Source organism: Sphaerodactylus townsendi, linkage group LG09 (genome assembly GCF_021028975.2).
Source record: "Sphaerodactylus townsendi isolate TG3544 linkage group LG09, MPM_Stown_v2.3, whole genome shotgun sequence".
NCBI classification, from domain to species: Eukaryota; Metazoa; Chordata; class Lepidosauria; order Squamata; family Sphaerodactylidae; genus Sphaerodactylus; species Sphaerodactylus townsendi.
Window position 1 is genome coordinate 71,161,779 of NC_059433.1, and position 207,589 is coordinate 71,369,367.

General features: G+C 46.6%; 1 protein-coding gene across 2 annotated transcripts; it reads left to right on the forward strand.

Moving 5' to 3' along the window:
- The first annotated feature begins 263 nt into the window (after positions 1-263).
- On the forward strand, positions 264-180,385 carry KCNQ3 (potassium voltage-gated channel subfamily Q member 3). Of its 2 annotated transcripts, XM_048508231.1 has the most exons (16): positions 264-1,016; positions 143,173-143,263; positions 146,080-146,206; positions 147,976-148,148; positions 149,721-149,873; positions 151,747-151,857; positions 153,560-153,655; positions 156,049-156,143; positions 157,214-157,237; positions 160,382-160,438; positions 169,548-169,735; positions 170,976-171,075; positions 171,501-171,632; positions 172,696-172,797; positions 175,853-175,937; positions 179,358-180,385. In XM_048508231.1, the coding sequence occupies exons 1-16, from the start codon at positions 673-675 to the stop codon at positions 180,084-180,086; spliced, it is 2,607 nt and encodes an 868-aa protein (XP_048364188.1). In that variant the 5' UTR covers positions 264-672; the 3' UTR covers positions 180,087-180,385. The 2 variants fall into 2 exon arrangements, with proteins under 2 accessions (XP_048364188.1, XP_048364189.1); XM_048508232.1 differs by lacking the exon at positions 160,382-160,438.
- The last annotated feature ends 27,204 nt before the right edge of the window (positions 180,386-207,589 follow it).

A 207,589-nucleotide genomic window follows, 5' to 3' on the forward strand; every position in this document is an offset into this window, starting at 1 on the left:
TGCATTGCTTTTGCAACGCCGCTGCTCGCGAACCTGCAACCGCGAGGGCTAACCCGCCCCGGCCCGCTCCCCTCTTCCCTCTCCCGCAGCCCCGCAGCGCGCGACTGCGCCCGGGCCGCGCGCCGCCTCGCCTGCCCAAACCGGAGGAGGACCCGCCGGGCCGGGCGCCGCCGCGATTGGCTGGCCCGGGCGTCCGTACGGGCGGGCCACGCCCTCCGGGGAGGCCGGGGCGGGGCCGGGGGCGCCCAGCGAAGGATGCGCCGTGCAGCGTCCGGCCGGGCTGCGCGATGGTGGCGCCTCGCTCCCGGGCGGCTCAGGTGTGTTGCGGCGCCTGCCCCTCGGATGCCTCCGCCCGCCCTGAGCCGCGGCTCCGTCTCCTCGCGAGGAGGATGACCTGACCGAGGATGTGATTCGCTCGCCTTCCTCTCGCTCGCTCGCTCGCGCTCTCCCTCCTTCACCTCCCCCGGCCCCCCGCCCCACCCCCACCTACCTGTCCCCCACCTGTGCCTGGCCAGGGGGCCATCCCGTCTTGCAGAATTGGCGACTGGGCGCGGACCATGGCATTGGGCTCCCCCCGGCTGCCGGCCCTCTTCCTGCGCACCCCTCGCTCGCCTCCCAGGGTAGCAGCAGCAGCAGCAGCAGCAGCAGCGTCGGTGCCCGCCGTGGAAGAAGATGGGACTCAAATCGAGGAAGACGGTGGCATCTCCCGGGGCTGGTGGTGACGGCGGAGGGGGCAGCCGGGCTGGGCACCTGTTGGAGAAGGCGGGCGCCGGGGATTTGGAGCAGGGGTCCCTGGCGCTGGGGGCCGGGCTGGACAAAGATGGGGCGCTGCTTTTGGAAGGGGCGGGCAAGGAGGAGGGCGCCCGGAGGAACATGCAGGGCATCGGGCTGCTGGCCAAGACCCCCCTGAGCCGGCCCATCAAGAGGAACAACGTCAAGTACCGCAGGGTCCAAACTTTGATCTACGATGCCCTGGAGAGGCCGCGGGGCTGGGCGCTGCTCTATCACGCTTTCGTGTGAGTGCCAGCTTGGCATCCCATTTGTTGCATCTTGTTGGTGGCTTTCTGCTGGCCCACTGGGGCATCTTGTTAGTGGCTTTCCCCTGCCCACTGGGGCATCTTTGTTGGTGGCCCTTGGCATCTTGTCGGTGGCCTTCCCCTGGTCCACAGGGGACGACTATCCATGGGCGAAGGTGGGCAAAGGGGGTTGTGCCAGTCGAGGGGGTTGTTGTTTCTGGGTGGTTTGTTGTGTGTTGAGCATTGGTGCCCACAGGCAGGCACAACCTGTCCAAGTGGCATCAGTGTCTTGGCTTAGATGGTGGGACAGAGGGCAAAACTGGGGGCAGGAGGCTTCACACGTTACTGGGCAGGAACCACGCCATGCCGCCGAACGTGGGTCCAGTCCCGGCTCCCCGAGTTTGACTGTGTGACACCCCGGTTGGCACATGTTCACGTTGTCCCTGGAACAGGTGTGCCACCTGAAAATGCCACAGGCGATTATTATCAGCCCCATGGGAAAAAATGTGTTGATTTCACCTAAGACCTTCAACCAAAAATGGTCCAGAATGCTTGTTGTGACTGTCAGCCACAGACACACACAGAGAGCTGAATTCTTGCTAGGCTGAATCCGAGCTTGTGGAAAGATGCCTGAACAATTAGAGGGAAGCCGGGATGGGTTTGCTTTCTGTGGGTGGCTGCTAACAACAACCCTGGGGGATATCAGGTGGTGACGGTCACCCCTGGCTCTCCGCCTGTTTCCTTTTCTCCCCAAGGTGATGGATGGGTGCCTTTTGTTGTGGTAAAGAACCGCTCCGTTTCCTTCCAGAAAGCTGGGCCCTGGAGCAAATTTGTAGGCAGAAGATGGGGAGAAGATGATAACGTCATGTTATCTCGGTCACATGGAAGCGAACATGTTTTCCTGAAAGTCGGAACCGCTCAAGGTGTTGTGGGGATTTTGCCATAGAAACAGTGCTGGTGGTTGTCCGTCTGGCGGCTCTGCTTTATCGTTCCGGTCTAGGCAGAAGCCTCTCGCAAAGTTGTTGACAGCAAGAGAGAAACGCGCCGGGAATTTCTCTGGGGAGTGATGTTCCTGGTTATAAACAGTCTTTTCTTGTTTCTTTTTACAAGCAAATTTAATGTTTGTCTCCTTTGCTGTTTTTTTTTTGGGGGGGGGGGGGGGGCGTGGATTTGTATTTGAGGCACAAGCAGCAAACACAATCTAATCCTGGCTGCAAAGACGCAGCCACGGTGAATTGTAGAAGGTTTTATGTTTACTAGGAAATGTAGCTCTGCGTTTAAATGTGCAGGTGAATAAACTTTTAGGAATGGGACATTTGTGATAAAATAGAAGAATCCACTAAGACAAATTAGACCAAGGTCTGAAATTCTGTTTCCAAGAGAGTCAGACAGAAGCCTTGCAGACCCTCGCAATGAAAGCACGGTATTCAGAGGCACAGAGGTATACTGCATCTGCTTATGGAGGTTCTGCTTCGTTGCTGGTGGATAATCCTGTATGGTTTAGTCTCGATGTGGCTCTGTTCAGAAGCAAAGACTGATTTTAATAGAGCCGAGGATGCTCGAGCATTTTGTTTACTTTAGCTATTGTAGCATTCACATCTTGAGAATTTAAATAAATATTGGTTGAAATAGACTAGGTCAGTGGTGGCGAACCTTTGGCACTCCAGATGTTATGGACTACAATCCCCATCAGCCCCTGGCTGATGGGAATTGTAGTCCATAACATCTGGAGTGCCAAAGGTTCGCCACCATGGGACTAGGTTGTGCAGAAAGGAAATAGTCATGATTGCTCTTAGCCTCTAAGGCATTAGGGCATGTTTGGGACTGAGTATGAATGGGAGAGCTTTTGCACAAGAAGGTAACAGAGGTTTTAGTCCTAAAAACACTTTCCTGAGAGTAAGCATCATGGAATACAACAGATTTAAGATTGCTTTTTGGCAGAATAGCCAAAAGAGCGAGCAGAAGATTGTTGTCTGTTTTACAGCCTCAATGGACACAGTTCTTGATAAAAATTGTCCTGCGCTCAACCCATGGGAATGAATAGGAGTGGCATTCACGCACACATCAGTGCCAGTATTGGAAGCTCTGGGAGTTTTATTTGAAGAAGGGGTTGCAATAAAGGTTTCTTCTAAGAAGAAGAAGAAGAGTTTGGATTTATATCCCCCCTTTCTCTCCTGCAGGAGACTCAAAGGGGCTTACAATCTCCTTGCCCTTCCCCACTCACAACAAACACCCTGTGAGGTAGGTGGGAGAGAGAGCTCCAAGAAGCTGTGACTAGCCCAAGGTCACCCAGCTGGCGTGTGTGGGAGTGTACAGGCTAATCTGAATTCCCCAGATAAGCCTCCATAGCTCAGGTGGCAGAGCGGGGAATCAAACCCGGTTCCTCCAGATTAGATACACAAGCTCTTAACCTCCTACGCCACTGCTGCTCCTGGTCCAACACTCTTATCCGCTATACCATGCTTGCTCTCCTATTTCACCTTCTCTTATGCTGTTGGGGTGCGTATACAAGAAGGAAAAAATGCAGATTTCCGCACCCTTGAATCAGGGTTTTAAAATCAATTGTCACTCAACCCGGAAAGCAAATTCACACTTTTCCCCCCATTTGCCTTTTCTCATCTTCTTAGCTCTTCTGGTAAATAATTTTTTTCACACTTTCTCCCCTTTTCCAAAGGAGTCTTTCTAAATCACTACTAATAAATGCAGCTCCCATTCCTGATTCATTCCCCATCCCAGGGACCACAGATATAGAATCACAGAATCAAAGAGTTGGAAGATACCCCAAGGGCCATCAAGTCTCCACCTCCTCCTCCTCCTCCTCCTCCTCCTCCTCCTCCTCCTCCTCCTCCTCCTTCTTGGGAGACTTGGGTTCGAATCCCCACATCTACCATGGGAGACCTCTGGGTGACCTCGGGCCCATCACACTCTCTCAGCTGGGCCTACCTCCCAGGGTTGTGAGAGAACAAAACAGCTTTGAGTCCCAGCTTGGGAGAAAAGAGGGATATAAATAGATACATGCAAATGAAGATGTTCTCTGAAACTGATATGTGTAAAACCAATATCTAAGTACAACTGAGGAATAAAGAAATACTTTGGTACTGCATGCAACACCTGACATGCGTATCCATTTCCTTTGTGGGAATCACGAATGGATTCCGAAGGTTCTTAGTTTTTTTAATGCTTCTTCTTGTCCGGATGTTATGTTGGGCCGGATTGGTGGGCAAAGACTCTGCAGGCAGCTGAAATCCTGATAAATGTTGTCGTTGTGCAAATGAACATCTTTTCGTGGTTCATACCGTTCTATCATATCTTACGGTGCTCTTTGCTGGAGCTAAGATCAGTGAGGAACTCTTTCACAATAAGATGGCTTGGAGAACCATGTTCCTGATTTTAAGGAAGGGCTGCCAAGTCGTATCCAACTTATGGTGGCCCCTGTGGGTCAAGTATTTATCATTTATTTATTTACTTAGATTTATAAACTGCCTTCCCCCACAGGGCTCAGTGCGGTGAACAACCTTAGTAAAACAATATAAGAACAGTGGGGTGCTGTGTGGTTTCCGGGCTGTATGGCCGTGTTCTAGCAGCATTCTCTCCTGACATTTCGCCTGCATCTGTGGCTGGCATCTTCAGAGGATGCAGGTGAAACGTCAGGAGAGAATGCTGCTAGAACAACGACCATACTAATCCACAACACCAACGTGAAAGCCAATCGACAATACAATATAAGAACAGTCATTAAAAAGTAACAGCATAAAACTGCATAAAGCTTTAAAGTACAAACAACAATAGATGGCAACATCTAAATTCTTCAGTAAGTGACCGTCAGAGGTGGTTTGCTGTTACTTGCCTCTGTGTTGCTGCCCTAGACTTCCTTGGTGGTCTTCCGTCCAAGTATTAACCAGGGCCACGCCTCTTTAACGCCCAAGATCTGAGGAGATGGTCCAGTCAGACCAGTTTTGTCGTCGTTATGTTATTTTGGAGGCTTCTCGGGAAAGCCAGAAACTCCTAAGACGCATCCCCCAATCCAGATCTATCATAATCTCAAAGCCAGCCAAAAAAGACATCACCCCGTGGTTCAATAATGACCAATTTCTTGTACAGAAGTTCACAGAACCAACATTGTGGTCAGATGACCATCTCACCTCTGCTTAAAAGCCTCCAAAGAAGGCGAGTCCACCACCTCCCCAGGAAGCCTGTCCCACTGTGGAACCACTCTAGCTGGCAGGAAGTTCTACCTAAAGTTTAGTCCAAAACGCTTTTGATTTTAATTTCAGCCCTTTGGTTCTGGTCTGAATTTTTGGGGTAACAGAAAACAAAAGATATTTAAAATTGTATCCCGCCCCCTCGTGCTCTGACACAATACACACTCTGGAGAGTCAGCATGGGTGTGGTGGGTAAGAGCGGTGGACTCTAATCTGAGAACTGGGTTTGATTCCCCGCTCCTCCACCTGAGCAATGGATTTTAATCTAGTGAACCTGTTCTGTTTCCCCATTTCTGCACATGAAGCCTGCTGAGTGACCTTGATCTAGTCACAGTTCTTTCCCAACTCTGTTGACCTCATCTGCCTCCCGAGGGGTTTGTTGTGGGGAGAGGAAGGGAAAGGAGTTTGTAAGATGCCTTGAGACTTTTTACAGGAAAGAAAGGTGATGGCCCATTTTTTAACTTCCCCATTGTGAAGAGCTTTCACGGCCGATAAAGACATCACAGAAGATTTGGGTGCTGCTGTGGTTTCGTGGCTGTATGGCGTGTTCTAGCAACATTCTCTCCTGGCGTTTACATTGCCATCTGATGGCTGGCATCTTCAGAGGATCCTCTGAGAATGCCAGCCTAGAGGCCTCTGGGCTCGCCCCATACAGGAAGAGAATACTACATATTCTGACCATGGCCCTTCAAGGACTCCTAACAACCTATAAAGTAGATTGATTGAAAGTGCATTTATTCTGCTTAATAATGTGGAAAGGGCCTCGATTGCACATATATATCCTCTACGCAGCTGGAAAAATAAAAAGACAGAACAAGAGTATACAGTGATTCCACCTCAGTTTGGGACAATGGTTCTGTAGATCCACTCCTCAGTTTTGTTTTGCTGTTTTTTCCTACCCCAAAGGCTTCCAGGAATTTCGAATTAATGTCTTCATGTTAAATTGCCGCATTTCTCTAATCCCACATATAAAAGTCCGGCACAAGGCTCCGAGGTACCCTGCCTTGCTACTATGATGAAAGCCTCCTTTGAGGCACAATAAGGATTTGCTTCCACACCCACATTTCTCCCTTTACAGGGCCCTTTGTTTTAGGATCTGGACAAGTTCAATTAGAGGTTGAAACCGGATTAAGCATGATGGAGCCCGGGCCTTTTACTCCTTGAAAATCTTACGCAAGACATCTTTCCAGCAGCTACATGGCTACGCTTTCGTTCCTATTTGGGAGAGGGTCTCACGACTCAAGATAAGCAAGTTTGGCTTTAGCGGGATGGCTTTGAAGACCGTTGTTTTTATTGTTCAAAAATCTGCAATGTTATATGCAATATCTTTCGCATTTCAATCATGCTGGGAGTTTTGAAGAGCTCCACTTTGATCCCTTACGGCCCAGGGTGTGTGAAAACATGGAGGAGGAGAAGAATAAACCAAACAGTTAAATGAATGTATTAAAGAATTATAGAGATGCTTCACTAGAGCAGGCCTAAGATGGGACTACAGTCTACCCAGCTCCGTAAAACGCGGCCTGTCAGCTGCTTGGGAAGATGTTTTCAGAGGGGATTATTTCAGGTAAGTCTTCCATATACTCTTCCTAATGCAGATTTTCCCTTGCAGCGTCCATCAGCTCACAATTTGCACAGAAATTTTGAGGTATGCACACAACCAAGGGAGGAGGTTCCATTTACTTCATAGCCTAATATTATTATCCATCTTTCAATTCCCTTTTTAAAGCGAAGAATCCTGCTTCCTATCTTGATAGGAAACCCATGAAACCACCTCATGCTGGGCTGGGCAGCTACTCTGTTAGGATCAACATCAGCTGCTGTGAAGTGGGGCACAGCTTAGCTGTCCAAAATCCTGAGTAAAATCTTTCACCTCGCTGCCTGCCTGCTCTTTTTAACTGGAGATGCCGGGGAGGGAAACCCGCGACCGTCTGCAGAGTGGCTGCTCTACTACCAAGCCACGCTTCTTCCTCCGTATTTTACGGCAGTGAATGCCGTGCGTTGCAGCAAAGAATTCACAGTATGATCCGAAAAAGGTCAGGAGAATCTCTGTGTGTTGTTATTAGGGCCCCTATTTCCCAGGGCAGCCTTTTCTGGGTTTGGTTGTCTTTGGATGAGAGATTGCCGAACACTTATGGGATCATGTCCATTACTTAAATATGCCCGTGTTTAGTGCAGTTGGAGGCTGATGCTGTAATAGGGTCACATGCCTACTACCCTTACTAATAACCCAGAGGGTTCTCTTGCTACAACTGATCCTAGTTCCCTAAACTGTCCCATGCGACCAAGATCTTCCTTTTCTCTCACTTGCTCCTAAAACTTTTTCCTTAAGTAGATACACAAAAAGACAAGCGTTATCACTTCAATGGGAATGGGTCTCTCATGGGGTGGAAATTCAAGCAACCTAATACTTGCCTTCCATATATATTTGTTTTTTTTGCCAATGGCACTCAGATTCATGCTTGGAAAAAAAAAGAAGGGTTGATAAATTTAATTTTTAATTTGACTTCCTTCCTCGAGTGGTATTAGGAGGGAGTTAAACTTCGTGTATCTAATCTGGAGGGCAACGGGTTTCGATTCTCGGCTCTGCAGCCTGAGGCTGTGGAGGCTTTCATGGCCAGAATTCAGATTAGCCTGTGCGCTCTCCCACATCATGCCAGCTGGGTGACCTTGGGCTGGTCCACAGCTTCTCGGAGCTCTCTCCAGCCCTATCTACCTCAGCAGGAGTGTTTGTTGTGAGCAGGGAAGGGCAGGAAGGATTGTAAGCTCCTTTGGAGTCTCCTGCAGAGAGAAAGGGGGGATATAAATCCAAGCTCTTTCTCCTCTTTCCTCTCTTTCCTTTCTTCCCCCCTCTTTCCCCTTCCTTCCTCTCTCTTCTTTCCTTCCTTCCTTCCTTCCTTCCTTCCTTCCTTCCTTCCTTCCTTCCTTCCTTCCTTCCTTCCTTCCTTCCTTCCTTCCTTCCTTCCTTCCTTCCTTCCTTCCTTCCTTCCTTCCTTCCTTCCTTCCTTCCTGTTTGTATGATTGGGACTGTTGTCAAGTTAAAGACTTTCTGTGCACTTTGCTGAATCACTGGGGAAGATGGTAGCAGGCTCGATGGTGAGAAATGCTCCCTCCAGAGCACATGTGTACGCGCATTTTGGTGCATGGCCACAAGGATGCACGGACTCATCTGTAATCTCCAACTCCCAAGTCAATGGGGATATTACCGTATCGTGTTCCCAGCGTCAGGCAATTTAATTGTGGTTTCTGCAGAGGGCATATTTGGAAGTAATCAGTGTTGGCTTGGGCCCAGTTCTTGCATTATTTCAGTAGCATAGGGGTGCTACTGGTAACATACAGGGAGAGGAAATTACATCATTTAAGGATTTTTGAGCAGAACAACAGGGCACTCATTAAAAAATTAATAAGGTAATGGGGTCTTGACGAAGCGAATGCATTTGTGCCAGGGGTTTTTATCGCCTATAAAATGGCTAATAGTATCAGTAATGAACACTGATTGGTCTTCCTGGCTTGGAGAGTATTGGGTTCTTTCTTAAATAAACTAGCAGTGGCGTGAGCAGGTGCACTCTAATCTGGAGGAACCAGGTTTGATTCCCCACTCTGCCGCCTGAGCTGTGTAAGGCTTATTCCTAGGGGAATTCAAGATTAGCCTGTACGCACTCCCAACACACGCCATGGCTAAGGTGATCTTGGGCTAGATCACAGTTCTCTGAGACTCTCTCAGCCCCACCTACCTCACAGGGAGTTTGTTTGGGGGGCGGAAGGGAACAGAGTTTGTAAGCCCCTTTGAGTCTCCTTACAGGAGAGAAAGGGGGGATATAAATCCAACTCTTCTTCTTCTTCTCCCTCCGTGGGCTTTTTCCATTCTGTGCTGAGTCAGGAAACTCATTCAAGAGCTGACTGAGCCCGCTGTTAAGATGATTCCGTGTCCTGGGGATGTTTTCATATCCTTCACCAGCAGTTCGAAACCTCGAATGGGTTAGCCTATGCCTGACGCAGAATGGATCCCCGCCATCTTTTTACCATGCCCTCTTGCTTTCCCTCTCCCTGCTGGCCTGTAAGACCGAATTGTTCCACCGGGCTTTTGGGGAGGCCAGCCGCAGATTGGATGTCCCTGTGTTGTGTGCTGTACCATCGTTGGCACTACCGATGTGACATCTTTCTGTACTGTCTGTCCCCTCCCGGCCTTGGGACTGGGAGCCATCATTAGCATTATTAATATTGTTTTAGTGGGTTTTAGAATGCTGCTTATTCTGAGTTATGTATTTTAACTAATTATCACTTATTTATTGTGCACATTGTTTTAGTTGTGATTTTGTTGTACACCGCCCAGAGCCCTTCGGGGGTGGGCGGTTTATCAAATTTAATAAACAACAACAACAACAACAACTGTCTGCCGCTGTGCCAGATGTGCAGCAGCATCTCAGATCTTTTGAACACCTGCATCTCACTGTTGGTGGCAAGCAGTGGATAAAATGCTGTTAAATTGTAGCTGACTTACGGCGCCCCCGTTGGTTTGTCAAGCCAAGAGATGTACAGAGGTGGTTTGCCATTGCCTGCCTCCGTGTCAATACCCTGGTATTCCTTGGTGGTCTCCCACCCACATACTTGCCAGGGCTGACCCTATTTTATTTCTGTGTAATTTTTTTATTTTCTCACACATTATATAGACCACAGGTGTCAAACTCGCGGCCCTCCAGATGTTATGGACTACAGTTCCCATGATGCTGGCAGGGGATGATGGGAACTGTAGTCCATAACATCTGGAGGGCCGCGAGTTTGACATCTATGATATAGACAAACAAAACATACAAACATAAAAAGCCCGCAGCCCACCCCCCCGTCTTATATTGACTTCCAGCTACCTCACCTGTGATTAAAAGTTATCTCTAAATTCATGCATCAATAATTAAGCTTCTAATCTAATAGTTCCTTCTTAAGCGTTTCTTATTTCTTAGTGGTTGCAATCTGCTGTTTTCAAACCCTGCCCGCTAACTTCTCGATTTGAATAGGTTTTCGAAAGATATTGTCCCGGTTTGAGATGCCAGGCAGAGATATCAGGTTACAGCAGGGAGCCGAGACTCAGTCCGAGAGTCAGGTTTCAGCGTCAGAAGTCCTGTCTGAGGGTCAGGATGCGCCGAATCTACAAGTCAGTCGAAGCATTGCGGCCGCCACGTTCTTTGTTGCGTCCAGTCCAGGATATTCTGTGAACCCGCTTGATGTAGACTCTTCCAGCATGTTATGCTTCATCCTGTGAAGACTCTTCTTCCTGCCGCTGTAGAAGGTACCTTCTCTGAGCTAGCAGGTGCGCTTCTTCGATTAACACGCAACAGCTCCCTCTCTCTGCCTTTGCTGAAGACATGTGAGCTCCAGGGTGACCTAGTGTCAGTGGCGTAATCCCATGGCACGAAAAGCAGAGGTGGTGGCACTCAGAGCTCTCTGGGGCACATGTACACAGGAGTTCCAAAGCAACAAAACTCTCCAAAACCCCACAGTCTGAAATAACCTCACTGGTAAAAGTCTCTGCCATGCAGCAGTGGCTTGCTTCTAAACCCTCCTAGTGTGGATTCACCCGGCTCAAGCATTGCACAAGCCAGCTTCAGCAGCACTGACTTGCCACCTCAAGCGTAGTAACGCATCACTTTGGAGCCAACAGTTTTTTTTTCTAAACTTAAAAAGCTCAGTATTCTGGTTAAATTCGTTGTGTTGGCACTTGTATGAAGGTGGGGTTTTGGGTTGCAGTTTGGGCACCTGCCTCTTCCATATATCACAGGATTACACTATTTACTGCCAGCAACAATTGGCCATGCTGGCAGGGGCTGATGGGAATTGTAGTCCATAACATCTGGAGTGCCAAAGGTTCGCCACCACGGACCTAGGTGCTTGAGTCTCTGCAGCTGGAGCTTCTACAGGCACTTCCAGCTCTGAGATTTGACTTGGCTGTTGTTCAAACTGTTAACCCCCGGCAGCGCCAAGCCCAGCCCTTGTTGGTTTCCAACCTGGTCTGGGCTTACTAGGTTCTGCTCCTCCCCTGAAGACTCATCGTTCTCCGGGGGATGGCCCACGACAGATATTCTAGAAAAGGTTTCCAGTTTTCTAAAAAAAAGAAATTCAAACTGTTGTCTCTTAATGGTTTCGTCAACTTCGCCAATTCTGAATATTCAGCAACTTTCCGAATCTCGCCCTTTTTCGTTGGTATCTTTTCGTCTTTCCAGTTTTGTGTGTATAAAGTCCTTCCTGCAGTCTGTCGTATCCATAAACAGAGTTCTATATATAGGAGCAGCAGTGGCGTAGTGGTTAAGAGCAGATGCGTTCTAATCTGGAGGAACCGGGTTTGATTCCCAGCTCTGCTTCTTGGACTGTGGAGGCTTATCTGGGAAATTCAGATTAGCCTGTACACTCCCACACATGCCAGCTGGGTGACCTTGGGCTAGTCCCAGTTCTTCTGAGCTCTCTCAGCCCCACCTACCTCACACCTACCTTGTTGTGAGGGAGGAAAGGGAAAGGAGGGAGGGAAGAGAAAGGAGATTGTAAGCCCCTTTGAGTCTCCTACAGGAGAGAAAGGGGGATATAAATCAAAACTACTCCTCCTCCTCCTCTTCTTCTTCTTCCTCTTCCTCTTCCTCTTCCTCTCCTTCCTCCTCCTCCTTCTTCTCCTCCTCAGACTCCAACATGGCTCCTAATTGTGGGACCCCAGATCACAGTGACATGCCAAACCAGTGGTAAAATAAATCTGGGGCATATTAATAGGAACCGTGTCACCCAGTATTGATTGATTGGTATTCACAACGTGTTTCCCACCACGCCCGTCTTTCTCAGCAGGCTCTGAAAATCTGGTAGGAGCCTCCGCTCTTGGCAACAACCTCCACAAAGATCTCTGTTTTTTGCAACTGATGGGGGAAGAAAAAGAAAACAGGGACGGGAAGTCGAGAGCAGAATGAATAAAAATGAGAAACGGTTTTGAACAGCGAAGGTGACTCATCCGCGGAACAGACAATAGAGGGAAGGGGCTGCTTCTCCGTCTCTCTGCCTTCTGAAAAGCGAAGAGTTGGGCAGGACCTCTGGGTCGTGTTCCATTCTGCAGACTCACCACGCAAGTGCGGAATCGGATGCAAAATTCAGGATTCTAAAATTGTCTGGATACTGTTTTTTTTTTTTTTGAAAAATGAGCGTACTAGTCCTTAAGACAGAAACCGGTGTCAAATTGGGGTGGGAAATCTATGGAGATTTAAGGGTGGAACCTGAGATGGGCGGGGTTTGGGTGTATCATGCCACGGAGTCCAGCATTTGAAGCAGCCATTTGCTCCACAGAAATAGATATTTGTAATCCGGACATCAGTTGTAAGACTAGGAGATCTGTTGGTCCCTGTTCGGAGGCTGGCAGCCCCAATTTCAATGTATCCATCCATCCATCCATCCACCCATCCATCCACCCATCCATCCATCCATCCATCCATCCACCCACCCACCCACCCACCCACCCATCCATCCACCCACCCACCCACCCACCCACCCATCCATCCATCCATCCATCCATCCATCCACCCACCCACCCACCCACCCATCCATCCATCCATGTACATATGTATGTACGTACGTTTGTTTGTTTGACTTGTTATACTACCCACCCCCGAAGGGCTCTGGGTTGTGTACAAAAGGTAGAACCAATAAAAATAATTCCCAATCCGATTAAATCTTTCCTGCGCCATTAAGGCTGTATCATGCATTTATTTATTTAATTTCCTTTATAGCCGGCTTTTCCCCCCAGTGAAACTTGAGGCGGATTACGCAATTATCAACATAGCAGCGGCCCATATTTTACGCTCAACTAACAGTGGAGTTAAACTGGATTATGTAGATTAGGGAGCAGACCCCCCCAAAACTGAATAATGCATGAAGTAGAACGGTATCGTGCCTATGGCAAACAACGCAGTGAAGTCACGTTGCAAAATTAGAGAATGGTGCAACCAAACTGAATTGTTTGTGAACAAAGCGAAGAAAAGTGCCAGTACACTGGGACCCATTGAGCAATCTGCTGTCAACTTCCTGTTGGTTGCCAAACTCCAGGTTGGGGCTGGAGGTTCCCCGGAATCACAACTGATATCCAAATGAAAGAGATTTGTTCCCCTGGAGAGAATAACTGTTTGGAAGGTAGAATCTATGGCATAATACATGAGGGAGAATTCTGTGGTTCCCAACACCCCCAGGCTCCACTCCCAAGTCTTATTTCAGGAGTTTCTAGAGTTGCCAACCTGCAGGTAGGGGCTGGATACCTGACACAACTAGGGATGACTGCCACGTGTCGTGGTTCTTAGCACCAATCAAGGCCTTTGGAAATGAGTCATGAGATGCTTTCGCACATCTGTAGTCTATCCCTTTTGTAAATCTTGTCTTTTTTTCTGGTTTAGGTAGCAGTTAGTTTTGTAGGCTTAGAGTAGGTGGTTCGAGTTTTGTAGCCTTTAGTAGTTAGTTGCCCTTGGTATGATCTGTTGTGGGTCTCAAAGGGCACAGTGTTGTTTTTTTGCTTGAGCTAGTAAATGAGTTAGTGGGGATAGGTTGGTAGGCAGAGGTGGGATCCAGCAGGTTCTCACCAGTTCCCGAGAGTGGGTTACTAATTATTTGTGTGTGCCGAGAGGGGGTTACTAATTGGGTCCGCTTTTCCGTCTCCACACCCTCGCCTCCCCGAGAGGCGTACTACCTTTGAACGTGAAGGTTCCATATAGCAATTGCGACTAATAATGTAACTCCCTGAACTGGGTTCATCCCTTTCAGGTACTGCAATTCATGGATTCTCAGCCTTCCGTACCTTTTATCTCACCAGTCTCTATCAAAGAACCTGTGTGTTTCACCATTGCTGTGTTCAGATTTGTGAGTTGGGGCATTTTCTATAATGTGATGATGATTTAGAAATGACCTGGTGCAAAAAATTTTTTGGGGGTCATGGTGGGGTGGCTGCCCAGGAATGGGGGGATCCAACTCAGGTTTTGCCCAGGGCTCTGGTTTGCCTAGGTATGCCTCTGCCCCCTTTTGCTGGGGGGGGGGCTGGCGAGGGAACCTGTTACTAAAATTTTTGGATCCCACCACTGTTGGTACGGGTGGATTGGACACGGGGAATGGCATGGCTAGGGCTATTCTGGTTGTCTATGATGGTATGTTATATTATTATGTTTAAAATGCAGTAATCTGTTATTGTGCTGTTATGTTATGATGTTATTCTGCCATTTTGTTATGAAATGTTATTATGCTGGGATGTCATGATTACTGATGTTCTTGCTATTTGATATTTGGGGGTATGTTAATTGATGCTGCTGTGTTGCTGTTTTGATATTTGCTGTTTTGATATTTGATTAGTGTTTTGATGTTATTTGCTTGTTGATCTCTGTCCTGAGCCCTCTGGGAAAGGGTGGGATATAAATGGAATGAATGAATGAATGAATGAATGAATGAATGAATGAATGAATGAATGAATGAATGAATGAATGAATGAATGAATGGAAGACTGAATAATGCAATTTCAATCCAGTTTCAATACACTTCAAATGATGGTTTGCAAGTGGATTTTTGTTTCACCCAGTAAAATCCAGCTGCTGAGTGCATTGAAAGCACTAACGTGCTAACCTTATTCGGCATGTGCGAAAGCACTGTGGGTAAAATTAGAGTAACCAGAGGTCCCAAATGTCCTCTTGGGCCAAATTGTGAGTCATGGGAACTACTTTGCTTGTGCGGTTCGGCATATGGGATTAGATCCAGGGGTGGGATCCAGCAGGTTCTCACAGATTCCTGAGAGTAGGTTACTAATTATTTGTGTGTGCCGAGAGGGGGTTACTAATTGGTGATTTTGCCACGTGATTTTTGCCTTCGTTACACCCCCTCCTCTCAGCAGTAGATCTCAGAACTGAAAGCAGTCTAGCAGGAAGTGCACCGGCGTGGGTGGCAGCCTGCGCCTGCGTGTATTCGTTTCCCGCCCAAGGACCGGCGCAGTGGCTGCGTCCTTGCCACAGCCCTGCCCAGGAATGCCCCACCCCTGGAATCCCTGGCCACACCCCCATTGTGCCCCACCCATCCCCATTGGCGCTACGCCACAGTTTGAATCCCACCACCATGGGAACCTGTTACTAACATTTTTGGTTCCCACCACTGATTAGATCCCGTGATAGGCAGATACAGACATTGCAGATCTTCCCCACATCCCCCTGCCCCCCATAGGTTCTTTCCAACCCCACAGATGGAAAAAGGGGCCATGGCTCAGTGGTAGAACATCTACTTAGCATTCAGAAGGTCCCAACTTCCATCCCCAGCATCTCCAGTGAGAAGGACCAGGTAGTACCTGGCTTGAAAGACCTCAGCCAGAGACCCTTGAAAGCAAGTGCTAGTCTGTGTAGACAATACTGGCTTTGATAAATCAGTAGCCTGATGCAGTATCAGGCAGTTTTGTGTGCTGAAGAGGCAGGAAACGTGATTCTCTCACCTTTCTTCTTCCCACCACATCCGTCCACCACGGGTAGGATTCTCACTTGTGCACTTATGGCAGGAGACCTCCAGGTAAGGTTTACCTGATCTATGGGCAGAAGCTGAGGCGAAATCAGAAGGGAGGTCATCCCGGGGAAAACATTTAAAAAGAAAAATCAGGTCTTTGTCTACTTAAAGGAAGTTCCGCCCATAGAGTTCCTAGCGATTCCTAGAGCGATCCTTGCCACTTCAAGGTAACTGTAGGAACTGCCAGGAACTCGGTGGTCAGAACTTCCTGTAAGTGGGGAAGACGTTGTTTTGCTCTTAAATTTTTTTTCCTGGACACAGTCCTCACCACACCACTCCCTTATTGAACTCCCAACCCAGTGGTGGGATCCAAAAATTTTAGTAACAGGTTCTCATGGTGGTGGGATTCAAACAGTGGCGTAATGCCAATGGGGTGGGGCGGGGCATGACGGGGGCGTGGCCGGGCATTCCGGGGCGGGGCATTGCTGGGTGGGGCTGTGGCAAGGACCCAGCCGCTGCGCCAGTCCTTGGGCGGGAAACAAATGCATGCAGGTGCACCTCCTGCTAGACTTCTTCACGTTCTGCACACTACTGCTGAGGAGCGGAGGAGGGGTGTAACTAAGGCAAAAATCATGGGGCAAAATCACCAATTCATAACCCCCTCTCAGCACACACAAATAATTAGTAACCTACTCTCGGGAACCTGTGAGAACCTGCTGGATCCCACCTCTGCCCCAACCCTACCTGTGGGCATTCAGTGAACTGTTTGTGTGGGGGAAATAAGATAAAAGGATGATACAGTCTTTCATTGGAATTTCCACCTCCTATTTTTCCAGTTAGAAACAGGCCTAATTTGTATGTGTGTGTGTCTGGCTGGAGCGCAAGTGTCCACGAGGGCACATAGACAATCTGCATCTGGCGCATGGAGAGTGGGAGGGGCCAGACCGCTACATCGCTGCCCTAATGCAACTTGGCCCCTACGTCTCGCTGCAGCTGCCCCCGTGCAAACACGCTGCATTAGCCGAGGCCCTCCTGGCTCTTTGCGTAGCTGGTTTGGTTTTAATTATTGATGCTAATCCTTCACGATGCACTAATAAATATTCGGCAGTCGACTTTGTAAAAAATAATGAAGTCTCGGAAATTTGAGACCTCACCGCACGCTGGCTGCTATTAAATCTCTGCTGCAAGCAAGGGATCTCGCCAGAGAAACGCTCTCGCCGCCGGGCTTGCGGAGCAGAGCAGACATTCTGGAAAACCTGCTGGGGATGTTCTCTAGCAAACCCCGTGGAGTGCATAGCGTTGTCTGGAGCTAAGGTTTCCAAGCTCTGGGTAGTGGAGGTTATAAGGTTGTGACATTATAACTGATCTCTGGAGATTGATTCACTTGGAGAAAATGGCCGCTTTGGAAGGTGGAGTCTATGGCATTATACACCACTGAAGTCCCTCCCCTTCCCAAACCCCTCCCTCCTCAGGCTCCACCCCCAAAATGTCCAGATATTTCCCAACCCGGAGCTGGCAACCCTACCTGGAGCCCATGCTGAGCTCCTGTCTCAACAGGGTGGATTTCTAATGGTTCATTTCCTTTCACAGATAAAGTCAGAGGTGGGATCCAGCAGGTTCTCACAGGTTCCCGAGAGTAGGTTACTAATTATTTGTGTGTGCCGAGAGGGGGTTACTAATTGGTGATTTTGCCACGTGATTTTTGCCTTAGTTACGCCTCTCCTCTCAGCAGTAGTGCGCAGAACTTGAAGCAGTCTAGCAGGAGGTGCACCAGCGTGCGTGGCAGCCTGCGCCTGCGTGCATTCGTTTCCTGCCCAAGGACCGGTGCAGCGGCTGCCTCCTTGCCACAGCCCCACCCAGGAATGCCCCGCCTCCGGAATGCCCGCCCCCGTCGTGCCCCGCCCAGACCCATTGGCACTATGCCACAGTTTGAATCCCACCACCATGGGAACCTGTTACTAAAAACAGTGTGTGTGCTCCACTGCTGCTGTTCCGTAATCCAGGGGTGTCCAACTCTGGTGCTTCAGATGTTCACGGACTACAATTCCCATCAGCCCCTGCTGGCAGAAGGAAAGACAGTGAAGACGGACAAGCAGAACAGTGACCAATGAGAAGAAAATGTCAAAAGTTCCTGGCTCCTCATTAGTTAAAGGCAAACTTTGGCAGGAGGAAACCAAGAACAAGGGAGTTTGAATTGTGTCAGATCGCAGGACGTGGTGCCAATTGCCCAGATATTCTTTGCAGGAACATCAGGAGCAGATGCCATTCCAGATGTGCCCTTGATAGGGTGCACGGCGAGAGCACGTGCAGTTAGTGGGACTAATGAGCGAAAAAGCACGCAGCGGGCCCTTTCTGTCAAGTCTGATGTTCCAAATGACGCCACCACTGACCTTCACCATCCCATTCACACACATGCATAGGCCCGGGAGTATATTGAATGGCATTCGATTAAAAGAGATACTTATTAGCAGTGATGTGGAAGCAGCATCCAGCGGGAAAGAAGCGAGCCAAAGATACCTTGAGTTGCTTTATATAAAAGTTTACTAATTTAGAAGAGGGTAGGGTTACATGGAATAAAACAAATAAAAGCTGTACTTCTCTGTTCCATCATTACAGTACTAACTATACACTTAAGACTACATCTTGCCCTTCCTTCCAACTTCTCTCTGTCCATGTGGTCAAGAAAACAAGTTAACTTTATACCTTCTGGTGTACGTTCTCACGAACGTGGAAGCAATGGCTATCTGACTGACCAATAGCTAATCAATAGACCAGGTCATAAACCCGTGGTGGTGAACCTTTGGCACTCCAGATGTTACGGACTACAGTTCCCATCAGCCCCTGCCAGCATTGTCAATTGGCCATGCTGGCAGGGGCTGATGGGAATTGTAGTCCATAACATCTGGAGTGCCAAAGGTTCACCACCACTGTCATAAACAGTGAGTTCTGCAACTCGTTTACATACAAACAGTTAACTTTTTTTATAACTGAGTTGTGACAGACACTTGCAAATACTAACATATATTTATAAGAAGACATTGAAGGACGAGTTGGCCTGGCCACTTCATTTCTTTCCGTTTTTATGCCGTCACCATTGGTGGTTTGGGTTCATCTCGTTTTCATTTTCAGTTCTCTTATTTCCATCACACCTTTCCCACTACGCAATGGATGCCAAAGTAATACTGAAAAATGTTACTGGGGCACAGCCTTGTAGCAGAACAGAAATTGAGTTCCGGAGCACCTTAAAGGCCAACAAAATTTTCCAGACCTTCGACTGTCAAACCTCATCTGCTCACAGAGTGAGCTCTGACTCACCAAAGCTTATACCCTGGGACATTTTGCTGGTCTTTAAGGGGCCTGGATTTTGATAAACGTGTTAATGGAAGGCATTTGGCGTAACGGAAAATACGCTAGTATAAAACAGAAGGGTAAATCTCTCACAAGACGGAAGTGGAATTGAGGAGGGAGTTTGAATTTATACCCTGCCTTTCCTTCCTGTAGGAGCCACGTGGCGTAGTGGTTAAGTGCTTGCACTGCCACTCACACGGTCAGGAGTTCGAGCCCCCTGTGGGTCAGATATCCTGGCAGCTGGCTCATGGTCAACTCAGCCATCCAGCCATTCCTTGGTCAGTAAATGAGTACTTAGCACATAGCTAGGGGGTAAAGAATAGCCAGGGAAAGCAATGGCAAACTACCCCACAAGAACGGCTTGCCTATGAAATCACTGCTTGCAGTGGTACCCCAGGGTCGGACACGACTGAAAGGGAAACTTCACCTTTACTTTTCTCTCCTGCAAGGAGTCTCAAGGTAGCTTGACATCCTTTAACCTGACATGCCACGGTTTGTACCGGGGAACTCGTGCGTGCTAAACACTGGGATTTCTACTGAATCACAGGTCAGACCAAAGCTTTTGCACTCCCTCCCTAAGAAGATGTACCTTTCTCTCTCTATCAGTGTAAAGTCATTTCTGACCAATGGGGACCCTATGAATCAGTGCCCTTCAAAACGTCTTAACCTTAACAGTCTTGCTCAAGTCTTGCAAACTGAGTGCCTTGGCTTCCTTTGTAAAGTCAGTCCGTCTCAGATCAGGGCTTCCTCTTTTCCTGCCCCCTTCAGCTTTTCCTACCACCCATGTCTTTCCCAGCAATGCCTTTTCAGAGGCCCTTTCCGTACAAGTTACCTAAAACATTTGCACAACATTTGCAAGACGTTTTTGATCCCCTTTACCTGTTTGTTTGCACACACCCCCTTGAAACGTTTCATGGCCGCCTCGTTTCACGGCCACCTCTTTGAAAATGTTTCACGCAAAAGAATAGTCGTAAAAGGGTTTTCACGTAAAGCGTTTCCAGACTGGAAATTTAAAAAAAATTGGAACTAAAGGGGGAAAAACAATGTGGAACTCCACGGAGGAAACTTTTTATTTCCTGCCTGCAAACGTTTTAAAAGGTTTGTATGGAAAGGGCCACAATGTGACGTAGGAGGTTAAGAGTTCGTGTATCTAATCTGGAGGAACTGGGTTTGATTCCCAGCTCTGCCACCTGAGCTGTGGAGGCTTATCTGGGGAATTCAGATTAGCCTGTGCACTCCCACGCGCACCAGCTGGGTGACCTTGGGCTAGTCACTGCTTCTCGAAGCTCTCTCAGCCCCACCTACCTCACAGGGTGTTTGTTGTGAGGGGGGAAGGGCAAGGAGATTGTGAGCCCCTTTGAGTCTCCTGCAGGAGAGAAATGGACCTTCTACAGAAAGTTCAGACTTCATTTGACCTGGAACCCGCTAATTTGGGGATTTTTTTTACAGGCCATGGTATCCATAAATGCTCTTCCAACCCCACATTTCAAAGGAATCTACTTTCTTCCTGTCAGCTATCTTCATTATCTAGCTTTCGCACCCACGCATAGTAATAGGGAATGCTGTGGTATGAATTAACTTGATCTTGTTTGCCAGTGACACATTCTTGCACTTAAAAATCCTTTATAGCCATGTTATGGTGCCTTTGTCTATCTCATTATACAATGTAAGCATACCAAACATCACCAAACAGCGCAAAAATACCAAACAGCACAAAAATAACTAAGTGGGAGGCCATTCTCTGTAGTCATTCAGATCTTTTTTTTTCTTTTTCATGATGAATAAGCAGAACTTTGCTACCTGTTTAATAATATTCTCCTTCTTGTAATCATTTGACGCAACAAACTTTATGAGAACGTGTCATATTACATAGCAGAGACAGGCATTTTTCCCTTGCCTCCTCATAGAGGGGGCATTTTAATAACATATGTTCTATAGTTTCTACAGAATTCAGGGAGCAAGAACATGATCTTGCAGCATAGGGTATCTTTTGATATTTCCCTTCTAAAACAGCAGAAGTCAAATGGGCACTTCTTGCAAGAGTAAAATCTCTCCTTAGATCTTTGTTATCCAGGTAAGATAAGATCCAGGTAAGAAGCAGAGGCAGTGATATATTTCTGCGTAGGAGAGAGAGGAAAATCTGAATATCTCACCAGATCACCCTGTCATGGAAATAAACAAAAAGATGGGTTTGACCTCCAACTTAACTATAGTGTTCAGGTAGCTCAGTACACCTAGCTATTGAGATAACCTTCACAATCTTTTCAGGAACGTGTAGCAGCATCCAAGTTTTGTAGCTATTGGCCCAAGCCAGATGGATCTCCTATCATGCCATTTGAATGATGGGTTAGATCCTGTGGATGTATTCCACCAGCAGAGGCGCTTTCTTCAGACAGAAGAACCTTTGAGAGGGGAAAGCACCTCCCCCTAGCCTAGCCGAAAAGATCCACGAGATCTGACCCAGAATAACAGATTTTCCAAACACTATCTTCGATCTCTTTTCTCTGCTCAATGTCAGTTTCTGAAGGTGCAGCAGCATCCAATTCCACATGCTCAGTTTTGCCTCCATAAATGTCAGAGAAATGAATGGCAGGGGCTGATGGGAATTGTAGTCCCTTTGTAGCTTGTGTGAATTGGGACCACCCACTGTTGTTTCTTGGGCATGTATGTTTCCAACATTTTGGCTTCTTTCCTATGATGTTGAGAACTTAGGAATCTGTACTACGGGACTCAGATCCCTCATGGCTTTACTATGCAGGAATTAGAATGACTTAGTAAGGTAGACAGTTTACGGTTTTTGGAGGAGTGCGTGCCAACAATGTTTTAAATTTTTTTTAAATTTTTATTATTATTATTATTTATTATTATTATTTATTATATTTATAAACCGCCCTCCCCCGAAGGGCTCAGGGCGGCGAACAAACAAATAGATAGAGCGCAAATAAAAATCAAAATTTTTAAATAGTTATTAAATATGGCTCTATAAGTTAAAATCGACCCCCATTAAAATGCAGCATCTATCAAAATTACTGATGGCGTCCTACTTGTAGTCCCCTAAGAAAAGAGGGGGGGAGGAAAGAAGAGGGAGAGGGAACGGCAGGGTCCACAGATTTTAGAAAGTGGGGGGGGGGGGGCAGCAGTCGCTTCGGCTCTCCAAAGGCCCGGGTGGAACAGTTTCCATCTTGCAGGCCCCGCGAAATTCATTAAGATCCCGGGTGAGGGGCCCGCTAGAAGCTGGAGGGAAGAGCCGCCCATTCAGGCAGGGCCAGAGCTGTGCTGCTCTGTCCCGGGTGGAGGCCACAGCCGCATCATTGAGGGGCCAGGGATCACCAGTAAATTTGCCTTCGCTGAGCCGCAGAGGCCGGACGGTGACATATGGGGCAAGACGGGTCCCAGAGGGTACGAGGGTCCCAGGCCGCCGCAAGGCCTCCTTAAAGGTCAAAACCAACACCTTGAAAAAAAACGTATCTCGGAATTCAATCGGTAACCAGTGCAAAGGCGGCACAGCACAGGTGAGTTATGATCTCTGGCGGCACCTTCCCTGGTAGGCTAAGCGTGCCGCGATTCTGGGACCAATTTTAATTTCCTCCAATCAGACGCAAGGGAAGGCCCGCATGAATGAGCCGGAGTTGCAATAATCCAGTCTGAGGTGACCGCAGCGTGGATCAATGGGTGGCCAGGTCCGATGAGAGAGGATAGGCCAGCCGCCGGGCTTACGCAGATGGAAAAACGCGAACCTGGGTTACATGCGGGCCACCTGTCTCCATTGAAAGAGACGAATCCAGGTGGACCCCCAGGCGTAATAACGGAGGAGGCCGGTGCCAATGTAGCTCCCCTCCCATGTCGGGCGGCTGGAGATCCCCTACCCCCTCCTTCCCGCCCCCCAGCTCAGAGGGGATCTCCGCCTTTGACGGGTTCAGTTTTTAACCTGCTCTCAGCTTCAACCAACCAGCAACCGCTTCCAAACAATGCTGGAGAGAGACGCGAGGGGCGGCGCGACTGTTCGCGTCTCCATCAACAGAATGAGCTGAGTGTCACAGCGTACTGCATGACAGGGTCAGCGTACCAAAGCTCCGTGCACTCAACTGAGCAAGGTCGATATAGATAGTTAAAACAATAGCGGGGACGGCCAGTGCCCCCTGAGGCATCAATTCACAATGAAGTGGGCACCTCCGGGAAGCTTGGTCCCCATTGACCACACCTTGCTGGACCCCGGGTCCCGAGAAACGAGGCAATCCACTGAAGGACAGTGCCCCGCACCCCAGAAGCGGCCAGGCGGTGGGTCAAAAGGTCGCGGGTCAACCACATCAAACGCCAAGTGTAAGATCTGGCAATGCAACACCAGCAGCTGCCGATCCGCCTCGGTCAAGTTGCATAATGGAGCGTGATTCTGCCAGATGCCAGCGACAAGAACAGTTCTCTCGGCCCCATGCCCAGCACGGAAAGCCACTGGAAGGGATCAAAGGCCGATGTGTCCCTCCAGGAAGCCCTGAAGCTGCTCCAACATCTTCACTTTCTCAATTACTCTTCCCAGAAACGGTAAAGATTCGAGACGGGCGTAATTGGCCAGATCTCCGAGGATCTAACGATGGTCTTTTTTTTTTTAAGAGTGGGCGGGACCACTGCCTCCTTCAACCTCCTACCCGGAAAAACTCCTTGCTCAAGGGAGCTATTGATGATATTCAACAGGTGGGGTCGTAGCTCCACCCGGCATGCTTTAATAAGCCAGGAGGGGCACGGATCCAGAGGACAGGTAGTAGGTCTAACAGCAGCCAGGACCCTGTCAACAGCGGCTTCAGAGAGCAGGGAAAACTGGGTCAAACAAGCGCCAGAAGACGGCAAGGGAGCCTCCAGTTCATTTATTGTCTCTAAGGTGGAAGGAAGGTCCTGGCGGAGCGACGCGACTTTATCCGCAAAAAAGCTCATAAATGCCTCACAGCTAATAGCCAATTGTTGATTTGTAGAGCCCTCAGACAATGAGGTGAGTGACCGAATGATACGAAATAATTGTGCTGGGTGGTTTTAAAAACCATTTTGCTTAGTCTTCAAGATTAAATAGTTCCGAAGAAGATTTTCTTCTCCCAAATGTTGATTGTTCTGTGGGATAAAATGGGGGAAGTATCTTTTAGGAAGTCCGCCCATCATTTTTTCTGTGTTTTCCCCCGGTCTTTTAGATCTCTGGCTGTTTAAGAGTGTCCATTAAGTGGTTGAAAGGAACCAGGCTCCAAGAAAGGAAAGATCCAGAATTCAGCCTGTGGAGATCTTCTGTTGTTTGCGATCTTCTTAACTGCATTTTGTCATTCTCTGTGTTCATTCTTATCATTTAAATAAATTGTCTGGCTCTGTCTTTCCCCCCTGATTTCCCCAAACTTAATTTTGACCCGCAAACCAATATAAACAATAGAGAGCCAAGAACTTGTCTGGTGTCTGTCTAACTGTCTTTGCCCACCCCAAAAGAACCATTTAGCAGGCTGGCTATGTATTAGCGCACACAACCCTTTAGTTCTTGGAATTCCAGGTTTCGAGATAAGTTTATCATGTTATGTTCCAAGCCCTTGTAAGTTTATAATGTTATGTTCCAAACTCTTGTCCATTCAAGTGCACTTAAAGTAATGCAATTAACGGTCTCTCCTTTTCTGTCTGCGACTCATATCGTTCCTCTAATGTAATATAACTGTGACTCACCAAATATCTGTTGTGCTGATTGGATTTATATTCTCGTCTTCCCCGAACTCACTTAGGGGGACATGCATGGGTCTGACCTGTATCCTACTGCTCAGTTGAGCAAAGTTTGGTAGGAAGGTCCACCCAACATGGGATGCGCCACCCACACCTTTAAGTCATTGATGTTACTGGTAGCTAGGGCTAGACAGAGCATAAATATTCTGTAGATACACTATTAGATGTCTATTTGTTCATAGAATCATACAGTTGGAAGAGACCCTAAGGGCCATCAAGTCCAACCCCCTGCAATGCAGGAACACATAATCAAAGCACTCCTGACAGATGGCCATCCAGCAGCAGTGGCGTAGGAGGTTAAGAGCTCGTATATCTAATCTGGAGGAACCGGGTTTGATTCCCCGCTCTGCCGCCTGAGCTGTGGAGGCTTATCTGGGGAATTCAGATTAGCCTGAACACTCCCACACACGCCACTAGCTGGAGTGGACCTTAGGCAGCCAGTCACAGCTTCTCAGAGCTACTCTCAGCTCTTAATTCCACCTACCTCACAGGGTGTTTGTTGTGAGGGGGGAAGGGCAAGGAGATTGTAAGCCCCTTTGAGTCTCCTGTGAAAGGAGAGGAAAAGGGGGGAGGCATAAAATCCAAACCTTCCCTCTCTTTCTTCTTCTTCTTCTTCTTCTTCTTCTCTCTTCTTCTTCTCCTTTCCTCCTGGTGTCGTGAGTAAAATTAGTCATTAAATAGTAGTAAATCTTCTTCTTCTTCTTCTTCTTCTTCTCTCTTCTTCTTCTTCTTCTTCTTCTTCTTCTTCTTCTTCTTCTTCCTTCTCTCTTCTTCTCTCTTCTCTCTCCTCTCTTCTCTTCTTCTTCTTCTTCAACAGGGGTAGGGAACCTGCTGCTCGAGAGCCGCATGCGGCTTTTCTCTGCCTCTTGCCTCTGTGGTTTTCCCACGAGCCTGTTTGCTGCCCTTATCTCTGCCCTCGCCTCTGCAGGCAGGAAAGCAGGGCTGGCAGACACCAACTGCCCACGGCCGGGTTGGCCGCTTCAGTTTTCATAGGGACTTGCTCCGCCACTGCAGGCAGCAGGGCTGGTGCACATCCATGCCTTCTCAGAATGAGAGCTGTGAGTAAAGGTAAAACCCCCCCCCCTATATATATAGTGTTATCTTTATTTTAAATGTCAAAAATTATTTGCGGCTCCAAGTGTTTTCTTTTCCCGTGGAAAACGGGTCCAAATGGCTCTTTGAGTGTTAAAGGTTCCCTACCCCTGATCTAAAACCTCCAAAGAAGGAGACTCCATCACAGCCCGAGGTTGTGCATTCCACTGTGGAACAGCCCTAACAGTTCTTCCTAATGTTTAGGTGGAATCTCTTTTCCTGCTTCTTGAATCCGTTACTCTGTGACCGAGTCTCTGGAGCAGCAGAAAACAAGCTTGCTCCCCCACCAACACGACATCCCTTCAAATATCTAAACTTGGCTATCGTGTCACTGGGCTCGATTTAAGGTATTAGTTATCCTGTGCAAAGCCCGTTATGGCCTTGGTCTCACTTATTTGCAGGATCGCCTCCCTCGCTGTGCTCTGTTGCGACAACTTCACCAAAGTCAGCAAAAAGTTCTGCAGGTGCCAACTTGAAAATGGACAAAACAAACAACTGCCCATACAGAGGCTGCCTCTTTTGTGGCTCCTGCATTGGGGAGCCGCCTTCCCATGGAAGTCAAGGATGCTGTCGCTTTCCCAGGCTCCCACAAACGATGCAACACTAAACTATTAAGGAGGGCTTTTCTGCCCAGATTGTAGGTTTGCCCTGTGGCCAGCGTGGTGTCATGGTTAAGAGCAGGTGCACTCTAATCTGGGGAGTTGGGTTTGATTCCCCACTCTGCCGCTTGAGTTGTGAAGGCTTATCTGATGAATCAGATTAGCTTGTGCACTCCAACACACGCCAGCTGGGTGACCTTGGGCTAGTCACAGCTCTTTGGAGCTCTCTCAGCCCCACCCACCTCACAGGGTGTTTGTTGTGAGGGGGGGGGAAGAGAAAGGAGATTGTAATCCCTTTTCGAGTCTCCCACAGGAAAGAAAGGGGGCGGGGATATAAATCCAAACTCTTCTTCTTTTACAGACTTGCTTGGCTAAATTATTAGGGAGTGTAGTCTACACTGCTGTGCATAGCTGTAAGTAGGATCCTGTAATGTGTGATTTCTGTACTGCTTAACGTGTCCTCTGAATACTTATGCTATACTTCAGTTCAGTCCTTGATCTGAGGTTGCAAATGCCTTAGCAGACCAGGTGCTCGGGAGCAGCAGCAGCAGAAGGCCATTGCTTTCACCTCCTGCACGTGAGCTCCCAAAGGCACCTGGTGGGCCACTGCGAGTAGCAGAATGCTGGACTAGATGGACTCTGGTCTGTTCCAGCAGGCTAGTTCTTATGTTCTCGTGAAAGAATGAGTGAGTGAATGGTTCCCTTCCAATGAGAAGGGGAGAGAAGAATTGTTGCAGTGAAATTTCTGGTCTTCACCGTCAGTTAGCTGCACCATGACATTGGCATCTGTGAAGTTCTGCCATTGCTAGAACTATCACAAGAGAAACATAGCCAGACAGTTTGCTTTAAGAAGAAGAAGAGTTGGATTTATAGCCCCCCTTTCTCTCCTGCAAGGGGACTCAAAGGGGCTTTCAAACTCATTTCCCTTCCCCCCTCACAACAAACACCCTGTGAGGTAGGTGGGGCTGAGAGAGCTCAGAAGAACTGTGACTGGCCCAAGGTCACCCAGCTAGCATGTGTTGCAGTGCACAGGCTAAACTGAATTCCCCAGATAAGCCTCCACAGCTCAAGCGGCAGAGCGGGGAATCAAACCTGGTTCCTCCAGATTAGAGTACACCTGCTCTTAACTGCTACTCCACTGCTGCTCCTTTAATGCATGGGAGATCAATGGGGAAAAGAGGTGGATTCGATTTTGTTAAGGGTCCGAGGAGCCCATGTGCCCAAGAACAGAGTTAAGGAATCAAAGAACGGAACGAAAATGGGACGAAGGGCAAGACTACCGTGTTTCCCCGAAAATAAGACAGTGTCTTATATTAATTTTTGCTCCCAAAGATGCGCTATGGCTTATTTTACTGTGTTCTGTTCGTCGGGCATGCTTCCAAACAAAAACTTTCCTATGTCTTACTTTTGGGGGGTGCCTTATATTTCGCACTTCAGCAAAACCTGTACTACGTCTTATTTTCAGGGGATGTCTTATATTCAGGGAAACAGGGTAGCAGAAAATACTAATTTGGCTAAGAGGCAGAGCTCCCTTCCCCGCTGCATTCTGGCTGAGGAGATATAAAGAGAGGAAGGGAAGCCGAAAAGATAGCCACAGCGTTTGGAGAAACTGCTTTTGAGGCACAGAAATCCTGGTCTGAAAATGAAAGGGTAAAATTTGGTTGCCAGACTTCCCACTGCACAGAAGCAGCTGTATTACTTGCAAATGGATCGGTGCTAGGGACTAAATAGACCACCACTGGAACCCAGCAAGACGGTTCTTACGTTTCTGGGCTTCGGATCGTACGTGGCAAAGAGACACGCAGACACATTACACCTCCAAATTCCTTCTGGCAAGGAAAAAAAAATGTTAAAAAGGAGATCCTAGAGCCTGAGTCACTTTAAATAGAAATGTGATTAAATAGAAAATGTGCGAAGAGCCGTTTAAACGAGCCTGGTTTCTTCTCTCCTTTCGAAGCCATCTGTGCAAGAGAGATCAGCTTGTGCTTCGGAGCCGGGGGGAGTACCAGTTGTGGGGAGAAATTGTCTTCTTGCAGTATTCTGGGTTCCTTCAGGCCTCAGCTTCTGGAAATAAATCCAGCTTTCACGTATTCCTCACTCAGTGGTTGGTAGGAATAAGACTCATGTCGGCTGTTCCATCTGCTCAGCTAGTATACCGATGATTCTCAACCAAAATTTTAACTTGGGGAGAACTTCCTGAGCTACCGGACTCAAATCCCTGCTCTTCATTGGTCCTTCTGATAATGTCTGAAGCATCTTGGAGACCTTGTTGAACCATGTGAAATTTCAAGGGCAGGTAGGGGTCAGCACAACAAAATGGTTGCCATGGGGTGGGCGGGGCCTCTGACAAAATGGCTGCTCCGAATGTTGTGTCCGATCTCAAAATGTCGAGAGATTCGAGATATTGTCAAAGGCTGTCATGGCTGGAATCAGCTGACTGCAGAGGTGGGGTCCAGCAGGTTCTCACAGGTTCCCAAGAGTAGGTTACTAATTATTTGTGTGTGCCGAGAGGGGGTTACTAATTGGTGATTTTGCCCCGTGATTTTTGCCTTAGTTACGCCCCTCCTCTCAGCGGTAGCGCGCAGAACTTGAAGCAGTCTAGCAGGAGGTGCACCGGCGTGCGTGGCAGCCTGCGCCTGCGTGCATTCGTCCTTGCCACAGCCCCGCCCAAGAATGCCCCGCCCCTGGAATGCCTGGCCACGCCCACGTCATGCCCCGCCCAGCCCCATTGGCGCTACGCCACAGTTTGAATCCCACCACCAGCGGAACCTGTTACTGAAATTTTTGGATCCCACCACTGGCTGACTGTTTTGGGTTTTCTGGATTGTGCGGCCGTTGTCTGTTCGTTCTCACACACAACTTTCGTCTGCATCGATGGCTGGCCTCTTCAGAGGCGTGTCAGGTAAGATGAGTTTCTCTTCATAGTACCGTGTGGAGCGTGCCATGGATTTTTTCACAGTGGGAAACATATCTTACCGTGACATGCCTCTGAAGATGCTAGCCGTGGATGCGGGCAAAACATTAGGAGCAAAAACTGCCCAGACCATACCTACACAGCCAGGAAAACCCACAGAAACCAGTTGAGAGGTTTCACTAAATGTCAGGAGGTTCCAACCCAAATGTTGTCCTATTCTGTCTGTTTCTCAATGGGTCTTTTGGAGATACAGTGGTGTTCTTCTGGAGCACCATCTGAAGTTCCAGTGAGGTGGAGGGAAGACAGGGTGGGCTCTTTATTCTGACGGGAAGCTTTGGAGAAAGAATAATAGAACCATAGAGTTGGAAGAGACCACACAGGCAGTCAAGTCCAACCCCCATCCATGCCAGGAACACACAACTGAAGCACTCCTGATAGATCCAGCTTCTGTTTAAAAACCTCCAAAGGAGACTCCACCACACTCCAGGGTGATTATTCCATTGTCAAACAGCCCTTACTGTCAGGAAGTTCTTCCTAATGTTTAGGTGGAATCTCTTTTCCCTTAGTTTGAATTGAGTGCTCCCTGCCAGAGTTTCTGGAGCAGCAGAAAACAAGCTTGTTCCATCCTCAATGTGTCATCCCTTCGGATATTTAAACACGGCTGTCATGTCACCCCTTAATTTTCTCTTCTCCAGATTAAACATTCATAGCTTTCTAAGTTGCCGCTCATAGGGCACGGAATCTGGACCTTTACCATTTTGGTCACCCTGCTCTGGACCCAATCCAGCTTGTCATTATCCTTCTTGAATTGTGGTGCCCAGAACTGGACCCAGTATTCCAGGGGGCTTTCCCCACTGACAGAGTTGAACTGGTTTCTACCTAGGTTCGCCTCAGTGAATCCCCATTGCCCCCGAGCTCAACATTGTTTTGTCTCAGTTCCCCCGCCCTCAGAACTGCAACATCCTTGTCGCAGTTATGAACTACACTTTTCTGCCAAAACAAGGTTGATACCGCTTCGAAGCTTCGAAGTGGGGAAGCATCGAAACGACACCTCATCCGTTCAACCAATCACGAGCCGCTTCTGTGGCATGTGCAGAACGGGAGAGTCGTGGCGGGCAGAAGCGCATGTAACTGTAAACTGTAAACTGTAACACAAGCGCCAATCATGATCGAGAAGTGAAACAGGCACCAAGATGATCCCGCCCACTTAGCTCAGTTCCAGGGGGCCAACTCAGTTGCTGTGGGGACAGCCTGGAATCGCCCTCCGCTGAAGGGAACCGAGTCAACCTTAGCTCCCTTCTGTAGTGGGGAAAGTCCCCAGGTGAGGTCTGACCAATGCAGAATAGAGTGGCACTTGAGCAAGAGACTTTTATTGACGCAGCCCAGAATCTCATTGGTTTTCTTGGCTGCCTCATCACAAAGAGCAGGTGGGCACCAAGAAGCACATTGGTGGGAGTCATAGTGCGCATGAGCAACAAGAGGTGCAGCAACTTTTTCTTCATTTAACTACATGAACTGGATCGAAGGCCTTTTGTTCAGCTTCCCGGTTAATTGCATTCAGTTAATCGGAGACATCCGAAACAATGTAGGGTTGTATTCTTCCAGGATGGCGGCTGCGTAATATAACACCTTTGCTTATTAACTCCCTGGTTCCTCACGTTAAATTCTGCCCTTCAAGATTTGCTGAATTCTGACATTTTTGGCTTTTTGAGCATATGGGTGTTTTCTCCCTGGTGTTGCAGTTTTCAAGGTCGCGCTCTCCTTCTGTGCAGAACTCCCCCCCCCCTCGTTCTCTCTGTGGCTGGATCTAGCATGCTTTGCTTGCGACTGGAACTGGCTGGATGTATCTGGCCATACCTGAGGGCTACCAGCTCCTAGTTGGGAAATTCCTGGAGATTTTGGGGGTGGAGTCTAGGAAGGGCTTACCGTATATACTCGTGTATAAGTCAACCCATGTATAAGTCGAGGCACCTAATTTTACCACCAAAAACTGGGAAAACTTATTGACTCGTGTATAAGTCTAGGGAGTTAACTCCAAAGCAGGCGGGGGCAGGGAAGAGCCGAGGCACCTGCTCCTCACTGGATCGCTCTTCCCCCCGCCGCCTCCTGGATCCCCACAGCAGCCCCAGCCCTTGGCTGCTCTGGCGTTTCCTTGCTTGCAAGCAAGGAAACGCCAGACAGAGCACCTGCTTTTGGGGTTTCCTTGCTTGCTTAAGCAATCTTTGGAGCATTGCCCCTTTAAGAAAATCATAGAGACACCCTGCCTGAGTGGCAGCTTCCCTGAAGCCAAGCCTCGGAGCCTGCAGGGGAAAGGAAAAGATGAGGGAGGGAGGGAGACAACAGGCAGTGACAGCGCGGCGGCGGTGGGTGGCTTGCATATAAGTCGAGGAGGGCTTTTTCGGCACAAAAAATGTCCTGAAAAAGTCGACATATATGTGAGTATATACGGTAGTTTGGAGAGGTGAAGGACTTTAGTGAGGTCAACCTCCCAAAGCAGAAATTTTATCCAGGGAATTGAGCTCTGTGACTTGCAAATGAGTCGTAATTCCAACAATGTGTAGTGGTTAAGAGTGGTGGACTCTAATCTGAAGAACCGGGTTTGATTCCCCACTCCTCCACATGAATGGCAGACTCCTATCTGATGAACTGGCTTTGTTTCCCTGCTCCTGCACATGAAGCCTGCTGGGTGACCTTGGGATAGTCCTCTCAGAACTCTCTCAGAACTCTCTTCCTCACAAGGGGAGAGGAAGGGAAGAAGTTGGTAAGCCACTTTGAGACTCCTTACAGCTGAGAAAAGCAGGGTATAAATCTAAACCTCTCCTCCTCTTCTCCTTCTCTTTCTCCTCCTTCTTCCAGGAAATCTCCAGGGACTGCCTGGAAGCTGGCAACTGTACTCTGAACTCAAAACAAGGATAATGAATATACACCAATAAAATTGCAGAACATCTGTATGCAACCTGAATCCATTGTTTTTACTGCTGCATGATGCTGGCAGGGGATGATGGGAATTGTAGTCCATAACATCTGGAGGGCTGCGAGTTTGACACCTATGGCCTACAGGATGAATACCTTCTCCTTTATATTCCCACTTTATCATGTTTCAGTGCACTTTATACACACATTTAATCTATGACTTGTGACATATTTTCCATATACTTTCTATTTTCCTTCTCATAGTGTGCTGTTTCAGGAATATCGAGCCTTGATGGTCTTGTTTTGCATTACTTTTTGTGCCTTTTAAGAAAAATTCAGAAATCTGGAAGGATGAACTATCAGTAACAGGATGACAGAGGCTGGATAACAGAGACAGGCAATTGTTTTGCCTTCAGCGTAACTAGGATTAGGGAGGGAAGACAGCATAGTGTAGCCAGGTCTGATCAGATCTTGGAAGCTAAGCAGGGTGGCGAAGGCGTAATGAGGATGGGGCAAGGAAGGCTGTAGCGCTGCCCCATTCCTCTGCCACAAAAAAGTGCCTGTGATTGCTTTGTCTCCGGCCTTGACCCCACCCCCGGTCTTTTCCCGGCCGCAGTGCCTCTCGCCTGGAAGTAGAAGAAGCAAGCCATTATTGGCATAGACAACAGTACAACAATAATAAAAAATGGATTGAAAAGCATATACAATACAGGAAATAAATATTAGGTCGAAGGAAATCTACTGGCATTTGGTAATTTCCAGGAGAAAGTCTGCCACTATCATACAGAGAGAAGGATCAGGATTGTCCAACAAGTAGTGTAATCTAATTAAATCTGGGAGATGGGGTAAATGTAAAGGAGTAAGATTCACATACTTGGATCTGATTTCCTTGAATCTGAGACAGTGTAGAAATTGGTGGGCCAGAGATTCAACTGAGCCGTCGTTACATGGGCACAATCTTTTAGCCTTTTCTTGCTTATTAAATCTGCCATGCAACAAGGCAGAAGGCATAACATTAAACCTGGCGAGCATTATGTCTCTCCTTTGAACGGGGTTTATTAAGCAATACAGGTAGTGTGCCAAGTGGCCCCATTCAAATGGGAGAGAAAAATACAGGGCGGGGGGGCACGTTTTCTTGACTGCAGTGATTTGGGTAGAGAACTCTCTATCCAATAGTTGACCTTTTAATTTCCTATAAGCTTCGGAATAGGACAGGGGGCAAAGTGAATCCAGTGACAGTCCAATAGAGGCATTTTTTTCTTCAATTATGGAATACCAGGGGTTGGAATGGGTGTCAGAGAGCAGTCTCTGACGCCTGGAAGTAAATTAAGCAGCAGTGGCATAGTGGTTAAGAGCAGGTGTGCTCTAATCTGGAGGGTGGACCGAATTGCATCACATCGCCGCTGAGATCTCCCCAACCCCCCCCTTCCCATGCTGCGCCCCAAATCTTCAGGAATTTCTCAATCCAGAATTGACAGCTCTTAAGTAGAAATTATTCTGATCAACAAGGAGCTGTTCAATGCGTTAAGGCTGCCTTTCCTTCCTTGTACTTCGTTACACTGCATTCTTTCTATTCTGTAGTTCATAGAATGGAATTTATCTGAAAAGCGATGTTGATTGACCGCGCGCATTTAACAACAGGCTGTAAAAGATGTACCTTCTCGATTCAAAATTAGCTGTCAACAAAATAAAGACACCCCCCCGCCCCGCAAGCGCTGACACTAGACTAGAAATCTTGGCATCTTCTCTGAGAGACATTTGAGCCCTGGAATTAAACATTCATAAACTCGATCAGTATTAGGCTTTATACCCAATTCCCATGGAAACTGACAATGCTTATTATATTACATCACCAGTTTCTGAAACAGCTCAAGCAGATAGAAACTGAAAATAATAATTCGTGCTCATTTGTCTGTCATATTCTACCCTTCCCTGAAAGATGGTGTTTGTGGCTCCTCTGGATTATAGCATAGTCTTTATAGACCGGCACTAAAAACAAGGTAAATACAAAAATACTCTTTGTAAATACTGGCACGTTCGGTGGCAGTAGCTCATATAGTCTGATTTTGAAGGTAGCAGTGTTTCCAGATAGTTTCAGAGGGCAGGTGTATCAATTGACCATAGAACAGTTCGATTTTCTGATTTGACAGTGGGGGCGAGTGCCGAAGAGAGGGAAACCTGCATTTTTTAAAGGTAGCAGTGTTTCCTTATAGCTTTAGAGGGTAGGTGTATCAGTCTGCCATAGAACAGTTGGATTCTCTGTTCTGAAGGGAATGTTCGCTCTGAGCGAAGGAGACCACATGTTCATCAACGGCCTTGGATTTAACAAGTACTAAAGAAGGTTTTTTCCCCCAAGCAGCTTCCCTTCTTCCCCCTCCATTATTTGAAGAAACCCCATCAGGCTGTTGACAGAAGGAAAACCAGACAAGCCAGTAGAAAACTGGTCAGCTGACAGGGCCATAGATCCTGTGGTTTGGTTTATACAGCTTCCTTTTGCCTGATGAATCCTGTTATGAAGTATATTTCCCCTTCTGGACTCCACCTCATATAAGTACAGCCAAAACAAAGATGGATCAGGCAATAGCCACAGGTCAATGCCATCATATTTATTGTCGTAATTGAATGTATTCTGTATGAAGAGGTAGGTCTTATGAGGACCACTGGAGAAGCTATATTAGGGATTGAGGCTTGCAAATTTCTTTTGAGATCTACCTTAGCGTTCTTCCCATAATTTGATCGTTGGGAATTTATGCAAATAAATGCAACATAATTTGCACATATGCAACATAATTTGCCCTCTCTGTTGCCCTATCATCGGCTTATCTGAACATCTGCCGGTCCCCTCCTGGGCTTTAGTACTGGATGTCACCCATTTAATTAATTATGGAAAAGTTATTGCTGCTACTGTTTTTATGGTTTTTATTGTTTTAATTGGGATTATTCGTTTGTTTTCTAGCTGTAATATATTGTGTTTGGTTGGCTTGTAAACCGCCCTGAGCTCTTCGGGGGTAGGGCGGTCTACTAAATCAAATTTACAACAACAAGTTGAACGATTGTGGTGAAAAAGAACAACAGTAATCCCAATAGTAGTCGGTGCTCTAGGAGGAATCCCAAGAAACCTTGAAAAGCATCTGGAAAGCCCGAACTTGGACAGAACATCAGTCCACATGCTGCAGAAAGCAGCACTTCTAGGAACTGCACACATTCTGCGCAAATACCTCTAATATCCTAGGTCCTTGGGAAGGACTCGATATTCAGAGATGAATTCCAGACACTTGTGCTGTGTTGTTATGTGTAGAATAATAATAATAATAATAATAACAACAACGACGACGACGACAGCAGGGTCATTGAAAAAGAACACGAGAAGGTCACTAGATACCGCGATTTGAAAATCGAGCTTCAGCGTCTATGGCACAAACCAGCTGAGGTCGTCCCAGTGGTAATCGGCACGCTGGGCGCCATCCCGAAAACACTAGGGCAGCACTTGAAACACCTTCGAATTGACAAAATTAACATCTGTCAAATTCAGAAGGCAGCCCTGCTGGGATCCGCACAAATACTACTCCGATACATTACAACTTCCTAGGCCTCTGGGTGAGGCTCGAATTGTAAGGAAGGCCAACAACCAGCTAAAGATCTGGCAGCTGTGAAATCTACAATAATAATAACAACAATGACAACGACAACAATAACAATAGGGATGACAACTCTGGGTTGGGGAATTTCTGGAGATTTAGGGATGGAGGCTGGGGTTGGAGGGAGGGAAGAGACCTTGGTCAGGTATAATGCCATGGAGGAGCTAATCTCTGTAGCCATGGAGATTTAGTGGTGGGGCTTGGAGACAGCAAGGTTTGGAAAGGAGAGTGACTTCAGCGGGATACCAGAGTCCCCCCTATGATGTGTTACCAGCTTGCCCCGGGGGCTGCTCGGTGGCAGTACACCACTGATTTCTAATACGGCAACCTTCTATTACAGCAGGGGTCTTCAAACTATGGCCCTCCAGATGTTCATGGACTACAATTCCCATCAGCCCCTGCCAGCATGGCCAAGTGGTAGGGCTCATGGGAATTGTAGTCTATGAACATCTGGAGGGCCATAGTTTGGAGACCCCTGTAATACAGTGGTGGTGAAAGGAGAGTGACTTCAGCAGGCATACCATAGAGTCCCCCCTATGATGCTGCCATTTTCTCCAGAGAAACTCATAATTTTGGGAGATTTCCAGGCCCCGCCTGGAGGTTGGTAACCCTATGTGGAGATAAGTAGTACTTTCAGGAGAGCTCCAGACCTAAGCCTAAGCTATATCCAGAAGACAACCCTCCTTCCCCCATTACAGGTCCTTTCCGAATGAAAACTTTCCAGTTTGAAGACTTCTTAGCCTGGAGAACCATCCATCCTTTCTGTAGCAACGTTTGCCTGGCTGAGACCCATTTCCCTCCACCTGCCAAAACTCAAGCCCGTAATTCTAAATTGCTTCAATAGTAATTACCAGCTCGTCCCCGGAATAAAACTGTCTGTCCTCGCCGGGGAGATGGATTGTTAAAATTATTGATACTTTGGCATTTCCCCACCAGGCTTTTGGTGATTAGTCTCTGGCTCTCCCAGAAAACAACAAGAAGAAGTTCTTCACTGCTGGAGTTCCTTTGGAGCAGTGACAAAGTGCTCCTCTCATTAGTTCCCGGAGAAAGATCAATATCCTATTCAAGCTCAATATTCTATTGGTAGTAGGATGCATACAGACTTCCTGTCGCGTTGATGCGTTGCTGATGACGGAGACCATCTGGGGATTGGCTACCCCACATGGAGCACTTGGGACGATCCAAGACTGGCTGTATGGGCAGCAGAGCCTTGGTTTGGCTGCTCTGTCTCTTCCAGGTTAGTTTAGGTCAGAGTGCCTTGTCTGTGGGTTCTTCAAGTCCTACAGTGGCATCAACTGCAATCCCAGACTCATTTCAAGGGGAGCAGATCCCCTCCTTTGAGGCCCCTCCCCTCAGGATCTGCAGTGGCATAGTGGTGAAGAGCAGGTGCACTCTAATCTGGAGAACCGGGTTTGATTCCCCGCTCTGCCGCTTGAGCTGTGGAGGCTTATCTGGGGAGTTCAGATTAGCTTGCGCACTCCCACACACGCCAGCTGGGTGACCTTGGGCTAGTCACAGTTCTTCGGAGCTCTCTCAGCCCCACCTACCTCATAAGGTGTTTGTTGTGAGGGGGGAAGGGTAAGGAGTTTGTAAACCCCTTGAGTCTCCTACAGGAAAGAAAGGGGGGATATAAATCCAACAACTCCTCCTCCTCCTCCCCCTGTCTGTTGTAGGCAGGGGAAGGGAAAAGGAGTTTGTAAGTTGCCTTGTGTCTCCTTGGACTTTTCAGCAAAACAAAACTTTTTTCTTCTTGTCCCTTTTCCCAAGGAACTCGGGTCAGCGTACCTTATCCTCGTTGCATCCATTTTATCCTGACAACAACCCTGAGAGGTAGGTTTGGCTGAGAGAGTATAAGCAGCCCAAGGGCATCCAGTAAACTTTAGGGCAGAGTGGCAGTTTCAAGCCAAGCTTCCCAATTCCTAGTTCCTAGTCTGATGTGCTGATGCTTGCACTGTGTCTCTTCTGCACATGCAGAATAATGCACTTTCAATCCGCTTTCAATGCACCTTGCAGCTGGATTTCACTGTGCAAAATAGCAAAATCCACTTGCGAACAATTGTGAAAGTGCATTATTCTGCATGTGTGGGCCTAACACAACCTCCCTCCTCACATTAAAGATGGCTACCCAAGCACCAAGCACACGTTCGCTCTGACATCTTGCTAAAGGTCTCTTCCCGGCTCGCTGAGCTCAGAGACGGGCGTCTGAAGCAGTGAAGCTTCGAGCCAAATTTGAACAGAATCTTAGTGTTCGGAGAAGGGGGAGAGAAATTCTTTAAATAAACAAAGCGACGCACGTCGCGAAGTCATTTTGCTTTCCAAAGAATGCTTAATAGACTGTTTAAATCTCACAGCGGTTCTGGCTGTAATTACTATAAAATGCCTCCAGTTCAAACACATTCGGTAATAACGACGACCCGGAGAGGCGGTTATGACAGCAGGACAAGGACTGGGAGAGAACAACTAGCACATGCGCGCGCACACACACCACAATACAGGTGGAAGGAAGGGGTTGCTGCTTGATCCAGCATTAACCGTGGATGCTCAAATAGGCTACTTGGCACACCTGCCGATTTTAGTTGGCACAGCATCGGCACTCTTTCCTTGAGAGGAATGCACCTGTTTCATTTATACCCCACTTTTCCCACTAAAAAGGGCCCAGCATGCTTCACAGCATTCTCCCTGCCTGCATTTTATCCTCACAACATCCCTGTGAGGCAGGTCACACTGAGAGTGACTGGCCCGAAGTCACGTAGCAAATTTCCAGGGCAGAGTAGGGATTCAAATCTGGGCCTCCCAGAGTCTAGTGCCACACTAACCATTATACTGCACTGGCTTTCAAAGGATCATACCGCAGTCTTTCACTCTCTGGTCACCTCTAGACTGCATTACTGTTCCCACTCTGTACATGGGGCTTCCCTTGAAGACTCTGCAGACACTAATTGGTGCAAAGTATTACATCTCTAATACTGACAGGTATTCTTTGCCATGCAGCTATTACATCCATCTAAAGAAACTTACATTGACTTCATTTATTTGAACAATTCAAGATGAAGGTTTTAACCATGCAAACTTTAAACTTGTTTGGAATTGGGCTACGTGAAAGACTGCCTCCTCTCATAGAGCCCTGTCCACACTTTGATCCAGTCAACTGAGGGCCTGTTCAGGTGTTCCTACCTGCAGAACAGGAGCAGACAGCAACTCAGGGAAGGGCCTTTTTAGTGGTAGTGGCACAGCGGTTCAAGACTCTCCCCTAAGACATTCACCTGACACAGTTCTTGCTGGTGTTTTTAGCTCCAGGCAAAATATATTTTTGTTTTTGCCTCCCCCCCCCGCCCATTTGAGGCATTTGCAAACAGTTGGATTCTGTTTTGTTTTTTCCTCTTGCTGAATTGTCAACTACTCTTCTGCATATTTTTTTAAAAATCTGAGTCACTGTTGTTTTTGATGCTGGTTATTTGGACCACTAGACTTCTTGCTGCTGCCAATTCTCTGAACTCTACTGCTGGGATTTTGATGTGCTTTGACTGGTTGACAACTAGGTTTTTATTGTTATTGCAGTGTACTTGATTTGAAGAATGGGAGGTGCCTTAAACATCTCTTGGAACTGCATAATAAGAGACTCACAAATTAAAATAAAAACTTGCGCTGCATTACGAGTCATCCCCAAAATCTCACTAAAATGAGAAATAGGGGAGGATTGGTGCTAGCTCTAGGTTTCTGGTTAGTACAGCCCCTCCTGCCTGCTGGTCAGCAGCAGCAGCAGCAGCAGAAGAAGAAGAAGAAGAAGAAGAAGAGGGGGAGGGGGAGGGGGAAGGGGAAGAGGAGATTGGATTTATATCCCATCTTTCTCTCCTGTAAGGAGACTCAAGGTGGCTTACAAGCTCCTTTCCCTTCCTCTCCCCACAACAGACACCTTGTGAGGCAGGTGGGGCTGAGAAGGTTCCAGAGAGCTGTGACTAGCCCAAGGTCACCCAGCAGGAATGTAGGAGTGCAGAAACACAGCTGGTTCACCAGATAAGCCTCTGCCACTCAGGTGGAGGAGTGGGGAATCAAACCCAGTTTTCCAGATTAGAATCCACCTGCTCTCAATCACTACACCGTGCTGGCTCTCAAAAGGGTAGAGTTTCCAGCAATTCCCAGAGCCGTGAGACATCACTTTTGGGTTCCACCAGAATTGACATGCTGTCCATGCCCATGTCTCCTTTCCCCTCAGACTCCCTCTGGATAGCAACCCTAAATGCAGTCTCATGTGGTATAGCCCCAACACAAGTTTTCTGCTAATGTTAGAATAAGGCCTGAATTATAAAACAGTAAACCGTTGATCCAAACCACCCTTCTGCCAAGAACCGTCACTTTCTTGACAGAAATAATGTTGATCTACCTTACAAGGTTGTTGTAAGCATGACTGAGCTTTGTATTATCTATATGGTCGACCACGATCTTTTGGCCCACCGCCTGGCCATTTCCGGAGTGCGGGGCACTGTCCTTCAGTGGATTGTCTCGTTTCTCCGGGACCGGACTCAGCAAGTGTGGTGCGGAGATCAGCCCTCCCGACGGTGCCCTCTTCAGTGCGGTGTGCCCCAGGGTGCGCTTCTATCTCCGCTATTATTTAATATCTATATGCGACCCCTTGCTCAGTTGGTACGGAGCTTTGGGCTGATCTGTCACCAGTACGCTGATGACACTCAGCTCATTCTGTTGATGGAGGGGGAGCGGCCATCGCCCCTGCAGCTCTACAGCATTGTTTGGAGGCGGTCGCTGGTTGGTTGCAACAGAGCAGGTTAAAACTAAACCCATCGAAGACGGAGATCCTCTGGCTGAGACGCGAAGGGGAGGTTGGGGATTTCCAGCCGCCGGTGTGGGAGGGGGCCTCATTGGCACCGGCCCCCTCTGTCCGCAGCCTGGGGGTCCACCTGGATTGGTGTCTTTTAATGGAGACCCGGGTGGCCCATACACCCCGGGCTGCGTTTTTCCATCTCCGTCAGGCCCGACGGCTGGCCCCCTTCCTCTCCCAAGCTGACCTGGCCACTGTGATCCATGCAACGGTCACCTCCAGGTTAGACTATTGTAATTCGCTCTACGCTGGCCTACCCTTGCGCCTGATCTGGAAGATGAAGCTGGTCCAGCATGCAGCAGCGCGCCTACTTACAGGTGGTGCCTATCGTGACCATATCCAGCCTGTATTGCGCCAGCTGCACTGGCTTCCAGTGGAATTCCGGATCATCCACAAGGTATGGGTATTAACCTTTAAGGCTTTGCGCGGCCTGGGGCCCTCGTACCTTTGGGACCGCCTTACCCCATATGTCCCTGCACGGCCTCTGTGTTCAGCAGAGGCCAATTTACTGGTGGTCCCCGGCCCCTCAATGATACGGCTGGCTTCCACCCGAGCCAGGGCCTTTACGGCCCTGGCTCCAGCCTGGTGGAACACTCTCCCACCATCTGTCCGGGCCCTGCGGGATCTTGGAGAGTTCCGCAGGGCCTGTAAGACCGAATTGTTCCACCGGGCCTTTGGGGAAGCCGGCCGTTGATGGTGTGCGCCCTTCCTGTGTCCTCCCTTTATCATCTTGGGAGCCTATAACATCTATACCGCCCCCTCTCCGGGAGGGGTCTTTTTATCTACTGATAGTCTCATACTGGACGTCATGTGACTTGCATGGAACGCTGTAATTTTTATGTAATTTATGTATTTATTGATTTTAAATGTAACTGTTACTGTTGAATTGTTTATGACGTTTGCTGTCCACCGCCCAGAGCCCTTAGGGGATGGGGCGGTCTACAAATATAATAATAAATAAATATATATATATATATATATAAAAATCTATCAGTGCGTTTTTCTGCTGACAGGTAATCTCCCAAACCACTGGACCGATTGCTTTGAAATTTTCACACAACGTCGCATTCGCATGTGACCCAATTTCCATACTGTTTCCACATCTCCTGTTGTGTACATGTCACAACTGTGCCAGTTATTGTGTACATGCCACACCCATGACAGTTGAAACCACAGTTCTGTTCCGCAATAGCGCCATCTGCTGGCTGTCAAAGCAACACCCTCCGATATAAGGGAACCAACCATGCCTTCCTTGAAAACCACTGCCTTATGGAGTGAAAGGGATGAGGCAAGCCATCTGCACATGGCCCACCCACCCTAGCGGAGGAAGGGGAAGGTGAGGGGGGGTCCAGGGGTTTGCTGGACCAAACGCTCTGAAATTTGAACACAACATAGCTCATGCCTCCCAGCGTGTTTTACGCTACATAATTCGCTTGCAAGGGAAGGGAGTGAAAGGGACAGGATCAGCCACCTGCACATGGCCCACCCACACTAGCAGAGGAAGGGGAACATTAGAGAGGGACTGGCCAGGTTGCCATGCAGGGGAACGGGAGAGAGGGAGGGGAGCGAGGGGCCCCTTGCCCCTCCCCTCCCTTGCAATCATTGTGCAATGACACATATTAGAACTGTTCGCTTCCCCTTTTCTTTCTTTTCCACTTCACCAGACTCAGCCACAGCAACGCGTGGCCGGGCCCGCTAGTATTAATACAAAAGAATTACTGTCTCCAAGAACCCCCACAACAGCCACTTTCAAATTGGTTCTCTGCCTTTTCCTTCAGTACTCATCTGATGTGCAGAAGTTCCCTGGTAACGTCATTTAACCTCCATGCCCTGGAAAAAAACCTTCCGTTGCCCCATTTCTTTGTATTAAACCACCATTCGAGGGACAGGACGTTTTGTTTTTCCTTCCACCTGGCAGTTCGCTCGTACCTGAACCTGCCTTTCTACTTTCTGCGCAAGTCCCACAATTTACAGTCCTTACACTTAGATTTTAGCTCAGGTGTTTCTCCCTTCTCCCCCCAAAGGTCCTTCCGGGAAAGAGCCAACGATGTAAACAGACCCATAAACTGCAACATACTGGAAAACGTTCGGAGGCTCGGGCCAGGTCAGACTTTGAATAGTTCCCGTTTGCAAAAGGCGAGCCATTTCTACAGACATTACAGGCCTGGTTTTGTTGCTCTCTCTGTCCTTAGCTGGCAGCTTTGCCCCCAGGTCGGCATTTGCGGGTGTATTCATCACCCTGACAGGTTGCTATCACGCGGGGGCAGGGGGAAGATGAGTGCCAGTTTGCAGCTAACAGGCAACAGCTATGAAGAGTCTCCCCGAAACCCACAGAAAAAGGAACAGTCTTGTCTATCTGTATATCATTTTTGGACTGATCTGGATAGCACAGGCTAGCCTGATAGCATTAAATCTTATAAGCTAAGCAGGGTCGGCCCCAGCTAGTATTTGGTACTGTTGCAAGCCTCCAGATCAGGGGTCTGCAATCTGTGGCTCTCCAGATGTTCATGGACTACAATTCCCATCAGCCTCTGCCAGCACGGCCAATTTGAACATCCCATTCAGAGGTGGGTTCCAGCAGGTTCTCACAGGTTCCCAAGAGTAGGTTACTAATTATTTGTGAGTGCCGAGAGGGGGTTACTAATTGGTGATTTTGCCATGTGATTTTTGCCTTAGTTACGCCTCTCCTCTCAGCAGTAGCACACAGAACTTGAAGCAGTCTAGCAGGAGGTGCACCGGCGTGCGTGGCAGCCTGCGCCTGCGTGCATGCGTTTCTCGCCCAAGGACTGGTGCAATGGCTACATCCTTGCCACAGCCCCGCCCAGGAATGCCCCACCCCCAGAATGTCCGGCCATGCCCCCGTCGTGCCCCGCCCAGCCCCATTGGCGCTACGCCACAGTTTGAATCCTACCACCATTGGAACCTGTTACTAAAATTTTTGGATCCCACCACTGATCCAATTGGCCATGCTGGCAGGGGCTGATGGGATTTGTAGTCCATGAACATCTGGAGAGCCACAGGTTGCAGACCCCTGCTCCAGATAGAAGCTGGAGATCCCACAGAATTACAACTGATCTCCAGACTACAACAATAGCTTATTTATGTATTATTGAAAGTATTTCTTCCACTCCCGGAGAAAATGGCTGCTTGGGAAGGTGGACTGTCTGGCATCATCCCCTCCCTTCCCTAAACCCCACTCTCAAATCTCTAGGTATTTCCAAATTCACAGTTGGCAACCGTAGTATTTGGAAGGGAAACCGCCAAGGAATATTGGGGTTGCTATACAGAGGCAGACCAACTCTGGGTGTCTCTTACCTTGAAAAAGTCTGGATTTTGCCATCAGTCAGGCTCAAAGAGCCGAGTTTGATTCCCCACTCCCTCACATGGGCGGTGGACTCTTATATGAGCCAGACTTGTTTCCCCGCTCTTACATTCCAGCTGGGTGACCTTGGGCTAGTCACAGTTCTCTCAGAACTCTCTCAGCCTCACCTACCCCACAAGGTGTCTGTTGTTGTTGTTGTTGTTGTTGTTGTTGTTGTTGTTGTTCTTCTTCTTCTTCTTCTTCTTCTTCTTCTTCTTCTTCTTCTTGTTCTTGTTCTTCTTGTTCTTGTTCTTCTTCTTCTTCTTCTTCTTCTTCTTCTTCTTCTTCTTCTTCTTCTTCTTCTTCTTCTTCTTCTTCTTCTTCTTCTTCTTCTTCTTCTTCTTCTTCTTCTTCTTCTTCTTCTTCTTCTTCTTCTTCTTCTTCTTCTTCTTCTTCTTCTTCTTCTTCTTCCATAGAGTTTGTGATTGCTTCCAAGTTACTTGACACCATCAGGCAGAAAGTGATTTATTTGTTTTTCTCCTGCCAGCCACTGGAGCAGTGGCAGGTAACAGCAGGTAGGGAAAGAAGGAAAGGAGGAGTCAGGGCTCAGCTTTTGTGGCCCTTCCTTGCATGCCCAGGGTAATGCCGATCACCACTTTGGGCTCTGGAAGGAATCTTTCTCCATGCCAGATTGTTCCAAGGATACTGAAGTTTTTTTTGCCATCCTCTGGGCATAGAGCAGAGTCCCTGGGGGAATGTGAGTGGTGGCTGTGGATTTCTTCCATAGTGCAGAGGGTCAGACTAGATGACCCTTAAAGCCCCTATGTTTTTATGTTTCCCACAAACTTGACATGTGCTTATGGAATTCCCATGAGCCTCCATTTCACAGCCATGATGTCCAAAGGGTATATCTTTTCCTGACTGCTCCTCCAGTGATTCATAATCATGGGAAAGAACTGCCCATAATTGGCCTGCAGAGGATTTTAATAGAATGTTTGCTGCAACTGAAGAGCTTTTAACTGAAAACAGATTGGCTCCTCCCCTCCCCCTTCCTTGCTTTTTAAAAATATATAAAGAGACACTTCACTAGTTTTCACCCTTTGTGGATGTTTTATGTGGTAATTTTGTCTTGCCAAGGGACAAAATGGAATAACCGATTTTGCTAACAGAGGCAAATTGTATCACAGATATCTATATATATTTATATTTCCACTGTTCATTTGAGGATACAGTTTAAAAAACCACTTTTCGTGTTAGGTCAAAAGAAGATCAGTTTCCATTCAGGTGGAAAACACTTATCGGTTCATAGGGCCACAGTTGTCCAGAGCATTAAAGTAAAGGACCTGGGTTGATTCCAAACGCTTGCAAATGGAATGGATTTTTGCCACTGTTCTATCTCCTGGTAGTATCCTGTATTCCCATAAAGCGGAGGGTCGGGTTGGGGCCCCTCAAGAATAATATGCCGTACTGCATGGGAGTCAGCATACAGGGAAAAAACCACCACTGTCAGTAATGGGAGCAGCAGTGGCGTAGTGGCTAAGAGCAGGTGCATTCTGATCTGGAGGAACCAGGTTTGATTCCCATCTTCTGCTTGAATTGTGGAGGCTTATCTGGGGAATTCAGATTAGCCTGTGCACTCCCACACACGCCAGCTGGGTGACCTTGGGCTAGTCACAGCTTCTCGGAGCTCTCTCAGCCCCACCTACCTCACAGGGTGTTTGTTGTGAGGGGGGAAGGGCAAGGAGATTGTAAGCCCCTTTGAGTCTCCTGCAGGAGAGAAAGGGGGGATATAAATCCAAACTCCTCCTCCTCCTCCTCCTCTTCTGCTTCCTCTTCCTCTTCTGCTTCCTCTTCCTCTTCCTCTTCCTCTTCTTCTTCATAGCTTGACATCATTTTTTAAGAAACCTGGAAGTGATGTTGTGCCTCTGCACAAAGAGCCAGCACGGTGTAGTGGTTAAGAGCGGTGAGATCTAACCTGGAGAACCAAGAATGATTCCCCGCTCCTCCACATGAAGTCTGCTGGTTGACCTTGGGATAGTGATAGTTCTAATCAGTATCAATCGCTAGTCTAATGCAACGTAAATATTCCTCACGGTTGGCACAATATATAGTGATAGTTCTCTCAGAACTCTCTCAGCCCCACCAACTTCACAAGGTATCTGCTGCGGGGAGGGGAAAGGAAGGAGTTTGTAAGCTGCTTACGGTTGAGAAAAGCGGGGTATAAATCCAAACCCCTCCTCCTGTTTTTCAAAGGCAGTCCAAATTCTGCTCTGACAGAAGCTGATTGATGGAGCCTTCACACGGCTCCGTTGTATCTGCACCCGATAAATCAAATCGGATCGTGCTTCTTCTTGCCCGTGATTTATTTTCCTTTCCAGAAGGACCAATTCCAGCCGGGTTGCTGCGACGGCAACAACATCTGAAAGTCCCATAGCACCTTAAAGACTAACGGGCTGATTGTGACGTCCAAACTGGTGGAGCTCAGATGGTGGCGGGCGAACGTTTTCATCTCCCAGCTGACGCTGCTGCTGACCTCCAAGTCACTGTCCTCGGAGGGAGAAGACTTCAAAAGGAAGCTCCGGCGTGAAACTGCTGAAATGGAATTTATCAGCAATTTGATTCTATTTGAACTTAATTGTAACCATGAGCTTCTCGCCTGCTTGAGGGGTTCAATTAGAATAGCTGAGCTGATGAGACAGTATTGTCCTGTCACTGCTTCTGTGAACGTCGACATCTTTTTATTCTATTGGAAATGTGACAAAACCGCTCTGTTTTATGCTTTTTTGGTCCCGTCTTTCTATATATAGATATATTCAGTATCTGGACATGGGAACAAATATAATCTGTCAGTTGGGAGTGGCTCTTCTAGCATTCGACAATGTAGGAGGCAGCCTTCAAAAATACTCATAAGCAAGTCTTCTGGACTTTCTAATTAAACTACAGTATTTATTATTATTATTATTATTATTATTATTATTATTATTATTATTATTATTATTATTATTATTATTATTATTATTATTATTATTATTATTATTATTGTTGTTGTTATTATTGTTATTATTATTATTATTATTATACACATAACAACACAGCACAAGTGTCTGGAATTCATCTCTGAATATCGAGTCCTTCCCAAGGACCTAGGATATTAGAGGTATTTGCGCAGAATGTGTGCAGTTCCTAGAAGTGCTGCTTTCTGCAGCATGTGGACTGATGTTCTGTCCAAGTTTAGGCTTTCCAGATGTTGTTGTTGTTGTTGTTGTTATTATTATTATTATTATTATTATTATTATTATTATTATTATTATTATTAACATAACAGCACAGCACAAGTGTCTGGAATTCATCTCTGAATATCGAGTCCTTCCCAAGGACCTAGGATATTAGAGGTATTTGCGTAGAATATGTGCAGTTCCTAGAAGTGCTGCTTTCTGCAGCAGGTGGACTGATGTTCTGTCCAAGTTTATTATGATTATGATTATGATTATGATCATCATCATCATCATCATCATCATCATCATCATCATCATCATCATTATTATTATTATTATTATTATGATGAATGATTGATTGATTGATTGATTGATTGATTACATTTAGTATACTGCCCCATCCCCAAAGGGCTCTGGGTGGTTTACAACAAAACAATGAGAATACAATAAAACCAATATACAACTTGAATGAATACATTAAAATCTAATCCCGATAAAAAACCAATTTTAGGTGGCGCCCGGAGCCCTATGCTTCCTGTCGGAAGAGGCCGACATGGGTTCCCTAGGAGCAGAGGTGGGATCCAGCAGGTTCTCACAGGTTCCCGAGAGTAGGTTACTAATTATTTGTGTGTGCCGAGAGGGGGCTACTAATTGGTGATTTTGCCATGTGATTTTTGCCTCAGTTATGCCCCTCCTCCGTTCCTCAGCAGTAGCGCGCAGAACTTGAAGCAGTCTAGCAGGAGGTGCACTTGTGTGCGTGGCAGCCTGCACCTGCATGCATTCGTTTCCCGCCCAAGGACCGGTGCAGCGGCTGCGTCCTTGCTACAGCCCCGCCCAGCAATGCCCTGCCCCCGGAATGCCTGGCCACGCCCCCGGAATGCCCCGCCCAGCCCCATTGGCACTACGCCACAGTTTGCATCCCACCACCATGGGAACCTGTTACTAAAATTTTTGGATCCCACCACTGCCTAGGAGGCTCAGTAGCATGACAGGAAGCCATAGTTGTGATTGATAGAACCCTTTTTGGACAATGTTAAGGTTGCTGATCAATTCCGGTCCAGCGTGTTCATGAATGTCGGGCTGGGATCTGGGAAACCCGGGTCCAAATCTCTACTTGACTGTGGAGAGTTGCTGGGTGACCTTGGGCCAGTCCGGTGCTCTAAACCTGACCTACCTCTCAAGGTAGTTGTGAAGATGAAATGGTGGAAAAGAGAATGTTGCAGCCCACTTTGGTTCTCTCTGGGGCGAAAAATTGAGTATCCATGAAATAAAGAATATAAACTTTCCTTTTCTTTGATGAAGAATAGCGACTTTCAGGTCAGCAACAGAGCGGCCAGGTAAACGAAAATGTTCTCTCCCTTGTTTCAGAGTGTTGCCGTTTTTAATATCGGATTTGAGATCTTTTGCCCAAAGATTGGCTATTTTTCTGCTATATACCTGGGTAGGTGAACAGCACAGTTGGCAGGGAGTTGTTTAAATTCCACTGGAGAATGATGGCAAGTTTATGACCTCAGTGAGAAGACGCAGTGATGTAAAAGGCAGTAGAAACCTGTCCAGCATTCATTTATTTATTTGCAAGCTCTATACTTCATCTCTGTGCCCTCATCGGGGCCACCAAGTGTACGCCGCACACAATCTGCACATGTTTTCTCTGTAACTTGTGAGGAAGGTGTTTGTGCTTAGACTCTTGTTACAATCTGATTGAGTTTCTTGCTTCCCGTTCCCGTCCACGGTGCTTTGAGCGACACGCTGCGCAAGCGAGTTGGCAAGAGATGAAATCGAGTCTCGGACTGTCACGCCGAGCAGATGCGGCAACGTACGTTGAGCGATTGCCTGACTCTCCGATGTGGCAGTCAGGACTGCTGGCCTTTGCCAAGAGGTAAATGTGCAATTAGATTGGGCCATCAACAATCCCCCAAAGGTTATGCATATGCACGGCGATAAGGCTAATTGAGAGCCGCTATATTGTAGCATGCCTGTCTGATTTCCCTCTCTGTCGAAGTGGATTCTTGGCGATGCCGTTTCTAGAAAGCTTGGATGAACTAATGTGAAGGTTGTGGGGTTTTTAATCAATTCCCATAATGTTATTTCCTGTTCCATGTTTCCTAAAGAAGTTGGAAGCTTTTGGGTTATCCCTATAACAGTGATGGTGAACCTTTTTGAGACCGAGTGCCCAAATTGCAACCCAAACCCCACTTATTTATCTCAAAGTGCCAACCCAGCAATTTAACCTGAATGCTGAAGTTTAAGTTCCGAAAAAACCGGTTGGCTCCCTCTTCCTCCGCCCCACCCGCTCGACCAGGGGCCAGCCTGCTCTAGCCTCCAGTAAGTCCTGCATGCACCACTCTGTGCCTCTCTAGCATCTCTGCCTCCTCTGTGCCCCCCCCCCCTTGGGTAGCAACCACCTGGAGCACAGGCACCAGGTCTGCCAGCCGTGTCCTCCCTGCTCACTGCGGTGCGCGCACTTCGTGCTCAGTGGCCCAGGCCAGCCTAGATGTGTGTGTGGGGGTGTGTGTGTGATTTTCCGCCCCCCCACATGTCGAACTCTGTGTGTGCGTGCCCGCAGAGAGGGCTCCAAGTGCCACTCTGGCACCCGTGCCATAGGTTCGCCATCACTGCCCTATAATGTTATTTCCTGTTCCATATTTCCTAAAGAAGTTGGAAGCTTTTGGGTTATCCTTTTAAGTACTTTCTGGGTAAGGGTCTTTCAGATAGTGCATTTGCACATTCTGGAAAACCATCTAATGCATAACCCTATGTGTGATTGCCGTGTTGTATGAGCAGTGATAACATTCATGTTTTGTGTGTTCACATGCCTTTGGTATGATGACATTGACCACTGGATTTCTCAAGGTTTTCATTTACTCATTCTAAAGCTGTACAACAGGGAACCCCAACTGGGAGCTCACAAGGGCTATATCACCTGGCGCCCATCAAGAATTTTTAGGAAGTGAGTGGCTCTGTGGGGAGCTGTGCTGTCAGCAGGCAAGGGCGTAGCCGGGTCTGATGCCAGAGGGCCAAACGGGCAGCAAGCACAAGTGTGGTCAGGTCACAGTCCAATGGGTCAAGGCATGGGAGAACTGAGGGGCAGGCAGGGAATCAACAAAGAACCAGGCACACAGTGGCGACAGATAACACACTTGTTGCACCTAGGCAGAAGCAAGCTCACAGCAAGGCTTATATAGAGAGCCTTGTTCAAGGGGCTGGGATTCTGCAAGGACTTAACCCTCATCAGATGCAGAGATTTCTAATCTTCCGTATCTTGCTGCCATATCTTTGCTTCTGCAGTAGCAGCCTCTGCTTCTGCCTCCTATACACAGGTGGTTCATCACTGGGTTCCCTAGGAGGTTGTTGTTGTTGTTGTTGTTCTCCTCCTCCTCCTCTTGCTCAGTGGAGTGATAAGGGTAAGATTTACTTTATAGACCAGGGGTCCCCATTAGGTTGTCCTTGATGCACGCCAAATGTTTTTCGTAAGTGGGAGGGGTCAGGGGAAGCTGTTGGCCTTTGGAGATTTGATAGGCTGTGCTGGGTTTTTTTTAATGTTGCTTGCAGCTGCCACCACAGTAGAAGCATCTTCAGACTCAAAAAGGTTGGAGATCCGTTTCACAGACTTATGGTGCCCCCCATACCTTTGACCATCCATTCATCCTCAGTTTCTTCCTCCTCCCCAGGTGACGAGTCTTACTGTCCATAATCAAGTATTCGTTTGAAAGCCAGCACCTCGTGTCACTCTTACCTCAAGTGTGGTTGGCCACCACATGGGACAGGAAGCTGGGCTAGATGGACGGTTGGTCTGATCCAGATCAGCTGTTCTTGTGTTCTTATCTTTTCGCAAGCAAATCTCATCTGTTATGCCAGTGGCAGATGCTATCAGAAGGAAAAAATAACAGAGAAATGGAAACTAGTTTTTTGTCCACTCTTGGTAGAGAAAAAGACCAACGAAGAGAACAGTCTGTATTTCTCATCTCGCAGTCCAAGATCAGCTTCTCCCTTCAATATGCAATTCACTGGAGCAGAAACTGAGGCTTGATTTTAATGGGAGAGATAAACATCAGCTAGAACCCACTGCCACCGTGGATACGAAAATAGCCTGGCATCTGTTAGGCACCAAAGACTGCCTCCTCCTCTCCTGTCAAGCAAATTTGCCCCCAAGTTCCATGCCAAAAGACTAATTAATCGCAAGTCACCTTATCTCATCTCCCGGCTGTCATCTCACCAGACAGTTATCTGGGGAACTCGGCAAACAAACGTTTCAGCCGCTTTCTTTTCTGTGTCACTCAAGCCTTTTATCTCTCAAGCAGGCCAGAAGTTACAGAACTGAAAGCGATATCCTGAAATTGAATCCTGGGCAGGCATGTGCGTCCCCTGCCATGTCTAACAACATGGTCACCGCACTGCCAACTTCTGTGCCCCTGCCCACAAGATTTCTGTTGATGGGGAGATTGGCAGTGTGGTGTCATGAGATGGAGAACCTTCGATTCTTAGGGGAAAATGAGGCTCCGGGCCTTGAGCTTTGCTTGCAGGGTGGTGTCGTTACAGTAGCATCCGGGGCCTTTTCTGCACATGCCATTTACACCGTTTCAAAGATATTTTTGATTCCCAGCTTTTACAGCAGAGGTGGGATCCAGCAGGTTCTCACAGGTTCCCGAGAGTAGGTTACTAATTATTTGTGTGTGCTGAGAGGGGGTCACTAATTGGTGATTTTGCCACGTGATTTTTGCCTTAGTTATGCCCCTCCTCTCAGCAGTAGCGCACAGAACTTGAAGCAGTCTAGCAGGAGGTGCACCGGCGTGCGTGGCAGCCTGCGCCTGCGTGCATTCGTTTCCCGCCCAAGGACCGGCGCAGCGGCTGTGTCCTTTCCACAGCCCTCCCCAGGAATGCCCCACCCCCGGAATGCCCGGCCACGCCCCCATTGTTCCTCACCCAGCCCCATTGGCGCTACACCGCAGTTTGAATCCCACCACCATGGGAACCTGTTACTAAAATTTTTGGATCCCACCACTGGTTTACAGTGACGTTTTTCTGCACTTCCACTTCTGCGAGGGTCTTGTGAGATGCCACCGCGTGCTGGCATGTTTGTGCCGGTGAGGCTAGCGAAGTAACGTGGTGAGCTTTTACCTTCCACGGATTTCCTTCGCCAGATTTCCCACAGGAAGTCACATTCTCCAAGGTGATAACAAATCCTGGAGGAGATTTGCGTAGCAGATGCTGCAGAATGTGAGTCTGCGGAACGGCAGTGCCACTTTTTTAATTGAGCTGGGAGATTAATTAGGTCTGCAGCTCTGAAAAAAACAACACACTGGCTATGCAGAATAGATTCTCCAGAAGGTAAATAGAAATCGTGCTTAGATCTGAATTCAGCCAAGGAGATCGTGTGCTTTCAAACACTCTTGATGATGCCCTGCATTTATCTGACCGTAAGATACATGTTTTCATAAATGGTTAGTGTTCCTTAGCTCTGCATTAAAAACTTGCCGTGATTACCCACCTTAACAATCTGGCAATCTCCTGGCCTCCGTTCCCACCCCTGCTACCAACTCCAGTGGGAACAAATGCAGGGGTGGGTTTCCCAGGGCCTAGACCAGGGGTAGGGAACCTGCGGCTCTCCAGATGTTCAGGAACTACAATTCCCATCAGCCCCTACCAGCATGGCCAATTGGCCATGCTGACAGAGGCTGATGGGAATTGTAGTTCCTGAACATCTGGAGAGCCGCAGGTTCCCTACCCCTGGCCTAGACTGATATAAAGGGGGTAGCAAAAGCCAGGTTTCCCAGAACTGGCTTTGACTATCTAGGTTCTTCAATGCCTATCAATAAACGCTGCTGATTAACAATACAGAGTCCATTTATTGCTTCAAGGTTCATCAAGGGGAGGACAGTTTTTGCGAACCCTGCGATAAAATCTTTTATTTTCACCAACACCTTTTGGCTTGACCTTGGTATCTTCTCTGGTTCTTGGAGTGTCTAGGGCAGAGGCGTACCGAGGGAAAATGGCACCCGGAGATATCCGTTCTCCGGGCAACCCCCGCTATGCCTTGGGTGGGGCCCACCCCCTTGCCCCAACCCCTCCTAGCTGCCAACTCCGAGCTGGCAGCTGGCAGTCCCTTCTGCCCTCCCCCTTTGCTTTTATAAACTTGGGGGTGGGGCCACACCAAGTGTACCAGAAGACAAGGCGGCAGGACTTCCTGCTGCCTTGCTGTCTTCCTGGTCACATGGGGGGGGCTATTTTGCGCCCCCTACGTGACCAGATCAGTGACACTTGGGGACAGAGGGTACCCCTTGTCCCTAGGCAAATATGCCACTGGTCTAGGGTTCCAACTCCGGGTTTGAAAATATCTAGAGATTTGGGGTGTGGGGTCTAGGGAGGACATAGTTTGGGGAGAGGAGGTACCTTAGCAGAGTATAATGCCATAGAGACCACCTTCCAAAATAGCTATTCATCTAGGGGAACTGATCTCCGTCATCTGGAGGTCAGTATTAATTCTGGGAGAACTCTGCCCACCTTCCAGGCTGGAGATTGGCAACCACAGGTAGGCCCCTCCTGCTGCCCATTTGGTTAGTAGCAAAACCTGAGGATCCACTGAGTTGCAAGAGGTTACATAGATATAGACCCTTTCTGCTCAGATCCCCTAAAATGTTTTTAGTCCCCGTTACTATGATGTATATCTGCAGTCACCCTCTCGAAACGATTCCTCACCCCCCTTTTGTGATTTTTCTGTTTTTTTCTCAGTTCTGTAGAAGAAGAAGACTTTATTTACAGTCAATGACCAGATATATTACAAATCTCTAAAATATCTACAACAAAACAAGAACGCAGATCTCTCTCCCGTATTCCAGCACTATCCATCTATACATCATTATACTTTGTAATCACACCAAACAGCATAAAAATACTAAACAAAACAAAAATATCTAAGGGGGATACCATATTCAGATCATTTTTTTTCTTTTTCATAATGAATAGACAGAATTTTGCGACCCATTTAGTAATATTCTCCTTCTTATCTTGTAATAGTTTTTCACAACAAACTTTATCAGAACAATATGTCATTTTGTGTAGTAGATGTGACAGGCATTTTTTCCTTGCCTCCTCATAAAGGAGGAGGCAAGGAAAGGGCAGGCCTTATGCCTTTAAGGCCTTACGCGGCCTGGGACCTTCGTATCTCCGGGACCGCATCACCCCACAAGTCCCAATACGGCCTCTTCGCTCAGCAGAGGCCAACTTACTGGTGGTCCCTGGCCCCTCGATGATACGGCTGGCCTCCATGCGGGCCAGGGCCTTTACAGCCCTGGCCCCAGCCTGGTGGAACGCTCTTCCACCAGCTGTCCGGGCCCTGCGGGACCTCATGGAATTCCGCAGGGCCTGTAAGACGGAGCTGTTCCGCCGGGCCTTTGGAGGTACCAGCCGTTGACAGTGCCCCCTCCCACGGCCTTTACATCTGTGCCTTTGTTACTCTGGGATTTGCTGTCCTTCCCTCCTTGAAAGAGGATTTGGAAACGAAACTGTCGGATGCCATTTTACAAATTAATTTTAACTATTATATTTAGTCTCTCATTTTATCGCTGCTTTTAAAGGTTTTATCTGTTTTTATTTGTATATGATGGCTATTATGTTGTACACCGCCCAGAGCCCTCAGGGGATGGGGCGGTCTATAAAACTGAAAAATAAATAAATAAATAAATAAAGGGAACACCAGTTCTGTATTCAATTGATGCTTCAATACGTCGCAGCCTTGTGCTGCATTCTATACTCCTTATATACCCGATGCTTTGAAGACTGGCCCCCCCCCCCCCCCGCAAAATAAAACAACAGAGAACTGCTGCAAATAAACAGGCCAAGGGGGACTAAGTGAGCTCAGAAAATGGTGCCGCGGTGGAAGTTCAGGGAAGCAGAGAAGCATAGGAAATACAGTCCAAAGATTGCACCGCAACTGAAGACGTTTTCAAAACGTCTCGACCAGAGGATCCTTTTGAAAGCGGATGCATTTTAAACATTTTGAGGCTGGAAATAAAAGGTTTTGGGGGTAAAAACAATGCAAAACTCTGCACAGGAAACATTTTTTTTCCTGCCTCCAAAAGTTTTAAAAGGTTTGTGTGGAAAGGGCAGGAGTTGAGCCGTAAAGTCTTTTCAAACAACAGTCTTGATTATCCAGGCTTGACCGAATGAAGCTCTCTTGTCTTAGCAGAATTCCATAAAATAAACACAAACAGGTGTGCGGCGTGAAACTGAATTCCATTACACTTTATCAGCTGGTCTTTTGACCCAAGAGGCAAAGGAAAGATTGCTCTAACAGGCACACTGGAACCCGAGGCAGCCTGGAGAACTGCGAGCCGTGACGTGCAAAAGCAAAACAGCCATCCCAGTAACTCAATTATGGCAGTAATAGCATCTTTGCTGCATATGCCGTGCACTCGATAGTGTTGTGAAATGTTCTCCTGCTCAGCAAAATTGAGTGACTAGCGAGATTTCCCCGGACCCATAAATCACACCCATCGGAGCAAAATGCTGTTTGTGGAAAGACTTGGGTGATTTTGGTACTTTTTTGACTAACCTTGAGTAGGAAAGAGGAATGGTATTTCGATGCTTCTTTTGGACTTTCAGGCAGTTGACTCCAAAGGTAGGCAAGTGTCTGGAACAGATAGGCACATTCGTTTGTTTACTGATCCACTCATTGATTGATTGATTCACTCATTCATTCCTTGCTGGCTGGCTGGTTGGGAATGGAGTGCCCATTCTCAATTATTTGTATGTTGCAGATCGTAGCAAATCTGTGTGCTTTGTAATACACTGTGGTCAGGGGCGTACCACCCATGTTAGTTGAGATGCAGTGTTCAAGAAAATGGTATGCTTCCCCATTACAATATAATCCTGAATGAATATTTATTTAATTTATTAATCTTATGTATCGCCCTCCCCCAGAGGTCTCAGGGCAGTGCACAACATGAATGTAACAGATAGAGCACAATATAAGCTTAACCAAACAACCATAAATAAATGTAGTCTCTATTCATATTAAAATACTAAACCCCATTAAAGTGCAGCGTTCCAAGTTACAGCATACAGCAGATGGCGTCCAACAGCTAAAACCCTCCTGAGAGGGGAACGGCAGGGTCCACCGATGTTATAAAAGGGGGGGGGGGGCGCACAATCAGCGGCCAGCCTGTCCAAAAACCCGGTGGAACAGCTCAGTCTTACAGGCCCTGTGGAACTCACCAAGGTCCCGCAGGGCCCGGACAGCTGGAATATGAGAATTATCACACGTTTTAATGATCACACATTATACGGCTGTGTTGTATAAGGTTGTGTCATTAAACTGAATGCCAAAACATATTTTTACTTTCAAACTTTCAAACAGATGGGGGGAGCAAGGTTAGATAGGCACTAAGACCCAGGCGGAGCTTTTACAACACAGAGCCGGCATGTTGAGTTCTGTGGCAGAGGAATATAGAACCGTGCTAACATCTTTTTCTGAGACAGGCCATACTTCTTTGAATTTAATGCTGCAGATTTCTTTCAGAGTTCATGAACTTTGAACAGTAGAACTCCGGAAGGAGGCACAGATGTGTCACCTCTACCGTCAAAATGCCACAATTAATTCATTTGCCACAAGGATCTTTGTGAAAGTCCTTGTGTCTGTTCTGTCAGCAGTGAATTTTGTTGAGCGACCCTTGCATTGAAGCGTGATGAACGGGGCAAAGCGATCTCGTCCTCTTGCCTCACCGGTCATCTCTTTGTCAAACAGTGGCACCGCACACGGCTTTCCATTTAAAGTGTTCTTTCTCATGAAGATATTAAACACAGCCAGAGAACACAAATGGTCGTTCGAATTTCTCTGGCTTGCAATCGTTTGGGTTACTGATGCTCTCGATGCATAGCCGTCCCGATTCCTGCTATCAGAGGTTTGCAAATTCCGGTTGGGAAATTCTTGGTGATTTCTAAGTGGAGCCTTGGAAACATTTGGGACGAGAGGATCTCAGCAAGGAGAGGGTCAGGACTATGTCATCAAAGCACACAAGCCCCTTCCCCACGAGAAAGGAGTTTCTGTGAGGGGTTGCCATGAGAAGATCACAAAATACTATGATTTGAAAATCGGCAACTATTGCACAAACCCCAGAGTTCACCGCAGTGGTAATCAGCACCCTGGCTGCAATTCCAAAAACACTCGGGCGGCACTTGAAACATCTTCAAATCGACAAAATCGATATCTGTCAGATTGAGAAGGCTGGGATCTGTACGAATACTACGCCGATACATTGCAATGTCTTGTTCTTCTGGGTGAGGCTTGGATTGTAATGAAAGGCCAATAACCGGCTAAAGAACTGGCAACTGTGATATTAAACAAAATTAAATAATGATGATGATTATGATGGCACTACCCTCCAAAGCAGCCATTTTCTCGAGGAGAACTGTAGCCTGGAGATCTGTAAGGGGAGTGAGGGAGTAAGGGGTGGCATGTAAGGGAAGGGAAGTGAGGGAGGGGAGGTAGTAAGGGGTGGCATGCAAGGGAAGGGAAGTGAGGGAGGGGAGGTAGTAAGGGGTGGCATGCAAGGGAGGGGAGGGGAGTGAGGGTGGGGAGTGGGGGTGGCATGCAAGGGAGGGGCAGGAGGGAGGGGTGGCATGCAAGGGAGGAGAGGAAAGGGGAGGGGAGATCTCTATGCCCTACCTGGCAATTTTATTTTAACAAGCTCAATATCTGATGCTTTCTGCTGCTCTGTGGCCCCCTCTTGGGATCCGCTGACACATGACTATCTGCCAAGCAGAATATTGATTCCAAGGAACTGAATGTGCTGGGATTTCCCTTCTCCCCCCCCCCCCCCCTACCCTCTGCCTGTCTGAATAACAAAGCCACAGTGAAATAGTGAAAATGCAAGCAGCGTAGCCCCACCAAGACCCCTGGCTTAGCACAGCTTACACCATGTATGTGGTTCCCGGGATTTCAAAATACTTTCTTAAAATTGTTACACATTAACATGAAGAAATCCTCAAAAAATGCACAGATTCTCACCTTTATTATCAGATGTCTATATCAGCTGGAAATATAGTGAGTATTAGGCTTGGTCAATACGCTAGAAATTTGGTAAAATTAGGATTTATTTGGGCATAAAATTATCTGTATGCCTGAATAAGACAAATAACATATTCGGATATACACGAATATTTGGGGTTACCTGAAAAATTTGGGTCCGTCTGATTTTTGGGTCACTGGGAGTGGTGGGAGGGGGTGCGTTGAGAGAGTTCAGAAAGAACACAGCCAGCAGGCTTCATGTGCAGGAGCAGGGAAACAAAACAAGCCTTTTGGGGACCCATAAATTAAACCCACAGATGCAAAGTTCATCAAGCCTGGATGCTATTACCAGGAGGGCCTCCTGGATCCACCTTGAAAGTCTGGTACCTCTAGCTTCAAAAATGAGCAGCCTGCTTACACATTCAGAAATTCCCCATTGGCTACAGTGGAGCCAAGAAACTGCAAAGCAGAGAATCTGGGCAAATTTCCTGGGGTGCCTGTCAGTGGTGTATTCGGGCAGGGCATATTTGGCTAATTTTTGGCCAAATTTGCCCGAATTCGCCCAGATTCAGACTGAATCCGGTATTTGTTGCGCCCGAATGTCCAAACCTAGTGAGTATACAGTGAACAGTTCGCTGGGCACTAGCTGTTCCATAATTTTTGCATCTGGTACAGGTTGCCAATTCTGGGTTGGGATAATTCCTGGAGATTTGGGGAGGGTGCGGTTTTGTAACTCAGTAGGATATCCTAGAGACTAGGAAATCCAGCCCTCCTCCGGAACTCTTGTTGGGATGAGGGAGTAAGGGTTGCTATCTTCAACTTGAGAAACTTTTGAGGATTTGGGGATGAAGACTCAGGACGACATGGGCTACAAAATTAGAAATTCTGGCCTCCATGTGGGACCTTGGGATGTCCCAGAATTACAGCTCATCCCAGTCTACAGAGACCAGTTTCCCTGGAAGAATGTATGCTTTGGAGGGTGGACTTTAAGGCACCCCACTGAGGTCCCCGTCCTCCCCAGGCTCCAACTCCAAACCCCCAGGACTTTCCCAACCTGGGTCTACCTGCCCTATCCTTCCATCCCCGACCAGTGGCCTAGGAGGACCTGACAATGCCATAGAATCCAACCTTCAAAGCATCCATTTTTTCCAAGCGAAAATACATCTGTAGTCTGGAGATGAGCAGTATATCCAGGGCATCCCTACATAGAGTCCACCCCCCAAAGCAGCCATTTTCACAAGAGGAGGTGAAATCTATAGTTTGTAGATCAGGGGTAAGTCTGAGGGATCTCCAGACATCACCTGGCGGTCAGCGCCCCTCAGCACCCTCTCAAGGCCTCTTTCTTGAGCATTTCCTTTCAGTTCTCCAAGGCAGCCAGATGTGCTGTTGGGGAAGCAGCAGAGAAACAGCTGCCTCTTGTAACCTTGGAATGGCCTTACACCTCCAGCCGGGCCTCCCACGGCTAGAGGTGTGATGCTTTTTCCAGGTTCTCTGGAACACCAAGATGAGTGCGTCCCAATGAATTATTCAGAGGTTGCCTTCCCGAGCTCTATAAGCAAAGTTGAAGATGAATTAACTTTTCATGGACGATTGTAAATCCAGCCATAATAGCAGGGGTATCCCTGCCGTACGGAGCTATATATAGCTCACGTCCGCAGCGGTGAGCATGGTAAACAGAAGAAAACCTCAGAATGAAGGGTCTGGCTGGGTGTATAAATGAGCTCCAGGGCGACCCACTTTCTCAGCCATCTCTGGAGTCATTATCAGATGCTATATGACCGCAATGGCTAACGGGATATCAGCGCCCATTCAAACTTCCCCTGCTCTTATTTTCTGTTTTGACATCCATCTGTCTATCACATCGAGCATTACAGGGCTGAGGGATTTTCCCATAAACTGCTTAAAGGCTTCTATTGAAAAAAGGCCCCAACGGAGGCGAAGGGCATAAGTTTGGTGCTGCCAAGATGCTAAAAATAGTAATAAAATAGTAACAAAACAAAGTCTGGAATGGGGCTTCCACCCTTCAGGTGATTTGTGGATCTTCCAATAAGGCCTAAACATCTCCTGAAGTTCCATCTCCAGATGATGGCGCTTCACTCCCTTGGAAAAAATGGCTTCTTTGGTGGGTGGGCTCCAGCCTCGGATTAACCGTTAAGCTTAGGGCCTCAAGAACAGAGGGCCCTGTGGGGGTTTCCTTCTTCCTTATCTCTGCTGAGTATTGAAGCAGATTTGTTATGCCAGATTAATTTTGAGGATATGATCAAAGATTTTTGCAATTAAAAAATGCAGGAGAAAATGTTTGTGGTATAAATAAAGTTGTAAGTAAGGAACAGTAGACATCATTTTGCATCTTTGATTTGTGTAAATTAAAATGCTATGTATCTTCAAGGCAAGAAAGCAATGGGATAATGGTTGCAGTCCATGGTTGTTTATTTTGAATTATATATACAATATACGGGGGTACCATAATCTTTTCTTAGGCCCTCTAAAGGTCTTAATCTGGCCCTGGTGGACTGTAGGGAATCATAGCCACTGGTGTTATTCCCCTCCAGTGTATCTCGAATAGTCATCAATGAAAGATAACAGATGGGTATTATTATCAGTTGATGCTGACTTGATAGGTCCACGCAGATCAGAGTAAATTAAGTCAAGAGGTTGCTTAGAGCACCTTTGGCTTTGCTTTGGAAATGAAGGCCGAGTTGCCTTTCCTCTTGAACAACGATCACACAATTGGCTACCACTGAGTCTTTTCTAGCAATACCAAATATTTGCTTTTCAGCTTCAGGATGGCCTCTTTATCATGGTGGGCAAACCGTCCTCTTCTACCATGTTAGAGTTAGTTATTTGTGGATCAGCCCAGCCCTGGGTGCCGAGTTAAGTAGAAGAAACTCTCCCAGGGAGATAAGCGCGAAAGGAAAAACACTCATATTTATTCAAGTATCTTCAGTTTCACAGCTTTGTTTCAGGTGAAGGTACATAGAAAGAAACCTACCCTGTTTCCCCGAATATAAGACATCCTCTGAAAATAAGACGTAGTAGAAGTTTTGCTGAAGTGCGAAATATGAGGCATCCCCCGAAAATAAGACGTAGCACAGTTTTTGTTTGGAAGCATGCCTGACGAACAGAACACAGAAAAATAAGACATCCCCTGAAAATAAGACATAGCGCATCTTTGGGAGCAAAAATTAATATAAGACACTGTCTTATTTTTGGGGAAACACGGTAGTCTAAATAATATACTTCCCTATACAAGTGGGCACCTAATGCACCGTCATGGGCATGGAAGCACGTGTTGCCCTGTAGGAAAGACCCACAGAGGCAGGAGACCATCTTGGCACAACCATGTGCCAGGACAGAGGAGAAGATTGGCCGCAGAGTGGAGATAAAAGGAAGTCAGTGGGCGGTCTCCTGGCCCAGACAAGGAGGGCAGGCAAGAGAGGCAACAAATACTTAGACACAGCGCCCCCTATTGTCCAGGCATGGAGAAGTCACTCATTCCAACACCCATAAAGACAGCTGTGAATCACCCACCTGCTGCGGTTGCCTCTGGGGGTGGGATGGGTGGAGCCAAGGTGACCGCTTCCGCTTAGCTGAGGGCGGAAGCGAAGCCCGGGCCATGTTGGGCAAGGGCTGACGTCACCAGGAGGGGAGGGCGGATTGACCCTTTAAAGGGGAAAGCCCTCCTTTGTTCTGGCCATGTGCTTCGGCCAGCCGGCGATTTGCCCACCCACCTCTCCCTGGGTTTATTCGGTTGTTGCATGTTTCTGTCATAGCTGTTTGGCGGTGGCGCATGGGTAATGATCTGGAAGTGCCGATGGCAGCAAAAGGCAACCGCCCTGCCGAACCCGCAAATGGGGATCACCTCTTGCCAGGCGCGTCCGCCCGGCAGAGCCCTTCATCGGAGCGAAGTCCAATACAGGGCATCTGCCCATTGGAGCTTCGCTATGAAGCAGACAGGCCAGATCAAGACCCATGCTACGCCTCACGCTTCTGTTTTTGGTTGGCTAATAAAATGGCTATGGCCAAAATGTTTATCCCAGCAAAGAGTCCAGTGTGGTTATTGGAGAGGATTCACCCAGGTGGTTCCCACCCTCAGAAGGCAACTGGCAGTCCTTCTTTGGGGTTCCGAGTGCAATTTTTTGAAGAATATAAATACCAGTAGACTTTCCTTCCTTTCCCCCCTGTGCGTTATGCTTCCTTTATTTAGTACTGCACCCAAGTTACAACAGTTCTGAAGAGGGATTTTCTTTTGAGTGCGCTGCCAAATCTATCACATTTGTAAAGGTATTTTTTATCCCTTTAATTGGCCCTGCTTTCGGGAATTGCAAATGACTTGCTTGACGGATGACATATACAGGAGGGAATCTCTGAAGTGTGTTTTCCTCTGTCAGCCTTTGAAGTCCTTTCTAGGTTTCTCCATTTCTGCAAATGCAATTAATCTTTGACATCTGGCTGCAAAGAAGGCTATTTTTAGCCCGTCGCGAAAAGAGCAGAAGCACAATTAAGGTGCCGCTGAGTATCTGCTGACTTGCAGGAGAGACCCGGTCCTTAGGAGGTTCCTCCAAGGATAGAGTAAGGGCTGTTGGCATAATAGGGCTGTTCTGTGCAAAAATTGTTCCGAGAGGCACTTTTATTAAAAGGAAAGGAACTCCAGACTATATTGCTGTGTGTGTGTTTGTGCATGTGGTGTTATCAGTTTGATGCATTGCTCTTTTGCTACATAAAATCATTTTTCTTCATTATATCAACACTCTGTAAATTGCCTAATATGCTGGGGGGTTTTCCCATTTTTTAAAAAATCCTAGTTCCAAAACGTTGCTTGGTGAATGTCACTTAAAATTGTTTATATATCTCCAGATGCAGCTTAGAGATGTCATGGAATTTCACCTGATGTGTAGGCTGAGTAGATTGTACGTCATTATAACCTGATAAGAACAGAAGAGCTAGCCTGCTGGATCAGACCAGAGTCCATCTAGTCCAGCACTCTGCTACTCGCAGTGGCCCAACAGGTGCCTTTGGAAGCTCACGTGCAGGAGGTGAAAGCAATGGCCTTCTGCTTCTCTGCTGCTCCTGAGCACCTGGTCTGCTAAGGCATTTGCAATCTTAGATCAAGATTGGTAGCCATAGATTGACTTCTCCTCCATAAATCTGTCCAAGCCCCTTTTAAAGCTATCCAGGTTAGTGGCCATCACCACCTCCTGTGGCAGCATATTCCAAACACCAATCACACGTTGCATGAAGAAGTGTTTCCTTTTATTAGTCCTAATTCTTCCCCCCAGCATTTTCAATGGATGCCCCCTGGTTCTAGTATTGTGAGAAAGAGAAAAATTTCTCTCTGTCAACATTTTCTCCCCCATGCATAATTTTATAGGCTTCAATCATATCTCTCCTGAATTTGCCACCTCTTGGAGGCTTTGGGACCAGGAACTGGGGAAGGTGGGTTTTAGGTAGGGGAAGGTTGTAATAACTCTAGACTCTACAAATCAACTCTCCAAAGCAGCTATTTTCTCTAGGGGCTAGCTCCATCCAGTAGTCGGGCTATGGCAGTATCTGAATAGTCTTCAAGGTTTTGTTTTGTTTGTGAATTGTCAAAGGTTTTCACGGCTGGAATCAACTGGCTGTTGTGGTATTTCCAGGCTGTGTGGCTGTGGTCTGGTAGTTTTTGCTCCTAACGTTTCACTTGCAGATGCGCTTGGAACAAAAATGACCAGAGCTCGGTCACACAGCCCCCAAAACCCACAACATCCCTGCTCACCAAGGAGTGATGCTCCAGACATTTTCTTGTTTACCGAGGCCGTCTGCTGGCGAGAGACAGTTAACTACAAAAACCACACTGGGAGGGAGCATTAAATTTGGGCGGGTTGGGAAGAAGCCACAAGTTCATTTGGCGAAGGAGAAAAGGCTTCCTGGGTTGTTATATAAAATGTATTCTTCTTAGACTCAGCTTCTCACAAACAACAGATGAGGTGTCAACTCTGCCTCTGGACCTTGTTCCTTCAGTTTGCAGCATCTGTAAATGTGTGCTCTGGGATTTAAGTTTCCAGCTGCTACTTTACCAAGCGAGTTAGGTAACGTTTCTAAGATAAATGAGCATCCCAGCAGGAGCCGGTAAAGTAGGCCGTGCAAAACTGGGGTCCGTGTTTCTCATCACTGCATTATGTCTCTTTGGGGCCTGTCCCTGAGTCAGTAGCTACTTAAGAAGCCACCCAGAATTATCCCCATATGGTTCTGTCACAGTTCAAACTTTATGCATGCACTACTTACCTCGTGGCTGTTTGCGTTGCAGTGGAGTTTTCCTGCAGCTTTTTGCTTACACCAGCATTTTGCTCCTGTGAAGCATCCCTAGATGTCATTTTCCCTGCCCCTCCCCCCCACTTTCTTGTTGTTTCTGTGCAACTTCCATTTGGGGAGGTTGCCTGCTGCCTTTACCCCTTTTTGTTGTCTTTGGTCTAATGTTAGTTTTCTAGACATGGTCAATGTCATGTCAATGTCATGTCAACCTTCAGCTTTAAAAAAGGAACAAAGCCCTTTTGATCCTTCTGAAATGGGGGCCCGAAGAGTAGGATAACCCACTGTGGTGTAGGTGGGGGAAGGTGGGAGGAGCGAGAAACCCTAAAAAAAGCTTAACATACACCGGGGTGCTGTGTGGTTTCCGGGCTGTATGGCCGTGTTCTAGCAGCATTCTCTCCTGACGTTCCGCCTGCATCTGTGGCTGGCATCTTCAGAGGATCTGATGGTAGGAATGGAAAGCAAGTGGAGTATATATACTGTGAGGTCAAAAGGTGAGGCCATCTGAATAGAGTAGCCTGGCATGTGAGTCACAGAGAAGTCTGTAGCATGGGAGTAACAATGAAGATAGCAAGGTCAATAGGTTTCTCTTCAGATCGTATAGAGTCTGCCACTCATTTGGTGGAGCGAGGAATCAAACCCGGTTCTCCAGATTAGAGTCCACCTGTTCTTGACCACTATAGCACACTGGCTCGAGAATATTCCCTAGAATCCTCTTTATTGCACTATGCCACACCATCTAGACCATAGGTGTCAAACTCGCGGCCCTCCAGATGTTATGGACTACAGTTCCCATCATGCTGGCAGGGGATGATGGGAACTGTAGTCCATAACATCTGGAGGGCCGCGAGTTTGACACCTATGATCTAGACCATTTCCTAGAATCCTCCATATCACAAAGGGCCGTGATGGCTGATATGCTGCCGGAGGAGGTGAGGTGGAAAGTGTTCTTTAACGGTAGAAACGTTGAAAACTGCTGATCAGAATCAGTTCTGAAAATATATTCACGGTGATCAAATAGGAATGCAATACTCCCTGGGTAACACTATTATGCAGTTTAATAGTTCTCGGTGCCCACATGAATTATGCCCTTTTGACTATTTCCCTAGGAAATTATTATAGGAGCCAGAGTCAGTATTAGGTTGTATAAACAAACAGCATGTGGTTTAAATCTCGAAGCATTAAGAATGCCGGGCCGGATCCCCAAAGGCCATTAACCATGCCGTAACCGTATTAGCTCCGAGTACAATGTCAAAGCCAATTTCTCTGCTGTGAATGACTAGAGCCGACATTTGAAAATACTAATCTTTTAATCAGCCAGCTTGTGAAATGAAGATGGAGTGGGACTTTTTGAAATCAGATAGAATAGATTCTTTCCTCCTCGGCATTCAGTTATACGATCGTCGGTCCTAGACAGCTGTGTCTGTGTTCTCCGTAACTATGAAGACCTTTGGGGACGTTTATTTGATTTTGGTATTTGAGCTCTGCTTTCCTACTCAGTGAAGAACCAGAGTGCCTTACAACGTCATTCTTGTCTTCATTTTCTTGGGGAAATTATTGGGGAAATTTATTGGGGAAATTTCTAGAGGAGCATGGAGGAAGTGACATCACTCCCAAACCCTGCCCCCCCAATCTTGCCAAGGTGGGCTTGACAATCCTAGGGCCCCTACCCTCGTTACCACTTTCTAGTGAGGTGTCAGAATCTGTTGACCTCCCCACAGCAACCAAACCCACAGGTTCAGAATTTGGTTTATTGACAGGAATACTGTAAACAGGATGCCAGCAAATCTTTGGCTGGAACTGAGTTCCACTGCACATTTTCTGGTTAATATCCCTGTTCCAAACACCACTCCAGTTCCTCCCTCACCATCCCAGTGGGCAAAATCGCTAGAAACCTTCTCAGACTGTATGGAGAAGGCCAAGGCAAAAGAAGAAAAGCAGGACCTTGAAGTGTGAGAAGAGTTGCTACACGCCTAAAAGCAAATGTATATGAACACAGGGATAACAGTATAACAAGCTAGGCTCCCCCGGCACCAGTTTCTCCCGGGCCACCCCATGGTCTCATGGCACGAGCTAGGAAAGAGCTGTAATCTTGACAGGGAGTTGTTATGAGGCTGTAAGACCGAACTAATTCAGAGAACATCTGGGACCACCTTAGCCTGGCCAAAGGGCACCTACCTTCAGACGTTCTTAGATTGGGTTTTAATGCTTTCATAACTGTTGACTAATGTTTATTTATCAAGTTGTTTTAGATGCTCTTGTATTGTTGTTACCCACCCTGGCCAATTCTGCACAGGAAACGTATAACGGATTTGCAGTCGCGATAAAGGAACCCGTTTCCCTGTTTTCCCGTTCACGTGCGTCCCGTGCAGGCAGCTGTCGGAGGCCACAGAAACAATCTGGGTTGCTGTTGCGCCTTCGCACAGAGACGCTTCTCTCTCTTGCAAGATAGCAAGCCTTTATTGGCATAGACAACAGTACAACAATAATAAAAACAGATTAAAAAGCATATACAATACAGGAAATAAATGTTGGGTCGAAGGAAATCTACTGGCGTTTAGTAATTTCCAGGAGAAAGTCTGCCACTATCATACAGAGAGAAGGATCAGGGTTGTCCAACAAGTAGTGTAATCTAATTAAATCTCTATCCAATAATTGACCTTTAAATTTTTTATAAGCTTCTGAATAGGATATAGGGCAAAGTGAATCCACTGACAGTCCAATAGAGGCCATTTTTTCTTCAATTATGGAAAACCAGGGGTTGGAATGGGTGTCAGAGAGCAGATGGTGGACCAGGGAATTACAGTCCGAGCTTCTTTCTCTTTTTAAATTACTTGCAACACATGTGTAGCTTCGCAAGTGTGCAGAAACGAACCACTACAGCTATGCCTATTGGCCCACAATATGACTGACTATACCTGCATAACTACAAGGAAAAGCCCCCACCCCCCTGCAATGGCAGGCCGCTTCTGTCTGACTGTGGAGGATGGAGTGGAAGGGAAGGAAATAAAGCGCCTCCTGTTTGGCCTTTCGCTCAGGAGTGGCTCCAACCTGGGATTTTTCAAAAGGATCGCTTGTTGAGCAATTTTAAAAAAAAACCGGGTTGGGGGAAATAAAATGGACCAGACTTGTTTTGGGCGTGGGGGCTGTGGAAAGACCACCACAAAGATTACATAGTGTCCTAAGCTTGTGTTTCTTGGGCCTTGCAGAATGGGCCGTTGAGTCCTGAGACTCTTGAGAGAAATATGAGTGTCAAAGAATTGCAAATGAATAAGCAAACTAACTGTGGGAAACTCTTCGCCACCAGGCCTCCTATACCAGCGTTTTCCTTCACCTCACTCCCCCTTTGTGCCACATGCTTGCTTGAAAGAGAAGCGGCATCTGCCCATTTTTTTCTTCTTTTTGTGTTTCTCCCAAGCTATAAATATTGCTGCTTTGATTCTTGCAACAGAATATGGATTAATGTGTGGGAAAGTGTACAAATCCATATCCACACTGTGTCTCCCCCCCAAAAAATCCATTTTTGGTACTAAATCTGACAAGATGGATTCAGGCAGGGTAACTATCGAGTATCGAGGAAGATGGACTGGACGGCCCTTGAGGTCTGTTAGGATTTGCATGTCTCTTTCACAATCCTGACAAGAAGGGGTCAACTATGTGCATGCTAATTAGTTACTGAGGTCATAGTTTTAGGACCAGTTCATTGATTAAGCCATTGGCTAGTTAACCCGAAATTACTTATGTGGGACTAGGCACGTAGGTCAGAGATTATAAAGTTACCTATGTTTCTTTGCCTCACATTTTCACATTGCAGGTAGCCCTTGGAGCTACAAGAAGATTCACCTTAAGAGGTGAATCTCTGCCTTGCCCACAGGTACCATGTGGAATCACATGGTCCTATGCAATGTAACCAAGTTAGAACTAGATTAGAAAGTTGGGGTGCTGTGTAGTTTCCGGGCTGTATGGCCGTGTTCTAGCAGCATTCTCGCCTGACGTTTTGCCTGCATCTGTGGCTGGCATTTTCAGAGGATCTGATAGTTATAGTCTGTTATAGTCACTATCAGATCCTCTGAAGATGCCAGCCACAGATGCAGGCGAAACGTCAGGAGAGAATGCTGCTAGAACACGGCCATACAGCCCGGAAACCACACAGCACCCCAGTGATTCCGGCTGTGAAAGCCTTCGACAATAGACTAGAAAGTTATTCTTTGTTTTATTCCATGTAACCCTGTTTTTTCCTTTGTTAGTAAGTAAACTCTTTTTTATATAATCACAGCAACTGTCTCAAGGTCTTTTATTCCGCACTCTGCTAATTTACAAGCTAAGGGATCTAAATTTCCCAACAAGGTCTCTTCCAACTCTCTGATTCTATGATATCTGGGGCACAGATGAAGGGGGAAAATGTACCTTTGATGTAGCAACTCCGTTGAATAACATTTCACTGCTCCGTAACTGTCTCTTTATATATAGTCAAGCTGTGGTGTGGAGCAAAGGAAAAGATTCACTCTCCCCTTGGTTTGGTCAGTCATGACGCAGGGAAGTAGAAATGGTCGAAATGGAGTCCAGCGTCCTGCTGAGTTTGGGCCGGGCGGTATCCCAGATTTGTAACTGATCTGCAGATGACCGAGATCAGTCCCCTTGGAGAAAAGGACTGCTGTGAATTCTGGATTTGGCAACCCTACGGCAGAATCGGCAGTTTTTAATTTGTACCTTTCAGGATTCACCGTCTACCAATCAGTCCTACAATTTGTTTTGCCTGCTTAAAGATAAGAGAATTGCCTTGGGGGGAGGCATACTTATCCCATCCAGTCCTGACAATTTTTCCCATCCGTTGGGCTGTATCACCATTCAAGCCTTCATCTTTCTGAAGCATGGGTGTCCACATTGTGAATCTGGGAAATCTCCGTTGCTTATACTTGAGCAGCTGTGTTTTTGGAAACTTGATTGTGACTTTGTTTGTTGTTATGGTTTTGTTTCTTACCTTGTGTCCAAGAAGTCCTCCCCGTTGTGCTCTTCCAATCTGTCCCTCTGCAGCAGCAGTGGCGTAGTGGTTAAGAGCAGGTGCACTCTAATCTGGAGGAACCAGGTTTGATTCCCCGCTCTGCCACTTGAAGCTGTGGAGGCTTATCTGGGGAATTCAGATTAGCCTGTGCACTCCAACACTTGCCAGCTGGGTGACCATGGGCTAGTCACAGTTCTTCTGAGCTCTCTCAGCCCCACCTACCTCACAGGGTGTTTGTTGTGAGGGGGGGGGAGGGAAAAAAGTTTGTAAGCCCCTTTGAGTCTCCTACAGGAGAGAAAGGGGGGATATAAATCCAAGGCCCCTTCCGCACATGCAAAATAATGCGTTTTCAAACCACTTTCACAACTGTTTGCAAGTGGATTTTGCTATTCCGCACAGCTTCAAAGAGCACTGAAAGCAGTTTGAAAGTGCATTATTCTGCATGTGCAGAATGAGCCCAACTCTCCTCCTCCTCCTCCTCCTCCTCCTCCTCCTCCCAAGGAGGCCCATGCGATTCTGCTTCTCATTTCTGATCCTCCTGTCCCACTGATGTATGCCAGCATGCAGTGCTATAGCAGATATTTTAACTCATCACCAAGGAAACGGTGAGTGTGTTATGGTAGAGTAATGACAGGTTACATCCCTTGTATAAGGGAGACATCATTGTGTTACCAACCTCCAGGTGGAGCCTGAAGTTCTCCTGGGATTACAAGAGCACTCCAGAGGACAGATACTCATTTCTCCTGAGGGAGTGGCAGTTTTGGAGAACGGACTGTATGACATCACTTCCCTGCTGAGCTCTCTCTTCTCTTCAGATTTTGCCCTTCTGGGCACTATCCCCAAATCTGCAAGAATTCCCCAAACCAAAGTTGGTAAACTTAGGGCATTCTCAAGCCAGGAGTAGTTGATTTTGATTTACTCTTCAGCATGAGAAATACTATTGCAACTTTTATGGGTGTCCTCCTTCAGTGTGAAATCAACGAGAAGCTGATTGATTTGCATCAGGTCCAGCGTGGTGTAGTAGTTAAAACAGAACACTAGGATCTTGTAAACCTGGGTTCAAATTTCCCTACTGCCATAAAACATAGGATGAGCTTGGGCTAGTCCACTGGCATAATGCCCATTGAGCAAGGTGGGCAGCTGCCCAGGGCATCACCTTGTGGGGTGGGGGGGGGGGGCATCAAAATGCTGCGTTCGTTTTTGGGTATTTTAGTGGTTTTCCATTTTTGGCCTGCAGGGGGTGCAGTTTTTAGGCTACTGGCACCAAAATTTCAGCGTATCATCAGGAGACTGTCCTTATGCTACCCCCCAAGTGTGGTGAGGTTTGGTTCAGGGAGTCCAAAGTTATGGACCCTCAAAACTGTAGCCCCCATCTATTAGCTCCCATTGGAAACAATGGGGGATAGGGCACCCCCTTTGGGAGTCCATAACTTTGGACTCCTTGAACCAAACCTCACCAAACTTTTGGTGCTGATATGTCTAAAAATGCACCCCCTGCAGGCACCAATGTCCTGGTGCAAAAAAAAAATTTGGTCGTGGTGGAGTGGCCGCCCATGGGGGTGGGCATCCAACTCAGGTTTTGCCCAGGGCTACAGTTTGCCCAGGGCTGCCTCGTTACGCCCCTGGGCTAGTCGCTGCCTCTCAGCCTGACCTACCTGACAGGGCACTTTACTAAGAACTTCCTGGAGGGAAGGTGGGATAAAAGGTGGGATAAAACCAACATTGAACATTTAAGGTGTGGCTGGATCTGTGAGCTCTTGTGGACATTTTATTTTGTTATACATAAGCCGCTCTATTTGTGTTGGAAGCTGTACAATTTGCTTACATTTGTTGAAATTATAGCCAGTGTTTTGTTGCCAACTTATAGGAAAGGAGTTGATAATAAAACTGCAAGGATTGTCATGCCCTTATATAAAGCAGTGGCGCGACCGCACCTGGAGTACTGTGTTCAGTTCTGGTTGCCACATCTCAAAAAGAATATCGAAGAGATAGAAAAAGTGCAGAGAAGGGCAACGTGGATGATTGAAGGATTGGAGCACCTTCCTTATGAGGAGAGACTCTTTAGTTTGGGACTCTTTAGTTTGGAGAGGAGACGGCTGAGGGGGGATATGATTGAAGTCTATAAAATTCTGCATGGGGTAGAAAATGTTGACAGAGAGAAATTTTTCTCTCTTTCTCACAATACTAGAACCAGGGGGCATTCATTGAAAATGCTGGGGGGAAGAATTAGGACTAATAAAAGGAAACACTTCTTCACACAATGTGTGATTGGTGTTTGGAATATGCTGCCACAGGAGGTGGTGATGGCCACTAACCTGGATAGCTTTTAAAAGGGCTTGGACAGATTTATGGAGGAGAAGTCAATCTATGGCTGCCAATCTTGATCCTCCTTGATCTCAGATTGCAAATGCCTTAACAGTCCAGGTGCTCGGGAGCAACAGCCGCAGAAGGCCATTGCTTTCACCTCCTGCATGTGAGCTCCCAAAGGCACCTGTTGGGCCACTGCGAGTAGTAGAATGCTGGACTAGATGGACTCTGTTCTGATCCAGCTGGCTTGTTCTTATGTTCTTATGTAAATAATAATCTTTCAAAACGATTTCATAATAAGATGCTTTATTTTACATGTGTTTTTGATTACCTTGAGCAATGTAGCTGCAGATTTCTTGTGGTATTTCGCCATCCAGATGTTGGCAACCTTAGGATAAGTGGGTCTTCTCATTAAAGATTTTCTAGGTTTGAAGAGAGCACCGCCCCCCACCCCACAAAGCTATGCTGAGGATCTTGGGAGATATGAGACCAAAGCTAGGGTTGCTCACTGCAGGCCCAGGTAAGGAGGACAACTGGGTCAGACTGAGTGCAGAACCTGACTGGATCATGTTGTCCTGAATGTCTTTGATGAATTGGGAAGGAACAGGCAGTTATGAATTTAAATCATTAATCCTCATTTCACAGGCACCACAGACAGTTTCATTCCCGCTTAGGTTATAAGTGGCTATTAAAAAGGGGAGGGAATCATTTTCCCTAAAGCAAGGTTTGGGAAGATTTGTTTTACACTCGGTCTCATTTACTGGCTGGTTTTTATACATTTTTAATTACCCATGCAGTTACTCCAGGAAGTAAACCATGAGAAAAAAAAATCAGCATCAGTCTTGATATCCTACGAGGCCCATCAGAGACTTGGCTACCTACTCAGTCTTATTTACTGGCTGCTTTTTCATCCATTAATAATTACTTATACAGTTACTCCAGGAAATAAACCATGAGAAAAAAAATCAATGTTGATCTTGTCGCTTATATCCTATAATAAGGTGACCAGATTGTCACCTTTTAAAACCGGGACGGGGGGACGCGTGCGCGTGTGCACGCGCAGCCGCAGGAGTGCACTGCCTTCTGGGGCGCTCCCCGGTTTCCCGCCCTGTGACTGGGCGGGAAAAGGGGAGTGCCCCAGAAGGCAAAATCGGGACTGTTAAAAAAAACCCCGCGGGACACGGGACAGATTGGTTTAAGGCGGGACTGTCCCGCCAAAAGCGGGACGTCTGGTCACCTTATCCTATAAGGCCCATCACAAACTCAGCTATTCAGTCTTATTTACTGGCTGCTAACAATGGTTAGTATATCAACTTCAGATCTTGGTTTGTCTGGCCATGGTTTGATAGATTCTAAATAATCATGGTTAGTGAAATAGTTCATATTCCAAGGGTCTCCCGGCAGTGGGCGTGGGCACAGCGTCGAGAGTGCACTTTTTAAAAAGGGCCTCTTATACTTCTAGGGAGTGACAAAGTTTAGCTCTAGAAATTTGCAGAAGCTGTGTGTTAAATCTATAGAATTCCCAGCAATTCTTAGGCCCCTTCCGCACATTCAGAATAATGCACTTTCAATCCATTTTCACAATGGTTTGCAAGTGGATTTCGCTATTCCATACAGTAAAATACAGTTGCAACATGCATTGAAAGTTGATCGAAAGTGCATTATTCTGCATGCGAGGAAGAGGCCTTTGAGCTACACTTTGCCCTTTCCTTGTATGCACTTCTAGTAAGTACTTGAGGGTGCTTTCCAGTGGTGGGATTCAAATAATTTAACAACTTCTTGTTTACAAGCACCATTTTAACAACCGGTTCTGCCAAAGTGGTGTGAACCTGCTGAATCCCACCACTGGTGCTTTCCCCTTAATTTTTCTCTTGGCACGATTCAGAGTATCAGCACATTATGGGTCTGGGTGGGGGAAAACCCTAAATCCGCACCAGGGTCTCAGCAGCCCTAATTCAAACAATCGCATTACTATTAAGCTTCATTTTTTGCTGATGTCTGAACTGAGCCAAGAGGTTGGACTCCAAGGGCCACTAGTAAAATAGAAAATAATCTTTCCTTTCCCCCCGCCCCATTGTAGCCAGGGTTGATACAGCCTGGCTCCCCATGTGTAGGGCTGCAGTGGGTGGTAGAAACTGGAGGAAAATGTCCCCCTCTCCTTCCGTCAGTGGAAGCCAATCTTTGGATCCAACCCTTGACAAACACACAGAGGCACGAGCCGAAGCCGACCACATGAGATGCATTGGCGTCTTGTGATTAAAAAGGCGAGATCTATTCAGCGCGAGAGATGTGCTTTCCAGAAGAGGCGCGTCACCGAGCTGCGACTGCACACATTTGTGTTGTGCAAAATGAAGTCGCTTGGACATTGGGGTTCTGAAATGTGCGAGAAATCGGAAAACAAGCAGCAGGGATGGAATGCAGCTGTGTAAATTGGATTTTTTAAAAACCCCAGGGGTTTTCCTCCAGTTCCGCCAGATAACATTTGGGTTGAAGTCTCTTCCACCTCTAATACAGAACTCTACATTGGAGACAAACGAGGCCTTCAGATTTAGCCATTCATCAGTTTCAAGGGTAGCCACTCTTACTGACCTTCCAGACTGCCCAGTATAATCTTCTTAAAGCCAGAGATCCTCAAGAGACTTGCACCCATTTTATATGATGGGCTTGCCTTCTTTGGAGTTTTGGAAGCAGAGCGTAGATGGCTATCTTACAGCTATGCTGACTCTGGGAATTTAGGCTGAAGAGTTGAGTCAGTGTTTGGGTCTCATGCCCAGGGAAATGCCGGCTGCCACTTTGGGGTTTGGAAGGAGTTTTCCTCCAAGCCAGGCTAGCTAGGGATCCTATTGGTATTTGGCAAGTACCAGTCACACAATCCAGCAATGAAGGAGTTAATGTTGTGCATTCTCATTTGTTGATGAGGTCAGAAGTCAGAGACCAGATAATTGACCCCTATTGGTCAAGCAAACCTGGCATGAGATACATGCAGGTCTGCACGTAGACAATAGATATATAAACTTTGTTACTCTCTGCACATGCTCTCCAGTAGCTTATTAGCCATGCGATAGCCAAAGTAGTAGCTAGCAGATGGAGCTAGCTGAATACAAAGATACTTTCTTGTTTTTTTCACCCAAGTTCACCCTTCCTTCTTTTATAGATAGTAAATTCTATTTTCAGTAAGCAACTGTCTCTGCCTCTTTATTGCGCAAACTCTGCATATGTAAGAAGTGTGATATAATTATCACAACTAAGATTACCAACAGATCCTGAAGAACCTTTTTTTTGGCCTTCTGGGCATGGAACTGAGCTAAATCTTTGCAGGATCATCTTAAATTGGTCGCAACCTGATGACTCCACTAGCAAGGACCGATTCACATTCAACAAAGATTCTTTCGCCTCCCATGTTGACAGCTGTGATCTGTGATAACTTTTCATATTAGTACAGCCTTTTGGGTTTCTGAATGGGAGGCGTACGTTCCACACTGTTCATGATGTGCATACAAAGCACAATAATAATTTGACTCTTCTGGGGAAACGTCTACTTTTGTGGGTAGCAGCCCATCCATGCCAGCGTGGAAAAAGATGAAATTCTCCACCTTTTGCTCATCTCTTGTCATTGTGACCTCAGTGCCAGCTCAGCCAATCGTCTCTCTTCTTCACCCAGCTCATTTTGTATGCCTGGAACATGATTGTTTGCCTAGTTTCTATTAAGCAGATTAGACAAATGCTTTCAAGTAGCTCTCTAATGATTCAGCAACGTGATTTGCTCTCTGATTGAGCGATTAAGAGCTTTGCTGTTTAAATATCGATTCTTTGATTCTGCCCGTCTTGTGACCCGTGTCTAGTAATCACTATCGGAGCTGCTGAAGATAAATTAAAAATTCCAAACACCCCATTAAAAACAAAACAAACCCCAGACACATCATAATGCAAGATAGTTTCACGCAATAAATAAAGCATTTTTTGACAGCGTACTGTCAAGAGAAGCTGTGCCTTGGTACATTCCTGACACACATTCATTATTCATTTTAATGTGCTCTGTCTTTTGTTGTAAGAACCGATGTAGGTTGCATTTTATTTATGTCCAGAAAGACCTTACTTGTTCTTGACTAGGATCCAGAGGTTCGTGATAGACGATAGAATTCTGTTTTTCTGCAGAGTCGAAGGTACCGTGTTTCCCCGAAAATAAGACAGGGTCTTATATTAATTTTTCCTCGAAAAGATGTGTTAGGGCTTATTTTCAGGGGATGACTCGTTTTTTCCATGATTTTACGCCCCCCATGTGACCAGATGAGCTGTGCGGGGGAATCTATAACTAGGGCTTATTTTTGGAGTAGGGCTTATATTTCAAGCATCCTCCAAAAATCCTGAAAAATCATGCTAGGGCTTATTTTCGGGGTAGGTCTTATTTGGGGGGAAACAGGATATTTAGAGGTACTGCAGCCTGTAAGGTGCATTCTTACCCCACAGTCATTTTTGCTTGATGGTTTCTTGAGATTTGTGTGTGTGTGTGTGTGTGTGTGTGTGAATGCTTCCAAAGCAGTAACCTTTTGATCACTGAGAGGAGCGATACAAAAATATATGATTTCATATGAATGGTGAGGCTGTAGCTCAGGAATGGAGCATTTTCCTTCTATGTGGAAGATTTCCAGTTGAGTCTCTGGCCTGATCAAAAGTACCAATTTCTCCTGAGCAAAGCGCAAAGCTCTTGCTCTCCAATATTCTTTGGGATTATCCCTCAGAAATCTAGCCCTGCTATATACCTGCAACAACTTATTAATTACAATTGCAGATGGGTCATGACTGGAGCAAGGTGTAACTCTTTTCCGTCAGTACATCTTCAAGGTCGCTTCTCTGGTATTCCACAAAATGAGCGTTGCTGTCGATTTTGTCCTGATACAACTGATACACTTTCTCATATTCTGCTTCATTGTTCAAAATACAAGAACATCAGAACTGATTTGAGAACTGTATTACCAACAGGATTTATGCTCCTTTCTGATAAGATAAAAATGGCTAAGCTTCTAAATAACTCTAATGTTGAAATCTCTGAAGTTGTTGCTATATTTTTACTCTGTGTACTGCAAGTTGAGCAATAATGATCTTTTTATTGTATTTGAAATTCTTGGCATCGGTTTTATGCCTAATAAAGTTTTTGGATTTGGATTTGGAGTCTCTGCCATCTCTGTGCAAAAAGTATTGGGTGGGAAGTGATGTTGAAAGATCACAGATGTGTTTCCGCTCTCTTACATTCCTGCTGGGTGACCTTGAGCCAGTCCCAGTTCTCTCAGAACTCTCTCAGCCCCAGCTGCCTCACAAAGTTTCTGTTGTGGGGAGAGGAAGGGAAAGAAGTCTGTAGGTCGCCTACAAGGTGAGAAAGGCAGGGTATCAATCCAAACTCTTCTTCTCATCCCCATTTCTTGTCATCTTTATCCAATGTAACTGGGTATTAGGTAATTTTGTGTTTCTAATGCTTCCTAGAGGGTTCACTCTGTCAGGGCCTGTAAGACTGAGTTGTTCCACCGGGCCTTTGGAGAGACCAGCCGCTGAGGGTGCCCCTGTCCCCTCCTCTTTACCCCCATGGGCCCTAATACCATCAGGACCCATTATTTCGCATTAGGAGGGTTTCGTAAGGGAGCGGGCGATGTTTTAAGATATGACTGTTGTTTTAATTATATGTATGTTTTTAGCTGATGTTTTATCTGTACACCGCCCTGAGCCCTTTGGGGATAGGGCGGTATACTAAATTTAATAAATAATAATAATAATAATATTTACAGGTTTTCCCTCAGAGCGGTGTAACAGCGCATGCAGTATGGGTAATTTTTTTAAAAGGTTCTTGTGGGCAACACAACTAAGGGACCAGGGGACTGGCAAGCCTATCTTCAGAAGAAAAGTTATGCCAATGGATCACTATGGTTGTTTTTTGGACTTTAAATTATTTTGTGATATTTCGTTACATTCCATTCTGATACCTACGACCTTTGGGAAGTCCTCAGTGGGAACCACTTTTCTCAACTGGTTTTGTTTGACTTCCCCAGAAACATAATAATCCCATCGCAGTGAGCCGGGGAGAGAGAGGGGAAAAAAGTTACGTCTGATATAAAGCCATACGTTCATTGCGGTTTCTTTTGTACATTAATGGATTATTGACTGAAATAGGTCAGATTTGGCCGTCATGATGCATTTTGCTGAGCTTGTGGAAACAGAACCTCCCGTGTGTGGCTGTTCACCTCTGTCCCAACCTAGGAAACTCTTTTCCAAAAGGCATTCAAAGTCAGCATTTGTCCTAGCAGCCTTTCTGTGTAGAATGTTATCAGACAAATTGATTATTACAAAAGCAGGTTAACAGACCATGTTGAGATCATTTTCTTAATTTGTTTCTTATGACCTACTTCATTTCTTCTCCTCCTTTGATACCGGGATATTGTTCCGTATTTTTTTGCAGAGCACTCTTGTTCTGATAAGGGGTAGCTGTGTTAATCTGGTTGAACAGAAATAAACAGGAGTTTTGTAGCCTCTCAGAGGCAAACATGTTTTTATTCTGGTTCTGGTGGGTTTTCCGGGCTGTGTGGCCGTGGTCAGGTGGATCTTGTTCCTAACGTTTCACCTGCATCTGTGGCTGGCCGTGGTCGGGTGGATCTTGTTCCTAACGTTTCGCCTGCATCTGTGGCTGGCATCTTCAGAGGTGTATCACAGAGGGAGGTCTGTTACACACTGTGTTAGGAACAAGATCCACCAGACCACGGCCACACAGTTCGGAAAACCCATCAGAACCAGTTGAATCCGGTGGAAGCCTTTGGCAATGTTTTTATTCAAATGTAGGCTTTCTTGCGGGAGGGATGGTACCATGATATAGCCTGACCTCATCAGATCTTGGGGGCTAAACAGGATCAGTATTTGGATGGATGTCCATCAAGGAGCCATCTGTAGAGAAAAGCTATGGCAAGGTGCTTCTGCTTCCCACTCCCCCCTTGGGCTCTTGGAAAACCTCTTTTGCCAGGGCTCATCTTAAAATCAAGCCAAGTTGCGACTTGTAGCATTTGTACGTATGGATTTGGGACTTAGCAGACACTGGCCGCGTTCAGATGAACTACAGCTTACCCAATGACCACGCTACATGAATGGAAGGGGGGTGGTCTTTGAGAGGATCTCCTGATGTAAGCTTTCATTTACGACCTCTAGATGGGACCTGGAGATCTCCAGAAACAATTGATCTCCAGACTTCAGAGTTTGCCTGGAGAAAATGGCTACTTTGGAGGGTGTACTCCAGAGGTGGGATCCAGCAGGTTCTCACAGGTTCCCGAGAGTAGGTTACTAATTATTTGTGTGTGCCGAGAGGGGGTTACTAATTGGTGATTTTGCCACGTGATTTTTGCCTTAGTTACGCCCCTCCTCTCAGCAGTAGCGCACATAACTTGAAGCAGTCTAGCAGGAGGTGCACCAGCGTGCGTGGCAGCCTGCGCCTGCGTGCATTCGTTTCTCGCCCAAGGACTTGCCACAGCCCCGCCCAGGAATGCCCCGCCCCCGTCGTGCCCCGCCCCACCCCATTGGCGCTACGCCACAGTTTGAATCCCACCACCATGGGAACCTGTTACTAAAATTTTTGGATCCCACCACTGGTGTACTCTATGGCATCATACCTCATTGAGGTACCTTCTTTCCCCAAACTCTGCTGTCTCCAGGCTCCTCTCCTCAAATCTGCAAGAATTTCTCAACCTTGAGTTGGCAGCTCTACATGCAGGACTGTGAAACAGCAGTTGCTGATTTCCCCATTTCTAAGCAAGCAAGCATTGAAGAGCTCAGCAAACATCTGGTTATAGTCTCTCTCTCCAACATTTTTCTTTCCCCCAGACCATGATGAGGATGTAACCCTTGCTCGGCATGTGAGTCTTGACCCGCACATTGAAGATGGTGCATCAGGTATGAGAAAGTGATGCACAACTACAAGTTGGGAACAAACAGTTGTGGTCCCATAGATCTTCTGAGTTTGGCAGTAGGATAGTCACCCTTCAGGTAGGGATTGAAAATCTTCCAGAATTACTATGGATCTCCAGATGACAGAGATAAGTTCCCCTGGATAAAATGGTTGCTTTGGAAGGTTGAGCCTAGGACATTATAATTTGCCAATCTCTATCCCCACCCAAAACTTGCCTTCCCTAAGCTCTATTTCTTAAATCTCCCATGAATTTTCCATCCCAGAGTTGAGGGGTGTTTTTTTAACAGAGAGCCAGAGTGAACGGGCGTGTGCCAGTTGGGCTCCGTTCTAGTTGGTTTGAGGGACTGGAGGGACTGGAGGGTTTGGTTAAAAGGAGAATCTGTCCTATGTCCCTGGTATAAACAAAAACAGTGCCCAAAATAAACACACGGGTTGCTTGGTTGGTTTTGTCTCGGAGGAAAACCTCACTCCGATATTAAGCATGAAAGCTTATGAATGTGGCGGCAGAGATAAAGAGAGGAATTGGCTTCCTGAGGGTTAGCTGGAATTCCTGCTCTGTTAAGCAACATGTGAGCTAGACATACCAGGTCACGAGGACTATCTAGAAGTTAGTGTTTTAAGGAACTGTTGTGAAATACTTACCCGAGGGTAAAAAAAAAGTCTTTTCAAACCAGCAGAAAGAACAACTGAATATAGTGTCATCAAAACTGATGTATGTATGTCTATTAGAAATTCAGTTGAATGTAACATCTTGAAGACAGTGAGCTAGTGACCTGAGCCAAACTTATAGCACTTATGAAGAGAGATACTATTAACTACTTGAATATAAGAACCACTCTATTCCTGCCTCTTGTTTATAAATAGTTGTTCCTTTGACAAAATTATTTTTTTTCCTGTAAATAAAATCTTCTTGTTCCATCTTTTTATTTTAAAGACACTCTGGTGTCTGCTTTTTATTTTCTGACAGAATGAAAGGGTTATTTTTGTGTTCCCTCAGAGCAGATTTCTCTACCTGCCTCAGAGGTGCCCAGCCCTGAAAGTGACAGTTGGAACTTTTGGCGGGAAAACTCCTGACAGCACCTTGCCTGGACCGGGGGAATTCGTCTTACAGGAGCCCTGTTGGCAGATGGCCAAAGAGTACTAAAATTACTCAACTTGAATGGATTTCAACATGTCTTCATTTGCAAAGGCAAAATCAAGGAATCTGCTAACCTATAGATTGGCACAGAAGTAGAGAATCCTGCTGGAAAAAAGATATTATGAGAACACGGTTAATATTTTAGATCTGTCTATCACATAAATCTGAGAGGCAGAAAGCACCCAGTCATTACAAAGCTGGGAATATTCTCTCTCAGAATGGAAACTCTTCTTCTCTGATGCTTCTGTTTGCTCACAAGAAGATCTGAAGAAGTGTTAGAAACTTTTGCTTATTCTGCAAAAAAAGTATACTCAGTGGACTGCAGGAGGAATGTTTGTTTTCTGCTAAATTACTGCTGCAAGAACCGTTTTGTTTAATGTATTGTCGAAGGCTTTCACGGCTGGAATCACTGGGGTGCTGTGTGGTTTCCGGGCAGTATGGCCGTGTTCTAGCAGCATTAAGAACATAAGAACATAAGAACTAGCCTGCTGGGTCAGACCAGAGTTCATCTAGTCCAGCTCTCTGCTACTCGCAGTGGCCCACCAGGTGCCTTTGGGAGCTCACATGCAGGAGGTGAAAGCAATGGCCTTCTGCTTCTGCTGCTTCTCCCAAGCACCTGGTCTGCTAAGGCATTTGCAATCTCAGATCAAGGAGGATCAAGATTGGTAGCCATAGATCGCTCCATAAATCTGTCCAAGCCCTTTTTAAAGCTATCCAGGTTAGTGGCCATCATCACCTCGTGTGGCAGCATATTCCAAACACCAATCACATGTTGCGTGAAGAAGTGTTTCCTTTTATTAGTCCTAATTCTTCCCCCCAGCATTTTCAATGAATGCCCCCTGGTTCTAGTATTGTGAGAAAGAGAGAAAAATTTCTCTCTGTCAACATTTTCTACCCCATGCATAATTTTATAGACTCTGTGGCTGGCATCTTCAGAGGATCTGAATCCTCTGAAGATCCTCTGAAGATCCTCTGAAGATACCAGCCACAGATGCAGGCAAAACGTCAGGAGAGAATGCTGCTAGAACACGGCCATGCAGCCTGGAAACCACACAGCACCCCACCGTTTTGTTTGTTTGTTTTTGCCTTCCTAGTTTGATTTGGGCAGGCAGATTCAAAGATGGAAGTAAATAATTATTTTTCAGTATGACGAAATCAAGTTAACGGCCTGATTTAATCCTGTTTGCCGTTGGAGGCCGTCCAGCAAAAGTTAGCCATGACTGAGTCTGCTTCTATGCACATTGAATAATGCCCTTTCAATGTGCTTTCAGTGCACTTAAGGGGTCAGCTGCAAACAATTGCTAAATTTTATGGAAAGTGCACAATTCAGTGTGTGTGAAAACAGTCAGCTTGTACATGGCCATGTGGCCTGACTTGGCAGTGAATGTCACAGCATAATGTTGCCCTGCCGTTCCTACCCTGCTTTATTGAGATATGGATTTTAATATGATTCTATGGAATATGTACTGGCAAATGCTAGCAACCCTGTGTATGTAGCAGTGTCCCAAAGCAAAAACAGGCCAAGTGCAAATCACTGAATGAGTTATTCCAGTCAGCTGAGACTGGAAGCCTCAGGGACATGTTTCTTGATTACCGTACCCAGCAAAGGTTGTTGCAATACAAAGGGACTATGGCACACCTTGCCACAAGCTTTCCTATCTGATCGCCTTTTAGCAACCATTAACATTTACTAAGTGCTTCCTCCTTGTCAAACTCACACTTCAGCCAAATTTACATGACACACCTAAGACAGGGACTCCTAAAATGAATTCGGTGTAAGCCACTCAAGGCTATCTCTGATCCAATCACAAAGCCATTGGCTCTATTGTCTCGACACTTAGAGATCAATAGATGAGCTATTAATCAGCTCAACCCAGCAATCCCAGCATGGAAACCCAGAAAATCCAGGAATAGAAACTTACTTGTGCCTGCCCCAAACTATACTATGGGGTATAAAAATACAGTGCACCCCAAGTTACAGGCTGGCTCTCCAAGCTCGCCCAAGAGCAGCTCCTGCTGCTGCTGGCTCCAGCTGCTGCTGGCCATTTGAATTCTTGCCTTCTTCAAGAACTTCTCAGCTGAACCTAGGTAATGTATGAGTCCCCTGCTCCCTCTCCTAATCTTTCATCCAAACCTATTTTTCCTCCCTGATTATATCTCTTAGGAACTGGGTGTATGCTTTTCTATGTCTCACTGTATGAATATTTGCACCAATTTGGTCTCCTTTGTATTCTCTGTGGAACGTTTCAAAAGCCATTTTCCAGTATAGCTGTTACAAAGATTCCACACTAACCTACCTTTCGCTGCTAAGCCGAGTTATTTCCCCCAGTGCTAAATGTTAAAAAGTTCTCATACTGTTCAGCTAGCATAACAATAACCTTCAGTATTTTATAGATAAAAATAACGACATGCTTGTAAAACCCTCGTTCCCCTGTGAACCACCACTTTACCAACCTCATGCTATTCTTCCCATTGTTGATGCATTTCCCTTCAACATCTATTGTCTTCTACTGAATTCCTTTACCCTGCATTAGTGTAGAATTGCCCTTGCCTGGATGACTTAGGCTATCTGATCTTGTCAAATCTCGGAAACTAAGCAGGGGCGGCCCAGGTTAGTATTTGGATGGGAGACCACCCACCAGGATCCAGAGAAAGGCAATGCCAAACTATCTTTGGATGTCTCTAGCCTTGAAAACCCTACATAATTCCATTGTGACTTGACAGCACTTTCCATCACAAATGGAAGGTGTCACATGGGTGTCACAAATCTTGGACTTTGGTAGCAAGGTCCAGCACCTTAATTTCTGGGCTACTATAGTTACGTAAACCTGAGCTGGGATCCACAGCACAGTGGACAGACTGGGAACTACTGTGTTGGGTGGTCAAGTAGAGGCAGGTGACTGAGAGGCCTGTTTCCGCACTAGTCATAACATGATTTTTGTTCACACTCACCCCCTTGGAATGATTCTTTTTCTGTTTTTCTCTGTTTTTTCTGTTTTCCTCTCCCCCCCCCCCCCAGAGGTAGGATCCAGCAGGTTCTCACCAGTTCCCGAGAGTGGGTTAATAATTATTTGTGTGTGCCGAGAGGGGGTTACTAATGGGGTCCGCTTTTCCATCACCACGCCCTCGCCTCCCCGAGAGGCATCCTGCCTTTGAATGTGAAGGTTCCATGTAGCAATTGCGACTAATAATGTAACTCCCTGAACTGGGTTAATCCCTTTCAGCTACTGCAATTCATTGATTCTCAGCCTTTCGTACCTTTTATCTCACCAGTCTCTATCAAAGAACCTGTGTGTTTCACCATTGCTGTGTTCAGATTTGTGAGTTGGGGCATTTTCTATAATGTGATGATGATTTAGAAATGACCTGGGGCAAAAAAAATTTGGGGGGCGTCGTGGTGGGGTGGCTGCCCGGGGGGGGCATCCAACTCAGGTTTTGCCCAGGGCTCTGGTTTGCCTAGGTATGCCTCTGCCCCCTTTTGCTGAGGGGGGGCTGGTGAGGGAACCTGTTACTATAATTTTTGGATCCCACCACTGTCCCCCCTAATGTGTAGACAAATCAGTGCTTCTTCATAGTTTCATGCTGCAGTTTTTTAATGTCTGTAAAACTTACTGTTAATTGCAAATATCATAATAGAATCCCTGTAAACATACCGATAACTTTCTTGAGAAAATGGCATAGTTTTTACCATGGTAGGACTCAGGTGCCTTTATAGACTGTTAGGTAGGGGACATAAGACACTAAAGGCGGAGAACAACTGAGCTAGTGAAGTGATATTGTGTGGCTGAACTCCTGCTTCACTAGGCTCTCTCCTCTCAAAAGCTCAAATCTGTTCTGCACTCAGCCCTCCCTGCCCTCCCTGTGGGTTCTTGCATGTCAGAATTGGACAGTAGTTGTCTTTATAGTTCCAACAGTATGTATGGGACTTGCTTAGTATTCCAAGCACGCTCTCTATACATAAGTAGACACAGGAAACACTGGCTATGCCCCCAGCAAATTGATTAAAAGTGTCTGGTGTTTAATAGCTCCGCTGAACTACGTTAATTTACTCCCCGACTCTCAAATCACTGCGGGCTCCTTTGCCGTTCAAAACTAGATAAATATGTAGGGACGGGCTGAATAATCACTAGTCCTACTGTTGGGAGTCAAAACTAGCGACGTTGTTGAAATAGGAATAGCCCCTCTGTTCCCCAGAAAGAGAAACACATTGCTGGGATAAATAATGACCTCTTCTGACATTGTTTGCCACAACCATTTCTGTTATACAGCTCAAGCCTGAGCAGAATCATAGAGTTGGGAAGGGGAGGATGGGCCACCTAGTTCAACCCCCCCCCGCTCAATGCAGCATCGTCCTAACAGTGGCTGGATGCTTGAGGGCCTAGAGAGATGCAACAGATACAGGGCACAGTCATTGACCAGTCTTTTGACAGGTAATGAAATTTTCAAGCCCACTACCTCCATGACAGCTCAGAACTTCACCTTGGATCTTGGGTTGCAAATCCAAGTTGGGAAATCCTTGCCTATTTAAGAACATAAGAACATAAGAACAAGCCAGCTGGATCAGACCAGAGTCCATCTAGTCCAGCTCTCTGCTACTTGCAGTGGCCCACCAGGTGCCTTTGGGAGCTCATGTGCAGGAGGTGAAAGCAATGGCCTTCTGCAGCTGTTGCTCCCGAGCACCTGGTCTGCTGAGGCATTTGCAATCTCAGCTCAAGGAGGATCAAGATTGGTAGCCATAAATCGACTTCTCCTCCATAAATCTGTCCAAGCCCCTTTTAAAGCTCTCCAGGTTAGTGGCCATCACCACCTGCTGTGGCAGCATATTCCAAACACCAATCACACGTTGCGTGAAGAAGTGTTTCTTTTTATTAGTTCTAATTCTTCCCCCCAGCATTTTCAATGTATGCCCCCTGGTTCTAGTATTGTGAGAAAGAGAGAAAAATTTCTGTCTGTCAACATTTTCCACCCCATGCATAATTTTATAGATTTGGGTGCAGAGCCTGTAGAGCATAGCTGTCCAACTCGTGGCCCTCCCGATGTTACGGACTACATGATTCTGCTAGCATGATACTGGCAGGGGATTATGGGAGTTGTAGTCCATAACATCCGGAGGGCCACGAGTTTGACACCTGTGCTGTAGAGAGCGGAGTTTGGGGAGATGAGGGACCTCAGCAGAGGTGCTATCCTCCAAAGCAGCCATTTTCTTTGTGGGAATGATTACCACAGACTGGAGATGGTTATATTAGCAGGAAAACTCTGTGTCCCACCTGGAGCTTGGCGACCCAAGCTGCTGGGTGGGGTTGTGGGGCATTAACTGGTGAAAATGCTTCCCCTTGTAAATGTAGAAAATGATTGGCAGGATCTAATTTGCTTTGCTTTTCTGGAAGAGAGAAAGCTGAATTACCAAGATATAGAGCAGTGATGGCGAACCTATGGCATGGGCGCCAGAGGTGGCACTCAGAGCCCCCTCTGTGGGCACACATGAACAGAGTTCATCATGTGGGGGGGATTACCCCCCCCCACACACACACACACACATCTAGGCTGGCCTGGGTCGCTGGGCTCGATTATTAGCATTAAACCTAAGATCTAGTTTTGGAGAAGCAGTGTAGGTAACCCTGTTAAGCGCTGTTAAACCCCACTGATTTTCATGCAAAGAACTAAAGCGCGATCCTTTACCTGGGATTAAGCTCAGTTGCTGGCAATGGGGCTTGCTTCTGAGTAAATCCTCCTACGGTCGTGATTCACCAGTTGGAAGAGTTGCACAGTTGCTTCAAAGCAAAGCCAACAACTACCACCAAGCTTACTCCCAAGTAACGCACACCTCAGAGCCAACCATTTTTTTCTAAACTAAAACCTCAGTATTCAGGTTAAATTGCCCTGTTGGCACTTTGTGATAAATAAGTGGGTTTTGGGTGGCAGTTTGGGCACTCGGTCTCAAAAAGATTTGCCATCACTGATATAGACACTTGCTCTTTGCAGAGTGTTATCACCAGCTGCTCAGACCTTGGGAGAATTGGGCAATTCTAAGATACAATCACTGCTTCTCAGGTGACCGATGGCATATGCCAGCTTAAATGGGAGACTCTATTTCTCACCTGTGCATTGGCTGAAGGATGTCTTGGCAGCCTGGTTTATGCTCACGAGGCTCTTTCGCAATCAGACTGCTAATGCATTCAGCAACACAAACAGGCTGTCCTAGGCACTAGACGCTGTGTCAGAGGCAGAGTGTCTTGGCTCGGGAATGAGAAGTGAGCGTCTTGGGGAGAGATTTCGAGTGACTCCGGCAGTGGAAATTTGTTTCCTGGGGAGTGTGGAGTTTGGGGAGGACGTGATGTCACTTCCAGGTAGCAGTCTCAGAATCTCCCCTAATCTCTATAGTGAAGAACACAGAGACATGAGGAAATTGCTAGAATGTCTCTTTGGTGATAATTTTCTGATCTTTTTAAAAAAATCTCTGGCTCCTCGCTTTCTCAGATTTGGGGAATTAGGGCCAAGGGCTGGCCGGGGTGGGGGACGAGAGAGTTCACCAGCAGAAAATCTGGTGGGATCCACCTTTTAAAAAAGATTTGTTGCCCTGGTTCCTTATTTCTGTATGCCAGGAGAAGACAAATAGATCTCTCCATTTCCTTCTCCCGCTGCCAGGTTATTACTACTTGTGTCACTTTATGCGAAGATCTGCCCAATTGTCATGGGCCTTGGAGAACTTCTCTCAGAGCGTGGACCCATTCGGAAGAACTTCCTGTCAGCTAGAGTGATTCCACAGCGGAAGAGGCTTCCTGGGAATGTGGTGGGCTCGCCTTCTTTGGAGGTTTTGAAGCAGAGGTTAAGTGGCCATCTGACAGCAATGCCGATTTTGTGAACTTAGATCGGGAGAAGGCTGCAGCAATGCTTGGCTCTTGTGGCTCTGGCCCCTGCCTGGTGGAACGCTCTCCCTCCAGCTGTCCGGGCCCTGCAGGACCTTGGTGAGTTCCGCAGGGCCTGTAAGACTGAGCTGTTCCACCGGGCCTTTGGTGAGGCTGGCCGCAGATCTACCGCTCCCCACTGAGGCTGCCAGTTTTCCATCTTGGCAGGGCCTTGATTCCATCTTGGGCCCTGCCTCTCCCCTCCCAGCCTTTTTGATCGGGCGCCTGTCTTTAATTTTGCTTGCTCTTAACTTTGCTATTTAAATTTTAAGAAATTGCAGCTGTGGAAATTTGTTTTAATGTGGTTAGTTTTAGTTATGTATTTTATGTGCTGTTATTGGAACAGCTGTATTGTGAGGCGCCTCGAGCCCTTTGGGGGTGAGGCGGCCTATAAATATAATAATAATAATAATAATAATAATAATAATAATAATAATAATAATAATAATAATAATAATAATGACGATGACGATGACGATTGCCAGTGTCGGGAAGATCACCTTTGGTCTGCAGAACTCTCTGTGGTTTGGTGGTTCTCCTTTATGAATTGCCATGTTAAGATGTTTGTAATGTGCAAATGTGGAACAGGAGATGGTTCCCAGCAGCAACCAGTCCTGGCATTTGTGTGTAACAAAGAGCATCTAACAGATCTAGCCAAAGGCTTTGCGTACCTGAGAGCTTGGTGTGCAGGTTTAACTTCTGCCCAGCTTGAGTTCTTGCCTTAGCTGGTGCCAGCAATTAATGGGATGGCCACTCACGGAGCGGGAGAAGTGACCATTTGGGCTAACTTTTTGAAGTTGGCATGTAACCCCCATGCTCAGAATGGGTTGACCCAGTAAGGGGTGGAGACTCAAAGCAGCAAGAGGCTGCAGCAGACCTCATGTAGTTTGGAGGAGACAAGGCTACCAGACTCGGACCTTGATTTCTATAAGCCCTTAACACCTTGTTAAGGGGTTCTTTTTGTGTATGTAAATGGTGAGAGTTTTCTGGGAACCTTCATCATCTCGAATCCCGTTCCCCAAGCCTCTGAAGTCTTCAAAAACCAACCACCAGCAAAGAATAATTGGACTTGGCAATATCAGTAGACTGTAAATATAAGGACTTGAAAGTGCAAACTTAACAGGACTGTAAAGTGTAAATGTGTTTAATGTTTTAAAAGTGTTATTTGTTAAGAGAAGTAAACTGTTTTGTTTAAATTTAGTTCTTTGCAACTCCTTCCGAGTACTGCCCCACAGAACCCACAGAAAGAGGTTACAGGTACATCTGTGAGAACATAAGAACATAAGAACATAAGAACATAAGAACAAGCCAGCTGGATCAGACCAGAGTCCATCTAGTCCAGCTCTCTGCTACTCACAGTGGCCCAGTGGGTGGCATTGATTAAGATTCTCAGTCAGTTCACCTGGAAGGGGCTAGGATCGGAATTCCAAGTGGGAAGTTTTCTGATAAAGGCTCAACTCGGGAACTAACGGGCACGCTTGACAGACCTGGGAAGCGTATCCACTTCATGCGAGCCCCATATTAGCTCCTCTGCCTCTCCCCCCATATTGTTATTACGGGGTGCAGAGAAATGGATATGGATAACATTAATAGGATCAAGCCTATTCAAAAACCTGTTTTCGTCTCTTTGCCCCTCAAAGGGACACCTTGAAAAAATGGCTCCACGTTTGGCGATTTAGAGTCCCGAAGAGTCTTTCTTCTGCTGACATTTCCTCCCCTCCTGCCTGCCCATTTTATGGGATTTGTAATAAAACACTCTAAATGGCTTATTTAACAGGGCAACATATTTTTTTTAATACCCAAAACTGCAATTCCCAGCACATTTCAATACACCAAAGGGGAATGCAAGAAATTTACAGCTAATGAAATATTGAGCAGGCCGATTACCTAATCTTCTCCTGGGAGCTTGCCAGCCAAGCATACGATAGCCTAGTGTTGTGCCGTTGCTGGATATTTCAAGGTATAAAGTGGGTGGATTTTTTTTTTAACATTTCCCCCTGAAGGAGTAGGTTCTCTCCTGGTTCTTTTGTAAAATTATGTTTGAAGTTAGCAAGGCGATGCCTTGACATCTGTGTTGTTCATGAGCATATAGTCATAGTGGAACCAAAAGGAATATTAACCGGTGATCTTCCAAGTTTGCTGAATTTCCCATCTGGTTGTTCGGGTTTCGATTGCAGATCTAAACGTGCGTGTGAGTATGAAAATTCAGAACTGGCGTCTTCGGATTGTTTTGATAGTTTGAGAGCATGCACTGGGATCTTACTTCGAGGGGGGTTTAGCGGCCTATCGATACCACACAGAAGGAAAGATGGTTCGTCTTTGTGGGTATTCTGAGGGAGAAGGAGGGGTCTCCCACCAGGAACAGGAAGCTGATATTTTATTTCCTGCCTCTCCTGGGGGCTTTCCCCACTGACAGAGTTGAACTGGTTTCTACCTAGGTTCGCCTCAGTGAATCCCCACTGCCACCGACCTCAACATTGTTTTGTCTCAGTCCCCCCCCCCTCAGAACTGCGACATCCTTGTCGCAGTTATGAACTACACTTTTCTGCTGGAACAAGGTCGATACCACTTCGAAGCTTTGAAGTGGGGAAGCATCGAAACGACACCTCATCCGTTCAACCAATCACGAGCCGCTTTTGTGGCATGTGCAGAACGGGAGAGTCGTGGCAGGCAGAAAGCGCATGTAACTGTAAACTGTAAAAACTGTAAAAAAAAAGAACACTCCCGTTTCCCGGCGTAACACAAGCACCAATCACAATCGAGGAGCAAAACAGGCACCAAGATGATCCCGCCCACTTAGCTCGGTTCCAGGGAGCCAACTCAGTTGCTGTGGGGACAGCCTGGAATCGCCCTCCACTGAAGGGAACCGAGTCGACCTTAGCTCCCTTCTGTAGTGGGGAAAGTCCCCTGGTGGAAAACATCCACTTTGAAGAGATGTCTTCCTTGGCTCATGGCAAGCGTCCAATGGTCATTTTGATTCCAGCTTAATCTTCTTTGGAAACCCCTGTGCCTCTCTCCTAACTGAGGACCAGTTTCAGATGAAGAGGACTCATCAAGGAGATGAGAGGACTCATGCGTCAGCCTCCGACCCTGTAGGAAAATCTCTAGCTCCTTCGGGCACTTCAGAGCAAGGGCAGAAGAGGGCTCGTTTCCCAGTTCTGCTTCTGTCCCTCCTTGTGCGACCTTCCAAGATTTCTGCGATTCCAGCGGCTCAGAACCCCCTCAAAGGAAACGATCTTAGTTGGGGTGGCCATGGGCGGAGGGAAAAAGTGCGGGCAAAGCTGTGCCCACTGGCAAATCTTCCACACTTTGGAAGCAAAGCAAATTAAATTTCTGCTACAAGTAGTTTCGCTTGCCATGGAGAACATGGAAAATGAAAGCAGGGCTAGAGGAAATACACCCATACAGGAAATCTTGACACAGTGGACTTTCGCCTGCACAACACGGCAAACCCCTTGTGCATAATCAGCCTGACTGTAGTTATTTGATAAGCATCTTCACCATGTTTAAGCAGCCCACTTGAGGTCTACTCCCTGTCCTTTGTGCCGCTGCTGAAATCTTTAAGAATTTTTTTAAAAGTTCAATCACAACTCCAATTCATCAGTCATAAATAATCACTGTATTTTTAAAAGAAAAATTCTGACCATTCAATGTTTGCCTAAATCGGGCTCCCTAACATTTTTGAGGCTTTGAAATTCTGGCATGGCATGGTGGGCACAGCCACAAAATGGCTTCCAAAGGAGGTGGAGCCACAGGAGGTGAAACAGCTGTTCAAAGGCTGCTACAGCTTATCTTCAGCCACACAGTGAAGATACTAATGCTGTGGTAGTACAGCTGTTGCCAAACCAGCATTTTTAAAACTCTGCACAGGCGGTCAAGTTTCCAGTGGCCAGTCAGACGCTTTCTTGGGCAAAAGCCCATCATGGTCCCACTGACTTCCGCAGGTGCCGGAAAAGGTGTCAGCGGATACACAGCACCCTCAGTCTCTATGGTTGAGACCAGCGGTGGGATTCAGCAGGTTTGCACCACTTTGGCAGAACCGGTTGTTAAAATGGTCCTTGTAAACAACCAGTTAAATTATTTGAATCCCACCCCCGGAACCTGTTGTTCAATTATTCGAATTCCACCAGTGGCTGAGGCCCATGGTCTAAATAGTCCTTAGCAAAATTAATGGCTACCAATTCGTTTGGATGGAGAATGTTTTTCATCTTTTTGGGAAAAGAACCACGTCAACCTGTTTGGCAGGTATCTTAGCCATTGGTGCAAACTGAACATTTTCGGGAATTGGCTCACATCTGACCATCATAGTCGAATGTGATGAATTCAACCCTTGCACAGATTTGTGGTGTAATCTGCGGCACCCTTAATCCTTGCGTTAGCTTGAGCAGCGCATAAAGGTGGAAAATAAATGGACAGGGAAACAAAAGAGGGTAATCAATTGAGACAGCAAGAACAGGAGAACGCACAAAGATTTTGAGAGAGGGACAATGTTGCCATAGCGATTGGGGAGAGAGAAACAGCTGCTCTTTACAAAGTATCCACTCCTAATTACCACGTCTCATTTCTAGTTGATGTTTTCTTCCTGCCCCTCCTGCTAGAGGACTTGCCCTAACTTAATTTTCAAACCTTCCTGATGTTAGAGACCTTCCACTACCTGCCCCATTGCTCTGTTAAGACATTGTACTGATAGCACGGCCTGCAATTTCCTTAATTTCTTTTGATTATGGCCGTGTGGGCCGGCTGCAGCAGCCAATGACGTAGTTCTCGTTGACTGCTCTTTTCCGCAGAAGGGATCCGATAGTCTCCTTTTTCTGTGACCTCAACGTTTGTGTTTGTCAAACCTGGTTATTTCAAAATAAAGGATTGTGTCCTCTGAGCTGTGATTTGGTGGCAAGGTTTTGAACTCTGAAAGGTGAGATATCCGGAATGGGCTACACTTTTTGAGCTGAATTGAAAGAACAGGATCACGGCATAGGAAGCCCAACAATTCACAAATGGTAGCTTGAATCCTACAGACGCTGAGGTTGCATTCAGACGTCATGACAGACGTATGTGCTGTGGGGCAAATACACAGCATCTTCATTCTGCCCAGATATGCTATGGTCCGTGAACACAGCATCTTCATTCTGCCCAGATAGGCCATGTTCATCTCGCTGACCCCCTCCCAACAAGGGGAAAGCAACCTGTAGTCATGCTATTGGCAGGTGCTTGAGCATGATATAGTGGTTAAGAGCAGGTGGATTTTAATCTGGAGAACCGGGTTTGATTCCCCACTCCTCCACCTGAGTGGCAGAGGCTTATCTGGTGAACCAGATGTGTTTCCGCACTCCTACATTCCTGCTGGGTGATCTTGGGCCAGTCACAGTTCTTCGGAACTCTCTCAACCCCACCTACCTCACAAGGTGTGTGATGTGGGGAGAGGAAGGGAAAGGAATTTGTAAGCCACCTTGAGACTCCTTACAGGAGAGAAAGGTGTGTATAAATCCAAACTCTTCTTCTTCTCCTCTGGGAGAGTACAGAACTTGATTGAGCCATAGCGTACTATTTTTTAAAAAAACTGAAAATTTTGAGACTGCACCGTAGTATGAGGTTACAATTTGAGTGCATACCACCCATGCCGCCTCAACATACGGTTTTCTTGCAGGCCCATATGTCCTGTTTTGCTTAAGGTCACATTCTGTGACACAATCTAATGCTAAGTGACTTCCAGATAATCCCACGGAGACCCAGTGGAGTAATTTAGCATAGGATCTGGACTAATTTAGACTGGAGTAACTCAGCATAGGATCACACCGCAAGAAACCTACATTGCTTGGAATAGAGTCCTCAGAGGTGGGAGTCTGACATGGCTGATGTAATCTAGAGGCAAGCGATGGAAACTGCAGGAAGGTGATGAGGAGAAGACATGACCATGCTTGGTATCAAGAGGAGCCTGAACTTCTCACTTTGCTATGCATTATTTTTACATCAGCTTCCACAACCCAGCTTTGGCACCACTTGAATTTTTGAACTGCCCAAAGATTGCACATTCAACCTTGAATGTGCTGTATGAAAGCTAGTGCTTCAACAAACGAGAGAGATGTTGAATTGAGAGCCTGACTGTATGACATGCTGTTCAGTGGTGGGATCCAAAAATTTTAGTAACAGGTTCCCATGGTGGTGGGATTCAAACAGTGGCGTAACGCCAATGGGGCTGGGCGGGGCATTCTGGGGGGCGGGGCATTAACAATTTCTCTGTTACTGTAAAAAACTCTTACTGTAAAAAAAAAGTTCCTAATTTCCAGGTGGTATCTTTCTGTCCATAATTCAAACTCATTATAGCAAGTCCTATCATCTACTGCCAACAGAAACGACTTCTCCTCTAATTGACTGCCTGTCAAATACTTAATACTTTCAAATACTGAATTTTGTTTCTAGAAATCAAAAGAAGGATACTTTCCTTAAACAAGGAACTTTACCATATTTCTAAAACATGTTTTTAAAACAGCCCAACAGGAAGAATTATCCCATTTTCTACCTTTGCTAACCAGCCACATAGGAAACAACAGGACTTTATGATTTTTGGACCTAATGGAATTTCTAACGGAAAAGCGGACCCAATTAGTAACCCCCTCTCGGCACACACAAATAATTAGTAACCCACTCTCGGGAACTGGTGAGAACCTGCTGGATCCCACCTCTGATGCTGTTCCTTTGTCTGAGATGAGACTGCTTCCACATAGGTAGCATAGCCTGTTCTCCATTCACTGGCAGCGGGAACTCTCCCAGTATTTCACAAAGCCAGCACATTTGATTGTACCGAGGGCTGGTGACCTGCCTTCCTCTTTCTCCTTCCTAAATGTGGCCCTGAATTGCAGCGGGTTAGATCCAGCAGATCCATGACACTTAAGGAAGTCTCCTTGTGGCAGGAATGGAATGGATCCAGAGACAGTGGAATAAATCTACAGGATCAGTCCAGGTAACGTGCCTCTCTCCCAACTTTCTCCATGTTCTCCGCCCACAGAAATGAATGGACGCGTGCGATCTCTTCTAGCAAGGCTCCGATGGTCTCAAAAGATAGCCCCCTGGCTGGGTTATTTTTGGGAAAGCCAGATGGCATCGCTAAATTATTATTGGCATTTCCCCCTCATTAAACCTTCTACAGTCTGGTAGGCGGAGGGCCTTCCTGTCAGGTGGCTAGTCCCCACTCTCTGTTGTGTTGATTTGCAGCTGTTTTCAGGGCCAAGTAATGCTGCTGGATACGTTCCCCGATGCACAACATCTGGCTCCTCGTCATCAAAAGCAGCTTTGGCTTTGCATTACTGATCTTCCAAAAGAAGGCTCAGCAGGACTTTTTCCCGAGGGGCGGCTGACAGAACTTCTCCCCGCTTGCTCAAACTTCACTAAAGACACTCTTTTAAAAAAATTCCCCATGCTTGCATTTTGTAGCAAATGAATTAAAACAAACCAGGACCCATCTTCTTGAAGAACGAGGCAGGGTTTATTAGAAAAGGAACTAAATATGAAATGGTAGGCATTAGAATCATAGAGTTGGAACTGGCATAATGCCCATTGGGCAAGGTGGGCAGCTGCCCAGGGCATCACCTTGTGGGGGGCATCAAAATGCTGGGTTCGTTTTTGGGTATTTTAGTGGTTTTCCATTGTTGGCCTGCAGGGGGCGCATATTTTAGGCTAGCGGCACCAAAATTACAGGGTATCATCAGGAGACTGTCCTTATGCTACCCCCCAAGTTTGGTGAGGTTTGGTTCAGGGAGTCCAAACCAGGACTCTCAAAAGTTCTTATCCCATTGCTTCCAATGGAGCTACTAGGAGACTGGGGCTAAAGTTTGAGGGTCCGGCCCCCCCCCGAACCAAACTGCACCAAACTTGGGGTATCATTAGGGCAGTCTCCCGATGAGCATCCCTGAAAGTTTTGAGACTGTGCTTCAGAATGTCTCGCCAGGCCCTCATTGATGATTTACGAAGGTTCAATGTAGTATCAGCGGCTTTAGATGTACCCGTAGGTGTATGATGTATTGGCATCAATGTCAGGGTATCATCTGGAAAGATGATGGCACTCGTTTAGAAGCGAATAGTCCAAAGTTCCTCAAAGGGTAGCCCCATAGCAAAGCAATGGGGATGGGGCACTTTGAGGGTCCATAACTTTGGGACCCCCCTAAACCAAACTGCACCAAACTTTGCTACCATATACAGTTTCCAGATGATACCCCTGAAATGTTGGTGCCAATGAACATTCAAAAAATGCCCCTGCAGGAACATCCCAGAAATTTGCCTCAAGAATCTTTGTTCTGCATTGAGTTTTCTGTATTGCTGTCCATGGGGGGTGCAGGTTAGGGGCACATTTCTGAAGGCACAGCCCTCAAAAGAGCCCATCAGGAGACCGTCTCTGATGATGTTCTCAGTTTGGTGCAGTTTAATTCAGGGGCCGTTATGGACCCTCGAAACCGTAGCCCCCATTCCTGTTAGTCTCCATTGGAAACAATAGATGGGCACCTTTGGGGAGTCCATAACTTTGGACTCCTTGAACCAAACCTCACCAGACTTGGGGAGTAGCATAAGGACCGTCTCCTGATGATATGCTGAAATTTTGGTGCTGATATGTCTAAAAATGCACCCCCTGCAGGGACCAATGTTTTGCACCAATGGTGCAAAAAAAAATTTGGTCGTGGTGGAGTGGCCGCCCATGGGGGGAGGCATCCAACTCAGGTTTTGCCCAGGGCTACAGTTTGCCCAGGGCTGCCTCGTTACGCCCCTGGTTGGAAGGGCAATCAACTCCAACCCCCTGCAATGCAGGAACACACAATCAAAGCACTCCTCAGAGATGACCATCCAGCCTCTCTTTCAAAACCTCCAGACTCCACCACACTCCGAGGCAGTGAATTCTACTGTCAAACAGCCCTTATTGTCAGGAAGTTTTTCCTGATGTTTAGGTGGAATCTCTTTTCCTTCCTCTTGAACCCATTACTCCTGATCCTAGTCTCTGGAGCAGCAGAAAACAAGCTTGCCCCCTCATTATAATGCCTCTGTATATATCTATGGTGTCTGTATATATATATCTGTGGGCAATCAAGGTGATTAGGGGGTTGGAGCATGTTCCCTGTAAAGAAACTCTTTAAAATGTGCAATTTGCTGCCGCAGGTTGTAGTGATGGCCACATGCTTAAAGATGGCTTTAATAGGGCATTCGACAGATTCATGGAGGGCAGGTCTATGCACAAAGAAATGCTGAACAAACTTTAATCTTATTGATATAGAGTGACACACACTGCAAGAAACAATTATCCAGTATCTATGCCCAAGAGAATCCAGTCAGAAAGACTACAGCTACATATCACAAAGCAATTGTCCTGTATGATCACCACGTCTATACTTTACTTCTCTTATTATTATTTATTTGCCTACGTGTAAGAGAGCATTCAAACATGGAATATTTTCAAGTCCAGAAAAAAAAGAAGAGTTTGGATTCATATCCTGCCTTTCTCTCCTGTAAGGAATCTCAAAGCAGCTTATAAACTCCTTTCCCTTCCTCACCCTACAACAGGTACCACGTGAGGTAGGTGGGGCTGAGAGAGTTCTGACTTCATGTTTGTTTCTGGTTGGAGAATCCGTATTGACACAGACAGATTTATCATGGTATATAATGTGGGTAGGTGCACTTGAAGAGAATCTAATAGTATCTGCACCAATGGCTCAAAACTCAATTATAATGTAGTATTCTTAATAATATTTTGCCAGAGAACAATCTCTGCACATCATTAAACCATGCATCTACAAAATCGACAGCAACAAGCAAACTTTTTTTCAACAGAAGTAAGCCTCTGAACTTTTAAAATATAGGTAACGACTTTTAAACCCCACCTTTTAAAAAGATAAACATCCAAGTGTTGTAAGGCTAGAAGACCCCCAGGTTGGGCCACACCTCGTCACGACGACTTCTTTTGGCCCCTCCTATCTAAAAAAGAGAGTTTCAATGTAACACCTGGAATGAACTCAACTAACCTAAATGCATAATGCATATAAATGCACTTACAGTCTCACTGTTAACAATTTCCCAATAGAATTTGTATTGGTGCTGGAGATGGAAAGTGAAGTCTGTTCTCTGCTTTTCATGCTTCGCTCTCTTGAGATCTGGGGTTGGAGGGGAACCTGCTAAAATGACCTGGCATTGTGTTGCACGGGCCATTAACCGATCATTAAGAGACTGCTGACAGTACACTAAACTGTGCCATTCGACTTTCACTCGGCTGCTCCGAGAAATGTGGATGTCACTGGCGTTTCAAAGGAGGGAAGCTGCAGCATCAGCACAAAGGATTTCTATCCTTGGGGCAGGCAGACCTCCGAGCTGCGCAGAGTTCTTCAGCAGGCCGCGGACTCCCGTGTCATTCCAAAGATTGCATACTCCTAAGCAGAGGAAAGATACCGTGTTGGTAAAACAGTAGCTTCCAGCTTCCGTTTTTGTGTTTCGGATCTTTGTTGCATGTCTCTTCTGGGGCTGTCGGCAGGGGGTTAATGGAATTCTTGTACAGAGACAGGCTTTGTTAATTTGAAAGAAGCCTCCCCTCAAAGATTAACTGGCATCTTCACCTTGCCTTATGACTGTACTCATTATTTTCCAGCTCCTGCTGTTACTCCCAGCAGCCAGAGCTGAGAAAATTATCCGAAGCAATATTTGCATCGGGACAGTGAAGCAAAGGGAGAGCGTGGTCTTGCTTCCTTCCAGGGTGCTCAAGAACGGGCATCTTTTAATCCTCTTTTTGGGGAAGGGGAGAAGAGGAGGTGGCTGGGAGTTTGAAGGCAGTTATTATTTATTACGCTTAATAAACCACCCAACCCCTGAAGGGCTCTGAGCGGTGTACAATGAGACATAAAACAGATACTAGGGAGTATCCCGTCTTCCGACTAATCTCCATCAGCCCCACTGGCCATGCTGAAGGCTTGATGGGGAATTGTAGTCCATAACATCTGGAGTCCCAAAGTGCCAATTGGCCATGCTGGAAGGGGCTGATGGGAATTGTAGTCCATAACATCTGGAGTGCCAAAGGTTCGCCACCACTGGTATAAGGTCTCATAAATACAATATAGGATAAAACATTAAAACTCATTAAAATACATTATAGCAGCAATTCCAAAAAATTACAATACATGCCCAGATGCATGCCCGTATTTATTTCAACCCAAAGGCACCGAGGGCCAGCATTGCCCAAAATTGATGGAATCAGCAATCAGGCAATGCTGAAGATGGCAAAGCCAAGTCGGGAGTCGCCAGAGGGGCAAACCAGTTCGCGTCGGCATTCAACCGGTGGAATAACTGAATCTATTATAACCCCAACGAACTCACCAAGGTCCCTCAGGGCCTGGACAGCAGATGGTAAATCATTCATCATAGATAAAGCCAGCCGCCCTGGCCTGGGTCAGAGCGCGTAACGCAGACAGCCCTTTGGCAAAACGTAGCCCTGGCAAAACCTGAGTTGATGCCCCCCCCCCCATGGGCGCCCTCCACCACCTAATCAATTTTGCACCAGAATATTGTCGCGAGGAGGTGCATTTTTTAGATTGTTATCAGCACCAACATTTTCAACATAACAGGTGCCGTCCTTAGTGTTGTTTTCCTCAGCGCAGGAGGTTTAGCCAGCATTGCTGTTAATATCTCATTAGCTTCCACGTTAGCGAGGGCTGTTATTGTCCATAACTTTGGCCCCCTGAGACAAACTGCACCAAACCTGAGGAGAGTATCATCAGGGCAGTCTCCTGATGAGACTGCTTTGAAAAGGCTTTGAGGCTGTGCATTCAGAAATGTGCCCCCCTCAGCCTCACAACCCCCCCATTGACAGCCAGAAAACTCAATTACTAGAATCAAAGATTCTTGGGCAAATTTCACCAGGATGTTCCTTGCAGGGGGCGCATTTTTGGATACATATTGGCACCAACATTTCAGGGTATCGATCTGGGAAACTGTCCTGATGGGACCCCATATTTGTAGTGCAGTTTGGTTTAAAGAATTCCAAAGTTATGGACCCTCAAAGGGTGTACCCCATCCCACATTTCTTTGCTAAGGAGAGGGGATACCCTTTTGAGGGTCCATGAAACTTGGACCCCTGAACCAAACTGCACCAAACCTTGGGGGTGCCATCATGAAACAGTCTTCCAGATGATACCCTGACATTTTGGATGAGATAACAAGGTAACGGGCCCATCAGAATGCGCTCCCTGTAAGAACATCCCGAAATTTGCCCAAGAAACTTTGTTCTGCATTGAGTTTTCTGCATTGCTGTCAGTGGGGGTTGCAGGCGGGGGGGGGGGCACATTTCTGAAGGCACAGTCTCAAAACTTTCAGGGTCTCATCAGGAGACTGCCCTAATGATACCCCCCAAGTTTGGTGCAGTTTGGTTCAGGGGGGCCAAAGTTATGGACCCTCAAAACTGTAGCCCTCATCTCCTATTAGCTCCCATTGGAAACAGTGGGGGATAGGGGCACCCCCTTTGGGAGTCCATAAGTTTGGACTCCCTGAACCAAACCTCACCAAACATGGGGGGTAGCATGAGGACAGTCTCCAGATGATACGCTGAAATTTTGGTGCCGCTAGCCTAAAAAAATGCGCCCCCTGCAGGCCAACAATGGAAAACCACTAAAAATACCTAAAAAATGAACCCAGCATTTTGATGCCCCCCACAAGGTGATGCCCTGGGCAGCTGCCCACCTTGCCCAATGGGCATTACGCCAGTGGCCTGGGTAGAGGCCAGCCGCATCGACAAGGGGCAGGTGACTACCAGTAAATTGGCTTCCGCCAAACGCAGAGGCCTATTCGGGACATATGGGGTTAGACAGTCTCGCAGGTTCACATATGCGTGCTTGTCAAGGGATGATTGTTGTCTGAACAGACCCCCATGTGGGGGATTTTCATATTACTGTATACACGGTACCCTCTTGTAGAGCTGATTCACACATCCACCAAGTCTATAGTAAACAAGCCAAAAGAAAGGAAGTCGTGTGAATCAGCCCCAAGTAAAAACCGACAACAAGGCAAATGCTACACACTGGGAAAGCTTTTAAACAGTATCTGCTTATCATATTTTTTCATCTCACCCTTTCTCCAGTCCAAAATCTATAATAAGGGCAAGAGACACTGCTCCCCACAAAATGGTTGACACTTAAGTGAGTTTCGGGATCCATCTTGTGTGCCGAGCCTGGCCACTGAACTTTTCCCCTGGCCCTAAGGCAGTGATAACGAACCTTTTCGAGACCGAGTGCCCAAATTGCAACCCAAACCCCACTTATTTATCGCAAAGTGCCAACGCGGCAATTTATACTGAATACTGAGGTTTTTGTTTAGAAAAAACAGTTGGCTCTGAGGCGTGCGTTACTCGGGAGTAAGCTTGGTGGTAGTCGGTGGCTTTGCTTTGAAGCAACCGTGCAACTCTTCCAATGGGTGAATCACCACCCTACTCAGAAGCAAGCCCCATTGCCAGCTACCGAGCTTACTCCCAGGTAAAGGATCACACTTTAGTTCTTTGCATGAAAATCATTGGGGTTTAACAGCGCTTAACAGGATTACCTACCCTACTTCCCCAAAACTAGGGCTTAGGTTTAATGCTAATAATCGAGCCCAGCGGCCCTGGCCAGCCTAGATGTTTGTGTGTGTGTGTGGGGGGGGACTCTGTTTGCTCGTGCCCATGTAGAGGGCTCTGAGTGCCGCCTCTGGCACCCATGCCATAGGTTCGCCACCACTGCCCTAAGGCGTGCCTGGCTGGACAATAAGGCTAGTGCATCCCCATTACATCACACTGAAGTGATTTAATCAGTGCTCTGAGCAGACTATTACTTACCCAGTGTGCACCAATCCCAGCAGCCAATCAGTATTCAGGAGAATAGCCCAGGCAGTCTCTCAGGTTCCCTATCTGTTTGTTGGAACCCCAGAAAAGCAGTAAATTCTTTGGCTTTCCTGCCAGCTTACCTCATACCGCCTCAGGACCCATTTTGGGGTATAAATATTGGTCCATTCATAAATATTGGTCCATTCATAGTCTGTGTATTTGTGTTCTGAATCCATGCGCACAGACACACCAGAAGTGACCTCAACATACCGGAGGGGTGCCAGAGTACTGGGCTGTGCTCTCTTTTTGCTCCTGGAGGTTGCTGACTTTGCTCTGGAAACCCTAAGTGTGTTAGGATTTCCAGGCCCATACCTGGAACTCCTGGGACATTTTGAGGAGATTTCGAGAGACAAAGCTCATATCTGACACAGGGAACTCTGACTCTCGAAAGCTTATGCCCTGAAAATTGCGTTAGTTTACAAGGTATCACTGGAGTCAAGTCTACCAAACCTTGTTGGTATAGTTTAGTGGATATCCTATCCTGTTGATTGTACTGTGTACTTGAAAGGCAGTATATACTTAAACAGATGAACAAATGGCAACAGCTGCTGAGGCTCACCTGGTCTTTTAAGTGCCAGGCCTGCCAAATATTTTTAATGCAGAATTTTAACAGAATTCTGGTCGCCACATCTCAAAAAGGATATCGAAGAGATAGAAAAAGTGCACAGAAGGAGGCAACAGAGAGGATGATTGAGGGACTGGAGCACCTTCCTTATGAGGAGAGGCTGCAGCGTTTGGGGCTCTTTAGTTTGGAGAGGAGACGTCTGAGGGGGGATATGATTGAAGTCTATAAAATTATGCATGGGGTAGAAAACGTTGACAGAGAGAAATGTTTCTCTCTTTCTCACAATACTAGAACCAGGGGGCATTCATTGAAAATGCTGGGGGGAAGAATTAGGACTAATAAAAGGAAACACTTCTTCACGCAACATGTGATTGGTGTTCGGAATATGCTGCCACAGGAGGTGGTGATGGCCACTCACCTGGATAGCTTTAAAAAGGGCTTGGACAGATTTATGGAGGAGAAGTCGATCTCTGGCTACCAATCTTGATCCTCCTTGATCTGAGGTTGCAAATGCCTTAGCAGACCAGGTGCTCGGGAGCAGCAGCAGCAGCAGCAGCAGGCCATTGCTTTCACATCCTGCACGTGAGCTCCCAAAGGCACCTGGTGGGCCCCTGCGAGTCGCAGGGTGCTGGACTAGATGGATTCTGATCTGATCCAGCAGGCTAGTTCTTATGTTCTTATGTTCTTAACTGAGGTTTATGCTCCGTCATGCACTTGAACTCCTTGTGGAGTCTGGGTGGAGGCCACGTGAAGTTGGGCCAGCCCCAATAGCTGGTATTTAACAGTGCCTGGTCCAGTTGGGTTCAGGGCACAGTTGCATGGGAGTGTTCCATCTTCTTTTGTGACATTTTTGATCACTTTCCAACCTGAGGAATCTCCTTTTGTTAATATGACTTCAGGCTGCTGGATCTTGGTTTTAGGCCTTGTTATTCTTATGCAGCTGTTATATTTTCCCTGTGCCTTTTATGCAGTAGTGGTCTGCCTTGCATTACGCTTGCATTCCCGTTGGGTTGGAGTCTCAATTATGCACCCAATTTTGGCCTCTTTGGAAATCACCGTGTCTCAGATCAGAGAAGCTCCATAGTTTCTGAAACAGGGCAACTTGTTAATTTTCCTTCCCTTTGCAGAGAAGGAAAGGAAATTGGGATGCATTGCACTTCCTTTGGGTTTTCCAGCTCCTCTATGGCTTCCCACACCTACACAACAGCACTTCTAGCCAGGAGCAAAAGGGTTGGGTTTTTTTTTTCCAAGCTTCAGGTCTATTGATAATGCAATAGACTAAGTTCATTCCATTATCAATAGACCAAGACATTACACACAAAAAGGTGGCAAGCAATCTCTCCAAAGGGAGGTTGCATGGAAATGAAAAAGCGGCCAGCAGGCAAAATGGCAGATTGGATTGGTGTGGCTGGGGACGTTTCACAGCAGGAGGCTGCAAACAGAAAACTGTGGGGAAACCACACTATGGATCAAACAGCCACATCTCAAGAAGTTTTGTGAAGCAAAACTCCCCCCTTCCCCCAACTCCCAAATCTGAGCATCCTGTAATGCCCCCCCCTTGCCTGTACTCCTTTCCCCACCCAATTGTTCTCAAGGATCCTTTCCAAATTGGAAAGGAGTCAAGGCAACACTTAATGTGCCGTGGCAAGTCATAAAATCCCACGCTGGTAAGCGAAGGTTTCATTTTTCCAAAGCAAATCCCTTTCTCAGCTCTTGCCGCTGCTGGCTGGCTGATCTTCGTGTTCCACACGGAGCATTTTTTTGTTTTACACAGCATCCATCACACTCTCTCCTGTGGGATCAAGTGCTTCCTTAGATCACTATGGACATTGCTCCAGTAGATTTCCACTCTCCTTCTGCCCCCAGCCCAGCAATGCTCTTGATTCTAACTGGGGGTGGGGAGAAGGAAAAGCTCTCAGTGTTTATTGGCTTTTAATGCCTTGATTGGTTCGATCTAAGCTATTCTTACGATGGGGAAGGCGCAGACCTTCAGAGTGGAGTGGATATTGCGGCACAAGTTCCGAGAGATATATGTGAAATCTGGAGAATAAATCTGAGTTGTCAATTGTATCACCTGGAGCTTTCTGTACATAGTGGAGTCCCCATTCACTTCAGTCGGGACAGCAGCCCGATACGTTATTCTTCAGTGGGGACAGCAGCCCGATACGGTGAAAAACCCCTGCAAAGGTGTTATCCTGAACCTTAACCACGTGGTACCTACTGAAGCCACTGAGGCTATTTGTGAGTTTCTTCTTGGTTATCATAGCTGGTGGCGAGCTACCTTTCAATCTCAGCTGCTTTATTATTTATTTTTGCAAGAGGAACAGCAGCTGTCTTGCTGCCAGATGAAAAATAATTGCTTTCTGCGCGTCTGACGCTGCATCTCTCTAAGGTTTGCAGCCAGCTGATCTGTTTATATCTGCCGGAAACACTGTGCCTCAGAGCCCCAGGAACGAAAGAATGCCAATTTATAAATGTGGCTGAAATGGGATAATGATAGTTGCAAACTGTACACGGGCCGAGCATTACTTAGCCAAATTCCTTTGCAGATTTTTTGAGCCAGACAGAATCTGGCATGTTGCAATTTGTAAAATGCCTTTCCTTTCTTATAATCAGTGCGCGCGCACGCACACACGCACGCACGCACACACAAATATCAAGAAAGGGGAATCACCAAGTTATGAGAAGCCTTATAGATTATCTAGTCCAACCCTCCAGTCAGCGCAGAAAGTCCAAAACTAGAGCATCTCTAACTAATCTAACTTTACTTTGAAGAACTTCAATGAATGATGCAACCTCCCCCCCCCCCCAAAAAAAAAACCTAGTTTCATTATCAAACTACTCAATATACTGGGGTAGGGTTGCTGAATCTCACCTTACAACCACTGGGTGGAAATGGGATATAGGGGAGTGTCAGCAATGGAATGACTTTGCCCGCTTTTCTCCGGAAGTGACATCAGTCCTCTCTAGGAATCACTGAAAACTTCATGGATTCAGCATAGAGTTTCTCACAGTTCCTGGAGAGGCATGATCTAAGTTCCAGATTTTCCCAGAAGTGACATCATACTGTCATTGACTGTACTTTAATTTAAAAAAACTTTCTCCTGCTGGCTCTACAAGTGCAGGCAGGAAATGCTCACTAAGGATGGGACATTTCCTGCCCACAGTGGGCACAGGACAACCTTATATCAGAAACACAGAGCTAGAAGGGACCTTAAGGGTCATCCAGTCCAACTGCCTGTGCAGCATAGGAAATTCTCCCCCTTCTACTATGGATCGTGAGGAAGGCTCCAGAATCCCTGACCAATCCGGCTTGGAGGAAAATTCCTTCCTGACTCTAAAGTTGCAATAGACGGGCGTTTTCCCGGGCGTGGAAAAAAGGACCACAAGAGAGGGCCAAGCACAAATGCATTCCTTCATCTTGTGATCAAATTCACAGCATCACCCTTGCTGTCAGAGGGGCTGTTTAGACTCTGCTTAAAAACTTCCAAAGAAAGACAGCCCGCCACCTCCCGAGAAAGCTCATTCCGCTGAGGAACTGCTCTTGCTGTCAAGTGGGGTATAAATCCAGCTCTTCATCAAGATCAACTCTGATGCTCTTCCCGGAATGGTGCTTTTTGTACATTCTCCTAGACTCTGTCAACAGTCTTGTCAAACCGTTCCTGTCAACAGACCATTTCATCGATCATTTTTAGGGCTTCTCTTCTAAGTTTCCGCTTTTCGGCGCTGCTTTCCATTTTCTCTTGTCCATGCGGCATAAACACTATACAAGAATCCTATAAGACGTCTCCTTTAACCCGCCTCTTGTTCCCAGAGGTGGTGGTTAGGTGGCTTTGTGAAAAAAAATATGAATTTCCTGTGAGTTTTTAAACTTAATGAAAAATACAGAAAACAGCACAGATAAGTCTGAAGATTTCTGGTGTTGTTAACAGCAGTCGGAAAGAAGGTCTTCTCCACTGTGGCCTCTGCTCTTTGAACCAAGAGGATCTTCTTTTCATCTTTTTATGCCAGATTACTGTCATGAGGAGCAGAGTCACATGGGCCAAACAGCAATGAGGAGACAAACTGGGTCAAATTGTCCCTCCTCTGACCTCTTAAGTCAGGGGAAAAACAGTTTGGTGCCAATCCTATACTTATATCCTTCCTTCCTTCCTTCTCAGAATATTAAGTGTCCCCAACACTGTGGCAAATATTAGGAGATTTTGGGGGGCAGTGCTGAGGGAGGATGGAACTTGGAAGGATGTGATGTCACTTTTGAGTGATGTTGTAGGAACCTTCCCTAATCTCCATGGTGAAGACCATGGATACTATGGGAAATTCCTAGAGTGTCACTATGGAGGCTACTTTTTTCACTTACTCCTCAATTTCTCAACATCTGGAGGTTGGGGACAGGGCCTGGATCCTGGACAGTTGGGAAGCCTAAGAATAGTATGTTTGGGGATTAATGTCACAACAACCCATTAGGGTAGGCTAGCTCAAGAGCAATTGGCCAAAAGTTAAGCAGTAGGCTTTATGACTGGGGACATATGAACCCAGTTCTTCCCCATCTAAATCCAGTGATCCATCTGCTGCATCACAGTTACTATTATGCGGCAAACAGAATTTCTTATAATCAACAGATGTCTGAAGCCATCACTGCCTTGTCTAAACATGATTAATGTGAAAGGAAATATAGTCTGGAAAAAGGGAATGGGAAGGCAAAAAGGATACAAAACTCTTCATCCATGAAGTTTATTTTTTTTCTTTCACAAACCCAACACTCTTAATAAATCCTCATTTATTATTTTTTCCTGACTTGTGGTGACCCACAAATTAGACTGAACTACCTGCTTATGTTACCCCCATGCTCAGAATGGGCTGACCCAGAAAGGGGTGGAGACTCAAAGCAGCAAGAGGCTGCAGAGCTCATGTGGTTTGGAGGAGACAAGGCTACCAGACTCGGACCTTGATTGGTATAAGGCCTTAACACCTTGTTAAGGTAACTGCAATGTTGTTGGGAACTAGTGGGAAGGTAGTTGTTTATTTTTGCTATGTTGTAAATGTTGGAGTTTATTGTTTCAGGGCTTCTTTTTGTGGTTGTAATGGGTGAGAGTTCTCCTGGCAACCTTCATCATGTTGAATCCTGTTCATCAAGCCCTTGGAGTCCTCAGGAGCCAACCCACTTGCAAAGAAGAATTGGACTTGGCAGTATCAGTAGACTGTAAATATAAGGACTTGTAAATGAAACCTGAACAGGACCTTGAAGTGTGATGTTATATGTTATGTGTTAAGAAAGTAAACCATTTTGGGTTTTTTTAATTGTTGTTGCAAACTCATTCCAAGTTCTGCCCCACAGAACCCACAAGCTGAGGTTACACTTAAATGATTTTTCTCCTCAGCTAGATAGTCAGAGAGAGAGAGAGAGAGAGAGAGAGAGAGAGAGAGAGAGAGGATCAACTAAAATTCCTTCAGGAGAAGTGCAAACCGATGTTTAAAGATGGGTCTGTGTTTTCCTAGGGCTGTGTGTTTTCTTTAACTGAGATTTTAATGAAGATACGTTGAAGGCTACAGGCTTACTGGATTCCATGAAATGTCCTTCTGGGGAAAAATGCAGAAGATGGCTACGAACACGGTTATCTATCCTGAAGCTTTGTGGGTAGGCTGCGTTACTTATTTTCCACTGACAAAAACTAGCAAAAGAACACCATTAAGCCGGCTATATTTTCTGCATGATAATATTTCGAGCTCTTGATTCAAACCTTGTCACAACCACACTTATATCTTGCTAGGTGGACATTTTCTGTCACTTGCTGCAGTGGTCAAATTTCACTTGACTTTTTCCATAGAAGGTCTGCCAAAGCTTGGACTGTTGACTTTGGCTGCATTGTGCTAATCGTACTATTACATAAGTTTTATGGCTGGAGATCCTAGTGGTTAGAGTGTCAGACTAGGATCAGGGAGACCCCAAGTTTGAATCTCCACTTGTTGGATGACTGGGATCTAGTCACTGTTTCTTTCATTTTCAGTCTGAGTTACATTGATGGGTTGTTCTGAAGAATAAAATGGCGGAGAAGAGAACATTGTCATAATCCTTTCCCCGGTGGGCAGGAAAGCCCAGCAGAAGTATCTAAATGAATAAAATAGTCATGTCCTCCACATATCCGTGGGGATGAAGCATTTGGTCTTGTTTGTGTTTCAGGGTCATCCATCCATCCATCCATCCATCCATCCATCCATCCATCCATCCATCCATCCATCCATCCATCCATCCATCCATCCATCCATCCATCCATCCATCCATCCATCCATCCATCCATCCATCCATCCATCCATCCATCCATCCATCCATCCATCCATCCATCCATCCATCCATTCATTGCATTTATAGAGTGCCCTCCCCTGGAGGGCTCAGGGTGAAGGACAACAGATAAAAAAATGCAATTTAACAATATTTCAATTCATCACATTAAAATCAGTTCACATCCGTCGAACACTAAAATACCATATAATATCTTATTAAAATTTCTAAAAACTCAGGGCCCATATATAACAATGGGGGCATACCCTCCCTCCTCCCAACCTGACCCTGCACCTACAGGAGGCCTAGATGGAATGGGGTGTTGCTCTCCTCAACTTGGCTGGCCAAATGCCCGGCGGAACAGGTCCGTCTTGCAGGCCCTGCGGAAACTTGAGAGTGGTTGGATTGCAGAGAAGCGTGTCCTTGGCGAAGAAAAGGGAAAAGAAATGAGGCCATCTGAAATCACCAAGCAAAAACATGCAGGGGTTTGATAGAAGAAGAAGAAGAAGAAGAAGAAGAAGAAGAAGAAGAAGAGGAGGAGGAGGAGGAGGAGGAGGAGGAGGAGGAGGAGGAGGAGGAGTTTGGATTTATATCTCCCCTTTCTCTCCTGCAGGAGACTCAAAGGGGCTGACAATCTCCTTGCCCTTCCCCCCTCACAACAAACACCCTGTGAGGTAGGTGGGGCTGAGAGAGCTCCGAGAAGCTGTGACTAGCCCAAGGATTCACCCAGCTGGCGGGTGTGGAGTGCACAGAGCTACATCGAATTCCCCAGATAAGCCTCCACAGCTCAGGCAGCAGAGCTGGGAATCAAACCTGGTTCCTCCAGATTCGATACACGAGCTCTTAACCTCCTACGCCACTGCTGCTCCAATGTAAAGAGACATTACACTGACAAAAAGAGAGTTGCCAATTATTTTGCACGGCCCTCTTCTAATCCAATAGCGGAGACAATTTTTAAAAGTATTTTTTTGGGTTGGTGGGGATGAGAACTACCTTGGATTATTGATCGTTATTGCATGGAATATTATAAGCCATTCTAATTGGCAGCTCACCAGCACCCTCCTGAATGGACTGGGAATTGAATTTGCTATTCAGTAGTTTTATTAGCGGTTACATTCATGAACAGGGGTCGGAGTCTTCATTGTTATCTTCTGGTAAACAGCTCTGCAAAAAAGAATCTAACATTCAATACAGCATCCGTTTGTGTGTGTGTTTGTGTCTGTTTTGTCAAGTAGCCCTTATTTATTTCCAAATCGATGGTACACAAGCCACTGGGGCAATAAATGAATGTTATTTGTCTGTCTAAACTGTTAGGGGAGTTATGTTTCATGCTTGATTGATGTGGAGGGATGTTTTGTCTCTCTTGCCATCCACTACACCTAGCATTGCCAACTCCAGTTGGAGAAATTCCTGAAGACTTGTATGTGGAGCCCAGGGGAGGGTGGAATTTGAGGAGGAGATGGACTTCAGTGAGGTATAATGCCATAGAGTGCACTTTCCAGAGCAACTGCTTTCTCCATTATGACAGATTTCACAGCTGCCAGATCTTTAGCTGGTTGTTGGCCGACATTACAATTCGAGCCTCACCCAGAGGCCTAGGAAGTTGTAATGTATCGGCGTAGTATTCGTTTGGATCCCAGCAGGGCTGCCTTCTGAATTTGACAGAAGTTCATTTTGTCAATTTGAAGATATTTCAAGTGCTGCCCTAGTGTTTTTGGGATTATTATTATTATTATTGTAGATTTCACAGCTGCCAGATCTTTAGCTGGTTGTTGGCCGACATTACAATTCGAGCCTCACCCAGAGGCCTAGGAAGTTGTAATGTATCGGCGTAGTATTCGTTCGGATCCCAGCAGGGCTGCCTTCTGAATTTGACAGGTGTTAATTTTGTCAATTCAAAGATGTTTCAAGTGCTGCCCTAGTGTTTTTGGGATGGCGCCCAGCGTGCCAATTATCACTGGGACGACCTCAGCTGGTTTGTGCCATAGATGCAAAAGCTCGATTTTCAAATCATGGTATCTAGTGACCTTCTTGGGTTCTTTTTCAATGACCCTGCTGTCACCGGGGACTGCTATGTCAATGATGCTCACTTTCTTGTCCTCGATCACGGTGATGTCTGGTGTATTGTGTTTCAACACTTTGTCCGTTTGGATTCGAAAGTCCCACAGGATCTTGACCTTCTCATTTTCCATTACTTTCTCTGGACAATGTTCCCACCAGTTCTTAGCTGTTCTTATGTTGTAATTCTTGCATAAATTCCAGTGGATGATTATGATGATTGATTGATTGATTGATTGATTGATTACATTTAATGGACTGCCCTACCCCCAAAGGGCTCAGGGCGGTGTACAATAAAACCCAACCACCAACAAAATAAACATAATATAACAGTATAAATCAGAAGGTATGTTAAAATCCATTAAAATCAGTAGCAGCATCATAACTCACATAAGCCCTACAGCATTGATGGCGAAACTTTTTGAGGCCGTGTGCCCAAATTGCAACCCAAAACCCACTTATTTATCACAAAGTGCCAACACGACAATTTAACCTGAATACTGAGGTTTTAGTTTAGAAAAAACAGTTGGCTCCGAGGCACATGTAACTCGGGAGTAAGCTTGGTGAAGCAACCGTGCAACTCTTCGAATGGATGAATCATGACCTTAGGAGGGTTTACTCAGAAGCAAGCCCCATTGCCAGCAACCGAGTTTACTCCCAGGTAAAGGATCATGCCCAGGCCAGCCTAGGGGTGTGTGTGTGTGTGTGGGGGGGTGATTTTCTGCCCCCTTACATGATGAACTCTGTGCACGTGTGCCCACAGGAAGGGCTCTGAGTGCCACCTCTGGTACCCGTGCCATAGGTTCGCCACCACTACCCTACAGGATCTGATCTCTGTCACCTGGAGATCTGTCATAATTCTATAAGATCTCCAGGCTCCACCGGAAGGCTGGCAACCATAAATAGACCAAATCCCATCCTGTTTCAGCAAAGTCTATGGTTTTCTCTTTTTGTAATTATGGAAAGCTTTAAAAACATGTGACCCAATTCTTCTGGACCTGTCCAGTGGCAAACCTTAGAACAAGACAGAATTGCCTGGGAAAGTTCTAAGGCTGTTATGAATTCCAGGATAACGGTGTGCTGTTCTGAAGGGCCACTGACAACTGTAAATTGGTTAGTGCGATAGATGACATTCCCATCAGAATCGAATGGCTATGAGTTGATTGGCCTGAGGGTGCATTAGCTGTCAATACTGCAAGGCCAAGCCCGGAAGAGCAAACCGGCATCATTAATATTTTGTCCATAATTAACAGAGGCAATTAACTCTGGCGTGGGGCTGTCTGTGTCCCACTCGGGACATAGCAGCAGCTGTTTCTTCAGCATATTAATAATTCACTTTTAACACCTAGTTCCTTCAGCTTCTCCGAGCAATTCCCACCTGCTAATTAACAACGTTTCTTCTGCTCAGACAAGCTGGTGACCGTTTCAGCCTTTCTAACAAGAGACATCACGGCTGACAGAGCATCCTCCCAAGGAAGGCAGATATCGTGGCCTTCCACTTGAGAAACATCTCAGGAGCACTTTGACAAGGACTTGAGAACTCATCAGCAGTTCAGCTGTTGGCACTGAAGCACCAGGTTGGAAGCAGTCACGAAAGGCAAAATCAAGACTGCACAGAGCAAAAATAGGGATGGAGGGAAATTGTAGCCAAGTGTCTTTCCTAAGGTGTTGTGGGTTTTCTGGGCTGTGTGGCTGTGTTCCAGTAGCGTTCTCTCCTGACGTTTCGCCTGCATGAGCTCCCCCCCCCCCGATTTTTTACTTCCTTCTCTACAACTAGTGCAGCAGATGATGACTCCAGTGGCCCATTAAGTTAATGTCCACACCAGATGCTTAGATATTGCTCAAATATGTCCGAGTCTGTGAAGTTGCTCCATTATTTGCCTCGATGAAACACATTAAAGGGACCCAATGCTGAGATAGAACAAAGCAGGCGTATAGCTCTGGAACAGCTCTTTTGTGTCCCAGGTTCTAACAGGGCCTTTCCCCACTTACCTTAAGCCCCGCGCTACTCTCCTCAAGTAGCGTGGGGTCCCCCGGCACTCCCCATTACAGGGACGACGACAGCGGCGAGCCTTGCCGCCTGACGTGGGTCGCTGTTGCGCCCTCAGCTACGACATCCCTGGCTCTCTTGTAAACGGCATGCTTTGGTATTTGACCCCCCGGCCATGGGGATGCCCGGTAACACCTTCAGAAATGACGCATGCCGAGAGCAGCGCGCAGCATAGGGGGGATCGTGGTGAGTGGGGAAACGCCCACAGTGAGCATATTTGCACTGTAGTTCATAGACCCACTGGACAGATGCTGAGCAAAATGGCATATCCTTCCAAATCCATTGAAGTCAATGACCTTAAAAGGCTGTGCCTCTGCTGAAGGCTACTAATAGCAAATGATTGTGAAGTTTGGTTCACGGGGGCCAAAGTTAGGGACCCTCAACGGGGTAGCACCCATTGGAAACAATGGGGGATGGGGCACCCCCTTTTGGGGTCCATAACTTTGGCCCCCCTGAACCAAACCTCACCAAACTGCGGTGGGATCATTAGGACAGTCTCTGGATGATATCCTGACATTTTGGTGCTGCTAGCTTTAAAAATGCGCTCCCTTCAGGATGAAATGTGAAAAAACACCAAAAAAAATACCCACCCACCCCAAAAAGCTTGAATACCTTGCATTTGGATGCGTTCATATTCGGGCAGGACGTATTCTGCCGATTTTTGCCCAAATATGCCCGAATTCACCCAGATTTGGGCCGAATCTGGTATTTGTTGCACCCGAATCTCCAAGCCTAACGTCCACTGACATCAACCAGAGGTTGCAATGGCAAAAGCTGAATGGTGGGATTTCCCGGTGCTTTCATCCCTGATTCTGAAAGTGTTCTGAGAAATGTATTATCCTTTCACTAGGTGAAGGGAAATGGCCAGAACGTATATCAGGTCTTGACGAAGACCTGCTTCCGAGTACAGAAATCTGATGCTGCAATCATAAAGGTTATTCTTGGGGTGATGGATTTTGTGCCTAATTCCATATGGTAGCCTTTTGCTGTGTTTGTGTTACTGTTGTCAGCTCTGGGTTGGGAAACAACTAGGGGTTTTGGCAGTGGAGACAAGAGGAGGGTGGAAAGACTTCATTGGGGCATAATGCCATAGAATCCACCTTCCAGACTGGCCATTTTCTCCAGGCCATTTTCTCCATTTTCTGTGTCACCTGGAGATCAGTTGTAATAACAGAAGATCCTCAGCTATGTCCTAGAACAGTGGTGGTGAACCTTTGGCACTCCAGATGTTATGGACTACAATTCCCATCAGCCCCTGCCAGGATGGCCAATTGGCCATGCTGGAAGGGGCTGATGGGAATTGTAGTCCATAACATCTGGAGTGCCAAAGGTTCACCACCACGGTCCTAGAAGTTGGGAATCCTAGTTTGTGTGGAACTAGGGATGCCCAGTCTTGCAGCATGGTGGGGCATCTCCAAAGTATGGAGATACCTCTGTTGCCTGCCAGTTCCTCAGTGGGGAAATGGGTGAAAACCAGTCCTAACCTTGGAACTGATGCTCTAGGACTTGTCAAAAACTCTATGGCAGAGGTGTCCAACTCTGGCGCTTCAATTGGCCATGCCAGCAGGAGCTGATGGGAATTGTAGTCCATGAACATCTGAAGCGCCAGAGTTGGACACCCCTGCTCTATGGTTTAACAAAAGAGTCTTGGCAATTCCTAAAGTGTCACCTCAAACATCTTGGCATCACTTCCAGTTGATCCTCGGAAGGGAGGTCACATGCTGGCATGATGCTGGTGTGTATCTGTCTCCACCTCCAAATCTTTCCAGGGGCGTCAAATGGCAGCCAAGCGGGCGCATGTGGATCTGCAGAAGGCAAACAGTCCTGAGTGTAGATTTCTTCCATTGGGGAATGGCTGTTCACTTGCCTGCAGCATTTTACAGTTCAAAGTCTTCCTTGCTTCAATTTCTGAATAGACCATGGTTTTTGCACGTTCTGGAAGCTGTTCCCCATTTTCACAAGACTCCAGCAGCTCCTTGCTTTATTAGCCTTTTAAAGGGGGAAAATATGTCTTTTTAAAGGGCATGGCTTTTTTATTTTGAAATGCTAACTGCCAATCAAGGGGTCAGTTTTGATCAATAAAGGAGGTTGAAGGGTCAAACCTCTTCCTGTCTGACATGGCCTAAAGGTACATTGGCCTGCAATTTGAATTTCCTGTGATCTTGGCCTTCTCTTTCAGAGCCTTCTGAATAATATTTCTGGGGGGTAAATTCTGCACAGTTCTGTAATTGGACCTCCAGGTGAGCTGGCCTTGAATAGCCACCCTAGGGAGGAGTCTGATATTGATGTTGATCAGGGTCATAGTGCTAAAGAAAGATGCAACTCTCTCCCTCCATACTGTTTCCCTGATCAAAAATGTCTTCCTGCATTGGTAGGGTTGCCAATCTCCAGATGGGTCCACTGTATCAACAAGATAGCCATGTTTAGATATTTGAAGGGATGTCATGTTGGTGAGGGAGCAAGCTTGTTTTCTGCTGCTCCAGAGACTAGGACCAGGAGTGATGGGTTCAAGGTGAAGGAAAAGAGATTCCACCTAAACATCAGGAAAAACTTCCTGACAGTAAGCCCGTGGTGGCAAACCTTTGGCACTCCAGATGTTATGGACTACAATTGCCATCAGACCCTGCTAGCATGGCCAATTGGCCATGCTGGCAGGGGCTGATGGGAGTTGCAGTCCATAACATCTGGAGTGCCAAAGGTTCGCCACCACTGCAAGGGCTGTTTGATGGTGGAACGCACTACCTCTGAGTGTGGTGGAGTCTCCTTCTTTGGAGGTTTTTAAAGGGAGGCTGGATGGCCATCTGTTGGGAGTGGTTTGATTGTGTGTTCCTGCATTGCAGGGGGTTGGACTTGATGGCCCTTGGGGTCTCTTCCAAATCTGTGATTCTAAGAAAAAAAGGGAGCATGCAGAGAGAACCTGGAACACCTCTGCACCAAACGCATGCACCAACCTCAAACCATTGAAGGTCACTTTGGAAACAGCCTCAAAACAATTAGTTTATATAATACTTCGTATCAAAACAAGAATCATTTCAAAGTCGCCTCCCCATGAATCTGGGCAAGATTATACAATCAAGAAGATGTGACATACACATTCACAGATGTCTCAAAAATAGAAAGTAGTTCAAACCTGTAAATTTTTAACACACACATCAAAAGCAGAACCACCTCCAGACTGGGTAGGTATTCCAAATAGATCTCTTTGAAGCTTCATAACTGTAAAAACATTACAGAAGACATATATTGTCGAAGGCTTTCACGGCCGGAATCACTGGGGTTGCATATTTCTCTGGAAGGCCGAGTTCTAGCCGAGCTTAGTATCCTGATGTTATTTTCAGAGCCTAGGGGTTGAGCATCTTCAGAGGGATTTGCTGATGAGTAGTGGAAAGCAAGTGGAGTATAATTGTTGAGGTCAAAATGGTTGAGACAGAGTAGCCTGGCATTTGAGTCACAAAGAAGTCTGTAGCCTGGGAGTAACAATGAAGATAGCAAGGTCAATAGGTGAATGGATCTGAATAGAAGTATCCTGGTCTTTGTTTCCTTTGACTTTGTTTCCTTTCCTTTCCTATAGACAATATCAATCAAAGGAAACAAAGACCAGGATACTTCTATTCAGATTCATTCACCTATTGACCTTGCTATCTTCATTGTTACTCCCAGGCTACAGACTTCTTTGTGTGGATTCACATAATTAGGCTACTCTCTATTCAGAGGACTCCCACCTTTGAACCCCACAGCATATATATACTCCACTTGCTTTCCATTCCTACTATCAGATCCTCTGAAGATGCCAACCACAGTGATGGTATGGCAAACGTCAGAGAGGGGAATGTTGCTAGGAACACTCCACATGCTGCGCCCAGAAACCACGCAGCACCCCAGAAGATATATAATTGATGCAAATCTTCTCTAATACAAAAAGGACAACCCACTCAGTGTAGTGGCTGTTAACTATAACAACATATTACAAAGAAGACTGCAAGGGAAATTAAAAAGGTCCATGTCACTAGCCCTCAAAGAGGTAGTCTAGTGTACAATGTAACTTACAAAGCAATGTTCAAATACATTTTTTTCAGGGTACACTGTAAACCCCTTTGCTGCTCTCTATAACAAAAAAATAACGGCCGTCATGAACTCCACATAGGGGCTGGATGTCTCCCAGAGTTACAAGTGATATCCAGACTACAGAGATCAGGGAATAACAGCTTCAGAGAATAGACTCTATGGCATCATTTGCTTCCTATGCTCCTTCCCATCCCCAAATTGGGGCTGGAGATGTTTAGTTTGCTGAAGAGAAGGTAAGGAGGGAACCGTGTTTAGATATTTCAGGGATGTCCCACAGGTGAGGGGAGCAAGCTTCTTGTTTTCTGCTGCCCAGAGGCTAGAACCAAAAGTCATGGGTTCGAGGTGATGGAAAAGAGATTCCACCTAATCATCGGGGAAAACTTACGGACAGTAAGTGCTGTTCTACAGTGGAATACGCTGCCTTGGAGTGTGGTGGAGTCTCCTTCTTTGGAGGTTTTTCAACAGAGACTGGATAACATCTCTTAGAAGTACTTGGATTGTGTCTTCCTTCATGGCAGGGGGTTGGACTGGATGGCCCTTGTGGTCTTTTCCAACTGTATGATTCTATGACTCCCCTCTGCAAGTTAGTGGATGCCTATGGAGATGGGGAGAACTCTACCCATCTTCACAGGCACCCTACTTCCCCTCCTTGGCAAAGCTGGGATGTTTGAGTGCAGTAGAATTTCCTTTGGAGGTTTTTAAAGAGAGGCTGGATGGCCATTTGATTATGTGTTCCTGCATTGCAGGGAGCTGAACTTGATGGCCCTTGGGGTCTCTTCCAACTCTATGATTCTATGAACTGACACTGCGCCAATGGTCCCATCGCCAATGTTCCTGTCTCAGGCTGATTCCGGATGAGCCAAAAACAGCAGTGTGAAAATGGTGTAAAAGGGTTTAAAACGGTGCAAAAGGGTTTATACTATTTTCACACCATTTTCATACTACAGCTTTATTCATGCGGAATCAGCCTTAGGTCGACTCGCGACACGAGTAAAATAGGGTTGACCCAGTTCCCCTGAGAAGGTACCAACCTAGGTCAAAGCCATTGTTGTTCCCCACTGCAACCAGTTTAATGCCAGCTCGAGGGCGGAATCATCCTGGCCTTCGCCAGCTTCGCTCCGGATTGGCTACTGTTCTATGGCCATGTTCCGCCTTCCATCTTCAATATCGCTATTAAAAAAAACTGCCAAGCCAGAAATGGAGGAACGGCGGTGGCGCTTTTGATTGGCTGTACGCATGCCCCAAAACACCTGGGGCTGTGATTGGCTGAATGCGGGACTCCTGGCATCAGAGATTCCGCACTTTACCGGAATCAAGCTGAGTTCTCGAGCGTCGTTCCCTGAAAAAGTAGTAGTTCCCAACTGGAGTCGGAAATTTGACCGTTACACGGGGCGAAGCTGGTACAAAACCACGTCGATCCCAGTGGTTGTGCGGAGCACTCAGGTCGAAGGCAGCTCGAACTTAGGTCGATAACCCAAGTGTGGAATCGACCTTAGTCTCCCAGGCCTAGTTCGGCAGCCATACTGGAAACCAAACAGATATGATAAACTTCTGGACAGGAGCAGAAGCAGTGCTCACCAAGGGAGTTGATTTCCCAAGTCACAACTGACAGCAGTTATCAATCCATGCATCAGCCTTTGATCAAGCCAGCCTTTTAGATTTTTACTGGAAATGCAATATTCAGGCACAGCAAAGCGGGTTTTTCTGAGCTGACCGGGAATCGATCCTGTACTGTAGCAGCACGACAAAATCTGCTGTAGCTTCTCGGGCCTGAATCTCACAATTTCATCAGAAAGTTCTAAACTATGCATCACTGTCCCAGAATCAGAGTGGATCTGACCTACTTTGGAGTGACAGGTGAGCCAGATTGGAACTTACTGCCTCCTGCTTTTGAAGCAGCTTGAAACAGCAGAAATAAATGTGATTTTAAGAGAGAGAGGGACTGTTGTATTTGGAAACCCTCTTTAGCATTCAAAAAATGGTAACATTTTCACACAGACTTGCATGAGATGGAAAAAGAGCCGTCGAAGGTCAGAAAAGAAAGAGCTCTATGAGAACCCAAAATGCCATAATTTTTTTTTTTTAGTAGACTCACATCTCAGTAGATGTATTGGAGCTGACTTTACATATGGGGAATGTTTTGTGTCAAGTTATACTGTAGAATTGAAAGGGGGAGCCCGCTTGGGGTAAGTGATTATTTAAACTAGTGGGATCCCAACCTGGGGACATAAAAAATCATGGGTATAGCGTCATGGGGAGGGGCAATGGAAAAACGTTGCGAATGGATCTAAAAGTGCTTAGGTGCAACTCCGGCAAAAGACAACCCCTGCCAAGAAGAAGAAGAAGAAGAAGAAGAAGAAGAAGAAGAAGAAGAAGAAGAAGAAGAAGAAGAAGAAGAAGAAGAAGAAGAAGAAGAAGAGCAGGAGCAGGAGCAGGAGGAGTTTGATTTAAATCCCCCTCCAGGAGACTCAAGGGCTTCTACATAATCTCCTTGCCCCTTCCTCACAACAAACACCCCAGAGGTGGGTGGGCTGGAGAGAGGCTCCTAGAAGCTGTGACTAGCCCAGTCACCCACCTGGCATGTGGGAGTGCACACGCCAATCTGAAACTCCCAGATAAGCCTCCACAGCCTGTGGGTAGAGCCGGGAACAAACCCGTTCCTCCAGACAGATACACGAAGCCTAACCTCCTACACCACTGCTGCAAGGTTCCCTAAGCTGCACCAGGAAACTCCCTAAGCTGCACCAGGAAACCCAGTGCACAGCATTTTTGATCAGTACACAAGGACGAGAGATCGATCAGATGCAACCCCGGAGAGGAAGTGGCAGGAAGTGAGGCGTGGCTTCAGTGGTGTGTGTCAAAGGAGCCTACGAGACTAGTGAGCTGGGGCAGCCCAGTGGAGGCGCTTGAGGAAGACCCTGTATGAGGAAGAGTGGCTTCACAGATTTCTTTTGGGGCGGAGCCTGAGGGGTGGAAGGTTGTCAGGGCATGGAGGGGCAATGGGTGCCCCAGGGCTGCTGTGGAGGCTGGGCACTGTTGATGGGGTTCTCAGTTCAGCAACAGGTGAGCTCTATGTGTGCTTCTTTGGCGCTGCCTGAAAAGTGTGCCAAAGGAACCCACCAGGAAGCTTCCCCTGTTGCTCAAGGGAGAAGCCCAATGTAACGAAAAGCGCTTATATATAAGTTCTGCTTTCTGCGCTGCCACCAATAATATATTTTCCTCTATATATTCCACTCCAATACCTGATTTTCCACAAGGTCACCTCACCTGGACTGGGGAACACAGACACAGACAAAAATACTAATGACTGGAAAGGTTTTAAAGGTGAACAAACTGAACGCTTATTTGCTGGTCACAAAGGCTTCTCAGGTAAACTGGAGAGGTTTAACGCTTCTTGTTGGTTTCTAATGTTTGTCTTAAGATGTTACTCCATTCATATGCACACCGACACACGCTGGGTGTCTCTTAAGGGAAGATTTAGCTTTTGAACTAATAAATTCCCACGACACAGACACTATTCCTCACTGCCCACACCCACTGATCACACCTAAGCACACAGTCCAAGCCCAGAGACTTGCACGCTTTACCTCCCTCTCTCCCAATCTGGGGTCCCACATGGTTTCACTGCCTCTGGACTGGTTTCTCCCAGGACTGGTGATTCTGCGGGATACAATCTAGGGCAAGGCAGACTAGATAGGTCTGGGCAGTTTTAAACCGCCAAGCCCTGAAGGGCACTTCAATCTGCACCCAGTCAGGGCCTCCCTCTCTGTCAAGCATACACCGCTTTAGACAGGGACTGGACTTCATGTCAGCCAACCCAGTTGAGACAGAATCCTTCTCCAGAGCTGACAGGACTCCCTCTCTGCCAGACTCTGCTCTCTCCTCAGACTCGGATCAGCACCCCTCTCAACTTCTCCCTTCTCAGTGCTGTAAGCCCACTGGCTCCCTAGCTCTGCTAAACGTTACTGGACCTTTTTCTAGCCAATCAGGCTCTGCTCCTCTCCTTGTGGAGCCTTTTTTCTTTTCTGGCTGTTGCTATAGTTCTCCCTTTGGCCTGCTGTAGACGAGCCCTTCAGGGGGGGGCGAGTTCTACATATGTCCCCTTTCCCTAAACATTGTGGACTACTTCTAGGCTACAAGCCTCATAGCAATGTGTGTAAATAAAGCTTACACACCTAACCAAACCAAACAGTTTTCAAAAAAAATTTCACATTTTCAAATGTGCATTTAGTTTTTACCTAAAGTTCAATTTTACCATAAACATTCTTAACATGTTAAACTTACCATGAATTCTAATAAGTATCAATAACATTGCAGTAATCCACACATTACATTTCAACAAGCATATTTTAAACTCAGTACTTTATTTACATACATTCTTCTGTTACCTTTTCCTCAGATGTTCTACTGGTGGGTGCTCTAAGCACAGGGTAAATTCTTTCCCAGTCCCTCCAGTAAGGCTTCCTTGGTGGTTATCCAAATCCCAGTTGGACATTCATGCTCACTCATGGCAAGGTTGCTGTTCCTGAGTGCAGTGGTGAATTTGACAGTGTCACCACATTAGTAAATTTCTAAACTTCTACCCTTTCTGCCAAACCAAAAGCTTGAGGTTTTACACCTCTGGCTTTCTTTATCACTTGCCTCTTTGTGGTAAGGTTTTGTCATTTTATCATAAAGCACGTTCTTACAGTGCCCTACCAGAACACACACTTATCAAATAATGTATATCAGACCCTTTCTATTTTATACCAGATTGACCTCCCCCTCGTCCCTCAAATTCTCTTGAGTCTGGTATTCAAAACTTCAGCTCGGCTCCTCAGCTGTAATGTTGTTTTCTACAACAGTCCTCATCGGCTGCTGAAGGCTTGTTGAGGTTGCTGCTGCTTTTCAGTTCATTTTGATGTTTCTGCTAGACCTTGCACTGTTCCGCACAAGTTCCGTAACAACAATGTCCCGGTTCTTGTTGGATACTGATCCGCTCTAGAACTGGGAACCTCCTGCCTCGCAGTTGGCTAGTAGACATTGGCAGTCGCTCTCACCTCCTCACAGGGAATCGCCTTAAGGAACTTCCCGGGTACCGGGCCCTGCAGGGAACGTTGTTCAGCTGCACCGCTAAGCAATCGCTAGAGGGCGTTGGCAACCACCTTTTCTCACATAGGAATCATCTTAAGTATCTCCTGGTACTGCTCAGGGAACGTTGCTTCAGCTGCACTGTTGGCATCGCCGGGAGGGCGCTATAACTGATCTCTCGCTTCCACCTCTGGAACTGCCTTGCACCTCGAACTGAAACCACCTTGATAGCTTTCAGTCAGTAAGCTCAGTTGTCTCCCTTCCGCTCTTTCTTGTGGGAACCTTCATCCTGCCTCTGGTCTTCTTGGCACCAGTCACCTTTCATGAACACTGTCCATCTGCAACTCTGGTCTGCTGCAGACTCAGGCCTGGTTCCCAAAGTCGTAGGCTTAAGTGAGTTTTCTGCCTCCTGGACTTCTTAACGCTGGCAAGTAAGTATCAATCTTGTAGGGTTGGCCATGCTGTCACTTCCAACTGCATCTCCTCTGTGCCATTCTTGAGGGGTTTCCTATCTGCATTTGGGAAAAAGTATTCCTCCAGTTCATCTGGTAACTCTGGCAACCCTGGAAACTGTTTCCATTTTATCATCTGCTGAGGGAAATTCCACAAACAATGTGGGAATGGGCAAGCTCTGCTCTGAGCTTCATTTCCCTCATCTCCAAATCGTAAACATGTCCCCTCTCTATGGCTCATGTTTGTCTCTACCATTCTCGCCATTTTTTAAACTCTTTCTTTCTCCTGGTCCTTTCTAGCCCTGTGAGCTTAACCATTTCAATTTCTACCTTCAAGCATTTCATTTCAGCCATATCACCTGTAGCCTCCTAATCTTGTTTTTTTCAACCCAGAAGCCATCTTAGCTTCTCAATCTCAGCATTCTATACTGGCCAGTTTCAGCTTCATGCTCTCCCCAATCCTGAAAGGGATCTCTTTAGTAGCCTACACTCATCACCTGTCTCTGGGGCTTTCTCCCCTCACCAGCTGTCTTTGTGTCTCAGGTGGTGCCATTTGTGAGGGGAGAAATTTCTGCTGCCTTTTACCTCACAAATCAGAAAAAAAACAAAGTGGTCTCTTCTGTTTCGAACTGGATCTAGATGTTATACTTATCCCAATCAGCTGTCTGGCCAATGTAACGTAAAGCGCTTTATATATGTTCTGGTTTCATAGCCAAGCCACCCAATAATATATTTTCTCCTCTATATAGCCCACTCTACCACTGGATTTTCCACAAGGTCACCCACCTTGGACTGGGGAAATCACAGGACACATGACAAAAAACTACTCAATGGGACTGTTGTTTTAAAAGGTGAACAAAACTGAAACGCTTATTTGCTGGCTCACAAAGGCTTCTCAGTGTAAACTGGAGAGGTTTAACGCTTTGTTGGTTCTCCAGAATAAGTTTGTCTTGCAGATGTTACTTCTCCGGGATTCATATGCACACCGACACACGCTGGTGCTCTCTTAGAAGGGAAGATTTAGCTTTGAACCACAAATTCCCCTTTACGCACACAGACACTCATATTCCTCACTGCTCCAATAATTCAATTGATCACACCTAAGCACACAGTCCAAGCCTAGGGAGATTCTTGGGTGCACGCTTACTGGTCTCCCTCTCCCCACTAGTCCTGCACATGGCTTCTTACTCAAGCTCTCTGGACTGGCTTCTCCTTAGACTGGTGATTCTGGTGGATACAACACCCAGGGGCAAGGTAGATCAGACTAGATAGGTCTTCCAGTAGTTTTAAACCTACCAAGCTCCTGGCTGAAGGCACTTCAATCTCGGCACCCAGCCTCAGGCTCCTCCTCTCTGTCAAGCATACACCGCTTAGGACAGGGACTGGACTTCTGTCAGCCAAACCTGCTGAGACAGAATTTTTCTTCCAGAGCTGACAGGACTCCCCCTCTCAGCTGTGACTCTTGCTCTTCTCTCTAGACTCCCGGTCAGCACCTTCTCAACTCTCCCTCTCAGTGCTGTGAAGCCCACTGGCTCCTCTAGCTCTTGCCAAACGTTACTGACCTTTTTTTCAGCCAATCAGGGTCGGTTCTCTCCCAGGGAGCCTCCTTTTTTCTTTTCTCTGGCTGTTGCTAGGCCTTCTCCCTTTCTTTGGCCTGCTGTACACCAGGAAGCCCCCCCAGGGTGTTCAGCTCGAAGGGAGAAGTTCCACACCCAACAACGGTGCCCAGCCTTTGCTGCAGCCCATTGGCCACTCCTGTCCAACAGCCTCCCATGTGGTTGGGGGCCATAGTTGGGCCTCTTAGTTCAGCCCAGGGAGCTGTCTTGCTCTAATGTCGCTTAGGAGGCTGTCGGGTAGGATGGGGGTGCAATTGGGGGGAGGGACTAGCAGAATTTATTTCTCTTTCCTTCTTTCCTTCCTCCCTCCCTCCTCCCTCCCTCCCTCCTTCCTTCCTCCCTCCCTCCCTCCCTCCTTCCTTCCTTCCTCCCTCCCTCCCTCCCTCCTCCCTCCCTCCTTCCTTCCTCCCTCCCTCCCTCCCTCCCTCCCTCCCTCCCTCCCTCTTTCCTTCCTTCCTTCCTTCCTTCCTGCCTCCCTCCTTCCTCCCTTCTCCCTTCTTCCTCCTCCCTCCCTCCCTCCCTTCTTCCTTCCTTCCTTCTTCCTTCCTCCACCCTCCCTTCTTCCTTCCTTCCTTCTCCCTCCCTCCCTCCTTCCTTCCTCCACCCTCCCTCCCTCCCTTCTTCCTTCCCTTCCCTTCCTTCCTTGCCTCCCCTTCCTTCCTCTTCCTCCCCTCCCCCTTCCCTTCCTTCCTTCCTTCTTCCTTCCTTCCTTCCTTCCTTCCTTCCTTCCTTCCTTCCTTCCTTCCTTCCTTCCTTCCTTCCTTCCTTCCTTCCTTCCTTCCTTCCTTCCTTCCTTCCTTCTCCTTTTCAAAATGGGGCTGATACACTCATGTTTGCATGTATTGTGGGTTTCGCTCCCACTTCAGTCTTGCTATCCTCATTTCTTTGGTTATGCTCCCCCTTGACTGCGGAAACTGTGTAGGCTGACAGTACGAGTTCTATTAATTGACCTTCCAGCGCACTAACTGTAGTAGCTTGTGCTAGTCTGTTTAAAGTCTGTGATTGAGTATTCTGGGAGGTTGAAGTGATTTCCTACTGGTTTGTGCCTATTTCTGTTTCGTTTGTTTCGTGTGTGCCTATTTATTCTTTTGCATAGCAACAATTTAGACTGGTTGGTGTAAATGGCAGGAAGTCATTGCAAACGGGGAACAAATTTATTTTAAGACTTGCAATAAAGCCTGTTGTGCAAGAAAATACAACTGGCTCTAGAAAACTCCTCCTCCCAAAAGACGTGGATAGGGCATATCTACCGGAAATGGTGGCTAGCACAAAAAATGAAATTGTGTCTCCGCTCGCCACAAACATCCTGGCTTTGCCAAGAAGGAGCAGTAGGGTGCCTGTGAAGATGTGTAGAGTTCTCCCCATCTCCATAGGCATCCGCACCCAGCTTTGCGGGGCAGGGGGAGTCATAGAATCATACAGTTGGAAGAGACCCCAAGGGCCATCCAGTCCAACCCCCTGCCATGCAGGAAGACACAATCCAAGCACTTCTACGAGATGGTTATCCAGCCTCTGTTTAAAAACTTCTGAAGAAGGAGACTCCACCACACTCCAAGGCAGCGTATTCCACTGTCAAACAGCCTTTACTGTCAGGAAGTTCTTTTATGTGGGATCTCTTTTCCTGCACCTTATATCCATTACTCCTTGTCCTAGTCTTCCGGGTGCAGCATGGCCTTTCCTCTCCACTTCCCTCAAACAACCCGGGGTGGGGTGGCCTATTCAATCTTGGTTTGTTCGCGTCTGGTCACTGCTGACTTACTCAAGAGTTGACTCAGGCGACGAATAGGACAGCTGTGTGAGGACCCCTACTGGAGAGTTGACTCTGGCAAGGAATAGGACAGCCATGCAAGACCCCCAGAGCTCTAAGAAGTGTTACCAGCTGAGAGAAGGAGTCTGGGAGTTGTAGTCTCCTCAGCCCCGCTGTACAGGAGAAATGGCTCTCTCCAAACTGCATCTCCCAGAGTCTTTCATTTTTTTCGGGTTCGTCATCAGAAATACGCTGCTCAATTATGTAGTAAAACTTGGAGATTATTTTTAATGCTGTGAGAAATAAATATATGATGGCTTGCTTATTTATGAGAACAGTACTAATATGTCAGTGCTCTGATATAAAAGACATTTTCCCTAGGCTTAGTACTCTTTGATAGAGTTTAATAGAAATGGGGATATTGGGTGCTTTCCCAGCTGGCAACGCTATGCATGTAATAATAATAGTCGGAATTATACATGCATAAGGGGAAACCATCTGGGAATAAAGTCATCAAGTAACATTTGTGGAAAGATATATGAATATATCCCACATTCTGTCCTCAGGAAGAACTATTACAAAACACTAATCTGGTGTCTCAGCCTTCTTTATTTTGGGGGTTTTTTTTAGTAATAATAAATTTAACTGAACCAAAAAATGCAGGGAGGTTCAAACTAATAGAATCATAGAATTGGAAGAGACCACAAGGGTCATCAATCCAACCCCCTGCAATGCAGAAGACACAGTCAAAGCACCTTTGGAGCAGCAGTGGCGTAGGAGGTTAAGAGCTCGTGTATCTAATCTGGAGGAACCGGGTTTGATTCCCCGCTTTGCCGCCTGAGCTGTGGAGGCTTATCTGGGGAATTCAGATTAGCCTGTACACTCCTACATATGCCAGCTGGGTGACCTTGGGATAGTCACAGCTTCTCGGAGCTCTCTCAACCCCACCTATCTCACAGGGTGTTTGTTGTGAGGGGGGAAGGGAAAAGAGTTTGTAAGCCCCTTTGAGTCTCCTGCAGGAGAGAAAGGGGGGATATAAATCCAAACTCCTCCTCCTCCTCCTCCTCCTCCTCTTCTTCTTCTTCTTTTAAATGGTTTTTAATCCCTTGCTAGAGCACTTATTTGCAATTATGGCATATAAATTTGAAATATCAACTGTATTACACACATTTTGCTAGTACTGGTGTACAGTTTTAGTGAAATGGATTGCCCCAGGCTCCGCCGGCTGAAAAATTAATTCAAACATTTCTTTTGGCATGACAGAGGCCTGTTCTGCACAGGCAACACAAATGGGTTAAATGAACTCTGGCATCAGGAGGCAGCATGGCTCGCTCAGGAAACGCTGTGTTTCCCTGTGAACCATGCATCTGAGAATCTTTAGTTAAAATCATCACATAGTAGATAAAATAAAATACCTGTATTAGAGGCTCCAGAGGCTCTTAACCACTACACCCAGAGGTGGGATCCAGCAAGTTCTCACAGGTTCCCGAGAGTAGGTTACTAATTATTTGTTTGTGCCGAGATGGGGTTACTAATTGGTGATTTTGCCACATGATTTTTGCCTTAGTTACGCCCCTCCTCTCAGCAGTAGTGCGCAGAACTTGAAGCAGTCTAGCAGGAGGTGCACCGGCGTGTGTGGCAGCCTGCACCTGCGTGCATTCGTTTCCCACCCAAGGACTGGCGCAGTGGCTGCGTCCTTGCCACAGCCCCGCCCAAGAATGCCCCGCCCCCGGAATGCCCAGCTACGCCCCATCATGCCCCGCCCAGCTCCATTGGCGCCACGCCACAGTTTGAATCCCACCACCATGGGAACCAGTTACTAACATTTTCGGATCCCACCACTGACTACACCACACTGGCTCTAAGTCCATACAATGTGTAGTGCCAAGCCAATAGCCCATATCAAACTGTAAAAATTGCACAAAGTAAGAATTGCCTTGTGGATGCCTATTTGAGCTTTGTATAAGGAACATGATATGATGTATAGTCTGTGTATTTGCTGGAGGTGCAAGTATGTGTGAGTTTTTCGTTTTATTGTCGAAGGCTTTCACGGCCGGAATCACTGGGGTGCTGTGTAGTTTCCAGGCTGTATGGCCGTGTTCTAGCAGCATTCTCTCCTGATGTTTCACCTGCACCCGTGGCTGGCATCTTCAGAGGATGCAGGCAAAACGTCAGGAGAGAATGCTGCTAGAACACGGCCATACAGCCCGGAAACCACACAGCACCCCAGTTTTTCATTTGTTTGTTGTTTTGGTTCCTCATTACTGATCTGCACCTTTCCCCTTGTCTTGCAATTTTAGCTCTAGGGGTGGGCAGATTTCTGGAGATTTGAGGTGGAACTTGAGGAACAACAAGGTGGATCTCAACAGGGTATAATGCCATAGAGTCTATCCTCCAAAGCAACCATTATCTCCGTGGGAGCTGGTTTCTGTAGTCTGGAGACCAGCTGTAATTCTCCAGCCTCCTGGATCACAGGATGAAGCCACAACTCATCTCCTTTGCAAAGTTCCGTCTATAGATTGAGACTTCTTTGGGCTGTACAAATCTTCAATACACTCCATCGTATCACTGTCAGCAACCTGTTGACTGACCCCTTTTGGGCTCTGTGAATTCTGCACAGCCAAAAATATCATCTGCCCTGTGCTTTCTGAGCCATTTGTCCTACGCAGGGTGAGGGTAACGTGTTCACAGGGCTGTGTGATTTATAGTTGCTCCATCTGCTGCTGGAGGCAAAACGTTCCTTGAGTGCTCGTGGACAGAGGTGTGATAACGGTGTTTAGGCCGAATGGGAGAATTCAGACAGAATCTAATTCTCTCCTTCCAAAAGGTAATGATATTTTTTTTCCCCTGTTCTGTAAAGAGTCAACTACCACCTCGCTTTAACGGTGAAATAAAAGGCCGCCGAGGTCCTATGATCTTTTGCGGTGACAGCTTCGCAAATGACTAAATTGCAGGGAAAAGCTTTGGAGCGTGATAAAAAAAAAGTTATCAACTCGGTGGTGGCTGGGTTTGTCGTGGAGTCACGGATGACTTGTAACAACCCTGTAGGGTTTTCAAGGCAGGAGACGTTCAGACGTTCATTACTTGCCTCCAGGCACAATCCTGTCATTCATAAGAACATAAGAACATAAGAACTAGCCTGCTGGATCAGACCAGAGTCCATCTAGTCCAGCACTCTGCTACTCGCAGTGGCCCACCAGGTGCCTTTGGGAGCTCACATGCAGGAGGTGAAAGCAATGGCCTTAAGAACATAAGAAAGAGCCTGCTGGATCAGACCAGAGTCCATCTAGTCCAGCTCTCTGCTACTCGCAGTGGCCCACCAGGTGCCTTTGGGAGCTCACATGCAGGAGGTGAAAGCAATGGCCTTAAGAACATAAGAAAGAGCCTGCTGGATCAGACCAGAGTCCATCTAGTCCAGCACTCTGCTACTCGCAGTGGCCCACCAGGTGCCTTTGGGAGCTCACAGGCAGGAGGTGAAAGCAAGGGCCTTCTGCGGCTGCTGCTGCTCCTGAGCACCTGGTCTGCTAAGGCATTTGCAATCTGAGATCAAGGCGGATCAAGATTGGTAGCCATAGATCGACTTCTCCTCCATAAATCTGTCCAAGTCCTTTTTAAAGCTATCCAGGTTAGTGGCCATCACCACCTCCTGTGGCAGGATATTCCAAACACCAGTCACACGTTTCGGGGCTGCTCATCTTCGTACTAGCCAGAGTCAGTGGCATAGCGCTCAGAGGAGGGGGGGGGGGTGTCTTGCACCATGTGCTCATCAGTCCTGGGGTGTGGCGGGGGGTGCAAGTCAGTCACGTGCCCCGGGCTCAGTCCCTCTTCGCTATGGCTCTGTGCAGAGTCCACCCTGCTTAGCTTTTGAGATCTGATGAGATCAGGCTAATCTGAGGCTATCCAGGTCAGGGTCTGAACATGTTTACCAAATCAAAAATTGTAGATGATCAGAACTCTGCAAATGGCGTAGGAGCCTGCGAAACACAAATCAGATTTTCTTGCCTCCCCAGGCACTTACGAGATTACCATCCATCACGTCATACCAAGAAAAAGCTGATTTAATTTTCCCTGCCTTCTAAAGGGTGACATCACAACACAGCCCACGGCCTGGTGAAACGAGGATGAGTAACCGGGATGAATCACAGGCTGAGATTTTGTGGCGTGCCCTGGCTGTAGCGGGAAAGAAAGCTCGGTTGTTTTACGAACAGGGATTGGAGACATCATGAAAAAGATATAAGGTTTTGTTTGTTCATCCGGCATGCGCTTCACTCGATGTACTCCAAGGGCCAAATCCTTAAGATTTACTGAAGTAAAAGCTTTCCCACGATGTAAACTTTCCCATAGAATGACAGATGCCTAGACTTGCGTTCGCTTGGATCAAACATTATTCCGCAAAACTGTGGTTTGTTTTAACTGAGGTTAGTTTGTGGCAGCGGGACTCAGGTGAAGGCAAAAAACAACAACGGTCATAAATGGTGCAGTGGGAAATGAGTTCTCTAATAATTTTTGCAACCCCTACATGTGTAGTTTTGTTAAAAGGCATCTTTTGGATTCTTCTTAGTAATGTCTCCATGCACACATAGAAGCAAAAAATCATAGAATCATAGAGTTGGAAGAGACCCCAAGGGCCAGCAAGTCCAACCCCCTGCAATGCAAGAACACAAAGTCAAAGCACTTCTGACAAATGGCCATCCAGCCTCTCTTTAAAAACCTCCAAAGAAGGAGACTCCACCACACCCCAAGGTAGCGCATTCCACTGTCGAACAGCCCTTACTGTCAGGAAGCTTTTCCTGATGTTTAGGTGGATTCTCTTTTCATTCACCTTGAACACGTTACTCCTGGTCCTAGTCTCTGGAGCAGCAGAAAACAAGCTTGCTCCCTCACCATCATGACATCCCTTCAAATATCTAAACATGGCTATATTATCACCTCCTAACTGTCTCTTCACCAAACTAAACGTACTAAAAATCACCTGATGGCAACCCAGTACCCTACCTTTCTTCCCAATGGGGACCCAAAAGGACCCACCATTCTCCTTTCCTCTGTTTTCTCCTAACAAAACCCTGTCATGCAGATTGGGCTGAGAGCAGTGGTGGGATTCAGCCGGTTCGCACCACTTCGGCAGAATCGGTTGCTGATATGGTGCTTGTAAACAACCAGTTGTTAAATTATTTGAATCCCACCACCGGAACCGGTTGTTAAATTATTTGAATCCCACTGCTGGCTGAGAGGGTACGACTGGCACAAAGTCACCCAGTCAGTTTCCATGGCATGAGTGGGGATTCGAACCAGTCTTCCAGATACTAGTCTGACACTCTTAACCTGTACACCACACGAATGCAGTGTGGAGAACAACCGCGTCCCCAGCCCTGATCTTCTCAGAGGGAAGCTAGGATTTGAAAAAAGAATATACTGGAGAGATGAAGAGAAACATCAGTGCGCCGTCTTTAAAAGGAGACGTTTATCTTCATTTCTTCCGAGGAGCGAGTTCTCTGCGAGAGAAATGATGGTAACAAAAATCCTGACAGATTGGGCTAAAACTGAGCCACCGAGAAACACCCACTGTTGTGCCTCAACTGCAGTACATCCTGTTCCTTCCTTAAAAAACTGACTGCCTCTTCCAAAGAGGCTCGCTCGTCTCAAGCGGATCACCAACGTGCCAGGGCTACCCAATCCTTCAACTCCCACGTGGACCCGCTTGGCGTAGGGGTCGCTGGAATGTCTAAGGGCTATTGCATCTGTTGTGATTTTGTTACACAGCAATTATCTTGAGGGGTAGGGAAAGACAGATGAAGTGCTTCCTTAATTGCCAGTTTGGGTTTTTGTCGAGAGCCGATTCTGATGGAAAAACTAATCCAGCAGTTCGAATTTCCTACCCCTAAGACTGTCGTGGGCCATCCCCTGGAGAGCGATGAGTCCTCAAGGGATGAGCACAGCCTAGTAAGCCCGGACCAGGTTGGGAACCAGCAAGGGCTGGGCTTGGAGCAGCCAAGGCCCCTGCAGGGTCTACTCTATTGGGTGATCAACAGGCAGGTCAGAACCAGAAATACCTTCAGAAGCAGGCCATGCATCCAGCCCTGATCCAGCTGAAGAGACTCGTGCACCTAGCTCACTTGAGCCCAGGTGTCAACAGAGGTAGAGACACAGGGAGGCCTTGCAAGTTCAATGGAGAAGCACGTGTCTTCTAGCCAGGGGCGTACCACCCATGGGGACATGGGGTATCATATGTCCCTGGGCATACGCCATCTAATAATGGGGGGGTGCCAGCCCTGGGCTGTGCTCGCTGGCTCTAGGCAGTAGACCTGGGTACTGTCTCTGGCTCTGGGGGGCAGACCTGGCAACAACCCTGTAGGGTTGTAGGCTTCAGGCGGTAGACCTGATTGCCAGCTTCGGGCGGTGGACCTGGGCACTGTCACTAACCTGGTGCTCCTCTGTGAGATCGGCAGATGGCTTGATCGTTCCCCTCCCCCGTATCTAGTCTGACACTCTTATCTATGGAAAATGGATCTGGGGGTGGGGCTGGCTCAGATTTTGCCCCAGGCTCCATTTTTCCTAGATACGCCTCTGCTGCTAGCTCTAAGAATGCACCTTCCGCAGCAGGGGGACGTATAGAGCATCCTCTTTGGCATTCAGATGGTCTTGGGTTCAGTCCCTGGCATCTCCAGTTAAAAAGGATCAGGTTTTAGGTAATATGACCTTTCTCCGCCTGAGTGAGTAGACACAACCTACCTTGATGGAACAGAACAAGGTTTCAAGACCTTGCTAGGCCAATGGTGTGACATATTGCCATATATTAAGACCGCTTTTTAGGGGAGTGGGGTGACTAAGTGGTTGAATATCTACGTTACATTTTGAAGAGGTCCATACTGTGCTGTGCTTTGTGACTTGATAGTACTCCGGGACCTTTGTCATTTTCTGGCGATCCAAACCCATCTGGCATTTGTCATTCCCTCTCCAACATGGCAAGAGGACAGAGTGTGAGCTGTTTCCTCCTGAAGGGAGATGATTCAGAAGATATTGCTCAACTCTGTGTGGCAACTTGGAAGAGCTTGTGATTGGGTATCAGAAGATATTACCCCCCCCCCTCCCAGCATTCTTCAAAATCAAATTTGGCAGATTTGCCTCTTGTTTGTCACAATTTTATTTTGGGGAATGTCGGGCCTTGGAGGGGGCAGACCTGATGGGTTGGTGCCTATATTTATTTTTATTTATTGTATTTTTATTTTATATTTATACCCCGCCCTACCCCCGAAGCAGAGGTGGGATCCAGAAAGTTCTCACAGGTTCCCGAGAGTAGGTTACTAATTATTTGTGTGTGCTGAAAGGGGGTTACTAATTGGTGATTTTGCCACATGATTTTTGCCTTCGTTACGCCCCTCCTCTCAGCAGCAGCGCGCAGAACTTGAAGCAGTCTAGCAGGAGGTGCACCGGCGTGCATGGCAGCCTGCGCCTGCGTGCATTCGTTTCCCGCCCAAGGACCGGCGCAGCGGCTGCGTCCTTGCCACAGCCCCGCCCAGGAATGCCCCGTCCCGGAATGCCCAGCCACGCCCCTGGAATGCCCCACCCAGCCCCATTGGCGCTACGCCACAGTTTGAATCCCACCACCAGGGGAACCTTTTACTAAAATTTTTGGATCCCACCACTGCCCCAAAGGGCTCAGGGCAGAGGCAGAGCGAGGGGGAACCACACCCAGGACACACGTGTGCCTCTGCCATGCCCCCATCCACCCAGAGCAGCCTGGTGAGGTGGGACCAAGAGGTGTGTGGGGTGATTCTCCGCCCCTCATGTGCCCAGCTGGCCTGCGCTCCACGACATGTGACCCCACATGTCCCCGTGAGCGCTCTGCCTCTGGCACACAGTTTTTACTAGATCCCTCTGCTAACAACAAGAAGAAAGGATACCCCTCCCCAAACAGTCCCCAAATGAAACCACAACAGACAGCAACCTTATGCCACCGCCCAAACCCACTGCCTTGGGCTGCTGTTGTGGCTGAAGTAGCTGCCAGGCCCCAGCCCTTGCAAATGTTTCCACTGAGGTGGGAAGGACTGCCACTCCCTCTGGCTGCAGGCGCCAGCTCACCAGGTGCTGCTCTCAGTTCTGCTGGTGGCACAAGGCAGAGTGGTCTGGCAGGCAGGCTGATTCCCCTGCAGGCAGGACTTGGGAGGTGCCAGCATTTGAATGGGCCACTCTCTGGGTCAGAGCTGGAGGCCTCCCCCCACCATTGAAATGTGTGCAGTTAGCTAAGAATAGCCCCTATGGAGAGGATGCCCTGGTCCCCCCTGGGAGTTAATACGGGAAGACCCCACCCTCCCGCCTCTCGTTCCTCTTTCTGGGAAGCAGGAGCATTCTAGGGAAAGGGCATTTTCATCTGTGCAGGCCGGGTTTCATGTTGGAGTCTCCCTGCCAAAAAGACTATCAGGACACATCTGCTAACAATCTTTTCTCGAAAAGATCGTTTCTGGTCCTCCTCTGGATACGGCGCGTGCATCCGTTTTTGTGCTCCCACGTTAGGTTCTTTTTACGCCATTCGTCTTTGTAGTTTGTTTTTAGAACTGTGTTATTTATAATGTTGTAAATGCCTATTTTGTACTATTTATTATATTTATTGCAGGGATTGTTTTTGTATGATTTTTATTTTGAGCCACCCTAAGCCCTTTTCCTGTGGGAGATTTGGCAGGATATAAATTTAAAGAAAGAAAGAAAGGAAGGAAGGAAGGAAGGAAGGAAGGAAGGAAGGAAGGAAGGAAGGAAGGAAGGAAGGAAGGAAGGAAGGAAGGAAGGAAGGAAGGAAGGAAGGAAGGAAGGAAGGATGGGTGGATGGATGGATGGATGAATGAATGAATGAATGAATGAATGAATAAATAAAACTCCACTCCCCTTCCCAGTGAACATGTGCGGGGGGGAGATGTTTCTGAGCTGCACTGGTTGTGCTTTGAATCCCCCTTCCCCTTTCCCCGTTCATGTATCGCACAGGTGTCAAACTCGTGGCTCTGCAGATGTTATGGACTACAGTTCCCATCATCCTCTGCCAGCATGATGCCAGTATGCTGGCAGGGGATACTGGGAACTGTAGTCCGTAACATCTGGAGGGCCATGAGTTTTACACCTGTGATGTATCAGATGGTGTACGGAAGGCAGGAAAGCACAGGCCGTGCTTAGCGACGGTGGTGTTTATCTCTGTCAAACAGACTGCGTTTCGACTCCCTCTCCCCACTAATTGCATGAGCAGAGATTCTGCTTTCCCGCTCCCCAAAGGTTGTGCCACTGGAGGCCATTGGATGCGGTCGAAAGCAAACCCATCACTCTAATCCCCCTTAGTGGACCGCTTCCCCTGATCCCCTTGCTAAGCAAACAAAAATGTGCATTCACACATCTCCAGCCTGGAAAATGATAACGCTGGTCGCCATCTAGCAAGAATCACAGGACAAAAGCGTGCATTGAAAACGGTTTCCCCCCTCCCGTTTCAAGAAGGGCGCTGCAGTGCCCACGCTCTTCTTTATTTGTAAATGAATACATTAGTTGCAAAATAATGTTTCCTTTACTCCTTTCTCTCTGTATCTACAGTTCGCTCCCACCAGAATTTAATTCCAACCCCCTTTTTAATTGCTCGCGAAGTAGCGCGTCTGAGCTTTGAAGCAGTTTCAAAGGGCTGCATAGTCCTGAGGAAATGACTATTGTGGGATCCCAGGTCATATTTAGCAAATTGAAATTTTATTTATGTATGTTCTTTAGTTTCAAGAAATAGTTTGCAATAAATAAAACAAGCTGAGCCAACAGCTTCTGCAGGTAACGTTCATTTCACATCAATCCACAATCCATTTCACATCAATCCAGCAGTGGCGTAGGAGGTTAAGAGCTCGTATATCTAATCTGGAGGAAACGGGTTTGATTCCCAGCTCTGCCACCTGAGCTGTGGAGGCTTATCTGGGGAATTCAGATAAGCCTGTACACTCCCACACACGCCAGCTGGGTGACCTTGGGCTAGTCACAGCTTTTCCGAGCTCTCAGCCCCACCCACCTCACAGGGTGTTTGTTGTGAGGCGGGGAAGGGCAAGGAGATTGTAAGCCCCTTTGAGTCTCCTGCAGGAGAGAAAGGGGGGATATAAATCCAAACTCCTCCTCCTCCTCCTCTTCCTCCTCCTCCTCCTCCTCCTCCTCCTCCTCCTTCTTCTTCTTCTTCCTCTTCCTCTTCTTCTTCTTCTTCTTCTTCTTCTTCTTCTTCTTCTTCTTCTTCTTCTTCTTCTTCTTCTTCTTCTTCTTCTTCTTCTTCTTCTTCTTCTTCTTTAGCCCTCTGAGACCCTATCAGGATTTGACCCCATTTCTAGTTTTTCAGTGTTTCTTCTTATTTCTGTGGCAATTCTGCACTTCATTTAACATTATAAGTTTAGCACAGGGAGCTTTTTCATTCTTTCAGTTAGCTCTGACGCTTTCTCAGTTTGCAGCCCAGAATAATGTCTCTCTCCGAAGTTTTTTCACACTCTGCCTCTCTCGTCCCCCCTTCCTTCCCCCTACAGCTTACGTTTCATTAAAAACACACACACACCCTTTTAAGAACATAAGAATAAGCCAGCTGGATCAGACCAAAGTCCATCTAGTCCAGCTCTCTGCTACTCGCAGTGGCCCACCAGGTGCCTTTGGGAGCTCACATGTAGGATGTGAACGCAATGGCCTTCTGCGGCTGTTGCTCCCGATCACCTGGTCTGTTAAGGCATTTGCAATCTCAGATCAAAGAGGATCAAGATTGGTAGCCATAAATCAACTTCTCCTCCATAAATCTGTCCAAGCCCCTTTTAAAGCTATCCAGGTTAGTGGCCATCACCACCTCCTGTGGCAGCATATTCCAAACACCAATCACACGTTGCGTGAAGAAGTGTTTCCTTTTATTAGTCCTAATTCTTTCCCCCAGCATTTTCAATGAATGTCCCCTGGTTCTAGTATTGTGAGAAAGAGAGAAAAATGTCTCTCTGTCAACATTTTCTACCCCATGCATAATTTTGTAGACTTCAATCATATCCCCCCTCAGCCTCCTCCTCTCCAAACTAAAGAGTCCCAAACGCTGCAGCCTCTCCTCATAGGGAAGGTGCTCCAGTCCCTCAATCATCCTTGTTGCCCTTCTCTGCACTTTTTCTATCTCCTCAATATCCTTTTTGAGATGCGGCGACCAGAACTGGACACAGTTTTAAATCGTTACAAGCACACTCTGCTCTTAGTCAAAAAAGTTGCTTTTGTCTTCAGAGTGTAAAGATCCATACGTCACCTTTCCACGTTCCCCGTGTGCTGATGCACTTTGCAGCACTGAAACAGCACGAGTTCTTCTCTTACCAAGAAAAAAATTCTGGTTTTTTCTTTTAAACAATTTCTTTCTGGCATTCTGCTAAGAAATGTGTAAAAGTCTGAGAGGTTGAGCGCGGCTAAAATGCCATGGCTAAATGGCCTGGCAGTGCCAACAGCCTGGCAGGGAGGCGGCTTTGGGAAAGGGGTCTCTTGTCCACAATCTTTGTACCCCCCTTCCTCTGCCAGAGCAACGTGTGTATGTCTGTGTGTGTGTGTGGGCGGGGTTTCAATTCCAGGCTGCCTGCAAAGTTTTAACTCCCTGCGCCGCCTGGCTTCCTGCAGATTGCCGCTCAGAACCACCACAGTGCCAAGCCCTGATCGTGGAACATGCAGACAGGAGCAGCGATATCAACAACCACAGAAAGCAGATTGAAGCTGAGGTGTCAAACCAAGACAGAAGAGGTGTCTGGACTGGCTACGAGGAGAATCGTGGGCAGAGGTGTACAGCCTATAGGGACATGGGGTCACTCACGTCCCCCGGCACACACCTTTCGGTCACATGGCCTGGGGCGGCAGGAGCCAGTCTGCAGGGAGGTGGGGGGCGGGGCTTGGCTCTCTCGAGCCACGCTCCCAAGCATGGGGTGTGGGGGTGGGGTAAGTGCCTGGAGAAGGTGTTGTCCCCAGGCACTATTTCCCCCCGATATGCCTCTGGTCATGGGACATGTGAGGGAGTTCCCTGGCCCGATTGCTGAAGGTAGGGGTGGGTTAACAGAGCCCTGCAGGGGGAACAGCCTGATCCGATTGGTGGAGACCGTGTACTTGGGAGCCTGGCCAAGGGTGGGCAGGGAACTTTTCTACAAAGTGGATTTCTGCAATATCGATATTGTGCAGGCTTCTATGCTTGTTTTTGGTTTTTTTAGGAAAATGTCATCTCCCAGGGATCAGGGGCGGTATTTTCCTTAAAAAACAACCACGATAGAAACCTGCACAATATTGATATAAGGAACATTGATATTACATTTAATGGGCTAACCCCCCCCCCAAAAAAAGCGGCAATTTTCAATCTTGCCTTGGATGGGGGGCAACCCGGAAGTGGAAGCAGGCAAGTCATGGAAGCTGCACAGCAAGCAGTGGGACAGCTCCGCGCAGTGGTGGGATCCAAAAATTTTAGTAACAGGTTCCCAGGGTGGTGGGATTCAAACTGTGGCGTAGCGCCAACGGGGCTGGGCGAGGCATGCTGGGGGCGTGGCCAGTCCTTGGGCGCCAGTCCTTGGGCGGGAAACGAATGCACGCAGGCGCAGGCTGCCACGCACGCCGGTGCACCTCCTGCTAGACTGCTTCAAGTTCTGTGCACTACTGCTGAGAGGAGGGGCGTAACTAAGGCAAAAATCATGTGGCAAAATCACCAATTAGTAACCCCCTCTCGGCACACACAAATAATTAGTAACCTACTCTCGGGAACCTGTGAGAACCTGCTGGATCCCACCTCTGCCTCCCCTTGTATAAACAAGAAAATGCGAGATGACCCCACTGTAAAGGCACTACGGGGCAAGGAGCATCGTGGGAAGCTCTCCATGCATAACGGGCCTGTATGAGATGGGATGTTGGACTAGATGGACCACCTCTCTGATTCTGCAGGCTCTTCTTATGTCCCTCATCCTATGCAATATCTATGCAACTCAGTGGAAATACATAATTTCATTTTGGAGGTTAGCTGTGCTGGTCTGCAGCAGAACAGCTAGATTTGAAAACCAACCAGATTTTCGGGGTGTGATCTTTTGAGAGTCCAAGCTCCTTTCCTCCTGACGAAAGCCTCGCTGATGTCTGAAGTGTTTCTCGACTCAAATCTAGCTGCCGTATTTGTTTGGGTTAAACAATTGCTTCATGTTTCGTGTGATCTGAGCCAGCAGGCAATGCTGTGTTAATTCACCTGCGGGTTAAGTGGTTGTCTTTATTCCTCCGGTGTCTCTCAGCATTCAAAACTTTGCATTCCGTCAAAGCTGGCCGATTTGAGTGAGGGGGAAATTGAGACCATAAAATGAACAGTGCTGTCCTAAGCAGAGTTATGTCTGTTGAAGTCAGTGGGTCTAGAAGTGTGTAACTCCAGATAGGACAGCGCCGTAATAAAACGTCCCGCCAGGCTGTAATCAGACTCTCTGCTGGAAGTTTGATAAAACTCTCTGCGTTTGGAAATGTCACATTTGAACAGAGAAGACGCAGTTTGAGATATTAACATGCCATTTCCGTTGAATGGAAGCGTCGTTTGTTATGCCGAAAAGCATTGTTGGCGAAATCTGTCAGGAATATAATCGAAGCAGCTCTGGAGCGAGCCTCCTGCAAGGACTTCAGCCTCCAACTTCCTATAAAATATTGCTTGTTTACAGATGGGTGCCCTGACTTTTTGCTGATAGCAATTAATTACTTACGGCAAATGAAATGGAAGCGTCTTTTAAAAAACAACACAGTGGGCACAAGACGCAGCGCATTGAGGCTCAAGTTTTAAATCAGAGTCCCGATGACAAGGAAGACCAATGTCTTCCAACACCAACGTTCACCTCGGGGAAGACGTGATTTGTTTCCTTTACATCCAAGGCTCATAATTCTCATGCAAAAATGAGCAACAATTCAACGGGAGAGGCATCATAGCAGCTATGAGACCAAATTATTAATCGGGAAGGCTCCATTTTAAACGCCCCTTCTGTGATGGTGCAGTTTGTTTGTTTTTAAATGTGTTTTCATGCAAGGGGGCCCCAACAACCTGAATAATTTCCATGAGCTCGAATTGCTTCCTGAACGGGTGAATATAAAAACATTGTCAATATGAAAAGGGAAAACAGGCTCATTTATAACCATTGCAACTTCTTGTAAACATGCTGCACGGAATCCACCTCTGTCGAAGCAACCTCCCTTCTAATGATTTTTTCAGGGTAACGGCAATATTGACCTACCTTAAGGGATTGTTGTTTGGGTCCCCCAGAGGGTTTCCCAAAGCATTGTGGTCATTGTGCAAATGGAAATGTGGAGGGGGAAACTGCCCAGGCTGCCTGTGCTAAGTTCAACATAGGCCCCTTCCGCACACGCAAAATAATGCATTTTCAAACCACTTTCACAATTGTTTGCAAGTGGATTTTGCCATTCCGCACAGCTTCAAAGAGCACTGAAAGCAGTTTGAAAGTGCATCATTCTGCATGTGCGGAATGAGCCAGAGAGTGTGAGTGTAGTAATTGTCCCACTTGCACAAGATGTTGCGCAACCAATTTCAGAGAACTACAAGAAGGAAAGAGAGTGTCGGTGTTGCGGATGATCTTGTACAAGTGAAACTGTACAAAGCCTATTTATGCTTTTTCTTGCTCCTCGCTGGATCCAAACTACTGTACATGACATACCCTAAACACTGGGGGTAGAAACTGGTGCCAAGTCAAAAAACCCAGTCAAACAGATTGAGTTTCCCAATTTTATTTTATTTTTTTAAAGAATCTGGCAACTCATCCAGATGTCAAAGAACTATCCAAGCAGTTGGATCGGGTTTCTTTTCTGATCCCTTTGCACCCTTGTGGAAACCCTCCATGAGTCATATTTTAGGCCTGGCCTGTGGAGTTTCCACGTGGCCACCAATAACTTGTGGGTGATGACGAAGAGTCACTACAGTTCTTGTTAAATTTATTGACTGTTAAGTTCATTGGGCACTTTTGCTGTAAGCCGTCCAGGACTCATGATGGGACGAAAGGCCTATCAATCAAATTATAAACATGCCAGCATTCATGAAAATTGTCATGCCCTTATATAAAGCCGTGGTGCGACCACACTTGGAGTCCTGTGTTCAGTTCTGGTCGCCACATCTCAAAAAGGAAATCGAAGAGATAGAAAAAGTGCAGAGAAGGGCAACGAGAATGATTGAAGGATTGGAGCACCTTCCTTATGAGGAGAGGCTGCAGCGTTTGGGACTCTTTAGTTTGGAGAGGAGACGTCTGAGGGGGGATATGACTGAAGTCTATAAAAATTATGCAGTATGGGTAGTAGAAAATGTTGACTACAGGAGAAATTCTTCTCTCTTTCTCACAGTACTTAGAACCTAGGGGCATTCATTGAAAAATGCTGGGGAAGAATTAGGACTAATAAAAGGAAACACTTCTTCGCATGGCGCAGCAGTTGGTGCTTTTGGAATAAGCTGCCACAGGAGGTGGTGATGGCCACTCACCTGGATAGCTTTAAAAAGGGCTTGGATAGATTTATGGAGGAGAAGTCGATCTCTGTCTACCAATCTTGATCCTCCTTGATCTGAGATTGCAAATGCCTTAGCAGACCAGGTGCTCGGGAGCAGCAGCAGCAGCAGAAGGCCATTGCTTTCACCTCCTGCATGTGAGCTCTCAAAGGCACCTGGTGGGGCACTGCGAGTAGCAGAGTGCTGGACTAGATGGACTCTGGTCTGATCCAGCAGGCTACTTCTTATGTTCTTATGTTAAAATAAATGAGTCCAGAGGAGGTCAGTTGAGCTAAAAACCTACCGTCTCGAAGGTATTTCATAATGCACCGCTTCTAATATTTCTACATCCCAGTGGGAGGATGGGAGCTGAGAACTGTCTTTGCACTTCAGCTATTCTTGACATTTCTGCATTTCCTTCTTCCTTCTGAACAGAGCCCCTAAAGGTAATTCTCTCTTCCTTTGCTGGAGACGTGCTGCCTCCCTGTGGTCAGATGAAACTGTTTCCTCTGACTTGCCTGGGGTTCTCTTTGCCAGCATGCTTGTTGATCTCCCTCTTGTGTTTGCCTCTAAGAACTATGCAGGGTTCTTTCCAGCCAACAGGATGCAGGTCAAATGGTGGAGGAAATTCAGCATGTCTATCTGTCCCCCGTTGGCACAGTACAGCAGGCTAGCTTCTAATGCTTCCAGATTCTGTAAAGCACAACTCCATATAAATGTGTAGAGAGGCTGGGTTCTGGAATAGGGTTGCCAACTTCCAGGTGGGGCCTGGAAGTTTGCAATTGATGAATATTTGGGGATGGAGCCTAAGGAGACCAGGCAGTGGTGGGATCCAAAAATTTTAGTAACAGGTTCCCATGGTGGTGGGATTCAAACAGTGGCGTAGTGCCAATGGGGCTGGGCTGGGCACGACGGGGGCGTGGCCGGGCATTCTGGGGGTGGGGCATTCCTGGGCGGGGCTGTGGCAAGGACGCAGCTGCTGCACCGGTCCTTGGGCGGGAAACGAATGCACGCAAGCGCAGGCTGCCACGCACGCCGGTGCAACTCCTGCTAGGCTGCTTCAAGTCCTGTGCGCTACTACTGAGAGGAGGAGCGTAACTAAGGCAAAAATCACGTGGCAAAATCACCAGTTAGTAACCCCCTCTCGGCACACACAAATAATTAGTAACCTACTCTCGGGAACCTGTGAGAACCTGCTGGATCCCACCTGAGACCAGGGGCTCCAGTGGGGTACAGTTCCACAGAATCCACCCTCCAAAGCATCCATCTTCTCCAGGCAAAATGACCTCTGTAATCTGGAGATGAGCTGTAATTCGGGTGGGGGTGGTGGAGGTGGGGGTGTCTCACATCCCACCTGAAGGCTGGCATTCCTCATCACTTTCCTGGAGAAAATGGCTGCTTTGTGGGGTAGACCGTATGGCTTTATACCCTTCTGAAGTTTCTCCCCTCCCAGAGCTTTAGCCCCAGGTATTTCACAAACCAGGACTTTCAACTCTGTTTGGGAGGGGTCTTTCGTGACGAATCCAAGAACGTTTGCCAACAGTCATGGCTCAGATTTGTGCATAATCGTGGTTTAATTAAACAAACCAGCTGTGGCTGGTGTGGCAAACTGCAGCCCGCTGCGCTAACTACGGTTAGTTAGGGTGCAGCAAGCCAGGATCAGTGTCCTGGGGTTTGTTCTTTTATTCTGATTTGTACTAGAAATGATTTCAACTGTTATTGGAAGCTCTCTTGAACCAGGAAGACAGGCAGAGTATAATTGTTTAAATAAATAAGTATGCATTGCCAGGTACACACTCTGAAAAACCATCCTATTGTACTCTCGATTAAGCAGAGGCGTAGCTCCAAGGGGACGGGGGAGTGACGCACTGGGCGCGCGCCCTCGTGGGGGTGTGATGAGGGCATGACGGGGGCGTGATGGGAGCATGACAGAGTAGGACTGGGGCGGAGGACGCACCAGTGCACTGGGCGCTTTCCCCCCTTGCTATACCTTTGCAATTAAGTAACCCTGAAGGTCTTGACCATCTACTGAGATTCCACTTTTCACCTTATTTCATTCTAGGTTTCTGATTGTCCTGGGATGCTTGATTTTAGCCGTGCTGACAACTTTCAAGGACTATGAAACTGTATCTGGAAACTGGTTGTTGCTCTTGGTAAGTATAGAAGGATTTGGTCTTCTTATCCTGGCTGCCTTATATTGAATCAGGGTTTTTTGGTCCCCCAATATCAGTATTGCAATGTCCAATATACGAGTCATTACGCTCTATGTACATCTGTCCATTGATAGAGAGCTCAAATGCTGTCCGGCTATCACCTGTTATGAGTTTTCTACTCAACGGTTCCTGTGATCTTGAATGTGAGAATGTTGCAAGTTTTTGGAGGCACTATTTGGTCAGGCGCAATCATTGCCTACATATTAGTAACGGCTACATTATTTTATGTGTGCGGTTTACAAGGCGTGGTTGTGAATGTCCAACATTGTTTTAATGTATTTTAATGTTTTAATGTCTCAGTTAGTAGATAAATGCCCCTTTTTACTAACTCTGTAATTTATAATGCCAATAAAGGCTTTGGAATTGGAACTGGATATCAGTATTGTCTACTTGGACTGGCAGCAACTTTTTGAGGTCTCAGACAGGGTTTTTTTGCATCACTTACTGTCTAATCCCTTTAACTGGAGATGCTGGGGATCGAACTTGAAACGCTCTACACACAAAGCGGTTGCTCTTATCACAGAGCAACAGCTTCTCCGCCAGCGTCTGAGAGCAGTTGGCTCGTGTCTCTTTCGCTGTATTCCTGAATCCCTGAAAGCAGAGGCGTGTTTGTTCTGAATTCAAATTAGAGGCAAACTTTTGTCCTGGCATCTGGAAAGACTTCTTTTTAGAGAGTAACAAAGACCTGTCCTCCAAGCTAGCCAAACAGTGTGCTCCTGTCTGTGTGTCGCCATCTTGGATGGGCCTCCTGATTGGAAGGAGGCCACCTGAGAACACAACCTGCACTGGTTGCCGGTTGAATTCCGAATCATTTTCAAGGTGTTGGTACTGACCTTTAAGGCCTTGTGCGGCCTGGGATCTCCGTACCTACGGGACCGTCTTGCCCCATATGTCCCAAATCGACCTCTGCGGTCAGCAGAGGCCAATCTGCTGGTGATCCCTGGCCCCTCAATGATGCGGCTGGCCTCCACTCGTGCCAGAGCTTTTACAGCTCTGGCCCCTGTCTGGTGGAACGCTCTGTCTCCAGCTACGCGGGCCCTGCAGGACCTTAACAAGTTCCGCAGGGCCTGCAAAACCAAGCTGTTCCACCGGGCCTTTGGGGAGACTGGCTGCTGAGAGCACACACACCCTCCCTCTTTCCCCTGCCAGAACATCTGTGGACCCTACTGTCCCTCCTCCCCCTTTTCTTTTTGGGGATCTGTTAGTAGGACGCCATCTATTTATTTGATTGAACACTGCTTTTAATGGGGTAGTTTTTAACATATATAGAGCCACTGTTTAATGTTTATTAATTTAATTTGATATTATTTGATATTATTGATTTTATTGTGTGCTCTGTTTCTATGTTTTGTTCACTGCCCTGAGCCCTCCGGGGGAGGGCGGTTTATAAATATAATTAATAACAACAACAACAACAACAACAACAACAACAACAACAACAACAACAGAAAGTCATGCAGAGAAACAACAGGCAGCCTCTTCAAAGGGCAGGTTGTCCTGTTGCATCACTGCATAGGAGTGATTTGAATGATCACTGTCAGTGCAGAGGGGCATCCAAATTGCTTACCTTACTTTCTGAACATTAATTGGAAGGAGCACGAGCCAGGCAATTGATCATGCAGAGGTGTAACAGGCAGCCTTCTCTATGGATTGGCGCACTGGAGTCACATGAGCTGTTAGTTATTGAAGGCTTTCATGTCCAGAGTCAACTGGCTGTTGTGGATTTTCTGGGCTGTGTGGCCACAGTCTGGTAGATTTTGCTCCTAAAGTTTTGCCCCTACCTGTGGCTGGCATCTTCTGAGGCATGTGGCAGTAAGATGTGTTTCTCTCTGTGGCTCATTTACCCCACCATACAATCTGTCCACGCCATGCCACAGAGAGAAACACCATACTGTGACATGCCTCTAAAGATGCCAGCCATAGATAGGGGCAAAACATTAGGAGCAAAAACTACCACACCACGGCCCTGCAGCCTAGGAAGCCCACAATGACTAGCTTTTATTTAATTTCTAAATGATGCTCAATTGGATAAGACGTGATTAAGGGGAGAGGGAACTTTGGTAATCAGGGTCTTCTCAGTGACCTGACAGAAAGTCCCTACAGTGTGAGCTTGGTCCCAGTTCTTCCAGTGCCTGATCCTTGAGGCTGATATAGGAGTCTGGCCATGCCAGCAGGGGCTGGTGGGAATTGTAGTCCGTGAACATCTGAAGCACAAGAGTTGGACGCCCCTGATATAGGATAGTGAGCTCCCAAAGGCACCTGGTGGGCCACTGCGAGTAGCAGAGAGCTGGACTAGATGGACTTTGGTCTGATCCAGCTGGCTTGTTCTTATGTTCTTATGTTCTTATGATATTGATATGGTCAATCCTCAGCATTCTGCTTGTTGCAAGAAACCCTTTCAGAATGTTTGGAATATGCTGCCACAGGAGGTGGTGATGGCCATTAACCTGGATAGCTTTAAAAAGGGCTTGGTCAGATTTATGGAGGAGAAGTCGATTTATGGCTACCAATCTTGATCCTCCTTGATCTGAGATTGTAAATGCCTTAGCAGACCAGGTGCTCAGCAGCAGCAGCAGCAGCAGCAGAAGTCCATTGCTTTCACATCCTGCATGGGCATCTGGTGGGCCACTGCGAGTAGCAGAGTGCTGGACTAGATGGACTCTGGTCTGATCCAGCAGGCTAGTTCTTATGTTCTTATGTAATGATTGCAGTCTGGTTAATACGACATCCTTTGCTTGTTTCCCCTTCCTGTGTAGGAAACCTTTGCCATTTTCGTCTTTGGCGCCGAATTTGCCTTGAGGATCTGGGCTGCCGGCTGCTGCTGTCGGTACAAAGGATGGAGAGGGAGGCTGAAGTTTGCCAGGAAACCTTTGTGTATGTTGGGTAAGCACAAAAGTTTGAAGTGTGGGCGATAACCGGCATAGGGTTGTCGAACCTTGACAGGGGCAGGAACATGGGGAGGGCAGAAATGTTATGTGAGCCATGATGTCACTTCTGGGGTAAACGCCAGAAGTGACGCTAGGTAGCTCTAGGAATCACACAAAACTCTATGGTAACCATAGACAACACAGGCTGTTGGTGGGGAGCCTCCACCATAGCAGTAGACCTGGGAGCCCCGTAGGAACACAGCAGATTTGGGGACCATTTGGTTTGACTCCATGCATGAGTGTCCTGAATTCAGATACTACTTTATGGCTTATACTATGTGTGCCATTAAGGTCCCAATCTTGTTAAGCCAGTTGTAATGTAGGGAATGTTGAGAAAGGGTGCCATTGGAAGATGGGACCTATTATAAAATGGCTGCTGGGAGCCAATATACAAAATTGACTCCGATCCCGGTGCAGGCTGCAGCCTGGCTTGCCCTCACCACCTTTATCGAAGGTCCCGTGGGGCCTCTCATGGAAGTGGGGAAGGGGCGGCTACAGCCTGTGCCCAGTTCCGATCCTACCAGGATCCAAGCCGGACACAGGCTGCAGTTGGGCTTGCTCTCCCCACCTTTATTGGAGGTCCTGCGAGGCCTCTGATGGAGGTGGGGAGGCTGCTGCCAGGCCGGCCCTCCCCCCTGTATCAGAGGTATGCAGGTGCGGCCCTTGCGGGGGGGGGGGCACCCATAGAGCGAGTTGTCTCCGGATTCAATTCCCCCCAGATCACTTTATTTCAGAATGGTATACTTTGATCTTTAGAAAGGTTGAAGCTATTGGTTTCTTCTTGGAATCACTCCTTATGCTCACAAAGGTGGAAGCCTTCAGACTAGTTAAAAATGGGCTCTTGGATCTTGATTTTCATAATTTGACTCGTGCTGCCAAGACAACCTGTTCTCCGACTGCATTATTAATCCCATGCGAGTGAGGAATTATGGCAGCATATCTTCATCTGCTGATTAATCCCACCCAGAGGAGAGCCTTGGCTACTGCAAGATGTAATGTGCTGCCATCAGCTCTGCTGGAGGGAAGATTTAAGAATATGGAACGTTCTAAAAGAGTTTGCTCATGTGATATGACTACGGTTGAAACACTTGACCATTCTCTGTTTCTATGCCCTAAATACAATAAGATACGCATGAAATACATGAATTCCATTTTCTTGCAATGTTCTCAGTGGCATGAGTGTTATAAGATACCCAATTTCCTGAACAGCTCTGATGTGCTCTTTTGTGAAACTGTTGCAAATTTTATACTGGAAATTAGTAATTTTAACTGCATTCCTTAACCTTGTTTTGTTTTAAAATTTGGTCCTGTTTTGTATGCCAATAAAGGCTTGTGTTGTTCTATAAAAATTTTCCCCAGATATGCCTCTGGGGCCCAGTGGGTTTTTTTTCCTGAAAGACTTGTGAGGGGCTGGGCATCTTTTCCAAAACATGGCTTTAGCGGCAGCTGCCACCACAGCGCACAGATATTCACTGTGTGAGTGAAGTAAGCCTCAGCAGCCAATTTTGGCTCCATCTTCCACATGGCTGTACCCAAAATCCAAAATTGCCTGCAGGCTGGTAAAGGTTGGGGGTCCCTACCCTAGAGACATCCCCTTCAATAAACCATGAAACAAAGTAGGGTAAACAGTCCGAAGATGCTCAGGACAAAAGTTCTTCCCCCTTCTGTACACTTACTACCTGTCAAGTTTCAGAGGACCTTTGCGCTCTTCTCTGTGCTCCACAGACATCTTTGTGTTGATCGCCTCCGTGCCGGTGGTGGCCGTCGGAAACCAAGGCAATGTCCTGGCCACATCTCTCAGGAGTCTCCGTTTCCTTCAGATCCTCCGGATGCTTCGCATGGACAGGAGAGGCGGCACTTGGAAGCTGCTGGGCTCGGCCATCTGTGCGCACAGCAAAGTATGTCGGAACAGCAGAGGTGGGATCCAGCAGGTTCTCGCCAGTTCCCGAGAGGGGGTTACTAATTGGGTCTGCTTTTCCATTAGAAATTCCATTTGGTCCAAAAATCATATAGTCCTGTTGTTTCCTATGTGGCTGGTTAGCGAAGGTAGAAAACGGGATAATTCTCCCTGTTGGGCTGTTTTAAAAACATGTTTTAGAAATAGGGTAAAGTTCCTTGTTTAAGGAAAGTATCCTTCTTTTGATTTCTAGAAACAAAATGAAGTATTTGAAAGTATTAAGTATTTGACAGGCAGTCAATTAGAGGAGAAGTAGTTGTTTCTGTTGGCAGTAGACGATAGGACTTGCTATAATGAGTTTAAATTATGGACAGAAAGATACCAGCTGGAAATTAGGAACTTTTTTTTTACAGTAAGAGTTTTTTACAGTAACAGAGAAATTATCAATGTCCCGCCCCCGGAATGCCCAGCCATGCCCCCATCGTACCCCGCCCAGCCCCATTGGCGCTACGCCACTGTTTGAATCCCACCACCCTGGGAACCTGTTACTAAAATTTTTGGATCCCACCACTGGGGTACCGGGATGTGCAGAAGTGCACAGGGTGTAGAAAAATATCACTGCAAAGAGGAGGGGGGGGGGTCACAGAAGCAGCACTGCTAAGCCAGACATCAATAAACAATTGCAGACAGAAAACAACATTGCAGTTCTGATGGTGGGGGGTCTTTGAACCTTGACCTCGGAACCATGTGGCTGAGACTGAGATGGGCTGTTGTGTAGTATGGTCTCATGTGCACAGGAGAGCACAGACTCATGTAAGTTCAGTCTTTGTGATTGGCCTACAGTATGTCGGTATGTTCCGGCCCTGGAATTAAGATCTTAAGGAGATTCCCTCCTGACCTGTCATTTGGTTAAAACAGACCAACCTGGAAAAAGCTGCTCCCTTCATAGAATAGAATCATAGATTCTGTTCTAGGAAGGGAGCAGCTATGCATGGATTTTTGTATCACTTGGAAAAACTATATGGCTAGTCCCTTTGATGTCACGGTAAACCTTATTTTCCTTGCTGCAAAAGCAAATAAAGAAACTTGGTATTGTCGAAGGCTTTCATGGCCGGAATCACTGGGGTGCTGTGCGGTTTCCGGGCTGTATGGCCGTGTTCTAGCAGCATTCTCTCCTGACGTTTTGCCTGCATCTGTGGCTGGCATTTTCAGAGGATCTCATCAGATCATGGCTGGCATGACACACATGTGTCAAAATCAGACAGTAGAAATATGATTTCCTCAGCACCTAGATATAAATTTATGGCAGATGATATCCCTACCAAAAACTTAGCCCTAGGGTCAGGGCTACGGATTAAACAGGGGGAATCTGTAGTTCCTACCCTTGATGCACGATTTTAAATTGTCACAATCTTCTCCAGAAAGCCATCAGTAGCCATAGGATGAGCATGTGGCCACTGAAAGGTCTAGTTGGGCTCTCATGTTTTTGTCCTGCAATTATGTTTTGGAGATCCTGACTGAAAATCAATCAGGATCCTTTGCTTCTGTTTACAGCTTTCTCTTTCATTCTTAGGAACTCATCACAGCCTGGTACATTGGATTCCTGACTCTTATCCTGTCCTCGTTCCTGGTGTACCTGGTGGAGAAAGACGTGCTAGAGAAGAATGCAGAGGGGAAGGAAACAAAGGAGTTTGAAACCTACGCCGATGCTTTGTGGTGGGGGCTGGTCAGTATCCGCACCCCTTTGGTCTAGACTGCGCTGCATCTTCGTGGGGATGTGTCCAGTGGTGGGATCCAAAAATTTTAGTAACAGGTTCCCATGGTGGTGGGATTCAAACTGTGGCATAGCGCCAATGGGTCTGGGCGGGGCACAACGGGGGCGTGGCTGGACATTCCGGGGTGGGGCATTCCTGGGCGAGGCTGTGGCAAGGACGCAGCCGCTGCGCCGGTCCTTGGGTGGGAAACGAATGCACGCAGGCGCAGGCTGCCACGCACGCCGGGGCACCTCCTGCTAGACTGCTTCAAGTTCTGCGCGCTACTGCTGAGAGGAGGGGCGTAACTAAGGCCAAAATCACATGGCAAAATCACCCATTAGGAACCCCCTCTCGGCACACACAAATAATTAGTCACCTACTCTCGGGAACCTGTGAGAACATGCTGGATCCCACCTCTGGATGTGTCAGACCTCAAATCTATATCCAAGTCAGTTTTTTGTGCCATTAAGGTTAAGAAGTCTTTATTATGGAACAGACACTTAGGTTGGAAATAAAAAAGTGGTTCTGGTGGGAACGAGGAAGCACCCCTGTATATGAAGCTTACCTCTCCCTCCCTCCCTCATATGTACACCGGAACCTCGGTTTTCATTGACCGCGATTATCGTCGATTTCGGTTTTCGTCGATTTTTTTCGTGAACATTTTGTCTCGGTTTTCGTTGGTTGCCTCGGATTTCTCCGCTTAGGTTGCCGGTCCTGTGTGACTGCGCTGCTAATTTCCTATGGAAATCATTGCCCCGGTTTTCATCGGTTCCAGATTTGCCAATTGTTTTCGGATGGGTTACCGACGAAAACTGGGGTTCCACTGTAATACAGTCCCGCAGTTCAGAGAGCATGAAAGGCAAAGAGGCAGGAATGCCGGAATGGCCATGGTCAAAAGACAGAGATAAAAATGCCTTGCTGTGGAGGTCCATGCAGTGAAAACCAAAAGCAATTTGCCTGGCACCGTTGACCCCCTCCCCGTCCCGGGCCTGCTTGATGATTGCCAGGCCACAGCCTGACAGGATGGTCTTTTGCATAGCTCTCATTGCTGCTCCGAAGGCCTTTGCGGTAGCAATGACACAACCACTTGTCCTTTCCTTGCCTTGATCTTCTGTGGCCACCATCTTTTCCCCTCCACTGGAAGACTTAAATAAAACAACCACAGGAGCAGCAGTGGCGTAGGAGGTTAAGAGCTCATGTATCTAATCTGGAGGAACCGGGTTTGATGATTCACTGTGCCGCCTGAGCTGTGGAGGCTGATCTGGGGAATTCAGATTAGCCTGTGCACTCCCACACACGCCAGCTGGGTGACCTTGGGCTAGTCATAGCTTCTCGGAGCTCTCTCAGCCCCACCTACCTCACAGGGTGTTTGTTGTGAGGGGGGAAAGGCAAGGAGATTGTAAGCCCCTTTGAGTCTCCTGCAGGAGAGAAAGGGGGGATATAAATCCAAACTCCTCTTCTTCTTCACAGGAATAACTAGCTCCCTATTACGTTAAAACGTTAATAACGATTCATTGTAACAGTATATGTTCCCAGATTTCATTAAGTTAGGTTTTTGGGTACAGGGGTGGCATGCAAGGGAGGGGAAGGAGGGGGAGGGGGCCCAGCATCTGGACATGGCCCACCCACCATAGCGGAGGGAGGAGTACCATGCAAGGAAAGGGAAGGGGAGGGAAGGAGGGGAGGGAAGAGAATGAGGGGTGGCATGCAAGGGGGGGAGGGAGGGGGAGTGTGTGCCGCTGTCCCCTCAATCTCCAAGTTTCTGTTGTCCTCAGAACAGAGAAGTCAGGAGTCTTGCATTAAAGTTGCCTTTCTTACAGAGTGTTCCAAACGTTCTCCCCATAGATTACTCTCGCAACCATCGGCTATGGCGATAAGACCCCCAAAACATGGGAAGGACGCCTGATCGCAGCAACCTTCTCCCTCATTGGAGTTTCATTTTTCGCTCTTCCAGCCGTAAGTCCTGCTAGGGTCCCCACAAGGGCAGGTGGTGTGGGGTGGCGGAAATGTGGGACTTTGTGATAGGGAATGCCGTATCCGAACCGTGGGTCAGCTGTAAAGATCACAGAATAGCTTAAGGACTATTAAGATTTCGTATCACGCCATCCTAGGAACACTTCTGTGGGAGAAAGCCCCATGTTATAGACCTGGATGAGATTTAGAGTTGACTTCCTTAGGATTCCCCTTTCAAGTAGGGGGTTATAAAAAATTGACGACTTTTCATATGTTGCTCTGAGGCCTTTGGAGGTCAGCTAGATGCCTTGGGAAGCTCACAAGCGAGGGTAGACAATGAACAACAAATGACTGCAGTGTCTGGTCCTGCAAGATATACTGCACCTAAACATGGAAGCTCCACTGTCCATCCTAGCTGTAGATACAACTGTCCTCTATTAACTTATCTGATTCTCAATAGAAAGCCAAATTATGGTTGGCATCAAAGGGTCCCATGGCAAGATCATGGAGTGCATGGGGGCGGGGTTGTGGCTCAGTGGCAGAGTGTCTGCCTTGCATACGGAAGGTTCCAGGTTCAATTTCTAGCATGTGCAGTTAAAAAGACCAGGTAATTGATACTAGGAAACACCTGTGTCCAAGATCCTAGACAGGAATCTGCCAACTAGCATAGATAATACAGACTATGATGGACTCATATCCTCCTTCAGTAGAAGGCAGCTTCGTACGTTTTTGGGGTGAAGTAGCTCCCTCTGCCTTTTATGAATCTGTTGCCAAACAGATCCTCTGGATTGTGTTAAAATGTTATGGGAGACACTTGCCTGTGGAAAGGGAATCTCGTGAGGCCCGTTCCGCAGAAAGTGCAGAATAATGCACTTTCAATCCACTTCCAATGCACTTCGGAGCTGGATTTTACTGTGCGGAATAGCAAAATCCGCTTTGAAGTTGTGAAAGTGGATTGAAAGTGCATTATTCTTCATATGCAGAAGGGGCCTGAGAGTCACAAGGCTGTGACTTCCCAGAAGCTCAGAGGGAACCATGATTGGGCTGAGTCTTAGGGGCTTTCCCCACTACAGAAGGGAGCTAAGTTAGACTCGGTTCCCTTCAGTGGAGGGCGATTCCAGGCTGTCCCCACAGCAACTGAGTTGGCCCCCTGGAACCGAGCTAAGTGGGCGGGATCATCTTGGTGCCTGTTTCACTCCTCGATCGTGATTGGCGCTCGTGTTATGGCGGGAAACGGGAGCGTTCTTTTCACAGTTTACAGTTACATACCCGCCACGACTCTTCCGTTCTGCGCATGCCACAAAAGCGGCTCGTGACTGGTTGAATGGATGAGGTGTCGTTTCGATGCTTCCCCGCTTCGAAGCGGTATCGACCTTGTTCCGGCAGAAAAGTGTAGTTCATAACTGCGACAAGGATGTCACAGTTCTGGGGAGGAGGGGAACTGAGACAAAACAATGTTGAGCTCGGTGGCAGTGGGGAATCACTGAGGCGAACCTAGGTAGAAACCAGTTCAACTCTGTCAGTGAGGAAAGCCCCTTAATGTGTCTTCTTGGCTTCCTCTCCTCTCCCTACCTGGAACAAGGCTGACCCCTGCTGGACAGGAGAAGCTTTTCGTTTCATTTAAGCCACAACTTCCTGCCTATCGGGAAATCATCGGTGTTTGCTCTTGTTTTGATATTCCTAAATTGCCCCTTTTTGCTTTCAGGGCATTTTGGGTTCAGGCCTGGCTTTGAAAGTGCAGGAGCAACATCGCCAGAAGCACTTTGAGAAGAGAAGGAAGCCAGCAGCAGAACTCATTCAGGTTTGGACACTCTTTCATTTTCGTTTAGCCTTTATTTGGCATAAACAGTATAAAATCACATCTAAATCGCATCAAAATACAAGCTTGCAACATATAACAAATGAAGTTGATTCATACATACTGTTGCTTATGGGATATTTCCAGCAGAAAGTTCGCAGCCATTTTACAGAATGTAGCATCAGAATTATTTAATAAGAACACTAGTCTGCTTAGTTCGTCCAGCTCGCTAAGTATCATAGAAAGCAACCTAGAGTATTTGACTCTAATACTTGCCGATTTAGGACAATGGAATAATCGGTGAGTTAATGTTTCTAATTGGTTTGCATCACATGAACACACCCTTTTGCACATTTCTAGATTGTTATGTCTACCTCGTAATATGGCAGAAGGGAAAACATTGAAGCGAGCGACTGAAAAAACTCTTCTCTGATCTGGATTGGTCAGAGGATACAGATAGGAGGCCATTCTGTTTTGTTGTAAGGGGATTGATAGATGTAAAGGTGAACAAGTTTTCCTCGCTGCCGGAGTTAAATAGTTCCATTCTCTCACCAACAATTTTTGTTTTAAGAATTTTGTACGATTCTGAACAAGTTAAAGGTAGAAGGGAGTCAAGGGGCATACCAATTGATTCGATCTTCCTCTCTATCAGTGAGAACCATGAATTACTCTGGGTATCTGATAGTATTAGCTGAGTTTGGACACTCTGTTGCTTCCTTGAAAGATACTTGATCGGAGAGCTTTTGAAATCCGTAGGAGCTAATTCCTCAGCAGAACATCCCTAGGGGTGCTGTTTCTATCTTCTTAGACAGTTTGTTCATTAAATACTGAAGCGGAGCCCCAAACACCCTTCCTCATTTTGAGAGACAGCATGGAGACAGGAATAGACATACTCATATAGAACAAATCAACTTATATTTTAATGCTGTAGTTATTAAAGGGAAGAAGAATACTGAGTCAACACCCAATGGCTCGCAGGTGTTAATTCAACAGGTAGAAACAACCAGTTCCTTCATATAAAGGGTCAAAACGAAAAGGTATCCTGATAATGGAAAAAACTTTATTTCCTCCTCTGATGGCTCCCTTTTCCCAGCGTAATGTAGTGGTTAAGAGCAGGTATATTCTAATTTGTAGAACTGGGCATGATTCCCCACTCCTCCACCTGAGTGGCAGAAGCTCATCTGGTGAATCAGGTGCGTTTCCGCATTCCTACATTTTTGCTGGGTGACCTTGGGCTAGTCCCAGTTCTTTCAATGCTCTCTCAGCCCCACCTACCTCACAAGGTGTCTGTTGTGGGGAGAGAAAGGGAAAGGAGCTTGTAGGCCACCTTGAGTCTCCTTACAGGAGAGAAAGGTGGGATAGAAATCCAAAATATTCTTCTTTTCGAGGCAAGTAGGTCTTCGGTCTGCGGTCAAAACCCATAGGAGCATGCTGGAAAAACACGAAGGTGGAGATGTCTGCAAAAGATCAGGACCATGGATAGCTCATGGTGGAACTAGGCTTCAAGATATAGGACTTTATGTCTGACAACACATTACAAAGCCCTGTCTGGGCTGGCCAAGAGGACTAGAGGTGAGCTGCGAGTTCCTCATTGGGATCTTGCTTCCTAGGCCTCTGAAGGACCAATTCACATCATGAGTGCAACTCGTAGGAAGAGGGGCCCTGGCGTGTCCAACAGAAGAGTTCTAGCCAACTTCTTTCTCCTGGACACTTCATTTTCCACATAAAGGCATTGTTTGATTGGGAGAAGCATAGAATCACATGATTCTCCCCACCCCCCCAATCTGAAGTGATGTAGCCCAGACCCAGGTTGACTGTTGAAGTAGGCCGATATTGAAAGATCTGCATGTAATTACCCAATTTTTAGAAATCGAATACACAGTATTTAGCTAGTAGTATTTTAGTGGGCATGTACTCTCCGTCCAGCTAGCATATACATTTCAGTAATGTAAAAATCATGATCATTAAGTTGGAATTAATTATACTTCTCCTTTTGGGCTGCAGCGCAAATTACATGTGTACCTTTCATTGTCACAATCATGGGGCATGTTCTTAACAACTCTGTTGACTCTCTTTTTGGTGCTCGCTGAGCCCAGGAAACATGTAAAATGGGATATTAATTCATTTATATTGGCATCTCCTGCCAAAGAGAAACAATTTGTCAGCTCTTGCCAGCCCCTTTTCTTTTTTCCCAGGATTGTGGTTCCCTTTTCTACAGGAATCAATGAATTTTATCTGTCTGTCTGTCTGTCTGTCTGTCTGTCTGTCTGTCTGTCTGTCTGTCTGTCTGTCTGTCTGCCTGCCTGCCTGCCTGCCTGCCTGCCTGTCTGTCTGTCTGTCTGAACTCCACTGCAAACTAGCAAAATCAATCTGTGTCACTCTCTTCTGTTCCTTAGGCTGCCTGGAGGTACTACGCTACGAATCCTAACAGGCTGGACCTCGTTGCCACTTGGAAATTTTATGAATCAATCATATCGTTCCCATATTTCAGGCAAGTCTCCCGCCCGGAGAACTCCCCTACTTGATATAGACCATGAGAAGGAGGAAAAAGGGGGTTGGGAGTCATCTTTGCCAGACAAGGATAGAGCAATTGGGGGGGGGGGGGGCTGCAGGTCAAATTCTTCAGTTGATTTTAGCCTGGTGGTGGGAAAAGACAGTCGATATATGGGGTACTGAATTTGCACCGGACTAGGGTTAAAATTAATTGGAGATGGGGGGTTTCCAATAGCAGAAATGGCACATTTTCCCCCTTTCCATCGCAGCCTTGCCCTGATCCATTTACGTATCTATTTCCCACCTTTTGTCTAGGTTCAAATGCTTCCTTGTTCCCGCCTTTAGGGCCAAATGACAAATCTGGATTTCCGGTAATGAAATTCTGGCACTGTGATTAAGTTTGGCCCCAGATATCTGGGTCAGAAGTGCTTGAACCTGTCCTGCAGGCTCAGTAAATTCTCCTTCCCTTTGTTTTCCCTGGGAGAAATCCATAATGGTTAAGTTTGCCTAAAACCGCTTGAGTTTGGGAGCTTAGATTTAGCCGTCCGGGGCCAGTCCCAAACATTTTGATGCCTTCGACAGAAAAGCAAATTGGTCCTTCTGGACCTTCTTGGGTGGAAAATAAAAATGCACAGATAGATCAGGTGACAATTATTTTGCTTGAAAGTTGCAATAGTGTAAAAATGGTGTTCCCTTATTGGTCCTCTGAATTTCGGGGCTGCCTCAGTCATGCAGATGAGACAACCCTGTTGCTAATTTGTGGGCTGAAAGGGGTTCTGGGGAAGCAAAGGGAATCTGTTTCTTAGCTAGGGCCCCTTCCGCACATGCAGAATAACTGACTTTTAATCCACTTTCAGTGCACTTTGCAGCTGGATTTTACGGTGCTAAGTATCAAAATCCACTTGCAAACAATTGTGAAAGAGGACCGAAAGCGCATTATTCTGCATGTGCGGAAGGGGCCAAAGTGACAACAGTCCTAGAATCCCGCCCCATCCAGCTGAATTTAACACCTGCTCCTTTTCTCCGTGTTTTTCTCTCTCTCTCTTATTGCTTCCCATTTTCCAAAAGGAAAGAGCAGGTGGACGGTTCCAGGTATGTAATTAACATCCCGAGCTGCTTCAAGCCCTTCCGTTCGTTATATGTTCGATCAGTGCATGCCAATACAGTTGTGTAAACGACGGCTTGTAGATAAAGGCTAATTATTTTTACAGCAGGCTTAGTTTATTTGTCTCGTGCGCCTTCTTCTAACGATGAGGGGAAACGGACTCTCTCGATGGGATAATCGGGGATTAGCATTTAGCCAGTTGCTGAAAGGATTCCGATGATGCATTGCTCACAAAAGGCCAAGCTGTGCCTCTGATCTGCCAGATTGCAATGAGTTTAATTTGCTCTTTGCACAGGCTCTGGGGAATTAACTGGTGCTAATAACATACAAAATGGCTCTAGCCGAAAACAAAAAAAGGTCTAATTGATTTTGACGTTTACAGAGAGAAACTAAATAGCCTGAACGATCGTGCGACGTTGTGTCGCTTCTATGATGTCGTTCTTGGGAAGTCCAAGGGATTCCAGTTCAGCGGGCTTTAAGTTTTACAGACCCAGGATTCATCTTTAACTCGCACACAAATGCGCTGTGCTGAAAATCCTGTCTTGCCTTTGATTGTGATGGCCCTTGAGGTCTCTTCTGACTCTATGATTCTATGGCCCTTTCCGCACGGGCCAAAAACAGTGCCCTAGGGACGGCAAAAATGCCATCCCTAGGGAGCTGTTCGCATGGAGGGCACTGCTGCATCGCAGCAGCGCCGCCCTCGCCCCCCCCGCAGCGGCTCAAAGCCGCTGTTTCCCAACCTTGCTCCTCGAGCGAGGTTTTCCGCAAACAGTGGCTTCCAAACGCTGCCGTGCGAACAGCAGTGGCTGGAAGGCGCCATGTCCCCCGCACCATCCTTGAAAGCTTACCTCGTCTCCTGGCTTCCGCCTCGTCGCAGAGGCCAGGGGACACGCCCCCCTGGCCTGCGACTCTAGAGCCATCGCTCCAGCCTGTGAGGACGTGTCCCCTGGCCTCTGCGACGAGCCGGAGGCCAGGGGACGAGGTAAGCTTTCAGGGACGGCACAGCCTGTGCGAAGGCTGCGCCGCCGCCTGCCGCCCTCCCAGGACCATCCATGCGGACGGTCCTGGGGGGGGGTGCGTCGGCATCTTTTACGCCGACACCCCCCCGCACCGTTGCGGTGCTGAATGGGCCTATGATTCTCTTTTTCAGCTTCTTTCTAGCACACCCCAATCAAACCCAGTTTGTGTCTGCATAGGGCAATCAAGTTGCAGCCAACTTATGGCACCCCCATAGGGTTTGCTGTTGCTTGCCTCTGTGTAACAACCGTGGACTTTCTTGGTGGTCTCCCGCCCATGTACTAACCAGGGCCAACCCAGTTTACCTTCCAAAGACCTGATGAGATTGGGCTAGCCCAGTGGTTCCCAACCTGGGATACCCATGCTTCCAAAGGTATTTGCCAGGGCAATTACGTAATGAATTTGTTAATATGGGGGTTCAATTTTAGGGAAATGGGCTGCCCAAGGATACGCGAGTGAAAAAAGTTTCAGAACTACTGAACTAGCCAATCAGAAAAGAATGGGATAAGGCAACAGAAATGAACGGGATAAAAAGAAGGAGAGTGCAGGGTTTAGCGCCCCTCGGACATTCTGTTTGTGTTATATACCACAACCCTGATGTCAGACGTGTATTGATAGACTTAGTTTGGCCCTTCCGTTTCACAAATCACTTTTTGCCCTCCAGCCTTGGTTTTCTTTAGCCACGTAAAGCTCTTCCATCAGTTATCAAACAAGTCACCGAGGTAAACGAGTTCTTACCACAAAATGCATCCCAGCCTATTAAGGGCAGATTCTAGGATTAAATAATTGTATAACGTCAGACGCGTACGATGCTAAACGTACCCCGAAGACAACCTGTCGGCATCAATCTTTTGCATTTGGTTTAGATAATGGAAAGCATCGGTATGCTAATTGTGTGGTCGTCTTCTTGTGGTCTTTCCGGATGATTAAATGCACTTTAGTGTGTAGAGTTGTTCGTGCCCAGATGTGGATTCAGCACAAGTTAATGCAGTGCCCTCTTTCAACATAATAGGATAGGGTCTCTGCTAACAAGATGGCCTCGTTACAGAAATGCATGTTTGCTGCTTTAAGAAACAGTCGTGATCTGTGTTCTCCAGTAGTTAGAGGGGGCCCAGAGCCCTCCAAGAATTAAATGGAAGGAAGGATAAGTATCTAATCGAATGGTGGGACAAAGACAACCTTTTCCTGTTTCTTGAAGGACAAAAATCGAGTTCATCAACACCTTAAAGACCAACATTTTCCAGGGTATACAGTTTCATGAATCAAAACTCATTTGACCAGAAAGTATCTGATGTCAGGTGGTATCCTTTGATTCATGACCTTTGACTCATGAAAAGTTCACACCCTGCAAATGTTGTTTGTGCTACCAGACTCAAACTTTGTCTCGCTACTATGGACTAGTATGGCTACCTGCTTGAAGCCAAGGTCTGGTAGCCACACAGTGAGGGCAACTTGAAGTGACATCACTGTGTCAAACAATGGTCATGACCCAGAGAACAGTTTCCTCTTTCTGTTATGTTACAATGGTTCCGTGGGAATGGGGACAGAGAGATGGTGTGGTTTCCCTGTCTTATCAGGGCTTATTTCTGATTTCAGTTTGTTGCCCCCAAAGCACTAATACCGTGTTTCCCCGAATATAAGACAAGTGTCTTATATTAATTTTTGCTCCCAAAGATGCACTATGTCTTATTTTCAGGGGATGTCTTATTTTTCTGTGTTCTGTTTGTCGGGCATGCTTCCAAACACAAACTTTGCTATGTCTTACTTTCAGGGGATGCCTTATATTTCGCACTTCAGCAAAACCTCTACTATGTCTTATTTTTCGGGGATGTCTTATATCAGGGGAAACAGGGTAAATCAGATTAGTACCTGCTGACCTAATGTGGTATTGCTTCCCGATATTTTGTATGTGTGTAGGGTTGCGTTTTTTGTTTAACTGGTTGTAGTTGCTAATAGCAGCATAAAAATGATACGATATTTTGTATTTCTTCTGGAGAACAGAGAACTGGATCAAGCTGGCAAACTTGGTCCACCTGTCATGTTTCCTTACTGTTGATTGTTCCGCACGAATGAACGTTAACCGCTCACACGGCCATCTTTTCTTCAATTTGCAGTAATGTCATGTTTAGTAGGGAAGCGTTCTTTGGATCGAGCGTCACCCGAAAACTTAGGTACATGCATTTGAGTAACAGCTGAGCCTTTCCTTTATGCTGCATGCTGTCCTTTGCCTGCAAATCTATCCCTTTTTTCATTTTGGTAATTTTTACTACAGTAGTTCACCATCCCCACCACAAAAACTCTTAAGGTAAAATATTATCTAGCCCAAAATCTGGCAATTGGCTTTGAAATTTATGTGTTCTTTCCTGCGGGAATGTAAGATGCCAGCTACAACCAGAGGTGGGATCCAGCAGGTTCTCACCAGTTCCCGAGAGTGGGTTACTAATTATTTGTGTGTGCCGAGAGGGGGTTACTAATTGGGTCCATCTCCACGCCCTCGCCTCCCTAAGAGGCACACTGCCTTTGAACGTGAAGGTTCCATATAGCAATTGCGACTAATAATGTAACTCCCTGAACTGGGTTAATCCCTTTCAGGTACTGCAATTCATTGATTCTCAGCCTTTCGTACCTTTTATCTCACCAGTCTCTCTATCAAAGAACCTGTGTGTTTCACCATTGCTGTGTTCAGATTTGTGAGTTGGGGCATTTTCTATAATGTGATGATGATTTAGAAATGACCTGGTGCAAAACATTTTGGGGGGGTCGTGGTGGGGTGGCTGCCCATGGGGGGGCATCCAACTCAGGTTCTGCCCAGGGCTCAGGTTTGCCTAGGTACGCCTCTGCCCCCTTTGCTGAGGGGGGGCTGGCGAGAGAACCTGTTACTAAAATTTTTGGATCCCACCACTGGCTACAACGTCAACCCGTGCAACATGGGACCTTTTTTGGAAGTCCATATCTATTAGTACTTGAAAGGGAGAGAGACTTTACAACTTTACAAAGAGAGAGAGAAAAAATATCCCCCACCCCCCAGTACATGTACCATATGGACGCCAAAGTTTTTCTGAATTGTGTATTAGCACTAAAAGATATTACTAAAGGATATGCAAAGAGCAAGTAGACATCCTAGGTAAAATTGAATTTTTTAGAGTTACTACTGATAAACATCTCAACTTGGGACCTACTGAGACAGTAATGTATGGTTGCCCATCTGAAACACAGGAGAGCTCAAGATTTTTTCTCTATCTGCCTGATAGTGTTCAATAGGGTGGAATTACAAGCAAAATGTCTTTCCAAGCCACTAGACTGCCTTTTGGACTCACCTTCTCTTGTACATAGGGTTGCCAGGTCCCCCTAGCAACCAACAGAAGTCTTACCTAACTGGGAGGAACCAGTGGCGGAGGGCCAAGGGGCGGGGGGGGGTGCTTCATGCACCGGGCACACGCCTGGGGGCGCAAAATCACCCTCTGGCCTTGTTCCTCCGCTGCCCTTCCGCGGGTTATCAAACATATTTCACCTTCCTTAATACTCGACGATGTTCTTTTAGTAGTATGGAGGTTGAATCATGCCCAGTTACAGTTCAAGGGAAAAACTGCCTGAGGAACTAGTTAGCCCAAAGTGGGACCCGGGCTCACAAGGTCTCCTGGGAAGTATAGTTCATCAGGCAGCTTTCTCTTTGAACTGTAAATAGGCTGCGTTTTTCAGCCTCAAAAAGTACTACAAAAAGAAAAGGAACGAAGGTAAGTGTGGGAAAGGGGGTGGTGTGTGTGTGTGCCGTGGGGGGAGGCACCGCGGGGGGGCAGGGAGGTGGAAAAAACACTCTGCGCACCGGGCGCAGTTTGGCCTAGCTACGCCTCTGGGAGGAACCTTCACCGGTGACATGCTGATATTTCCCCCTGTGCATATGGAAGTGACTGCACTTTGCCAGGGGCACTACGGGATTTGGGCAGAACTCTATGATTTAACCATAGAGCTATGTCCCAGGTTCTATCCCCAGTATCTCCTGTCCAAAGGACCAGGCAGACAATGATGCGAAAGACCTCCATGTGAGACCCTGGAGATCGGCTGCCAGTCAGAGTAGACAATGCTGACCTGGATAGACCAAGGGTCTGGTTCAGACGAAGGCAGTTTGACTCATGTTCATCCATCGGGTCATGTTGGTTTTGTGTGTGGATGACGTTGCTTCCCGCGAGGTCTGCATATCAGTTGTGGTGTTCGGTGGGAGCTGTTGGTGGCCTTTCGAAAGTGTTCCAGTGGGCTTCGTGTGCCATGAACGAGCGCTAACAGAATAAGCAGGAGGGAGTCATGTTTTCATGGGTCTTGGGCCAAAGGAAGTGACTTGTGCATCTTCCCGCAGTGAAATATGACCAGCGTTGATGAAAGTAGTGCTCGCATATGTTGACATGGCAAGTTTGAAGTGAAAATGAAGAAAATTTGTACCCACAGGCTAACAATGAAAACTTCAAAAAATAGTTCTCCCACTGGAGTAGCTTTTTACTTTTAAGTAACCCAAATAAATTTATATTTTTACAAACAGTGACCAAACGTTTTGGAAAATTGTTTTCATTCTCCCATTGGAGTAATATATATAAACAAAAGCTAGAACGGCACGGCAAAGTAATCTTAAGGTAAATATATAACAGCTAGCCAGATTCTAGATAATTAACCAACTGGCCTCGTTAAACTTCACGGCTGTTCTGAAAAGAAACAAAATAAAGACTTGTTACAAGGAATTACAATTTACATGTGAAACTGATTTCCAAAACATACAAATACTTGCAAAGGCAGGTCAGGGTTTTTCAAATACAATAATGGTTACAATCTACAAAAAATAATAAGTAAACATTTGTAATTATAGCGTTCAACCAGTAACAATTTGATTATAAAGGAGAAAAAATGCCAAAATACCAGTGAGGACAACACTCTGCAATTGGTTTGTTCTTATGCCTCTCGAAATGTCCTTAACCACAAGACAGAAGCAACCTAATTTATACAGAAAGTCAAGGGAGACAGGTGCAGTTAATTAAGGAATCACAGGAAAGGTCTGAAGTCAATGTTTGAATTAAGTCCAGCAGGCTGCATAGTATCCAATCTGAAAATAAAAAAGCTTTCAAGCCGATGTAGTTTGTTGTCAATCTCCTCAGTGTTGTCTGGAACAGAAGCCAAGACTCCAAAACGTAATGAATGGCACGGGTCAGTGGCTCCCAACCTTTTTTCACTGGTGTACCCCTTGGCAATCCACTTCTCTAAAACTGTACCCCTGTATTAGTAAATCCATTACCCACAAACACTCTGGCATTGGGAACCACTGGCATAGACCCACCTCCCTTTCCTTTGGTCCCCATTTCCTCCAATCCTATTTCCCCAGGTCCTCTTGCCTGTCTTTTCTGTCCCTCTTCCATTAGGCCTCCCATTTGTCTACCAGGGTTGTGTAGTGGTTAAGAGCAGGTGGACTCTAATCTCAAAAAAACCCTGGTTGGATTCCCCACATGAGTGGTGGGCTCTGATCTAGTGAACTGGATTTCTTTCCCCATTCTTGCACATGCAGCCTGTTGGGTGACCTTGGACCGATAACAGTTTTCTCAGAACTCTCTCAGTCCCTCCTACACCACAAGGTGTCTGTGGAGGGGAGAGGAAAGGAAGGAGTTTGTAAGCCGCTTTGAGACTCCTTACAGGTGAGAAAGGCGGGGCACAAATCCAAAGTAATCTTCATTCTCCTATCCCCTTTTATTCTCTTTCCTGATTTATCCTGGCCCAACGTCAAGCCATGGTTTATCCCTGCCAGGAATTACATGGCAGAACTTGAGACAGTAGTCTACATGACTTTATGCCCAAATGCACTTTTGCATTTAAAAAAAAACCCTACCCACACACTGGAAACATCTACTGCTCCTCTCTTTGCTTGTTGTGGTGGTTTTCTAATTGCAGAGACTTTGAACATAGTACAGTTTTCCCAAAATGTAATCTTTTATGAGCAGTCTGAAGTGATATGGTCCATTCTTCCACCTCATTCTCTGAAGAATTTCACACATTAACAGTGTAATCCTATGCAGAGTTACTCCAGTCTAAGTCCACTGAAACCAATGGCCTTAAATTGTATGCATTTTATGATGATTGTGTTGTACACCGCCCAGAGCCCTTTGGGGATGGGGTGGTATACTGATATTGAATCAACAACAACAACAATAAACAACAACAACAACATAGCAGTCCCCGGTGACAGCAGGGTCATTGAAAAAGAACACAAGAAGGTCACTAGATACCACGATTTGAAAATCGAGCTTCAGCGTCTATGGCACAAACCAGATGAGGTCGTCCCAGTGGTAATCGGCACTCTGGGCACCATTCCGAAAACACTAGGGCAGCACTTGAAACATCTTCGAATTGACAAAATTAACATCTGTCAAATTCAGAAGGCAGCCCTGCTGGGATCCGCACTAATACTACACCAATACATTACAACTTCCTAGGCCTCTGGGTGAGGCTCGAATTGTAATGAAGGCCAACAACCAGCTAAAGATCTGGCAGCTGTGAAATCTACAATAATAAAAAAAATGGATTAACTCTATATGGGATTGCATCCTTTCCTTTCCTTCCTTCCTTCCTTCCTTCCTTCCTTCCTTCCTTCCTTCCTTCCTTCCTTCCTTCCTTCCTTCCTTCCTTCCTTCCTTCCTTCCTTCCTTCCTTCCTTCCTTCCTTCCTTCCTTCCTCCCTCCCTCCCTCCCTCCCTCCCTCCCTCCCTCCCTCCCTCCCTCCCTCCCTCCTTCCTTCCTTCCTTCCTTCCTCCTTCCTTCCTTCCTTCCTTCCTTCCTTCCTTCCTTCCTTCCTTCCTTCCTTCCTTCCTTCCTTCCTTCCTTCCTTCCTTCCTTCCTTCCTCATCAAGTCACAACTGACATACGGCAACCCTGTCGGGTTGTCAAGACAAGAATCTGTTTGCCATTGCCTGCCTCCACGTCATGGCCCTTGATTTCCTTGGAGGTCTCCCATCCGAACACTAGCCAGGGCCACGGCTGAGAGTGTGTGACTGACCCAAGGTCCCCCAGCAAGTTTCCATGGCAGAGTGGGGAACTGAATCTGAGATTCCCAGGGTGGATTTCTTTCGAGGTGGTCCTGGCTCCGAGAGTATTGGATCAGTTCGCCTTGCATATATGTTGGTCGTTCCAACCTTGTTAAAAAATAACGCACAGCTCACTGGGAGCTGATCTTGTCCATATTGAAATGTCCATCTTGCTAATGTAGTAAAAATCAGAGCGAGCGTGGTTGTCTTACGTTTCCAGTTTTAAGGGCTGCAAAACAAAACTCTGCAATGATGGTTGCTATATTTCTGTTCAGCGGTTACTGCTCACCTCTCTGCTTCCTTCCAAACAAGGAGGTCTAGAAATCAGGGGAGGAGGCATGCTTTGCTCTGCCATTTTGGCTTATTGCTGCCATTTTATTTTGTTTCCCCTTCTCCACGCCCTACTCTTGTTTGGTTATGAATTTCTGGGCTTCGATCACCAAGAGGAGAATGTGTAGATTGCATGCCGAGGCGGACTTGCATTTGGCTGTTGCATGACTAGTTCAGAAAGCTTGTTTCAGTTTAGCTGTGCACATTCTCTGGAGGCAAAAGGAAGGACTCCAGTGTCCCTCTCTGTATCTTGCTCTGAGATGACTCAATAATATTCATAATTGTTGTGGGCAAATTTCCCTCGTGTTATGAAATGTGAGAGGTGGAGCAACATGTCGGACTAGATGGCATACTGAATGCAGGGTTTCTGCTGAAATTGGCAGCCCTGAGTTAAATTTGTCCTACCCCTCCAGTAATGTGTAATGAAATGTACCAATATTCAGATGTCGTTGTGTGATATATTCCGTTTTTCTTCTCCTCTACGTCATTGGCTGAAAGGGGCAGAGATATAGAAGCAGGATGATACGAGGATATGAGTTTTGTTACATGGGGAGGGATGGGAACTTGACAAGAGTTGCCACCTTATTAAGCAGCATCCCTGTGTTTGTGGCGATGTCACTTTTTGCGCCTAATACGTGAGAGAGGGGGTCACTGGTTTGACTGTCTCACTTCCAGCCCCATCCAAAGGGGGGGGGAATCCAATCTGGGAGTGGCACAGCCATGCTGGTGGATTTGTCCTTCCTGTGGATTTGTCCACCCAGTGGAGGGGAGAGTCCAGCAGCATTCAGCCGCTGCGGGTCCTCCCCCCACCCCCGCAGTGCTAGAACATGGCACCAAACATATTGCCGGCATCACAGTATAACCTCTATCTCTGGGTTCTGTGGGGCAGAATGAGTTTGCGACAACTTGGAATGAGTTTGCGACAACAAATTTTTAAAAAACAAAATGGTTTACTTTCTTAACATGTAACATCAACATTTAACATCACACTTCAAGGTCCTGTTCAGGTTGCATTTTCAAGTCCTTCTAGTTACAGTCTTCTGATACTGCCAAGTCCAATTCTTCTTTGCAAGTGGGTTGGCTCCTGAAGACTCCAAGGGCTTGGTGAACAGGATTCAACATGATGAAGGTTTCCAGGAGAACTCTCTCCCCTTACAACAACAAAAAGAAACCCTGAAACAATAAACTCCAACATTTACAACATAGCAAAAATAAACAACTACCTTCCCCCTAGTTCCCAACAACATTGCAGTTACCTTAACAAGGTGTTAAGGGCTTATACAAATCAAGGTCCGAGTCTGGTAGCCTTGTCTCCTCCAAACTACATGAGCTCTGCAGCCGTCTGCTGCTTTGAGTCTCCACCCCTTTCTGGGTCAACCCATTCTGAGCTTGAGGGTTACAACAGCACCTCTGCCCCCACCGCTAGTGTAGTGGAGACGGGTTGGAGGCATGGTGGCCAGGGGAAGAGCTGACTTCAGTTGGCTCCCTCTTGGCCATTCAGCATGCTACGCTGTCGTGCTGGGATTGAGACTTATGCTACCCTTTTCGATATGAAGCCCAAGTCTGTGGAGCCCAATGGGATCTTGTCACCGGTGAGGAGGCTGTCACTCTTGAGTGGACTTTCTGCACCACTGGGAAATCACTTTGAGAGCAGCATGGCAGCGCAGTGTGTGAATAGGGCCCGGCTGCCCCTCTACAGGCTACATGAACTTGCCTTTGGGAAATTATTTTTCTCCTGTGCTGGTTTTCCCGTATTCAACATAAGAATAACAATACCACCCTATCTTGTGGTACTGTTGTAAGTGAGAGAATGTAAGTGCAGTGCACAGAACATCCTATAGTCTATCTCATAAAAATATGTTAGTAGGTTTTATATTCCTCTACCACAGAACTCAACATGTTGGACCTTCCTTCTTGTCGAATGGTCTGCCTGGGTCCTAGTGCTTACCTAGCTCAGCTTCTGCCCAGCTGTTTGACAGTTTGAAAGTAAAAAAAATACATTTTGGCATTCAGTTTAATTATACAACATTATACAACAACAACAACAACAACAACGGCCTTTATTGGCATACATACAACATTATACAACGTTGGCACGCAAGCAGAGGTGGGATCCAGCAGGTTCTCACAGGTTCCCGAGAGTAGGTTACTAATTATTTGTGTGTGCCGAGAGGGGGTTACTAATTGGTGATTTTGCCACGTGATCTTTGCCTTCGTTACGCCCCTCCTCTCAGCAGTAGCACGCAGAACTTGAAGCAGTCTAGCAGGAGGTGCACCTGCGTGCGTGGCAGCCTGCGCCTGCGTACATTCGTTTCCCACCCAAGGACCGGCGCAGTGGCTGCGTCCTTGCCACAGCCCCGCCCAGGAATGCCCCACCCCCGGAATGCCAGGCCACACCCCCATCGTGCCCCGCCCAGCCCCATTGGTGCTACGCCACAGTTTGAATCCCACCACCATGGGAACCTGTTACTAAAATTTTTGAATCCCACCACTGCACGCAACTCAGCTAGTTTTGACAAAGGCAGCACATAAAAATGGATGATAATTTTCATATTAGTTTGAGACTATACCTTAATGTTGAAGCATACAATTTTCTCAACCACTGCACCTAAACCAAGTGAACTAACATCTTTTTCTGAGACAGAGTATAAAACCCAATAGGCTGCAGTTGAAAGGGGGTATAAGTTTAATGTTTCCTTTTTGCATTTCTTTATTTATGCATTTGTATTGTCAAAAGTTTTCACAGCCAGAATCAGCTGGCTGTTGTGGGTTCTCCTGGCTGTGAGGCCGTGGTCTGGTAATTTTTGCTCCTAACCTAGATGCGGGTGAAACGTTAGGTGGTAAATTACTGGCAATGCTGACAGAATCCAAATTATAATTGTAAAGACCTTGGTCAAAATTTAATTGTAGACATAGAAACCTTAATCAAGAGTTTAATTCAATGCAACTCATTGGGCTTCAACCCGATTTTGGTCCCCCACCTTTGGACCCGTTCCAGCTTGTCAGTATCCTTTTTGAATTGTGGCACCCAGAACTGGACACAGTATTCCAGGTGAGGGTTGACCAATGTAGAATAGAGTGGTAGTATTACATCCCTCGATCTAGACACTATGCTCCTGTTGATGCAGCTGAGAATTGCATTGGCTTTCTTGGCTGCCACATCACACTGCTGGCTTATGTTCAGTTCATGGTCTACTTCAGACTCCCAGATCCCTTTCACATGTACTGTTGTCAGGTGCCATCCATCCTAGAACTGTGTATTTCTTTTTTTTTCCTGCCTAAGTGCCTACATTTCTCCCAGTTGAAATTCATTTTGTTAAGTTTTGGGCCAGTTCTCAAATCTGTCCAGGTCATTTTAATTCTATCCCCTGGGGTATTAGCTTCCCCTCCTACTTTGGTGTCATCTGCGAATTTGATTAGTATGTGGAGAAAAAACAAGATTGACTTTTGGCTTTGAGGAAGACATGCTTTGGGGAAGAAGCAAGTGGGCACTAGGAAAGGCCCGGGTGGACGCTGTTGTGCCCAAAGGAGCCACGCTGTTGACCACTGAGTGAGAGAATATCTATCTTTCTTTCTGTACCATAACCTCCTGTGGGGTGGACCTACATTCAAACCACTGGGGCTATTGTTGGGATGTTCAGTAAATGAGTTTGGTGTTATTGGACCTGCTGCCGGTATCTTACTGGGAGCCTAAAATCTGAAACTATCTTTGATCAGTGTTTATGTGATTCTGAACCTGAAACATCAGAAATTCTGCTGACTGTTGAGTCCTCCTTAGTAGCATCCTTGATGTATATTTTGTTTTTGGGGAATATGGTGCTAAGAACTGTGAAATACAGCTTGGCGTAAATCTACCATCAATGAGGGGGAAAAATGATCCCTTTTCCTTATTTTTTTAGCCAAAAGCTGGGTCTCTTGGATCGGGTTCGTGGTACCAATACTAAAGGAAAGCTATTTACCCCTCTGAATGTAGATGCAATTGAAGAAAGCCCTTCTAAAGAACCTAAGAATGTTGCCTTGAATAATAGGGAGCGTTTTCGTACTGCGTTCCGAATGAAAGCGTACGCATTCTGGCAAACCTCTGAAGGTAAATTCTCCTCCGCTCATTTTTATTTCTGTTCCTTGAGTTTCCTACAGACTTGAGTCTAAACGAAGCGTTGCGTGGTTTTTAAATTTGATCAAAGGTCTAATAGGTTTGCGTGGAATTGCAAATGTTTGGATTTTCATATTCTGATTTTGACCATGTGATTTTTAAGGGGCAGTAAAGAAGTCAGGTCTTCGGCTGAAGTTTTGTTCTGTTCAGCATCTAGTTTGTTTGTAACATGCATATAGTTTTGAAATACTAAAACGAAATATGGGACACATGCCCCAGACACAGTTCTATGTTCCTTTGAATACCTGCTCGACCCCTAGATATTTATTTATTCTTTGGATTAGATCCAAAGAATATTCGTTTAGATCCAACCAAATTTTTTGCTCAGCCTCATCCAACTACCCAACAACCCAATAACTCTTATTAAAAATTCCCTCACTGTAAATCATGGCTTTTGGCCAAGCAGCTCCCATGATCCCTAGCCTAGCTTTCTTGTTGACCAACGGGGACCCTTTTCCACCGATCAAAAATCTGGTTGTATCCAACCCACTGTTTTCAAAGGTTGAAAGAAAACTAAGCACACAATACAATATGTGGTTAAGTGGCAGATAACTTCCACCTTTGTTGACTGAACAGGGTATGAGACTCTGGAAACCAAGAACAAGCGGTTTTCGTGATAAGAAGGATTTTTCGTCAGACACAAAGCCTCCTTATCAACGTGGCTGGAGTTGGATCGCGTTCCTATGCTTTCTTGAGTTCGAGACTGTAAACCATCCTTATAACCAAAGTGACTTGTGCTGTAACATAAATCTCACGTTAAAAGTATACATTTTGATATAATACCTATAACACCCCCCACCCCCACCCCAAAAATTTACAACTTACTTGAATCACATTCCTGTGTATTTCTGGCAGAAATGCCACAAGGAGTCTTGATAAGAAAATGCTCTCAAGGAGAAGCTACTTCAATGTCCTCGGCTGGTTATAGACCTTAATTAGTATCAGGTGCAGAGCTCATCTGACTGGGCTTTTACTCTAAAGTCATATAACCCATTCCTGCATGAAGCTTAAACTTAACAATGAAAGACTCAGGCATTATTCATCAACAACAGAAATCCTGATTTTCCCCCATGTGCTTGCCACACACTCCCATGAAACTAACATCAAGAGCATTTACCAGACACTGACCTTGTTATATTGTCTTGTGTTTCTCGATGATTGCCTCCCTTTTTAGATGCTGGAACTGGGGATCCTTTGGCAGAAGACAGAGGGTATAGCAATGAGCTCCTTGAAGATCTGATCCCCACACTGAAGGTGGTCATCCGAGCTGTCAGGTACATTTTGCCTTCTTAAAGCAGCTTCAATGTTTAGGGTGATGAAGTAAGTGGAAAATACCAATGTGACGCTCCAGGATTTGAACACAACTCTATGGTAAAGCCAACATGATGTCACTTCCAGTGACGTCTCACCATCTCCTATGATTTGGCCACCATCAGTGGTCAGAAGAAAGGGAGGACATGGCTTGAGAGACACCAGTTGCCAGCTCTCCATTTTAAACATCGGGTTGAATAAAGATAAGGCCAGGGGCGGAGCGCTCATGGGGACATGTGGGGTCACATGTCAGGATCTCCCTGCAATAACCAGGCTCTTGGATTCAGAAACCAATTTATTGAACAGGAACACTGCCAACAGAATTCAAGCAATCCCATTTCCTCTACCAGAACATTGGATAATGACATATGTGGTGTTCATTTGACAGAATACTTCAGTTTCGCTTCTTTAAGAAGAGATTCAAAGAGACCTTGAGGCCTTATGATGTAAAGGATGTGATAGAGCAATACTCAGCCGGACATCTCGATATGCTTTCCAGAATCAAATACCTTCAAGCCAGGTAAAAGACTTGCTGTGTATCATGGACTAAAATGGCACAGAGCTTTCAAACGTATGAGGCTGACTCACACTGAATATGACCAGTGATGGACCTAGTGTCAAACCCTGGATCTGTAGGCCAATATTAGACTCTGGATCTTTGAATCAGAAGCCTTTATTGGCAGACATCAGATAGCATAGCTACAGGAAGCCAGATCTAACGAACTGTCTTTGGGTACAACCTTTTCAGACCAGCCTCTTTTTTAAAGCAAGCCTCTCTCCTGTGACAGCAGCGAGGGTGGGGAAGGGTTGAGGGGAACAAGGGAGATACTATCAACTCTATAGTGTTGGAATTACTGAATTTTATAGAGATCTGTGCCTTTAAGAGGGCCACAGTTCCCAAGTTCTCCCCCTCCCTCTTTCTCACCCCATATCAAAGGCACAGTGAAACAGGACAGGAATGCTATAGCCATTACTTTCTCAAGGCTGATACAAAAGATACAGTCAGGAGGCCAGCACTTGGGCACTCCTAGTTCACTATGTATTGCAGATCAAGAGAAGGTGGGAAACTGAAAGTTAAGTGAAGGTCTATTAACCTAACAGAGACTCTGATGTCTGGAAGGCTCTTCCTGACACCCAGTATGGACCAGAGTGGCTTACAGCATTGTCCTCTTCCCATTAACCTTTGGGGTGGGGGCAAGCTATAAATGGAATGAATGAATGAATGAATGAATGAATGAATGAATGAATGAATGAATGAATGAATGAATGAATGAATGAATGAATGAATGAATGAATGAATGGCGGTTCTTTCATCTGGTCCAATTTCTTTCCTTTCAGAATAGATATGATTAAGGTCCCAAAGTGGCTTACAACATTGTCCACTTCCATTTATCCTTTTGGGTGGGGTCAAGGTATAAATTGAATGAATGAATGAATGAATGAATGAATGAATGAATGAATGAATGAATGAATGAGTGAACGAACGAACGAACGAACGAACAAACAAACAAACAAACAAACAAACGAACGAGCAAATAAATGAATAGTTTTTCTTTTATCTGGACCAATTTCTTGCCTTTCAGAATAGATATGATTTTTGCTCCTGGACCGCCGTCTACTCCCAAACACAAGAAATCTCAAAAGGGAGGGACGTTTTCTTACCCTTCTCAGCAACAGTCTCCAAGGTGAAGTTATCCTGCTTGTATCATATTGGTAACAGACATCAGTGTTTCCGTCCTTTCCTTTCATCCAATCAAGGCAATAGATGTGGACTGTGGAGTTCTGCTGCTGCATAGCTGGGGGAAAATGCATAACCGCTGGGCTGAATCTGGAGACTTAGTAACTCTTGGTCTGTAAAAGGTGTATTTCAGCATCATGGGTAATAACCGATCAGTCAGCAATTGAATAGAGCACTATAATGAATGGTAGATATAGCACATGGATGTAGAATAGCTAGCTAAACTGGTTTAAATGTGTTGGATAGCCCAGAGAAGAAGCCAAATAGCTAGTCTAGTCTCTCCCAGGTTTTGTCTAGTTAAATTTGATTTCTTTGGTAAATTAGCATTGGAAGGATATTTGGCTCTTCAACAAATGTCAAGTAAGAATGGTTCCAGGAGGTCAAATGTCAAATACAAAACTTTATTCATTCATTCATTCATTCATTCATTCATTCATTCATTCATTCATTCACTCACTCACTCACTCACTCACTCACTCACTCACTCACTCACACACACACACACACACACACACACACACACACACACACACACACACACAGGCTCATTCCACACATGCAGAATAATGCACTTTCAAACTGCTTTCAGTGCTCTTTGAAGCTGTGCGGAATAGCAAAATCCACTTGCAAACAGTTGTGAAAGTGGTTTGAAAACGCATTATTTTGCGTGTGCGGAAGGGGCCATACATTCATTCATTCATTCATTCATTCATTCATTCATTCATTGGATTTATTAGCTGCCCTCCCCCAGAGGGCTCAGGGCAGCGTACAACACCATAGTTACTTTGAAGCCCCAATGATGTAAAAGACAGCATTAATAGAAGTTTTCTGTCTTATGGTCTTACAACCTTGTGGTTATGAGGAGAAATATAGCAACCAAGCTGGTCACATGCAGATTCTGGTCAAACAAACCAACCGAAAAAGGATGCCCATTTTTGAACGCAAGTCCTCTCAGTTTATGAAGGAAAGGGCTGATAAAGGAACCATCTACATTAGCATAGAGAACACAACCGAAGAAGACACAGGAAATAGAATCAATATAACTGTTATTGGAGGGAGAGTCTTTCTTGATAAGGAACCTTCTGGAATCTTCCTGAAAGGCAGAGGCGTTCCTCCCATTGGGCAAAGTGGGCAGATGCACAGGGCGCCACCTAGTGGTGGGTGCCAAAAATGCAGGTTCGTTTGTGAGGTTTTTTTCTATTTTCAGTGTTTTTTTTCGTTTATGGCCTGCAGGGGGCGCAGTTTTTAGGCTAGGAGCACCAACATTTCAGAGATGTTTTGGGAGACTCTCCTGATGACACCACCCAGGTTTGGTGAAGTCCAAAGTTATGGACCCCCAAAGGGGATGCCCCCATCTCCCACTGTTTCCACCCCCTTCAGCATGGATTTAAAAGGAGAATCTGGGCTCCCTAGTTTAAACACCAGTGAAAATGATGCTGTTTGGGGGTGGATTCCAGCATCACTTGTTTAAACTAGGGAGCCCAGATTCTCCTTTTAAATCCACCTTAAAGGGAGAATCTGGGGTCCCCAGTTTAAATAACATTGAAAGTGATGCTGTTTCTCCCAATTTGGGGGGCTGGATACAACACCATAAAATGTTTTCATAGCAGTAATAAAACATTTTGAAAGCATTTTGAAAATGATTTCAAAAAATATTTCTGCTGTGTGGCATGGCCCATTGCTGTGTTCAGATTTGTGAGTTCGGGCATGTTCTGTATTGTGATGGTGACTTTGAAATGACCTCGTGGAAAAAATCATTGTTTGGTCACGGTGGGGGAGGGTGGCCGCCCATGGGGGGGCATCAAACTCAGGTTTTGCCCAGGGCTCCAGTTTGCCTAGGTACGCCACTGCTGAAAGGACAATCATAGGAAGTGCATTAAGCCTAGCCAGCATAAAAGTACGATTCCAATAGGACAGGTAAGAATGATGTTTGGATGAGAATCATCCAGAAAAGTCTAGGGTTGCTACACAGTGGCAGACAACTATAGACTGCCTCTGTTACTGTCTTGCCTTGAAAATTCTGCTGGGCTGTCTAAGGCCCTTTCCGCACATGCAGGATAATGCACTTTCAATCTACTTTTGTGCGGAATAGCAAAATCCACTTGGAAACCATTGTGAAAGTGGATTGAAAGTGCATTATTCTGCATGTGCGGAAGGGGCCTAAAGCTGACTATAACTTGACATCACTTTCCAGCACCATCACTGGAGGCTGCCTGGAAAGACATAAGGCCTGTATCATCCACTAGGCACAATTTGAACGAACGCTTCAGCTCACAGGATTCTTTGTTTGTTTAAAGTATTTATCTATTTCCAGGCACTGGCAAGTCTATTGCCGCACACAAGTGTGCTCTAGCATACAATGAGGGAATTAGTGAGCTGACCAGTTCTCTTTTTTTGCAGAGAAGGAGGTAAATATTAGTCCAGCCCGATAGATGCACTCACAACAGTAGCTGGGCTGTTTGCAGTCCAGTTGGGCATGAGGTGCAATAGCTTTAGGTGCTTGCCTCATTGAATTGGGGGGTTAGGAACTGTAGTAACCATGGGGTCTAAACTGACATGAAAATACCAACAGCAGTGGCGTAGGAGGTTAAGAGCTCGTGTATCTAATCTGGAGGAACCGGGTTTGATTCCCAGCTCTGTCGCCTGAGCTGTGGAGGCTTATCTGGGGAATTCAGATTAGCCTGTACACTCACACATGGCAGCTGGGTGACCTTGGGCTAGTCCCAGCTTCTCGGAGCTCTCTCAGCCCCACCTACCTCGCAGGGTGTTTGTTGTGAGGGGGGAAGGGCAAGGAGATTGTCAGCCCCTTTGAGTCTCCTACAGGAGAGAAAGGGGGGATATAAATCCAAACTCTTCTTCTTCTTCTTCTCTTCATTACATATCTCCTTTTGCAAGTAGGTGACTCGAATCTGTGGTAGCAGTTATTGGTGAGGTGGAAATATTCATGGAAACAATGGGGAAGGTTTTGCATCCCTCTAAACTGGACTGTTCTTCACTTTTAGGAATGAGCCGTACATAGCCAAAGCATCCACAGTAGACCCCGAAGACCAAAGTATGATGGGAAAATTCGTCAGAGTCGAAAGACAGGTACGAATTCTCAGTTTATGGTGTTATTTTTTTCTCCCCTTTTGAGTTCTGTATCACTTTGCACTGATAATCTGCTTCAGTTGTTTTTTTTAATATATAACTACTTTTCCATAGAATTAAAAACATTTTACAGAAAAAGGAAAGGGAAAGAAAAAAACTAATAAATGGATCTACATTAATCACTAATTGAACTAAAAATACCAATACCAATTCAAAATACAATAAAAAGGAAGGGGGAAAACTTGATATATAAATTTGGTAATTCCTTCATACTAACATATTTGTTGAAATATTGATTTATGGACTTGTACATTCATTTTAGTAAAACATAAACTTAACACTGCTTTATATGTTATAATATTTAAGATAAGACACTCCATTCATTTCAATTCATATTCTGTTCTTCTATTCAATTAATTTTACCTCCTGCCACAGGAGGTGGTGATGGCCACTAACCTGGATAGCTTTAAAAGGGGCTTGGACAGATTTATGGAGGAGAAGTCGATCTATGGCTACCAATCTTGATCCTCCTTGATAACGTGTGCTTAAAGAATATCAAGTACCATTCTAAATAATATAAGGAAAGGAAAGGAAAGGAAAGGAAAGAAAAGAAAAGAAAAGAAAAGAAAAGAAAAGAAAAGAAAAGAAAAGAAAAGGAAGAAAAAGAAAAGGGCTTAGTACATAAGCTTTGCAGTTCCTTCAAACTATCATAGTCATATAATTAATTCATATTGAGATTATATAGCATTCTGTCATATTTTTAACATATTAGTGTAGATGAATATGCATTTTTATATCTTCGAATGTAAGAAAAAATGAAACAGATTTCTCACTGCGTTTCTAGCATAAACTCCATTTTTTATCCTTTTTCTTGCAATCTTCTAGATAAATGATCTTTAAAATATTCTGGAGGTTTCTTCCTCTGGAGATTGCCCTTGAAATTTCAAAAGAGTCTGTCCGTTTTCTGTAAAATTCCATTTCTGTTCCTCTCTGACACCTTAGCCCTCAGCCGTCACATCATTTGCTTCTTTCCAGATGTCTAGTTAGCATAGATCAGTGATGGCGAACCTATGGCATGGGTGCCAGAGGGGGCACTCAGAGCCCTCTCTGTGGGCACGTGCAAACAGAGTCGCCCCCCCCCCCCAACACATCTAGGCTGGCCTGGGCCGCTTACGATTATTAGCATTAAACCTAAGACCTAGTTTTGGGGAAGAAGTGTAGGTAACCCTGTTAAGCGCTGTTAAACCCCACTGGTTTTCATGGGAAGAACTAAAGGAGCAGCAGTGGCGCAGGAGGTTAAGAGCTCGTATATCTAATCTGGAGGAACCGGGTTTGATTCCCAGCTCTGCCACCTGAGCTGTGGAGGCTTATCTGGGGAATTCAGATTGGCCTGTGCCCTCCCACACACGCCAGCTGGGTGACCTTGGGCTAGTCACAGTTCTTTGGAGCTCTCTCAGCCCCACCTACCTCACAGGGTGTTTGTTGTGAGGGGGGAAGGGCAAGGAGATTGTAAGCCCCTTTGAGTCTCCTACAGGAGAGAAAGGGGGGATATAAATCCAAACTCTTCTTCTTCTTCTAAAGTGCTATCCTTTACCTGGGAGTAAGCTCGGTTGCTGGCAATGAGGCTTGCTTCTGAGTAAACCTTCCTAGGGTTGTGATTCACCCATTCAAAGCATTGTACGGTTGCTTCAAAGCAAAGCCATCAACTACCACCAAGCTTACCCCTGAGTAACGCACGCCTTGGAGCCAACTGTTTTTTCTAAACTAAAACCTCAGTATTCAGGTTAAATTGCCATGTTGGGACTTTGTGATAAATAAGTGGGTTTTGGGTTGCAATTTGGGCACTCGGTTTCGAAAAGGTTCGCCATCACTGGCATAGATGATCTGCTGCACCAGATTATTAAGACCCAATCATGTTGAAGGCTTTAAAATAGATTTGACCAATTAATGCAGGGATAAGGTTTATAAATGTCAGCTAGCGTTCACAACCAATTATGGAAATCATTGACCTCAGTGGGAGGTAAGTTAAGGTTCAGTCCAATAAGGGACACTCCAAAGTAAATGTGAATGTAATCATCTATTGCCAAACACAGTATTATCCTGCCTACTCTCTGTATCCTACAACCTGCAGCTCCTCCCTCCTAGCCAGAAGGATTCTCTGTAAACTCCCATCCAATATGTTCAATAAGGATGTATCTTTAACTAGCAGCATTCATTAGGCGGCAGAGTACTACTGTTTCTCTTCTCCTTTATTAAAGCCTCACACCCCTTTGAGGCTGGATAGATAGAGAGGATAATGGTTCAAGGTAAGCTTGATGGAAAGTGAGGATTTGAGCCCAATTCTCCTTGAGCCGAGTCCAACCACTATGCCACCTTGGCTCTTGTCTCCACCATGTTTTACCTGTGACATTGTTCCGGGAACCATGTTGGATGGTGAGTGTTTGTAGAAGTTTGTGGGCCATGAAGTGGAAATTTATTCCAAGAGCGGTAAAATGCAGGTGTGATAATCAGCTGATCCAAATCCAAATCCAAAACCTTTATTATGCATAAAACCGGTGTGCGTCAAGAATTCCAAATATAATAAGAAGATCATTATTGCACAACTTGCAGAACACAGAGTAAAAATATAGCAACAGCTTCAGAGATTTCAACATTAGAGATATTTAGAAGCTCAGCCATTTTTATCTTATCAGAAAGGAGCATAAATCCTGTTGGTGATACAGTTCTCAAATCAGTTCTGATGTTGTTGTATTTTGAACAGTGAAGCAGAATATGAGAAAGTGTATCAGTTGTATCAGGACAAAATCGACAGCAACGCTCATTTTGTGGAATATTAGAGAAGCGACCTTGAAGATGTACTGACGGAAAAGAAGTTACACCTTTGCTCTAGATCGCACTGACCCATCTGCAATTGTAATTAACAAGTTGTTCCAGGTATATAGCAGGACTAGATTTCTGAGGGATAATCCCTAAAAGAATATTGGAAGAGCAAGAGCTTTATGCTTTGCTCAGGAGAAATTGATATTCTTGATCAAATAATCTAGTCTTTAAGCGATGGTAAATCTCCAGAGCGGTGAGCATTTGTAGAGCTTCCCAAGAGAAGCCCAAGGAAAAGATCTTTTTTTCAGTGTGTAGCCACCATTTCGAAAGCTGAAGCTCTCTCATTTCTAACTGGGACAAACTGTTAGGGTTAGTGCAGAAACAAAGACGCAGCCAAAACTTAAAAGTTACAACCCATGCCCTTGTTTCTAATAAATGTTGCATAACCAGCTGATATTGCGAATCTTCTCTAAGGAAAGAGATAAACATGTGAAAATGAAAACCCCTATCTCATTCATACCCTACCGGAGAAACAATTTTTGCATTGTTGGCCGAACAACCGAACGTTCGTTCTTTAGTCTGATGCTTGTTCTCTTTCAGGTTCACGACATGGGGAAGAAACTGGATTTCTTAGTCGATATGCATATGCAACATGTAGAACAGCTGCAGGTCCAGATCACGGATGTGTGCCCGTCTAAAAATCTCGCATCCCTAGCGGAGGATAACAGATTTTCGGAATTGAAATCCATCATTTACAAATACTCTGAGCCTTCCATTCATGAATTGCCTCCAAGCTTCCACCAAGTTCCAGTGAACAAAGTTCCTCCTTTTGACTTCTCTGCACATGACCATGGTAGTGGTCCACTTGCATTGCCCTTGTCTAGTCAAAACTCTGGTAGGTTGCCGGCCACGCCATTCTCTACTTCGTACCCTGAGAGGCCGACAGTTTTGCCTATACTTACCTTCATTGACCCTCACGTTTCCTACCAGTCACCTCAAGGGGGCCCTCAGAGTTCCCACACAGAGAGAATCTCCTCAAGGCAAAAACACAGCCTGACAAGAGACAGTGATACCCCGTTGTCCCTTCTCTCTGTCAACCACGAGGAACTTGAACGTTCACCAAGTGGATTCAGCATCTCCCAAGACAAAGAAGATTTCCCTTTCGGGCCAAACGGGGGGTCGAGTTGGATGAAAGAGAAAAGATATTTAGCAGAGGGTGAAACGGACACCGATACTGACCCATTCACACCCAGCGGCTCTATGCCTCCATCTTCAACGGGGGATGGGATTTCCGACTCAGTATGGACCCCTTCAAACAAGCCAGTTTAAAATTCTCCCGGTGGGGTGGGGCGGGGCAGGGTGGGGAGTCACTGGCTGGCTTCTTCTCATAATGTAAACATAAACTTTGTATATCTCACTATACGCCCAAAGCTTCCTAGCTCAAAAAAAACAAAAAACAAAAAAACACACCGAGGCTGCACTGCATGCTGGTATTAGTGGTAGTCATTCCACACCATTTCATAAGGCTGATTCAATGCGGATTCGTTCATGCCGCCAAAACTAAGCCGCTTAGTTTTGAGCACGGGTTTTTGCATGACTTTACACTATTAAACGGTACCGATAATTTCTTTGGTGGTTTGAAAATAGCTAAAATTGATATTCTCTTCGGCATGACCGACGGTCGGGTCAGCGCCGGACGAAGATACATGAGTGGTACATGCTACGTTTTTGTAAGCAGAGCAAAATCGAAAAAAAACTTGTTTCGAGAGCAGTTGCCCTTTGCAGAATATATATGTATGTTTACAGAATGTTCCCACAAATCTCAAACTTTGGTTACCCTTTCAGCCCTTTCTGTTCTGATCGCGTGCCCGAATTCTCTTCCCCTAAATGTTCCTTTCGTTTGAATGTTTTGGCTGTTCCTTGCCACTTCTGATACCTGAAGTTACTTATATGTGTAAAGCCATAGACTGGGGGGGGGTGCACTAAAATCCCATTGGATTCAACAGGATCTCAGCACTTTTATGTATTTCAATCGGGCTTACGTGTGCCTAATGCTGTCTGGATTGTGCCAATGCTTCTGTCACCTATGAGCTTCGATCTCACTGACCTCAAAGCGTCTGAAGCATTTTCTCTTCATTTAAGTTCCGTTGATTTACATAGTATTTTTAGGCACGTAACGTTCTCTGGATAGTGCATCATCTGTGGCAGAGGTCACGTTGCAAACGTCCTGGGCGAGGCACATTTGATGCATTCATGCCTATGTTTCATGGAGGAAATGTGTCAAGCATAATGCAGCGATGGGAATCTCCAAATGCCACGGTCACACAGAGTGCCGTAGGAAGGGGAAATGGTGCCCGGGGCAAAATGGCGGCTGCTCCCCCTCACACCCATTCCCCCAAACACGCCTCATTTACCTTCGGGGGTAGGGCGGTTTATCAAATCGAATAAATAAATAAATAAAATAAAGGAGCAGCCTGCTCCGGTCTGTGGGGGCTGCTCCAGGCTGCGGAGGCAACCTGAGGCAGCCTGAGGAAAGGGATGGGGGAGCAATTCTTCTCTCCCCGCACCTGCACCTGGGGTGTTTGTGACCCCCCCCCACCCCATGGTAGCTCTGACTGTGGTCTCACAAAAGCAGGAGTCTTCAAACTATGGCCCTCCAGATGTTCATGGACTACAATTCCCATCAGCCCCTGCCAGCATGGCCAAGTGGTAGGGCTCATGGGAATTGTAGTCTCTGAACATCTGGAGGGCCATAGTTTGAAGACCCCTGCACAAAAGCTTCCATTGGCTTAAGTCACCACCTGTCATCTGCCCACGATGTGTTTTGAGTCCCATTTCTCTGATTAACACCTCCCATGTGGCCAATAAAGACACCTTCCAGTGAGGGAAACGTCCTGCCTCCATATAGGCGGCCTGGCCTTAGTTCCCATGGAATTCTACGATACCAAGAACTTAACTGTACTTTTAAGATCTGTTGATTTCAATGGGATTTTCATCGGCATGGTGGCAGCATCCGACCACAGTTTCAAAGACTTTGGGGTACTGAAGTCTTCAAAAATGGGGGCAGGGATTTCCATTGATTCCCCTCTCCCACTGCCGACCCTGAGTGGCCCTTCATGTTGTTCTTGAGGGTCTTCTGACTCTCAGGAACAACATTTCAGGAGGCTCGGTCAGCTGCAGCAGGAAATAAGGGCCGCTGTTATATATCAATATCAGTGTTAATTGTTTGCTGTCCAAACTACACATGTACAGAAGTTTCATTCTGTCCAAGTACAGCATTTTCCTTCTTTTTTTTTATGTACCCTGCAATTCATAATAGTTTTTGGCTGTTCTTTACAGTGACATCTCCTGGAATAGCTTTATCTAGGAATCTGAAGGGGCCAGGCGGAATGGTCTGCCGTTTCACTTCTTACAAAGTTATTCCCAATGGGCATGGCTAGAAAACGGCCAACTGCCGTTGAGCCGTACCTTTCAACAACTACAAAAAACCCAAACTGCTGTTCAGTGGAACAGTGTAAGGGGGGGGGGGGACGACACGCTTGGCTGCCTGTGATCAGAAATGGTTTTGTTCTGGGTTTTAGTGGTGCCAGGATTTCAACCAAAGCAGTGGCGGAGGGAGCAGCAGTGGCGCAGGAGGTTAAGAGCTCGTGTATCTAATCTGGAGGAACCGGGTTTGATTCCCAGCTCTGCCGCCTGAGCTGTGGAGGCTGATCTGGGGAACTCAGATTAGCCTGTGCCCTCCCGTGCACGCCAGCTGGGTGACTTTGGGCTAGTCACAGCTTCTCGGAGTTCTCTCAGCCCCACCCACCTCACAGGGTGTTGGTTGTGAGGGGGGAAGGGCAAGGAGATTGTAAGCCCCTTCGAGTCTCCTGCAGGAGAGAAAGGGGGGATATAAATCCAAACTCTTTTTCTTCAAAGTGCAGAGGCCTAGGGAGGAAAAATGGCACCCGGGGCAAAACCTGCTTTGAGCGCCTGTGGTACCCCCCCCCCCGTGCCCCACTCACCTGGGGCGGCAGCAGTCCCAGGCAGCCTAGTGGGGAGGGGCTGAGGGGTGCCCAGCAGCAGCCCGACAGGCTGCTTGTTCAGCCGGTGGAGGTTCCGCCAGCTGAACGAGCAGCCTGGGGAGTGGGCCCAGGCTGAGGGGGCAAGGAGGAGGGGTGGGGGAGCAATTTCCTGCCCCCCACATGACATGAAAGGGAGCTGCCTGGGGCATTTGTTCCCAGGCAGCCCTGTGGAAGATCCGCCTCTGCCAGAGTGTTGCGCAAAAGGAATAGCCCAGGATCCCTCCTAGTATCCAGTTTTGACCATTTTTTTGTGGACAGCCTACGGAAACGAATGGCTTAATTTCCCCGTGCCTCAGTTTTCCCATCTGTAAAATGGGGCTAATTATACCTCACTGCATGGGATTCCGTCGAGGCTCAGTTTAAGGGTGCGACTATGAAGCACTTTGAAATCCTCAAGGGAAAGGCATGCCACCTTTCACCTTCTGTACCCATGGCCTGTACCTTTTGGGGCTCACTTGCATGACCATGGGAGGGAACAACGCCGGTGTTTGCTTACTCTTTTTCTGGGGCTCCTGTGTATGCTTGCAGAGGAGTGAGACCCATCTGTTACAAGTGTGTAAATCATTGCACATAGAAGGACAAGAGGTACCAGCTTACTCCCTACCTATGCATGATCACTAGCTTGACAGCACAGAGTCGTCGCCTATCTGAAACTATCACAGACTCCCTCCCTATAACTGGGAATTGTCTGAAAAGCATTGGGTTGGATCCAATCAACTTTTTTTTTGCTCAATCGTGTCCAACTCTCCTTCTTAATGCATGCAGGTCTCATGATTCACAGCATCCACAGCTGTCCAGAGGGATCTTTCCTCCTCCCATTTTCACCAGTGGTGAAGCTGCTTGGATCCAATCCCATGTTCCTGATCACTGAGACGGGGCCTGCTCGTGCACGCTGCAAGTTGGCTTCTGCCTGGTTTTCCGCTGGTAAAAGCAATTTGACCACCCAAAAGGTTAAGTTGGAGGACAGCTGAGGACAAAATCCAAGTGGGATGGAGATTGAAATGAGGAGGGGAACTGAGCCTGATCAAATGAAACGTTTGGTAGGATCCAGCTTCTGTTTGCATAAATCCCACGCTTGTAAGTTAGTGATCTTGCAGAGGAGTGAGAGATGCTTCTGCCCACTCCATCTGAACCAATTGATCTCAGTGCACAAAATGCCATCTTCTAAAGGGCTCATATTTTTGAAGGCGGAAGTGTGTGGTTGTCCCATTGAAAATCTGATTGCCTTACCAACCCGATAAGAGTTTGAACTGGGCCTAAATCAAGGAAGATTGAGCACGCAGCCATAAGAATATTCGTCGGCATGTGTGGGAATGACAGCAGAGTCACTGGTTGCGTATGTGATTCTGCTCCTGTTCTACCAGTGGTCACTGGCAAAAAAAAGGGCTCTCGTGGTCCAGGACCCTTACCACAGCTGCTAGTAACATTTTGTGGGGTGTAGCCATGCAAAGAATTCTGGGTGTTGCATTGTGAAAGGCTTTGCCATCATGAACCGACTGGATGTTTTGGGCTTTATGGGCTGTGTGGTTTTAGCTTTTGGCGACATGGCTCGGAAGATGCCAGCCATAGACGGGGGGGGGGGGGGGCATGACGTTGGGAGCTAAAACTATCAGATCAAAAAGCCTGAATAACCCACAACACCCAATTCTGACAATTAACAATCCTGGTAATATGTTATCATCCAGTACTATGCTATCTGCACCATAATGGCTGTCTGCAAACAGAGCGTATTAACTCTTGCTTCCAAGAGATGGAAAGAAGGTATCTCTAGCATGGGTGAGATGTTCTTGGAACAAGATAGCGCGTCACACACTGAAGACGGAGGATCAATATATTCTATAAATGTATTTATATATATTATTATAATAGTCCAGTTACTGAATCCAATGATTGTACATCCAGTTTTTTGAAAAACAAGTAAAATATTTTTTCAACAACAAAAATTCATTTTTGAGATATATAATCCATATCTTCAATATCTACTGGGAAGTACTTTCTATATGGAATATATCTCAAAGATATTGAAAAAAATGAACTATTTTTGTTCAGTAGATATTGAAGATATGGATTATATATCTCAAAAATGAATTTTTGTTGTTGAAAAAATATTTTACTTGTTTTTCAAAAAACTGGATGTACAATCATTGGATTCAGTAACTGGACAATTATAATAATATATATAAATACATTTATTGAATGTATTGATCCTCCGTCATCAGTGTGTGATGGTCTGCCTTGTTCCTCTGTCATATACATTACACACAACTTGGCTTTTTTTGTATGAGATGTTCTTGGGTCTTATGTTTATGGCTGTCATGTTACATGCTGTGAGAAACCACCACATTAAATCCAAGCCCTGGGTTAAATTCGGCAGCTTTTCTGCTGATGAAAAATAGAGGGGAGTTCCCTTTTGACCACCCATGACCGTTTTGCCGGGAATCATGGGATCTACATGGTCCAAAGTGAAAAAGCTAGTAGGATGTAACCTAGAAATGTGACTAATTTAATTTATCCCAATTTCTGTTCCTGTGAACAGATGCAGGCATCATGATGCATGATCCATGACCCTGGCCAGCACTCTCCTTTTTGGCCAGAGAAGAATGTTGTGAGTCTTGGCTTTTATCTTGGGGACACTACCTTTCTCATGCCTCACTGTGGTAGCAATGCTGGCACTGTATCTCATTTGCTGAGTGTAAATGTGATCTTCTTGTGAAGAAAATCAGAAATGGGGTTTTAAAAAAGATTTTTGTGACCATGACAATGGGAAAGATGTCCTTCTTACCTTCTCTGTTGATTGAAATATATAATATCTATACGTGGTCTGTGGGCAAGGAACTACGTGGCACCACAGTCCCTTTTTGTCTAGGAGTTGTCAGCGGTGCATATTATTCATCCAAAACAGAAAGCAGGAAATTGTCAGATTTAAAATACAAGCTAATTTTGCATTTGAACTGCAGATGTGGAACATGCAAAAACGGATTTCGGAAGCACTAGGTGGGTGCGATTCTATTTCCCCTGTGCCGTCCCACCAGAGGTGTTTTTTGGGGGGTGGAATGGCTCCCGGGGACAAAACCTCCCCCAGGTGCCCCCTATGGGTCATGGAGCCCCACCCCATTGGTCGTGGAGCCCCGCCCCCATGGGTCATGAAGCCCTGCTCCCGCAGAACCCCGATGGCAATGTGGGCGGGGCCGAGGGAGGCCAAAGACAATGAGGCAGCAGTTGTCATCAACAGGGGCGGGGCCAAGGGAGCCCAAAGATGATGAGGCATCTGGTCACATGGGGGACTGATTTTGCACCCTCCATGTGACCAGATTAGTTGTGCCCGTGGATATGGGTTACCCCATATCCCCAGGCAGATATGCCCCTGCGTCCCACTAGGGCTGTTCTTCTATTTAGAGCAGTGGTGGCGAACCTTTGGCACTCCAGATGTTATGGACTACAATTGGCCATGCTGGAAGAGGCATATCTGGAGTGCTAAAGGTCCATAACATCTGGAGTGCCAAAGGTTCGCCACCATGGATTTAGAGGTACCAGTAATAGCTGGTTCCATCTGTTTTCTGCCCTTGACAAAAAAACACATGATAAAACTGTTCATTATGCCGACTGGGAGCTGGCTTATGGGGTATGGCTTTCGCACAGAGTCTGCTTGAAACCTCTGTCTGCACATGCTGTTATCGAGACAAAATGGCCTCCGTGATGCTCTCGGCACTGAGTTCAGATTTGCTTGAAGAGCAGCCCAGCCGACCCCTGTGGGCTTTTAGAAAATATAAAAAACTTGGGCTAAGCTTTGTAAATACAGCGACACATCAGCTAAACTGCACTGCCACTTTAGAATCCAGTGACAATTGCAAGAGCAGAATTGATTCCGTATCATACGTGAAAGGGGAGCGTTCGTTCCAGCGGCAAAAGAGCAAATTAGATTTGTCGAAGGCTTTCACGGCCGGAATCACTTGGGCGCTGTGTGGTTTCCGGGCTGTATGGCCGTGCTCTAGCAGCATTCCCTCCTGACGTTTTGCCTGCATCTGTGGCTGGCATCTTCAGAGGATCTGATGTTGGGAAAGCAAGTGGAGTATATATACCTGTTGGAGTGTCCAGGGTGGGTGAAGAAACATTGTCTGTGAGTAACCTGGTTGTCTTCTTGACCTGATTGTCTTCTTTGTTACTCACAGACAATGTTTCTTCACCCACCCTGGACACTCCAACAGGTATATATACTCCACTTGCTTTCCCAACATCAGATCCTCTGAAGATGCCAGCCACAGATGCAGGCGAAACGTCAGGAGAGAATGCTCACAGAATACTGCCCACAACTGTCAGCTAAAATTATTAATTATTTTCACCTGTTGTCCAGGAGCTAGGTGGGATTTTTTTTCAGACAGACCATCTCCTGGTTCACTGTGATCGAAATATTCAAGTGTGCGCTTGGCGCGGAGCCGAAAGCATGCGCTTCGTGAACCTTTTTTTTGGTTGTCTACTAAAAAAGAATGTGCACTTTGTGATGACTTTTTCGCATTTGTTTGTGGAAGGGGCAAAACTTGTTTACAAGAGGATGGCTGTGAGGGGGCGGGGGGAAGAAAGTGCATCTTAGTCACGAAGATGTCTGGCCACAGTAACCAAGCCACAGTGAAACAAACAAACAAAATTCCCCTGGAGAGTTGCCACTATTCAAAGTAACCAGATTCTGACTGAATCTGAACTTCTTACACTGAGGGAAATTCACCAGATTTTTTTCCCCTCCAACCCCTTCTATTTCGTTAAAGGTATGCTTTTCTGTATTTGTCATATGTAAGAAGGCCTCATTTGGTGTTTAGCTTTTTAATGTTGACACAATAAACGAATTGCCTTACACGCCACTCAGCGGAACCGTTCGGCTGAGCAGGGTTGCCAAATCTCCCGCTATTGCAGATGACTTTCCGCCGGCAGCCTATATTGCCCACTGTCAATCCAAGCAGTAATTTAAAAATGTTGGCATTGTGTGCACTGCAGCATCAGTTCCAGGGGAAATCCAGACGTGACGGTGGGTAGCTCTAGGAATAATCAGAACCTCTATGGTTATATAATAGAATTTCTTGTAATTCCTAGAGCTACCAGCCATCATTTCTGGGTTTTCCCTGGAAGTGACATCATGGCACACATATCATCACTGTCCATGTCCCCAAAATTCCCTGCTCTATGGGTGAGGTTAACTTATGGTGACCAGACGTCCCACTTTTGGCAGGACAGTCCCGCCTTAAAACAATTTGTCCCGAGTCCTGCGGGTTTTTTGAACCGGTCCTACCAGTTTTTGGAGAGGCTGCTGCACCTGCAACTTCTGGGGAGCACCCAGAAGAGTGCAGTGCGGCAGGCTCTCCAGCGTCCGTGGCTGCAGAGGGCGCTACTGCCTGTACCTGGAGCGCATCCTGTTTCCCGCCTCCTGTCACAGAGGCGAAGCGAAGCGGGCCGCCAGAAAGTCAGGTGCACTCCTGCCAGCTATGTGCCAGCTTCGCCTGCCCACCCACCTGGGTCCCGGTTTACAAAGGTGACAATCTGGTCACCTTAGGTTAACTCATACTAAGACAGCAGACTCAACCACCTCTAAACAGAAAATGCAAGAATTTGAATACATTCTCTCTTATTACAAGATAATCTCTACATATAGAAAACCAGGAAGTACAAGAGGATGCAATAGGCATAACACAGAGACGGAGTTGCTAGCAGTTCCTAGATCTACCTGTTATCACTTCTGGGTAGATCTAGGAATCACTTGGAACTCTGTGGTACCATGGAAGCAGAGATCATCTGCCTCCACCAGTTGGCTCAGTGGCCCTCCCTTGGAGCACTTGCTGGTGGAATAAAGAGAATGTCTCTGTGTTATGCCCACTGTATTTATGGGAGCCAGCCGAACCCCCATGGTGGTGACAGTCCTGCAGGGCATCCAGGAGGTGATTCCACTGCCATTTCCAGCTAGAATTTTAGGCAGGTCATCAGCACTTTCCTGATGGTGTCTATCCCGGCAGCCGCACTAATGGTTTGGGCTGACCACAATTGGAAATAGCATTATTGGTAGCTCCATAACATTAGGGTGCATCCAAACCTCCTCCAAGAATTCTTCCTCAAGCCTAGGATTGCCAAGACAAGTTGCCAGGGAAAACTGGGTGGCTTGCCAATGTCGCTTCCCCACATGACATCATTTCCTGCACTTCTGGCATAAAAGCGGAAGTGAGGTTGTTGCATCAGGGCAATGCTAGAGCATTTACCCCGAACCATAGTGTTTCGGGCAAACCGTACAGCACCTCCCTGACCTGACATCACTTCCAGCATTGTGTCAGAAGTGACTTTGCACATTGGTGCAAAACTGGTGACATTCCTCCCTCCCCATTTTTCTTCAACTGGCTTGGGAAGCAATGGTGGAAATGCAAGGGGGACGACGATACGATGCTACACCAGGAGACCTCCCCCCACCACTCAAGCCTAAGAAGACTTGCTTCAACTTTAGCGACTCTTCTGTGGCAGGAAAGCCCTCCTGAGTTGGAGGGAAACTTACGCTGGAGGATGGCTTCCAACTTCGCTAAACGAAGTGGTGAAATAGAAGCGGGATCCGCCCCGTAAACATCGGTTCCACATTCTTGCGAGAAGAAGTGTTGAAGACAGAGTTTTGAGGTTAAAGATACCCTCAAGGTTATAGTCGGCCCTGAGCAGGTCCCCCCAATTTTAAAGATTACTAAGTTTCCTGAACTGTTAAAAAACATTTTGTAGAATGAGACTAATAGGTTCTCTAAATAAATACATAAGCAACTCTTCCTGAGATTACCACTGCAAGAGCCAATTCCCAGATAAAGGAATCTTTTACTTCCGCCTCCCAAATGTCGATGTCAGCAGTGACTTTTGCTGAGCCTCCCTGTCTCAGATATTTTTTATTTTAATGTGTTCTTTATGTTAGAGATGACAATGTCATTAAATACTAATCAATTCCTTCCTTCCTTCCTTCCTTCCTTCCTTCCTTCCTTCCTTCCTTCCTTCCTTCCTTCCTTCCTTCCTTCCTTCCTTCCTTCCTTCCTTCCTTCCTTCCTTCCTTCCTTCCTTCCTTCCTTCCTTCCTTCCTTCCTTCCTTCCTTCCTTCCTTCCTTCCTTCCTTCCTTCCTTCCTTCCTTCCTTCCTTCCTTCCTTCCTTCCTTCCTGTGATAATTTATGATACTCAAGATCCAACTGACTCCAGTCAGAGCTGGGTATTATGACACTGCAACTTGACATCACTGATTTAAAAAGCACCCAAAACCACATGACGAAGTGCAAAAATTAAAAACACGGCAGGACTTTCTAGCAAGCTTGCATTCTAAATCAACTGCTATTCACACTGGCGGGGAGGGGGTTAAAGAGCCCTTTGCATGTGGCAGTGGATGTCCTTCATTGGGCGGAGCCAATATTGTTAACCCTTCAGTCCCAGTTAAATACTTTTAATAATAACCTCTGTTGAAAATGAATCACTAACCGGAGTCAGTTCTCAGACCAGAATCCTTGTTTGATAACCGCACCATCTTGCAGCTAAGTGCAATCCATTTCTTTTGAACAAGCCAAGTCTTCACGTCTGACGATCAACTGCGTTTTGTTTTCTAGCTTAGAGCCGATCGTTCTTTATAACTTGTTTGTGCCTTTCTCACACAAGTCAGTTCTCCATGCTACCAAGACGCTTTTCAGATTCCGGCTGTCAAGGGAACACAATTTTTATACAAGTGGCCTTTAGTGCTCTTTCTAATATTATTTATTGTAATTTTTAAACGGTATGTGTAATTTATATTCCAGCACTGTCTAACATTTGAACAATTTTAATATGTTTATTTCAATATATATATATATATTATGCAAATAATACTTCTTACCTGTTTTTTTATGTTCTGTCTTTAAAAAAAAAAATCCTGCACCACTTATTGATAAATAAAATAGAAATTTCAATTACTCCCAGCGTAGTGAATTTCATTTTAAAGGGAAATCTGACCTCCATGATATGGAGAGCTAACAGAGGTAGACGGACTCCAACAAGGGTTTTTATGGACCCCTTCCCTCATTAACCCTTCATGCCCAAAAGGGACCCCCCTAAGTTGCATCTAATTCCATATCAATGGAAAGAAACACTGGGGACATGTCGATGGAGGAGGAGGAGGAGGAGGAGGAGGAGGAGGAGGAGGAGGAGGAGAAGAAGAAGAAGAAGAAGAAGAAGAAGAAGAAGAAGAAGAAGAAGAAGAAGAAGAAGAAGAAGAAGAAGAAGAAGAAGAAGAAGAAGATGATGATGATGATGATGATGATGATGATGATGATGATGATGGAGAGGAGGAGTTTGGATTTATATCCCACCTTTCTCTCCTGTAAGGAGACTCAAAGTGGCTTGCAAGCTCCTTTCCCTTCCCCTCCCCACAACAGACACCTTGTGAGGCAGGTGGGGCTGAGAGAATTCTGAAGAACTGTGACTAGCTCAAGGTCACCCAGCAGGAATGTAGGAGTGTGGAAATAACTGTTCCACCAGATAAGCCTCTGCCTCTCCGGTGGAGGAGTGGGAAATCAAACCCAGTTCTCCAGGTTAGAATCCACCTGCTCTTAACCACTACACCACGCTGGCTCAGGTTAGACTGACTTTCTCCCAACTCAGTCTAACCTGAATGAAGTCACCTTACCTTGAAATAGCTGATATGGGCACAGGAATAGCAAGTGCAATGCACTGCTCATTGGTCTCCCGACAAAACGAATCCAGAAACACCAGTCAATGCAGAATGCCGCAACTTGGCTATTTCCAGGGTTGGGTCATGCATACTAATCTCATCTGGCAGACTCTGCCCATCAGTCTTCTACTGAACGTGGTTGTCTTCTACTGAAGTCTAGGAAGGGGTTGTCTTCTACTGGATCGAACCCTTGATTGATCAAAGTCAGTCTTGGTTACTGAGATTGGTAACAACTCCTGGTTTTCTGATGAAAGTCTTCCTGCCACTTCATAATAAATAAATGTCAGCAGCTGGCTTATGCTGAGAACAAAGAGTTTTCAAGGCTAGAGATGGGCAGGACCGCTTAAGAACATAAGAAAGGGCCTGCTGGATCGGGCCAGAGTCCATCTAGTCCAGCACTCGACTACTGGCAGTGGCCCACCAGGTGTCTTTGGGAGCTCACATGCAGGATGTGAAAGCAATGGCCTTCTGCTGCTGCTGCTGCTGCTGCTGCTCCTCCTGAGCACCTGTTAAAACAAGAACCATTGATCTTTGGCTACCAATAAGAAGTCGATCTATGGCTACCAATCTTGATCCTCCTTGATCTGAGGTTGCAAATGCAGAGGATCAAGATTGGTAGCCATAGATCGACTTCTTATTGGTAGCCAAAGATCAATGGTTCTTGTTTTAACAAGTGATGCTCATATCTGGACCGTCTGGATACAAAACAGACACCACCAAACACAGCCCCTCCCCAAAGTGATGCTAAAGTGATTGATGCTAAGGTGAAATTCATGGATCTTCTGCTGTAATTCTGCAAACAGCGGAATGCTGAAACGTAACAATAAAGCAGTGTAAAAACAGAAGTGGTGTGCATGAGGAGCTCTCTGGATCAAAGTCAATGCTATCAAAATAACACAAAGTTTTTTTAAAAAACTGTCACAGTTTTTTCAGAAATCTCTTAGCCCCACTTATCTCACAGGGAGCCTGCTATGAATGGGGGGCGGGAAAGTGACTGTAAGCTGGTTTGAGGCTCCTTTTGGTAGAGGAAAACAGGGTATAAAAACCAACTCTTCTTGTTCTGCTACATGCTAAAAGTTCTTACCAGAAGGGGCAAAGGGTAACTCTAGGAACTGCCAGAAACCATGGAGTTCCTGGCAGTTCCATAGCCACTTCTAGTAAAAACTTCCAATAAGTACATGAGGTTGCATTTTTTTTAAAAAAACATCTCCCACCACTTCCAGAGGCGGAGCTTTTACAGGGCAGTCTGGGGACAAATGCCCCAGGCGGGCCCTCATTCCGTCACGTGGGGGGCGGGAAATAACCCCCACACTTCTCCTTTCCCCCTGGCCCATCCCAGGACTGCTGCCTCTGGCTAAGGTAAGTAAGGCGTTGGGGGCGCATGAGGGGATGATGCCTGGAGCATGTGAAGAAGAAGAAGAAGAGTTTGGATTTATATCCCCCCTTTCTCTCCTGCAGGAGACTCAAAGGGGCTTACAATCTCCTTTCTCTTTCCCCCTCACAACAAACACCCTGTGAGGTAGGTGGGGCCGAGAGAGCTCCGAGAAGCTGTGACTAGCCCAAGGTCACCCAGCTGGCATGTGTGGGAGGGCACAGACTAATCTGAATTTTCCAGATCAGCCTCCACAGCTCAGGCGGCAGAGCTGGGAATCAAACCCTGTTCCTCCAGATTAGATACATGAGCTCTTAAGCTCCTACGCCACTGCAGCTCCTCCTACGCCACTGCTGCCATGTGTTGCCCCAGGCGCCATTTTCCCTCACTACACCTCTGACCACTGCTCCATGTGATGGCAGGCAGTGAGACATGGGGATAGGGAATCTTCTTCCCCCACTGCAAAGGAAAGGGAGTAGGACAGTGGTGGTGAACCTTTGGCACTCCAGATGTTATGGACTACAATTCCCATCAGCCCCTGCCAGCATGGCCAATTGGGCTGATGGGAATTGTAGTCCATAACATCTGGAGTGCCAAAGGTTCGCCACCACGGGAGTAGGGGGAGGGAAGCTGCTCTGAGTCTCCTTAAAGCACGGGTGTCAAACTCACAGCCCTCCAGATGTTCATGAACTACAATTCCCATCAGCCCTTGCCAGTACAGCCAATGCTCATGTTAGGAGGGACTGATGGGAATTGTAGTTCATGAACATCTGGAGGGCCGCGAGTTTGACACCCCTGCCTTAAAGGTAGAAAAAGCAGGGATAATAGCCAACTCTTCATCTTCTAATCCAGGACATGGAAAAGCCCAAAAGCTATATCCCTGAGAAAATGCCTCACCTGATTCAACTGAGCCTTGTTTCCACTGTGTGTGTGTGTGTGTGTGTGTGTGGAGGGGAGGGGGGTATTGCCCCTTATAAAGTTTCTTGTATTCTAGATAGAGCCAAACAATCTGACAATTTAGTAGAAAAAATTGCTAGTGAACCTGCCAAGCCCAAAATGTGCTATGTACATCCCACTGAAAGTCAAATTGCCTTCGTATCTGAACATCAAACAGTTTGGATGGGATCCGGAGGAACACTTTCATTCCTCCGACGGAGAGGCTTGTGATACATCATTATCCCGGATGCTTTCATTCGAGCGCGATTGATGAAACAGGGTCAGCGGGAACAAAAAACTCCAAGGGGGGTACAATTAAACCTCTCCACAAAAGGACGGTGCTCCAAAGCCACAATTCATAACAATCCGCCTGAATTAGAGAGTCTTTTTTACTCACCTGGTCCAACAGGTACAGGCTGTGAAAAAAGGACATTTGAGTCGTTCTCATTGTCAAGAAGAAGAGGAATGGATCCAGTGGTGAGATTCAAATAATTTAACAACCGGTTCCGGTGGTGGGATTCAAATAATTTAACCACCGGTTGTTTACAAGCACCGTTTTAACAACCGGTTCTGCCGAAGTGGTGCGAACCGGCTGAATCCCACCACTGAATGGATCCTTTTCCTCCTGAAGGAGGAAGATAAACCAGGGGAAATGGACTACATACCCGATGGTTTGGCCTTTTTGGCACAACCCACCAGATCTGACTTTAACCTTCATCAAATTACAGCAGCAAAGAAACAGAGAACAAACAACAACATACCAAATAGGTGCGTTGTTAAAAGATGTTCCCAATACACAAGAACATCGGAAAAGCCCTTCCGGATCAGACCAGTGGTCCATCAAACTCAGCATCCGGTCTTACACAGTGGCCAACCGGTTCCTTAAGAGGCCCAACCAAGGCTGAAGTCTTCTCCTGCTGCTGCCTTCTGGTCCAGGAATCCAGAGATTGGCTGCCTCTAAACGTGGAGGTTGGCTTTCATCTCCATAGCTAGCAGCCATTGATAGAGCTATGCTCCATGAATCTGTCTAATCCCTGGGTTAGGAGTGCCAGCCTCCAGACAGGATGTGGGCAGTGGTGGGATCCAAAAATTTTAGTAACAGGTTCCCTCGCCAGCCCCCCCCCTCAGCAAAGGGGGCAGAGGCGTACGTAGGCAAACCTGAGCCCTGGGCAGAACCTGAGTGGGATGCCACCCCCATGGGCAGCCACCCCACCACGACCCCCCCAAATTTTTTTGCACCAGGTCATTTCTAAATCATCATCACATTATAGAAAATGCCCCAACTCACAAATCTGAACACAGCAATGGTGAAACACACAGGTTCTTTGATAGAGACTGGTGAGATAAAAGGTACGGAAGGCTGAGAATCCATGAATTGCAGTACCTGAAAGGGATTAACCCAGTTCAGGGAGTTACATTATTAGTCGCAATTGCTATATGGAACCTTCACATTCAAAGGCAGTCTGCCTCTCGGGGAGGCGAGGGTGTGGAGACGGAAAAGCGGACCCAATTAGTAACCCCCTCTCAGCACACACAAATAATTAGTAACCCACTCTCAGGAACTGGTGAGAACCTGCTGGATCCCACCTCTGGATGTGGGGATCCCCTGGAATTACGGCTCATCTACACAGAAATCAGATTCCCTGGAGCAAATGGCTGCTTCAGAGAGTGGACTCTATGGTATTGTACCCCACGGAGGTCCCCGTCCTCCCCAGGCTCTGCCCCCAAATCTCCAAGAAGAAAAGTCTGGATTTATATCCTGCCTTTCTCAACCATAAGAAGTCTCAAATCGGCTTACACACTCTTTCCCTTCCTCTCTCCACAACAGACACCTTGGGAGGTAGCTGGGGCTGAGAGAGTTCTGAGAGAACTGTGACTGGCCCAAGGCCAACCAGCAGGCTTCAAGTGAAGGAATGGGGAATCAAACCTGGTTGTCCGGATCAGAGTCCATTGCTCTACACCCCGCTGACTTAGAGTTTCCCAGCCTGCATCTGGAAACCCTAACCTGGGTCCCTGTGCTTGGCCCCCGAATACTTATGAACTGCCTTATTGGTCTGTCAGGCTGCAGCTTTCCAGAGTATCTTGCTAAGTCGTTCGCATTATCCACAGCCTGGAGGCAAATGACTGAAGCAGAGACTTTCTACATGCAAACCCCAGGCGCTGCTCCCGCGAGTCATGTGGGGGGCACATCTGGCCACCCCCATTCCCCCCAACCAGAAGAAAGGTGAGGAGTTGCATCTTTGCTGCTAGACCACGGCTTGCTCTGGCTGGAGGGCAGAAGCAGTAGAGCACTCTAGGCAAATGGGCATGCCACCCATTCGCAAAGACCCTGGCACAGGAGAGAGAGCCCTATGGACACGGTGAGGGCACAGCACAGCGAGGGTGGTGAGGGTGCGGGAAGGCTGTGAATGTCTCTGGCAGCGGGTTTGCCGCCAGCCCTTCCCTCCTCTGTCCTGGCAGGCCTGCCTCACTCTGGGTCTCCTGACGGAAGCAGGGACCAAGGAACACCAGGGTCATGATGTGGAAGTAGGCAGTGGCAAACCAATCTTGAATGCCTCTTGCCTTGAAAACTCTCTTTAAAATATCTCCCATGCCTCTCTACAGTCCCTGGACTTCCTGCTTGGCAGCAGTGGCGTAGGGGGTTAAGAGCTCGTGTATCTAATCTGGAGGAACCGGGTTTAATTCCCAGCTCTGCCGCCTGAGCTGTGGAGGCTTCTCTGGGGAGTTCAGATTAGCCTGTACACTCCCACACATGCCAGCTGGGTGACCTTGGGCTAGTCACAGCTTCTCGGAGCCCTCTCAGCCCCACCTACCTCACAGGGTGTTTGTTGTGAGGGGGGAAGGGCAAGGAGATTGTAAGCCCCTTTGAGTCTCCTGCAGGAGAGAAAGGGGGGATACAAAACCAAACTCTTCTTCTTCTTCTATTTTATGAGCTTGTTCTGTTCAATCTTGCCTCTTTATTTCATCAGTTCTGTTTTTTTTTTAATTTGGGGATATGAAATCTACGAAGCATCGAACACATGATTAATACAGAATCGCAGGAAGAAGTATTGAAGCACTGAAGCATCAAATCCACAATGCATTCTTTTTTAAAAAATAATAATGGAGGAATCACAAAATGGCAACCAGGAAGTGTTTCAAGGGAGGGAGTGCAGACCAGTGGCATAATGCCAAGGGAGCGGGGGGCACGAGACACAACGGGCATGTGCAGGGGCGTGGCAGGGGCGTTCCAGGGTGTGGCAGGGGCGCACAGTTGCCCCGGACGCAGTTTCCCCTTGCTCCGGCCCTGGTGCAGACAAACAGGTGAATTGAAAATGTTTTGCCGATGTTCTGCAATTGTTTTCAAGGATTGTTGCAGAAAAGCCCACTGTATCAGATCCTTGCCCTGTCAAAATCAGTATTCTCTACTTAGTGTGGCGTAGTGGTTAAGAGCAGGCACACTCTAATCTGGGGAACCGGGTTTGATTCCCTGCTCTCCCACTTGTGGAGGCTTATCTGGGGAACTAGATTAGCTTGTGCATTTCAACACATGCCAGCTGGGTGACCTTGGGCTAGTCACAGTTCTTTGGAGCAGTCTTAGCCCCACACACCTCACAGGGTGTTTGTTGTGAGGGGGGAAGGGAAAGGAAGAAGAAGAAGAAGAAGAAGAAGAGTTTGGATTTATATCCCCCCTTTCTCTCCTGTAGGAGACTCAAAGGGGCTTACAATCTCCTTGCCCTTCCCCCCTCACAACAAACACCCTGTGAGGTAGGTGGGGCTGAGAGAGCTCCGAGAAGCTGTGACTAGCCCAAGGTCACCCAGCTGGCGTGTGTGGGAGTGTACAGGCTAATCTGAATTCCCCAGATAAGCCTCCACAGCTCAGGCGGCAGAGCTGGGAATTAAACCCGGTTCCTCCAGATTAGATACACGAGCTCTTAACCTCCTACCCCACTGCTGCTCCTCTGTAAGCCCCTTTGAGTCTTCTGCAGGAGAGAAAGGGGGGATATAAATCCAAACTCTTCTTCTTCTTCTGTGGGGGTCTTTCACATAACTTCTTCTGTGGGGGTCTTTCCCATAACTTGATCCTGTTAAATGAAGAGGGCCCTGGTACGTTCTTCGTGTCATGCAGATGCTGTAACTCCAAGCCATGACCTGCCTCCCAAAGTTAATTTCACTGGACTTGGAAGGGTGTTACTCTGCTTAGAATTGTACTGTGAAGGTGCTTTCTTCAGGCCTTGAGGATCAAGTAACAGACAAGCCATAATACGCAGCTGGCTGAAATCTCCCGTAGGTGAGTCAGAGCACAACAAAACCTCAGCAGTGGCACAGGCTTTTTCCAAGGTCACCTCTCTTTGTCAGACATTTCTTTAATGACAACCGCAGAAGCTGGCTCTTTAAAAGGGGTGGGGGGTAGGGTGCGAGAATCCACCACCATCCTATTTTTCAGGGACAGTAATTGCCGCCAAATGACGTTTCCCGTCCCATCCTGCTCGGTCATCCCACAAAGGAAATCCCTCCAGGTTGTGCCACAAGCATTTTGCTTTGGGGCAAACACCTCGCATTTACCCCACTTCCCTTGGGGATTGATGCTTTCGGTTTTGCACAGGCTTTGAGCAGCTTTTTCTCCCCCCCCCCCCAAAAAATCTCTGAGATTATCGAGCTTTTGCCAAAAAGTGTGTGATAAGCTTCTTGGCCGGCCGGCGCTCGCTGAAGGGTATCAACCCCCATCCGCAAAAGCCAGGTAAGCTGATACTAAAAGATACATACATCAGTGGGCAGTGGGAGACAGAAGTTGGCAGTGCTTCTAAAAAGAAAATGCAACCTTTTTTAAAGAAAGTTATCTCTCCTTCCAAGAGACCAGACTGAACGATAAGGAGTAAAAGGCTATGCTTCTTATACAGGGTTATTGAAAATTCAAGGCGTCAGATTTATATCTTTGGGGTTTGGACAAGAATCTCCCGTTCTCCTTTCTGTTCCCTCCAACTAGTTTTTTAAAATATAAATAAGCTGAAAGCCTGAGACTGTGGCCTTTTACAGTTTGAATTTTCACTGATACAGGGAAGTAACTATTTAAAGAGACCCTCTTGTCTATTTCGCATTCAGAGGAGCTCCTCTTTATCTGAGTGTAGAGATAAGGAGGGCACTTGGTTTCTGAGCTGACGGAGACAGAGGGAGGATATTTTAAGGTATCTGTTGCACAAGCTGGTTTGCATCTTTTTCAATGTAATGTTACAGTCCCGTTGCTGTAATCCAAAAGGTTAACTCAGTTTATATGTTTGGCATTTAAGGTGACTTGTGCCTGCTTTAACCATATCAACCCTGATCTAAGGGACTTTGTTGAATTCAGATTTGGGATCAGAAACTCACGAAATCCAACTTTTCTGTTCTTAAGGTGTCTATTTAATAAATATACTTTAAAACCATAATGATTAAAAAAACTGAATGATAAAAGAATTATAAAAGACAGGGGAACAGTGCTGAGCTTTTAGATCATTGTTGCAAACATACCATCCCACTGCAAGTCAACTGCCAATTTTATCATAAATAAAACTTTTAAAAATCAAATCAGCCAGTATCTGTTAGAACAGCAAGGGGTGAGCACAGCGTGATTCTTTTCCCCTTTCAATACAGTTCATGCTAAGCTGGCTGGCATCAATATTTGGAACTGAATTGAACTGAATTATTCAGTACAATCAAAGACCAGCTCAAAAGTAACTACATTTCTCGACAGATTAAATATTTGGAATAAAAAAAACTTCAGCTTTTTAAAAGTCACATATAATGTCAATACTGTCAGCTGATTTATACACCCTCAAGTCTACCTGATAAGGATCGATAATAACAAATAAACAATTGTTAACCTTTAATGAAATAATTTTTGACTTTTGAAATTATGCCTTCTGTAAAAAGAAAATTTTAAAAGCTTTAACCGAAGTCATTTTGATACAACTTTTTTTTAAAATAAATGAACTTCACAGAACATTTTATTTCATTGGCTGGTATGAAGGTTTTTTCAGATTTGTGGAAAGATTACATTTATTTATTTGTTGTCTGCCTTTCTCATTTGGATTCACGGCAGATGACACAAAGTGGGACAATACAATCGATGGACGGGACATTCAATAAACAACCCAATAAGTTTAGGATTGTAGAACCAACCAGAAGTATAAAAACAGAACTGAAAGAAAACATAAATATTAACATGACACCTGAAATGATGCAAAATTCCATAGCAGGATCCGTAGCAGGAAGCCATACATAGGTAGTATATAGCCCAAAGTTCTTAATAAGTGTTGTAAGTAGCTTTACGAACCATCAAGTACAGTGAATGTCTACTGCCTCTGTAGGAAAGCCCTCTTGACCAATTCAGTTTTGCAAAATTTGCAGAAAGTCATGAGAGAAGGAACTTTCCTGACCCCTTCAGGCAGGTCTCTTTACTATCTGGAGACTGCAACAGAGAAAGTATGTGCTCAAGCAGTTGTTGACATTGAAGAAGAAGAGTTTGGGATTATATTCCACTTTTCTCAACAGTAAGGAGTCCGAAAACAGCTTACAAACTCCCTTTCTCTTCCCACAAAAGACTCCTTGTGAGCTCACTGGGACTGAGAGAGTTAGGAGAGAACTGTGACTGGCCCAAGGTCACCTAGCAAGCTTCATGTGCAGGAGTGGGGAATCAAACCCAGTTCTCCAGATTAGAGTCCATTGCTCTTAACCACTACATCACGCTGGCTCTCAGTGCAAGTTGCCACCTGCAGAAGACCCTGCCCTCAGTTTACAAGGCCTGAGCAAGTAATAGGATATTTTGGAGGTCCCATCCTTGCTGTGTGACATGCATTTATATGATATTTTGACTAATTTATTGTATATTTTAACTGATTTATTGTATGGAGGAAACGATGCAAACCGCTCCAAGCTTGTGCAAATGGGGCGGGGAAAGGCCCAGGGGGTCACCCTAATAATCCAAGAAATAAAAGATAACAATAATTCACCTTCAAAGCCTGCAAAGCTAGAAGAAGTCAAAGGCAGTAGATGCAACGTGAGATATATTGACTCAATCAAGGAAGCCACGGCCCCCAGTTTGTAAGACCTGAGCGAGGCTGTTAACAATAGGACAGTGATGGCGAACCTTTTCGAGACTGAGTGCCCAAACTGCAACCCAAAACCCACTTATTTATTGCAAAGTGCCAACACGGCAATTTAACCCCAATACTGAGGCTTTAGTTTAGAAAAAACGGTTGGCTCCGAGGCGTGCGTTACTCGGGAGTAAGCTTGGTGGTAGTTGATGGCTTTGTTTTGAAGCAACCGTGCAACTCTTCCAATGGGTGAATCACGACCCTAGGAGGGTTTACTCAGCAGCAAGCCCCATTGCCAGCAACCGAGCTGACTCCCAGGTAAAGGATTGCGCTTTTGTTCTTTGCATGAAAATCAGTGGGGATTAACAGCGCTTAACAGGGTTACCTCCACTGCTTCCCCAAAACTTGGTCTTAGGTTTAATGTTAATAATTGAGCCCAGCGGCCCAGGCCACCCTAGATGTGGGGGGGGGGGCACTCTGTGCGTGCCCACAGAGAGGGCTCTGAGTGCCACCTCTGGCACCCGTGCCATAGGTTCGCCACCACTGCAATAGGACATCGTGCAGGCCATTAATTCATGGGGTTGCTAAAAGGGAGAACCCTATTTATGGTATTCTATGGCAATTCCTATGGGCGGTGGAGAGTAAAGAGAATGTTTGTGAAGAGCTTTGAACACCAAATGTTCCAGGATATGGGCGGATGGTGCATTTTACAAAAACATCCGCGCAACAATGACCTTGCAGAGGCGTAGCTGCAATGGAGACGTGTGGGGACATTTGCCCCGGGCGGCCCCCATTGTGTCACATGGGAGGGAGAAGGGGCATGGCTAGGCCAGGGCACGATGTGTACATGCCACCTGGGACAAGGCTGCAGCTGCCAGCTGGCCTGGTTGGCCAACATTGCACCCAGACCCAGCCATGCCCCTCTTTCTTCCTCCCTCGCCCCGCCAGGCCCGGATGCCAGCTACATGGGGTGCAGGGGCAGGGCAGAGTGTGGGGGGCAGAGGTGGGATCCAGCAGGTTCTCACCAGTTCCACAGAGTGGGTTACTTATTATTTGTGTGCACCGAGAGGGGGTTACTAATTGGGTCTGCTTTTCCGTTAGAAATTCCATTCGGTCCAAAACTCATGAAGTCCTGTTGTTTCCTATGTGGCTGGTTAGCAAAGGTCGAAAACGGGATCATTCTCCCTGTTGGGCTGTTTAAACAACGTGTTTTAGAAATATGGTAAAGTTCCTTGTTTAAGGAAAGTATCCTTCTTTTGATTTCTAGAAACAAAATGAAGTATTTGAAAGTATTAAGTATTTGACAGGCAGTCAATTAGAGGAGAAGTAGTTGTTTCTGTTGGCAGTAGAAGATAGGACTTACTATAATGAGTTTAAATTATGGACAGAAAGATACCAGCTGGAAATTAGGAACTTTTTTTTTTTTTACAGTAAGAGTTTTTTACAGTAACGGAGAAATTATTAATGTCCCGCCCCCGGAATGCCTGGCCACGCCCCCGTCGTGCCCCGCCCAGTCCCATTGGCGCTACGCCACTGTTTGAATCCCACCACCACGGGATTCTAAAATTTACTAAAATTTACTAAAATTTTTGGATCCCACCACTGGTGGGAGGCCCATGGGAGGATGTGGAAAATTCGAAGTCTGCCCTGGACTCCATTTTCCATAGCTGCACCACTGCCTTCCAGAAGTGCTATGCTTGGCAGTGGAAGAATGAGGTTCAACAGGCTTTAAGACAAACAACTCTGGTTTCCAGATCCAAGTTGGGAATTGTCTGGAGCAGCGGTGGCGTAGGAGGATAAGAGCTCGTGTATCTAATCTGGAGGAACCGGGTTCGATTCCCAGCTCTGCCGCCTGAGCTGTGGAGGCTTATCTGGGGAATTCAGATTAGCCTGTGCACTCCCACACACGCCAGCTGGGTGACCTTGGGCTAGTCACAGCTTCTCGGAGCTCTCTCAGCCCCACCCACCTCACAGGGTGTTTGTTGTGAGGGGGGAAGGGAAAGGAGATTGTAAGCCCCTTTGAGTCTCCTGCAGGAGAGAAAGGGGGGATATAAATCCAAACTCTTCTTCCTCTTCTATTTTGGGAGTAGAACCTGAGAGCGGTGAGGTTTGGGAGAGGGGGGACTTCAATGGCGTATGATGTCACACAGTCCCCCTTCCAAAGCAGCCATTTTCTGTAGGTTAAGTGATCTCTGTCATCAGGAAATCAGTTGTAGTACTGGGATATCTCCAGCCATTACCTGGAAGTTGGGACCCTTGTACATGCATAAAAAGAAACCAGGTAGTTTTCTGGTTTGGCCAGTGATTTAACGGAAAACCTTCTGGGAACTTCACAGACGTCACCCCGAGTTGCATGGTAAAAATAACGTCAATCGAAATCTAAATGCTAAATATTATTCATAAGGAAGGGGGCATTCCCATTCGGGGACAAACTGGTTCGTTACACTTGGGAGAACAACGCGCGTTAAATTAAAATTCTCAATTTAAAACTGGAAACTGGGACCTTATCCAGGAATACAAGTTGCATTTCAACAGTCTTCCTATACTCAATGAGTCCTTTTTTCCTTTTCATTCCGTTCAGCCCTTCTATGGGTTTCAGCGTGCTGTCAAAAGTATCCCTGGCGGGGAAATTTCTCTGACATCCGAGAAAACCCGTCTCTTTATTTGTGACCATTTGTTGAACCAAGACGCTAATAATGGCCACCAGGCTGACAGACCTGTTCATTCTTCCGTACAATATTAATAGACATCAAAGACATTTGCTTTCCTTTTATCCCCAATTCTCCCCAAGATGTTGTAATGATGTAAAGGCTCAGGGTAATTGTCCAAACAGAGGAGCTATTTTACACACGTCTAAAGCCCAACGTGGGATTTCATTTGAGTCCTGCTTTCTATTTGGCGAAACCTTTTTGGCCTGTAATAAATCAAGAGGCTCTCAGTGACTAGACCTGGGCCAGCGTAGGGAATAGTCCCAGAATCAAGAGCCTCAAACAGATCCATGGGAAAGTTCCCTTGTTCACATTCCTCGTACATTTTTTTCTGAGTTAAAATTAGAGACACATTTTACAGTTATGCCCCCAATATTTTACTTGCAGACAGTGTCTCCATCTGTAGAGACTCCTGCCCTTGTTGGTCTGTATGAGTTGCTGTTCTAGGCACGCCTCTCAATGAGAAGATGGAGCGAGAACAGTTACTCATGCAGATGTATAACAGACAACCTCCCTGGAGGTCAGGTAGTTCAACACATCTGTATGTAACTAAATAATTACTCATAGGACGGCAGACTTAGAACAAAATTACTGCAGGAGGTTGCCTGTTACATCTCTTCCTGAGTTATGTAGACGTAGAAAAAAAGGAGAAAAAAGTATCCGACAAGCTCTGAACAGTGGAAAGCAGAACTAGAAGAAGAAGAAGAAGAAGAAGAAGAAGAAGAAGGAGGAGGAGGAGGAGGAGGAGGAGGAGGAGGAGGAGGAGGAGGAGGAGGAGGAGGAGTTTGGATTTATATATCCCCTTTCTCTCCTGCAGGAGAGAAAGGGGCTGACAATCTCCTTGCCCTTCCCCCCTCCCAACAAACACCCTGTGAGGTAGGTGGGGCTGAGAGAGCTCCAAGAAGCTGTGACTAGTCCAAGGTCACCCAGCTGGCGTGTGTGGGAGTGTACAGGCTAATCTGAATTCCCCAGATGAGCCTCCACAGCTCAGGCGGCAGAGCTGGGAATCAAACCCGGTTCCTCCAGATTAGATACACGAGCTCCTAACCTCCTATGCCACTCCTGCTCCTACCGTTCCCCTTAGAGTTAGAATAGACTCAACATGACCAGTATTATTCAAACTGCTCATGTGTGCTCTCTAGAATTTAATCATTTTTTATTTGTAGAAATTACACAAATTTGTAGAAATTACACGCACCTACGTAGGAGTGGGTATCAGGAAAAGGCAGAAATGCGGCTGGCAGCTTCTTGGGTGGGCAAGCTAGCATTTTTCTTCTTGGTGCAGAGTTTAGAATTGTATACCCAAATTGAACATAGCTGCCAACTTTCTGGTGGGGCCTGGACTTCTCTCAATCTACTGCTAAGTAGCAGCGTGCGAGACAGGAACTTGGGGTATGGATGGACAGTAAGTTAAATATGAGCAGCCAGTGTGATGCAGCAACAAAAAAGGCTAATATGATCTTAGTGGGTATCCACAAAGGCATAACAGCCAAATTGCAAGATGTCAAAGTTCTGCTGTATGCTTCATTGGTCAGTCCTCACTGGGAGTACCATATGCAGTTCCGAAGGCCTCATTCTGTTGGCAGAATGGGATCTGAACCCGCTTCTCCCTGGATCTTAGTCTGACGTTCTTAATCACTATATCCTACTGGCTTCACTTTACAGCTCCTGCTCATTGCCAAGAAACATTCTGGACTTCTTATATTTTCATGTTTTTCTCCAGGCAGTTTCTCTAAAAAGGAGCCGGGTTGCAAAATGCGATGCTTCCGGCTGCATGGAGCTGTTAGTTTATCCGTGGGAGTTTTATACCTCCTCTTTGTTTCAAACGTGGGTAAGTAACGGCATATGTAAATCTTCACTTCCTCAGCGGATGGTTTCTAAAATCAATGTAATTTTTTTTAAAGGTAGCCTCTGTCTTTTAATGGTTAGCATGAATCTAAGGGATTTATGAAATTATTTTGATTCAACCCAATCTTAGTGGAATTTATTTTTTGATGATTTGTGAATTTTCAGTTCTATTTCCAGTTGGAAGTTAGAAGCCGTTTTTGCCTTTGGGTGTTATACATCAGTGACACGATTGAAATTTGGTGTTCAAATTTAGCAACCAAAGATGGCATATATCTAAGGTGACCAGACGTCCCGCTTTTGGCGGGACAGTCACGCTTCTGAGCAATTTGTACCGCGTCCCGCGGGGTTTTTAAAATTCTTTTGATTTTTTTAAAGCTGCCGCACTGCCTTCTGGGGCGCTCCCCTTTTCCGCCCTGTCACAGGGCGGGAAACAGGGGAACGCTCCTGAAGGCAGTGCGGCAGCCTCCTGTGCACGCGGCGGCAGGAGCGCACTGCCTTTTGGGGCACTCCCCGCACTGCTTTCTCGGGTGCTTCCCTGTTTCCCACACTGTGACAGGGTGGGAAACCGGGGAGTGCTGCAAAAGGCAGTGCGCTCTTGCGGCCGCGTGCGCGCGTCCCGCATTACAAAGGTGAAAATCTGGTCACCTTACATATATCAGGGGAAAGGGCACCATTTCAGAAATCTGGCTTGCTTAGCAGAATTGCAGATTTAAAAATAAATAAATAAAATCAGTGTGGTTACAAAAAGTACGAGGGCATTCCTTTCCATGCCCCCCCCCCCCCAGGGTACGTGCTGTGAGGCTGAATTGTCACAATGGCAAAATTCAAAGGATGGCTAACTCTGAGATGGGAAATTCCTAGAGATGGGGTGGGTGGGGCTTGAGGGCAGCGAGGTTTGGAGAGGGAGGGACCTCAGCAGAGTACAGTGTCAGAGAGTGTTTCCGCACTGCCTGGGTAACTTTTATTCTCCCAGATCTGCCAGCTCTCAGCAGCACAGAGGAACAGAAACAGGACCCAACACAGCAAGAATAGTGAAAATAAAAATGAGTTTATTGAGATGCTGACCTACATGTCAGCACCTCCACACCATGGCAACTGCGCTGCCTAGCAGCTTTACAGCAACTTTTATACATAGTCTCCCTTCCGGGAAATCCGGGAGGGTACAGGACAACCTACAACCATTCATTCACAAATACACGGGAACCAATCATTCATCTACAAATACATAGGAACCAATTAAAGTCCAGAGGGCAGTCCCTTCTCGGATTTTGCGGCAGAAGCGTGGCGAGATGATGACATAGGTACAGGCGGGAAAAACACAAAAGAGTCCTTTGGGTGCTTGGGACCAAGAAACGAAACCTAACGACAATGGCACACTTATCTGCCTGCTTGTGGGATTAAGGCAGCTGGAGGCGCTTCTTCCGGGGTCCCTTTTGTCAACGTCCATTCAGAGTTTTTACAAATGAAAGGGACATGCCCAGGTGGAGCAGGGGTGGATTCCTGCCTTGAGCCAAGGAGGTTCCATGCAGACACAAATACAAAACACCACAGTAATTTCTGCATTCTACCTAATACAACTTTTTCCTATCTAACTTATAAAGAAATCAAACATAATTTCACCTTTATTTAAAACAAGATCAGAAATGGAATACATCATTTCTGACTCCGCTAGCAAGAGTCCACCCTCCAAAGCCAGCGTAGTGTAGCCAGTGGTTAAGAGCCAGTGTAGCCTGGTGTAGTGATTAAGAGCCAGTGGATTCTAATCTGGAGAACCAGGTTTGATTCTCCACTCCTCCACCTGAGTGGCAGAGGCTTATCTGGTGAACCAGATGTGTTTCTGCACCCCTATATTACTGCTGGGTGACCTTGGGCTGAGAGGCAGCCTAGGCTGAGAGAAAGTGGACTGGCCCACAATCACCCAGCGAGCTTTCCTGTCGAATGGACATTTGAGCTGAGTTCTTTCAGTTCCTCGTCTGACATTCTAACCACTACGCCACCCTATCTTCCTTCTTTTTTTTGGAGTCGCGGGCAGTTTGAAAAATACAAACCCTTCGATGCCACCAAACGTTAGGAGGAAAATACTCTTGGCAACCCAGTGTGAACCCAAGAAACCTGTTTAATTAATATGAACGATCTCTTTCCAGTCAGGCAGAAATGTCAGG

What these genes read in the sequence shown, in the direction of transcription:
- KCNQ3 (XM_048508231.1), top strand. Translation starts at nt 673, where the DNA reads ATGGGACTCAAATCGAGGAAGACGGTGGCATCTCCCGGGGCTGGTGGT. An exon ending in CAGCAGCAGAACTCATTCAG is followed by an intron (nt 153,656 to 156,048) that starts GTTTGGACACTC and finishes TCTGTTCCTTAG; the next exon opens with GCTGCCTGGAGGTACTACGC. An exon ending in TCTCAGCAACAGTCTCCAAG is followed by an intron (nt 172,798 to 175,852) that starts GTGAAGTTATCC and finishes CTTCACTTTTAG; the next exon opens with GAATGAGCCGTACATAGCCA.